Source organism: Miniopterus schreibersii, assembly GCF_964146895.1.
Source record: "Miniopterus schreibersii genome assembly, chromosome: X".
In the NCBI taxonomy this organism is placed as follows: domain Eukaryota; kingdom Metazoa; phylum Chordata; class Mammalia; order Chiroptera; family Miniopteridae; genus Miniopterus; species Miniopterus schreibersii.
Window position 1 is genome coordinate 75,050,021 of NC_138104.1, and position 280,161 is coordinate 75,330,181.

The following is a 280,161-nucleotide window of genomic DNA, read 5'->3' on the forward strand; positions in this document are numbered from 1 at the left end:
GCAACCAAAATGTGGAGACAAAGAAACATGTCACAAATGAAAGAACAGAAGATATCTCCAGAAAAAGAATTAAGTGAAATGGAAACAAGCAAACTACTAAATACAGAGTTCAAAACAATGCTTATAAGGGTGCTCAAGAAAATTAGTGAGAACATCAACAACATAAAAAATACCAGTCAGAAATAAGGCATATGCTAACTGAAATCAAGAATAATTTACAGGGCCCTAGCTGGTGTGGCTCAGCAGTTGAGCATCGACCTATGATTCCTGGTCAGGGCACATGCCCAGGTTGCCGGCTTGATCCCCACAGGGGGAGTGCAGGAGGCAGCCGATCAATGACTCTCTCCCATAATTGATGTTTCTCTCTCTCTCTCTCCCTTCCTCTCTCTGAAATCAATAAAAATATATTTTAAAAAAGAAAAGAGAATAATTTACAGGCAATCAACAGTAGAGTAAATGACACTGAGAATCACATTAACAATATGGACTATGAGGAAGCAAAAAACATACAATCAGAAGAACAAAAAGAAAAAAGAATTCAAAAATATGAAGTTAGTGTAAGGAGCCTCTGGGACATATTTAAGTGTACCAACATTTGAATAATGGGGATGCTGGAAGGAGAAGAGAGGGAGCTAGAAATTGAAAACCTATTTGAAAACATAATGACAGAAAACTTCCCCTACCTGGGGAAAGAAATAGACTTATAAGTCCAGGAAGCACAGAGGGGATCAAACAAGAGGAATCCAAAGAGACCCACACAAAGACACATCATAATTAAAACGCCAAAGGTTAAAGACAAAGAGAGAATCTTAAAAACAACAAGAGAAAAGCAGTTAGTTACCTACAAGGGAGCTCCCATACAATTGTCGGCAGATTTCTCAACAGAAACCTTAGAGGCCAGAAGGGAGTGGCATGAAATATTCAAAGTGATGAAAAGCAAGGACCTACAACCAAGATTGCTCTACCCAGCAAAGCTATCATTTAGAACTGAAGGTCAGATAAAGAGCTTCTCAGACAAGGAAAAGCTAAAGGAGTTCATCACCATCAAAGTATTATTACATGAAATGTTGAAGGGTCTTTTTAAAGATGAAGTTAATGAACAAAATAAACTGACGAACAAAATAGATCCACAGACACTGAAACATGCAACAGACTGATGTATTTCATGGGTTGGAGGGGGTGGGGGGAGAGATTAACCAAAAAACATATGCATACATGCAAAGCCCATGGACACAGACAAAAAATAATGTGGTAAAAGCCTGGGGAGGGGCAGGAGTGGGGTAGAGGGGATCAAAGGTGGAAAAAAAGGGCACATCTGTAATACTTTCAGCAATAACGAAATTTAAAACAATGATTAATAGACAAACAAAAGAGACAGGAAGGTTTAAATAGTCATTTATCAACCCTCATCAGAGGAGCACATGCATCCACACAAGGCCATAGACTTGGTGGGGGCAGATGATTAATTGGGGGTGTGCTCTGGGCCATGTCCAGGCTGCTTTCTGGGGTTGGACAAAACCGTGGTTACCCTGTATCTCAAAATCTGTATCTTTCTCATGAAAGGAGAGGGAAGAGGAAAGTTATGTCTACCCATGGAACCTAAGGAAAAATGTTCCCTGTCATGACTGCAAAGTGTTTCCAAGTAGTCCTTTCCTGCACCTGTCTCCCTTGTTCGGTATCCAGTAGATGGGTCCCATCTTCCAAAGGGGGAAGAAAAATGAAATTATTTAGGATCTATTTTGGGGATTCCTGTTTGTTTTTGCATGGAGAAAAATGTATGCAATGCCTATTAGCAGAATATTAAGTTTGAGGAATGCAGAGCTATATTAGGGTAAAAGAGAACTTGTTTCTGCTGAGGCAGAGGTGGAGTAGCATCCTTACTGACCTGGGCAGCATTCCTCTCTCACTGCTGCGCCATGCAGTGTATGCTCCTAGTTCTGGGGGACCTCTACCCTTGATGAGCTGAACCCTCCCATGGTCCTTCCTTGCACCTTCTCCCTTTGGTGGCTGTGATAGCACCAACTGGGCCCTGGGTCTCCCTTGCCTCTATGCCAGCCCCTCTTCCACACACCCTGTGCATCTGTGTCCTTTCCTATCCCCACTATCACCAGGACCCTGCCTCTCCCCCTCTGCATGTTCTCCTCTGGAGGCTTCCAGTTTCGGAAAAGTGATCTCACATCTTCTACCCCGACTTCTGGAACAGAATCCAGAGCACCTCTGTGTCCTCCCACACTCCACTATGGACTGTCCCAGCCCCTGACCCTGAGATCAGGCCGAGAGTAAAAGTAAGGACTCCAAACATCTGTAGAAACCTGTCTCCTGATTGTGGTGTACAGAGTCCATCAAGTGAAAACTGGCAATATCCCCAGTAGAATGTCAAGCTCACATGTGAAAAGTCATTTCCGTCTTGTTCCCTGATGTCTCCTCAGTACTAGGGACAGTGTTCAGTATCAAGTAAAGGGCCCTTAGGTGTTTGTTGAATGAATGAAAGCATTGATGCAGCAATTCCACTTCTATGTATGTGTGCAAATGAACCACTCACACATGACACAGGGTTTGTACACAGGAAGGAGAGGAGCAAACAACTGGGGAAAAGTTGGTTTTATTAACTGGCAGTGGTTGATGCAGGGTAAATGAATAATGGGGGTTTGCAACACTGAACAACTGCTGAACAGGAAACAGCATAAAGGGGACGTGCCCAATACACTCTTTTAGTGGAGAAGAGCAGGTAGGAGATACTCATTGTCAAACCACTGGGGAGAGAGTGTGTGTGTACATGTGTACAAATACAGAGAAGAACATCCTAATCAAACTCTTGGAATGTCTTAGAATTCACATCTGGGAAGGGTGAGGGTAGTGCTCTTCTGTGCAAAGATACCTGAGAATGTTTGTTTCCTGAGGTAAATGCATGAATACATAGACAGAAACATGTATTAGGTATAGGCCTTACTCATCAAAGAAACTCTAACATCTAACAGAATATTTGGCACATTAGCAAACAATGCTAAACTTTTCACTGTTGTGATCTTTTTCTTTTACTTGCTGTACACCTGATGGCCAGTAGTTCACTATCTTGCCCATGCTCATGAAGGGCCACCAGGTTCTGCTTCTTTTCATGGGCACTTGTCACATCCCTGAGGTGAAGGTAAGGAGAAAGAAGGAAAATAAGTGAGTTTCACTGCCTGATCCATTAATCCCTAACCTCTTATCCTGACCTGCAGGACCCTGGACACTCCAATTCCCTGTACCTCATGATGTTCACACACCTCCTACTGATCTGAAAAGTGAATCTTCTGCCCATGCCACATGGACTCTCACCTGTTTTATGAGTTTCTAGGCTAGAGGAAGGTATGGCCTATAGTTTGGGAGCTGACCAGGGGTTGGGAGCCAAGGGCATCCTGGGTGGGATGATCTCTGGTTACACAGAGAAGGGAGTAGAAAGAGTGAGGGAAGCCTCATCATTTAGTCTCAGTGCTGCACTCCAAGGGTCTTAGCAAAGGAACAATTTTGGGAAGGAATGACAAGATGGGACACCAGTACCATAAGAACAGTGTGTTTTGCAGGGGTGTGGGCTAGAAGCAAAGGTCACTTACATAGTTAGTCATCTTCCTCGGGGTCACTGATCTCTTCATACACAATATGGTACTTTCTTTCCCTCAGCCTGTGGGCCCAGACATTAGTCTTTTCTTTCCTGATTCCTGTGGGAGAGATGCATAAGTCAATGGAGAGAGGGTCTGGGAGAGTTGGGCCTTGTTTTCTTAGATAAGATGTCTCTTCCTTCCCACGGTCCCTGAATCTATCTTGTCTGTCCTCCACATCCTCAGAGAGACTGAGAGTAGCCCTGCACCAGTACACAACAAATTCCTGTTTGAGTTTTAGCTCCTGGGTCATCCCAATGTCTGGTTAGATTCCCAACCCCTTTTCTTACCAGAACATTGATTCAGACCTTTCAGCACATACTGTTAAGGGCATATTGTGTGTCAGGCATTGTGCTGAGGGCTGCAGATACAACTCTGAGTAAGTCATGTTTGCAGGTTACACAGGCAGAATTACTTGAGGACCTTTCAGGTAAAATTAATGAGCTATGATTCTTTATTTCCATTTTATGGAATAAGAACCTGGAGCTCAGAGAACTGGATGACTTGTCCACAGTAACAGGGAATTCATGACAATGACAATTCAATCTGTGACTCTTAAGTCCTGTTCTCAGCTCTCAGCTAGAGTTGAACAGGCTCCAAAGTCCAACCTGGACCTAGGCCTGCTCAGGATTCAGCCCCCAGGCTAATGAAGCCAGAGTAGACTTTCCCTCCAATTCCCCCATTACCTGGCAGCTCCTTCTTTGGCTGACCAACGTCCATCCCTTTCGCAGGTGGGCAGAGCAGTTTCTGAGCTGGTTCTGCGTCTGGAGTTACTGGTAGTGGCTTCAAGTAATTTTCTTCCCTTGTTTCTTTCACGGGCATCATCTTGTTCATGTGAAGGGCACATATAAACACTATCAGAGACATTATCTCTGGTGCTTAAAACTTACAAAGTGTCTTCATGTGCAATGCCTTAATGAAAATTCTCCAGAACTCTGGGAGATTATATGACCGGTACCTCAATAGTGAGGAACCTGAACAGTTAGAAAGAAAAGGGGTGACCTAAATGAGGGTGTTTTGAGGACTAGAACACTTGGTATCTTCCTATTTCCAGTCCTACACTCTGGCAAACAGCAGAAGTCTCTATGTAAGTGGAAGTGTGGTATACAGAAGATTTGTGGAACAATAGCATTCTAAGAAGTGACGAAGTCTATGAAAGCAATGAAGGGCTTCTATCAAATACAGATGACCACACATAAGCGAATAGACAGGTGCTGGGAGAGTAAATGTAGCTTCTGCACAGCAAAAGCATAAACAAAATGGAAAGGGATCCCACTGTACTGGGGAACATATTTGCTAATGGTACATCTGATAAGGGTTAATTTTCAAAATACATAAAGAACTGTTACACAACTTAACAAAAGGAAGACAATCAATCCAATTACAAAATGGGCAAAGGGGAGATTTGAACTAGATGGCGGCGGCGGTAACCATGGTCCCTGCCACCTCCCACAAACACATCAAAATTACAACTAAAATGCAGAACAACCATCACTCAGAGCCTCCTGAAATCTAGCTGAACAGAAGTCCTACAACCAGGGAACTGAAGAAGCATCAAGACCAGTAGGAGGGGCAGAGACACCAGTGGAATGGGGCTGAATCCTGGACACTCAGCCTCAGGCCCACACCCAGGTGCCGCAGGTTAAAACCGGGAGGGACATCTTGGTGGGGGAGGTTTCCTGGAGGAGTGAGGGGTCCTAGCCCTACATCAGGCCCCCAGCCTTGGGTTCCAGTACCAGAAAGAGATGTCCCCACAACTTTGGGCTGTAAAAACCAGCGGGGATTGTGGCTGAATGATGCAGCGGCTGCAGGAGCCCAAGGCTTTCCTCTTAAAGGGGCTGCACACGGACTCACTCAGACTTGCTCCCTCTGAGCCTCACGCCAGGCAGCATCTTGAAAGGACCTAGGACATTTGAGGAGGAACTAACTTGCCTGGAGTCAGGGCGAGAGCTGGAGGGGCAGCTTTCTCCCAGAAGGAAGAGTTGGCAGAGGCCATTGCTCCTTTGAGGAACCCTCCCCACACAAAGCCAGCAGGCAGGTGCCATATTTGAATTTCCAGCACCTGACTCATACCTTTGGCCCCGCCCTGGCGATTCCCAGACACCCCACCCCTCCCTACTTCAAGCTCATCCAAGCCATGTCCAGTCGCTTTTCTATGCAAGTGGCCTCTCGAGCTTCATACTTAGGATTTTCCTAAAAACTCTCAAACAAGTAGCAACTGGCCTCAGCATGCCCCATACATCTTGATAAGTAGCCCCAGGTTTTGCACTAGTGGTTCATAGTTTGGCCTCTCCTGGACACCTCCAAGCCCAGCAGAAATAGCAGCCAACTATGGTTTGCTGTGTAGCTCATGCTGGGTGGCCCTGGGCAAGGCAGTGGCAGAGATTGACTTTGAACCCCCTGGGAGGCACCAGAGACAGTGCACCTGGTGGTCAGACTCAACTATGCTGGATTAAAACTCTACCACATCCACGAGTGACACACTCAAGGAGCGCATTCAGTGAACATTAAAGCTCCACTGAAGTAAATCCTGCTCCATAGGGGTGTCTCCAGTACAGCAGCTCTTTGGCTGTAGTTGCAGCTGGTCCTCACAGCTGATTGGCCTGAGGGTCAATTCTTCCCAGTGACGCCAATAACAACCAACACTCAATTACAACAGGACAGTGCACACAGCCCACACAGGAAAGCTTCTAGAAGGCCCAGCTAAGGTGACTAGGGAGGCTGAACCACTGGACCCTATAGAACACCTACTACACAAAGCCAGTCTATAAATTCCAGGAGACATAGCAGCTCTACCTAATACATGGAAGCAAATACCTGGAAACAGCCAAAATGTGGAGGCAAAGAAACATGTCAAAAAAGAAAGAACAGAAAAATCTCTAGAAAAGGAACTAAATGAAATAGAACCAAGCAAGCTACTAGATACAGAGTTCAGAAGTATGGTTATAAGGATGCTCAAGGATCTTAGTAAGACTATTAAGAAAAGAAGTGAGACCATCAATGACATAATAAAGTACCAATCAGAAATGAAGGCTACACGAACTGAAATGAAGAATAATTTACAGGTAATCAACAGCAGAGTAGAGGACACTGAGAATAAAATCAGCAATTTGGAGTATGAGGAAACAAAAAACACCCAACCAGAAGAGCAAAAAGAAAAAAGAATCCAGAAATATGAAGATAGTGTAAGGAGTGTCTGGGACAACTTCAAGTGGCCCAACATTCTTATTATTGGGGTGAAAGAAGGAGAAGAAAGAGAGCAAGAAATTGAAAACCTATTTGAAAAAAATAATGACAGAAAACTTCCCCTACCTGGGGAAAGAAATAGACTTACAAGTCCAGGAAGCACACAGGGTCCCAAACAAGAGGAACCCAAAGAGGCCCACAGCAAGACACATCATAATTAAGATGCCAAAGGTTAAAGACAAACAGAGAATCTTAAAAGCAGCAAGAGAAAAGCAGTAGTTACCTAAAGGAAGCACCCATACGACCGTCAGCTTATTTCTCAACAGAAACCTTGCAGGCCAGAAGTGGGTGGCAAGAAATATTCAAAGTGATGAAAAACAAGAACCTACAACCAAGATTACTCTATCTAGCAAAGCTATCATTTAGAATTGAAGGTCAGATAAAGAGCTTGTCAGACAAGGAAAAGCTAAAGGAGTTCATCACCACCAGAAAAGTACTACAGGAAATGTTGAAGGGTCCTCTTTAAGAAGAAGCTAATGAACAAAAGAATCTGATAAACTAAATAGATACAGAGACATTTACACATGCAACAGACGATCATATTTCAAAGGGAAGAGGGAAGGGGGGTGGAGGGTGGGAAGAGATTAACCAAAGAAGTTATATGCATATATGTATAACCCATGGACACAGACAATAACAGGGGGAAGGCCTGGGGAGGAGTGGGGATGAGGTGGAGGGGGTCAATTGGGGGGAAAATGGGACACCTGTAATACATTCAACAATAAAGATAAATTTAAAAAAAATTAAAAACAAACAAACAAACAAAAAGGGCAAAGGACCTAAATAGACACATCTCCAAAGAGGATATACAGATGGTGAAGAGACATATGAAAAAATGCTCGAAGTCAGTAATAATCAGAGAGATGCAAATTAAAAAGATAATGAGGTATGAATTCTCACCTCTCAGAATGGCTACCATAAACAAATCAACAAATGACAAGTGCTGGAGGGCATGTGGAGAAAAAGGAACCTTAGTACTCTGCTGGTGGGAATGCAGACTGGTGCAGCCACTATGGAAAACAGTATACAGTTTCCTCATAAAATTAAAAATGGAGCTACCATTTGACACAGTGATCCAACTTCTAGAAATTTATCCTAAGACTCCTGAAACACCAATCAGAAAGAATGTATGCACCCCTATGTTTATAGCAGCACTATTTACAACAGCTAAGATCTGGGAAAAGCCCACCTGCCTATCAGTAGATGAATGGATAAAAGAAGAGTGGTACATTTACAGGATCTAATACTATGCAGCTGTAGAAAAGAAGGATCTTTTAACCTTTGAGGCAGCAAGGAAGGTCTGGAGAGTATTACGGAAAGTGTAATAAGCCAGTCAGAGAAAGACAAGTATCACATGATCTCCCTTATATGTAGCATCTGATGAAGAAAATAAACTGACACACAAAATAGATCCAGAGACATAGAATCATGGCACAGACTGACAAATCTGAGAGGGAAGGTGGGCAGGGGATGAAAAGAGATTAACCAAAGGACCTATATGCATATATGCATTGCCGATGGACACAGAGAGTAAGGTGGTGAGTGCCAGGTTGTTGCAGGAGCGGGGTGGAAGGGTCATTGGGAGAAAAAATGGGACATCTGTAATACTTTCAACAATAAAGATATATATTTTAAAATACGTATATTTTTATTGATTTCAGAGAGAGGAAAGGAGAGGGAGAGAGAGAAACATCAGTGATGAGGGAGAGTCATTGCTCAGCTGCCTTCTGACACGCACTGCTGGGGATCCAGCCCCCAAGCTGGGCATGTACCCTGACCAAGAATGGAGCCTCAATCTCCTTTATTATAGGTGGATGCTCAACTGCTGAGCCATTCCCACTGGGCTAAAGATAATTCTTTAAAAAGTGTACAGAGGGACAAAATACTGCTGGCAAATGGTGTGGGGAGGTGAGTATAGGGAGGGGAGATAAAAGGAATGGTACGTAGAAATTAAGATAGACAGCTAATAAAGTGGTGCCAGATGTGACATACTGTCCTACCCTGGCACCATCATTTATTGTGGAATTAGGGAGGTGGCTCCTGCATCAACTCTGCTCCTGTCAGGGTGTGCCATGACCAACAGCCTTAAAGTCTCTTTCATTGGATTTTCTCAGTTTGAAAAGAGTGAACAAGAAACATAAAGAAGGGAAGTAAAAGTTGTGATCTTGTAAATACACTTACATGTGGAAAAAATGAAAAGTAATACTTTCTCTTGTGATCCTTCTTTGAATTCTCCTCTCAACTGTCTCCACACTGGCAGCCCAACTCCTAGGACCCTTACCATCTCCACCAGCTTAATCTGTAACCGTGGAATCACTTATTCAATAAACATTCAGGCACCTCTGAGGCTCCCTGGGCTGGGAATGAGGCTTCAGAGTTTCCTCAGGTCCAGATAAGGCCTGAAGGAGCTCACAGTAGTGAGGGGCTCACAGTCTAAGGGGTTCCTCAGCCATGGAGAGTGGCCCTGTGACAGGGCAGAGGGGCCTGGTACTCCCTGTTGTGAGAGTGAGTGTCTAAATGGAAGGATCAGCAGCACCTCTGGGCTAAACCCCTATGGAGACAACCTGAACTTCATAAACATATGAAAACGTTTATGATCTTGGGAATGTGCTGGAGCTTTGGATTAGACTGCTGTCATTGCCTCTGTGGTACTGGGGAAATTATGTAGCATCTTTGCAACACAGCCCCTTCATTATTATCATCATTGTTATTTGCTATGATTGTTGTTAATATCCACACAATTATTTGGGTATAATAATAGTCATCAAAGTTTTCTTATGTATTACATAAATTAATCCATCAAAATAATACCCAGCATCACTACGAGGACAAAAGATGTATTAGCTATCATGGTATTCTGCCATTCTTACCATATTCACATTAGTGCAGAGAGAAAGGCTCTGTGGTCCTTCAGATTTTGGAGATTCCTTCAGGTGTTTTCTCGGTTCGATGTTGGAAGCCTCTGGAGGAGGTTCTCCCGTAAGTAATTGATAGAGCAGAGGTGTTCTTTGTTGTTTCAGGTTGCCAAAGTCCTGGGAGACTCCAGAAGTGCCAGGAAAATCTGCAACAAGCAGTATGAACCCACTAACTGCTAAGGGTTTATTTTGAGCCTGACTTCTGAATTATCTTTAATAATGGTTTATGCATTTATTAATGGCATAAATTCATAACTTTCTTTGTGATGGTTTATAAAATGTGAATGAAACCAAATCACTACATCATCTTATTCCATGACATATTTCTTACTCCTTTTTCCCAAAGAATCGAATGAATTCATTGGGAATTTGAACTGTGTCCACTTAAAGATGGGTGGCAACTAGAAATTACTGTAGACTTAAAAAGGGTGAATTTTATAGTATGTTAATTATACCTCAATGAAGTTGTTAAGTGTGTGATGAAGCAGGGATGATTTAGTGCAGTGGTTCTGCAAGGTTAAAACAGGATAAAAACACTCCTAGAAGGTCAAAAACTTTGCACAGGATTTTCAGCCCCCTGACGTTGATTTTGAGAGCTTGTGGAATATGGCCTGTGGAGCTAGGAGTCACAGGTCTATTGGAGACAGTATGAGCATTTTGACCCTGTCTTTTTGCAGCTGTGCTGTCAGAGCAGAAGAGCAAGTGAACACATCCATCCCCTTTATAGTGAGTAAACACAGTGCTGACATGGGCTGAGATTTCTTGAATCTGTGGCTTTTTTCACCTCATGTGGCCTCTGTTAACTGACAACTAGGAAAGCTCAGTGTGTGTGTGGCGTTGCTCTCTCAGATGCTCTCCCAAAGTCAATACAAGGAATCAGGTTCAGCCAGGAGTGAGAAGACCATTGTGTCTGGTAAAGCTCAAGAAAATAGGTGAATGTCATCACAAAATACTTTAATCATTTGTCTCTTAAGATGTTTATCTTAAACTACCTAGTTGATATTCTAAAATTGACTCTGGATGTTTTTGGAGGATTTAGGCTTTCATCAAACTTTTTCTAGTTTTTCTGTGGTTCATGAGGGTGCTCAACACGAGCAATAGCTCCTTTAAATAAAGAAATGTTTCAAACTCCAGAAAGTTACAGAGGACACTATGAGAAGAAACATGTACTCATCTGCCCCTGGGTCAAGTCAGATCTCAGCAACATTGCACATCTGCTTCGGATTGCCCTGAGATCCTTTATTCAAAATATAACAAAACCCTTTGAACAAGTCACAGATGACGCCATCCATGCAGCCCTCATGGATCCCTGCCGGCCCTCCTTTTGCAGTTCTCGAATCCTAAATTTGATGGGTTTCTTTCTTATTCAGGTTTTGATACATTTACCATTGAGTTATTATCTATAAAATCATGTATTGTTCTTTTACATGTTTTAGGATTTTGTGTGAATGGCTACTGACTGTACTTTACTTTCTGCATCCAACTTTCTTTAGTCAGCAGTGATCCGTTTAGGCAAGAAACCCCTGAAAATCTTATCTGAGCAGTTGGACTCCAAAAGAAGTTGGGCTTCAGGGACAATTTCCAGGCTCTTCCTGTCACTCACCCTGATTCCCGGGGTTCTGAGCTTCATCAGAATTATGCTCAGGAAATTCTGTGGCCCGATTCTTAGGGCGCATAAAATCTGGGAGTTTGGCTGTGAGACCTAGGAGAAGCAAACCATGTGTTTCTGAAGAAATAACCTGAGAGGAGAGTGGATGCTGGGAGGCAGCAGGGACAGTAAAGGTCACGGGGTAGGGGGTATCCAAACAAAGGCGAGTGGGAGTGACCAGCGCAGGGTCCAGATCTGATCATCTGTTTGACCACTCCTGGGCCTGGGTCCTGTTCTGGATACAGTAGAGAAGAAGGTCTCAAGCTGCCCAGGAATTTCCACCCACACAAATGAAATTGGGTAAATTTTGCTGAGCTTAAGAAGAAGCCATGATATGTAAAGGGAAAGAGGGATGGTCTTGTGTTCCTAGGCCTGTCTGGGCCCAGAACTTCCTGTTACCTAGAGAAGTCATGATTTCGTAGCTTTTCTTCATGCTGACATAGGTTAATTTCTCTGATTTTCCCATGTTTGCCCACTCTTCCTCAGAGAAGTATTTGCGAATATCCTTGACCATCTAAGAAAACAAGAAATAATAAATCTCTGTAGCCACTCAAGTAAAAATGTTTGCCCTTTAGCCTGCCCTCTTCCTCAGCTGCAGAACCTCTGTGTTGGACCTTTAAATTGGAACTAACAATTCCTCGTGGTTGATGCCACCGCTAACTGATAGAACAAGGGTGACGTTGCTTAGCCTCTCCCCTGGCATACAGCACGTGCTTCATGCTGGTGGTGGGCTCTCCTCTCACCTTCTTGGATGGACTGAGAGTCACCAAATGCAGTGCAAGGTCACAGACCTTGTTGTCTCCAGGGATGCTAGGCAAGTTCTGAATGAGGGTGGGACCCTCTGAAGGCTGGATCTCCTTCCTGACACCCTGCTCCCTGTCCTCAGTGCCTCTGACCTCACGTCCTCAGAAATGTAGCCACCTTACCCCATGTCCTGGTCACTTCCCCACCCCTTTATCTCCTCACCTTGCATTTCTCCTCTGAATTCTGGGAATCCTCCATGAGGTTGCTTTCCAAGTATCTGCCTCTGTTCACGGCTTTTGGAGTGGTGTGAATTTGAAGGCACACCACCTGAGTCTCTGTGGTCACAAAGCCAAAGGTCCTTGGGAAAGAAGCCCTGAGGTAAGGTGAAAGTCAGAGTGTCACCTGGAATTAAGATTCTTCTTTTGTTATATGAGGTATGACCTCATACCTGCCAGATTGGCTACCATCAATAAATCAACAAACAAGTGCTGGATGTGCAGAAAAGGGAACCCTAATGCAGCTGGTGGGAATGGAGACTGGTGCAGCCACTGTGGGAAACAGTGTGTAGTTTCTTCCAAAAATTAAAAATGAAACTGCCATTTGACACAGAGATTGCACTTCTGGGAATATATACTAATAATCCTGAAACATCAATCAGAATGAATATATGCACCCCTATGCTCATATGAGCATTATTTACAATAGCTAAGACCTGACAACAGCCCAAGTGCCCATCAGTACATCAGTAGATGAGTGGTAAAATACCTGTGGTACATTTACACAATGGAATACTGGGAGGCTATAAAAAAAAAAAAGGAACTATTACCCCTTGCAACAGCATGGATTGCCCTGGAGATTATTATGGTAAATGAAATCACCCAGTCAGAGAAAGACAAATCCATATGATCTTATTTATATGTGGAATCTAATGAACAAAATACACTGATGAACAAAATAGGACCAGAGGCATGGATACATGGAACAGACTGACAGATCTCAGTGATGACAGGGAAGGAGGTGACTGGAAGAGATTAACCACAGAACCTATATGCATATATGCATGTCCCATGGACACAGACAACTTTGGGGTGAAGGCCGGGGTGGGGTGCTGGGGCTGGGTGGACGGAGGGAAAGGGAAGAAAATGGGGGACATTTTATATAGTGTCAGCAATTAAAAAAAAGATTTTTCTTTTCTCTGTCCTTGGCTTATTTGTCCCTGAGGGTGGACATGGGGGCAGTCAGAAGAGAAAAGGGGCTGAAGGTCTCTATGAGAGGTATTGATCAGGAGGACAGGCTTTCTGTGGGAATAATCAAAGGAGCCTTGAGTCTTTGAGGGGGTTTGGTTACTATTGTTAGTAGTTTGCCTGGAATTTGGCTTATCCTGGAGGAAAGATATAAAGACCCTTCTTGGGGAAGCAGGGAAGTGAGGGTGCTGTGTTACTGAGGGGGTGTTCTGAATCAAAAAGACCTGGAGAGGTGTCTCAGAGATCATATGGTTTGGATATTGAGGCAGAGGGATGTGGGTTTTTCCTTGTTGAAAATAAATGAAGACTGCTAATGTGAGTGGACATGTACGCTAATTCAAAGTATTTGGAAATTATTAGTGTAAAGAGAACTGGAATCTTGGAGACTACAGGAGGAGGCATCACCTTGGCTGAGAATGTAGGGGGTTCAAAGTAGCAATCTTGTGCTCCCCTAAATGAGGGCATTGGGAGTCTCTCAAGGAGAGGATATCTCCAGGTATCTGAGGCCAAGAGGATGATTGCTTTAACCCAAGTACCTGTCAAGAGACAAGTGGATAAAAAAGTAGTGGTACCTTTGTGCTATGGAATATTATTCGGGCACAAAAAAGAAGGAAATCTTACCATTTGCAACAGCATGGATGGACCTAGAGTATAAGTGAAATAAGGCAATCAGAGAAAGACAAACACCATATAATTCCACTGATATGTGAAACTTAAATAACAAAATAAGTGTACAAACAAAATAGAAACAGACTGGTAGACACGGAGAACAAACTGATGGTTGCCAGAGGGCAGAGGTGGGGGGACGCTGTGAAGAAGTTTCAGGGATTAAGAAGTACAAATTGGTAATTACAAAATATTCACAGGGATATAAAGTATTGTACAGCTTAGGGAATATAGTCAATAATATTGTAATAACCATGTATGGTGCCAGGGAGGTACTGGAAATATTGGGAGAACACTTTTTAAAGTATATGATTGTGGAACCACTATGTTGTACACCTGAAACGAATACAAAAGAATACTAAATGTAAATTGTAATTGAAAAGATTAGAATTAAAAGAAAAATAAAGGAAAAAGAATGTTGCTTTATCCCAGAGTAGGCAATAAAGGAGTCCCTTAGGGTGAGGCTACTATTTCTGGTTGATGAAATCTATGGGTATTTGGCTAAGTTTGGGGTTTCTCAGGCTGAGGAGGTTTGGCTTCCCTGAGTAAGAGCAGTTAGGGAGTTTCACAGACGACGATAGTTTTAGTTTTACCTCAGCCCGAAAGGGATCTCCCCCAAAGACTTTATTTATTTAAAATATATCTTTATTGATTTCAAAGAGAGGAAAGGGGAGAGAGAGAGAGAGAAAGAGAGAAAGAGAGAAACATCAGTGATGAGAGAGTCGTTATTGATCGGCTCCTCCTTCACGCCCCCAACTGGGGCTCGAGCCCGAAAGCCGGGCATGTGCCCTGACGAGGAATGGAACCGCCATCTGCGGGATCCTAGGTCGATGCTCAACCGCTGAGTCAGGCCTGGCTGGGCTCCTCAGAGACTTTAAATGGTCCCTCAGTCCTATGATCTTTCGGGTTATTGGGGGGCACAGCAGAGACCCAACTGCTTGAGTAATCTGCAGAGGCTCCCCGTGTTTCTCCATGACGCCCCTCCCCCCTTAATCTGTCCAGGTCTGACCCTCAGAGAGAACGTACCTCAGATGAGAAGCGGTTGTGAAGGCTCGATCGGCGCCGAGAAGTAATGGCGCAATTCAGTCACCCAGGGACCTTCGACTAACCTTAACAGTTTATGAACTGGACCTCGCTATTGGAAGTCGGGGTAATACAGTGGAAACTGAGGCCCGAGAGGGATCTTATCAGTTCAGGCTCCGCAGCCTGGAAAGCCTTTTCAAAATGGGTGGAGACAATGGTTTTCCCGCTTGGAGCAAGCTTGCCTTCGGCAGCTGCAATTGGCCACTCCAAGTTCCGTAGTTTCATTTGTGCGCACGCTCAGATGTTTCCTTTCGATTCAGCCTGTGCCCTACTCTGGTATGCTTATGCTGTTTCGTTTTTTATGATATGTATTTAATTGTATTTATTTACTTAAAAAATTAAAAGATATCTTGTTTAGTGTTTTTCTTATACCTCACCCGAAGATATGCTTATTTATTTTTTTTAGAGAGAGAAGACGGGAGAGAGAGGGAGAGGCGGTGAGAGAGAGAAAGAAACCTCAATGTGCAGGAGGAACGTCGATCTGTGTCTGCCTGTAAGCGCCCCGAGCAGGAATCGAACCCCAGACCTTTCTGGATGTACAGGTGGACCCGCCAACCAACTGAGCGACCCGGCTAGGGCTGTTGTTTAGTTTTAGTAAACGGGGTGTAGGAGGCGGGCTACCTTCTCAAGTGCTTTCCATTGTAACCGAACAAGTGGGTTCGGCTGCCTGCCACTATGAAAAAGCCACACTCCAGAGGCAGGTTCTGGTGCAAAAGGGCAGACGTTTTACTCAGATGCTGTGTGACCTGGGAGAAGGTTGGACTCCCCTCTCAAGGACAACCTCCCCTTCCTGCTCAACCCGGTGGTTCTCGTAGGGATAGGGAAGGGAGAGCTTTTTCACCAGTGGCAACTACCATGATAGATTATGCTGCGCTGAGGTTCTGTCCATTCATCTTTCTACCTTTTGGCGGGCTCAGTAAAGAACCTGCCTCCGTGCCATCTTGACCAATGGGAGAGACTCTCTGGTGCACCCTGGTAATGCCGTCAGTCTCCAACATCCTCAGATACAGAGTCTGTCCTAGGACCTCCTAGTAAGAAAAAAATTTAAACTGCGTGTTTTAAAATCAACATTTTATATGTGTTTCATTCCAGAAGATTCGATAACCAGAAACATTTTATTTAATACTAATATTCATAGAACTGGTATTGAATTGAGTATTCACGTGAATAGCATTTGCTGTGTTCCTTGGCGGGGCTCAGCAGTCACTTTTTCTGGGCCGTCTGTTCTACCCCCACTGGCAGTGCCTCCAATGCTCCTCATTACCCCTTGGCTTTTTTCATGCACAACCCTGATCTCTCTACATTGCCTCTTGCAGAAAGACTGAGAGCTCTCTGAGGACAGGGACAGCGTCTTGACCCCTGTGCCCAGCACAGAACCTTTTATATGCATTGCCCCACTTAATTTTCACAGCCACCAATTGAGCGAAATATTGATATCATCCCCATTGTGCAGATGTGGAGAATGAGGCTCAGAGAGTTTAGCAATGTGATTAAGGTCACACAATCAGCAGGCAGCAGAGCTAGAAGTCACCCTGAATTTGAACTTAGTCCAAGGTGTATGCTGTTAATTACTCTTCTATTTTGCCTCATCTATTCATTAGTTGGTTGAATGAATGGGTGCATGCACCTTAAAACTACAAAGGACCTTGAATGCAATCTACATAATCTCCTACAATCACCCATAATATCCTGTGGCTGCTGTAACAAATTTACAGAAATTTATTCCCTCCCAGTTCTGGAAGCCAGGAGAGTGAAATTAGTTTTATTGAGCTGAAATCATGTGTGATCAGGGCTGCACTCCTTCCAGAGGCCCCAGGAGACAAACTGACTCTTGCCTCTTCCATCTCAGGGGGCTGCCAGTATTTCTTGCCATGTGGCTGCATCATTCCAATCTCTGTGTCCATAGTTCCATTACCTTGTATTCCTTTGTCCCTGTCAAATCTCTTTCTCTCTCCTTTTGTTCAGTACATTTGTGATAGATTTAGGGCCCACACAGATAATCCAGTGTAATCTTTCCATCTCAAGATCCGTAACTTAACCATATGTATAAAGTCTTCTTTGTTGTTTTTATTATTTTTCATTAACTTTTTTGATATTATTGCAGGAGTCCTCCTCCCCAACCACTGCTCACCTCCACCCTCCTTTTTTTGTTGTTGTTTTAAAGTAACAGTCATGAGTTTCCAAATTTGGGATGTGGGCTATCATTTGGGGGCCATGTTTCACTCTAGTATGATCTGCCCTCTGGTCCTCAAAGGTTCACCTCCAATCCACATGCAAAATATATTCACTTTATCCTCAAATTCCCAGATTGCTGAATCCTTTACAGTATCAACTCAATTCCAAAATCTCATCTAAATAGCGTCAGCTCAATACTGCCCACTTTCATCACATAAAATAGATATGGATGGAGTTCAGGCTATGATGCATCCTGGTCAAAATTCCTTTTGGCACTTGGGCACAGGAAAACATGTTATTTATCTCCAAAATACAGTGGAGGGATAACTATAGGACAATATGTATACACATTCTCATTTTATTTATTTATTTTGACAGATCTTGCCTCAGATTTGTTTGTACATATATCACAGGAGGACACCAGCTCCATGGCAACAATAACCCAGGGGTGACACCTGTCCTTCCATCCTCACATCGGTAGGCAGGGGCCTGTACTATGGAGCCTTCGTTGGAGCCTGGGCACCTTTGGGTATGGGAGCCTGAGCCCGAGCCCGAGCCCGAGCCCGAGCCTGAGCCTGAGCCTGAACCTGAGCTGCAGCTGGGCTGCACCTACACCCACAACCTGGGGCTTGGTTTGAGCCTTGGCCTTGGACTTTGGCTGGCAAAGCCTGAGACCCTTGGTGATGTGGGCACAAGCATGGTTCCCAAGCTTGGGGTGAGTGATGTAGGCAAGCTGACTGAGCTTGTGGCTACCATCCTTTGGGATCTTGGGCTTAACATCCTTTGGCTTTATGAGGGCCTTGATAACTTAGGTACACATGCTCATGTCCTTGGCATTGTTGGCCTTCGTCTACTTCAGGTTCTTGTTGTGCTTCTTGGCAAAGCCCATGTTCCTTAGGAACTTGGGGTCTATCCCCTTAAGAGATTTGTATTTTTGTGATCGAGGTTTCTTGATGTTTTTGTGCCTTATTCAGGACTAGTTGTGTGTGGTGTGGTTCTTGGACCTGGCCATATGTGCACCTGGAGGACAAGAATGGATATCAGGGCTATGGGCAGATGCACTGGGCTGGGTCTACACTGATCTGGAAGAATGTGAGACCAGAAGCCAGGATGAGGGTGCAGAATAGATGCCCTGCATCTGCTGCCTCTACCCACCTCGACTCATTCTGCGTGACCTGACTCCAGTCCCCACAAACTCAGTTAATGATGCTCCCCACATTTTAATTTTAAATAAGAAAATAAAGGGAAGGAGTCACTGTTTCCATGCACTGTTGAAATCTAGTGGGGCAAGTTTTATTACATTTCATGTCCTGACAATAATCTGTGGCTTGAGGCTCTGCCCTGTGGGCCTGCAGCTCTGCCCTGAGTCACTCTTTTCTCTTGAAGGTCGTCACATGTTTGCACTTTAGTTTTCTTAGCCCTCTTCATGCCTGTGGAATTTTGGGACTCTGACAGCCTTCCTGCATTGTTTCCTGCCTCTGTTACTTTCAGATTAATATGGTAATGCTTATAATGATATAGTGGTCTTGAAAACTGTCTTGGGTAGTGGTTGTTCAGCAAGGTGGTATAGGAGGATGTCATCCTTGCTGCCTCTCACAAAGAAACTGAATATATCCCACCATTTATAGCAATTCCTCCTGAGAGATATCTTTGTGTCAGGTGAATGGCTTCTGTAAAACAAGCAAGTGAGAGACTGCATAGTGAAGTTTGTGAAGCCTTGAGAGCTCTCTGGGATTTAAGGAAACTCTCTGGGATCAAAGGTGTTTGCAAGGACCATTGGTTATGTCCTCTCCAGGTGGATAGTGCTGGAGGGATCTCTAGCCAGGTGCTCTGGCTCACCTGTAAGGCTGCTGCTCTGCTTCCAGGTCACCCTGCTGGAGATCATTCTCGCAGGGCCAACAAGTAACCAAACAGTCATGTGAACAGGGACACCACCTAGAGGCTGCTCCAGACATAGACAACTGGAACGAGAAGGTTCCATCATGGGCACCCATGCTGGGCAGCCAGACCAGGAGCTCCCTCCAGTGGGATCAGCAGGGCTCTGTGATGCCTGAACACGGGGCTGTCCAGCCTCGAGTACACAGAAAATCATTATTTCCCAGGGTACCCAGCATCCAGAAAGCATCAGGAGGCTTCCTTGAACCTTCTCTATAGGACTCAAGGCAGGGGATCTCCTGGTGGACACGCTCTGGGACCATGAACAAGAGCTTTCCAAGCTGCAGGTTGTGGATCATGAACAGGCCAATAAAATGTATTTCACCAGAGGAGAATTTCATATTTCTAATGAATTACAATGGAATAACATACCACCTCACAGAACAGAATAGAAAATATCAGAGTGTATCACATGTGCAAAGGGTCAGCATGGTTTCCTGGAGCACTTGTTTTAGAGTCACTGCAAAATGTGTTGCTTATTGTGGGTCTTGGTGAATAAAGCTCAGAAGTTTCCTCTTGTGAAGCATGTACTGTTCTTTCTCACACATCCCTGCATTTCCCAATTCTCTGCTACGAGTAGGGATTAGCTACAAACCCAGTCTAAAAATGATTGAAAGACAAGCAAAAGAGACAGGAAGGTTTAAAAAGTCATTTAGGACCCTCATCAGAAGAGCACAGGGGGCCACACAGGGCGCCAGGATTGGTAGGGGGAGAAGGGTAATTGTAGGTGTGCCTGGAGCCATGTACAGGCTGATTTCTAGGGTTGGGAATGCCATAGTCGCTCTGCATCTCAAAATCTAGATGTGTCTCATGGAGGAAGAGGAGGTGGAAAGCATTATGTCCCCACGGACCTAAGGTAAAAGATTCCCTGTCGTGACTACAGTGTTTTCAAGTCGTCCTTTCCTGCACCTGTCTCCCTTGCTGGGCATCCAGTATATGGGTCCCATCTTCCAAGGGGGGAAGAAAAATGAAATTATTCAGGATCTATTTTGGGGATTCCCATCTGTTTTTGCATGGAGAAAAATGTATGCAATGCCTATTAGCAGAATATTAAGTTTGAGGAATGCAGAGCTATATTAGGGTAAAAGAGAATTTGTTTCTGCTGAGGCAGAGGTGGAGCAGCATCCTCACTGACCTGGGCAGCATTCCCCTCTCACTGCTGCGCCATGCAGAGTATGCTCCTAGTTCTGGGGGACCTCTGCCCTCGATGAGCTGAACCCTCCCATGGTCCTTCCTTGCTCCTTCTCCCTTTGGTGGCTGTGATAGCACACACTGGGCCCTGGGTCTCCCTTGCCTCTATGCCAGCCCCTCTTCCACACACCCTGTGCATCTGTGTCCTTTCCTGTCCCCACTATCACCAGGACTCTACCTCTCTCCCTCTGCATGTTCCCCTCGGAGGTTCCCAGCCTTGGAACAGTGACTTCACATCTTCTACCCTGACATCTGGGGCAGAATCCAGAGCACCTGTATCCTCCCACACACTGCACTATGGACTGTCTCAGGCACAGACGCTGAGATCAGACAGACAGTAAAGACAAGGCATCCAACCACCTGCAGAAACTTGTCTCCAGATTGTGGTGTACAGAGTCCATCAAGTAAAAACTGGAAATATCCCCAGTAGAATGTCAAGCTCACATGGGCAAGGACATTTTTGTCTTGTTCCCTGATGTCTCAGCACCAGGGATAGTGTTCAGTACCCAGTACAGGACCCTTAGGTGTTTGTTGAATGAATGGAACCATTGATGCAGCAATTCCACTTCTATGTATGTCTTCAAATGAATCACTCACACATGTGCACAGGGTTTGTGCAAAAGAAGGACAGGAGCAAACAACTGGGATAAAACTCGTGTTTATTAACTGACAGTGACTGATGCAGGGTAAATGAATAATGGGGGTTTGCAACACCGAGCAACTGCTGAACAGGAAACAGCACGAAGGGGACATGCCCAGGACTCTGTTAGTGGAGAAGAGCAGGTAGGAGATGCTCAGAGTAAAACCACTAGTGTGTGTGTGTGTGTGTGTACGCGTGCGCACCTGTGCCTTTTCCTGTTTGTGTTTGTGGGGGTGTAGAAATACAGAGACAAGCATCCTAATCAAGCTCCTGGAATGTCTTAGAAGTCACATCTGGGGAGCAGGTGGGTGGTGCTCTTCTGTGCAGAGATCCCTGACAATGCTTGTTTCCTGAGGTAAATGTATGAATACATAGACAGAAACATGCATTAGGTATAGGCCTTACTCACCAATGAAATTCTAACATCTAACAGAATATTTGGCACACATTAGCAAACATAATGCTGAACTTTTCACTGTTGTGATCTCTTTCTTTTACTTGCTGTACACCTGATGGCCAGTAGTTCACTGTCTTGCCCATGCTCATGAAGGGCCAGCAGGTTCTGCTTCATTTCATGGGTGTTTGTCACATCCCTGAGGTGGAGGCAAGGAGAGAGAAGGAAAATAAGTGTCAGTGAGCTCCATTGCCTGATCCATTAATCCCTAACCCCTCATCCTGACCTGCAGGACCCTGGACACTCCAATTGTCCCTACCTCATGATTTGCACACATCTCCCACTGTTCCTCAAAGCGAATCTTCTGCTCATGCCACAGGACTCTTACCTGTTCTATGAGTTCCTAGGCTAGAGGAAGGTGTGGCCTATAGTTTGGGAGCTGACCAGGGGTTGGGAGCCCAGGACACTAACGGTTGGGATGATCCCTGGCTATACAGGAAGGGAGTAGAAAGAGTGAGAGAAGCCTCATCATTTAGTCTCAATGCTGCATTATGTCCCAAGAAAGGAGTGATTTGAGGAATGAGTGACAATTTGGGATAACAGCATTATTTCAAGAGTGGGTTTTGCAAGGGTGCAGGGCTGGAATGAAGGGTGGCTTACAGAGATTGTCTTCTTCAGAGTCACTGATATCTTCATACTCTAGAATGCACTCGTTTTCCTGAAGCTCTCTCGCGCAGACTTCAGTCTCCTCTGTGCAGGGTGCTGTTGATGAGAATATTCGTAAGTGGAGTTGGGTGTGTGGGGGCATGTTGGGCCCAGTTTCTTTAGATAAGGAAGGCCTCCCCCCTCGAAGTGCCCACAGGTCTTCTAAATGCTTTGATGTTCACATCTTCTGGTTCAGAGAGGCTGAGATGTTAGATCTGCACAATTACTCGCCTAATGCCAGTTCAAATTTTAGCTTCTGGGTCCTCCCACTGCCATGGTTAGATTCCCAACCTCTTTACTTACCAGACATTCATTTAGACCTTCTTTCTTTTAGCATATATTGTTAAGGGCATATTGTTTGTCAGGCCTCAACTGAGGGCAGGGTACACAATTCTGAGTAAGATAGTGTTCCCAGATTATCACAGGTAGAATTACTGAAGCACTTTTCATGTTGTCAAACTTGTAGATTTCACTCAATATCTTCAAACATTTTAATAACTATGATTATTTTCATTTTATTGACTAGGACTCCACAGCTCAGAAAATTTGGATGAATTGCCCAAAAGAAGAGGGTTTTTGTGCAGATGACATTCATTCTGTGACTCTGGAAGTCATGGTCTCAGGTCTGAGTCGGAGCTGATCTAGCTCCTAAGTCTTGCCTTGACCCAGGCCTGTCTGTCCAGGAGCCATCCCCCACTCCAGGGGAGTGAAAGGAGTTGTTCCCAGATGGTTTCCCCTTACCTGCTGACTTCTCGATCTGCTGACCAGAGACACTCGCATTTCCTGAGGGGCACAGATGTTTCTGAGCTAGCTCTGAGTCAGGGATTACTGGTAGTGGCTTCAAGTCATTTTCTTCCCTTGAGAGATTCTTGGCCATCACCTTGTGAATATAAAGGTCACACACGCAAAAAATAGTATCGTTGGCTTTTCTCTAGTGCTTTAGAGTTTGCAGTATACTGTATCTTAGCTCACTTGCATTACCATATTAACGTTCTCCACAACTTTGGGAGATCATAACATGACCAGTACCTCAATTTTGAGGAACCTGGGAGGTTAGAAAAGAATGGCCTAAATGAGGGTATTTCGAGGACTAAAACACTCATCTTCACATTCTTTCCAGACTGACACTTTGGCAAACACAGGGAGTCTCCATGTAAGCGGGAGTACGGTACATTGTAGATTTTCAGAACAACAGTATTCAAAGAATTGATGAGGTCTGTGAAAGGAATGAAGGGCTTCTGTCAAATATAGGTGACCGCACATAAGTGAGTAGACACCTATTGGGAGAGTAAATGTAAAAGTGTATGGAGGGGACAAAATACTGCCGGAAAATTGTGTGGAGATAAAATTGAGGATGGGAGAGGAAAGGAATGGTACACAGAAATTCATGGAGACAACTAAGAAAGCTGTGCCAGATGTGACATGCTGTCCTGTTCTGGTACCATCATTTATTGTGGAATTAGAGAGATGGTTCCCACATCAACTCTGCTCATTGTCAGGGTGTGTTGTTTCATGATCAACAATCTTAAGTTGGCTTTTATTTGGCTCCTTTATTTAATAAACAGTGAACAATAAACATAAAACAAGTAAAGTAAAAGTACTTTCTGAACTTGTAAACACTGTTTAAATGCGGCAATAATAATAAAAGAATCCTATCTCTTGTGATTCTTCTTTGAATTCTCAACTGTCTCCACACTGGCAACCCAACTCCTAGGACCCTTACCATCTCCACCAGCTTAATCTGCAACTGTGGAATCACTTATTCAATAAACATTCAGGCACCTCTGAGGCTCCCTGGGCTGGGAATGAGGCTTCAGAGTTTCCTCAGGTCCAGATAAGGCCTGAAGGAGCTCACAGTAGTGAGGGGCTCACAGTCTAAGGGGTTCCTCAGCCATGGAGAGTGGCCCTGTGACAGGGCAGAGGGGCCTGGTACTCCCTGTTGTGAGAGTGAGTGTCTAAATGGAAGGATCAGCAGCACCTCTGGGCTAAACCCCTATGGAGACAACCTGAACTTCATAAACATATGAAAATGTTTATGATTTTGAGAATGTGGTGGAGCTTTGGACTAGACTGCTGTCATTGCCTCTGTGGTCTCAGAGAAATTATGTAGCATGTCTGTACCACAGTACCCTCATCTTTGTAAAAATATTAGTTATATCATTTTTATTTGGTTATAATGGTAATAAAAAGTCTTAAAAATTTTTGTAAAAATTAAATAAATTAGGTAAAATAATATCTAGCATCACTATGAGGACAAAAGAAATATCAGCTATCTAAATTGTTGATTGTTAAGCTACTGATGCTACATGAGGCATTGTGATAAGACCAAGAAAGGGAGGTAGTGAGAACCAGCCCAGTTTCAGAAATCTCCCACTCTTACCACATTCACATCCATGGAGGGATTAAGGTTCTGTGATCCTTCACATTTGGGAGGTACTCACCTTCTGGTGTTTTCTCAGTTGCTCATTGGAAGCCTCCTGAGGATTTTCATCTAAAAGAAGGTAATCAAGCAGAAATGTTCTTTATTGGTAAAAATTCCCAAACTCCAGAGAGACTCCTGAAGCATCAGGAAAGTCTGCAGCAGATGATATGAGTCCACTCACCATCAAGGGGTTATTTTCGGATGAGATTCTGAATTATTTTTACTATGGCTTGTACACTTATTCATAGGATTAATTCATAAATTTCTTTTGGATAGTGTATAAAACTTGAACTAAACTCCATCACTGCCTCATCCTATTCCATGACATATTTCTTACTTTTTTCACAAAGAATTAAAATGATTTGTTGGGAACTTGAACTGTATCCACTTAAAGATGGGTGGTACCTAGAAATCACTGTAGACTTAAAACAGGTGACCTTTATAGTGTGTCAATTATACCTCAATGCAATTGTTAAGTGTGTGATGAAGCAGGGATGATTTAGTGCAGTGGTTCTGCAAGGTTTCCAGGATAAAAACACTCCTAGAATGTAAAAACTTTGCAGATAGTTAAGCATTGGATTTTCAGCTCCCCTGATTTTGGGAGCTTGTGGAATATGGCCTGTGGAGCTGGGAGTCACAGGTCTATTGGAGACAGTATGAGCATTCTGACCCTGAATTTTTGCAGCTGTGCTATCAGAGCAGAAGAGCAAGTGAACACATCTGTCCCCTTTAGAGTGAGTAAACACAGTGCTGACATGGGCTGAGATTTCTTGAATCTGTGGCTTTTTTCACCCCATGTGGCCTCTGCTGACAATTATGAAAGCTCAGTGTGCGTGTGGCATTGTTCTCTCTAATGCTCTCTCAAAGTCAATACAAGGAATCAGGTTCAGTCAGGAGTGAGAAGACCATTGTGTTTGATAAAGCTCAGGAAAACAGGTGAATGTCATCACAAAATACCTTAATCATTTAGTCTCTTAAGATGTTTATCCTGCCCGACCGGGAGTGGCTCAGCGGTTGAGCGTCGACCTAGGATCCAGGCGATCGGGGTTCGATTCCCGGTCAGGGCACATACCCGGGTCGCAGGCTCGATCCCCAGTCGGGGGCGTGCAGGAGGCAGCCGATTAATGACTCATCACCGATGTTTCTACCTCTCTCTCTCCCTCTCCTCCCCGCTCTCTGAAATCAATAAAGATATATATATTCTTAAAAAAAGATGTTTATCTTAAACTACCCAGTTGATATTCTAAAATTGACTCTGGATGTTTTTGGAGGATTTAGACTTTAATCACACTTTTCCTAGTTTTCCTGTGGTTCATGAGGGTGCTCAGCATGAACAATAGCTCCTTTGAATAAAGAAATGTTTCAAACTCCAGAAAGTTACAGAGGACACTATGAAAACAAACATGTGCACATCTGCCCCTGGGTCAAGTCAGATCTCAGCATGATGGCACATCTGCTTCAGATTGCCCTGAGATCCTTTATTCAAAATATAACAAAACCCTCTGAACAAGTCACAGATGACGCCATCCATGCAGCCCTCATGGATCCCTGCTGGCCCTCCTGCACTTCTCAAATCCTGAATTTGATGAGTTTCTTTCTCTTTCAGATTTTGATACATTTACCATTGACTTATTATCTATAAAAACATATATTGTTCTTGTTTTAGGATTTTATATGAATGGCTACTGACTGTACTTAACCTTCTGCATCCAACTTTCTTTAGTCAGCAGTGATCCATTTAGGCAAGAAACCCCTGAAAATCTTTTCTGAGCAGTTGGACCCCCAAAGAAGTTAGGATTCAGGACAATTTCCAGGCCCTTCCTGTCACTCACCCTGATTCCCGGGGTTCCGAGCTTCATCAGAATCATGCTCAGGAGATTCTGTGGTCCGATTCTTAGGACGCATGAAATCTGGGAGTTTGGCCATGAGACCTAGGAGAAGCAAAACATCTGTTGCTTAAGAGACAACCTGAGAGGAGAGTGGATGCTGGGAGGCAGCAGGGACAGTAAAGGTCACCGAGGGGGGGGATTTGAATAAGGGCCAGTGGGAGTGACCAGTGTAGAGTCCAGGTCTGAGCATCTCTGTGGTCACTCTTGGCCCTGAGCCCTGTTCAGGATACAATAGAGCAGAAGGTTCTGAAGCTACCTACAGATTTCTCCCCACACAAATGAAATTGAGTAAATTTTGCTGAGCCTAAGAAGCCATGATATGTAAAGGGAAAGAGGGATGGTCTTGTGTTCCCAGACCTGTCTGGACCAAGAACTTCCTGTTACCTAGACCAGTCATGGTGTCACTGTTTCTCTTCACATACACATAGGTTATTTTCTCTGAGTTTCCCAGCTTTGCCCACTCTTCCACAGAGGAGTATTTGCAAATATCCCTGAAGGCCTAGAAAAAAAGAAGAAATCCCAGCAGTGTCTCAGGTAAAAATATTTGACATTTAGCTTGCCCTCTTCCTTAGCTGCAGAGCTTCTGTGTTGGACCTGTAAACAGGAGCTAAAAATTCCTCCTGGTTGATGTCACAGCTAAGTCAGAAAACAAGGGTAACATTCTTTAGCCTCTTCGCTGCATGCAACAGGAACTTCATGCTGGTGGTGGGCTCTTCTCTCACCTACCAGAATGGACTGAGAGTCACTAAATGTCGTGTGAGGTGATAGGCCTTATTGTCTCCAGGGATGCTAGGCAAGTTCTGAGTGAGGGTGGGAAGCTGCTGAGGCTCTGGATCTCCTCCCTGACACCCTGCTCCTTGACCTCACTGCCTCTGTGCTCAGGTCCTCAGAAATGTAGTAACCCTACAATGTGCCTTGGTGACTTCTCGATCCGCCACCTCCAAATCTCCTTACCTTGCATTTTTCCTCTGAATTCTGGGAATCCTCCATGGGGTTGTTGTCTAAGGAGCTGCCTTTGTTCATGGCTCTGGGAGCAGTGTGATCTTCTTTTAAAAAAACAAACAAATTTATTTTATTTTATTTTCTCTCCACACCTATTCCCCCACCCCCGCCTTCCCTCTGAGATCCCTCAGTCCCTGGATCTATTTTGTTCATCGGTTTATTTTGTTCATTAGATTCCACATATGAGTGAGATCATGTGATATTTGTCTTTCTCTGACTGGCTTATTTCACTTAGCATAATACTCTCCAGTTCCATGCATACTGTCCCAGAGGGTAAAAGAGCCTTCTTTTTTACAGCTGCATAATATCCCATGGTTAAAATGTCCCACAGTTTTTTTTATCCACTCGTCTACTGATGGGCACTTGGGCTGTTTCCAGATCTTAGCTATTGTAAACTGAGCTGCAGTGAACATAGGGGTGCATAAATTCTTTCTGATTGGTGTTTTGGGTTTCTTAGGATATATTCTTAGAAGTGGGATCACTGGGTCAAATGGCAGTATGATTTTTAATTTTTTGAAGAAACTGGGAGTGGTGTGATCTTGAAGGGACATAACTTGAGTCTCTGTGGTCACAAAGCCAAAGGTCCTTGGGGAAGAGGCCCTGAGGCAAGGAGAAACTCAGAGTGTCACCTGGAATTAAGATTCTTCCTTTGCTACAAGAGGTATCACCTCACACCTGCCAGAATGGCTACCATCAATAAATCAACAAACAACAAGTGCTGGAGAGGATGTGGAAAATGGGAACCCTAGTGCACAGCTGGTGGGAATGTAGACTGGTGCAGCCACTATGGAAAACAGTACAAAGTTTCCTCAAAAAATTAAAAATGGAACTGCCATTTGACCCAGTGATCCCACTTCTGGGAATATATCCTAAGAATCCTGAAACACCAATCATAAAGAATATATTCACCTTATGTTCATTGCATCATTATTTACAATAGACAAGGTCTGGAAACTGCCCAAGTTCCCATCAGTAGATGAGTGGATACAAAAGATGTACTATCATGGACACAGATAACCATATGATGAAGGCCTGGGGGTGGGGTGGAGCAGGTTGGAGGGGGCCAATGGGGGGGAAAAGAGTGACATCTGTAATACTTTCAACAATAAATATAAATTAATAAAAAGATGTGGTACATTTATATAATGGAATACTGTGGGGCTGTAAAAAAGAAGTAACTCTTATCCTTTACAACAGCATGGGTGGACCTAGAGATTATTATGCTAAGTGAAATAAGCCAGTCAGAAAAATACAAATACCATATGATTTCACTTATATGTGGAATCTAATGAACAAACTAAACTGATTAACAAAATAGGACCAGAGGCATGGATATATGCAACAGACTGACAGATATCAGAGGCAATGGGAATGGAAGGGAATGGAAGAGATTAGCCAAAGAACATATATGCATATATGTATAGCCCATTGACACAGACAAAAATGTAGTAAGGGGAGGCTGGTTGAAGGGGGGGCAAATGAGGGAATGGGAACATCTGTAATAGTGATAGCAATAAAAAAAAGATTCTACTTTTGTCAGTAGTTGGCTTATTCATTCCTAAGGGAGGACATGGGGTAGTCAGAAGAGAAAAGGGTCTGGAGGTCTCTGTGAGAGGTATTGATCAGGAAGACAGACTTTCTGTGGGCATGATCAAAGGAACCTTGGGTCTTTGAGGGGGTTCAGTTACTGTTGTTAGTAGTTTGCCTGGAGTTTGGCTTATCCGGAACAAAAGATATGAAGACCCTTGTTGGGGAAGCAGTAAAGTGAGGGTACTGTGTTATTGAGGGAGTGTTTTGAAAAAAAAAAAAAAAAAAAAGGCCCGGAGAGGTGTCTCAGAGATCATATGGTTTAGATATTGAGGAAGAGGGATGTGAGGTTTTTCTTTGTTGAAAAGAAATGCAGCCAAGCCCAGTTTGGCTCAGTGGCTAGAGTATCAACCTGTAGACTGAAGGGTCCCAGGTTCGATTCTGGCCAAGGGCACATACCTCGGTTGCAGGCTCGATTCCCCAGTACCGGTCAGGGCATGTGCAGGAGGCAACCAATCCATGTGTTTCTCTCACATTGGTGTTTCTCTCTCTCCTTTCTACTCTCTCTGAAAAGCAATGGAAAAAAATATCCTCAGGTGAGGATAAAAAAGAAAAAAAGAAATGAAGACTGCTAATATGGGTGGACTTGAAGGCTAATTCTAGGTTATTTGGAAATTATTAGTGTAAAGAGAGCTAGACTATCTGAGACTACAGGACCAGGCATCACCCTGGCTGAGAATGTAGGGGTTTCAATACAGCAATCTCGTGTTCCCCTAAGTGAGGGAACTGGGAATCTCTCAAGGAGAGGATATTTCCGGGTTTCTGAGGCCAAGAAGATGGTTGCTTTAATCCAAGTGCTGATCAATAGATGAGTGGATAAAAGAGTAGTGGTACCTATATGCTATGGAATATTATTTGGGCACAAAAAATAAGGAAATCTTACCATTTGTGACATCATGGATGTACCTAGAGGGCATTATGCTAAGTGAAGTAAATTGGATAGAGAAAGACAAGTATCAAATGATTTCACTAATATGTGAAATGTAAAGAACAAAATAAATGAACAAAGAAAATAGAAACAGACAGACACAGAGAACTACTGGTTTCCAGTGGGGAGGTATTTGGGGGACTGTGTGAAAAAAGTGAAGGGATTAAGAAGTACAAATTGGTAGTTACAAAATAGTCACAGGGATGTAATGTAAAGTACAGCACAGGGAATATAGTCAATAATATTGTAATAACTATGTATGGTGCCAGTTGGGTCCTGGAAATATTAGGGGGGACACTATGTAAAGCATATCGCTGTCTAACCACTGTGCTGAACACCTAAAACTAATATAAAATAATGATTGTAAATTTTAATAGAAAATATTGCAAAATTAGAACCCGCCCCCCCCCCCCAACAACAGAAAATGATTGTTGCTTTATCCCAGAGGAGGCAGTAAAGGGGACCCTTAGGGTGAGGCTACTATTTCTGGTTGAAGAAATCTAGGGGCGTATAGCGAACTTTGGGGTTTCTCAGGCTGAGGAGGTTTGGCTTTCCTGAGTAAGAGCAGTTAGGGAGTTTCACAGACGACGATAGTTTTAGTTTTATCTCTGCCCGAAAGGGATCTCCCCCAAAGACTTTAAATGGTCCCTCAGTCCTATGATCTTTCGGGTTATTGGGGGGCACAGCAGAGACCCAACTGCTTGAGTAATCTGCAGAGGCTCCCCGTGTTTCTCCATGACGCCCCTCCCCCCTTAATCTGTCCAGGTCTGACCCTCAGAGAGAACGTACCTCAGATGAGAAGCGGTTGTGAAGGCTCGATCGGCGCCGAGAAGTAATGGCGCAATTCAGTCACCCAGGGACCTTCGACTAACCTTAACAGTTTATGAACTGGACCTCGCTATTGGAAGTCGGGGTAATACAGTGGAAACTGAGGCCCGAGAGGGATCTTATCAGTTCAGGCTCCGCAGCCTGGAAAGCCTTTTCAAAATGGGTGGAGACAATGGTTTTCCCGCTTGGAGCAAGCTTGCCTTCGGCAGCTGCAATTGGCCACTCCAAGTTCCGTAGTTTCATTTGTGCGCACGCTCAGATGTTTCCTTTCGATTCAGCCTGTGCCCTACTCTGGTATGCTTATGCTGTTTCGTTTTTTATGATATGTATTTAATTGTATTTATTTACTTAAAAAATTAAAAGATATCTTGTTTAGTGTTTTTCTTATACCTCACCCGAAGATATGCTTATTTATTTTTTTTAGAGAGAGAAGACGGGAGAGAGAGGGAGAGGCGGTGAGAGAGAGAAAGAAACCTCAATGTGCAGGAGGAACGTCGATCTGTGTCTGCCTGTAAGCGCCCCGAGCAGGAATCGAACCCCAGACCTTTCTGGATGTACAGGTGGACCCGCCAACCAACTGAGCGACCCGGCTAGGGCTGTTGTTTAGTTTTAGTAAACGGGGTGTAGGAGGCGGGCTACCTTCTCAAGTGCTTTCCATTGTAACCGAACAAGTGGGTTCGGCTGCCTGCCACTATGAAAAAGCCACACTCCAGAGGCAGGTTCTGGTGCAAAAGGGCAGACGTTTTACTCAGATGCTGTGTGACCTGGGAGAAGGTTGGACTCCCCTCTCAAGGACAACCTCCCCTTCCTGCTCAACCCGGTGGTTCTCGTAGGGATAGGGAAGGGAGAGCTTTTTCACCAGTGGCAACTACCATGATAGATTATGCTGCGCTGAGGTTCTGTCCATTCATCTTTCTACCTTTTGGCGGGCTCAGTAAAGAACCTGCCTCCGTGCCATCTTGACCAATGGGAGAGACTCTCTGGTGCACCCTGGTAATGCCGTCAGTCTCCAACATCCTCAGATACAGAGTCTGTCCTAGGACCTCCTAGTAAGAAAAAAATTTAAACTGCGTGTTTTAAAATCAACATTTTATATGTGTTTCATTCCAGAAGATTCGATAACCAGAAACATTTTATTTAATACTAATATTCATAGAACTGGTATTGAATTGAGTATTCACGTGAATAGCATTTGCTGTGTTCCTTGGCGGGGCTCAGCAGTCACTTTTTCTGGGCCGTCTGTTCTACCCCCACTGGCAGTGCCTCCAATGCTCCTCATTACCCCTTGGCTTTTTTCATGCACAACCCTGATCTCTCTACATTGCCTCTTGCAGAAAGACTGAGAGCTCTCTGAGGACAGGGACAGCGTCTTGACCCCTGTGCCCAGCACAGAACCTTTTATATGCATTGCCCCACTTAATTTTCACAGCCACCAATTGAGCGAAATATTGATATCATCCCCATTGTGCAGATGTGGAGAATGAGGCTCAGAGAGTTTAGCAATGTGATTAAGGTCACACAATCAGCAGGCAGCAGAGCTAGAAGTCACCCTGAATTTGAACTTAGTCCAAGGTGTATGCTGTTAATTACTCTTCTATTTTGCCTCATCTATTCATTAGTTGGTTGAATGAATGGGTGCATGCACCTTAAAACTACAAAGGACCTTGAATGCAATCTACATAATCTCCTACAATCACCCATAATATCCTGTGGCTGCTGTAACAAATTTACAGAAATTTTGAAGCATAAATAGCAGAAATTTATTCCCTCCCAGTTCTGGAAGCCAGAAGAGTGAAATTAGTTTCGTTGGGCTGAAGTCATGCTGTAATCAGGGCTACACTCTTTCCAGAGGCTCCAGGAGACAAACTGACCCTTCTATCTCTGGGGGCTGCCAGCATTTCTTGCCTTGTGCCTGCATCATTCCAATCTCTGCGTCCATGGTCCTTGTATTCTTCTGTCTCTTTCTTGCTCCTTCCATTAAGTACAAATTTAGGGCCCACACTGATAATCCAGTGTAATCTTCCTATGTCAAGATCCTTATCTTAGTCAAAACTGAAAAATCGTTTTTGTTGTTGTTGTATATTATTTTATTATTTTTTATTAAAAATTACTTTTAATGTCGCTGTTATTGTAGGAATCCCCTCCACCCCCTTTTGCCCACATTCACCCTCCCCCTTTTTGTTGTTGTTTTAAAATAAGTCATAAATTTCCAAATTTGGGATGTGGGTATCATTTGGGGGCCATGAATTACTCTAGCACGATCTGCCCTCTGGTCCACAAAGGATCACCTCCAATCCACATGTAAAATACATTCCCTTTATCCTCAAATTCCCAGATTGTTGAATCCTTTGCAGTATCAACTCAATTCCAAAATCTCATCTAATTACATCAGCTCAATACTGCCCACTCTCATCATGTAAAATAGATATGGATGGAATTCAGACTATGATGAATCCTGGGCAAGAATCCTCTTGGTACTTGCCCAAAGGAAAACAAGTTATTTGTCCCCAAAATACAGTGGAGGGACAATCATAGGACAATAGGTATACACATTCTCATTTTATTTTTATTTATTATTTTAAATTTAACTTTATTGTTGAAAGTATTACAGATGTTCTCCCCCCCCATTGATTCCCTCCACCTGGCATCCACTACTCCCCCCCCCCCCCAGGCCTTCTCCACACTGTTGTCTGTGTCCATAGGCCATGCATATATTCATATAAGCTCTTTGATTAATCTCTCCCCAACCCCACTCCCCAACCCCACCTTCCCTCGGAAATTTGTCCCACTGCTCCATGGTTCTATATCTCTGTATCTATTTTGTTCATCAGTTTATTTTGTTCATTAGACTTCACATATAAGTGAGATCATGTGATACTTGTCTTTCACTGACTGGCTTATTTCACTTAGCATAATACTCTCCAGGTCCATCCATGCTATCCCAAAGGGTAAGAGATCCTTCTTTTTTATAGCTGCATAGTAATCCGTGGTGTAAATGTAGCACAGCTGTTTTATGCACTCATCTACTGGTCAGAATGATTATCATCAACAAATCATCAAATGACAAGTACTGGCAAGGATGTGGAGAAAAGGGAACCCTATTAAACTGCTGGTAGGAAGGCAGACTGGTGCAGCCAGTATTGAAAACAGTATGGAGTTTTCTCAAAAAATTAAAAATGAAACTGCCATTAGACCCAGTGATCTCACTTCTAGGAATATATCCTAAGAAACTCGAAACACCAATCAGAAAGATTCTATGCACCCCTATGTTCATAGCAGTGCAATTTACAATAGCTATGATCTGGATACACATTCTCATTTTAAATAAGAGAAAATAACAGGAAGGTTCACTGTTCCCATGCACTGTTGAAATCTAGACGGGCAAGTTTTATTACATTTCATGTCATGGGAATAATCTTCTGTGGCATGAGGCTCTGCCCTGTGGGCCTGCAGCTCTGCCATCAGAGACATTCTTTTCTCTTAAAGGTTGTCACGTGCTTGCACTTTATTTTTCTCAGCCCTCTTCATTCCTGTGGAATTTTGGGAATCTGACAGCCTTCCTGCATTGTTTCCTGCCTCTGTTACTTTCAGATTAATCTGGTAATGCTTCTGATAATATAGCATTCATCAAAAATGTCTTGGGTAGTGGTGGTTAAGCAAGGTGGTGTACGAGGATGCCAACCTTGCTTCTTCTCACAAAGATACCAAATATATCCTACCATTTAGAGCAATTCCTCCTGAGAGATATCTTTGTGCCAGGTGAATGGCCTCTGTAAAACAAGCAAGTGAGAGACTGCAGAGAGAAGTTTGTGAAACCTCGAGATCTCTCTGAGATTTGAGGGAACTCTCTGGGATCAAGGGTATCTGCAAGGACCATTGGTTATGTCCCCTTCAGGTGGATAGCGCTGGAGGGAGCTCTAGCCAGGTGCTCTGGCTCACCTGTAAGGCTGCTGCTCTGCTTCCAGGTCACCCTGCTGGAGGTCCTTCTGGTGGGACCAACAAGTCCTCAAAGAGTCACGTGAACCGGGTCACCACCCAGACACTACTCCAGAGATAAACAACTGGAACCACTAGATGCATTCATGGGCACCCACACTGGGCAGCCAGACCAGGAACTCCCTCCAGCAGGACCAACAGGACTCTGTGATACCTGAACACCGGGCTGTCCAGCCTGGAGTCCACAGAAAATCATTATCTCTCAGGGTACTCAGCTTCCAGAAAACATTATGATGATTCCTTAAACCTTCTCTACAGGACTCAAGGCAGGGGGTCACCTGGTGGACACACTCTGGGACCATGAAGAAGCTCTTTCCAATCTGCAGACTGTGACTCGTGAACAAACCAATCAAATGTTGTATTTCATTTGAGCAGAATTTCATGTTTCTAATGAATTACAATGGAATAACTAACTTACCACCTCACAGAACAGAATAGAAAATATCAGAGTGTATCACATGTGCAAAGGGTCAGCATGGTTTCCTGGAGCACTTGTTTTAGAGTCACTGCAAAATGTGTTGCTTATTGTGGGTCTTGGTGAATAAAGCTCAGAAGTTTCCTCTTGTGAAGCATGTACTGTTCTTTCTCACACATCCCTGCATTTCCCAATTCTCTGCTACGAGTAGGGATTAGCTACAAACCCAGTCTAAAAATGATTGAAAGACAAGCAAAAGAGACAGGAAGGTTTAAAAAGTCATTTAGGACCCTCATCAGAAGAGCACAGGGGGCCACACAGGGCGCCAGGATTGGTAGGGGGAGAAGGGTAATTGTAGGTGTGCCTGGAGCCATGTACAGGCTGATTTCTAGGGTTGGGAATGCCATAGTCGCTCTGCATCTCAAAATCTAGATGTGTCTCATGGAGGAAGAGGAGGTGGAAAGCATTATGTCCCCACGGACCTAAGGTAAAAGATTCCCTGTCGTGACTACAGTGTTTTCAAGTCGTCCTTTCCTGCACCTGTCTCCCTTGCTGGGCATCCAGTATATGGGTCCCATCTTCCAAGGGGGGAAGAAAAATGAAATTATTCAGGATCTATTTTGGGGATTCCCATCTGTTTTTGCATGGAGAAAAATGTATGCAATGCCTATTAGCAGAATATTAAGTTTGAGGAATGCAGAGCTATATTAGGGTAAAAGAGAATTTGTTTCTGCTGAGGCAGAGGTGGAGCAGCATCCTCACTGACCTGGGCAGCATTCCCCTCTCACTGCTGCGCCATGCAGAGTATGCTCCTAGTTCTGGGGGACCTCTGCCCTCGATGAGCTGAACCCTCCCATGGTCCTTCCTTGCTCCTTCTCCCTTTGGTGGCTGTGATAGCACACACTGGGCCCTGGGTCTCCCTTGCCTCTATGCCAGCCCCTCTTCCACACACCCTGTGCATCTGTGTCCTTTCCTGTCCCCACTATCACCAGGACTCTACCTCTCTCCCTCTGCATGTTCCCCTCGGAGGTTCCCAGCCTTGGAACAGTGACTTCACATCTTCTACCCTGACATCTGGGGCAGAATCCAGAGCACCTGTATCCTCCCACACACTGCACTATGGACTGTCTCAGGCACAGACGCTGAGATCAGACAGACAGTAAAGACAAGGCATCCAACCACCTGCAGAAACTTGTCTCCAGATTGTGGTGTACAGAGTCCATCAAGTAAAAACTGGAAATATCCCCAGTAGAATGTCAAGCTCACATGGGCAAGGACATTTTTGTCTTGTTCCCTGATGTCTCAGCACCAGGGATAGTGTTCAGTACCCAGTACAGGACGCTTAGGTGTTTGTTGAATGAATGGAACCATTGATGCAGCAATTCCACTTCTATGTATGTCTTCAAGTGAATCACTCACACATGTGCACAGGGTTTGTGCAAAAGAAGGACAGGAGCAAACAACTGGGATAAAACTCGTGTTTATTAACTGACAGTGACTGATGCAGGGTAAATGAATAATGGGGGTTTGCAACACCGAGCAACTGCTGAACAGGAAACAGCACGAAGGGGACATGCCCAGGACTCTGTTAGTGGAGAAGAGCAGGTAGGAGATGCTCAGAGTAAAACCACTAGTGTGTGTGTACATGTGTACAAATACAGAGAAGAACATCCTAATCAAACTCCTGGAATGTCTTAGAAGTCACATCTGGGGAGGGGGAGGGTAGTGCTCTTCTGTGCAAAGATACCTGAGAACGCTTGTTTCCTGAGGTAAATTCATGAATACATGGACAGAAACATGCATTTGGTATAGGCCTTACTCACCAAAGAAACTCTAACATCTAACAGAATATTTGGCACATATTAGCAAACATAATGCTGTACTTTTCACTGTTGTGATCTCTTTCTTTTACTTGCTGTACACCTGATGGCCAGTAGTTCACTGTCTTGCCCATGCTCATGAAGAGCCACCAGGTTCCGCCTATTTTCTTTCTTTTATTTTAATTAATTAATTAATTTTTTTGTTTAAAATATTACAGATGTCCCTTTTTCTCCCCAGTGACCCATTCCCCCCCCATTTCTTCCCCCTCCCCAGTCACTCTCCCCACCATTGTCCATGTCCTTGGGCTGTGCATATATGCATATAAATTCTTTGGTTATTCTCTCCCCCTCCACCCCCTTACCCCCCTCCATCTCTCTGATATTTTTCAGTCTCAACTATGCTTCCATGTCATTGAATCTATTCTGTTCATTAGTTTATTAAGTTCTTTAGATTCCACGTATAAGCGAGATCATGTGATATTTTTCTTTCGCTGCCTGGCTTATTTCACTTAGCATAATATTCTCCAGGACCATCCATACTGTCCCAAAGGGTATGAGATTCTTCTTTACAGCTGCATAGTATTCCATGGTGTAAATGTCCCACAGCTTTTAATCCACTCATCTACTGATGGGCACTTAGTCTGTTTCCAGATCTTAGCTATTGTAAACTGTGCTGCTCTGAACATCGGGGTACATAGATCCTTTCTGATTAGTGTTTCAGGATTCTTAGGATACATTGCTAGGAGTGGAATCACGGGTCAAATGCAGCTCCATTTTTAATTTTTTGAGGAACCTCCATACTGTTTTCCATAGTGGTTGCACCAGTCTGCATTCCCACCAGCAGTGTACTAGGGTTCCCCTTTCTCCACACCCTCACCAGCACATGTTGTTTGTTGATTTGTTGATGGTAGCCATTCTGACAGGTGTGAAGTGATACCTCATTGTGGTTTTAATTTGCATCTCTCTGATGATTAGCGACGTCGAGCATTTTCTCATGTCTCTTGACCATCCCTATGTCCTCTTTGGAGAACTGTCTATTTAAGTCCTTTGCCCATTTCTTAATTGGGTTGTTTGTCTTCCTCTTGCTGAGTGCTATGAGTTCTTTGTACACTTTGGAAATTAACCCCTTATCAGATTCATCCTTGGCAAATATGTTTTCCCAGACCGTGGGGTTCCTTTGTATTTTGAGGCTGTTTTCTTTTGCTGTGCAGAAGCTTTTTAGTTTGATGTAGTCCCATATGTTTATTTTTTCCTTTGTTTCTCTTGCCCTAGGAGTTGTATCAGTGAAAATTCCACTACGTGGGATGTCTGTGACTTTACTGCCTATGTTTTCTTCCAGGATTTTTATGGTTTCGTGACTTACATTTAAGTCTTTTATCCATTTTGAGTTTATTTTTGTGTATGGTGAAAGTAGGTGGTCTAGTTTCATTCTTTTGCATGTATCTGTCCAATTTTCCCAGCAGTTCGGCCTATTTTCATGGGTACTCGTCACAATCGGAGGTGGAGGTAAGGAAAGAGAAGGAAAATAAGTGGCAGTGAGCTCCATTGCCTGATCCTTCATCCTGACTTGCAGAGCCCTGGACACTCCAATTTCCCCTACCTCATGGTGAGCACACACCTCCCACAGTTCCTCAAAGGAAATCTTCTGCTCATGCCACAGGGACTCTCACCTGTTCTATGAGTTCCTAGGGTAGAGGAAGGTGTGGCCTATAGTTTGGGAGTCGACAAGGGGTTGGGAGCTGAGGGCATCCTGGGTTGGATGATCTCTGGTTACTCAGAGAAGGGAGTAGAAAGAGTGAGGGAAGCCTCATCATTTAGTCTCAGTGCTGCACTCCAAGGGTCTTGGCAAAGGAACAATTTTGGGAAGGAATGACAAGATGGGACACCAGTACCATAAGAACAGTGTTCTTTGCAGGGGTGTGGGCTGGAAGCAACGGTCAGTTACATAGTTAGTCATCTTCCTCGGGGTCATTGATCTCTTCATACAAAATATGGTACTTTCTTTCCCTCAGCCTGTGGACCCAGACATTAGTCTTTTCTTTCCTGGATCCTGTGGTAGAGATGCATAGGTTAATGGGGATGGGGCCTTGGAGAGTTGGGCCTTGTTTTCTTGGATAAGGAGATGTCCCCTCCCTCCCAGGGGCCCACAGGCCTTCTACTTGAACTGTTGTCCTCATCTTCTAGCTCAGAGTGACTGATATAGACCTGCACCAGTACACAACAAATGCCAGTTTGAGTTTTAGCTTCTGAGTCCTACCACTGTCTGGGTAGATTCCCAACTTTTTTACTTACCAGAAAGTTCATTCAGACTTCACAGCAGATATTGTTAAAGGCATATTTTGCATCAGGGATTGAGCTGAGGGCTGCGAATACAACTCTGAGTAAGTCATGTTCCCAGGTTAAACAGGCAGAATTATTTGAGCACCTTTCAGGTCGTTAGTCTTATAGATTTCATTTAATACCTTCAAACAAATAATGAACTATGATTCTTTATTTTCATTTTATGGAATAAGAATCTGGAACTCAGAGAATTGGATGACTTGCCCACAGCAACCCAAATTTTATGCTGATGACAATTCAATCTGTGACTCTTGAAGTCCTGTTATCAGCTCTCAACTGAATCTTAATATGCTCCAGAGTCCAACCTGGACCTAGGCCTGCTCAGGACCCAGCCCCCATGCCAGCAAAACCAGAGGAGTTGTTTCCCCCAATTGCCCCTTTACCTGCTATCTTCTTCCTCAGCTGACCAAAGGCCATCACTTTTCCTTGTGAAGCAGAGCAGTTTCTGAGCTGGATCTGAGTCAGGTGTTACTGGTAGTGGTTTTAAGTCATTTTCTTCCCTTGCTTCTCTCACAGGCACCATCTTGTTCATGCGAAGGGCACATATAAACACTATAAGAGGCATTTCCCCGGTGCTTAAAACTTACAAAGTGTCTTCATGTGCAATGCCTTAATGAACATTCTCCACAACTCTGGGAGATTATATGACCGGTACCTCAATAGTGAGGAACCTGAACAATTAGAACGAAAAAGAATGGCCTAAATGAGGTTGTTTTGAGGACTAGAACACTTGCCTTCTTGCTATTTCCAGACCGAAAGTCTGTCAAACTGATGAAGTCTTCATGTAAGCAGGAGTGTGGTATACAGAATATTTGTGGAACAATAGCATTCTATGAATCAACAAGGTCTGTGAAAGCAATGAAGGGCTTCTATCAAATATAGGTGACCGCACATAAGCAAGTAGACAGGTGCTGGGAGAGTAAATGTAAAAGTGTACAGAGGGGACAAAATACTGCTGGAAAATGGTGTGGGGAGGTGAATATGGAGAGGGGAAATGAAAGGAATGGGACACAGAAATTAGGTAGACAGCCAGGAAAGCTGTGCCAGATGTGACATGCTGTCCTACCCTGGCACTATCATTTATTGTGGAATTAGGGAGGTTGTTCCCACATTAACTCTGCTCCTGTCAGGCGTTGTCATGACCAACAGCCTTAAAGTATCTGTCATTGAGCTCCATCATTTAGGAGAGTTAACAAGAAACATATATCAAGGGAAGTAAAAATGGTTTTTGAGCTTGGAAATTAATCCATCTGAAGTGCCTAACATAATACCCGGCACCACTATGAAGACAAAAGATGTATTAGCTATCACTGTATTCTGCCACTCTTACCACATTCACATCTGTACAAGGAGAAAGTCTCTGTGGTTCTTCAGATTTTGGAGATTCCTTCAGGTATCTTCTTGGTTGGATGTTGGAAGCCTTCTGAAGAAGTTCCTCAGAAAGTAGGTGATAGAGCAGAGGTTTTCTTTGTTGGTAAACATTCCCAAAATCCTGGGAGACTCCTGAAGTATCAGGGAAATAGGCAGCAGACGGTATGAACCCATTCAAACTCTAAAGGGTTTATTTTGAGCCTGGCTTCTGAATTATCTTTAATAATTCTTTATGCATTTATTAATTGCATAAATTCATAACTCTCCTTGTTATGATTTATAAAATGTGAATGAAACCCTATCACTGCCTCATCCTATTCCATGACATACTTCTCACTCTTTTTTGCAAAGATTCGAATGAATTCATTGGGAATTTAAACTGTATCTACTTAAAGATGGGTGGCAACTAGACATCACTGTAGAGTTAAAAAGGGTGAATTTTATAGTATGTCCATTATATCTCAATGCAGTTGTTAAGTGTGTGATGAAGCAAGGATGATTTAGTGCGGTGGTTCTGCAAGGTTAAAACAGGATAAAAACATTCATAGAATGTCAAAAACTGTATACTTAAGCACTGAACTTTCAGCCCCTTGACCTTGATTTTGGTAGCCTGTGGAACTGGGAGTCACAGGTCTATTGGAGACAGTAGGAGAATTCTGACCCTGTCTTCTTGCAGCTGTGCTGTCAGAGTAGAAGAGCAAATGAACACATCTGTCCCCTTTATAGTGAGTAAACACAGTGCTCACATGGGCTGAGGTTTCTAGAGCCTGTCCCATTTCTCACTTTATGGTACCCAAGCTTACTGACAAATGGGAAAGTTTAGTCTGTGTGTGAGATTGCTCTTTCAAAGTCTCTCCCAAGGTCAACACTTAGAATTAGACTCAATTAGGAGCGAGAAAACCATTTGGTTTGGTAAAGCACAGATAAATAGGTAATGTTATTACTGAACGCCTCAATCTCTTTGTCTGTTAAGACATTTATTTTAACTACCTATTTGCAATTCTAAAATTGACTCTGGATGCTTTTGGAGGGTTTCCACTTTAATCAAGGTAAATTTTTTTCCTGTGATTACTGAACACTGCTCAGCAAGAACAATGACTCCTTTATATTAATATTTCAATCTCCAGAAAATTACGGATGATAATGTTAGAAACATGTGCACATCTACCAGTGCATCTAGTTGAATCTCAACATTATTGCACAACTGCTTCAGATTTTTCTGATATCTCTATTCAAAATATGAGAAAACATTCCGAACAAGTCACAGCTGACACCATCTGTGCAACCCTCTCTTATCCTTGCCGTCCCTCCTTCTCCACTTTTCCACTCCTGAATTTATTGAGTTTAATTCTCATTCAGGATTTGATACATTTACCATTGACTTATTATCCATAAATCTTATATTCTTGTTTTGCCTGAATGCATCTTAAAAATACAAAGCACCTTTAACATAATCTATATGATCTCCTACAATAACACATAATTTCCTGTTGCTACTGTAATTAACAAAAACTTTTAGGCATAAAAAACAGAAATTTATTATCTCACTGTTCTGGAGGCCTGAATTCTGAAACTATTTCCCTGAGCTGAAATCAAAGTGTCAGCATGCCATCACCCTTTTCAGAGGCTCTAGGATAGAATATATTCCTGGCCTCTTCCATCTTCTGGTGGCTGCCAACATTACATGGCTCATAGGTGTATTATTTTAAGTCAGCCACCAAGGTCACATTGCCTTCACCTCTTCTGTCTCTGTCAAATCTCTCTTTGGTATATACCCCTATAATACATTTATGGTCCACCCAGATGATCCAGGGTAATCTCCCTGCCACAAGAGCTTTAACTTAATCACATGCAGTCTTTTTTTGTATTTGTTTCAAGGTAACACTCATAGTTTTCAATGATTGCGATGTGGCTAACTTTTGTGGTTCCAACATTCAGTCTAGCACAGTCTCCCCTCTGCTCACCAAATGTTCACGTCCATTTCACCTGCAAATTACATGCACTTCATTTCCTAATCCCCAAACTTCTCAATCCCTGTGGTAACAACTGAAGTTTAAAATCTCATCTAAATATTATCAGCTCAAAAGTACCAGCTCTCATCATCTAAAATAGGTATTGGTGGAACTTAGAGTAAGAGCCATCCTAAGCAACATTCCTCCTTGCAATTAATTGGCTGGGTGGCTCAGTTGATTGTCCCATACACCAAAGGGTTGCAGGTTTGATTCCAGGTCAGGGCACATACCTAGGTTTCGGGTTTGATCCCCCGTCGGGATGCATACGGAAGGCAACCAATTGATGTTTTTCTCTCACATGGATGTTTCTGTTTCTCTCTCTCTGTCTCTCTCTCTCTCAAATCAGTAAGAACATATCCTCAGGTTAGGATTAAAATAAAAATAAAGAAAAGAAAATAAGTTACCTGTCCCACAATACAGTGGTGAGACAGGTATAGGAGAAAATGAAAGAAAGGAAGGAGTCACTGGTCACAACCATTGTTGAAATCTAGCAGGGCAAATTACATTAGGTTTCAAGGCCTGAAAATAATCCTATGTGGTTTGAAGCAATCTACAGATTCAATGCAATCCCTCTTGTTGTTTGATTTGTAAGTAAATTTCTGTCATTAAATTTTGAAATATGTTCAAAAAGAAAAAAAGATATGCTGGCCTCATATAACAATTTGGGAAGTATTATCTGGAAGAATTTGGGTAAGATTGGTATTATTTTCTTCTTAAATGTTTGGAAGAATTCCCCAGTGAAGTCATCAGTGTTCTTTGTGAGTAGTTTCTAAATTATGAATTTGATTTATTTAAAAGATATAGTACCATTCAGATTTTTTATTTCTTTTAATGTCAGGTTTGGTAAATTGTGATATTCAAGTAATTTGTACAGTTTGTGTAAGTTAGGAGTCAGCAAACTTGTTCTGTAAAGGGCCAGATAGAAGTATTTAAGGTTTTGTAGGCCATATGGTCTCTGTGGCAACTGCTCAAATCTGCTATTATAGGTTGAAAGCAGCCATAGACAATGTGTAAACCAATGAGCATGGCGTTGACCCAATAACATTTTATTTATGGACACCAAAAGTTGAATTTCATATAATTTTTATGTTACAAAATATTATTTTTACTTTTTTTCCAACTATTAAAAATGTAAAAACCATTCTTAGCTTGTGGGCCAGATTTAGCTGTGGACCATTCTTTGTTGATCTGCATTGTCAATTTCTTTTGTCATAAAATTGTTCATAATATCCTTTTAATGTTTGTAATACACCAGCCCCTTGTTGGTGGGCCTTTTCATTGTTTCTAGTTTTTTCTTTGAGATAAAACAGTAACAACAACAATAATAACAATAATTGTAATGACAGCTACTGTTTATTGAATGCTTACTGTGTGCCAGGCACAGTTATAATAAATTACAATGGAATTAACTCATTTAATTTACCCAGGAATTCTTTGTGCTACATACATTATTATCCTCATTTTTCAGATGAAGAAATTGAGGCAAGGAGAAACAAGATGGTGGCATAGGTAACTGTGGTACCTGCAACCTCCCACAACCACATCAAAATTACAACTAAAATACAGACCAGTCATCACTCAGAACTTCCTGAGATCTAGCTGAACAGAAGCCCTACAACCAGGGAACTGAAAAAGGATTGAGACCGGTAGGAGGGGTGGAGACAACGGGCTGATTGAGGCTGGATCGTGGAGATGCAGTCGTTGGCCCACATCCAGTGCCCCAGTTTAAACCTGGGAGGGATATCTTGGCGATGGAGCTTTCCCGGAGGAGAGAGGGGTCCCAGTCCCACATCAGGCTCCCCAGCCCAGGGCTCCAGGGCCGAGAAAAGAAGTCCCCACAACTTGAGGCTGTGAAAACCAGCAGGGACTGTCGCTGAGGGTCTCAGAGACTGTGGGAGTCCCAGGCTTTCCTCTTAAAGGGCCAGTGCACGAACTCACTCAGACTCTCTCCCTGTGCTGGGCAGCGGTTTGAAAGGAACCTGGGACATTTCGGGAGGAACTAGCTTACCTGAAATCAGGGTGAGAGGTGGAGGGGCAGCTTTCTCCCAGACAGAAGAGCTGGCAGAGGCCATTGCTCCTTTGGCGAGCCCTCTCCCGACTGAGCTGACAGGCAAGGGCCATATTTGAATCTCCAGCATCTGACTCACACCTTTGGCCCCACCCTGGTGACTCCGGAGGCCTGCCCCTCCCTACCTGCAAGCTCATCTGAGCCATTTCCAGTGGCTTTTCTATGCAAGTGGCCTCTCTAGGCTCATGCTTGGGATTTTCCTAAAATCCCTCAAACAAGCAGCAGTGTACCCCATACAGCTTGATAAGTGGCTCCAGGCCTGGCACTAGTGGCAGCCTGCATCGACTCATAGCTTGGCCTCTCCTGGACACCTCCAAGCTCAGCACAAGTAGCAGCCAACTATGGTTTGCTGTGTAGCTCATGCTGGGTGGCCCTGGGAAAGGCACTGGCAGAGGCTGACTTGGCATCTCCTGGGAAGCCCCAGAGACAGTGCACCTGGTGGTCAGACTCAACCATGCTGGATTACAACCCTACCACATCCACGAGTGACACACTCAAGGGGCACACTTGGTGAACAACAAAGCTTCACTGAAGTAAATCCTGCTCCATAGGGGTGTCTCCAGCACAGCAGCTCTTTGGCTATAGTTGCATCTGGTCCTCACAGCCAATTGGCCTGAGGGTCAATTCCTTCCAGTGACACCAACAGCAACCAACACTCAACTACAACAGGACAGAGCACACAGCCCGCACAGGGGAGCACCTAGAAGGCCCAGCTCAGGTGACTGGGGAGGCTGAACTACTGGATCCTACAAGACACCTACAACACAAAGCCAGTCTACAAATTCCAGAAGACATAGCAGCTCTATCTAATACATAGAAACAAACACCTGGAAGCAGCCAAAATGTGGAGGCAAAGAAACATGTCACAAAGGAAAGCACAGAAGAAATCTCCAGAAAAGGAACTAAATGAAATAGAACCAAGCAAGCTACTAGATACAGAGTTCAGAACTATGGTTATAAGGATGCTCAAGGATCTTAGTAAGACTATTAAGAAAAGAAGTGAGACCATCAATGACATAATAAAGTACCAATCAGAAATGAAGGCTACAAGAACTGAAATGAAGAATAATTTACAGGGAATCAACTGTAGAGTAGAGGACTCTGTGAATCAAATCAGCAATTTGGAACATGAGGAGACAAAAAACACCCAACCAGAAGAGCAAAAGAAAAAAATCAAGAAATATGAAGATAGTGTAAGGAGTGTTTGGGACAACTTCAGGGGGCCCAACATTTGTATCATGGGGTGCCAGAAGGAGAAGAAAGAGCAAGAAATTGAAAACCTATTTGAAAAAATAATGACAGAAAACTTCCCCTACCTGGCGAAAGAAATAGACTTACAAGTCCAGGAAGCACAGAGGGTCCCAAACAAGAGGAATCCAAAGAGGCCTACAACAAGACACATCATAATTAAAATGCCAAAGGTTAAAGACAAACAGAGAATCTTAAAAGCAGCAAGAGCAAAGCAGTTAGTTACTTACAAGGGAGCACCCATACAACTGTCAGCTGATTTCTCAACAGAAACCTTGCAGGCCAGAAGCAGGTGGCATGAAATATTCAAAGTAATGAAAAACAAGAACATACAACCAAGATTACCCAGCAAAGCTATCGTTTAGAACTGAAGGTCAGATAAAGAGCTTGTCAGACAAGGAAAAGCTAAAGGAGTTCATCACCACCAGACCAGTACTACATGAAATGTTGAAGGGTCTTCTTTAAGAAGAAGCTAATGAACAAAAATACCTGACAAACAAAATAGATCCAGAGACATTGACGCATGCAACAGACAATTATATTTCAGAGGGAAGAGGGAAGGTGGGTGGAGGGTGGGAAGAGATTAACCAAAGTTATATGCATATATGCATAACCCATGGACACAGACAATAATAGGGTGAAGGGTGAGGAGGGGATGGGAGCGAGGTGGAAGGGGTCAATTGAGGGGAAAAATGGGACACCTGTAGTACTTTCAACAATAAAGATAAATTTTAAAAAAAGAAAAGAAAGAAACTGAGGCATAGGTGGTATATAGTCTAGTCAAAACTCTAAAGCAGTGAAGTCACAAGTAAGGAAACAACCTTATAAATACTTTGTATATTTGTCAAATATCTATGTAGGCCTAATTCTTAGACATGTGCTAGGTCAGAGAGCACATATAATTTATAATTTAAAGGATATTTCTCAAACTGTATTTTGATATTGTGTAACCAGCTTCCACATGTGGTTACAAATCATTCACAAAGAGGGCCATTTTCCAATATTTCCTCACTACCAGAGAGCATCAGCTTTTCATTCTTGCTATTTTTATACTTGAGCATTATATCTTATTTTCATTTGCTTTTCTTTAGTGATTAAATGACCAGCATCTTTTCATATATTTATTTGCCATTTTTATTTCTCTGTAAATCCCCCTTTCTTTGTCTTTTGCTTATTTATTTCTAGGAGCTTTATGTATATGAGTGATATGAATTTTGAAGTGCACATTACAGACTTAAAAAAAAATTTTGGCTAGATGATTTGTCTCTCAACCCTGTATGTCTCCCCTCTCTAGGATATAAGATCTTTGAGAAAAGGTATCTGCCCTTTTTTTCCCCTGTTGTATCCCAAGTTCCTACAACAGGGCCTAGTATTCAGCAGGTGTTCAATAACTGCTTGTTGAATGGGTTAATGCTTCTTTCAGTTAACAACATATCCTAGAAATTGTTGCATATCAATCTACGTAGAGCTTTCTTGTTGCTTTTTTATAGTTGCATATGATATTCTCTTATGTGGATTGAAGCATAATTGATTCATCCAATCCCCCATGAGTTTGTTTTCATTCTTTTGCTATTATAAACAGTATTGTAGTGCAGTATCTTCACATGTGTTGTTTTGCTCATGTATATGAGTATTTATGTAGAATAATTTCTAGAAATGGATTTACTAGTCAGAGGATACACACATTTAAAATTTTGATGTAGCCCTAGCTGGTTTTGCTCAGTGGTTAGAGTGTCAGCCACCAGATTGAAGGCTCACGGGTTTGATTCTGGCCCAGGGCATATACTTCAGTTGCAGACTCGATCCCTGGCTCCTGTCAGGGCACATGGAGGAGGGGACAAATTGATGTGGCCCTATCACATTGATGTTTCTCCCTCCCTCTCTCTCTTTCTCTCCCCTCCCACTCTCTCTGAAAAACAATGGAAAAAATATCCTAGGATGAGGATTAAAATGTTGATGGAAATAACCAAATTAATTGCCCTTATAATATATTATACCACTGTATACCCACAATTTGAGTGCTTGTTTCTTGATATTTTCACCAACTCAGTGACTTATCAAACTCCACTCTTTGATAATATGTAAAGGTAACATGATGTCTTGTTTTTTTTGTTTTGTTTTGTTTTTGTTTTTTAAATGTATCTTTATTAATTAGAGAGAAGAAGGGAGAGGTAGAGATAGAGAGAGAAACATCAATGATGAGAGTCATTGTTTGGCTGCCTCCTGCACCCCCCCTACTGGGGATCGAGCCCACAACCTGGGCATGTGCCCTGACTGGGAATCAAACGTCGATCGCCTGGATCACAGATTGATGCTCGACCTCTGAGCTATGCCCAGTAGGGCATGATCTCTTGTTTTAACTTGCATTTTCTTCATGTGAATGAAGTTGAGCATCATTTTACATGTTTAGAATCCATCTCCATTTTCTTTTCTGTGAATTGATGATCACGTCCTGTGAGTATTAAAAAAGTTCTTTTATTATTATTTTTAATCCTCACCTGAGGATATTTTTTCCATTGCTTTTCAGAGAGAGTGGAAAGGGGAGAGAGAGAGAGAGAGATGAGAGAGACACATTGATTGTTTGCTTCCTGCACAAGCCCCACCTGGGGCTGGGGATCGAGTCTGCAACTGAGGTATGTGCCCTTGACCAGAATGGAACCTAAGACCCTTCAGTCAGCAGATTGATGCTCTAACCACTGAGCTAAACCAGCTAGGGCTGATTATTTTTTAAAACTTAAGTTATTGGTCTTTTTCTTCTTGCTTTGTAGGAGCTCTCTATATATATTGAGAAAATTATCTCTTTGTCCATCATATGTGTTGTGCACTTATCTTCTCCTCAGTTAGTTGCTAGTCTTTTGAGTTTGTTTATGGTATATTTTGCCACTTAATACATAAAGTCATCAAGATTATCAGTGTTTTTCTATGTGGCAGATGGATTTTGTACATGCTTAGCTAAATGAGTCTTCTCTACTCTCAAATTACTTTAAAAAATATCTCCTGTCTTTATTTTATGACTTCTCTTTTGTTTATGTTTTTGTATATCTAAAATTTATTTTTGTATATAGTATGAATAAATAATCCAACTTCACTTTTTTATAGCTACTCAGTTTTGAGTATTCTGTCTTTTCTTCACGTGTTTAAATTACTACCTTTTTTATGTATTGAATTTCCCATTTTTATTTGCATCTATTTTTAGACTCTCTATTAGGTTCCATTAACTATTCTTGCTAATGTCAGGATTTTACATCGTTTTCCCCCCCTCATTAAGTATGCTACATGAAGTACAAATAGGCATCCTACATGCAGTTTTGTGGTCAAAATGACCAAAATGAGCAGATTATACAAGAATATGCTGTTATAGGAATCAGTGACATTTGAAGATGTGGCTGTGGACTTCACCCAGGAAGAGAGGCAGCAGCTGGATGCTGCTCAGAAGATCCTGCACAGGGATGTGATTCTGGAGATATATAGTCACCTGGTCTCTGTGGGTAAGGGCAAATTCTCTGTGTAATGATAAGTCAAATCCTCCTCATCCTTCGGAGATGTCAAGACCATGGCCTTTATGATTTTCCATTAACAAGATGTTTTATAGTTTCAGTTTTTTATATTTATATTTTTGTTAATCTGGAGTTTGTTTTTGTAGTTAAAGTCTCCCATTTTAGTTGGAGACCCTTGAAACTGCTTCTTCTCGTCATGAGTTTCTGAGCTGCCAAGGCCAAAGTCATTATTATTTTCCCTTAACAGGATGTTCAGGTATAAAACCAGATATAATCTTCAGGTTGGAGCATGAAGCAGACCTGTGTATCATGGACAGTGAGTTGTCAAGGTGGATCTACTCAGGTAAGTAGGAATTGGGTAGATAGCTGAAAGGGCTCTTTTTCCCCCTGACATCCATGCCCCTCTTTCTTCCTTAAAATTAATCAGAATTCCTTTGTAACATTCATCCTACATAAGCCACCTTCCTAGCACTTCTTTCCATTGGGGTTTCTTTTTATTTATTTGATTTTACCTTTTTCTTCTTTAGTCAGGGAGAAAAATTTTGACTCTTACCAAATGATCATTTCTGGAAAACTTTCATTTCAAAGGGAAATATTTAAAATAGCCCCAAAGGACAATTCATTTTATCCTGTCTTACAAGTCCAGCATAATGATGGGCATATAGATAGATACCTAGGAAACCAAGACAGAATTTTGAGGCAGGCCAGTCATCAGCCATAAAGCAGTGACCAAGAATAGAAGCCCTAAATGTAATACATTTGGAAAAATATTCAGTGGATGCATTGATCTTGCTTCTTCAGGTAAAAAACTCGGTGATTTTGCCCTGGAAGGTGTGACTCAGTGGTTAGAGCATTGGCCCTTGCACCCATGGGTCTTGGGTTTAACTCCCAGTCAAGGGCATGTACCTGGGTTGCAAGTTTGATACTAGGTTGCAGGTTTGATCCTCAGCCCCGGTCAGGGCTTGTGCAGGAGGCAACCAATTGATGTGTCTCTCTTACTTAGATGTTTCTCTCTCTCTCTCTCCCCCCTTCCTCCCCTCCACTCTATCTAAAAGCAATAGAAAAATATCCTCAGGTGAGGATTAACAAAACAAAAACAAACAAACAAAAACTCCATAATTTTGATTCATGTGAAAAGAGCTGGAAATCCAATTTAGACTTACTCACTTGTAATAGGAGCTATGCAAGAAAGAATCCCATAGAGAGATTTGGATGTGGGAGACCACCTAGCTTTAGTGCTTCCTGTTCTGTGCCTGAAAAAATTCACACTAGAATTAATTCACATGGACATAGTCAATGTGAAAAAGTTCTCAATCATAAGCAAGCTCACATTTAGTATAAGAAAGTTAACACTGGGGAGAACCCAATGCTTATAGCATGAGTGGGAGAGGCTTTTTAAAGAAATCACAGCTCATTATACATCAAAGAATTCGTACTGGAGAGAAACCATATGTATGTGGAGATTGTGGAAAAACCTTTAGTGGGAAATCACCACTCATTGTGCCTCAGAGGATTCATACTGGGGAGACACCCTATGAATGTACTGAGTGTGGGAAGGCCTTCTCCCAGAAGTCACTCTTTATTGTTCATCAGGGATTCCACACTGGAGAAAAACCCTATGAATATTTTGACTGTCTAAAAGCTTTCTCTAGAAGTCACATCTTATTATACATTAGTGAGTTCATACCAGAGAGAAGCCCTTTTAATGTAGTGAATGTTGGAAAGCCTTCTGTGAAAAGTCTCACTTTTTTTCCCCTTTCTTTCTTTTTTTGTTAATCCTCACCCGAGCATATTTTTTCTACTGATTTTTTTTTTAAAAGATATCTTTATTGATTTCAAAGAGAGGAAAGGAGGGGGAGAGAGAGAGTTAGAAACATCAATGATGAGAGAGTCATTGATCAGGTGCAGCCGCAACCCGGGCATATGCCCTGACTGGGAATCGAACCTCGATCGCCTGGATCCTAGGTCGATGCTCAACCGCTGAGCCACGCTCGGCTGGGCTCTACTGATTTTTAGAGAAAGTGGAAGGGGTCAGGAAAGGGAGAGAGAAGGAGAGAGAAAGAAAAAACATTGATGTGAAAGAGACACATGGATCGGTTGCCTCTTAAAAGCACCCTAACTAGGGCTGGGGATCAAATCTACAACCCACGTATGTGACTTTGACTGGGAATCAAACCCATGACCCTTTTGTGCTCAGGCCAATGCTTTAACCACTGAGCAACACTAGCCAGGGCAAAATCTCACATTTTTATACACCAGACAACTCATAGTGGGGAGAAACCTTATGAGTGTACTGAGTGCGGAAGGGCCTTTTTCCCCTGAAGTCACAACTCATTATACATTGAAAAGCTCATACTGGAAAGAAACCATATGAATGTAGTGAATGTGGAAAGGCTTTCTGTGAGAGGTCTCCACTAGTTATTCATCAGATTACTCATAGTAGAGAGGAACTTTCTGAATCTGCTTAATATGGGATGACCTTTTCCCAGCAATCACAGATGATCACATATTAGAGAATATACATGGGGAAAACCCCTCCAAATGCAGTGAATGCGGGAAGGTTTTCTGTCAGCATATACACCTCACTGGACATCAGAATCCACATAGGAGATAAACCTTATATATGTACTGATTGTGGGAAGGCCTTTTCCTGGAAGTCGGACCTTGTTGTGCATGGGAAAACTCACACTGAACAGAAATCTTATGGATATGTTGGACATGGAAAAAAAAATGTGGCATCTCCTTAACCGTAGAATAGACTCATATACTCCTAAGTATCTCTGATTACCCTTCCACAGAATAATCTGGAGTGTTTACAACACTGTAAATATGGAATGGATTTGATCACCTTCAAAGTATCTCAGCTCCCTTCACATAATAAACATGTATGGAACAATTAGCACTGCTTTGATGTTATTTGGTCATTAAAGTTTTTGTAGAATTCTCCTGTGAACTTATTTGGGCATGGTGCATTATTTGAAAGATATCAGCCATCTTTCTTCATTTCTTCCACCATTTATAATAAAACAACAAAACAAATACAAGAAATAAGATAAATATTCAAAATATGTTAAAATTAGGAGACTTTACTGACCTATAACATCAATTGGACAAACAAAAAAGGTTAGAGAATAATTCAATAATAGAATTAATAAGTTATATCTAAATGGTTTCTAGTTTTTTAAACATTTACCTTTTTGTAACATCTGGAATTTATCTTTGTGTGTGGTGTGAGATCTGCCCTGGCTGGGTAGCCTAGTTGGTTAGAGCATCGTCCTGATATGCCAAGGTCGTGGGTTCAGTTCCCGGTCAGGACACATATAAGAATTAACCGATGACTGCATAAATAAGTGGGACAACAAATACATCTCCCTCTCTTCTCTCCCCCCCCCCACTTCCTCTTTCTCTCAAAAAAATTGATAAAAATTTAAAAAAGACTAAATAGATCTGTTAGATCTATAAATATAACAGGACTTAAGTTACCTATTTAAAAAAAATACAGAATACTATTAGATTGGATCACAAGTACTCAAATGAAATTCAGTAGACCAATATTTCCATTAATAAACAAGAAATCCTGTTAAGGGAAAATCATAAACGTCTTTGCCTTGACAGTTCAAAAATTCATGAATTGAAGAATCAATTTCAGGGGCCACATAATGAAGCTGCCCACTAGCCTCCCATTTAAAAATGAATCCCTAACTCACGTCATACACAGATAAATTTCAGATGTAACAAAAAGGTAAACATTTAAAAAAACAGAAACCATAAAATTAATAAAAGAAAAAATACCCTGTTATGGGAAATATATAAAGATCTTGGCTTTGACAGCTCTGAGGGACAGAGAAAAGGATTAAGTTAATTATTTTTCCTTCTGGCAAAGAGATGTTTTCTTGCCCCTCTGTGAGGCTTTTTTTTGTTTTTCCTTGGTTCCCCAAACCTGTGAATTTGGTGTGGGGATTTCCTTAGCTCCCCAATCCCTGGAGATTGCATGTGGAGATTCACTTGGCTCTTCACCACAGAAATTGTGCATGAGGGTTCCCTTGGCTCTCTGTCCTGGAGATTACATTCCCTCAGATATCCAGTCTCAGTTTAAATATCTGTTAATCCCATGGGTAACTCCATCAGGCACCTTCCCTTCTCTTCTTCTCTGCTTGCTATATGCTTTGCCATTACTGTACTTACTCTACTTAATACCTTCATAAATAGCAAAAATTTACCAAAGGCAATTTGGAATTTCAATGACCTTTTTGGGGAACTTGAGGTCTCCCAAAATTGGCTCATCTAGGACCTGTCCCTTCCCATCACTTCCACTCTTTCTTCCTCCTTTTAGTGCCTTCCATCTTCCTTTCAGCTTCCCTAAATCTTTTGATCTTTTCCCCTTCAACATCCCTGCCAGACCTTTCCCTTCCCAGACTAGCCCCTCAACTTCCTATAGTTACTAGAACTTTAGGCCTCCTGCTTCCATTGGGGGGCTCTTGAGGGGCTCAGGGACCACAAAAGCAACCACCTGAGGTTGAAAAAGCTAAAAAACAAACAAACCAGACTGGATATTTCTTCCACTCAGATGTCTTTGGAGTCTCCCAGATAGCTGCTTGGTATCTCTGGTCCCTCAACCTAAGTTTACTCCACATCCCCCGTAAGATTACACATCAGGTCAAAGAAGATGGTGGGAAAAAATTTAGTCCTCATACTGAACAGGTAATCTCAACTTATCCCATTTGCTAGAAACATAATCCTGATAAAAATATAAAGTAGGGCAAGGACAAGGGCTGACTCTGTTATGTAAACCAGGGAAATTTCTTTTTCTGTGTTTGTGCCTGACTCATGGCTATACTTTTAGAATGAAAGCTATAAAACAGCCATTTGCTTCTGTCTGCATGTTCAGGTATGTATGTTATATACAGGGTGGGGAAAAGGTAGTTTTACAGCTGTTAATGTGGAAAATAATACAATAACTAATAAATAATAATACAAGAGTAAACTCTGTTTTGCTTACTCACAACTATTCACTACTTTTGTCCCACCCTGTATATGTGATATTTTTCTACCTTCAGATGGTATTACCAAGTTGTTCAAATATCCTGACAACTTTTGATATCTTCTTCCCAAAATGAAATTTTAATTGTTATCTTTTACACCTAAAACTAATTTTGGGATTTTCCAGAGGGCAGCTGGAAAATCACAAAGGATTTGTTCTTTTACCATGTATAAAGAGGTGCTAAAATAATTAGACTTATTCAATATTATATAAATTATATAAATTGTATGGAAAGCATTGTCAAAAATACTCAGCCTTCCTTAGATTAAGGTTGTTTGGGTAAAATGTTATTAATATAAATATTTCAAAAGTTACATAAAGTTCCTAGAGAATTGTCATTGTCCTTACTATCCATGATATATTTCTATTTATGAGCCCTCATGCTGCTTTGCCTTATATTAGGCAGCAACAATATAATTTTATCATTCATAATTTCAGTTATTTTAAAAATCACAAGTAAAATCACAATTTTACTTTTTAAAATCCAGTATAGTATAAGCTAGTGGTTTTTAATTGGGGATTTTCTTCACTTACCTATAGAGTTTTGTTAATACGTTTAGAACCTTTTCTTTAGCTCCTAAATTTCACGGTTATAAGTGTGTTCTTACTATCATATGCATGTTCTCTCTCTGGCTTAAAACTTTCCTTTGTAAAAAGGGCTGCTACCACCATGATTGCTAAATTTTTATCAGGACAAGTGTTCCACATATTGAGAGTTCCATGGGCTCTTTCACATGAATGAGGGACTCATGTCACCAGTAAGGTCATCCAAGAAATCTAATGAGTTTTTTTTTATATAAAAAAAAAATCACATAGTCTTTATCACTTCCACTCATCTGAAGTGGTAGGGCTAATGGACTACAAATATTAAAGCTTGCTAAACTGATGGAAGAACCCGCTCTCTCGTGGGCTAAGGTTTTACGTTTATCCCTGATTATCTTCTGGTCCTCTCCTGCTGGGTCATACCAACTGTCCCCATAAAAAATAACTAGCTGGCCCATAGACTTTTCTATTCTGTCTGAGCTCTTGAAGATTCTAGCTTGTTCAATTCAGACATTTTAAAATACTGCAAGGGATTTATTAATTATACCCAAACTTAATTTCAACAGATTGAGGCTGCTTTTCCTTCAATTCTCCCATACAACCCACTGTACAACCTAGAAATAGGAGACTTAGTTCTCTGAACACAGTATCATCAGGAAACTAATCTTGAAAGGGCCTGTTGAAAGAGCCCTTACATTGCTCTCTTTACATCACTAACACTGCTGCCAAGTCCCAGGGGGGTAAAAACCTGGATTGATGTTTCTCAAAGGAAACGATATTAAAAGCTACTCTAAATTGGAGTCCATCCCAACTGGAGACTTTAAATTGAGGGTCTCTCAATAGCCCCCAGAAGCAGATGCCACAAGGTAGACTGCTTTTTCAAGAACTTTAGACCAAGTAGATGACATGAAGTGGTCACCTTCCTCATAAAATGCCAGAACAAGACCTTGTAGGATCCTCTTGCATACTTCCTATCCTCTTATTTTTACTCTCCTTCTTTCCAGTATCCTTCTTTTTCTCTATCCCCTCCAGTGTCATCTTTGCTATCCACATATCTCCCCTCATTGCAACTGAAGCTTTCCATAATGAGCCTTCATTTATATTATCTCCTCTTTCCCTTCACCCAAGCTATTCTACCCTTTTACATCCACCATCCCTGCAAAGACCACAGAATTTATGGCATTTCTTCACTTAACTCATAGCACAGTCTCACAACTCTATTTTGGATTGTTGGTTATGTGGTCCTTTTTCTTTGGAAGCCTCCAGTTTCTCCTAAATTCCTATGCCATCTCAGATTTAAGGGCATCTTTTGTGCTATCATTCAGGGGCTCTTTAGCTTTTCTCCCTAGACTTCAAAAGAAATATCCTTCTACCTCAATACTTTTCAAAACGAACAGTCTATACTTAATTAGACTGCCTTGTTTTCTCACCTTAACTAGTCTATTACTTCTTATTTAAGTTCTCCAGACTCTAGATGAGCCAAAGGGTCTATAAAAACATGTCACAACTACAAGCTTAGGCAGAATCCAAGCCCCAGAAGTGGCCTTCCTTTCTTATAAGGTTCTCAATAAACCTTAGAACTCTTGGCTAAGAGACTGGGAGTAAATCTAAAAAATGTGCTGCAGCAACCCATGTATGGGCAACCTGTATGCCAAGAGCTGCTGCTGTGTCCATGACTGTGGACAATCTTACCAAACCATCAATACCATTGCCAGAGAACTGTAAGATTCCTGAGTGGTCCTTCATAATTGCCTTCTCAATGGGGCACTTGTACAATGGCCAGAAGCCACTGCTGTGCATGTGTTCTTCAAAACCTCAATGATGTCTATGCCATCAACAAAAACATTCATACATTCCAGGAAATTCTTCAGACTGTCATTGTCATCCTCACTCCACTGTCTGAATACACCTCAGGCCCAATGTCTAGGAATCTTCCCAACTGGCTCAATCTTAGTTTTACTCCCTTATCCAACATTCAATAACTATTTTATTTTATATTTTATTTTATTCCTAGGTATATCTCTTGTTGAATGCCTAATTCATAAGACTCTTCAATAGCTATCAGCCTGACAGCATATTAAACAGATGATACAGTAGCCAGTCCTTCAGGAACAACAAGAATGTGAAGGCCCTTTGACAACTATTTCAACCAAACTCAACTTCCCAATGACTTAGGCATTTTCAATTATCCATTGCTTACCCTCTGCTTTGTCTTGACCAGTCAAGTTTCTCTATTCCTACAAGTTCCTGAACTCTGCTTGCTCCCCGCCCCCAAGCCTGAGCAAACAAACAAAAGAGTGGAATGGACTCCCTTCTCAGGTTCTCCTGGGAATAAACTGACAACAGCAAGACACTTTCCTGTCAGACCTCACTGTTCATTTCCCCTTGCTTGTCCACCTTCTCCTCCAAAGATTCTGCTTATCTCTGATTGTCTCCTCCTTACCCTATAAAAGGAAACCTTTTGTTTGCTTTTGAAACCCTTGCAGACTTTATGGTCACAAAATTTTTGTTGCAACCATTCCCCTCCCCCATTGCAATTGTCCCTTGCACTAATCCTTTTGGGGAAAAAAATAAAAATATTTCTTCTTACTAAGTCCTGATTTGTTCTTCTTTGACAACCAACATGTATCAAGATGTGCTAACAAAGGTTCAGACATCTCTTTCAGCAGCCAATAGGAAATCTAGAGTTATGCTGTTATCTAACACCATGGCTGCTAAAATATGGTGAGATTCATCCAAGAGTCACAGTCCTTCAGAAATTTATTTAATTTGTGTGTATAACTTTTAGTACATAGCTATCTGCATTTCTTTTCATTGCTGTATGGTATCCTGCATATATATTGTTCCTAATGCCCCAATAAGTGATCCTAAAGTGGTTAGTATCAAGGGAATATTTGGAAAGTTTGTGGTGTTGGAGAGTTGTGGCTAGTGTGGTTGGTGAGGGCAAATCCTTGGGGGCTGAGAGTTCCGCTACTGAGTAAAAATCTGCTGGAATTTGTAAAGGCAAGTTACGGAGCTTAGTGCAATTCTAGGTGGTGTTAATATGAGCTTATAATTTACAACCAAATAAACATACATATTATCCATCTCACATTCAGCACCTGGAAACTCAGTTGGTTATGGGTTCAGCCCAAGATTGTCCACATATTTGAAGTAAAAGTTGGCCCATAGGGTAGAGTTTGGCTTAGCCAGAATGGGTGATGCTGGTAGTAGTAGAGATAGAAAGAGGAGTGCTAGTCTTAGTGTTGGTATCTGTGGTCATATTAGGACTGACCAACCTGAATAGGCAACAGCATGATTCCTGTGGTTCCCATCCTGACCCACGTTGTGTCTCCCTGTGGTGTGCATATGGCATGTTGTTTCCAGACAGACCTTATCAGCAGTAGCGTGTAGATTGCCAGGGCAGGGTGATCCATGGATGGGTGTGTGGTTGACTGGTGAGGGTAGAAACTTTTCAGGTAAGGAAGGCGTCACAGTAACAGGTTAAGGGTGAAAGTTGGAGGTTGTCTGTGGACAGCTGTAGGGGATCTGATTATCCCTTGGGAAGTGGCAAAATATTGCTGTCTGTTCAGGGGTAATTAGTTTCACCTCGTGGGTGTTGGGAGCAGGTCCAAGGATTGTTCCAACGTACTTTTAGCGGAGTACATGGGCAGCAGATGAGAACACCTCTCTCTCCAGATAGTGTAAGTGGTTTGCTCAGCTTGTACAGAGAAAAGATGTCCAGAGTTGGTGGTCCCTGGCGGGTCTCCTTTGGGATGGAGGGAGAATTGGATAAGTTGTGGATTTTCTATGAGGGAGAAGAGAAAGGTGAACATACCAGGTGGATGTTCCTTTGCTGTGGGTGGAAATTTCAGGGCTCCCATGTCCCAACTGGTAATTGGGTTGTGTCCAGTGTGGGCGTGTATACCAGCAGAGGTCACAGCATCTCATGGGTGGTCTTTTCATTTGTTGCGAATTTTTAATATGATGCACTTATGCCATAGGGCTTTGAATTTAATATAATCAGGACTGTGGGCAGTGTTTTAACCACTTGGAGAGCCATTGTTTTAAAACATCATTGTTTTCTCAGGAGTCCTTGTTTTAAAACACTGTCATGTTTTTCTATGATTCCTGCTACTGTAGGACAATGGAGTAGCTGAAAAACCCAAGCTATGATATTTTATAGTGCCTATCATCGCATTTGCTTTGCAATGAAATGGGGGCCTTGATCTGATTGTATAACTTGTGACACTCTCAAGGCTGTAAGGCTGTTGTGTTAACCCCTCAGTGACATGAGCAGAGGTTGGTTCCTTGTATGGGCAAGTCCATTGTTTGGTCCCTTATACCTTGTGCTTGTTCAGTTAGTAAAGGAGGAAGATTGCTTTTCTTGTTTAGAGGGTGCTGACCATTCTTCCTCCCATCCCCATTGAGCAAGGGGCAGAGGCATTCCTGGGCTTTGGGAGGGTTAGCCTCAGTGGCAGGGTATGTGGCTATTTCCTCATGGAATTTGTGACCTCCAATAGGCCTGACTTTAACTCAACCCTGTAGATACTATTTCCATTTTAATAAAGAAGCCTCTGATGCTCATCTGATTTTACTGGGAGCTTTTTACATTACATACTAGGAATCTCAGTCTGTGGGGTAACTGGCTCTGCCCCAGAAAAAGTCTCAGTTTGTATAAGTGCCCTGTACACTGCCAGGAGTTGCCTATCCAGTGGCAAATATGTCTGAGAGCCACTTACAGAAAAATCCCATAGGTAAGGGTTTGCCTCTTCATTTGGTCCTGGGGCCCTGGGAAGTGAATTTTGGTGTGGCAGAAACTTCTAATTGTACATCCTGCCCTTGGGGCCCTAGTGGGAGAGCTGAAGTGATAGCTTATTTTAGTTTATCTAGTAAGCCTGTTGTTGCTCAGGTTGCCGTTGAAATGGAAGAATTATGGGTGACTCAATAAATAAAGTGTAGCAAAATGTAGAGGTGAGGAATGTGTTGACAGGAGAATCCAGACTTTTCTACCAAATGTTGGACCTCCTTACTGATATCAGAGTTTGGAGCACTAGGAGCTTTTGTTTTACCAGACTAGAAAAAGTTTACCTTCTCAGATCCAAATGTAGCCCCCAAATTTAATAGACTGCCAGGAGCCTTGTACCTTTTAGAGTGGGGCAATTCTCATTCCCTCTCAGTGAGATGTTCACTTAGAGTTGTGACAGTCCATGAGGCAGAATCTTGGCTAGGTCCAGTGAGGAAGATGTCATTGACATAAGGCCAAAACTGAGTTTCTGGTGAGAGATGTGGGGCAGGCATGTAGGTTCTGTCTGTAAAGCCCATGTGCAATGGCAGGACTACTGACATCCCCCACAGGCAACCGGGAAAAGGTGTAATGTTGAGTATCAAAGGTGAAGATAGGTTGTGACTGATCCTCCTATGATATTTTCACTGAATGAAACATGTTAGCCAAATCTGACTCCAAACCATTTATTCATGTTATTTTGAATGTTGTTCATTAATGCAGTGATATCTGGTAGAGGAGCTTTAATAAAGGGAACACCCTTGTTCAATTCTCCATAGTCTCTAGTTAGTCTCCACTCAGTAGTGGCTATAATCATAGGTCACACTAGGGTAAGTACCCCTTCCTTAACTATGTCAGCCATGATAGGCCTTCATCTTTCAGTTCCTTGTCATATCTGGCACTATGGCATATTTACCACCCACACCAGTAAGGGAATGTTAACTGGTTCCTATTGGATGGTGCCCACCAATAGTGTAAAAGCCTTAGGCTCATTCCATAAGATTACCTGCTGACTGAGACAGTTCATTCCAGTAATGGGAAGAGGGATAGTCTTCAAGGAAACAACCTGGACAGAAACATCTTTTAGCAAATCTGGGTCTATTTTAATAGTTAAGTGGGAAATAATCCCTTTAATTCTTCTCCAAAGCCAGTTGCCTCTTTTTTTTGGGGGGGGGGCTTTTTAAAAAAATTAAATCCTCACCTGAGGATATTTTTTTCATTGCTTTTCAGGGAGAGTAGGAGGGAGGGAGGGAGGGAGGGAGGGAGGGAGGGAGGGAGGGAGGGAAGGAGGGAGGGAGGGAGGGAGGGAGGGAGGGAGGGAGGGAGGGAGGGAGGGAGGAAGAGTTAGAAACATGGATGTGAGAGACACACATTGACTGGTTGCCTCCCTCAGGCACCCTGACCAGGGTTGAGTCTGCAACCAAGGTATGTGCCCTTGGCCGTGCCTGGGACCCTTCAATCTGATACTCTAACCACTGAGCCAAACCAACTAGGGCTGGGGTGGTCCATTTAAAGCATGAGTGATCCCTGGGATTAGGGAGATTTAAGCACTCGTGTTCACCTGAGTCAGCCATTTGGAGCCCAAACTACAGTTAATGTGATAAAAGCGTGCTTGTATTCCAGAAGATCTCCATTTCTGTGACTGCTGTATTCCACTGTGGGAGTAGTGTTGGCCACTGGAAAAGATCAAAGGTAGATACTGAAAGTGAGGTTGCCTCTGAAGGGGAAGCCTGGCACAGGTTATAATCCAATTCTAGTAAGTATTGTAATTGCTCCAGGGTCACTGCCTCATATTGGGGTTTCATGTTGGCAAGGCCTGCCCCTGCTTATCACTTACAACCTAAAAGTCACTGCCTTCTAGGCTTTCAATTGGTCCTTCAATGGAAGCAGGGCCTGTTTCTAGCCTGTCACTCATAGCCTTAGCATTACTCTTTCCACTGATTCTTCAATGCTAGCAGAATTCAACCTTGTCTGCCACTCACAGACCCAGCATTACCACCCTCCATATCTCTTTTTGGCCCTTAGACCCAGCGTTACCTCCCCACCCCCGCCCAGACTCCCATTGGCCTTCAATGAGATAAGGCTTTCCTCTGCCTGTCACTCACAGCCCTTATGCCCACATTGTTCAGAATTTCCATTGGTCTTTCAGTGCTGGCAGGGCCTACCTGACCTGACCTTCAAAATTCCAGCACTGCCACCTTCCAGACCTATCATGACTCTTCCATTTGGGCAGGATCTAACTCAGCCTATCACTTGCAGCATTAGCATTTCCACTTTCCAGGCCTCCAATTAACTTTTCAATGTAACAGGGCCCACCCCAGCTTGTCATTCACAGCTCTAGTGTCACCATTCTCACTGCCTCCTGAGCTTCCCATTGGCCCTTCAATAGGGCAAGGTCAACTTCCACTTTCACTTATAGCCCCAGAATTACTATCCCCCAGGCCTTCTATTGTCCTCCCAGTATCTGCTCTTGCCTGTCAAATTCAGCCTAGTATTGTCACTGCCCAAGCCTCCCATCCGCCCCTTGAATGGGTACAGTTCACCCCAGCGTGTCATTCACAATCCTCAGTGCTAATATCCTCACAGTCTCTCATTGTCTCCTCTGAGCTCTTCCAGGGTCAGTCTTCGCCTGTCACTTACAATCTTCCTGCCCCTGTAATTCAAAAGTCTCTAATAGAAGTAACAGAAGCCAGAACAGATCCAAGAACACACTTGACCAATATTGATGATAGAAATGTGGACTCACAATTTGAGACTCATACTTTGATTACAAAGGTATTAACCAAGTCATAGTTTTGCAATCCATAGCAGAGTCATTGATTGTGAAATGGTTATATGAGATCTAGGTTTAATGCTCATGCAAGAGGAGTATTGATGGTAGAAGTGTTGAGAGAGGCCTGGACTCTTTGCATAGTTCATAGGGATATTTATGGGAGGAATATTAACACTACCAAAGGTACAGTTTAGACTTTAAAGCTATTGATGGTGGAAGAGTTAACAGATTTATGAGTCTGAGGAAAAGAGAAAAATTTATGGTAGAAGAGTTGACAGCTAATTTGATTTGAAATCTAGATCAGATGGGTATTGATATTAGAAAGGTTAGCAGGGGCTTTGTTTCTTTGTCACATGTAGTAAGTTAAAATGGGCAAAATCCTTTGCAGCTCTTCCCATTCTTACATCGGGCTGTCCTTGTGACTTGATTTGACCAATATTGGTCAAGTGTGTTCTTGGATCTGTCAGAAGTGATGTTATGCTTATTATGAGCCAAATCTCAAGAGCTTGAGGTTTGTAGCTTCTACCTTCACCTCATAGAACTCTTCATCATGAAGAAAACCAGAATGAAAATTCAAGTGGAAAGGAGAGGCTCAGCCATCCTAGTCATTTTAGCCATCTCAAGTGAAGTCCCAGACATATGAGAGAGGCCATCTTCGACCTTACAGTTGACTGAAGTTGCATGTGTGAGCTCAGGAGAGAATACCAGAGAAATTGCTCAGTAAACCCTCAGAAACCTTAAAAATAATAAGTGATCATTGTTTTAAGTCACTAACTTTTGTGGTTGTTTATTACAAAGCAAAGGATAACTGAAATATTTGAAATAACAGAGGAGTTTTAATAATGGGCTAGTTAACAAAGAATAAGGACAATCCAGAGCCCACTGATGGTCCAGAAAGGCACTGATGATGCAATAATTAATAAAGCTCAGGTTTGATCTCAAGACCACAGGGGCAATGATTGTGGAAGAGTTAACCTACACCCAGACTGAATTTCAACCAGCTGAGCACTGACAGTAGAATAACTTAAAGAAGCTGAAGTTTGAATTCAGAAGAGAGGAGTGCTGATGGTGGAACAGTTAGGAAAGTTCCAGGATTCAAGATCTCTACCAGTGAGGTATTGATGTGGAAAACAACAGTAGCCCTAGTTCAAGGTAAAATCACAAGGGCCTTGATGGTGGAAGAGGTAACAGAAGCCTAGTTTCAAGGTCATTCAAGAGAGATTTTATTTCAGATTTTAGTTTGGTATCCAGAATATATAAAGAACTCATAACTTGACAGTAAAAAGACAAAAATCCATTTAACAGGCAAAAGATTTGAAAGGACATTTTTCCAAAGAAGATATACACATGGCCCATAAGCTCATGAAAAAATTCTCACCATCGTCAATCATGAGGGAGATGTAAATTAAAACTACAATGAGGTATCAACTCATACCTGTTAGAATGGCTACTATCAATAAATCAACAAAAAACAAGATCTGACAAGGATGTGGAGAAAAGGGGACCCTAGTACACTGCTTGTGGGAATGCAGACTGGTGCAGCCACTGTGGAAAACAGTATGGAGTTCCCTCAAAAATTAAAATTGGAACTGCCAGTCAGAGAAAGACAAGTATCACATGATCTCATTTACATGTGGAATCTAATGAACAAAATAAACTGACAAGCAAAATAAATCCAGAGACATAGAAGCATGCAGTAGACTGAGGATTCTCAGAGGGGAGAGAGGTGGGGAGAGGGAAGAGATCAACCCAAGAACTTACATGCTTTCATACATAACCCATGGACACAGACAATAGTGGGGTGAAGGCCTGGGGAGGGGACAGGAGTGGGGAGAAGGGGGGACAATGGGGAAAAAAGGGGAGACATCTGTAATACTTTCAACAACAAAGATAAATTAAAGTGAATGAATGAATGAATCAATCAATCAAAGTGCCTTTTGACCCAGCCATCCTACTTCTGGGTATAAATCTGAAGAATCCTGTAACACTAATTCAAAAGAATGTATGCACCCCTATGTTCATAGCAGCATTATTTCAATAGCCAAGATCTGGAAACAGCCCAAGTGCCCATCTGTAGATGAGTGGACAAAAAAAGCTATGGTACATTTACACAATGGAATACTATGCAGCTGTGAAAAAGAAGGATCTCTTACCCTTTGTGACAGCATGGATGCACCTGGAGATTATTATGCTAAGTAAAATAAGCCAGTCAGAGAAAGACAAATGCCTTATGATCTCAGTAATATGTAGACTCTAATGAACAAAATAAACTGACAAACAAAATAGAACCACAGACTGACAAATGTAATGGAACAGACTGACAAATGTCAGAGGGGAGGGGTAGTAGGGATGACTGGATAAAAGGAGGTGAAGGGATTAGCTAAAGAACATATATGCAGCGCTGGCTGGTTTTGCTCAATGGTTAGAGTGTCAGCCCGCAGACCAAAGGGTTGCAGGTTTGATTTCCGACATGTACCTGGGTTGCAGGTTCAATCTCTGGCTCCAGTAGGGGTGCATGTGGGAAGCAACCAATCTTGTCTCTCACATTGATGTTTCTCTCTCTCTGTCTCCCCTCTCTCCCTCCCTCTCTCCCTCCCTCCCTCCCCTCCCTCCCTCCCTTCCACTCTCTCTAAAAATCAATTGGAAAAATATCCTCGGGTGAGGATTAACAAAAAAAAAAAGAACATATACACATAGCCCATGGACACAGACAATAGTGTAGTGGGGTCAAGAAAGGGAGTGCAAGGGCTGGGTGGAGGTGGGCAAAGGGGGGGGGGGAGAATGGGGGACATCTGCAATAGTGTCAACAATAAAATAAATAAGAAAAGAAAGAATTCACTTCTTACTGCTCATCAGATCACTCAAGCAGGAGAGAAACCCTATGAATGTGCAGAATCCAGAAAAGCCTTCAACAAGAAGGCACACCTCAGTGTACCTCAGAGAATGCACACAGGAGACAAACCTTTGAATGTAATGAATGTGGCAAATCCTTCAAAGTTCATTATACATCAGAGAACTCACACAGAAGAATGTTCTTTTTTTTAAAAAAAAAAAAATCTTTATTGATTTCAGAGAGAGGAAAGGAGAGGGAGAGAGAGAGAGATAGAAACATCAATGATGAGAGAGTCATTGATTGGCTGCCTCCTGCATGCCCTCAACTGGGGATCAAGCCCACAACCCAGGCATGTGCCCTGACTGGGAATCGAACCCCGATTGCCTGGATCCTAGGTCGATGCTCAACCACTGAGCTACCCCAGGCAGGGCAGAAGAATGTTCTGAGTGTGAGAAAACCTTCAATTAAAAGGCACACTTCAATCTACACCAGAGAACACACACAGGAGGAAAACCATATGAATGTAATAAATGTGGCAAATCCTTCAAGGAAAAATCAACACTGCGTAGACATCAAAGAACTCATACAAAAGAGAAAACTTATATGGGTTCAGACTGTGAAGAGCCTTCACTCTTAAGCTAAGTCTCAGTGCTCATCAAAGAATTCATACAGGAGAAAAAAGTGATGGATTACTGTACATGGAAAAGTCTTCTCCTGAAAGTCATATCTCATGTTACATCAGAGAGTTTGAACAGGAGAAAATTTTGAGAAATCCTATGAATGCAATAAATGTAATAAAGCTTTCTTCCAGAAATCATATCTCATTATTCAACAGAGAGTTCACACAGGGGAGAAACCCTGTGAGTGTAATGTATGTGATAAAGCTTTTTCCTAGAAATCATATCTTGTTATACATCAAAGAACTCATATAGGAGAGAAACCCTATACATGTGATAAATGTAGTAGAGCCTTCAGTGAGAAGTCAAAACTCACCGTACTTCAGAGAACCCACATAGGATAGGAACCCTATGAGAAAAAACTTCTTCCAGAAGTTAAGGCTCACAATGGATTAAAGAACTCAGAGAAGAGAAACTTTGTGAAAGAAGTGAAAATGGAAAATCTTTCATAGAAAAGGCCAAAGAAAAAGGAAAGGGGGATGTGGGGGATCATGCTTTAGCTAGGGTGGTCAGGCAGGGCCTTTCTGAGGACATGACATTTTGAGTTTTGACCTGAAAATGAGGTGCCAGCCATACTGGGGTAAGAACATTCCAGGCAGAAGGAATAACAAGAGCCAAAGTCCTGATGTAAAAAACTTGGCCTCTGTACTGGTTATCATGGGTGTATGCTGAATGACTATTTTTTTATCAGTGAGGTTGTTCAAGTCTGTAATCTTTTGAAGCCTTGAATCTTTTGAATATATGAGAGTCTTCAGCTAAAAGTCAAACCTCACTGTAAATCTTGGCACAGTATAAACAGAAACCCAATTAATTTCAATAAACATAGTCCCATGGAAATAATTAGGGAAATATTCCAACATTAATACCAAACTCTTATAGAAAAAAAATAATAAAATTTATTATTAAAAATAGCTGTTTTGGCATCTCTCATAATGGGGAATAAGTACCATCTACAAGAAAAAAAAAGATTTACCAATGGATACAAAGTTACAGATTTAAAGATAACCACTAAAGGAACAATGATTATAAATAGACTATAAATGTTATAAATTATTAGAAAGAATGCGTAATCAGAACAATTAAAGAACTGTACACTAGGGGAATCAAATCCAGTTTCCAGAAGTAGCAACAATTGATAATACAGTATTTTTGCCCCAGCCTCTTTTATGGTCAAGATTTTGGGTATGTTTCAAGGTGTGGACCATCCCTCTTTCTGAGCTTGATCATGCAGTCTTCCCAGAAATACCTGATAAGATTTTAGGAACTCGCTTGTTATTTAAAGTCCTCAGAGTTTACTTCTGCTGCTTTTTATGAATAACTATCACATTCAGAAACTGGTACCCAGAGTGATGGCACCCTTTATGGACCCTCAAGGAAATGTGAGATTTGGTTATCCAGGATGGTTGGGGCTGAAGGGAGGGGAAATCCATTTGGCATTAAGGATAGGGACTTGGGGAATTCCTTGACATACAGTGGCAAGTAGCTGCCTTAATAATCATCTGTGTTTAATTTGGATGAAATAAACACTGAAAACAAGGTTTTGGGTAGTTGAGTATACACCCCCAACCAAAGAGGACAAAGGACATGAAGGACTGCTTCCTCATGGTGGTGGCTGCTTTCAATGGGGCTGGCAGCACAAAGAAAAGTTCATATTCCTAAATTCTCTGCTCAAGACAGACGGTAAACCCAGGCATTCCATAAAAGGAAATGATTACCTTGTGCGTTCATTGAATTCCTGGCCTAAATTTCCAGTCTATCATTTGAAACTTAGGATACTGATTATGAAAGAGGGAGTGGGGGCTGAGAGTTAGAATGGTAATATGTAGGAGGGTGTGGGAGAATGTGAGTACTCCAAACTTTTATTTCCCAATGAGATTCCTGAAGAGACTGTATCTACTTTCATTAAAGGCCCTGTAGTGACCTCACCTGAGAGTGATACTTTTTAAGGGAAAACAATGATCTCCACCCTTCTATCTTCCACCCTATAACTGCCTTCTGTACCAAGTATTTTATATAAATGAGTTATAAACATTAATTCATTTAATTCTCCCAATAACCCCACGAGATAGTTACTGTCATTATAATCCTCATTTTACAGATGAGAAACTGAGGCACAGAAATATTAAGTGCCTCCCCCAAGGCAACATAGCTTGTAAGTGGTAGAGATGGTATTTGAACCCAAGAGAACCTATGCTCTTAATCACTACACTATCCTCCACATCCCCTACCACCCTGAGTGATCTGGTGTCCCCTGGTTAGAGCTTTGAATATAACAGAAGTGATTGAATGGGGGTACCTCCAGGCATTGGAAAAATGAAGATGGTCAGGCATCAGAGGTCTCTTGCATTGTTTACAAGTACCATCCTTTATTAAATCCAAAGGAAAGAAAAGAAAATCTCTGTCTTTGGGAATGAATCATGAAGTCATTCTCTTTGTGTGAGGTTTTGCACGCATATTACACCCCTTGAGCCATTCAGATAAATCATGACCATGACAGTGCCGGGTCCAAGAACCCCTGGGAAATGGAAGGAGGCAGGGAGGATGAAGTGGACAGGCTAAAGGCTGATGAGGTGGGAGTGCCACCGGGCTGCCCAGGGTCCAAGCCATTCCCATAAACTTACCAGGCATTCATACCATTCCATGAGGATGCCACCTGCTTGGCACAAAAGATGTCATCCAGAATATGGCGGTTGAGAAGGTCTGGGAGTAGGAGGGGAAAATAATGATCTGGTGCATTGGGGACAGGGTGGCATTGTATGTAGATAGGGCCCAGGGGTTCTGGGTCCCTTGGGGCCTGAATAACATCAACAACTACATTAGCTGATTCTGGATAACCTTGACTTACTTGTCAGCTGGTTACCTCAACTACCATGTCGGCTGGTTCTGTACAACCTTAACTCATGTTGACTGATCCTAAGTGACCTTGGCTGTCATGTTGGCTGATTATGAATAACCTCAACCACCATATTGATCAGTCCTGGACAACCTTAAACTCCATGTAGGCCAGTGCTGGATGACTTAAACTGTCATTTTATGTGGTTATGAATTATCTCAATTGCAATGGCAGCTGGTCTGACATCACCTCAACTACCATGTTAGCTGGTTGGAAAGCTACTCAACTGAAAGATTGGTCAGTCCTGATGACTTTAAACACTATGTTGTCAGGTCCTGGATAACCTCAACTCCCATTTTGGCTGGTTATGATATAAATGACCTCAATCTCCATGTTGGCTAATACTATTCCACCTCAACTACCATGATGCCTGGTCCTAGGTGATCTTGACTATCATGGTGGATGGACCAAGATGGGCTTAATTGCCATTCTGACTAATTAATGATCTCAACCTCCATGTTGACTTTTTTTGGACAATCTCAATTTCCAATTGCCATTTCAACTGGTTATAAATAACTTCAACCTCCATGTTGATTGGTCCTCAACTTTCATTTTACCTAATTCTGGACTACCTCAACTTCCATGTTAGCTCAAAGTGAACAACCTTAACTTTCATTTTAGCTAGTATTGAAAAACCTTCATATTCATGTTATCCTGTCCTAGACAACCTCAACCTCTGCCTTGGCCAGTTGTGGACAACCTCAATCTTTAAGCTGGCTAATCCTGAGTGACCTCTTCTGTCACTGTGGCAGGACTTGGACAACATCAAATTGGTCCCAAATAACCTCAGAGTTCATTATGATCTGTCTTGGACAACCTCAAACACCATTTTGGCCAAACCCGAACAACTTCTACAGCTATTCAATTTTGTCCTCAACAAAACGACACTCTTGTCTGGAAAGTTCTCTCCTTTCTGCACAGAGGTACCTTGTTTCTGTTCCTACAACCAGATACCTGCTTCTTCCTTCAGGGGCTGAACAACCTCAACCCCAATTCAGGACAATCACCTTGATTCTATGTGGAGCTAAGTTTCCTGTTTCATGAGTCCCAGAAAACTGAATCCTCCATTCTGGGTGAGGTTTGGGAGCTCTGAGTCCTCCTGACCTAGACAACATTTCAGTGCAGCATGGGTAAGGATACAGGGTGGTGTCTCTAACAGCCCAGGCAACTCTGCTCCTTTCCCTATCATTTTTCTGCTTGTTACTGGAGACTATGGCTCAGATAACTTTGCCCTCTGTGTGTTGGGCCAGGCAGGGCTTCAGGGTATCCCCATTGCTGCCTCACCATGACATTCCATGTGACAGAGGTTCTTGGTGGGTGTAACACCGTTGTCACACCACCAGGCGGAGTTCAGCTGGAAAATGCCGTATTGACTGCTGCCATCAACATTGTGGTCCACAACTGAGGTGTCAAAGCCACTTGCATAATGTGCCATACACAGCCCTGAATCAGGTAGAGGGAAGGTGGTAGGTAGGCATGGTTTCTGGGAATAGAAAAGGTTAGGAGGAGAGGGGTGGGGACAGTTGTGGGGGTGATAATTTTGGTTTGGTAGTGATGTCAATGTTGGTGATTTTGGTGAGATGTCAGTGATGGCAGTGGTGATGGTATTCATGATGGTAATAGCAGTGATGACACTGATGGTAGTGATGGTAGAGATGAGGGTGATGGTAATGACATTAGAGTTAAACCACTCATCACAGTCAGTCAGGGAGTGACTGAGAGGATCATGCCCTGGTCTGGAAAGGTTATAAGTCACAAGGAGGACCTGTATCTGAGTGTGGTGGGAGGCTTGGGGTGTGGGTGGGGCATGGGGCAACTGAGGTCTCACAGTCTCCAATGCCATAGCCTTGGAAGCCGTTGAGGCCTGCCTTCTCCAGCTTCATAGCCAGGTCGCAGCGTTCATAGATCTTGGCATCCACAGTGGCATCTATCAGCATGGTCAGGGTCATCACCACAGTGCCCCAGGTTTGCATTATGACTCCCACAGGCCTTCCTAGCAGACTCCTTGCTCCAGACTCACTATGCAGTGTTCAGAACTAGGGTATTCTGGAACTCTGGGCTCTATGAGCAAAGACCTAAGTGATAGATTCTGGAACACAGAAGCCAGAGGGCTAGACACCTCACCATTTTCCTCAATGCCAGCTGTTACACACACACACACACACACACACACACACACACACACACACACACACACGTGCACACACACAGAAGAAAGACACTGATGTATACACAGATATGGAAGGAGACAAAAACAGGAAGACACTAAGATGCCAGAAAGAGACAGAGAGAGAGGGCGGCTGGGGACACAAAAAGGACAGACAGGAATCACACTCGGCCCACATTTCCCTACATTTCTTATAACTGTTCCATTCTACTGTGAATCATTCTCCAGCACTTGGTTACTTCCTTTTCCATTCACTCTGCCCCTCATCACCTCCACCACTTCCATTCTGCTTAGTTGGCTCTATTCACTACACTGTGCTTACACCACCTCGAATTCTTCATTCTTTGCAAAATATGACCACCACACCATCACCCTCTGCCCCCATTACCTCCATTTACTCATTCTCATCACCTCTTTCACTTATTGTGTCCTGTTCCACCCTAATTTACTGGAATCTGTCCCACTTTACCCCCATTCAATCACACTCTGCTCCAAGTTACATATTATATGTATTATATTACATGTAAACACACTCTACTGCTTTTTCACCTCCATTCTCATTCTACCTTTTATTCCCCATTCTCTTACACTGCCTCTCATCCACTAATATTCATTCACACTGGGCCTCATATTACTGCAATTCCGTAACTCTCTACTTACCATTAACCAAATTATCTCACATCATATTCCTTCTCCACCTCCATTCACTCTTACATTCATTTCCTACTTTTACCTCCACTTCCCGACCCTGCATCAGACAACTCCTGTTTTCTCTCATGTGGCCCATCCTTCAGCTTTGTTCATTGACCCTGGACTTCATTTTCTCTCTTATTCTCTCTCTGCCCCTTCTTCACCTCTGTTCTCTTTAATGCTACTCCCTGCCGTATCCTCTTCCAACCATGTCGTCTGACAAGGTCCGGATGTGGAGAAGAGGTTTCACGGAAGGCGTCTTCTGGGGAGAGGACATGGCATGTGGGTGGGAGTAATTGGCTTAATGAGAATCTCTCTTCTCCTCCTTGGAGGGGGATTTTGGGTCGTTAAGTCAATAACTAACCTGGGAATGGCAAATAATGTGTCCCTAAAAATCACTTCTGAAAGAATCTCGATTTCCCCAAGTCCAGCCACTACCACATGTGCTGGATGCTTTAACAAATTGTTATTAGACGAAGCTAGGAAAATTCCCCCTGGTGCCCCCAATAAGGAATTTATGGAAGAACTAGAGAAAGCTGAGCTCATGCAGCCAGCCTATACTCAAGTGCCTCCGCCTATGGATGCAAAATTAGTCGAGGACAAGAAAAAGTCCATTGCCCCTTGCCTACTGTACAAGGACCACCCTGGGTAGCATATAGAATAAATGGCAAATTGTGGCATCCCCCTAAAAGGGCTTACAGTATGAAAAGACTACCAGACCCTCCTCTGCCTTATACAGGTGCTTACAATGAGAACGGTATCAGAATAGTTAATGTAAATGGAAGGCATGTTCCATATGAGAACTTGCCCTTCATGAAACGCTTGGCAAGGCAGCGGGCATGCTGGTGCTTGCTCCCAAAGGAACAAAAGAAAAGCATTCTTAAGCAGTTAATCAATAGCTATGGCAAAAGGCACTCTTTTCTTAGAAGAAAATGGCAAGAAGAATATAATAACTTATGAATAGGTCCGTAGTTAAAATATAACCACAAGAAAAGTCAGTAGTAACCCCAGGTAAATATTATATAAAATATCTGTTTCACAAGCCAATATATTGCTACTGCAGACAAAGCCACATCTATCACTTTATAGATCACTGATTTTTCCTTTCTCCTCTATTCTAAAAAATAAAAGTCAAAATTGTTCCATTCTGATGAAATCAAAACTTGTATTGTTTAACCTATGAGTAGTATTCCCTGCTTTACTAACCACAGAAATGTAATCGTAGCCAAAAAGAAAGTATAAAAGATTACGTTAATTCTCAATAAAGTGGAACAGTGTCACCCCCCCCCCCCCCGAGTTGTGTAGTCTGCTGTCTCCCAGCGCCAGCGCCTTGCCCACCTTCGGGACCCATGACTCCTGCTGTGGCTGGACTGCGGCAATTCCCAAATAACCACCATTTCCTGGACCTGTGTCCTGTATTAGTCCTAAACACTAGCTCAAGTTACTTAGGTATACCTACTCTATAAAAGAGGATGGAGGTGCTTGGTCACCTCCATTTTTTCTCAGTTTTCTCTTCATGGCCTCCATTTACTCTCACTCTGCTTTTCATTATCTCATTCATTTAAATTCACTCCTACTGTAACCTCTATTTCCATTTATCACTTCCATTCTACTCCTGATTCAAGTGTGGTTGCTCCCACTCTGCCTCACAGTACCCCCATTCAGTCACACTCTGCCTTGAATTCACCACTTTTGCTCACATTGGGCCCCATTTTCTCTACCTTACTCATTCTGGGCCATGTGAATGGACCTTCATCCCCTCTCCCTTTGCCTCACAATACCCAGTTACTCACCTTCCTCTGTCCTTTACTTCCATCCTCTTTCACCCTGCTCAACATTACTTCCATTCATGCACACACTTTAGGTCATTCACTTGGGCTGATTCACACTGGGATCCTTGTACATCCCTAAAACACTGCCCTGCATTGCCCTTATCTAATCCCAGCCTCCCTCTCATTCACTTTTTGCCACTCTCCTTCCCCTCATAGTATTCCCACTCAAGCTCAACCTAATTCACATTTTACCATGGATTCATCTCCATTCCTTCTTATTATGTCCCTTGTTCACCTCATTCTTCCCTCTCTGCCCTACATTGCCTCCATTCACTCCTAACTTCCCCCAAAACTCACCTCTCTTTACTCATACTGTGCCTCATAAACCATCATTCTTTCACACTGTAATCCTTAGTATTCATATAAACTCTAATGAATTATCAGTTCCATTCGCATTTACCACCTTTCATTACCCCATTCACTCACAACCTGCTTCCACTTGAACTATCTGTCACTTAGACCGGTCTCATTTTCCCATCATTTACTCAGTCTCATCCATAATTTCAGATTAGGGCACAATCTAATGCATAGTTACTTCCTCACTCTGCCCCACACTACTTACATTCACTCCATTCTGCTGCTCATTCACCTCCATTTCATAGCTCTTTGTCTCTCCAAATTTATTCCCAATTTGTCCTTCATTCACCAATATTCAGCACCCTCCCAGTACCATGTGTCTTCCATTTACCGACACTCACATCATCCAAGACAGTAAAGTCTGATTTGGTTTGACTGCACATACCAATACCACCAGAAATACCAGTGACTTCAAGAGGTTGGAAAGGGCTTCTTCACTTGAAGGCACGTAGTTCAGGGTGAGCACGGAAGCTCCAAGGTCACCAGAGAACTGTCTCCTTCGGTGCTATTGCTCCATCAAACTCACCTGCTACCTCGTGCTCCAAAATGACTACTCACAATTGAAATACTTTCATAGTTTTGATAAAATGTATATTAAGAGCAACTGTAGGGAGAGGGAAGATGGCGGCACTGTGAGAAGCAACAGAGTGCCCCTGCTCCCAGCCACAGGCTTGACTTACTCCTAAAATACTACGTAACCAGCTTGGAAAAACCAGAGAAACATACCTGAGTAGACATATTGCGAGTAGAGAGCACTGAAGAAACATCATAGGGTCTGGTAAGAGGGGGGAGTCCCCCCTGAAGCCTGTGCTGGGCTGTGAGCCCCGAGGCTTAGAGGCTGCAAAGTTCCCTCCCCTCAGGAGTGTGGACCAGCCTCTAAAAGCGGGGATCCCAAACCCTGAGCAGAGGAGAAGGGAAGGAATGCCTCACACAGAGGGCAGAGGGAAACAGGGGAGTGGTGTGCCCGAGGAGGGGACAGCACATTCCTAGCAAAACAAAGCTTCTAATGGCAGCTGCAACTGGTGTCTAATGCTCAGAGTGCTGACCATAGGAAAGGCTGTCCCAAAGTGTGTAGAACCTGAGTACTAAGGGACCAGAGGTTTGCACTGAGCAGCCACATGCAGGGACCCTCTGCCTTCCTGTAAGGCATTGGGTTGGGCCCCAGAAAGCATTTAATCTGTATGGCATGGGGAAGGGGAGTAGAGCCCTCCTGCCCTGAGCTCCCAGTGGGGAAAGTCTGGGATTTTGGACCAGTCCTGAGGGGTGCCGTGGTGGTGCGTGGAGCCGCCCCAGCTTTACTGAGATCAGCAGTGCAAAGGAGCTGCATGGAGCTGACTTTGGGTCACCTCCCATGGGGTGCCTTGGTGCAGGCGGTGGGACCTTAAAGGGCAGACTCTCTGCTTGTGTGTTGCTTTGTGTGTTTTTGAGTTTTTGACCCCTGAACTGACTCCCACCTTCCTGGCGTGCACTGGGCAGACAGACCAGCAGAAGCTGGGATTTGTGTCTGCACAGTAAACTGTTAGAGGGGTGCACCTGGTGGAACCAGCCAACCAGACCTGGGAAGGGAGGGGTGGAGCATGCCTGTCACTCCTGCAGCTGAGGAGTACCACCCCCAAAGGGAAAGGGGCTGATCCAGCTCACTGAAGCCGCAGATATCTCCTGCAGGGCACAGTCCTGAGGGGGAAAAGGGAACAGCTCACAGGAGGACATTACAAGAATAAGACACTAAGGGACTATTGTTTGGGAACTGGAGGAAAAGCTGAAAACCTCTTCTGGGGGCTGGGGAGGCAAAGGGCTCACTGGAATGTTTTTAAATCAAATCCACTGAGCCCATGCTGCTGAAACGGCCCATACAGAAAAGGTAACAGGCTGAAATCAATCTGAAACTGCAGCAGGCCAGTGCATGGGGAACTAGAATCGGAGGGCAGGGTAGAGAATGAGGTTCTGGCTGTGGAGCAGAGACTAACTCTCTCACGGTGAGAGCCTGACAGTGAAACCTCTAAGTAAGGGGAGCAATATCCCGAGCTACACTGGCCGGCCTGCACCCTAAAGACTCTAAAGAAGACTCTGGAGTAAAACCAGGCAACTACAAAGTTGCAAAATAGCTGAAAAGAGGAGGTGGTCCACAGAGAGCCTCAGATCAACCATCTACCTAAGGACACCAAAGCCAAACCTAGACAGCTCCTCACATTGGCTGATACACAAGTACCTCCCAGGAGAACAGAAATCAGCACACAAAACAGAGAGCCACAGACAACATAAGCTGCCCAGAAGAAACTCATCTGATTGTCTTTTTTTTTCTGTTTTGTTTTTGTTTGTTTGTTTGTTTTTGTTTTTCTCTTAGGAAGAAAAGAAAGGGAAACATATTATTTTTTCTTCTTTTTAAATTTTATAATTTTTTTAAATTTAAAAGTTTTAAAATTAATTTTTTCTTTTTTTAAAAAGAATTTTGTTTGCTTAGCTTGTTTTTTGTTTTGTTTCTTTGTTTAGTTTTATTTATTTGCTTTTTGTTTTATCCTTGCTTCTACTATCAAGACTTTCTTGATATTCCCTGCTTAATTGCTGGGACTTTATCATTATAACCAACAAGTTTACTGCTTTTGTTTATAGTTTCCCCCAAATCTCTTATTGGACTCCCTCCCTCTTTCTCTTCTTGATCCATTGGCATAATTTTTTCTTTCTCTTTTCTTTCTTTCTTCTGTTTTCCTCGCTTCTGTCTTCCTGTCTTTTTGTTTGATTGTTAATTTCTTATTCTCTTTATTGTATTTATATGTTTTCATTTTCAACTATTATCTTATTCCTATTCTCTCCCTTAATTTTTTGCTGGCCTTTCTTTCAGAATCTTTTCTCTGCCTCTTTTATCTCCCAGTAGCTTGTCTACTTTTCACATTTTAGTTTAGTTTATTATTATTATTTTCTAAATTTTCATCGCTATTAACAATGATATAATTTTCTTTCTCTCATTTTTTTTTTTTTTTACTTTTTCTTTCATTCTCTAGAATTTGTGTTCTCCCTTCACTCTCCCACTTCTATTTTCACTTGCATTGTTTTCTTTGTGATTGTGAAGATATTTTGTAAGGTACCCCTTGTTTCCTGGAAGTTTAATTGGTATTGTCCTGCATTGCCAGCACCCATACAACAGCTTACATGACGAGGCTGGGGCTGAGACACACAGTAAACCAACCTGAGAGGAGAGTCCTCCCAAGGATTGGTCAACAACAATCTAGGCCCAACCACAACAGGAGAGCCCAAACAACCCACAAAAGGGACACCCACAAAAGGGACACACCTAGAGTAAAGAGCTCAGAAGTATAAGGAAAAACCACCTCTGGGTTCCACTGGACTCACAATACAAAATCCCTCCCCATAAGACTGGGAAACAACAAATATATTTAATATATAGAAACAAACACTAAGACCTACCAAAATGGAGACACAAACAACCCCCAAATTAAAGAAAAGGAAAAATTGCGAGAAAAAGACTTTGATGAGATGGAACTAAGCAAGTAATCAGAAACAGAGCACAGAGTAACGATTATAAAGATGCGCAAGGAAATCAATGAGAAAAACAAGGCACTAGATGGTAAGATCGAGGAACTTAGTGAAAACATGAAAAAAGAGATACATAACATAAACAAAAATCAGACAGAAATAAAGAATGCTGTATCTGATATCAAGAATGCATTGGAAAGAATTAAAAGCAGGCTCAATGAGGCAGAGGATAGAATAAGTGACTTAGAAGACAAGTCAGAAAAAAAATCACTCAATCAGAGCATCAAAAAAGAAAAAACACTTAAAAAGCATGAGGACAGTCTAAGGGAGCTTTGGGACAACATGAAGTGAAACAACATTCGCATTATAGGAGTCCCAGAGGGGGAGGAAAGAGAGCAAGGGATAGAGAACTTGGTGGAGAAAATAATAACAGAAAACTTCACTAGGCTTGCAAGAGAGAAATCCACACAAGTTCAGGAAGCACAGAGGGTTGCAAACAAGAGGGACACAAAGAGACCCACTCCAAGACACATCAGAATTAAAATGGCAAATGTCAAGAACAAAGAGAAAATATTAAGGGCTGCAAGAGAGAGACAAGCAGTGACCTACAAGGGAACCCCCATAAGGCTGACATCTGATTTCTCAAGAGAAACTCTTCAGGCCAAAAGGGAGTGGCATGAAGTTCTCAAAGTAATGAAAAGCAAGAACATGCAACAAAGACTGCTTTATCAAGCAAGGCTATCATTTAAAATTGAAGGTGAAATAAAGAGCTTCCCAGACAAAAAAAAAAAAAAAAAGAGCTGAAAGAGTTCAGTACAACCAAACTAGCATTGCAAAAAATGCTAAAAGGACTGCTCTAAGAAAAAGAAAGAATAGTGAGAGAAACATACATAGGCATAAAGGGGGGAAATGACATTAAATAAGTATATATCAATAGTAACCTGAAATGTAAGCAGAATAAATGGTCCAATCAAAAGACATGGAGTAGCTGAATGGATATGAAAACAGGACCCAAATATATGCTGGCTACAAGAGACCCACCTAAGAGCAAAAGATTCACACAGGCTAACAGAGAAGGGATAAAAAAAAATTCCATGCAAATGGAAAGAAGAAAAAGCTGGAGTAGCAATAGTTATATCTGACAAAATAGACTTCAAAATAAAGACCATAACAAGAGACAAAGATGGTCACTATATAATATTAAAGAGATCAATCCAACAGGAGGAAATAACCCTTATAAACATTTATGCACCCAATATAGGATCACCTATATATATATAAAATTTATTGGGGGACTTTGACAGCAACACAATCATAGTGGGGGGACTTTAACACCCGACTGTCAGCATTGGACAGATCATCAAGACAAAAAATCAACAGGGAAACACAGTCTTTAAATGACTCACTAAACCTAATGGATTTAACAACATTTACAGAACATTTCACCCCAAAGCAGCAGAATTCACATTCTTCTCAAGTGCACATGGAACATTCTCAAAAATAAACCACATGTTAGGGCACAGGGGAAGCCTCTACAAATTCAAGAAGATTGAAATCATATCAAGCATCTTCTCGGATCACAGTACCATGAAACTAGGAATAAACCACTAAAAAAAAAAACTCAAAAAAAATTCAAGCACATGGAAGGTAAATAGCATGCTATTAAACAATGAATGGGTTACCAATGAGATCAAGGAAGAAATCAAACCCTTCCAGGAAAAAAACAAAAATGAACAGACAAAGACCCCAAATCTATGGGACACAGCAAAAGCAGTCCTGAGAGGAAAATTCATAACATTATAGGCCTATCTCAAGAAACAAGAAAAAGATCTAATGAACCATCCAACACAACAACTAAAAGAACTAGAATGAGAACAGCAAGAAAAGCCCCAGTGAAGTAGAAGGAAGGCAATAATAAAAATCAGAGCAGAAATTAATAACATAGAGACTACAAAAACAATACAAAAAAACCAATGAAACCAAGAGCTGGTTCTTTGAAAAGATAAATAAGATTGATGCACCTTTAGCAAGACTCACTAAGAAACAAAGAGAGAGGACCCAAATAAATAAAATCAGAAATGAAAGAGGCAATATAACAACCGACTCATCAGAAATACAAAGGATTGTAAGAAAATACTATGAGCAACTATGTGCCAACAAACTGGAAAACATGGGGGAAATAGAAAAATTCCTAGAAGCATACAACCTTCCAAAGCTGAATCAAGAAGAGGCAGAAAACCTAAAGAGGCCAATAACAACTAATGAAATTGAAGCAGTAATCAAAAAACTTGCAGCAAACAAAAGTCCTGGAACAGATGGATTTACAGGAGAGTTTTACCAAACATTCAAAGAAGCACTAACATCTACTTTTTTCAAACTATTCCAGAAGATTTAAGAGGAGGGAAAACTCCCAAACTCTTTTTATGAGTCCCGCATCATCCTAATCCCAAAATCACATAAAGACACTTCAAAGAAACAAAATTACAGGCCAATATCCCTGATGAACACAGATACTAAAATTCTCACTAAAATACTAGCAAACCGCATCCAGCAATACATTAAAAAGATCATACACCACGACCAAGTGGGATATATTCCCGGGATGCAAGGCTGCTACAACATCCGCAAATCAAATGTGATACATCACATAAACAAAACATAGGGCAAAAATCATATGTTCATATAAATAGACACAGAAAAAGCATTTGACAAAATCCAGCACCCATTTCTGATAAAAACTCTCAGCAAAGTGGGAATAGAGGGATCATACCTCAACATAATAAAGGCCATATATGACAGACCTACAGCCAACATCATATTCCATGGGCAAAAACTAAAACCATTTCCCATAAAAACAGGAACAAGACAGGGATGTCCATTTTCACCACTCTTATTCAACATAGTACTGGAAGTCCTTGCCACAGCCACCAGACAGGAAGAAAACATAAAACATATCCAAATTGGAAATGCCAAAGTTAAAGTGTTATTATTTGCAGATGACATGATGTTGTACATAGAAAACCCTAAAGACATCGTCAAAGTACTACTAGATTTGATAAATGAATTTGGCAAGGTAGCTGGGTACAAAATCAACATCCAGAAATCAATGGCATTCTTATACACCAACAATGAACTTTCAGAGAGAGAAACTAAAAAAACAATACCATTTACCACTGCAACTAAAAAAATAAACTACATAGGTATAAACTTAACCAAGGATGTAAAAGACCTGTACTCAGAAAACTATGGGACACTGAAATAAGAAATAGAGGAAGATATAACCAAGTGGAAGAATATACCATGCACATGAATTGGAACAATTAATATAATTAAAATGTCCATACTACCCAAAGCAATTTATAAATTCAATGCAATTCCTATTAAAATACCAACAGCATATTTCACAGATCTAGAACAAACATTTCAAAAATTTATATGGAATCAGAAAAGGCCCTGAATAGCTGCAGCCATCTTGAGAAAAAAAGAACAGAGGGGATGGGATCACATTGCTGGACATCAAACTGTACTACAAAGCCATTGTAATCAAAACGGCCTGGTATTGGTACAACAACAGACATGTAGATCAATGGTACAGAACAAAGTCCCCAGAAATAGATCCATGCCATTACGGTCAGTTACTATTTGACAAAGGAGGCAAGAGCATACAGTGGAGTAAAGACAGTCTCTTCAGTAAGTGGTGCTGGGAAAATTCAACAGCTACTTGCAAAAAAAAAAAAAAAAGAAACTAGACCACCAACATTCACCATACACAAAAATAAACTAAAAATGAATAAAAGACTTAAATGTAAGTCATGAAACATCAAAATCCTGGAAGAAAACATAGGCAGTAAAGTCACAGACATCCCACGTAGTGGACTTTTCACTGGTACATCTCCTAGGGCAAGAGAAACAAAAGAAAAAATAAACATATGGGACTACATCAAACTAAAAAGCTTTTGCACAGCAAAAGAAAACAACCTCAAAATACAAAGGAAACCCACGATCTGGGAAAACATATTTGCCAAGGATGTATCTGAGAAGGGGCTAATTTCCAAAGTGTGCAAAGAACTCATACTACTCAGCAAGAGGAAGACAAACAATCCAATTAAAAATGGGCAAAGGACCTGAATAGACACTTCTCCAAAGAGGACGTACAGATGGCCTTGAGACATGAAAAAATGCTCAAGGTCGCTAATCATCAGACAGATGCAAATTGAAACCACAATGAGGTATCACTTTATACCTGTAAGAATGGCTACCATCAACAAATCAACAAACAACTTGTGCTGGTGAGGATGTGAATAAGGGAGAACCCTAGTATACTGCTGGTGGGAATGCAGACTGGTGCATTCAGAGGGCTAGTAAGTATTGTACCCAGGGAGCAAGAGATCTGAGTTACTCCCCTGCTTTCTCTTTGCTTTTCTGCTAGGAAGGTCCATCTATATTCCTGGAAAAACATTCCTTAGCTAGCTTTAATGGTTCTAGAATGAGGACTCTCATACACCTTCTGGAAATTCTGTGGGATGTTAAATAAACAAGAGTATTATTGGGTGGAAGTTAAGGATCTTACCTTGGCAAACTGTGTGACCTTGGGCAATTTGCTTAGTCTCTCTGGGACTCAGTTGCTTTACCTGAGAAGTGGGGGGTGCATGGGACTGTTCACTGACAGTGGGAACTATCTGAGGCAGGTCATTTCATGTGCTTCACATAGTACCTGGCACAGAGGAGATACTGAGCTAGGTCTGAGCCCTCATTATTACTTGCTGGGCCTGTTGGCAGGAGCCTCCTCATTGGTCATCCTGTTTTCACCTTTGCCACAGCTCAGGAAAAGGAAAAAACCCTACCCATGGTGATACAGCCTGCCCGGCCCTTAGAAGCCCTGCCTGCCACACTCTGCATCTCTACCTTTGCAGAGGAGAGAGAAGCACAGACCAAGCCTATGGGTTTGAACAGTCTCAGAAAGCATCGGTCACTGGCATGGGGGTGGGGCAGACTGCCCCACTAACCTGCGGAAACTCCAGGTTTCTAGCTGATCCCACTGGGCTGCATATGTGGAACTACACCCAACTGAGGGCAGGGAAATATTCTGGGACACTCTCAGAGAAGTAGCACTAGGACAGCGAAACACACACGTCACTTTCCCTGAAATCTGAACTTTTGGGAGACCCAGGGGAGACCCAGAGGTCTAGGCTTCCGGGTCTGCCTAAAGCCCTTTCAGAAACAGACTTTGGAGTAATTAAGATTGACAGCTGGTTGTTAGGCATAGGCAGGTGGAGGAGGAGCCCAGGGAACTTGGGAAAGTTTGTTGTCCCATCACTTGGCCCTGTGCTGCTAACAAACCGGCCTTAGAGTGCAACTTGGCCTGTTCCATGCCCAACGAAGTCCTGAGGAGTAAGATACAAACTAGGGATCACTTGAAACTTCAAGTAGGTTGCTGAGAGCCAAAGGAGGTCAGTTACTGACAATGGTTAGCACCTGAGTACCTCCTGGGAAGTCCAGAATTGTCAGACAAAACAGCTCAGTCATCAGAAAAGGAGGATCCAAAGGGATCTTCCAGGATGCACTAAACTCTGCTGAGACAAACGCCACTTTACTATTTTTCTACTTTATCTTCCTTATTTATCTTCCTTATTGATTTGTTATTATTCTTGCCACTCTTTTCTTTCCTAGATCAAATTTTTCCCTTTCCTTTTCTTACTCTATTTTTCTTTTTTCTCCTGCTTTCTCTTCATTTTTTCTCTTATTTTTTGTCTATCTGCTTTCTCTTATATTTTCCTTTTCATAATTTTTTTCTTTTCTTTTATACCATTTTCCTTCCCCTATTCATTATTCTTATTCTTTTTCTTTCATCTCTGCCCTTTCATATTCCTTTTTCTGCCCCCCTTTTTCTCCTCGTACTTTCTTTTCTTCTGTTGTTCTCTTTACTCCTTCCTAATTTTCTCTTCTTTTGTGGTTGCTTTTGTTGTTGTTATAGGGGCCTTGTGTATGTTTTTCTTTTGTTTCTTGTTTTGTTCTTTCAGCATCTGCAAAACAGCTCACATGATATGGCCAGGGATAAACCTCACAGTCAGCCAGCCTGAGAGGAGACTCCTCCCACAAATGGAACAACAACATTCAATACACAATTACAAAAGGAGAGCCCAAATACACCACACAAGGGACATTCCTAGAGCACCCAGCTTAGGAGACTTAAGAGACTACACTATTGGGTCCCACAAAACTCTTATTATATAAGGCCACCCCACAAGGACTGGAAAGCATAGCAATGTACTCTAATACATAGAAACAAATACAAAGGGACAGCAAAAATGGGGAGACAAAAACAATCCCCAAATGAAAGAAAAGGAAGAAACTCCAGAAAGAGAGCTAAATGAAATGCAGACAAACAATTTATCAGATCTAGAGTTCAAACCAATGGTTATAAGTATGCTAAAGGAACTTGGTGAGAATTTCAGGAAACTTAGTGGGAAATACAACAGCAAGAAACAAGAAATAAAACCATAAATAAAAATCAGTTGGAAATAAAGAATAACATATCTGACAACAAGAATACACTGGAAGGAATCAAAAGTAGATAAAATGAGGCAGAAGAGCGAATCAGTGACTTGGAAGACCAAGTGAAAAAACAACACCCAATTAGAGCAGCAAAAAGAAAAAAGAATTAAAAAGCAGGGGGATAGCTTAAGGGAACTTTGGGCTACATCAAATGTAAAACATCTGCATCATAGGGATGCCAGAAAGAGAAGAAAGTAAGCAAGGAATAGAGAACCTGTTTGAAAAAATAATGACAGAAAACTTCCCTAACTCAATGAAGGAAAAAGTCACACAAGTTCAGGAAGAACAGAGAGTTCCAATTAAGATGAACCCAAAGAGACCCACTCCAAGACATGTCATAATCAAAATGACAAACATTAAAGACAAAGAAAGAATCTCAAAGGCAGCAAAGGAGAGACAGAAAGTTATCTACAAGGGAGTACTCATTAGAATGTCAGCTGATTTCACCACAGAAACCCTTCAGGGCAGAAGGGATTGGCATGAAGTATTCAAAGTAATGTAAAACAAGGACCTGAACCCAAGACTACTCTATCCTGTAAGGCTATCATTTAAAATTGAAGGGGAAATAAAGAGCTTCCCAGACAAAAAAAGGTTAAAGGAGTACACTACCACTAAAACAAAATTGCAGGAAATGATAAAGGGAGTGCTTTAAGAAGAAGAAATTGATAGAGAGAGGAACATAGGTATAAAGGAAAATATGACAATAAATAATGACCTATCTATAATAACCATAAATGTAAATGGATTAAATGCTACAAACAAAAGACACAGAATAGCTGAGTGGATAATAAAATATGACCCACATATACGATGTCTACAAGAGATCCACCTCAGAACAAAAGATTCATACAGACTGAAAGTGAAGGGATAGAAAAAATGTTTCCATGCAAATGGAAATGTAAATAAAAGCAGGGGTAGCAATACTGATATCTCACAAAATAGACTTCAAAACACAGGCCATAAAAAGAGACAAAGAGGCCACTACATAATACTAAAGGGGTCAATACAACAAGAGGATATAACCCTGGTAAACATATATGTATCTAAATATATAAAAAGCTCTTTGAGGACTTTAAGGGAGAGATCAACAGCAATACAATCATAGTGGGGGAATTTAACAGCCCACTGACATCACTGGATAGATTTTCCAGACAAGAAATCAACAAGGAAACAGTGACTCTAAATGACACACTAGATCAGATGGATTTAATGGACATTTACAGAACATTTCACCCCAGAGCTGCAGAATATACATTCTTCTTAAGTGCACATGGGGCGTTCTCAAAGATAGACCATATGTTAGGACACAAAATAAGTCTCTCCAGGAAGCACAGAGGGTCCCAAACAAGAGGAACCCAAGGAGGCTCACAGCAAGAAACATTATAATTAAATGCCAAAGGTTAAAGACAAAGAGAGAATCTTAAAAGCAACAAAAGAAAAGTAGTTAATTACATACAAGGGAGCACCTATACGACTGTCAGTTGATTTCTCAACAGAAACTTTGCAGGCCAGAAGGGAGTGGCAAGAAATATTCGAAGTGATGAAAAACATGGAACTACAACCAAGATTACTCTACCCAGCAAAGCTATGATTTAGAATTGAAGGTCAGGTAAAGAGCTTCTCAGACAAGGAAAAGCTAAAGGAGTTCATCACCACCAAACCAGCACTACAGGAAATGTTGAAGGGTCTTCTTTAACAAGAAGCTAATGAACAAAAGAATCTGATGAACTAAATAGATCCAGAGACATTCACACATGTAACAGACAATCATATTTCAGAGGGAAGAGGGAAGGGGGATCGAGGGTAGGAAGAGATTAACCAAAGAAGTTATATGCATAACCGATGGACACAGACAATGACGGGGTGAAGGCCTGGGGAGGGGGTGAGAGCGAGGTGGAGGGAGTCAATTGGGGGGGGGGAATGGGACAGCTGTAATACTTTCAACAATAAAGATAAATAAAAAAAAAACAAACAAAAAAACAAAACAAAAACAACAAAAAAAAAGAAGACATGACCCAAATATATACTCTCTACAAGAGACCCACCTCAAACCAAAGACTCACATAGGCTGAAAGAAAAACTTCTGGAGGACTTTAAAAAAGAGATTGACAGCAATACAGTCATGGTAGGGGACTTGTACACCTCGCTGACTTTATTGGATAGATCTTCCAGACAAAAAATCAACAAGGAAATACTGACTGTAAATGACACGCTAGATCAGATGAATTCAATTGACATTTACGGAACATTTCACCCCAAAGCTGCAGTATATACATTCTCCTCAAGTGCACAGGGGACATTCTCAAAGATAGACAATATGTTAGGACACAAAACAAGTCCCTACTAGTTCAAGAAGACTGAATTCATATCAAGACTTTTCTTGGACATTTACACCATGGAATACTATGCAGCTGTAAAAAAGGATTGCTTACCCTTTGAGTCAGTATGGTGGGACCTGGAGAGTAGTATGCTAAGTGAAATAAGCTAGTCAGAGAAAGACAAGTAACACATGATCTTACTCATATGTGGAATCTAATGAACAAAATAAACTTATGAACAAAATAGATCCAGAGACACAGAAGCATGTAACAGACTGATGAATCTCAGAGGGATGGTAGGGGTGGGTGGGTGAGTGGGGAGAGATTTACCTAAGAACTTATATGCATGTATGAATAACCCATAGACACAGGCAATAGTGTGGTGAAGGCCTGGAGCAGGGTGCACGGTGCAGAAAATCAATGGGGGAAAAGGAGGACATTTCTAATACTTTCAACAATAAAGATAAGTTGAAACATTAAAAAGATAATAAAAAAATTTTTAAAAAAGAGAACAACAAGAAAGGCCCAGAGTAAGTAGAAGGAAGGAGATAATAAAGATCAGAGCAGAATAAAAGACATAGAGACTAAAAAAATAATACAAAAGATCAATGAATCTAAGAGCTGGTTCTTTGAAAAGATAAACAAGATTGATGAATCTTTAGCCAGACTCATGAAGAAATAAAGAGAGAGGACCCAAATAAATAAAATCAGAAACAAAATAGGTAAAGTAACAACTGATGCCACAGAAATACAAAGGATTATAAGAAAATACTATGAGCAGCTATATGCCAACAAAGTGGACAACCTGGAAGAAATGGACAAATTCCTAGGAAGCTACAATGTTCCAAAATGGAATCAGGAAGAATGAGAAAAACGAAATAGAACAATAACAACTGATGAAATTGAAGCAGTAATTACAAAACTCCCAGCACACAAAAGCCCTGGTCCCAACAGCTTCACAGGGGAGTTTTACCAAATATTCAAAGAACTAACACCTATTCTCCTCAAACTATTTCAAAAAAAATCTGAGAGAAAGGAAGACTTCCAAGCTCTTTTTATGAGGCCAGCATTATCCTAATCCCAAAACGAGATAAAGACACTACAAAAAAGGTATTACAGGCCAATATCCCTGATGAACATAGATGATAAAATCCTCAATAAAATATTAATAAATCGGATCCAGCAACCTATTAATAAGATCATACACCATGACAAAGTCGGATTTATTCCAGGGATGCAAGGCTGGTACAGTATTCGCAAATCAATAAATGTGATACATCACATATACAGATTGAAAGACAAAAAAAATCACATAATCTTATCAATAGACACAGAAAAAGCATTCCACAAAATCCAACACCCATTTTTGATAAAAACTCTCAGCAAAGTGGGAATAGAGGGAACATACCACAACATACTAAAGGCCACATATGACAAACCTACAGCCAACATCATACTCAATGGGGAAAAACTAAAACCATTCCCCCTAAGAACAGGAACAAGACAGGGATGTCTGCTTTCACCACTCTTATTCAACAAAGTACTGGAAGTCTTAGCCAGAGCAATCAGACAGGAAGAAACAATAAAACACATCCAAATTGGAAAGGAGGAAGTAAAACTGTCATTATTCGCAGATGACATGATATTGTACACAGAAAATCCTAAAGGCTCCACCAAAAAACTACTAGATTTAATAAATGAATTTGGCAAGGTAACAGGATACAAAATTAATACCCAGAAATGGATGACATTTTTATATACCAATAATGATCTCTCAGAAATAGAAACTGCAAAAACAATTCCATTTACCATTGCAATGAAAAAATTAAGATACTTGGGAATAAACTTAACCAAGGACGCAAAAGACCTCTATTGTGAAAACTACAGGATGTTGAAAAATGAGATAGAAGATACAAACAAGTAGAAGAATATATACCATGTTCGTGGATTTGCAGAATCAACACCATTAAAATGTCCATACTTCCCAAAGCAATCTATAGATTCAATGCAATCAATACCTATTAAAATACTAATGGCGTATTTCACAGATCTAGAAAAAACACTCCAAAAATTTATATCTAACCAAAAAAGATCCCAAATAGTTGCAGCAATCTTGAGGAAGAAGAACAAGTTGGAGGGATCACAATACCAGATATCAAGTTATACTACAAAGTCACTGTAATCAAAACAGCCTGGTTCTGGTAGAAGAACAGGCATATAGATCAATGGAACAGAACAGAGAACCAGGAAATCTACCCAAGCCATTATGATCAGTTAATATTTGATGATGGAGGCAAGAACGTACAATGGAGTAAAGACAGTTTATTCAATAAATGGTGTTGAGAAAATTGGACAGGTACATGCAAAAAAAATGAAGCTAGACCACCAACTGACACCATAGACAAGAATAAACTCAAAATGGATAAAAGACTTAAATGTAAGTCATGAAATCATAAAAATTCTAGAAGAAAATGTAGGCAGCAAAATATCAGACATCTCACATAGCAGAATTTTCACAGATACATCACCTAGGGCAAGAGAAACAGGAAAAAATAAACAAACAGGATTATATCAAACTAAAAAGCTTCTGCACAGAAAGCAGCATCAAAATGAAAAGGGAACCCACTACATGGCAGAACATATTTGCCAATAATACATCTGATAAGGGGTTAATTTCCAAAATATATAAAATACTCATATAACTCAACAAAAGGAATATAAACAAGCTGATTAAAAAATGTGCAGAAGACCTGAATAGACACTTCTCCAAAGAGGACATACAAATAGCCAAGAGACACATGAAAAAATGCTCAGCATCCCTAATCATCAGAAAGCTACCAATTAAAATGACAATGAGGTACCATCTCACACCTACAGAATGGCAATCATCAATAAATCAATAAACATCAAGTGCTGGTGAGGATATGCAGAAAAAGGAACCCTTGTACAGTTGGTGAGAATCCAGACTGGTACAACCTCTATGGGAAATAGTACAGAGTTTCCTCAAAAAATTAAAAATGGAACTGCCATTTGACCCAGTAATCCCACTTCTAGGAATATATCCTAACAATCCTAAAACACCAATCAGAAAGAATATATGCACCCCTATGCTCATAGCAGCATTACTTACAATAGCTAAGATCTGGAAACAGCCCAAGTGCCCATCAGTAGATGCGTGGATAAAAAAGCTGTGGTACATTTATAGGATGGAGTACTATGCAGCTGTAAAAAAGAAGAATCTCTTACCCTTTGAGACAGTATAGAGGGACCTGGAGAGTATTATGCTAAGTGAAATAAGCCAGTCAGAGAAAGACAAGTATCACATGATCTCACTCATATGTAGAATCTAATGAGCAAAATAAACTGAACAAAACTGACTTAGAGACATTGAAACATGTAACAGACTTGAGGTATTTCAGAGGGAAGGGGGGGATGAGAAGAGATTAACAAGGAACTTATATGCATATATACATAATTGCAGTGAAGTCCTGGGGAGGGAGGCGGAGTGGAGGGGGTAAATGGAGGGGGGAGAAAAGGAGATATCTGTAATATTTTCAATGATTAAGATACATTAAAAAAAAAAGAATTTAAAAACTGCTAGATCATTTCAGACTGGTCTTTTAAAAAATCTGATCCCTCTTTTGGCTTCCCATTATATCCAGAATGAAACATGAGCTCTGTTCCTGGCAAAGGAGGCCCTACTGCATCTCGTCCCCACTTACCTCTCCTTTGCCACAACTCCTACACTCCTAATACAATTCTTACTGGGAAACCCCGGTGGGGTTCCGGCTGCCTGTAGCTGTGACCAATTCAATGGAAGCAGGGTTGAATTACATAAGATGTTTATTGAGAAGGCCAGCCAACCAAGGAGACAGGGAGCATGGAGCATGCAAAACCTATCTTAAGGAGTGACCTGAGGGATAGGGTTATATAGGGAAATGGGGCAAACTGAGGCTAGGAATGGAATGCAGCTATGTGCAGTCCTGGAAGTCTGCAGACGTCATTCTCTTGTTCTTGGTCATCTGGCGATGTCTTGATGAGGCGATATCTTGACTCATTGTTGGGTCAGCCTGACCATTCGTATTGGTTGTCCTGATAAGATGATATCTTGACTCATTGTTCACAGTTGCGTCACTTCCTTAATTGCTTCATCCAAGATCAAAGGCAGTATACGGATGAAAAGGCCTAGGAGAAAGAAACTTAAGGAAAAAAGAAACTTAAATCCCTGATCACTTAAGTATATGTGTTCTACAATTTTGTAAGTAATATAACTATATTTCAGATTAATTCAGGTGCTCAGTCTTTGGACATTATAAGTGCCCCTATCACAATGACACTATTTCTGTTCCTCCTAGATGCCAAACTGGGTCCTACTTCAGGGCTTTACACATTCTTGCCCTTCATCAGAAAGCTCTTTTGCTTCAGATATTTGTGTGACCAGTTCCTTTTGTACTGTGTAACTGTCATGCCCATGAAAGGAGATAGTAGCTGCCCATCCAGAGGAAGCAACTTGTCGGCCTCTACTTAGCACATTCCCTTCCATTCGGTGTGTGTTTGTTAGGTCTCCGTTGATTTATTCTTTAGCTTCTTATTTGCCTTTAAAAGCTTGGCTGTCAACTCAGCCTTAGCCACTGGATGGAGCCAGCTTTCTGCACGCCAAGCAACTCGGCTTTGACTTACTGTTTTATTACTCCTGCAAACCCGACGCTGCCCTCCAAGTTCAAGACACCAAAAACCTGCCTGCTAGAGCTTTCATATTGGGGACTTCCCCTCTCCGCCATAAGAAAATTGGTCTTGGTAGTTTTAGGAATGGCGGCCTCCGCAGAACAAAGTAAACACAAGCTCGATGCAGCCACCCTCCAGGAGAAGAGATGCGGTGGGCGTAGCCATACCCTTGGAGTGACGTCACCAGCGCGGCCATCTTTCCTCTGCGCCTGCGCAGCAGCCCCGTCGCTTTGGAAGGCGGGAGGGAGGCGCTTGTTGACTATTGGCGGACACAGGCTCCAAGCTCCAACTGAGCGTGCGCACGCTTGGCCCCTGCAGCACTGTAGGCTGTCGAACCCGAGTTAGTCCCGAAGCGGAAGTGTTTCTTGGGGTAGTTCTTGTAACGGTCTCCTCTGCAGCAAACAGAAAATCTGTTGTCGAGAGAGAGGGAGAGAGAAAAAGAGAGAAAGAAAGAGAGAGGTTGAGGGGGCGAGGGGTGCTTAGGGGTGATGGGCTGAGTGATGGGGAGTTCTGGGAGACGAGTAAAGGGGAGCTTGTGAGGGTCATTAAAGTAGGGGGTTGTGGGGTGAATGATAGAGGACCGAGAGGTCAGTGAATGTGCCTTTGGGCCCAATGGTGGGCGAAGTTATGCGGCTAGTCAGGGTTGAATGGAGCTTATTAAACGTTGACTTTTACACATTTTCCAGCACAGTGACCTGCGCTAAGGGTTCCTAGCACCCCTTAGGCCCCTCCTTAGGCGTGCCCCGTCTCCCTCTGCCCCTCTCCCCTCGCCTAAGCTCCGAGGTAGGGGCCTGGTGCCAATGTTCCAGCTGAAGTGAATCTGCATCTGAAGGCTTCCTTCTGGCTTCTGGGCAGAGTGAGACCCCAGTGAGGTGAGGAGAAGGAAGAAGGCATCTGAGACTACTCATCTGCCTAAGGGTCCGCTCAGAGCCTGAGGCATGGGGTGCATGGGGCGGGGTGGGGGGTGGAGGGGGAGGTGTCTCAGGGAGGATGGGGCTAATGTCCTGGGGTAATGTTTTAAAAAGTTGTTTTCTTGGCTATTAACAGTTAAGTATCACATTTGAATTCTAGATTAGAAAATAGAGAAAAAGAAAAGCGAATTTTACGTCCCTAGATTTACATGTCTAAGGCATTTTTTAACGTGTATAAGGCCTATGCATTTTTAAACAGTTTTAAAATGGGTTCCTGCAGCTTTATAACCTACTTTTCTTTTTTAGATATATGTTCAGAGAAGTACACAGGTGAATGTTATGTATTATGTAGTTGTCAAATTATAATGTTGCACACCTGAAATTTATATAATGTAATAAACCAATGTTGCCTCAATAAGAAGTACACAGGTAATAAGTATACAGTTCCATACATTATTCTTAATAGCTACATAGCGTTTCATCTCTTGTATTTCCTTATCAGTCCCGTATTACGGATCATATAGGATTGTTTAAATTTGGCATTGTTGAAGTCATTGCTGAAATGAAGGTACTTACAGAGACATTATGATACATTATTTCATTAAGGAAAATACTTAGAAATTCAGTTTCTGGGTCAGTACATAAGTATATATAGAAAAAACCTTTTGTGTGAAATGTTCACATGAGGAACAGAGGGAAGAATACACAGGTGGTTGTTAAAACCGCATGGTTGCCCAAACTTCCACAGAGTGGCCTCATGTCTAGCTGGTGTGAGGGGATAGCTAGGCAGATAATTTTGGGCACTGGAGGCCTGATGTAGTCTCTCATATGCTCTACTCTTCTCTGCTCTTCCAGCTCACACATCTGCCTTTTCCCAAGAAGAGCAGGAAATGGTGGAAGCCCAGGTAAGACTTGTCTGTTCCGTCCTGTTTTGCCATGGATGTGATGTAGGAATCTCTGACATAAAATAGGAAATTATTTGTAAATAAGCATTAGGATGAGGGAAAATGAAAGGCAGCAGCAAGGCCAATGTAGATATGTGGAAGACTTAGGGTGTATCAGATACTAAAGATGAATTGCAAATTTATCTTTGAGCCTTTGGCAGCCATAGGGAAGGAAATGTAACCAGTAACCTGGCTCACCTGGTTCATAATAGGGAGAGAACAGCAAGTCCTCAGCGTTTCAAGGCATTTCTTTCATTTTTTAAAAATGTTTTTATTGGTTTCAGAGAGAAGAAGGGAGAGGGAGAGAGAGAAAGAAACATCAATGATAAGAGAGAATCATTGATCAGCTGCCTCCTGCAGGCCCCCAGCTGAGGATTGAGCCAGCAACTGGGGCCTAACGGGGAATCAAACCCAAGCAAACCATTACCTCTGGGTTCATGGGTCAACGCTCTACCACTGAGCCACGCTCTCTGGGCAACGCATTTCTTTGCTGGGTTGGCCTGTGGATGATGGAATTGTCTTCAACCAAAGCCTGGTGGAAAATGCAGTCCTTGGTTTCTACAGATATTTCTACAGCATTCCTCAGTGAGGTAGAGATCTAATATCAAAATGTAATTTGGAGCTCGGCGGGGTGTGGCTCAAGCGGTTGAGCATAGACCTAGAATCCAGGAGATCAGGGTTTGATTCCCGGTCAGGGCACATGCCCGGGTTGTGGGCTAGGCAGCCAATCAATGACTCTCTCATCATTGATGTTTCTATCTCTCTCTCTCCGCCTCCTTTCCTCTCTCTGAAATCAATAAAGATATGTTTAAAAATATTTTAAAAAAAAGTAATTTGGAAATGAAATATCTTAGGGAAGTGTTTGTCTTTCATATTTTTCCGGAAGTAATTTTCTCAGTTGGAATTTTGATTCTCATTTTGCTAAGAGACAACTGCAGACACCCATAGCCCACCACCTTTTCTCTTTCACTTTAATTTTTTTAAGTTTTTAAACAAACAAAATAGAAACAGATTCATAGATACAGAGAACAGACTTACAGCTTTCAGTGGGGAGAGGGATTGAGGGGCTGGGTGAAAAGGTGAAGGGATTAAGAAAAAAAACCTCAGACACATACAGCAATATGGTGATTACCATAGGGGAAGGGGAGTGGGGGGAGGTAGAAGAGGGTAAATAGGGGATAAATGGTGACAGGCGACTTGACTTTGGGTGGTGAACACCCAATACAATATACCGATGATGTATTATAGAATTGTACACTTGAAACCTATATAATTTTATTAACCAATGTCACCCCAGTGAATTCAATAAAAATTTTTATTTTTTTAATTTAGTGTACAGTAAAATTGATTTTGTTGTTGTCCAATTCAAGAAATGTTAACACATGTATAAACTGGTTTAACTAATCTATAGGGTACAGAGTAGTTTCATCACACCAAAAAAACTGTCTCATGCTACCCAACTGTAACCTCAGGCAATGGCAGATCTGTTCTGTGTCGCTATGGTTTTACCTTTTCAAGAATGTCGTATAAATGGAATCATATGATATGTAACCTTTTTTTAAAAAAAATTAAGCTGTCTTTTGAGATAAATGATTGATATGCAATTGTAAAAATAATACAAAGAAATCCCTTGTATTCTTTGCCCAGTTTCTCCCAATGTTAACATCTCACAAAACTATAGTACAATGTCACAAACAAGATATTGACATTGATATGGTCAAGACATAGTTCCATCAATGCAAGGATCCCTTATGTTGCCCTTTTATAACCACATCTTCCCCCCGACCCCATTCCTAGACTCCTAGCAATTATTGATCTATTCTCCATTTCTAGAATTTTGTCATTTCAAGAAAATGATATAAATTGAATCATATAGTATGTGACCTCTTGAGATTGGATTTTTTCACATAGTATAATTCCCTGGAGATTCAGCCAAGTTGTGTGTGTGTGTCAGTAGTTCTTTCCCTTTTATTGCTGAGTGGTATTCTGTGCTATAGATGTACCACAGCTTACTTATCCCTTCTCCTATTGAAAGACATTTAAATTATTTACAGTTTTTGGCAATTAGTGGAGCAGCTACTTTAAACATTTATAACAGGTTTTGGTGTGAACATCTGTTTTCATTTCTCTACAGTAAATATTGGATTGCTGGGTCATATGGTAAATGTATGTTTAACTTTTTAAGAATCTGCCAAATTGTTCTCCAGAATGGTTGAATTGTTCATTTTCACCAGCAATGTATAAGAATTCCAGTTGCTTCACATTTTTGTCAGCACTTGGTATTGTCAGTATTTTAAATTTTAGTCATTCTAGCTGCATAGTGGTATCTTATCATGGTTTTAATTTGCATTTTCCTAATGGCTGATGAAGTTGAATATCTTTGTATATGCTTATTTACTTTTTGTATATCCTCTTTGGTGAAGTGTCTGTTCAGTCAAGTCTTCTGCCTATTTTTAAATTGGATTGTTTTCTCATTATCTAGTTTAAAAAATTTTTCAATTACAGTTTACATTCAATATTATTTTATATTAGTTTCAGGTATACAACATAGTTATTAGACAAGCATTTGCTTTACAGAGTGTTCCCCCTGATATTTCCAGTATCCACCTGGCACCATGCATCGTTATTACAATATTATTGACTATATTTCCTGTGTTGTACTTTACACCCCCATGTCCGTTTTGTAACTACCAGTGTATACTTCTCAATCCCTTCACTTTTTTCAGTTTTGAGAGTTCTTTATATATTCTGTATACAAGTGCTTTGTCGGATATGTGGTTTATAAATATTTTCTCCATGTGTGTGGCTTGTGTTTTCATTCTCTTAACAATGTTGTTCACAGAGCAAGAATTTTAAATCTTGAAATTATTTTGTTTATGGATGTGCTTTTGGTGTCATGTGTAAGAACTCTTTGCTGAACCCTAGGTCATGAAGATTTTTCCTATTCTATAAGTTTTATAGTTTTACATTTTTCATTTAGCCCTATGATCTATTTTGCATTAATTTTTATATAAGGTGTGAGGGTTAAGTCAAGATTCATTATTTTGCATTTGGATTTCCATTTGTTCTAACCCCATTTGTTGAAAGGACCATTTTTCTCTATTGAATTGCTTTTATAGTTTTGTCAAATATCAGTTGGCCATATTTGTGGGGCCTATTTCTGGACTATATTCTGTTCTATTGATCTGTGTATCTATTTCTCTGCCAATACCATACTGTCTTCATTAACTGCAGCTTTATATTAAGTCTTAAAATAAAGTAGTATGATTTCTCTAGCTTGATTCTACTTTTTCAAAATTGTTTGGCTATTCTTGTTCCTTTGCCTTTGTCTTTCTATAAAAATTTTAGAATAAGCTTGTTATATATCTAAAAATTATCTTGCTAGGATTTTGATGGGAATTGAGTTAAACTTGTGGGTCAACTTGGGGAGAATTGATATCTATCTTATGTTGTGTCTTCCAATCTGTGAACATGGTATGTCTCCATTTATTTAGATCTTCTGTGATTTATTTCATCAATATTTTGTAATTTTCAACATCCAGATCCTTTACATGTATATTAGTCTGCTCGAGCTGCCATAACAAAATGCTATGGAAATTTATTTTCTCACAGTTCTGGACACTAGAAGTCCCAGATCAAGGTGCTGTCAGAGTTGGTTTCTGGTGAGACCTCTCTTCCTGGCTTGTTGATAGCCACCTTCTCATTATATCCTCACATGGCCTTTCCTCTGTACTTGTGCAGAGAGAGATAAGGAGCTCTGGTGTCTTTTCCTTTTCTTTTAAGGACACCAGTCCTATTGGATTAGGGCCCCACTCTTATGACCTCATTTAACCTTAATTACCTTCTTACAGGCCCTATCTTCAAATAAGTTCACATTGGGGGTTATAGCTTCAACATATGAATTGAGGGGGGCACAATTCAGTTCATAACAACATGTTTTGTTAGACCTATACATGTTTCATTCATTTCCTTTTCTAAGCTATTGTAAGTGGTTTTGATTTTTAAATTTCAATTTCCAATATTTATTGCTAGTAGATAGAAATATGATTGATTTTTGTTTGTTGACCTTTGCTATGGCCTGAATGCTTGTTTCCCAAAATTCTCATGTCCAAGGTGATAGGGTTAGAAGATGAGTCTTCCTCGTCTCCTTCATTTATTACTTACATCAGTAATATAAAATTTTTTGTTCTTATGGGTTCTTATTTTATTAAGTGGATTATACTCCATTACCATCATTGTTTATTTTGAAGCTTAGTTCTCCCTGAGTTGGCCAGTGGGAGCCCTTTTAAGCTGTTTTTTTGTTTGTTTGTTTTTTTGTCCTTTTGACACATCCCTATAATTTTTTTTACCACTTGTTTACTGTCTGATGCAATAAGATGCTCTAGCCTTCTTCTTTTACTTTCCCTGACCCAGGCCTGGAATCAGCCATTTGTCCAAGGAGCACTGGTTCCTATTAGTGGATAATGATGTGTTGAAACCAAAATCTGTGTGTTAGGTGTGCTCATCACTACTGGTGTGTTATTACTTGTAGGCCTTTTCAGTGAACAGAGCTTTGTGTTTGTATATGTGACTATTTATATGTCTATGTATCTATGTGTATATATATATATTCACACACATATACATACACACGCACCTTGAATTCATACAGTATCCTAGGAATCTTCCTAGTTTTCTCTCATTCTGTATTTGTATCTCCCTTTTCCAAGAGTGAGAGCACTGGCTGCTAGCATCAATATATTGACTCATTTGCTCAGTTTTACAATACATTGAAAGTAGAATCAGAATTCCTGTATCCACACATGTGAAAAACCAACCTACTGAGTACAGTATATGATTTGTTTGCATGTCTTTTATACTGATGATATGTAATCAAAGTACTCTGTTTAGAAATTATTTGGATTCATTTTTCTTTTTCTTTTTCTTTTTCTTTTCTCCTATCCAGTGTGCTTATGTTATTTATTTGGTATACGGTTAGGTTCTTGTTTTTATACTCAGTTTTAAATTTTATTTCTTTCCATTTTTGTGGATTTAATTTTATTCTTACTTTTATATGTAAAATGTTAACATGTTTTGAAGAGATAAACTATTAAAAAATACATACACACAATTTTCACCTGTCCCCATACCTTCTACCTATTCTTATTCCACCTTGGAGATAACCAGTCTTGTTAGTTTCTGATTTGTGCTTATGTTTTATTTTAAAATAAGCAGATAAATGTATATTTTTAAAGTTTCCCCTCCTGTATTATTCAAAAGGTAGTATAGCAGGTTCTTGAATAACACCATTTTGTTTAATGTCATTTTGTTATAACATTGATGAGATGCTGTAGGAACTTAACTCTTGTTTATATCCGTTAGCCTGTAGTAAAATTTGTTTCATTATATGTCATTTCTCTTAAAGTCACAGAACCTATCAACAATGTTAAGTGAGAATTTACTGCATACGGTTTTTATAGACTCTCTCGTACTTTGCTTTATTCCCTTAACAATATATCCTGGAAGCTGCTCCATGTATATTTACAAATATTGTCGTCATTCATTATTAATTGAAATATAATTAACATATAATGTTATATTAGTTTCAAGTGTACAACATAATGATTTGATATTTGTATATATTGTGAAATGATTACCACAATAAATGTTAACATCCATCACCACACATAGTTAGAATTTTTTTCTTGTAATGGGAACTTTTAAAATTTATTCTCTTAACAACTTTCAAATATCCAGTACAGTATTGTTAACTATAGTCACCATGCTTTACATTAAAATCCAGGACTTGATTTTTTTATAATTGGAAGTTTATACCTTTTGACCACCTTCACTCATTTCATCTATCCCCCAACCCTTGCCTCTGGCAACCACCAATCTGTTCTTTGTATTTGTGAGTTTGTATATTTGTTTGTTTTTGCTTTTAGAGTCCATATATAAGTGAGATCATATGGTATTTGTCTTTTTCTATCTGACTTATTTTACTTAATGCCCTCAAGGTCGATTTATATTGTCTTGAATGGTTTTATAGTTTCAGGTCTTACATTCAGGTCTTTATTCCATTTTGAGTTAATTCATATGTGTAGTATAAGATAGTAGTCTAGATTCATTGTTTTGCATGTGGCTGTCCAGTTTTTCCAACACCGCTTATTTATTTATTTATTTATTTATTTATTTATTTATTTTTTATTTTTTATTGATTTTTTTAGAGAGAGAGGAAGGGAGAGGGAGAGGGAGAGATAGAAACCTCAATGATGAGAGAGTCATTGATCGGCTGCAGCCCACAATCCGGGCATGTGCCCTGACCAGGAATCGAACCCTGATCTCCTGGATCCTAGGTCAATGCTCAACCGCTGAGCCACGCCCAGCTGGGCTCCAACACCGTTTATTGAAGAGACTGTCATTTCCCTATTCTGTATGCTTGGCTCCTTTGTCATAAATTAATTGACCATATATATTATGGGTTTATTTCTGGGCTCTCTATTCTGTTCCATTGATCTTTGTATCTATTTTTATGCCAATACCACACTGTTTTGATTACTATAACTTTGTAATATGGTTTGAAATTAGGGAGCATGATGCCTCCAGCTTTTTCTTCTTTCTTAGGATTGCAGTGGCTATTCAGGGTATTTTGTGCTTCCATACAAATTTTAGGATTGTTTGTTCTATTTCTTTGACTCATTCTTTTTTTATCTTTATTGTTGAGAGTATTACAAATGTCTTCCCCTTTTATCTTCTTGCCCCCTACCACCCAGTTCCTGCTCTTCCCCAAGCCTTTACGACCCTAGCATCTGTGTTCATGGGCAATGCATATATGCATATAAGTTCTTTGGTTAATCTCTTCCTGTCCCCCTCCCCACTTTCCTCTGAGATTTGTCAGCCTGTTCTGTGTTTCCATGTCTGTGGTTCTATTTTATTCATCAGTTTATTGTGTTCATTGGATTCCACATATGAGTGAGATCATGTGATATTTGTCTTTCTCTGGCTGGCTTATTTTATTTAGCATAATCATCTCCAGGTCCCTACATGCTGTCTCAAAGGGTAAGAGATCCTTCTTTTTTACAGCTGCATAGTATTCCACTGTGTAAATGTACCACTGTTTTGTTATCCATTTGTCTACTAAAGGGCACTTGGGCTGTTTCCAGATCTTAGCTATTGTAAATAACACTGCTGTGAACATAGGGGTCCATATATTCTTTCCGATTGGTGTTTCAGGCTTCTTAGGATCAAATGGCAGTTCTATTTTGAATTTTTTGAGGAAACTCCACACTGTTTTCCATAGTGGCTGCACTAGTCTGCATTCCCACCAGAAGTGTACTTGGGTTCCTTTTTCTCCACATCCTTGCTAGCACTTGTTGTTTGTTGATAATTATTGATGGTTGCAGCCATTCTGGCAGGTGTGAAGTGGTACCTCATTGTCGTTTTAATTTGCATCTCTCTGATGATTCGTTTTTATAGCAGCCTAGTTTTCCATTAGTGGATGTATCAGTTTGTCCAACCATTCTCCTATGTACATGAGAATTTTGGTTGTTTCCAGTATTTTGCAATTAAGAATAATGCTGCAACGAAATATGTTGTGCATATGTTGTTTCCTTTTTCTTTAGATATATCTTCTATATAGATTCCTACAAGTGGCATTGCTAGATCAAAGGGTAAATACAATTGTAGTTTTGTTAGATACTGCCAAATTCCCTCCTGTAGAGGTACTGTTTCCACTTTCACCAGCAATGTATGATAGTGCCTGTTTCTGCATGGCTGCACTAACAATATGTTGCCAGGCTTTTAAATTTTTTTCAGTCTGCTAAGTAAAAAATGGTATCTTTCTGTAGTTTGAATTGGCACTCTTACTATGAGTGAATTGAAAATAATTTCATATATTTAAGAGTCATTTTTGTATATCTTTTGTGAATTGTCTTTTTTATTCCTCTAATTTTCTATCAGGTATTTGGTCTTTTTTCCCCTTGGTTTTTAAGAGTCCTTCATATATTAAGGATATTAATCTTTATATGTGATATGTGTTGCAACAGTTTTCCCCCTAGTTTGTCATTTGTCTTTGGATTTATGTCTTTGGACTTGCAAAAATGTTTTTATATTTCCATAGTTGTATTTACAAATTTTTTATTACATCTGTACCTTTATTTACAGTTAGAAATCTTTCCCTTTATTCAGGTTACCCAGGAATTCACTTATGCTTTCTTATAATACTTTGTGGGGTTTAAGTTTTTACATTTAGCCCCCTGATCCATTTGGTGTTTATTTTTGTGTGTGGTATGAGGTATGGATATGATTTATCCTTTCCAAATGGCTCTCCAGTTGTCCTGTTACTATTTATTAGAATGAGGGTCTGTCACCCTGTGCTTCGAGAGAATGCATGCATCAAAGTATGCTCTGGTATCTGGTAGGGCTACTCCCTCCCTCACAGTTTTTCTTTTCCATGTTTTTCTAGCTATTCTTGCACATTTATTTTTTATATGACCTTCAGTATTACCTTGTTAATACCATTAAAGAGCTTGTTTTTTAAAAATTGGGGTTACATTAAATTTACATATTAACATAGGGATTACTACATCTTTGTGACTTTGTGTTATTCTATCTGTGAAGTGTCTGACAAATCTGAAGATGGAGGAAACAGTCCCCATAAGAGACCACTCTCACTTCTGACACTACCTACAAGCTTGTGGGTCCCCAAGAGCACTCTTAGGTTTGATAAATCACTGAAAGGACTCAGAGAACTCACTGAAAGCTGTTATACTCATGGTTATGGCTTGTTACAGGGAGAGGACACAGATTGGAATCTACCAAGGGAATAAGTGCATAGGGCAGGGTTCAAGAAATTACTAAACACAGAGCTTCCGTTTTTCTCTCCATGGAGTTGGGATGTGTGACTTCATTGGCATTGATCTGTGATAGTACCCATGGAGTTCTGCCAGTCAAGGAAGCTCACATGTGCCTCGGTGTCCAGAGATTTTATTAGGGCTTCATTTTATAGACATCTTTATCCACATGACTGCTCTCCATCTCCGGCCACTTGGGGTGTGACCCAAAGCCCCCACCCGAAATCACATAGTTGGTCTTTCTGGTGTGGACAGCCCCCACCCTAAATCACATTATTACACTATCCATGATGACCCAAGGCTCCTATGCAAAACATCCTTCCATGCTTCCTTCCTTCAATTCCAGTCTGCTCTCCCTCCCTCCCTCTCTTATCTATCTAGCTGTCTGTCTGTCTATCTTTGGTTATTTTAAGGAAATTACCTTCAATTGTCAACTTTAGTGGTTTTTTAAAATCAGGATGGGTATTGAATTCTGTTTCAGTATTTTTATATCAACATTTCTTATGTTAATTCTTTTAATCATATAAATTTTCTCCTTAGGCCTACTTAAATGGTAACTTATATTAATGAATTTTCTAGTATTGAACTATTGTTGTGTGCCTGGACTAAATCTTACTTGGTCATTATGTTTTATTGTCTTAATGTGGATCTATTCTGTTTGCTTAAATCTTATTTAGGATTTTTACACTGATGTTAATAAGTGAGATTGGTCTGTAGTTTTCTTGTTTTGTACAGTCATAAATGAGCTTATGTGTCAAATTTATACTTGTTTATGTCAGAATTTTGAAGCTTTTCATTTTCTGTGCTTGGGAAGAATTATAGCAGTTAGAGTCTTGGGTCTTTTGTGAGCATGAGTCTTATTTTGGGCATATACAGGATGGGGCAAAAGTAGGTTTACAATTGTTCATATGGAAAATAATACGATAATTAATAAATAATAATACAAGAAAACTCTGTGTTTAACATACAACTATAAACCTACTTTTGTTCCATCCTGTATGTGGGCTTTCAAAATTTCCCTATATATGGGTGCTTTTCTAAAAATTTATTTTTCAATTACAGTTTACACTCAATATTATTTTGTATTAGTTTCATGTGTACAGCATAGCGATTAGACAGTCATATACTTTACAAAGTGTTCCCCCTGATATTTCAAGTACCCACCTAGCACTGTACATAGTTATTACAGTATTATTGATTATATCCCCTATGCTGTGCCTTGCGTCCATGGGACTATTTTGTGACTACCAGTTTGTAGTTCTTAATCCCTTCACCTTTTTCACACAGCCCGCTCCCCCCGGCCTCTGGCAACCATCAATCTGTTCTCTGTATCTATGAATCTGTTTCTATTTTGTTCATTTATTTTGCTCTTTAGATTTCATGTATAAGTGGAATCATATGGTATTTGACTTATTTCACTTAGTATAATACCATCTAGGTCCATCCATGCTGTCACAAATGGTAAGGTTGCATTGTTTTTTAAAAAATTGTTTTTATTTATTTGTTTTATTGTTAAAAATATTACAGATATCCCCTTTTTTCCCCATTGATGCCCTCCACCCCACACTACTCCCCTCCCCAGACCTTCACCACACCCTTGTCTGTGTCCATGGGTTATGCATATATGAATTCTTTGGTTAATCTCTCCCCACCCCCACCTCCACCCACCCAACTCCACCTGCCCTCTGAGATTCATCAGTCTGATCCATGCTTCCATGTCACTGAATCTATTTTGTTCATCAGTTTATTAACTTCTTTAGATTCCACGTATAAGTGAGATCATGCGATATTTGTCTTTCTCTGCCTGGCCTCTTTTGCTTAGTAATAGTATTCCACGGTATAAATGTCCCACAGCTTTTTTATCCACTCATCTTCTGAAGGGCACTTGGACTGTTTTCAGATCTTAGCTATTGTAAATTGTGCTGCTATGAACATAGAGGTGCATATATTCTTTCTGATTAGTGTTGCAGGATTCTTAGGATATATTCCTAGAAGTGGGATCACTGGGTCAAAAGGCAGTTCCAATTTTAATTTTTTGAGGAACCTCCATACTGTTTTCCAGAGTGGCTGCACCAGCCTGCATTCCCACCAGCAGTATACCAGGGTCCCCCTTTCTCCACATCCTCGCCAGCACCTGTCATTTGTTGATATATTGACGGTAGCCATTCTGACAGGTGTGAAGTGATATCTCATTGCCATTTTAATTTGCATATCTCTGATGATTATTGACCTTGACCATTTTTTCATATGTCTCATGACCATCTGTATGTCCTCTTTGGTGAAGTGTCTATTCAGGTCCTTTGCCTATTTTTAAATTGGATTGTCTTCCTCTTGTTGTGTTGTATGAGTTCTTTGTACACTTTGGAAATTAGCCCCTTATCAGATGCTTCTTTGACAAATATGTTCTCCCATACCATGGGGTGTGTTTTGTTTTTTTTTGTATTTTGAGGCTGATTTCTTTTGCTGTGCAGAAGCTTTTTAGTTTGATGTAGTCCCATTTGTTTATTTATTTTTTCTTTAGTTTCTCTTGCATTAGGAGATGTATCAGTGAAAATTACACTGCATGAGATTTCTGTTACTTTACTGCCTATATTTTCTTCCAGGGTTTTTATGGTTTTGTGACTTATATTTAGGTCTTTTATCCATTTCAAATTTATTCTTGTGTATGGAGTAAGTTGGTGATCTAGTTTCATATTTTTGCATATACCTGTTCAATTTTCCCAGCACCATTTATTGAAGAGACTGTCTTTACTCCATTGTATGCCCTTGCCTCCTTTGTCAAATATTAACTGACCATTATGGTGTGGGTCTATTTCTGGGGTCTCTGTTCTGTTCCATTGGTCTATATGCCTGTTGTACCAATACCAGGCTGTTTTAATTACAGTGGCTTTATAGTATAGTTTGATATTCAGTAAAGTGATCCCTCCAACTGTTCTTTCTGAAGAGTGCTATTAGGGGTCTTTCTTGATTCCATATAAATTTTTGGAATATTTGTTCTAGCTCTGTGAAATATGCTGTTGGTATTAGGGATTGCATTAAATTTATAGATTGCTTTGGGTAGTATGGACATTTTAATGATGTTAATTCTTCCTGTCCATGAACATGGTATATTCTACTTGTTTGCACCTTCCACTTTTTTTTTTTTTTTTCCAGTGTCCTGTAGTTTTCTGAGTACAGGTCTTTTACATCCTTGGTTAAGTTTATTCCTAGCTATTTTATTTTTTCAGTTGCAGTGGTAAATTGTATTGCTCTTTTAGTTTCCCTTCCTGAGAGTTCATTGTTGATGTATAAAAATGCCATCAATTTCTGGGTGTTAATTTGTATCCTGCTACCTTTCCAAATTCATTTATCAACTCTAGTAGTACTTTGCTGGAGTCTTTAGGGTTTTCTATGTACAATATCCTGTCATCTGCAAATAATGACAGTTTTACTTCCTCCTTTCCAGTTTGGATACCTTTTATGTTTTCTTCCTGTCTGGTGGCTGTGGCAAGGACTTCCAGTACTATGTTGAATAAGAGTGGTGAAAGTGGACATCCCTGTCTTGTTCCTGTTTTTAAGGGGAATGGTTTTAGTTTTTCCCCATTGAGTATGATATTGACTCCGTAGGTCTGTCATATATGGCCCTTGTTATGTTGAGGTATGATCTCTCTATTCCCACTTTGCTGAGAGTTTTTATCAGAAATGGGTGTTGGATTTTGTTGAATTTTTCTGCATCTATTGATATGATCATATGATTTTTGTCCTTCATTTTGTTTATGTGATGTATCACATTTATTGATTTGTGGATGTTATACCAGCCTTGTATCCCCAAAATAAATCTCACTTGGTTGTGGTGTATGCTCTTTTTAATGTATTGCTGGATCCGGTTTGCCAGTATTTTAGTGAGGATTTTAGCATCTGTGTTCATCAGGGATATTGGCCTGTAATTTTGTTTCTTTGTAGTGTCTTTATCTAGTTTTGGGATTAGGATGATGTTGGCTTCATACAAAGAGCTTGGAAGTTTACCCTCCTCTTGAATTTTCTGGAATAGTTTGAGGAGAATAGGTGTTAACTCATCTTTGAATGTTTGGTAAAACTTTCCTGTAAATCCACCTGGTCCTGGACTTTTGTTTGCTGGGAGTTTTTTGATGACTGCTTCGTTTTCATTAGTTGGTATTGGTCTATTCTGGTTTTCTGATTCTTCCTGAATCAGCTTTGGAAGACTGTATGTTTCTAGGACTTTGTCCATTTCACCCAGGTTGTCCAGTTTGTTGGCATATAGCTGTTCATAGTATTTTCTTACAGTCCTTTGTATTTCTGTTGGTTCTGTTGTTATATCGCCTCTTTCATTTCTGATTTTATTTTTTGGGGCCCTCTCTCTTTGTTTCTTGGTGAGTCTGGTTAAATGTTCATCAATCTAATTTATCTTTACAAAGAAACAGGTCTAGGTTTCATTGATTTTTTTTGATTTTTTTTTTTAGTCTCTATGTTATTAATTTCTGCCATGATCTTTATTATTTCCTTCCTTGTACTTCCTTGGGACTTTTCTTGCTGTTGTTTTCTAATTCTTTTAGTTGTGTTAGACTGTTTAGTAGTGCTTTTTCTTGTTTCTTGAGGTGTGCCTGTGCTGCTATGAACTTTCCTCTCAGGACTGCTTTTGCTGTGTCCTGTAGATTTTGGGTTGTTGTCTGTTCCTTTTCGTTGTTTTCCTGGAAGTTTTTGCTTTCTTCCTTGATCTCATTGGTAACTCATTCATTGTTTATTAATATGCTATTTAGCTTCCATGTGTTTGAATACCTTTGATTTTTTTTTTTTTATAGTGGTTGATTTCTCTTTTCATGGCACTGTGATCCAAGAAGATGCTTGATATGGTTTCAATCTTCTTGAACTTGTAGAGACTTGCTTTGTGCCCTAACATGTCTGTTTTTGAGAATGTTCGATGATCACTTGAGAAGAATGTTTATTCTCCTGCTTTGGGATGAAATGTTCTGTAAATGATAATTAAATCCATTAGGTCTAGTGAATCATTTAAGGTCTGTGTTTCCCTGTTGATTTTTTGTCTTGATGATCTGTCTAATGCTGACAGTGGGGTGTTAAATTCCCCCATTACGAATGTGTTGCTGTTGCTCTCCCCCTTAAAGTCCACCAAGAAATTTTTAATATATTTCAGTGCTCGTGTATTGGGTGCATATATATTTATAAGAGTTATTTCCTCCAATTGAATTGATCCCTTTAATATTATGTAGTGACCATCTTTGTCTCTTGTTATGGTTGTTATTTTGATGTCTATTTTGTCAGGAATAAGTATTGCTACTCCTGCTTTTTTTTTCATTTCCATTTGCATGGAATATTTTTTTTCATCCCTTCACTTTCAGCCTGTGTGATTCTTTTGCTCTCAGTCCGGTCTCCTGTAGACAGCATGTATATGGGTCCTGTTTTCTTATCCATTCCGCTACTCTATGTCTTTTGATTGGATCATTTATTCCATATACATTTAAGGTTACTACTGATATATACTTATTTAATGTCATTTCCCCCCTTTTATGTTGATGTATGTTTCTCTCAATATTTCTTCTTCTTCTTAAATCAGTCTTTTTAGCATTTCTTGCAATGCTGGTTTGGTGGTACTGAACTCCTTTAGCCTTCTTTTGTCTGGGAAACTTTTTATTTCACCTTCAATTTTAAATGATAGCCTTGCTGGATAAAGCAGTCTTTGTTGCATGTTCTTGCTTTTCATTACTTTGAGAACTTCATGCCACTCCCTTCTGGCCTGAAGTGTTTCTGTTGAGAAATCTGCTGTCAGTCTTATTAGAGGCTCCTTTGTAGGTCACTGCTTGTCTCTCTCTTGCAGCCCTTAATATTCTTTATTTTTCTTTAACATTTACCATTTTAGTTACGATGCTTCTTAGAGTTGGTCTCTTTGGGTTCCTCTTGTTTGGAACCCTCTGTGCTTTTTGAACTTCTGTGCCTTTCTCCTTCACCAGCTTAAGGAAGTTTCTTGTAATTGTTTCTTCCATCAGGTTCTCTATCCCTTGCTCTCTTTCCTCCCCCTCTGGCATCACTGTGATGTGAATGTTTCGCTTCATGTTGGCCCAAAGTTCCCTTAAACTGTCCTCACGCTTTTTAAGTGTTTTTCCTTTTAGCTGCTCTGATTGTTTTTTTCTACCTTATATTCTAATTCACGTATTCTGTCCTCTGCTTCATTGAGCCTGCTTTTAATTTCTTCCAGTGTATTCTTGGTATCAGATACAGTATTCTTCATTTCTGCATGGTTCTTATTTATGATATCTAGTTCCTTTTTCATGTTTTCACCAAGTTCCTGGACCTTCCCATTAAGTGTCTTGTGGTTCTTATTATTTTACTTGAGCCTCTCTATAACCATTACTCTGAACTCTGTTTCCGAAAGCTTGCTTTACTCCATCTCATCAAGGTCTTTTTCTGGCGAATTTTCCTTTTCTTTAGTTTGGGGGTTGTTTCTTTGTCTTCCTATTTTAGTGACTCTTGGGTTTGTATTTGTATCAGATATATTTGCTGTCTCCCAGTCTTGTGGGCTGGTATTTTGTAATATATGTCCAGTGGGACCCAGAGTTGTGTTTTCCTTATATTTCTAAACTATTTTCTCTAGATGTGTCCCTTTTGTGGGTTTTTTGAGCTGTCCTATTGTGATTGGGTCTAGAGTGTTGTTGACCTCTCCTTGGGAGGACCCTCCTCTCAGGTTGGCTAACTGAAGTTCAGCCACAACCACGTCATGTGAGCTGTTGTACAGATGCTGACTGGGTAAAAGCAAACACAGTCAGAGTGCCAGGAAACAAACAGTAACTTAGAAGATAACCTGACAGTCACAATGAAAACATCCCAAGAGAAAGTAGAATTGGGATAATGAAGGAAGAACACAAATGCCAAAGCAAAACGGGGGGGGGGATATTATTGCTAATAGTAAATAATAATAATAATAAAATAAAACACAAAGTAAAAAATAGAGAAGCTACTGAGAGAAAAAAGGGGCAAAGATTCTGAGAGGAAAGAAGGGTGAGCAAACAAGGGCAGAGAGTAGGAATAGGAAAATGGTTGAAAAAAATAAAATAAAAATGAAATAGACAAACAGAAACAAACAAACAAAAAGACAGGAAGACAGAGAATAAAATGGGATTTAAAAAAAGAAAAAGAAAGGCCAATGGAACAAGAAGAGACAGGGAGGAAAAGCAATGGCAGGGAAGGAGTCCAATAAGAGATATGGGGGAAACAAGAGAAAAGCAATAAATTTATTGGTTATAATGATAATATCCCAGGAATAAAGCAGAGAATATCAAGATAATCTTGATAATAGAATAAAAAGCAAAACAAAACAAAGTAAAGCAAAAAAAAAAAAGCCAAAACAAACTTATAAAATTACTAAAAATTTAGAAAGAACATTTTTTTCCTTTTCTCTCAAAAAAAAAAAAAGTCAATCAGGTGAGTTTCATCTGGCCAACTTATGTTGTCTGAGGCTCATTGTTTTGTATGCTGATTTTGGGTCTCCTGGGAGGTACTTGTGTATCAGCCAATGTCAGGAGCTGTGTAGGTTTGGCTCTGGTGTCCTTAGATAGTTGGCTGGTCTGACTCCCTCTGTTGACCAACTCCACTTGTCAGCTATTTTGCCTCCCCCTTGTGGTTGCCTGGTCTTATTCCAGAATCTTCTGAAGAGTTTTTAGGGTGCAGTGTAGGTAGTGTAGCTCGGGATATTGCTCCCTTTACTTAGAGGTTTCGTTGTCAGGCACTCACTGTGGGGAAGTTAGTCTGCTTCAAGGCCAACTCCTCAGTCTCTACCTTATCCTCCAATTCTAGTTCCCCATACAATGACCTGCTGCAGGTTCAGATTGAATTCAGTCTGTTGCCTTTTCTGTATGGGCAGTTTTAGTGGCCTGGGCTCAGTTGGTTTGATTAAGAAAAGATTCTGGTTAGCATGTTGCCTACCCAGCTCCCAGAAGGGGTTTTAAACCTTCCCTCCAGTTCCCAAACAATAGTCCCTGAGAGACTTATTCTTGTATTGCTGTCCTGTGAGCTGTTCTCCCTTCCCTCTCAGGACTGTGCCCTGCAGGGGATATCTGGGACTTCAGTGAGCTGAACCAGCCCCTTTCCTATTGGGGGCGATGCTCTTATCCTGCGGGAGAGGTAGACGTGCTCTACCCCTCCTTTCCCAGATCTAGTTGGCTGATTTCACAGGGTGTTCAGTTCAAACTCTCCACCATGCGGACACAAACCCCATATTTCGCTGGTCTGTCTCCCCAATGCAAGCCAGGAAGGTGGACGCCCGTTCAACTATCAGAAACTCAGAAACACACAAAGCAACAAACAGGTAGAGAACCCACCCTGCAAGGTCCCGGCACCCCCGCGCCTCCTAACCAAGCAGGAGGGGTAACAAAGTCAGCCCCATGCAGGTCCCATGCACAGCTGATCTCAGTAAAGTTGGGGCAGATCCTTGCACCCTATCCCTGTTCCCCTCAGAGAGGGAAAAATTCCTCGACTTGCTCCACCGGCAGCTCTGGCAGCTGGAGACCTGATCTGCCTCGCTGGCGGCTCCAGTCCCTTTCTGGCAGTGGGAGGACTCTCTTCCCCTTCCCCGGGCCACACAGTTCAGATGCTTTCTGGGGTTCTACATAGTGCCTTACAGGAAAGCAGAGGGTCCCTGTAGGTGGCTGCTCAGTGCAGCCCTCTTGCCTCTTTCTATTTGGAAGCCACACCCTGCGGGACAGCCTTTCCTGATATCAGTACCTGGGATGAAAGTCTCCTTTCCTGGCTGCTGCCATTAGGCACGTTGTTTCACTGGGAAGTCACAGTCCCCTTCTTGCAGGCACACCGTTCCCCTGGCTCCCCCTGCCCACCATGCATGGGCTTTCCTTCCCTTCCCCTCTGCTCTGGGTTTGAGATCCCAGCTTTTGGATGCCAGTCCACATTCCCAGGGGGAGGGAGCTTTGCAGCCTCTAATCCTTGGGCCTCACAGCCCAGCACTGGCTTTAGGGGGGACTTCCCTCTTTCAACACCTCTCTCTTACCAGATTCTATGATGTTTCTTCAGTGCTCCTTACTCGAAATATTTCCACTCAGGTATATTTCTTGTGTTTTTCCAAGCTGGTTACGCAGTGTTTTAGCAGTAAGTCCAGTCTGTGACTGGGAGGAAGGGCGCTCTGCTTCTTGTCAGAGTGCTGCTGTCTTCCGTCTAGGTTGCATTTTTTGTGTGTGGGTGTTTTTGAATACTCTCTACGATAAAGATGGGTATAATTTGTATGATGTAAAATAGGTCCTTTTTAGTGTACAGTTCTACAAATTTTGACAAACTCATACAGTATGTAACTGCCACCACAATGAAGATATAGAACAGTTCTTTCGCCTCCCGGTATTTTCCCTTTGCGGTAATCACTGATATATTTTTTGTCTTTATATTTTTGCCTTTCCCATAGTGTTATACAAATAGAATCATATAGTATGTAGCTTTTGAGTTTGACTTCTTTCACTTAGCATAATACATTTGAGGTCATCCATGTTGCATGTATTGTTCGTTAGTTCTTTAATTTTTATTGGTAAGTAGTATTATTACATTGTATGGTGCCAGAGCCCACCGGCAGAGTTGAACGGTCCTGAGGAAGGGGTGAGGATGGAGAAAAGACAGACGCAAAAAAGATGGGATCGGGAGGACTGCAGCTTGTAACTGCCACAGCCCCGAGTTTATTTTCTCGGCTCAATATATACAGGCACTGTTGATTGTGCTGAATAGCACCCCACCCCGCATTTCTTCCCTTTGCCCGATACAAAGTAATTTCTCCAAGGTCCTACGAATGCTTTTTCAGAGTAAACACCCTGCCTCCTGCAGGAGCTCAGGCCTTGGAAACTAGCTTTATCTCGGCTTCTAATGGGAACTTTTGGGGAGGATTGAGTCCTTGGCTTGGTATGTGGCTTAACTATCCCTTAACCCTTCAGGCCAGGGCCAGCTTCCTAATTAGCCTTTCTAGAATTTATGGCTGCAAGCTAAATTAGTATTGCTTTGGTGCCTCAAGGACTGGGTCAGGGAGCAGGAGAGCACCTCTGCAGCTCACTCAGGCAGCTCCTCTGTGCCTGGGGCCACAGCAGCTCATCCACATCTCCCCCGGAGCAAGGGAACACATCTGCAGCTCACCCAGGCACTGTGCCTGGGGCCACAGCAGCTCACCCACATCTCCCTGGGAGCAGGGGAGCACATCAGCAGCTCACCCAGGCAGCTCCTCTGTGCCTGGGGCCACAGCAGCTCACCCACATCTCCCAGGGAGCAGGGGAGCACTTCTGCAGCTCACCCAGGCAGCTCCTCTGTGCCTAGGGCCACAGCGGCTCCCCACAGTATGGATTCCAGTTTGTGTATTCATCTGTTGAAAAACATTTGGGTTTTCAATTTGGGTGATTATAAATATAGCTGCTATGTAAATATCCATATACCAGCTTGGGAGTTTACATAAATTTCCATTCAATTTGGGTAAATATACCTGTGAGTGGGATTGCTAGGTCATATGCTTAACTTCGTAAGAAACTGGAAAAACGTTTTCCAAAGTGGCTGTGCCATTTTGCATTCCTACCTATGATACATGAGAAGTCCAGTTGTTCCAGGTCCTCACCAGCACTTGGTATTTTCAAGTATTTTTTTTCCATTCTCATAGGTGTGTAGTAGTATCTCATTGTGGTTTTAATTTGCAGTTTACTCATGACTAATAATGTTAAGCATCTTTGTATGTGCTTATTTTTCATTTGTATATCTTCTTTGGTAAAGTATCTCATCTCTCTTTCGCTCTTTTTGATTTTTAGCTTTGAGAGTTTTTACGTATTCTCAATACAACTTCTTTGCTAGATATGTGATTTGTGAATGTTTTTTCCCTTGTGTGCCTTTTTATTCTCTTAACAGTGTCTTTTGAATTTTGGTTTCACGTTTGAGAAATTATTTGACTAACCTAAGGTTAAAAAGATTTTTCTCATATATTTTCTTCTAGAAATTGTGTAGGTTTAGGTTTTACATTTAGGTCTATAATCCATTTTGAGTTAATTTTTATGTTGGAGGTATGGATTGAAGTTTTTTTGTTTTTTTTGGGTTTTTTTTTGCATATAGATATCCAATTGTTCCAGTATACCTTGTTGAAATGGGAACTCCCATTTTCCATTGAATTGCCTTTGTACTTTTGTTGCAAATAATTTTTAAGCATGAAGATATAAAATACATTTAATTATAACATACATGAAGTTCAGTTTATAAGTCTCCAGCTTGATGAATTATCGCAAAGTGAACACACTGTGTAACCACCTCATAGGTCAAGATTAAAACAAGCAAGACTTCCGAATCCCCACTCATGCCCTCTCCCAGTCAGTACCATTCCCAAAAGTAATAATTCTCCTGAGTTCTAACATCATGGATTGGCCTTTCCTGTTTTCTAACTGTATATAAATAGAATCATGTAGTATGTACTCTTTTGTGTCTGAATTCTTTTACTCAGAAGTATCCGTGAGATTCATCTATGTTGGATATACAGTTGTGATTCATTCATTTTCATTACCATACAGTATTCCATAATTTATCCGTTGTATTGTTGAGGGACCTTTTTGTTTTCTCCTCAGTTAAGTATTAGAAATAGTGCTGCAGTGAACATCCCTGTGCTTGTTTTCTAGAGCACATGTGCATGATTTTCTCTAAGGTGTGTACCTTTGAGTAGAATCTCTGGATGATAGTGTATACACTTTAGTAAATAATGCCAAACTGATGCCCCAAGCAATTATACCAGTTTACATTCTTACTAACAGTGTGTGAAAGTTCCCATATCAAAACAATATTATGGTATTTTTAGTCTGCTTGATTGTAACCTTTCTGGTGGGTGCATAGTGGTGCTTCATTGTAGCTTAAATTTTCATTTACCTGAGTGCTAATGGGATTGAGTACATTCCTTTGGTTACCTGAGTGCTAATAAGGTCAAGTACATTTTCTCATGTTCATAGGTCATTTGGCTTTTCTTTTTAGTGAAGTGCCTATTCACATCTCTTCTCTCTTTTTGTGTTTTTGTATGATTCTTACTGATTTGTAGAGGTTATTTTATATGTTCCAGATAAGATCCCTTTATCACTTATGAATGTTGCCAGTAATCTGCCCATCTATAGCTTGCCTTTTTACTGTTGTACTTTTAATCTTGTAACATTTATAAGTCTTTTCCTTTAAGAGCAATACTTTTCATGCCTTGTTTTAGAATTCTTTCTCTATCCCAAGACTGTGAAAATATTTTCCTGTATTATTTCCTAGACACTTTATTGTGTTACCTTTCACATTGCACTTAAAATTTACCTGTAGCTGATTTTTGTGTAAGGTGAGTGTTAGGGATTAAATGTCATTTTCCCTCATATAGATATCCAGTAACCCATCCACATTTATTTGAGAAGATCATCCTCTCCCCACTGTTTTGCAGACAAACTTTGTCATAACTGATGTATCCATACATATTTGGATTCTCTTCTTCGTTCTATTGGACTGTTTGTCTAGCCTTGTATTAATACCGCATTGCCATACATATTCTATTATTTAATGGAATAGTTTTTCTACCATGATTTGTGATTTTCCCACAAGGTAGGTCACTAACTTGATATGAAGTAGGCATCCTATATTAAATCATCATCATGAACTGGGAACCCAATAAGAAGTCTCCCTAAATTCTGTCCTCATCACCCAGTGATCAGCATTTTAGAATAAAAGAAATGTACAATTACAGGGACTCGTGACATTTGAGGATGTGGCTGTGGATTTCACTCAGGAGGAGTGGCAGTACCTGAATCCTCCACAGAGGATCCTGTACAGGGACGTGATGCTGGAGACCTACAGCAACCTGGTCTCTGTAGGTAAGAATGACTTTCTCGGGTAATTTTACTATTTATGACTATTGTGTCCAACAGAGGGCCTTTACTTTCTCAATTTCAGAAACTTTCAAGATCTCTGAACTGTTTGAAGAGTTTGGCACTGAATTCTAGGGGTCAGAGTTCCTTTTTCCGCCTTTGCTCTCCTGACAAGGTGTTTGTGAACTTAAACCCAGGTGAAATGATTTGACTTAACCATGTGTCAAGCGATAGGTCCCTTGTGCTGCCTCAAACTTCACCTTCCTCTTTCTCAGAGGCTCTGAAGACCAAGGAGGTATTGCTGTCATTTCTCATTAGCAGGACAGCAGGCTACCAAACCAGAGCGCATCCTCAAATTGAAGGTAGAAGAGCCATGCCTGGCAGAAGGAAAAATCCCAATTCGGAGCTTTCCAGGTAAGTGGAATTGACCCAGGCTATAGGGACATGAGGTCCCAGCTTGTCAGTCGGGGGTGAGGACCTCTGAAAGGGCTTTCAGAAATATCTGGGGTCAGGTTGTGGTCCTTCATTGTTTGAGGACAGAGACATGAACACCTCAGACATAAGACTTACCTCCCTCCCCTGTCCAACACCCACCAGACCACTCTCCTTAAGTTGGTGCTCACCCACAAGGTTTTGCACAGCTCCTTTCCCCATATATAAGTGTCTTGTATATACCAATCCCCTGACACCAAGTCCTGCCACTTCTACCATTCTCATTTCTCACTGTCTTATCTAAAGACAGCCCACATTAGTCACGGGCCTAGGCTAATGCTACAATTCCGGATTGAATTACATGATTCTATTCAGCTTAGATATTCCTATCAGATATATTCTCCTAACACATCTTGATTATCTATATTTGTCTTTTGTTAAAAGTATTTTTTAAATTTATCATTATTGTCGAAAGTATTACAGATTTCCTATTTTCCCCTCCATTGATCAGCTCCCCCCGGCCTTCTCCACACTGTTGTCTGTGTCCATAGGTTAAGCATATATGCATATAAGTTCTTTGATTAATTCCCCCCCCCCCACTCCCCCACCCTGCCTTCCCTCTAAAATTTCTCATACTGTTCCATGGTTCTATGTCTCTGTATCTATTTTGTTCATCAGTTTATTTTGTTCATTAGATTCCACATATGAGTGAGATAATGGGATACCTTTCTTTCTCTGACTGGCTTGTTTCAGTTAGCATAATACTCTCCAGTTCTATCCATGCTGTCCCAAAGGGTAAGAAATCCTTTTTTATAGCTGCATAGTATTCCATTCTGTCAAAGTACCACTGCTTTTTTATCCACTCATCTACTGATGGGTACATGGGCTGTTACCAGATCTTAGCTATTGTAAATTGCACTGCTATGAACATAATGGTGCATAGATTCTTTCTAATTGGTGTTTCAGGTTTCTTAGGATATATTCCTAGAAGTGGGATCACTGGGTCAAAAGGCAGTTCCATATTTAATTTTTTGAGGAAACTCCATACAGTTTTCTATAGTGGCTGCACCAGTCTGCATTCCCACCAGTTGTGTACTACGGTTCCCTTTTCTCCACACCCTTGCCAGCGCTTGTCATTTGATGATTTGTTGATGGTAGCTATTCTGATAGGTCTGAGGTGATAACTCATTGTTGTTTTAATTTGCATATCTCTGATGATTAGTGACTTTGAGCATTTTTTCGTCTGTCTCTTGGCCATCTGTATCTCCTCTTTGGAGAAGTGTCTATTTAGGTCCTTTGCCCATTTTTTAATTGGATTGTTTGTCTTCTTTTTGTTAAGTTATATGAGTTCTTTATATATTTTGGAAATTAATCCCTCATCAGATGTATCATTGGCACGTATGTTCTCCCATTCAGTGGGCTCCCTTTTCATTTTTTTGATGGATTCTTTCACTGTGCAGTAGATTTTTATTTTGATGCATTCCCACTTGTTTATTTTCTCCTTTGTTTCCCTTGCCCTAGGAGATGTATCGACAAACATATTGCTATGACAGATGTCTAAGATGTTGCTGCCTACATTTTCTTCTAGGAATTTTATGGTTTCACAACTTACATTTAAGTCTTTTATCCATTTTGAGTTTATTCTTGTGTATGGTGTGAGTTGGTGATCTAGTTTCATTGTTTTGCATGTACCTGTCCAATTTTCTCAACACCATTTATTGAAGAGACTGTCTTTACTCCATTGTATCCTCTTGTCTCCTTTGTCAAATATTAATTGAGTGTAAAGGCTTGGTTCAATTTCTGGGTTCTGTGGTCTATTCCATTGATCTGTATGCCTGTTCTTTTGCCAGTACCAGGCTGGTTTTTTCTGTTGTTTTTTGTTTTGTATTTTTACTGATTATAAGCTCTTTTATTGGTTTTGTTCTTTTTCAAATTATCTTTATTGTTGAAAATATTACAGATGTCCTCTTTTTACCCCCATCGACCCCCTTCACCCTGCATATACCCCACCCCCAGGCCTTCCCCAGACCAATGTCTGTGTCCATGGATTATGCTTATAAACATACAAGCTCTTTGATTAATCTCTTCCCACCCACTTCCCCCTCTCCACCTTCCCTCTGAGATCCCTCAGTCTGTTCCATGCTTCTATGTCTCTGGATCCATTTTGTTCATTATATTCCACATATAAGTGAGGGCATGTGGTACTTGTCTTTCTCTGACGGGCTTATTTCACTTAGCATAATACTGTCTAGTTCCCTCAATGTTTTCCCAAAGGATAAAAGATCGTTCTTTTTTACAGTTGCATAGTACTCCATGGTGTAAATGTGCCACAACTTTTTTGCCTACTCATCTACTGATGGCCCTTGGGCTGTTTCCAGATCTTAGCTATTGTAAATTGCACTGCTATGAACTTAGGGGTGCGTAAGATATTTGTGATTGTTGTTTTGGGTTCCTTAGGATATATTCCTAGAAGTGGGATCACTGGGTCAAATAACATGTAAATTTTTAATTTTTTTAGGAACCTCCATACTGTTTTCCATAGTAGCTGCACCAGTCTGCATTCCCACTAGCAATGTACTAGTGTTCCCTTTTCTCCACACCCTTGCCAGCACTTGTTCGTTGATGTGTTGATGGTAGCCATTCTGACAGGTGTGAGGTAATACTTCATTGTGGTTTTAATTTGCATCTTTCAGATGATTAGTAAAGTTGAGCATTTTTTCATATGTCTCTTGGCCATCTATATGTCCTCTTTGGAGAAGTGTCTATTTAGGTTCTTTGCCCATTTTTTAATTGGATTGTTTGTCTTCCTTTTGTTAAGTTGTATGAGTTTCTTATATATTTTGGGTATTAACCCTTTATCAGATGTGTTGTTGGCAAATATGTTCTCCCATACAGTGAGCTCCCTTTTTGTTTTGTTGATGGTTTCTTTTGCTGTGCAGGAGCTTTTTATTTTGATGCATTCCCGTTTGTTTATTTTCTCCTTCGTTTCTCTTGCCCTAGGAGATGTATCAGCAAACATATTGCCAGGAGAGATGTCTGAGATTTTGCTGACTATGTTTTCCTCTATAATTTTTATGGTTTCGTGTCTTACATTTAAGTCTTTTATCCATTTTGAATTTACTTTTGTGTATGGTGTAAGTTGGTGGTCTAGTTTCATTGTTTTGCATGTACCTGTCCAATTTTCTCAGCACCATTTATTGAAGAGACTGTCTTTACTCCACTGTATGTTCTTGCCTCCTTTGTTAAATATTAATTGACCATAATGGCGTGGGCCAGTTTCTGGCTTCTCTGTTCTGTTCCACTGATCTGTATGTCTGTTCTTGTGCCGTAATGTGGCTGTTTTGATTACAGTGACTTTGTAGTATAACTTGATGTCTGGTATTGTGATCCCTCCTACTTTGTTCTTCTTTCTCAAGATTGCTGTGGCTATTGATAAGATCATGTGATTTTTGTCATTCAGTTTGTTTATGTGATGTATCACATTTATTGATTTGCGAATATTGTACTAGCCTTGCATCCCTGGAATAAATCCCACTTGGTTGTGGTATATGATCTTTTTAACATATTTTTGGATCTGGTTTGCTAGAATTTTGTTGAGGATTTTAGCGCCTGTGTTCATCAGGGATATTGCCCTGTAATTCTCTTTCTTTGGAATGTCTTTATCTGGTTTGGAATTAGGCTAATGCTGGCCTCGTAAAAGGAGCTTGGAAGTGTTCCTTCCTCTTGGGTTTTTAAAAATAGTTTGAGCACGGTAGGTGTTAATTCTTCTTTGAATGTTTGGTAAAACTCCCCTGTGAAGCCATCCAGGCCAGGGCTTTTGTGTGCTGAGTTTGTATTATTACTGCTTCAACTTCATCAGCAGTTAACTGCATATTCAGGCTTTCTGACTCTTCCTGATTGAATTTTGGGACTTTGTATTTTTCTAGGAATTTGTCCATTTTGTCCAGGTTGTCCAGCTTGGTGGCATACAGTTGTTCATAGTATTTTCTTACAATCCTTTGTACCTCTGTTGAGTCACTTGTTATTTCACCTCTTTTGTTTCTGATTTTGTTTAATTGTGTCCTCTTTCTTTGTTTCTTGATGACTCTGGCTAAAGATTCATCAATCTTGTTTATCATTTCAGATAACCAGCTCTTGGTTTCACTGATCTTTTGTATTGTTTTTTTAGCCTCTATGTCATTTATTTCTACTCTGATATTTTTTATTTCCTTACTTCTACTTACTCTGGGCTTTTCTTGTTCTCTTTCTAACTTTTTAAGTTGTAGGGTTAGGGAGTCTATTAGAAGTTTTTCTTGTTTTTTGAGGTAGGCTTATAGCACTGTGAACTTCCCTCTCAAGACTGCTTTCGTTGTGTCCCATAGATTTGGAGTTGTTGTGTGTTCATTTTCATTTGTTCCCAGGAAATTTTTGATTTCTTTCTTGATCTCTTTGGTAACCCATTCATTGTTTAATAACATACTTTCTAGCCTCCATGTGTTTGAATGTTTTTTAGTGTTTTTATTGTGATTTATTTCTAATTTCATCCCATTGTGGTCCAAGAATATGCTTGATATGATTTTAATCTTCTAGAACTTGTAGAGACTTGTTTTTTGTCCTAACATGTGGTCTGTCTTTGAGAATGTCCCCTGTGCACTTGAGGAGAATGTATGTTCTGCAGCTTTGGGGTAGAATGTTCTGGAAATGTCAATTAAATCCATCTGATCTAGTGTGTCATTTAGGGTCACTGTTTCCTTGTTGTTGTTTTTGTCTGGAAGACCTATCCATTGAAGTCAGTGGAGTGTTAAAGTCCTCTAGTATTACTGTATTGCTGTCAGTCTCTCCCTTAAAGTTCTCTAGAAGTTTTTAAAATAAATTTAGGTGCTCCTATATTGGGTGCATATATGTTTATCAGGGTTACATCCTTTTGTTGGATCAATCTCTTTTGTATTATGTAATAACCTTTCTTGTCTCTCGTTATGGTCTTCATTTTGAAGTCTATTTTGTCTTATATGAGTATTGCTACCCCAGCTTTTTTTTTTCATTTTCATGGTAAAATTTTTTTCCATCCCTTCACTCTCATCCTGTGTGAGTCTTTTGTTCTGACGTGAGTCTCTTTAGAGAGCATATATTTGGGTCATGTTTTCATATCCATTCAGCTACCCTATATCTTTATATTGGGCCATTTAATCCATTTACATTTAAGGTTATTATTGAAATATACTTATCTACTGCTATTTTATTTCTTTATGCCTATGTTTCTCATTCTCTCTATTTCTACTTCTAATTATAGCAGTCCCTTTAACATTTCTTGTAATACTGGGTTTGTAATGATAAACTCCTTTAGCCTTTTTTTTGCTTGGGAAGCTCTTTATTTCACCGTCTCTCTTGAATGATAGTCTTGCTGGATAGAGTAGTTTTGGTATCAGTTCCTTGTTTTGCATTACCTTGAATACTTCATGCCATTCCCTTCTGGCCTGTAGAGTTTCTGATGAGAAGTCAGCTGGCAGCCTTATGGGGGCTCCTTTGTAGGTAACAGATTGCTTTTCTCTAGCTTCCTTTAAGATTCTCTCTGTCTTGAATTCATGGCATTTTAATTATGATGTGTCTGTGTGGGCCTCTTTGGATTAAAAAAAAAAATTTTAAAGAGAAAATACATCATATATTCAGATTGATATTTCCAAATCAAATTTTAGACTTAAAAAAATTTTAATTTATTAATATTAGATATGATGATTATGTTAACCTAAAAATAGAAGGCCAAAGTGAGAGGCAACGAGCATTTATTTGAGATAAAAAAAGAATAGCTATTCAGTACAAATTGGTAGCTACCAAATAGTCGTGGCGATGTAAAGTTCAGCATAAGAAATATAGTCAATAATATTGCAATATCTATGGATAGTGCCTGATGGGTACTGCAAATATCAGGGGAAACACTTTATAAAGTATATGATTGTCTAACCAATAACCTGTACACCTGAAACTAATACAAAGTAACAATGAATGGAAACTATAATGGAAAAATTAATTTTAAAGTTATTAAAAAGAGTAATTATTTGGAAAGTACTGATTCAAGCAGCAACCCAAATAGTGTTCTGATTAGGAGACAAAGGCAAGGATTATTAATGAGAAAGGGAAGGGAAACAATTATGTCAATAGAAGGAAGGCATTTCTGTAGATGCAGGTAAGGTAACATAGTGATGCTAATTCTAAGCAATGTTTTTAATTTTTAGTCCACTAGTTTGGTAGTAGTTATCAGTCCTGTAGTCTTAATATTTGCTTTCTTCTTATCTTTCTAAACAGTTGTTTGAGATACAATGTTGCCTTAGGCCTAGTCCAAAGATTTCTTTGCTCTGCTTTTAACATCCAAAGGTTTGAGGAGTAGCATGTGCAATGCAGTTCCTCTAGAATGGCAACTCCTACTCCATGTTAAAGTGACTCCCTTTATATTACTTTTTACAGTAGTGGTAATATTATTCTGAGACTGCTGACTCTGTTAGAGGGTTGAATTTGGTTGAAGTAATCATGTTGGTGCTATTGAGAATCAAGACTTTTCACCATGATCATTCAGAAATATAGATGAGAGGATATTTATTTTTAGGGAATCCTTTAACATTGAATTTTGCTGTCTGATTATATAATGTTAAAGAACAAAAATTCAACCAAGTAACTTTGAAAGTATAATTGGCAGTATTAAACAACTCATGAATCAGGGAGCATTACATCTAGCAAATAGAAGGGAGCTCCAAGGAGCTGTACAACATGGAAGGTTTCTATAGGCAGAAGGAAAGTGGAACAAGGAGGTTTAAAAGAGTTATTATTTCAGGCAAGGTCACCTTCCCTTAGGCCCTTAGGGGAAGGGAGGGAATCTGAACAGGCAGATTACCTCTTTAGTGTTGATCTGGAAACACTTGAGTGGTTTTAAAATTCCACTCCTGGGAGAGACTGAAACTGCAGTTACTAAGCTTTGGTGGGGTTTAACAAAGGTGACTCCTTTTGGGGTCTGTTGTTTCTTTTTTTAACCTTTATCGATTTCAGAGAGAGGAAGGGAGAAGGAGAGAGAGAAAGAAACATCAGTGATGAGAGAATCATTGATCGACTGCCTCCTGCATGCCCCCATTGGGGGTTGAGCCCACAACCTGGGCATGTGCCCTGACCAGGAATCGAACCACGATATCCTGGATCCTAGGTTAATACTCAACCACTGAGCAATGCCAGCTGGGCTGTTGTTTGTTTTTAACTCAAATATTTGCTTGATTCCAAAGTAAAATCTAGAAAACAGGTATATTCCAAGAAGTCCAGCTTCTTTTCCTTTCTATCCCACTCTCTTCTTTCCTTCTCCCTATAGGTTAACACTACCATCAGAGGTAACCATTTATTAAAATTTAAAAGTTTATCCTTCCATTTTTTTAATAACATGAGCCTATATAAATACATATTTATATATTTTCCTTCTTTAGAAAAATGTTAGCCTACTATGTATAGTTTTATTAACCTTGTTTTCACTTGGTATTCAAGAACATGTTAAATATATTGAGATATTTCTTATTTTTAGTAGTAACATAGTGGCTCTTAATAGTAGTAATAGTAGTATAGAGTCATTGTTCTAGTAAACATTTGAAAGCATTTCCTGTGTGCTATGCATACTCTGTTAAAAGTAATTTAATCCTTTCAATAAACATTTGGATGGTTACTGTTATAATTCCTGTTTTCTACATGAGAAAGTAATATACAAATAGATTAGATAACTTGCTTAAGTTCACAGAGCAAGTGAAAGGCTAAGGCAGGATTTGATCCTGGGATAGGAAGCCCATGACCCTAGCCACATGTGCTATCCTGCTGCTTACCACCTAAGGAGGTTCAGATTTAGTAGATCCTTGGTGGAGGTTGGGTCCCATCAAATGTATTTTGTAAAAGCTTTTTCTATGATTCTAATGTTCGCTCCTAGTTAAGAACTAATGCTTTGCTATCCAAGGAAAGGATGTCACAGGAAGAGAAACCACAGCTGCATGATCCATTTTAAAACTCAGTATTATCATAAATTTTATACTTATTAAGTGTAAGTGGTAATATGAGTAGTTTAGTTACTGTTACTCTTCTTTCAACTTCTGCATATTTGAAAATTTTCATATAAAATTTTAGGAAAAGATGAGAGGTAAACTTCAAAGATGATAAAAATTAAGTATATCTGCAAAAAGTATTTACCATGTTTTATTGACTTTAAGATACCATTGGATTTTAAGACACACCACTATGAAGGAAAAATTCCCACCAATTTTTTTACTGTTGAGAGTATTACAGATGTCCCCTATTTCCCTCCCTTACCCCCCTCCACCCACCTCCCACCTGTCCATTGTTAATTTTTGACATATCATTGATTGTAAGGTACATTTGGATTCAGAAATGTTAAAATGTGGAATGATATTCATCTTGTGATTAATGAAATGTATATTAAAGGCAAGGATTTTGCAATTTTAGCTGTCTGAATGAGTGGTACAGATAAACAACTGCTTTAGAAGTTAATAAAAATTACTTATAGAGGTAAGTTTTGAAAAGACAACTTCTTGAAAGTTATCTAGATTCTGAATATAGAAAAATATGGAGGACTAGGCTCTGTGGGTGATGGAACATGAGGAAGGGTTTGGAGTTAATAGACATAGCTTTTAGTGGAAATAGTATAGACAGGAGCAGAAGGTGGTGAAGAACTGTGAGTGTAAGCTTAGATAGATACAAAGGTGAATTCAGATTAGGCAGAGATCTTTAGGTTTTTCTTGTTTTTTTAAGGCTAATTATTCTAAATCTTTCATTTACTGAGAATGAAATTGGGATTGTTGTAAATAGTGTAAGTCAGGCACAGTTAAGAGTTTATATGGTAAATGAAAATTAAGGGTGATGTCAACAGAGTTGATGGAAATAAGAGATAATTTAAAGGTAGAGATAAAGAATTAGATGTCAGGGTAAGATTGTTCTTGGTAATAAAAAAGCTAGCAGGTGGTAGTTTAGCAAAAGAATAGGATTTGGTGGTCAAGTTTCTATCTCCAAGAACTCTGATAAAAATGAGATAATAGTATCAGCTTTCATATGGCAGGACATTTCTAAAGAAGGTCCATTCCATAGTATCAAAGTATAAAAATGGTTTATTCTACTTCTTTCTAGAAACCTGCCAAGTTGATGAACAGATTGAGAGGCAGCACCAGGATGACGAAGATAAATGTTTGTTGATGCAAGTTGGATTCTCTGACAAAAAAACAATTCTCATCAAGAGTGACCATAACTATAATAAATTTGGAAGCACACTTTATATGAGTACAAACCTAGTTGCTTCAATACAAAGACCCTATAAACATGAGTCATTTGGAAATAATATGGTAGATAATTTAGATTTATTTAGTAGAAGCTCTGTAGGAAAGAAACATGATAATGGATGTGCAAAATTATTATTCCACACTGAATATGAGAAAACAACTCCTGGAGTGAAAACCTATGGATATAAAGAGTGTGGGAAGAACCTAAGGCGAAAGAAAGGTCTTAGTCTACATCAGAGAATTAAAAATGGAGAGAAACCCTTTGAGTGTACTGCATGTAAGAAAACCTTCAGCAAGAAGTCCCACCTCATTGTACATTGGAGAACTCATACAGGAGAGAAACCTTTTGGATGTACTGAATGTGGAAAAGCCTTTAGCCAAAAATCTCAGCTCATTATACACCTGAGAACTCATACAGGAGAGCGGCCCTTTGAGTGTCCAGAATGTGGAAAAGCCTTCAGAGAAAAGTCAACTGTCATCATACATTACAGGACACATACAGGAGAGAAACCTTATGAATGTAATGAATGTGGAAAAGCCTTCACTCAGAAGTCAAACCTCATCGTCCACCAGAAAACCCACACAGGAGAGAAAACTTATGAATGCACTAAATGTGGGGAATCTTTCATACAGAAGCTTGATCTAATTATACACCATAGTACTCATACAGGAAAGAAACCCCATGAATGTAATGAGTGTAAGAAAACTTTCAGTGATAAGTCAACTCTCATTATACATCAGAGGACTCATACGGGAGAGAAACCTCATAAATGTACTGAATGTGGGAAGTCTTTCAATGAGAAGTCAACTCTCATTGTGCATCAGAGAACTCACACAGGAGAGAAACCCTATGAATGTGATGTGTGTGGGAAAACCTTCACCCAAAAGTCAAATCTTGGTGTACATCAGAGAACTCATTCCGGAGAGAAACCCTTTGAATGTAATGAATGTGAGAAAGCATTCTCTCAGAAATCCTATCTCATGTTACACCAGAGAGGTCATACAGGAGAGAAGCCCTATGAATGCAATGAATGTGAAAAAGCATTTTCTCAGAAATCATATCTCATTATACATCAAAGAACTCATACAGAAGAAAAACCCTATAAGTGTAATGAATGTGGCAAAGCGTTCAGAGAAAAGTCAAAGCTCATTATACATCAGAGAATTCACACAGGAGAGAAACCCTATGAATGTCCTGTATGTTGGAAAGCTTTTAGCCAGAAGTCACAGCTCATAATACATCAGCGAACACACACAGGAGAGAAACCCTATGCATGCACTGAGTGTGGCAAAGCCTTTAGAGAAAAATCAACCTTCACTGTACACCAAAGAACTCATACTGGAGAGAAACCCTATAAGTGTACAGAATGTGGGAAAGCCTTTACTCAAAAATCAAACCTTATTGTACATCAGAGAACACATACAGGAAAGAAAGCCCATGGGAAAGGCCACACCCGGAAGCCAAAGCTCATTGCACATTAGAGAGTAAATCAATAGTGTCTGTTATGTTCCCTGAAGGAAAGTTTTGTTAACATTTTTAAAGTATGCTCTGACTTCTGGCTCAAATGTAGGAGATAAAGTCAGCCTTTTTTCTTTTCATTTAAGTCTTTACCCAAAAGCTACAGGGAGATGAAGCAGAAATGTAATCTCTGTATCTGACAAAATTAGGAGACAGCTGAAACCCTGATGAGAGGGCTGCCATAGGCAGATGTGGGAGATCTCACAGGAGAGAGAATGCTCAAGGCTGCAGGTGTGAGACAGCACTCGACTCTTAGCTGAGGTTTTGGATATACCCTGAGTGCAACACCATATACAAACACAACATCAGTAACCCATGGCATGGGTAGGTGGGAGGTAGGATGTTTCCTAGACTCATTTGGCAAGGACTTGCTCAGATAAACCATATTTAGCCAAAACTAGTCTATACTAATTAGAGGAGCAATTGGTGGCGGCTGGGGTGAGAGAAGGGAGTGTTCCTTGTGATGAGCCCTACAGCTGCCCCTATTTACTGACTCCAGAGAAGTCAAGTCTGAATGAACTATCAAATGGAAAAAAAATCCCAGTTGTAAGAGAACCTCTGATCAGCCTTAAATGTGGCCCTGGTTTTTCCCCCCAACATGAACTGCCAGCAAACATCAAGTCCAGGAAAAACTCTTATTTAAAGAGTGATTCCAAAGTAACCAAAACCACAAACGTACATGGCTTTTCCAGCCATTCCACTCCTAGGAATGCATATACTCATGCATGTATAAAATGATGAACCCACAGAGGTATTCATTGATGCAGTGTTTTGAAAACAAAAGGTTGGAAGCTGTCAAAATGACACCACCAGGGGTCTGGTTCCTGAAATCCTGGTACACTGATAGAGCAAACTCCTAGGTTGACTAAAATGTATAAAGAGAACTTGGACACCATTTATGTAGTGATGTGGGATGACCTCCAACATACATAGTTAGGTGGAAAAAACAAGGTGCAAGATAGTGAGTATAATGTGCTACAACTTGTATATAAAAAAGAGAACATGTGGTAAGTACATAATTTAGTGTATATGTGTAAACTGTCTCTGGAAAAATACACAAGAAGCTGGGAACCATGGTTACCTCTGGGAAAGAGAAGGGGAAGTGGGTAGCTGGGGTTATGGAATTGGGAGGGAGACAACTGTATATTCTTTCGTAACTTTTGAAAATTGTACTATGTGGATGTACTACCTTATCAATAAGTGAATAAAACTTTAAAAGCATAGTTTGTTCTATTACTATTATAATGAAGTCATACTCTAGATACAGGATTTCATAACATTTAATAGAGATATGCTCAATATGGAGTTTTAATTTTTTAGAGTGAAAAAATGGAATGATCAGATAGAACAATAGATATCCAATCAGTTCCAAAAGCACACAGGTATTACTTTCCTGGGGGTGTCAAAGTGATTCTCAGGTCAGCTGGGACCCCATTATGTAAACCTAAAATAATTGAGACTGGCACACATTTCTTGTTCAGTATACAGTTATATTTGTGAAAATACCGTGTACTGAAGCCTGCCAGTGGCTTCCTATACCGTAACAAAACGACTTAAATTACTTCGTGTGTGTCTGTGAGTGCGTGCGCATGTGCATGCTACTAACGAGATATAAAGCATAAATCCTCAGAGAAGTTGAGTAACTCACCCTCTCAGGTCACACTACTGCTGGTGACATTCTCCAAAGTGAGGGACAGATTGAGAGCCATGGACTGAATGGTCATGGCCAAGACTACATGGCAGCACATCTGCTCCAGAATAAGAAGTCTCACTGCATGAGTGACCATCTTTGTGGTCCTCCTGCATCTGAGGTGGAATTGGGCAACCCAAGCTATGTAAAACCTGGGTCTGGTCAGTGTTTGGATTTAACAAAACAGATGGGTGAGTCAAACCTGAAACCCTGACTGTGCCCTCCTGAGCTTTGTTTATTCCCTAAGTTATTCTGTAAATAAATAAGCCACAGGTTTGCCTTTTCATGAGCTATGTTAAGTCAGACATGTTGTACAGGGTGGCGCAAAAGTAGGTTTACAGTTGTTTGTATGAAAATTACAATAATAATAATACAAGAATAAACTTTTGTGTACTCACAAGTGTAAAGCTACTTTTGCCCCTCACTATTTAGTGCCTTTCCAGGGAGGAGAAAGCTTGAGGGGAAATATGGGGCTGACTTTCTTGCTCCTTGTGCAGTCTGCTGAGAGAATGCCCAAGGGCACTAGAAATGAAACATTTCATTTTTCTGCTGATAAAGAATATTCCTGGAGTTTCGGGGCCATCAAAGGTCATTCTGAAGTGGGGTGGGGCAAGTCAGATCTTGCCATTTCAGGTTAATCTTGGACTCCTTCCTGGGACACAAATGGCAACCTGATGGGCCACATGTAGGTGAATGGGTGAGGGGAGTGATGGGTAAACAGCAGGACGTGGATACATGGACTGGAATTAGGGGAAGAGAGAGACGGGAGTAATGAAGGACCAAGTATGGGGGAATAGAGTATTGAGGGGCAGGGTGGGGGTGAATCTGGAAGACTACGGAGAAATGGGAATATTCAATGGCGTGAGTTCTTGGAGAAAATTTAAATATGAATAATGCTGGGAGAGTGGGAGTGAGTAGAGTTTGAGTGGGCATAAAGAGTGGATGTTGGAGATGTGGACAGAATGATTGGCAAGTGATATGAGGCACCGTGGAAATGATAGTGGTGAATGGGGGTGATTGGTGCAGAGTAAAGAGCAATCAGGCAAATGGCAAAATGTGGCAGAATGTGAGTGTAAAGAGAAACTGAGCTGTTGTGGGAACCGGGGAGTGAATTGCGCTCGGTGTGGTAAGTAACAAGGATCTGTGGAGTTGAGTCTGTGGGGTCTCGGGGTCTCAGTAATAAAGGATCTTGTGTTGATGAGAAGATGAGAACTAAGAGTGGAGGAGGCAGGAGATGGTCACTGGGGTTTCTATAAAAAGACCTGCCCTCAAGGACTCCACAGTGACAGGAGGAAACAGCCTGCACTCAGGAGATACTGCTTAATGAATGTTCCTTCCATATTCCCATGTTCTTGTTATTTATATTCACTTAGGGAGAGGCCCCACCACAAGTGTATCCCTGATATCTTCCCCAAATCAGCTCTATTTTGCCTGTAGGCCAACCATGAGTCCTGTTCCCCATTATTTATGCCAGTTATTTAATTGCTTTAGTTAAAAGCTCTAAAATGAGATTCATTCTGATCCCTCTTCAGCCTGTTCCTCAGGATCCTCAAGGCTACCCTGGGACCCGTAAGATCAGCCCTATGACCCTTGATTAGACCTATAACCACCCAGATCAGCACAAGGTCCCCAATATTTGAGACAGTAATATGAAATAATTGGTTATTTCTTTAGCAAGACTCTCCAAACTATAAATTACGATCCCTTCTCACCTCATCCTCTGGGACTTGTTAATATGAGAAATTCCCTTGATACAATGATGAACTCCAATATACTACCAGGCAGGCTATCCCAGAGGTCTCAGAATAGAAAGGCTTACAGACCAAAATAAAATTCTCGTTGTATGACAATTTAAAAACCTAAAACATTAAAAAAAAAAAGAAAGAGATGGGTTAACACACTTAGGATAGAGTGAAAACTGAGTGAAAGACCACATTTTCAGAATCCTTTGTTCATACACCTTGTCTCTGTGTCTCTCTCTTGCATCAGCCTCATTGGTTAATAGTACCAGAGTCGAGGTTTGAACAAGGGGCCCAAAAAAACTGAAGGTGCCCAGAGCCAATGGAATGCCCTGCTCACCTAAGCTGTAGTTCACCAATTAGTCTTTTGCACAGTCATGGGTTTTGTCTGTGTTCAGTGGAACAACACTGAGTGTCCCCAATTGGTTGCTGATTTAAAATTTAACTGTTGGCTGAAGAGGTAGGATAACTTATGACTTGGTCTTTGCATTCTTTCCATCTTTAAATAACACTCTTGTTTGTTCCATCACATATTACATTTATTCTATTTACCTTTAGTGTACTCCACAAGCTACTAACCTACTTGGTAACTATATTTAACACATATTACTATCTATGCTTAACACTTCTGAGTTACCTCCATCACATGTTTTCATGTCCTCCGGAGGACAAGCAATAGAGAAAAATCAAAGTTCTTTCAAAAAGTTAACAGTAAGAAATCCTAGACTTATCAAGAAACAAAAAGGGAAAACGTGTATTTTCAAATGAGGAATGATATAATGGACTTCACCACAGATTCTATAAGCATTAAAATGACAAGGGAATTATGAAAAAAACTTTATGCCAGTAAAATTGATAATTTAGCCAGTGTAATTAATAAAGGAGAAAAATCATAATGATCTGTATAGATACAGAAAAAGGGATCTCATAAAATTCAACACCCATTCATAATTCAACATGCATCCATACTAATGTTTAGCAAACTAAAAATAGGAGAGAACTTCCTTAGTTTGGTAAAGGGTGTGTTTTTTTAAAGGCAGCAAAATTTGCCCAGCCAGTGTGGTTCAATGATTGAGTGTCAACCCATGCACCAGGAGGTCACTGGTTTGATTCTCAGTCAGGGCACATGCCCAGGTTGCGAGCTCCATCCCCAGCAGGGGGTGTTCAGGAGACAGCTGATCAATGTTGATGTTTCTCATCAATGTTTCCCTCTCCCTTCCTCTCTAAAAATCAATAAAAACATTTTAAAAAAATTTTAAAAAGCAAAATTTAACGGTGACATGACAAAAACTTTCCTCCTGAGATTAGAAATGAAACAAGGATGCCTACTTCTATTCAGCATTGTACTGGAGGAATTAGTGAAATAAAGCAAGAAAAATAAAAGAAGTAATGACTGGAAAGGAAACTCAATCTCTGCAGACATGTGTACACACAAAATCTTAAAGGATCTACAGATAAGTTGTTAGCATTAACAAGTGAATTTAGCAAGGTCATTAAATATAAGCTCAAACACAGATACTGTTTTTCTTTGTACCAGTGCAAACAACTAGAAAACAAAGACCCTATAGCTTCAATTTTGGGGAACAGAGACAAACAATTGATGGGGCCATATTGCCAGAAGCTGTTCCATCCTTGCTGCTTGACACAGTCCTTCAAGGAGGAGACATTTGCACAGCCAATGCTCCATGGGACTTGGTGTATGGCATATCCCTCTTCCCATGCTTGTTCCCCTTCCTGACTCTCTGTGTCCTTACCCGAGTCACTACACCAGAAAAGGGCATTGCCCTAGCTGAAAACTTTTCCCTAGCAAGGGGAGTCGGATGGGACTGGAAAAGACGATTCAGTAAAAGCCCCAAGCATTGCAAAAATATCATGTGCCGCTTATGAGGAACTCAGACTGTCAGCAGAAAGTTTAGGACTTGTTAGGCCCTCTACCACAGGAAGTTCCCCACCGGGGAAAAGGCTTTGGTCCAGGCCCCTGCTGATTCGCTGGCACAGGGCAATCCACAGGGAGTCCACCAGTGAGTTCCCACTAAGGAATGTATTACTGGGGGATGTTAATATTAATGGAAAACTCTGGGAATCCCCACAAGGAAAGAGCAGTCTAGGAAAGAGATTATTTCAATCTACACCTGAATCCTTATACACAGAATATTACAATGAGGACGGACTGCTGCAGGGAATGTAAACAGAAAGACTAAGGCTAGGTGCCAGACAGGCGGTCGATCACCATAGCCAAAAAACAATCACGCGCAAGCTACATAATCCTTACTTAGGACTTGCATAACCTTCACATAAGAAAGACTAGCTTAGTTATTCTCCTTTTAGCTATATGGTAGAGCAATAAAATAGTAACTTCAGGATATAAATAACAAACTAGAGATTAACCTGTAGAATAGCCTATAGAAATATAAACAATAGGTAAGACTAAAAATTAACATACCTAAACAGATGTAAATTCTTTAGCAAAGGTCAGGTAAGAAGGTATATCATTAACTGTGAAAGGCCAAAACAGAAACCGGGACAAAGCATGATGTCATGTTGTTTAACCAGCAATAAGATCAAATAGTATAAATACAGTTGTAACAAGGCAATAAAGAAGAGAAGATGATTGTCCTGATGCTCTGAACGCTGTCTCCGTGTCCTTCATCCTTTGCCGATACTGTCCACACCTTTGGGGACCCCTGGAACGCTGGGGCTGGATCCCAGCACCATATAATGGAGATCCGTGAAAGAAGTTTAAATGTGGGTGGGGCAGAATCTGATTGTAAGACACAAGGATGTCTTGAAGGCTTCTCACAAGGATGAAAGAAGAAAGTAGAAAAGTACCTTGATATCAAAAGAAAAATATAATCAGACAAAGAAAGTATAAGAAAACTAAAACTAATATTCCACATAAACAAACATGCCAAGATTCTTAACAGAATTTTTAGCAAATTGAGTCTAGTGATATATAAAAATGATAACACATCATGACTAAGTGAGGTTTAATTCCAGAAATGCTAGATTTGTTTAACTATCAAAAATCAATGTAACCACCAATGTGACTTTAAATAAGTCACAGGGATGTAATGTATAGCACAGGAAATATAATCGATAATATTGTAGAATCACTATGTTGTATACATGAAACTAATATAATGTATGTCAACTATAATTTAAAAATCAATGTAATTCAACAGATTAACAAACTAAAAAAGAAAAAGCATATGATCACCTCAATAGCTGGAGAAAAAACATTTGACAAATTCAACATCTATTCCTGATAAAAACTAGGAATAGAGGTAACTTCCTCAACCTGATAAAAGAGCATATTTGAAAAACCTACAGCTAACATCATCCTCAATAGTGAAAGACAATATGTTCTCTTCCTGAGATCAAGAAAAAGGCGAAGATATCCACTCTGATTACTTCTATTCAACACTGTACTGTGGGTTCTAGTCATTGCACTAAGACAAGAATAAATAAAAGGCACCTATAGTGAAAAGGAAAAAGCAGAAGTATATTTTTTCACAGGTGACATTATTATCTATGTAGAAAAGTTTACATAATCTACAAAAAAGCTACTAGAACTAATAACTAAGTTTAGCAAGATTATGGGATACAAGATTAATATACAAAAGCCCATTGTATTTTTATGTACTAGCAAATAACTATTGGAAATTAAAATTTAAAGATAATACTATTTAAAATAATATAGGACATCTGTAATATTTTAAACAAAAATAAAATAATAAATAAAAATAAAATAATATAGACATATAAAATTTGTAGGGATAAATTTGACAAAATATGTGTAAAATTTGTACACTAGAAAACTATAAAATACTTTTGAAAGAAATTAAAGAAGACCTAAGTACATGGAAAAATATACCGTTCATGGATCTGAAAACTCAATATTGTTAAAATGTTAACTCTTGAGTGACAAGAAGATAGCGGCGTAGGTAACAGTGGTACCCTCGGCCTCTCACAATCACATCAAAATTACAACTAAAATACAGAACAACCATCATTCAGAACCTCCTGGAATCTAGCTGAACAGAAGTCCTGCAACTAGGGAACCGAAGAAGCACATCGAGACTGGTAGAAGGGGCGGAGATGTGGGGCAGAATCTGGGCTGAATCTCAGAGATGCAGCTGCGGTTCCACACCCGGTGCCACAGTTTAAAACTGGGAAGAATATCTCAGTGGTGCAAGTTTCCCGGAGGAGCGAGGGGACCCAGCCCCACATCCGGCTCCCCAGCCCACGGTTCCAGTGCTGGGAAGAGAAGTCCCCACAGCTTCAGGCTCTAAAAACCAGCGGGGATTCTGGCTGAGTGACTTGGAGGCTGCAAGAGTCCCAGGCAGCAGCTCTTAAAGGGCAGGCGCACAGACTTACTCAAACATGCTCCCTCTGAGCTCCAGTGCTGGGCAGCAGCTTGAAAGGAACCTGGGACATTCAGGGAGGAACTAACTTGTCTGGAATCAAGGAAAGAGCTGGAGGGGCAGCTTTCTCCCAGACAGAAGAACTGGCAGAAGCCATTGCTCCTTTGACAAGCCCTCCCCCAACAGAGCCGGCAGGCAGGCAGGCACCATATTTGAATCTCCAGCACCTGACTCCCACCTTTTGCCCCCGCCCTGGTGATTCCTGGAGACTCTGGCCCTCTCTGCTTGCAAGCTCATTCAACTCATTTTCAGTGGCTTTTCTATGCAAGTGGCTTCTCTAGCCTCATGCTTGGGACTTTCCTAAAATCTCTCAAACAAGCAGCAGCTGGCCTCAGCATGCCCAATACCTCTTGATCAGTAGCCCCATGCCTGGAACTAGTGGCAGCCTGCATTGGTTCATAGCTTGGCCTCTCCTGGACACCTCCAATCCTAACACAAGTAGCAGCCACCTACAGTTTGCTGTGTAGCTCATGCTGGGTGGCCCTGGGGCAAGGCACTGGCAAAGGCTGACTTTGCACCTCCCAGGATGCCCCAGAGACAGTGCACCTGGTGGTAAGCTTCAACCACGCTGGATTACAACCCTACCACATCCACAGGTGACACACTCAAGGGGTGGACTTGTTGAACACCAAAGCTCCACTGAAGTAAATCCTGCTCCATAGGGCTGTCTCCAGCACACCAGCTCTCTAGCTATAGCTGCAGCTGGTCCTCACAGCTGATTGGCCTGGGGGTCATTTCGTCCCAGTGATGCCAATAGCAACTAAGGTTCAACTACAACAGGATAGTGCACACAGCACACACAGAGGAGCCCCTAGAAGGCCCAGCTCAGGTGACTGGGGAGGCTGAGCCACTGGACCCTATAGGGCACCTACTACACAAAGCCACTCCACCAATTCCAGGAGACATAGCAGCTTTACCTAATACATAGAAACAAACACCTGGAAGCAGCCAAAATGCGGAGGCAAAGAAACATGTCACAAAGGAAAGAACAGAAGAAATATGAAAAAGCACTAAATGAAATGGAGCCAAGCAAGCTACTAGATACAGAGTTCAAAATAATGGTTATAAGGATGCTCAAGGATCTTAGTAATACTATTACGGAAACTAGTGAGATCATCAATGACATAATAAAGTACCAATCAGAAATGAAGGCTACACAAACCGAAATGAAGAATAATTTACAGGGAATCAACAGTAGAGTAGAAGATGCTGAGAATCAAGTCAGAAATTTGGAATATGAGGAAACAAAAAACACCCAACCAGAAGAACAGAAAGAAAAAAGAATCCAGAAATATGATGATAGTAAGATGTCTCTGGGATGACTTCAAGTGGTCCAACATTCACATTATGAGGGTGCCAAAAGGAAAAAGAGGGCAAGAAATTGAAAACCTATTTGAAAAAATAATGACAGAAAACTTCCCCTACCTGGGGAAAGAAATAGACTTACAAGTCCAGGAAGCACAGAGAGTCCCAAACAAGAGGGGCCTAAAGAGGCCCACAGCAAAACACATCATAATTAAAATGCCAAAGGTTAAAGACAAAGAGAGAATCTTAAAAGCAGCAAGAGAAAAGCAGTTAGTTACCTACAAGGGAGCACCCATATGACTGTCAGCTGATTTCTCAACAGAAACTTTGCAGGCCAGAGGGAGTGGGAAGAAATATTTAAAGTGATGAAAAGTAAGAACCTACAACCAAGATTACTCTATCCAGCAAAGCTATCATTTAGAATTGAAGGTCAGATAAAGAGCTTCACAGACAAAGAAAAGCTAAAGGAGTTCCCCACCAAACCAGTATTACATGAAATGTTGAAGGGTCTTCTTTAAGAAGAAGCTAATGAACAAAATAGTCTGACAAACAAAATAGACCCAGAGACATTGAAGCATGCAATAGACTGTTGTATCTCAGAGGGAAGAGGGAAGGGGGATGGGGGGGTGGGAAGAGATTAACCAAAGTAGTTATATGCATATATGCCTAACCCATGGACACAGGCAAAAATAGGGTGAAAGCCTGGGGAGCGTGTGGGAGCAAGGTGGAGGGGGTCAACGGGGGAAAAAAAGGGACATCTGTAATACTTTCAACTATAAAGATAAATTAAAAAAAAAAGAGAGAGACTATTGTCAAAAAAAAGAAAGAAAAAAAAGTCAATTCTTTCCAAATACATCTATAAATTCAATTCAGTCCCAATCAGAAACCAAGCGGGCTTTTTACAGCATCCAACAAGCTGATTCTAGAATTCGTATAGAAATTCAAAAGAACCTAGAATAGCCAAAACAACTGTGGGAAAGAAGAGTAAAATTGGAGGACTTAGACAATTTGGCTTCAAGACTTATGAAGCTATAGTAATTAGTAAGCTACAATAATAGAGAAGCTATAGCAGTGCCAATAGTGGTACTAGCAGTAAGACAGACAAACAGAAAAATAGAACCGAAGTACTTCCAGAAATAACCCAACCAACCTATTTTTTACAGAGATGACAAGGCAATTCAACAGAGAAAGGATAATCTTTTTCAACAAATGGTTCTGGAACAACTGGAGAACCATATGCAAAACAAAATGAACCTAAACCCTTTCCTGAGGCCATATACAAAATTAAATCAAAATGGACCACAGAGCTAAATGTAAGGGCTAATATTATAAAACGTCTAGAAGCAAGCACAGGAAAAATTTTAGTGACCTTGAGTTGTGCAGAAATTTCTTTACCCTGACTCAAAATGCACAGACTATAAAAGAAAGTATAAATGAATTGGACTTCTTAAAATTAAAAAAATTTCCTCTTCTGTTATTCAAATGAAAAGGCAAATCTGGGAGAAAATGTTTGCAAAATATATACTCAATAAAGGCCTTATTTACAGAATTTATAAAGAACTCTTTCAACTCAATAAGACAAACAGCCCAGTTAAAAAAAGGGCAAAATATTATAAAAGATACATCAACCGAGATAATATATAGATGGCAAATAAGCACAAGATAATCAACAGCATTAGTTATTAGGAAAGTATAAATTAAAACCACAGTGGGATACCACTTCATTCCCACTGAAATGGCTAAAATTAAAAGGGCAAAGATATGAAGTGAATGGAACACTTATATACTGCTGGTGGTAATGTAAACTAGTATACCACTTTGGAAAAAAGTCTGGCAGTTTCTTCAATAGTTAAATATATATTAACCATATACCAAACCATTCATTCCTAGGTATTTACACAGGGGAAATGAAACTATGTCCACACAAAGACTTGTATACAAATGTTCGTATCAGCTTTATTTGTAACAGCCCAAAACTAGAAACAACACAGATTTTTATCAACACATGAATGGATAAACAAATTTGGTATATCTATGCAATGAAATACCACCTAGAAATAAAAGGGAATATAGATATATGTAACAACACAAATGAATCACAAAATAATTATGCTGAATGAAAGAAGCAAAAAAAAAAAAAAAAAAAGCCAAGAATGCCTATGGTACAATACCATTTATATAAAATTGCAGAAAATGCAAATTAATTTATAACAACACAAAACAGATCAGTGGTTGCCTGTGGATGGGGGGAAGGGTGTGGATAGGGAGGGTGGATGACAAAAGGGCGTAAGGAAACTTTGGAGTGATGGATAAATTTTTTTTACATTTAATTTTTTTCCCTATGGATAAATTTTTAAAATGTTCATTATCTTTGTTGTAGTGATGTTTGTTTCCTTTTTATTGAATTTATTGGGGTGACATTGGTTAACAAAACTATACAAGTTTCCAGTGTACAATTAATTCTACAACACATCATCTGTACACTGTGTTGTGTGTTTACCACCCCAAGTCAAGTCTCCGTCCATCATCATTTATCCTCCCTATATTCTCTTCCACCTCCCCCCAACCCCGGGCAATCACCACACTGTTGTCTCTGTCCATGGTTTTTTTCTTTTTTGCTCAATCTTTCCACCCAGCCCCACCTTCACAGCTGTCAGCCTGCTCTCTATGAGCCTGTCTCTATTTTGCTTGTTAGTTCATTTTGTTCATTAGATTCCACATATGAGTGAAATCATATGGTACTTGTCCTTCTCTGACTGGCTTATTTCACTTAGCACAATGTTCTCCAGGTCCATCCATGCTGTTGCAAAGGGTAAGATTTCATTCTTTTTACAGCTCAGTAGTATTCCATTGTGTATATGTACCACAGTTTTTTAATCCACTCATCCACTAATGGACACTTGGGCTACTTCCAAATCCTGGCTATTGTAAATAACGCTGCAATGAACATAGGGGTGTATATTCTTTTGAATTAGTGTCTGGGATTTCTTGGATAAATTCCTGGAAGTGGAATCACTGGGTCATAAGGCAGTTCCATTTTAATGCTTTGAGGTAACTCCATACTGTTTTCCTCTGTGACTGCACCAATCTGTATTCCCCCCAACAGTGCACAAGGGTTCCCTTTTCCCTACATCCTTGCCAACACTTGTTGTTTGTGGATTTAGTGATAGTAGCCATTTTCTCGTTGTAGTTTTAATTTGTATTTCTCTGATGATTAGTGACATTGAGCATCTTTTCGTATATCTATTGGCCATCTGTATGTCCTCTTCAGAGAAGTGTCTATTCAGGGTAAAGGTACATACGTATGTCAAAAGTCATGAAATTGTACACTTTAAACAAGTTTTATTTACTGTATGCTAATTAAACCTTAATAAAGCTGTAAACTATATTTTGGGAACATGGGCAAATGAATTTGAGGGGGTGGAGGATGGGTGAAAAAGGTGAAGGGGAATATAATTAATAAAAACAGAAAGAAAATGGACTGAATATGAGATATCATGAAATTAGTTTGATAGTGATAATCCAGTTATGTGGGAGACTGTCCTTATTTTTAGGAGATAAATGCTCAAGTATTTATGAGTGTAATGTTATAATGTCTATAACTTACCATGATTTTTTCCAAAAAACCTTACATTGTTGGATCTAGATGAAAGTTATATGTGTGTTCACTGTATCATTTTTTCAATATTTCTACGTGATTGAAAATTTACATCATTAAAATGTGGGGAAAACACAATATTGTTGTATTGTTTTATTGCCCATCTTCCTCTTCAGAGAGACATTATCTGTACCATCCTGGAATGTAAGTAAATCTGACTACATTGGCTGTTAATGTCTAAACAATAAGAAACATGATTCATGGAGAATTAATTTTAAATAGGAGGTGAGAGCCAATCACATACAACCAAAAAGAATGATATGTAACAAATACTGAGTGGCATTAAACTGATGGAGAAGGTGCTAAAGACACATTACATATGCATAATTGATATCCCTGAGGAGGAAAAGAAATAGATCAGAAAAAAATTTAAGCAAAATAAAATTTCCCTGAAATAAAAGGCTTGAATCATGATTGGAACAGCTTACTAAAACCCAGCTAAAAGAAAATTAACAGAAATCTAAACCAAGGCATATGCTTTTAAAGATCCCTAACTTCAAGCATAAAGAAAGAATCATATGACAGAAAGGTACAAGAAAAAAAGAGAGCAGGTTGGTCTAAGACTTCTCAATGGCATCACTCAATTTTAGAAGAGAAACATTTACCAAGTTCTCAGGAAAAGAAAGTATAACATTAACAATCAGGGTTCAATCAAGTGGATTCACTAGGAGTGTTATGGAATAAAGAAGTTTTATATGAATTAGACCATGCACAATTGTGGGAGTAGCTGAGGAAGTAATGGTATGGGAGGGTGGTTGGGAGATTGAAGAAGTCAGTAAAACAGACCTTTTGAAACATTAGCATGGATGTATATGTCAGAGCTTGCAGGAAAATCTGAAAAGCCAGGCGTATCCAGCTGCTGAAGTGAGACTATTAAGGGGGAGCTGATGGAGATGTCCATGAAAAGCCTTTGCCTTTGTGGGTCTGCAGCTGAGCATCTAGTAGTAGGCCCTGGACCACTGTTCATCATCAGGGCTGGGAGATGCAAAGAGAGGCTGAATATAGAGTGGAAGAGAGTGAGGAAGAATTAAAACCTAGCTACCTCTGTGTTTGCCCTTCACTGAATCTAATCTCAACCTTTTAGAGTAATGGTGTTTGCTCCTTCACTTTGATGTCCCAAACCTCTTGTAATTTCTACTTTTGGCCAACTCTAACCTGGAGTCAAATAGGATTCTTGAAAATGCATTTCTAAGTATAACCCAGAAAACAGTCTACCAATACAGCCCAATGACAGCCATATTTTTTCCATCGGAAAAGTTTGATGGTGAAGTAACAATTGCTGAGTTCAGAAATCCCTTCAAGTTTGCCATTGTTTTCTTTAGTTAAATTCAGTTCTCAAATAATGCTCATCAAAGTCAACACTGACCTTCTTGTCACAAAATCCAAAAACCAGTTTTCCATCCTCATATGAATTAACCTCCTGAATGGACAATTCCTCCACTGAAATGCTCTTTAAGAACACTGCCATCTGTGAGCATCTTGCTCACCTGGCATGTTTTTACCTCTCTGGCTGCTCCTTTCCATTGTCCTCTATAAATAAATTCTTCTTGACCTAGTCCTCAAATGTGTAGCACAAGCCTTGGTCCCAGGCCTGTTTTTTCTGTTACTTTATAAATTTTATTTAGGTAGTTGGATGAGATTAAGATACCAGAGACAAAGCTCTCAAATCCTGCCCAAGTACAGAGAATTGTAGGGGGACTGAGGCAGGCTCAGGAAGTGGGATGTATCTAATACTCATCAAAAACTTCTTTTCATACACAGTTCTAAGTACTTTATACAGATAAGTGTATTAACTTCTTGTTATGGGTTGAATTGTGTCCCCCCAAAAGATATATTGAAATCCTAACCCCCAGTACCTCAGAATGTGACCTTATTTGGAAATAGAGTCTTTGCAGAAGTAATCAAGTTAAAATAAAGCCATTAGGGTGGGCCGAATCCAATATGACTGGTGTCCTTATAAAAAGGGGGAAGTCAGACATAGACAGACACAGAGAGGAAATACGATGTGAAGATACACAGGGAGAAAACGACCATGAGATTGGAGTAATGCATCAACAAGCCAAGGAATGTCTGAGGCTACTGAAAACTAGAAGAGACACAGGTTTGTTCCTGACACCTTGATTTCAGATTTCTGACTTCCAGAACTGTGAGACAATAAATTTCTGGTTTTTTAAGCCACTTATTTTGTGGTACTCTGTTAGAGCAGCCCCAGAAGCTAATATACTTCTCACGTCAAATCTGAGACAGGTACTAGCGTGAAATCCTTTACAGCTGAAGAAATCAGGACAGAGTATTTGACTAACCTGTCCAAGGTCACATAGCTAGTAACTAGCAGATCCAGGATTGAAACCACGGCAGACTGGTTCCTGAGCCTATCTATCTAATCACTATGCAAACTGCATTGCTCCTAGTGACAAAAAAGTTGAACAAGAGAGGGGTGAATAAATTTTAATATGCAACTGTTGAATAAATTATTGCATATCCATCCCATGAACTATCACACAACCATTCAAAAGAGTTATTGTTGCATAATAAAACAAGATGCAGTTATGGTTTTATAATATGATCCCACATTTGAAAATCAAAGAAGAAAGCAATCCTTATATAGCTTCTGATTACAAGCACGGTAACATATGTGTGGTCATGTGCCAAATAATGACATTTAAGCCAACAACAGACCACATATATGACAGTGGTCCTATAAAATTATAATGGAGCTGAAAAATTCCTGTCACCTAGTGATGTGGTAACTTCATAGCATGTGTTTGTGGTATAAACAAACCTACTATGCTGCCAGTCATATTAAAGTATAGCAATACAATTTTATACAGTATATAACACTTGATAATGATAATAAATGACTATTACTGGTTTATGTATTTACTATTCTATATTTTTATCATTAGAGTGTACTCTTTCTCAGGAAAAAAGTTTGCTGTAAAATAGTATGTTGTGTTAAACCAGCAGCAGCCGCATACATTTCATGTTTACTGCATCTCTTGATAGCATCATTTTCTCTTGTGCTTGATTTAATCTCATTTCTGACTGGTCACTTTTCATTTTCCATACCATTTTTCATGCTGTTGAGCATCTTTACAATCAGTATTCTGCACTCTATATCTGATAGATTGCTTATCTCCATTTCATTTAGCTCTTTTTCTGGAGAATTCTCTTGTTCTTTCATTGGGGGCTTTTTTTGTCTCCCCATTTTGGCTGCCTATTTGAGTTTGTTTCTATGTATTAGATAGATCTGCTAAGACTTCCAGTCTTTTTGGAAGGTCTCTAGTGCAGGCCAATGTCAGATGCTTTTTGTGACTGGCCTTGAGTACCCTATTTGGAACTATCAACAACTCACGGCTTGAGGTCCCGTCTGTTGGGGCTGAGTGCATTTGAACAGGACCAAGATGCACACCAAAGTCTGCTTTTCCAAGGACTGGGTCCAGAAGCAGATCAGGCAAAGACTCAAAGTGCTCTGAGGTCTGCCTCTGCCTGCAGGCTGATTAATGATTCCCATGAGCCTCAGGCTCTAGAAACTCCATGGGGTAGGGCAAGAGTTTTCACAACAGGGTGGGGCAATTGCTTCCCCCTCAGGCAAAAGCTGCTTGGAAGTTAAATGCCTGCCTGTGAAAGATGTCCTCTGCAGTATGGGAAAATAACTCTGCACAGGAATCCAGAGGGGTGCCCTCTGAGATCTATTTCCCCAGCCAGCCTCCCTAGATTCTCCTCACACAGCTCCAGTCCACTCTGCCCTCCTTCTGCTAGAGCCCAAAGTGAGTGGCTGCAAACGAAACTTTGTGAGTTGGCTCTTTAAGAGGGTGCCTGCATTTCCAGCTGTCTCTCCCTAGCAGACAGAAACTCTGTTGCTTTTTGAAGCCAGATATTATGTGGACACCTTTCTCAGTTCTGGTGCTCTGGGCTGGGAAGCCCAGCCTGGGGTTTAAGTCCTCAGTGGGAACCCCCTATAGCTGAGATATCCCTCTGGACATTCAGCTGCTGCCTATGGGAGTCCAGCAAGCCCTCTCACACCTCTACACTTCCTGCAAGTCGCTATGCAGTCTCCATTTTTCTTCCTTGGTTATGAGGGTGGTCTCCAGCTTGTCTTCAGTTGCAGTTGATTATTCAGGATGGTTTTTCCATATTTTAGTTGTAATTCCAGTTTGGTCCCAGGAGACTGTCAGTGTAGCTTCCACTCAGTCTGTTGCCATCTTTAATCTTCCCCTCAACAAGAATTTTTAATGAAGTTCTAAAGGCTGAGTGTGGTATAGTGTGGAAATATAGAACCCCTGAGAGTTGGAGACCTAAGGGTAATTGGCCCCCACTTGCAGGCTCTTCCCCAGAGACCTCAACTAGGTGCTCACGAAACAAAACATTGGTGTTGGGCAGGATATTGAAGGAAGCCTCTCTCAGTGGTGTAGGCCTGCAATGAGACAGCTGCTGATACAGGAATGGCACAAAGCCCCAGTGTGATCCTACTACCTTATAGAACAAAAGCTTTAAATCACTGGGGAATAGTAGAGCAAATCCTGTTACCTCTGAGACAAAGGTAAGATCCACTGTGACTAGAGGAAGGGAAAAGGGAAAAAAAATCACCACTCATGGAGGAAGGGCAAGCAATCTTCCTGGGCCCAGACCATTAAAGACCTTTTACCAGTAGGAAGGGGCAGGATCACTGAAAAAGACCCACTCTCAAGACCTATGGATACAGGACTTTCCTAAAACTAAGGCTGGCCAAACAACTCCTGCTCCCCACCCCCTGCCACTCAATAGGTCACTAAGACCCAAGTAATAATAGCAGTCTACTACTTAAGGGAAAGGCAAGAGCATAGAGAGAGATCCTCCCTGAGATGCATGCATACAGGAAAGCCTAAAGACCAGGGTGATGCAGGAACACTGAGAAAAAATTCTCTGGAAAATCAGCCCCTACCCTAAACACAAGGTAACACTATATAAGTTTGAAGTCTATGGTACACTGAAGGTAAGCAGAGCAACAAGAAAACCCAAACTCAGCCCAAATCCTCACTATATAGACTCAATCTTCCCACACTAATGACCTATCAGAAAATCAGTCATGTTTATTTCCAGGAAAAAGTATTATTTACCTCAGTTTCTACTCTTCTACATACAACATCTGACATTCAGCGAAAAATTGTTAGATTCAAAACAGCAAGAGAAAACAATAGACTGTCAAGAGACAAAGCAATCAACAGACCCAGATTCAGGTGATCTAGTTGTTATAACTACTAAAGAGGAAATTTAAAATAATGATGATTTAATATGTTAAAGAGAGTAGTGGAAAATGTGAACAACAGACATGAACAGATGGGGAATTTCAGCAGAAAGATGAAAACTATGAGTCTACTGGAAATATCAGAAATAAAAAAGAAAACATAACTGAGATGAAGAATGCCTTCAATGGCCTCATCAGTAGACCTGACAGAGCCAGGGTAGGGGTTAAAAGTAATGAACTTGAAGATAGGTTAATAGAAATTATCCCAACTAAAACACAGAGAAATAAAGATTAAAAAGAGGCATACATGTAGGGATAGGACAAATTTGTAGCACTTTTCTAGTTAATACAGTCTATTTTCTGTTCAGAAATTATTTTATTTACATTACCATACCATGCAACAATATGTTCACCCCATTTCAAGACCTCCAAATGCCTCATCCCAAATTATGGCACCATGTTCAAATCCAGGACCTCAAGTCTTCTCAGGTCCAGACGTGGTTGAGGCTCTTTGAGTGCAGCTTCTCAGTTTTTTGATCCAGAGACCTGTGAGCTAAATGACAAGTTATATGAACATGCCTTCCTACACACACACACACACACACACACACACACACACACACACACACACAATGGAACAGAATTAACTGTGATACTCCAATTCAAAAGAAGCAGAAAGAGGAACATATCTGTCACTGTTCCATAACAATTCTAAAATCCCACAGAAGAAATGTTGTCAAGTCTCCCTGCTACAGGGGCAGATGTTTCTTGATTAGGTCACAGTTCTACCTGGGAATGGCTCCCCAGTCCATTTTAACATATTGTTCTTGGGTCTTCTCTCTGAGATGTCCTTCTTTTCCCAATAGAAATGGCCCATGCTTGCAGCTGAGTAACTTTCTCAGCTTCATTCCTATTCACAAAAGTTAGAGAAGGGAGTCCAGATGTCACCTTTCTTTCTGGACTATTTCTGTCCCTTTAAGTCCAGCCTGGAGTTAGTTTCACTAGTAAAACTTTATTAAAAACTTTAAAGGTTTTCTATGAATCTGGTTTGTATTTACTCTATGCCTCAAATGCCACATTGACAATTCTTTTTAAGACAGGCTCCTCTCTACTTTGAGCAGTGCGTCAGGCTACTGGGGACAATGTCATTTAGTTTAGCTGAGAGGGTCTCCGAAATACCAACTTAAATATTTCATACATTTTAACAAAGTGTCTTACAGCCACACTCATGACTTGATATCTACCCTGAGGCCATTTTTCACCTTGAAAATATTTTGATGGCTGGAGAGATTGGAGATGTGAAACAGTTATTTTCTAACCCAGAAAGTCCTGGATTTTTTTTTGTATTTCTTAATTCTGCTTGTAAATGGAATAGTCACTGTCTTAGTTCATATTTCTCTGTATCTTATAGGCAGCTAATAGAGGCAAGCTAATACTTCCAACGTTCTGTTGGAAATCTTAGCCAGATCCACAAGTTCATTTGGTCACTATCTTCCCACAGAGCATGGTGACTGTTTTGCTATTTTTTTCCTTACTAGATAACATGGAATGCCATCTTTTCCAGCCTTTCTTAACTGTTTCCCTCATTGTTTTCATCTCCACCTGCTGCCCAGGTCCAAAGCCAATGTCACATGCCTTATGTTTTGTTACAATACTATACACTTTTAAGAATTAAGCACTTTTTGTGCAACAAAGTACCCCAAAAGTTAGCAGTTTAAAACAATAATTGTTTTATTTATCTCACAATTCTCCAGGTTGGCTGGGATAACTGGTATGGCTCTTCTAATATGGGCTGGCTTGGCTAGGGCTGGACGTCAAGGGAGGCCACACTACCATGTTTGGCAGTTGGCCTAAAGGACCTCAGCTAGGCTGGCTCATCTCTGCCCCATCTTGTTTCTCGTCCCCCAATAGAATAACCTATGCTTCTTCATATGAAGGTCCTAAAATTCCAAAGAGTAGCAAGAGAGTACGCCTCAAGGCAGGCGTTTTTCACACTTCTCCAGCCCCTTCTTGAATCTCTTTGCTAATGTACAGTGGTCAAAGCAAGTCACATGGCCAACCTCAGAGTCAAGAAGAGAAAGAGAGCTCTACCTCTTTTTTTAAACTCTTCACCAGAGGATATTTTTTCCATTGATTTCTAGAGAGAGTGGAAGGGAGGGGGGTGGGAAGAGAAAGGAACATCAATGTGAGAGAGACACATCAATTGGTGCCTCCCACATGCACCCTGACCAGGGACAGGGAACCTACAACCAAGGTACGTGCTCTTGACCATGAATCGTGATGCTCTAACCACTGAATCAAACCAGCCAGGGCAAGCTCTGCCTCTTAATAAGAGAGACAACAGAGTCACCCTGCAAAGGAACATGCATAAAAGGATGGGAGATCCCGGCCGGTGTTGCTCAGTGGTTGAGCATTGACCCATAATCCAGAAATCACAATTCAATTTCCAGTCAAGGTGCATGTCTGGATTGTGGGCTCTATCTCCAGTAGGGGGTTTGCAGGAGGCAACCGATCAATGTTTCTCTCTCTCCCTCTCTCTTCCTATCTCTGAAATCAATAAAAACCTGTTTTTAAAAAAAGGATGGGAGATATATGTGGCTTTTTTGCATTGTACCACAATGAAAAGGATAAAAACATGTCATGGAAACCAGTATGAATGACAGGATTACATTTATGTGTTCATGTAAAATTATATCTACAGATGTGTGTATATATAAAACCATGACTAAAACTATGAATTCATGTGAGAAAAACTCAATAGAAAAACACATTTGATAGGTACAATTATATTAAATTTTTTTAAAAAACTTCACTTATTCCTCCTGTTGTGCAACGTGTTCTGCCACAAACAACCTACAGAACTGACAGTAGGTCTATACATCAGATATATTATTTTGTTTTCCTTTCATTTTGTTGTCACTTGACATTGCTTAACACAGTAAACATGGCTGACATTTACATAATTTTGCACACTCCATCTATAAAGAATTTGGTAACAATCTGCTTTATAATACTTTCTTTACAATAGGAAGGCTTTTTTCCTAACTCATCGAACTGACAGCATTTTTCCTAGTATGAATTCTATTATATTTTGTGAAACTGTACAAATATGAAAATTCCCCTTCATTCAATGCATTCTTAGAGGATCTCTTCTAAATAGCTTTTTTCATTTCAGGTGAGAGAACCTGACAAGTACTTTTTATTTGCAATATATTCATATAGGATCTGACTTGGATGAATTTTATGATATACACTTAGAACTGACTTCTGTGATAAGGCTTTCTCATTTTCAAGAAACGGTTACTTTCACGTATGAATACTGCGATGCATACTCAGAACTGATTTCTGAGTAAAGCCCTTTCCACAGTCACTGCATTTATAGGGTTTATCTCCAGTATGAATTGTCTGGTGTTTATTAAAATTTGACCTGTCAGTGAACGCTTTCCCACATTCTGCACATATATATGGTTTCTCTCCTGTGTGAATTCGTTGATGTACTTTGAGATGTGGTTTCTTGGAGAAGGATTTCTCACAGTCAGGACATTTATAAGGCTTCTCTGTAGTATGAGTTCTCTGATGTGTAATTAACTCTGACTTCTGGAAAAAAGCCCTCCCACAATCAGCACAAACATAGGGTTTCTCTCCAGTATGAATTGTCTGGTGCTTATTGAAATTTGACCTGTCAGTGAAGGCTTTCCCACATTCAGCACATATATAAGACTTCTCTCCAGTATGAGATTTCTGGTGAGTATTGAGATTTGACCTGTTGGTGAAGGCCTTCCCACATTCAGTGCAAATATAGGGTTTCTCTCCTGTGTGAATTCGTGTATGCATCTGGAGTTGTGACTTAGAAGGGAAAGATTTCTCACAGTCACTGCATTCATAAGGCTTCTCTCCAGTATGAATTCTTTGATGTGCAATCAAGTGTGCCTTCTGGATGAAGGCCTGCCCACATTCAGTACATATATAGGATCTCTCTCCTGTATGAATTCTCTGATGCATCCTGAGTGTTGATTTTTGGGTAAAGGCTTTCCCACACTCACTGCATTTGTGGTGCTTTTCTCCAGTATGAATTTTCTGATGTACATTGAGGGCTGAGTTCAGGGAGAAGCCTTTCCCACATTCACTGCATTCATAGAGTTTTTCTCCAGTATGAATTGTCTGGTGCCTAAGTAGAGATGACACCTGGTAAAATGACTTTCCACATTCACTGCATTTATAGGGTTTTTCTCTAGTATGAATTTTCTCGTGCATAATTAATTCTGAATTCTGGATGAATGCCTTCCCACATTCAGTGCATATATGTAGTTTTTCATCTCTGTGAACTCTCAGATATATACTGAGTAGTGGCGGCTTCTGTGTAAAAACACTCACACATTTGTTAAGTCCATCAGGTTTTTCTATAGTATGAATTCTCTGAGATGCAAAGAGATGTGACTTCTGGGTGAATATCTTCCCAAATTCAGTACACATATTTGCTTTTTCCCCAACAGGAAAATTCAGATTGTGACTGAGTGCTTGTTTGAGGTTGAGGACTTTTCCACACTGATTACTTTCACAAAATTTCATTCCTGTATGCATGTTTTCATGGTTAGTATAAGAACAACTCTGGGAGAAAACTTGACTGTGTCCAATAATTTTATCAAAGTTTTTTGTTGCTTTGTTTTTATTATGAATATGTAAGTCTAAATTATGCTTAAAACCCTTTTCAAATGAGTCATGTTTATGAGGTCTTTTCTGTGAAGTAATAATGTGATTTTGGCTTGCATGAACAAATTTTCCACTGTCTTTATATTCATAATGCCATTCCGTATTCAATATTTTCTTATTTATGAATGTAGCATGACTCACAGGTTTATTTTGTTTTTCCTGATATCTTTTTATTTGTTCAGTGTCTTTCCACAGTTCTAAAATGGAATACAATGAATCATCTCTTATATCTTCACCCTCCATTTCACTATGAAATGAAGCTTTCCCAGAAATTCTTTTTTGTGAGGTCTTAATCCCAAACTTCCCATCTAAAAAGAGAAAAAATAGTAAAATCAACACAAATAATAGATAATAGAAGAGTAAAAGGTCCATATAAGCTAATCCAAATTGAACACGGAAACCAGCAAATCCGATGACAATGATGACAAGGATGACAGGAAATACTTATACAGCACTTATTATGTTCCAAGCTCTTGCACAACACTTATGATGTTCCAGGCATTGTTCTAAAAAATATATACATATCAACTCACTTAATCCTTTCCAAAGCCCTATATAAGGTATTTTCTATTATTATTCACCTCTTGTAGATAAGGAAAGTAAAGTTCATAATGGTTATATATATAATTTGTCCTAAAACATGGTTAAGTGTTGGAGATTGAAGTTCAACATAAGCAGTTTAGCTCAATTTTGGTAGGAGGCTTGAATATCAAGTAGGGTGGATTGAAGAATAAAAAGACAACAGTTTTCAGGGAAAATATCAATGGACAGCCTAGGCTTGGAGGGAATAACTCAGAGACCTCATTAGCTTTAGGTTCTAAATCTCACTAATCTTGTTGCTTCTTGATTATTAACAATACCAAATTCATGTGATCAAAAAAACAATTTAATTTGCTAAGGAAGTATATCCTAAAAGTTCTCATTACAAAGAAAAGAACATTTTTAATTTTTTATATCTATATGATATGGGTGTTAACTAAACTTATTGTAGTAATCATTTCACAATGTATGTAAGTCAAGTCATTATGCTGTACACTTTAAACTTATACAGTGCTGTGTGTCAATTATATCTCAAAAAATCTGAAAAAAATTTATTCATGCTTCTAGGAAAAATATTGTGGTGATAGCTGTCTTGACCTATATAAACAATAAATAGATGTTTATACTCCAACTGTCCATCACATATAGTTGTTTTCTATTAAAAACAACACCCAGCAAGAGCCGAATATACACTCTTTTCAGAGATATATGGAACATTCCCCTATAGACCATTTTCTGAAATCATACAGTGTAATCTCAGGCTACAACAGGATGAAATTAAGACACCATAAAGGAAACAGACAAATTCCTTGAAAAAAATAAAACTTATTATGTATGACAAAAGATGAAACAGAGAATCTAAAGAGCCCTATCCATATTAAAGAAATTGAATTTGTTAAAACTTTCCCAGTGAGCAAACTCCAAGCCCAGACAGTTTCATTGGTGAATTCTGTAAAACAGCATAAGAAGAAATAGCAATCTTACACAAACTAGTTCAGAAAGTAGAGAAGGGAACTAATTCACAACTCATATTATGTGGCCAGGCATAATCCTAACACCAAAACCTGACAAAGACATTGCAAAAAAAGAAAACTATAAACCAGTATCATTCATGCAAATATTTTAAAACAAAATATAAAAATAGATTCCAACAATATATAATAAAAGTAATACAGCATAATCACTAGTATTTATCTCAGAAATACAAGGTTAATTTAACATTTGAAAATCAATAAATAAATTTACATATTAATGCAATAAAAGCAATAACTCACATGGTCACTCTGATAAGATGAAGAAAAAGCATTTAACAAAATTTAACGTTTAACTATGATTTTTTTTTTTTTTTAATCCTCACCCGAGGATATTTTTTCCATTGCTTTTTGGAGAGAGTGTAAGGGACAGAGACAGGCAGAGAGAGAAACATTTATGTGAGAGAGACACATTGATCGGTTGCCTCCTGCACGCGCTGTGACCAGGGCCAGGGATTGAGCCTGCAACTGAGGTATGTGCCCTTGGTGGAATCGAACCTAGGACCCTTCAGTCCGAGGGCTGACACTCTAACCACTGAGCAAAACTGGCGAGGATGACTATGATTTTTTTTTTTTTTAAACACCTCTTTAACAAGCTAGGATTAGAAAGAAACTTACAGAACCTGATAAAGGGCAGCTTCAAAAAAACCTACAGCTGACATCGTACTTAATGATATTAATTTTTTGAGCCTAACATTGGGAACAAGGCAAACATGCCCACACTCACACTTCTATTCAACATCAAATTAAAGGTCTTAGTGAAATAAGAAAAGGAAAAGAAATAAAAAGCATGAGATTGGATGGAAAGAAGTAAAACTATCCCTAAAGTGATAATGATTACTTACATGAAAGATCCCAAGGAACCTGGAAAAAAACTAATAGGTGGATTTAGTCAATATACAAAAATCAAATCACTAGCAATCTATACTAGCAATGAGCAATCCTAAAATAAAATTAAAAAAACAATGCCATTTACAATAGCAATTGTATATTGTAATATAGCCATAGTAATTGTATAGCAATGTTTATTTAAAAGAAACATTAAATATTTAGGGATAAATTTAATGAAGGATGCATAAGAACTTCTACACTGAAAACTACAAAATATCATTGAATGAAATAAAAAGATCTAAATAAATACAAAAATATCCATGTTCATGGGTTAGAAGGCTCAACATTGTTAAGATATCAATTCTCCTAAAATTGATCTACAGAGTCAATTCAACTCTAAACAAAATCTCATCAGGCTTTTAAAAAATATTACAAACTAATTCTAAAATTATATGGAAATGCAAATTACCTAGAAGAGCTTAAGTAATAAAAACATGCAAAGTTGGAGAACTTATCCTACCCGATTTCAAGACTATAAAAGCAAGTATGGGTTTGCCAAAACGACTGTGGATTAACTATTTTCTTTCCTGTATTCTTGATGCTCTACCACTTCCTCCTTGCTGATCCTAGAGAGAATGTCCTTCCTAGGGCTAGTTAATTCCAAGAGATAGCAAATGACTTCCCTGTGAGCATACCTTTAGTATGCAAGCCAACCAATCCAGAGCCCATTATCCATCAACTATCTCCTTTATCAAACTTTCACAGGTTGAGCCAGTATCTCCCAGCACTAATCACCTCAGGGCCAGATACCAGGCACGCTGGAACAGTACCTACACCCCAGAGCCTCCAATGAATTATTCAAACTAGCCAATCCTAAACCTTCCCAGCCTGATTACTCTGCCTCACTCATTCTTTCCCATGAAAATCACAATAAAGCCTCTTGCCCATGCTCTCTCCTCACAACTTCTGCCTCCTGACTGACCCTGATGATTTCCCTTGTGGCATGGCCCCTCCTCTTGGGAACTGTGAGTTACAAACTATTTTTCCAACGGCACTCATCTCTGGATCTGTTGGCATCACCATACCTAAATAATAATAAAACCACTATTTTAAAACAGAAATACATATCGATCAATTTAACAGAATATGGGGTCCAGAAATAGGTTCACATATGTAAAGTCAATTGATTTTCACGAACATGCCTAGGAAATTCAATGGGGAAAAGAAAGTCTCTTCAACAAATGGTTCTGGAACAACTAGATTTTATATTGAAAAAATGGCCTGGCCGGGCATGGTTCAGCAGTTGAGCATCAACCTATGATCCAGGGGATCGAGGTCCAATTCCTGGTCAGGGCACATGACTGGGTTGCGGGCTCAATCCCCAGTAGGGGGCTCTCTCTCTCTCTCCCTGTTCCTCTCTCTTAAATCAATAAAGACTTTTTTTTTTTAAAAAAAAGAACATTAATCCTTACATCAAACATACAAAATGGATCATAGACCTAAACTGAAAAAGCTAAAATGCTAAAACTTATAGAAGAAAATATGAGAAAATCTTTGTGACCTATGATAGGCAAAGATTTGTTAAAAAGATCACAAAAAAATACTAACAAGTTTTTAAAAGATGATAAATTTAACTCCATCAAAATTAAAATTTTTGGTCTTTGATAGGCACCAGTAAGAAAATAAAATTGCAAGCGACAGACTGAGACAAAATACTGGCAATATATGGATCTGGCAAAAGAATTATATCTAGCAATTATAAACAACTCTTACAACTCAGTAAGAACACAAACAACCCAATAAAAATGAGAAAGATATTTGAATAGACACTTTGTCTAAAAAAAGTATAAATGGTCAATAAGCACATGAGAAGATACTCACCAGAGGAATGCATTACATATCCACTATAATAGCAAAAATTACATATCCACTATAATAGCAAAAATTAAAGAGATTGATGATAGCAAGTGTTGGCAAGGATGAGGGGCAAAAATAATTCTCATGTATAGCTGTTGGGAATGTAAAAGAGCACAGCTACTTTGGAAAACAGTTTGGTAATTTCTTATAAAGACAAGCATATACTGCCCAGCCGGTGTGGCTCAGTGGTTGAGCGTTGACCCATGAACCAGGAGGTAACGGCTCGATTCCTGGTCAGGGCACATGCCTGGGTTGTAGGCTTGATCCCCAGTAGGGGGCATGCAGGAGGCAGCCAATCAATGATTCCCTCTCATCACTGATGTTTCTGTCTCTCTCCATCTCCCTTCCTCTCTCTGAAATCAATAAAAAAATGTATTTTTTAAAAAAAGATAAGCATAGACTTATTTTATGACCTGGCAACTCCACTCCTAGGTATTTACCCAAGAGAAATATAAACATATGTTCACACAAAGACATACTAAAATGTTTACTACAGTTCATAATAACCAAATAATAACCACCTATCATTATCAGGCATATAAACAAATTACCATATGTTCATACCATGGAATAGTATTCAACATCTAAAAGGAACAAACTAGTGATATACTCAATAACAAGGATAAAACACTAAATCATTATGCTGAATGAAAAGAGTAGACAGTATGATTCCCATTGACATAAAACATTAATAAAGACAAATATAATCTACAGTGATAAAAAGCATGTCAGCAGCTGCTTGGAGCTGAAGTGGTAGTAGGCATTGACTAAAAGGGGCATGAAGGAGCATTTCTGTGTGATGGAATATTATATATCAAGATTAGGGTAGTGGTTATACTAGTGTATACTTTGTCAAAACTCATCAACCTGTATACTTGAAATGGATACACTTTAGTGTATGTAAATTATACCTTAATAAGTGGAATCTGGTGAACAAAATGAACTAACAAGAAAAACAGAGACAGACTCATAGATACAGAGCAGGCTGACAGCTGTTGGGGGGCAGACTGGGGGAGTGGAAGAGGTAGAGAAGGGTACAGGGGGGATAAATGATGATGTACAAAGACTTGACTTGGGGTGGTGAACACAAAACACAGTGTACAGATGTGTTGTGGAATTGTGCACCTGAAACCTGTATTATTTTGTTAACCAGTGTCACCCCAATAAATTCAATAAAAAGAAAAAAGTGATTTTAAAAGAAAAATTGCTATGTGACAGTGATCACAAAGTCAGAACATGGGAGACAGGCATGGAGATAGGGGAGGTAGAGAGGAGTGAGGAATCTGAAGGTGATAAGTACGAAGAGAGGAGGTGAGGTTGGTTGCAGGTAACAGTTTATTGATATCTTAAAGTGAGAAAACAAAAGTGAAAGGAAGAAGAAAGTGAAAGGGCACTGGGAAAAATAGGAGTGAGGCAACCAACTGATTTTCAATGAAGGCAAATCTATTAAAACCTGAATGTATGTGGTAAGACTCTAAAACCCTGGGGTTGTGGTTAAGTAATGAAGCATAAAAATGTGATGGAAGAAGAGAATATCCAAGAAAGCAACATCCATTGTGAAGAAGGCTGGCATATGATCCAGAGTATAGGAATTGCAGCAATTCTCCTGGAGGAAACCCAAGCAAAGAAGACAGTTGATGACAGTAAAGAAAATAAAAGGAGAAAGCAATTTGGTACCTGAGAGGCCAATGTTACTTAATTCTCAAGCAGTTTCTCAAGTCTAAACCTTCAAGAAAGCAGCAATAACAGCATTTTAAAGGCACCAGCCTCTCCTAGAAAAAAAAAAAAAGTATTTCCATGTCTCCTGCCTGCCTGGGTCACACTCACCTGAATAGCTCTGATATGGGGTTTCTCCCTCCAACGTCCATGGCTCCTCTCCTTGCTCCAACTTGAAGATGACCTCTGGTTTGAGAACTTCATACCCTGTTAATATGATATAATAGAGAACTGGGTCCAGCTAATTGCTTTCCATTTGTTCTTTAGAAAAGTAACTACATTTCATTGGGAAAATAGTAATAATCACAGAGGTGAAAGGGACTTTTGAAGAATCTCAGACCAATCAGAGATGACATCATCATACACTTAAGATGTCCCAGAGCACTCAGCAGCTGAGAATGGAAATGGTTATGTCTTAGCTTCTTCCCAGGGCTCCTATAACAAAGTACCAATAACTGGCTGACTTAAAACCACAGAAATTTACTGTCTCATATTTCTGGAGGCTAGAATTCCGAAGTCAAGGTATTAGCAGGGTCTTGCTCTCTCTGGGGAATAAAAGGGAGAATCTTTCCTTGCATCTTCTAGCTTTCGGTGTTTGCTGGCAATCTTTGGTGTTCCTTGGGTTGTAAATGCATCACTCTAGCCATCACATAACCCTCTACATATGTGTTTTCTCATCATCTTTCCTCTATGAGTATCTATTTCTGTGCCCAAATTTTCCTTTTTTATAAGGACACCAGTCATATTAATTACGGCCTATCCATATGACCTCATTTTAACCTGATTACCTCTATAAAGACCCTATTTCCAAATAAGGTCACATTCTGAGGTACTGGGGGTTAAGACTTCCATACATCTTTTTTGGGGGGACACAATTCAACCCATCAGAGCTTGCCCTCTGACCCCCCAAAATTAATATCCGGCCCATGTACAAAATACACTAATCCCATCCCAATATCCCCAAAAGTCTAAATCATTCCAGCAGCATCAACTCTTAAGTCCAAAATCATCAACTCAAAGTCTCAAATATCATCATCTAAATCACCCCAGTCAGTTATGGGTGAGACTTGAATATGAGTCCAAAATCAAAGTATGACCAGGGCCATGCTCTTTTTGAAGGTGTTAGGGAAGGAACTGCTTCATGCCTCTTTCCTGGATTCTGGTGGTCTCAGGCATTTCTAGACATATACATGCATCACTCCAGTCATATGGCCATCTTTTCCTTGTGTGTCTTCACATTGTCTTCCCTCTGTGTGCGTGTGTCTGTCTGTGTTTAGATTTCTCTTTTTAATAAATACACCAGTCACTGTGGATTATGACCCGCCCTAATAACCTCATTTTAGACTGATTACTTCTGTAAAGACCCTATTTGGGGGATACAATTTTACCTATAATAGGCTCCTCACAGATTCATTGGGTGGCTGTGCTTACCCACTGAAAGCAGGTGACTGTAGTTCTCCAGCATCACCTCCTGGTACAGGCGCCTCTGAGTAGAGTCCAGTTGCTGCCACTCCTCCCTGCTGAAGTCCACAGTCACATCCTCGAATGACACTGAGACCTGTAACAACACAATCTTGTTTAAGGTGACATGGTCAGCACTGGAGGATGGGGAGAAGATAGATCAGAAATAGTTTTGGGTTTTTTTGGTTAATTCTCACCCGAGAATATTTTTTCCATTGATTTTTACAAAGAGTGAAAGGAAGAGAGGGGGGTGGGGGGGAGAAAGAGAGAGACAGGAAGAGAGAGAGATTGAGAAACATCAACATGAGAGAGACACATCGATTGGCTGCCTCCCGCACACTCACTGACCTGGAGAACGAATCTGCAACTGAGGTATGTGCCCTTGACAGCGAATCGAACACACAACCCTTCAATTCACAGGCTAATGCTCTAACTACTGAGCCAAATGGGCCAAGAAATTGTTTTGTTTTGTTTTTTAATCCTCACCAGAGGATATTTTTTTCCACTGCTTTCCAGAGAGAGTAGAAGGGAGAGAGAGCAAAACGTAGATGTGAGAGAGATGCATCAATCATTTGCCTCCTGCACACTCCCTGACCAGGACCTGTGATTGAGCCTGCAACTGAGGTACGTGCCCGGGGCCAAACTCAAACCCGGGACTCTTCAGTCTGCAGGCCGACACTCTAACCTTTGAGCCACACTGCCTAGGGCAGGAAATAGTTTTTAATGACTTTTCACCATATTTTAAGGTATGCCTATTAAATACCTAGTTATAAATGATGTTAGGTAAACTACAAACATAATATCATAAATTACTGCTATTCATTGTGTCCAACATTTAGTCTTTCATTTTTAAAAAAATGTATCTTCATTGTTGAAAGTATTACAGATGTCCCCTTTTTCCCCATTTACCCCTCCCACCCTGCACCACTCTCCGCCAAGGCTTTAACCACACTCTTGTTTGTGTCCATGGGGTATGCATATATGCATATAAATTCTTTGGTTACTCTCTCCTGAACCACTCACCCCCACCTTCCCTCCAGGATTCATCAGTCTGTTCCATGCTTCTATGTCACTGAATCTATTTTGTTCATCAGTTTATTAAGTTCTTTAGATTCCATATATAAGTGAGATTATGTGATGTTTGTCTTTCTCTGCCTGGCTTATTTCGCTTAGCACAATATTCTCCAGGTCCATAGATACTGTCTAAATAGTACAAGATCCTTCTCCTTTACAGCTGCATAGTATTCCATAGTGTAAATGTCCCATAGTTTTTTATCCACTCATCTACTAATGGGGACTTGGGCTGTTTCCAGATCTTAGCTATTATAAATTTTGCTGCTATGAACATAGGGATGCATATATTCTTTCTGATTAGTGTTTCAGGATTCTTAGGATGTATTCCTAGAAGTGGGATCACAGGGTCAAAAAGCAGTTCCACATTTAATTTTTTGAGGAACCTCCATACTGGCTGCACCAGTCTGCATTCCCACCAGCAGTGTACCAGGGTGCCCCTTCATCCACATCCTCACCACAAGTGTCATTCGTTGATTTGTTGATGGTAGCCATTCTGACAGGTGTGAAGTGATATCTCACTGTGGTTTTAATTTGCATCTCTCTGATAATTAGTGACACTGAACATTTTTTCATATCTCTTGGCCATCTGTATGTCCTCTTTGGAGAAGTGTCTATTCAGGTCCTTTGCCCATTTTTAATTGGTTTGTCTTTGTCTTGAGTTGTATGAGTTTTTTGTACACTTTGGAAATTAGCCCCTTATCAGATACATCCTTGGCAAATATGTTCTCCCATACCGTGCGTTTTCTTTGCATTTTGAGGCTGATTTCTTTTGCTGTGCAGAAGCTTTTTAGTTTGATGTAGTCCCATTTGTTTATTTTTTCTTTTGTTTCTCTTGCCTGAGGAAATGTATCAGTGAAAATTACACTACATGAGATGTCTTTGACTTTACTGCCTATGTTTTCTTCCAGGATTTTTATGGTTTTGCGACTTATATTTAAGTCTCTTATCCATTTTGAATTTATTCTTGTGTAAGGAGTAAGTAGGTCATCTAGTTTCATTTTCTTGCATGTACCTGTCCAATTTTTCCAGCACCATTTATTGAAGAGACTGTCTTAACTCCATTGTATGCTCTTGTCTCCTTTGTCAAATATTAACTGACTATAATGGTGTGGGTCTACTTCTGGGGTCTCTGTTCTGTTCCATTGATCTATATGTCTGTTGTAGCAATATCAGGCTGTTTTGATTACAGTGGCTTTGTAGTATAGTTTGATATCTGGTAAAGTGATCCCTCCAACTCTGTTCTTATTTCTGAAGATTGCTGCAGCTATCCGGGTCTTTTTCAGTTCCATATAAATTTTTGGAATATTTGTTCTAGCTTTGTGAAATATGCTGCTGGTATTTTAATAAGAATTGCATTGAATCTATAGATTGCTTTGGGTAGTATGGACATTTTAATTCTTCCAGTCCATGAACATGGTATATTCTTCCACTTGTCTATATTTTCCTCTATTTCTTTTTTCAGTGTCACGTAGTTTTCTGAGTACAGGTTTTTTACATCCTTGGTTAATTTTATTCCTAGGTAACTTACTTTTTAGTAGCAGTGGTAAATGATATTGCTTTTTAAGTTTCTCTTTTTGAGAGTCCATTGTTGGTGAATAAAAATGCTGTCAATTTTTGGATGTTAATTTTGTATCCAGCTACCTTACCGAATTCAGTTATCAAGTCTAGTAGTACTTTGGTGGAGTCTTTAGGGTTTTCTATGTACAATATCATGTCATTTGCAAATGACAGTTTTACTTCCTCCTTTCCAATTTGGATACCTTTTATGGTTTCTTCCGGATGGCTCTGGAAAGGCCTTCCAGTACTATGTTGAATAAGAATGGTGAAAGCAGACAACCCTATCTTGTTCCTGTTTTTAAGGGAAATGGTTTTAGTTTTCAACGATTAAGTATGATGTTGGCTGTAGGTTTGTCATATATGGCCTTTATTATGTTGAGGTATGTTCCCGCTATTCCCACTTTGCTGAGATTTTTTTTAATCAAAAGCAGGTGCTCGGTTTTGTCGAATGCTTTTTCTGCATCTACTGATATAATCATATGATTTTTGTCCTTCATTTTTTTAATATGATATATCACATTTATTAATTTGTGAATATTATACCAGCCTTGCATCCCCAAAACAAATCCCTCTTGGTCATGGTGTATGATCTTTTTGATGTATTGCTGGATCTGGTTTGCTAGTATTTTTTTGAGGATTTTAGCATCTATGTTCATCAGGGATATTGGCCTGTAATTCCCTTTCTTTGTAGTTTCTTTGTTTGGTTTTGGGATTAGGATGATGCTGGCCTCATAAAAAGAGCTTGAGAGTTTTCCCTCCTCTTGAATTTTCTGGAATAGTTTGAGGAGGATTGTGTTAGTTATTCTTGAAATGTTTGGTAAAACTCGCCTGTAAATCCATTTGGTCCCAGACTTCTGTTTGCTGGGAGTTTTTTGATTACTGATTCATTTTCACTAGTTGTTATTGGCCTATTCACGTTTTCTGTCTCTTCCTGATTCAGCTTTGGAAGATTGTATGCTTCTATGAATTTGTCCATTTCACCCATGTTGTCCAGTTTGTTGGCATATGGTTGCTCATAGTATTTTCTTACAATCCCTCGTATTTCTGTTGGGTCAGTTATATTGCCTCTTTCATTTCTGATTTTATTTGGGTCCTCTCTCTTTGTTTCTTAGTGAGTCTGGCTAAAAGTTTCATCAATCTTACTTATCTTTTCAAAGAACCAGCTCTTGGTTTCACTGATTTTTGTATTTTTTTTAGTCTCTATGTCATTAATTTGTGCTCTGATCTTTATTATTTCCTTCCTTCTTCTTCCTTGCGGCTTTTCTTGCTGTTCTCGTTCTAGTTCTGTAATTGTTGTGTTAGATGGTTCATTAGAGCTTTTTCTTATTTCTTGAGGTATGCCTGTAATTCTATGAACTTTTCTCTCAGGACTGCTTTCACTGTGTCCCATAGATTTTGGGTTGTTATCTGTTCATTTTCGTTTTTCTCCAGGAAGTTTTTGATTTCTTCCTTGATCTCACTGGTAACCCATTCATCATTTAATAACATGATATTTAGCCTCCATGGGTTTGAATATTTTTTAGTTCTTTTATAGTGGTTGATTTCTAGTTTCATGGCATTGTGATCCAAGAAGATGCTCGATATGATTTCAATCTTCTTGAACTTGTAGAGACTTGTTTTGTGCCCTAACATGTGGTCTATTTTTGAGAATGTTCCATGTGCACTTGAGAAGAATGTGTATTCTGCTGCTTTAGGATGAAATGTTCTGTAAATGTCAATTAAATCCATTAGCTTTAGTGTGTCATTTAATGTCTCTGTTTGTGTATATGTTAAAGTCCCCCACTATGATTGTGTTGCTGTCAATATCCCCCTCAAAGTCCACCAAGAAATTTTTTTATATATTAGGTACTCCTATATTGGGTGCATATATACTTAAGGGTTATTTCCTCCTGTTATATTGACCCCTTTAGTATTATGTAGTAACCTTCTTTGTCTCTTTTTATGGTCTTTATTTTGAAGTTTATTTTGTCAGAAATAAGTATTGCTACTCCAGCTATTTTATTGTTTCCATTTGCATGGAATATTTTTTTCCATCCCTTCACTTTCAACCTGTGTCAATCTTTTGCTGTCAGATGGGTCTCTCATAGACAGCATACATATGGATCATGTTTTCTTATCCCTTCAGCTACCCTATATCTTTTGATTGGAGCATTTATTCCATTTATATTTAAGGTTACCAGAGACATATACTTATTTAATGTCATTTTCCCCCTTTATGCTGATGTACCTTTCCCTCAATATTTCTTCTTCTTCTTAAAGTAGTCCTTTTATCATTTCTTGCAATGTTGGTTTGGTGGTACTGAACTCATTTAGCCTTCTTTTGTTGGGGAGCTCTTTATTTCACCTTCAATTTTATTTATTTATTTTTAATTTTTTTTCAAATTTTAGAAATTGTTTCTTTCCTGTCAACCTTATTTACACTCTGTTAACAGTTTGTGGACGAACAGCTTAGGACCACTCAGTGGTTGTTCCTACCCTTTCAGTGGTCTGAGCAGTGGGGGCTGCAGACCAGTCTTCAGTGGCAGGCTGAGTGCTCCAGTCTTCAGTAGGAAACTGCTGAATGGGCACAGAAGGCACCTGCATGCCTTCAGACCAGCCTGTGACCTCAGGCTGCGCAGCAGTGAACTGAGGAGCTAGAGCAGTCCATTCACCCTGAAATTCCTCTTTGGACACAGCCTTTTCAGTAGCGGCCTGCTCTTCCTTTTCAATCTCTTCAGGATCCCTGCAGAAGTAAAGATCAGGCATGACCTCTCATGGATGTTCACGGGAGACGGTGCCATGTGTGCGCAGTACTTCTTGGGCCAGCATCTACTACATCAGACCCACTGAGTGAGCCCCCTTGTTGTTGCAAGGGATAGCAATGTCCACATAGCACAGAGGAGAGTGTGTTGCTCAGAGCGATGGTGGGCAGGTTCACATAAGACGCCTCTGTGAGAGGCTGGTGGTAAGCCCGGGGATCAGTGACCACCAGAAGTCTTCGCTCCCGGAAGGCAGCCTGGATCTGGTTGGTGAAGGTTCCAGGAGTGAAGCAACTGGCAATAGGAGTGGATCCAGTGGCAGCAATGAACTTCAGCACAGCTCGCTGGTCAGTATTCCTGGACGATATGACACTGACATCAGCAGGGTTTTCAATGGCAACAATGGCATGAGCTGCCAGCAGAAACTTCTCCCAGGTTCTCTTCAGATTTATGATGTAGATATTATCACTCTTCCTTTTGTAGATGTACTGTCCCATTTGGAAGTCAAGGCTGGTGCCACCTAAGTGGGTTCCTGCTGCAAGGAATTTGAGGACATCCTCCTCCTTCATTTGCAGGACATCAAGGGCTCCGGACATTGTGAAAATTTCCCTTTAAGTTACATGGGAACCAAGAACACCACCATATGGACCCCTCTATGGGTAGCGCAGAAAGGCTCACTATCACCTTCAATTTTAAATGATAGCCTTCCTGGATAAAGCAGTCTTGGTTGCAGGTTCTTGCTTTTCATTACTTTGAGAACTTCATGCCACTCCCTTCTGGCCTGAAGTGTTTCTGTTGAGAAATTTGCTGTCAGCCTTATGGGGGTTCCCTTGTAGGTCACTCTTTGTCTCTCTCTTGCAGCCCTTAATATTCTCTGTCCTTAACATTTGCCGTTTTAATTATGATGTGTCTTGGAGTGGGTCTCTTTGGGTTCCTCTTGTTTGGAACCCTCTGTGCTTCCTGAACTTTTGTGGATTCTCCTTCACCAGCTTGGGGAAGTTTCCTGTCATTATTTCTTCCACCAGATTCTCTATTCCTTGCTGACTTTCCTCCCCCTCTGGTACCCTTATGATGCAAATGTTGTTCACTTCATGTTGTCCCAAAGTTCCCTTAAACTATCCTCATATTTTTTAAGTGTTTTTTTTCTTTTTGCTGCTCTGAGTGTTTTTTTTTCTGTTATCTTCTAACTCACTTATTCTATCCTCTGCTTCATTAAGCCTGATTTTAATTGCTTCCAGCATATTCTTGACATCAGATATAGTATTCATTTCTGCCTGGTTCTTATTTATGATATCTAGCTCTCTTTTCATGTTTTCACTAAGTTCCTGGTCCTTCCCATTAAGTATCTTGTTGTTCTCATTAATTTCCTTGAGCATCTTTATAACCATTACTCTAAACTCTATTTCTGATAATTTGCTTAACTCCATCTCAAGGTCTTTTTCTGGTGATTTTTCCTTTTCTTTAGTTGGGGGGGGGGTTCTTTGTCATCCCATTTTAGTTATCTCTTTCTTTTTGTTCCTACGTGTAAGCTAGAACTACTATGGCACCCAGTTTTTATGAGGTGGCCTTATGTAGTAAGTGTTCTGTGGCACTCAGAACTTGCTGGTAAAGGCTCCTTGAACTCTTGAGCTGAATGCTCTAGTAATGTCCCTTGTGTGGGCTATGTGGACCCTCCTGTTGTGATTGGGAGCTGATTGTTGGCCCGTTCATGGGTGGGATTGACTTTTACCCCACATAATTGGGCTTAGCAGGATGGAGCCAGCTGGAGATGGGAGTACAAATCCAATCCTCCCTTTGAATGGGGTGACACAGGATCTCAGACCTCGAGAGGGGACCTAGCTGTTTGCCTTCTAGCTCAGCAGTGCCCTGTCAGAAACCCTGAGGGAAGGCTCTGAGGAGGTTTCACCAGATGCCCTGGCTCTGGGACATGACCCCTTTCCCCTGTGTGGCTTCCCCACCAGGGATGTGTAGGCAGAGCTTCAAGGACGTGAACAAGGTTGCCCCCTTCCACTTTGGGTGTCACCTTCCCTTAGGAGGAGAGCTGCTCACTTCCTTCTGTCTGTACAGTGCTCTGCCAGAGGCCTTGTTGGAGTGCTCAGAGTGAATCAGGTCCAATGTCCAAGCTCTGCTTTCCCCCCCCTTTCTCCCAGTGGATATGAGATTAGCAGGGTATTGCCAGCAGAATCTGTGGGGTGCTAGTCTAATCCACCTTTTGATTGAGGTGGTAAGGGTCCTCAGCCCTCAAGAGAGGTAGGTACTCTCCTTTAAGCTCCACGCCATAGCTCCAGAAGGGAAACTCCTAGGGGGGTGCATCAGATTTCACAGTTCTGATTTGTGACCCCTTTACTCTGTGAGGCTGCACTTTCAGGACAGTGTAAGTGGGGCTTGGAGTAATAAATCAAGGCTGCCCCCTCTGTCTGGGGTAGCACCGGCTCTTGTGGGGGGTGGAAGAGGGCTTGTCACTCCCCTCTCCTTTCAGCTTACTGTGAGACCCTGATGTAGACCTACAAAGGGATGGCTCCAGATGCCCCATTTCTGATCTAAAATTCCTCCTCCCTTTTAGTCTGCACTTGGCTGGTGATGCGGACAGGTTTAGAGAATGCAGATCCAGGTGGCCCCTTGTTGGAAGTGGTTCAGGGCCTCAGCCCTCAATAACGGAGCTAGTCTCTTTGCCTATAGCTCACTGGCACCCCACCAGAGCTCTTGAAGGGAGGCTTCTAGTTGGTCACACCAGATTTCACAGTTTGGATTTGTGAACCCCTTTCCCAGTGAGCCTGCCCCTGCAGGTGGGGTTTGGAGTGATAGCACAAGGCTGTCTCCTCTGCTTGGGGTTGGTTGCTCTGGCTCTTGTGGGGAGATGTCCTAGTGAAGACCTCTGGGGAGGGGGGCTCCAAAGAACCAGTTCTGGTTTGCACAACAGCTGTGGATATGCCCTTGGCTTGTCACGCAGGCTGGTTTTGGCCCTCAAGAAGGGAGCTAGGCACTTGCCCTACAGCTCAGGGTCACCCCACCAGAACTCCCAAAGGGAAGCTCCTAGAGGATGCACCAGGCTTCACAGTTCTGATTTGTGGCCCGTTTTCCCAGCGAGTGTGTCCCTGCAGGATGGTGCAGGTGGGGTTTGGAGCCCCCTCTGCTTGGGGCTGCTCCAGCTCCCCAATAATAGCAAGTCAGTCACCCTGCAGCTCACTGTCAGGAGCTCCGGTGCAGGCCTGGGGGGGGGAGGGGGCAATGTCCTAGTTCTGGTTTTCACTTTATTCCTGCTGTATATCTGCACTTGGCTTGAGGTGCAGGCAGGTTTGGAATGCAAATCCAGGCTTTGGGAATGCAAATTCAGGTGGCCCCTTGTTGGGGGTGGTACAGGACCTTGGAGGGTTAGTTAGCTGCTGGCTTTCTGGCTTGGCAGTGTCCTGCCAAAGAGCCTGAAGGGAGGTTTACAAGTACACACCTCTCCCTTATTCGGCAGCTGCCTGTAGCTGAGGCCCTGCCCAGGGCACCTTCCTTTGGGGATTGCACCTGCCTACCCCATGGAAGGGGGGGAATATTGGTTCTTATTCCCCAGCCACTCAGTTCAGTCTTCATCTAAGGCTGTCTATAGTTTCTCCAGAGGAAAAAACACTGTTCAGGTCCCTTTTGGGTACAGCCTACAGTTCTTTATGCCAGACTCAAGTCTGTCAGGGTAGTGTCACCAGTATTTGAAGGACAGAGTTAGTGTACTTTCTCCAGCTGGTGCTGTAAGAATAAGAGTGCTGGACCCTGGGAGATGGCGTCTGGGGACAGTGTGGGATGTTGGCTCTGGACTGGGACCTCAGAAGCCTGCTTTCCCAATCTCCAGCGCTATGCCACCCTGATCTTCTCCTTCGGGTTTCCATATGCCCTGAGTCTCCTTCCCTCCACCAGAGCCCCAGGTGAGTGCCCGAGGGCGAGTCCCTGTGAGGTGGCCTTTCTTTACAGAGAATGCCCTGGATTCAGGCAGTCTCCCTCCCCTTTCCAGTAGGCCAATTCCCCACTTACTTTTTGTTGCCAAGTGTTATGAAGGCTCTTCTTTCAGGCCCTGGTGTTCTGAGTTGGGGCTCCTGGTGTGGGATTGAGACCCCTCTTTCCTCTGGGGAAAATTTTGCAGCCACAGTATTTCTCCAGTTAAAGCAGCTGCCCCTGGCTGCAGGGACCATCCCTTTCCATGCCTCAGCCCCTCTTACCAGTCTCTGTGTAGCTTCTGTTTTTCAATCCTTGGATATAATACTCCTGTTCAGGTGTCTTTCTGTTGTTAATTCAGGTTAATTGCTCGAAGTTTTAGCTGCATCTCAGGTTTGGCGCTGGGGGCAGGTGTATATTGCTTTCACCTATTCTGCCGCCATCTTCAATCTCTCTAGTCTTTCATTTTTAAAAGAATAATTTTGTACAGAATTTGACCTTGATCCTATTTTGTTGCTCATTTTAATATGAAATTTGTGTTTTATAACTTTTAGGAGGAAGCATGTATATACTTTTTAGATACTTTTTTTAAAAAAAACTTTACATAGGTTCCTTTACTGTTGCTTTCATTTACTTTAAATAATATGGCCATTTTCTTTTGATGCCTTTTTATTGCTCATTTCTAATTTAATTCCATAGTGGTCAGAAACTATATTCTATATGATTTCAACAAATGGTCTATCTACAGGAATGTGTCACATGCCCTTGGAAAAGAATGTATATTTAACTGTTGATGGGTATAGTGTTCTATAATATATAAATCAAGTTGGTTGAGTGTTGCTGAAATTTTCTATCACTTTACCCATCTGTCTTCTACTTGTTTAACTAATTATTTAACTTTTTGGTAAAAACTGACAAGGAGATGTTAAAGTTTATATGGTTATGCAAGGAACATAGAATAGCCAAAGCAAGGAATCGTATGGAGGATTTATACTATGTAATGTTAAGACTTCTTATAAAGCTACAATAATTCAGACAATGTGGTACAGATATAAATCCAGTTAGATAAATCAATGGAACCATAGTAGAGAGTCTAGAAACAGGTCAGCATATATATTGATGATTGTTTTTTGGCAAAGATGCCAATGTGATTTAATGGGGGAAAGGAGAGTCTTAAAAAAAACGTGCTGGAACAAATGGATATCAGTATTGAAGAAGAAAAAACTTTGACCCGTACTTAACAACACATATAAACATTAACTCCAAAATTAAGGAAAATTAAGTTCCAGCACGACTAAATTGCTTTTATTACACCAACCCTCATACAGATAACAACAATAAACTCTGAACAAAGTATAAAAAAACATTATCTGAAGATACTGAAGAACAACCAAAGTCAGGCATCTACTGGAAGAGAGTCGATATAAGAAGGGATGACACTGGATGTGTTTACCATTTTTACAGCTTTTAGCTTGCAAATAGGCCCAGTCAGTCATGCAAGGTAACTAAAATTCCTGTTTAAAAAACCTTCAATCTTATTGACTTGAAGAATCAAAGGAGTGTTCTATGGTCATCATGACCACTGGAAAGTCAAGGGGGAATCCAGACAGAGAGGGGTGCCTAAATTCTGTGCATGAACTCTTCCCAAATTTAAGCTTAACCACTTAAATGAACTAAAACTTGAGCTACTACACACCACAGAGAAGACAGTTTCCAGTTTGAGTCCAGACAAGTTAAGTGCTTGCAAAACAAAACATCAGCAATCTTTAAGGGAACTAAACAGAATCCAAAATCTCTACAATATATGATTTACAACAACCAAAACACAATCCAAAATAACACAGAAAAAGACAGAAAAGTGTCAAGAGAAAGAGAAGAGGTTCAAGAGTAAATACAGAGACTGACTCTGAGACGATAGAAATGCTGGAATTAGCAGAAAAGGACTTTAAACCAGTTATGTATAACTATGCTCAAGAACATAAAGACAACTATGTTCAGAATGAATGAATAATAGGATAGTTTAACTGAGAAACAGAAACTATAAAAAATAACCAACTGAAAAGTCTAGAACTGAAAAATACAATCTGAAACCAACAAAAAAAAATCTCTGCATGGGCTTAATAACATAATGGAGGTAACAGAAGAAAGAGTTAATGAATGTAAGACAGACCAATAGAAATTATCCAACATGACAAGTAGAAATAAAATTTAAAAACCAAACCAAAACCAAAACAATAGTCTCAGGGATGAGTAAAACAAAATCAAAAGATGTAATATACATATAATTTGAGGCCCAGAAGAAAAGGGGAGAGTGAGAGAAAATATGTTTTTAAAAATAATGGGCAGAAACTCCCCAAATTTGGTAAAAGACATAAATTTACAGATTCAAGAAATTTGGCAAACCCCAAGCAGAATACACAGTAAAGCATACCTAAGCACACTATAGTCAAACTTTTGAAAACCAAAGTATAAAAGATTTTGAAAGCAGCCATAAAAAAACAAAATGACAGCTGCCTGAACAGTGTCTTGGTTGGTTATAACTCTCATCCAGGCAGGAAACTTCCTCACCAATCTGGTGGTCAGCCTCACGTCCACTCCACTGTAATAACTAATACTATGATTTGGTGCAGAGTGGGAGCAGTTTCCAGCCCTTTTCAGACAATAGTTACAGAAATGAGCATCCACTCCCAGGGAAACTCATGATTGGTATGGGCAGAAACCAGGCAAATGATTAGAACTTTGGCTAGTTGGTTGAGAGACGTGTAGGGGTAGGTATGTAAAGCTGGATGAGGAAGAATGGCAACAGCTGAAATGTCTTATGGCTCAGCTCCTCCTATAGTCTATTATGCCAACCTGAGATACATTCAGAAACAACACTAAAAAGTCTCAGAGGTCTTTTGCAATAGATCCTGCCTGCTATGATTTAGCATTCTTAGTGAGATTTCCAAGATGAACTGTGGGAAACCAAGATGAGGCATTGACTAGCATCTGGACTCTTACTGCCCCACATTGGATCTATAATGCTGATGAAGATGACCCACTGGGAAATGAGAAACTGACCCAAAGAATTCTAGATATGTTTTTGAGGTGAGCCCCACCACCTTGAAAAAACTCCCTAGCCTTTACTTTAAAACCAAACAAAAACTTAAAATATACTATTATAGAGGGGTTTAGGACACGCTACTCCAAAATACGGCACCTTGGCATTTTGAATATTTTAAGCTAAAGGAGCTGAGAAAATGGCAGAAGCAGGAAGGTCACTCTGACTTCCCCCCCATCCTTCACCCCTGACAGGTCATAAAACCCTCATGTGAGAGGTGCCCTCCCTATTCCCAGGGGAAAAGAGCATCCTTATCTCTGGAGACAAGGGAACATCAAGAAGTTTCCTAAAGCCTTGCTAAGTATCCTGTTTACTACACTTACCTCATACTCTCAGACTATTTTATTTCTCCATGACTGTCCACACTTCATCAAAGCTGGCATAAAACTACCCAGGTCTAATTATTTCTTCAGCTCTTCATTTCCTTATGTAGGCTCCCATATCACATAAAACTTACATTAAATTTGCACGCTTTTCTCTTGTTAATCCGTCCTTGTCAATTTAATTTTCAGACCCAGCCAGGGACTCTAAGGAGGTCAGAGAAAACTTTTTCCTCCCTTACACTGTCACAACAGTGGGCAGCAAATGCACCAGATTAAAGTGGAGATCCTAAAAAGAAAAAGTTGCTATTGCGCTGTAAAGTCTGAGTTAGCCAATGGGCACGACTGGAAAGCAATGTGGCTGCAACTGCAGAATCGAGGTATCCCTAAAGTTGAAATAAATGGCATCAGTCACGCGAATCCTGCCACCTGATACAGAATTCTGGGCATACTGAAACATAAGACGTTCATCTGACCGAACTCTGAGCAGCTCGCTGTATTGTTCAAAACCAAAAACCAATGTAAAGATTTTCTTGCTGTCATAGAGCCTCACTCACTCCATGCCTCAGCCCTTCCTCCCCTTCTACCCTGAAATCAGCTGCTCCAAAGAAATGATTAGGGGTGGGACAGAGGGTTCCCTGTTCCGAAGAGGGGCAAAGGCCATACATACCCCCCTTTGAGTATGATGGAGAACTTCAAGGAACAGAGAAACTCAAGACTTCTAAGGCTCTGTCGGATACAGGTGTTTAATGCGTGACCATCCTATCTGATCAAGGAGGTGAGGGAGTACCCAAATTCAACTGATAGGGTTTCGCCAGTGATTAGTGAGGAAAGGCACCTAAGTGATCTTTGGTGGGGGGGGAGGGGCGCGCTTTGGGCCAGTTCAGTGTACAGTCATTGCAGCTTCCACGACTGAATGTGTCACTGGTGTGGTGTTTTAAACGCTTGTTGTATGAATGCTAATAAAGTCCAAAGGGACTCCTATTAAAGGACTGACATATATGGAGATATAGTAGTGGGGCATGTAAATCACTTCCCAACCCACCTCCTTGTTCTCTCCCAGGTGGTCCAATAGGAACAACAGAGAACCCCTAGAGGAGGAAGGAAGTCACAGCCTTGATTAAGACTAAAAGGCAGCAGGCATAGTAAGATATATAATGTGTCAATACAACAGCCCCGTATGGCCAGTGAAATAGCCTAGCAAGAGCTGCAGGGTCACTGTGGATTACTGCCAATGGAATTCAGCTGTCACTCCCAGTGCCCTGACTGTTCCAGACATTATGACTAACACACTGCACAGACTGATGATGGCACTTGGAATGCTGAGTTGGATGCTGCCTGGGTTTTCTTTTTTTAATTCCAGTGGAGTTGGAAGACACTTCCAGGGGTCTCTTGTGCTCCTATACATCTTGCTGGGTATGACAAGAAAGCAAGGGAATACCATTTCCCTGGCATTTCTCAGGTTTGTGTTGGCAGCAAGCAACTTTGAGGCTGGCTTCCAGGCTGCTATTAAGCAACAGGTTCCCCAGGTTCAGTGTTCATTTCCCATGATGCAACTCACAGCACACAATGGCAGCTGTCAAGGATGATCTGAGCTGCCTCTGTGGGAACTGGGGCTTAGGGAACCCACAGCCAATAAGGTTTTTGTTTGTTTGTTTTTTTAAAGGAATTTTCCCTCTGGCCAAAGGGGAAAAGACCCTTCTCCACCCCTTCCCTTTTCTTAGAGTATTTCCTTGAGAAAACTGGTGTTTGTATATATATCTTTCCTCTGCCCTTTTGATATGTATGTCAATGTTTTGAAAAGCTAAATAAACCTTTTGTCAGAATTATAGCTTGGGAGTAATCTCTTTGAAATACAAACATCAAGGACAATAGAGCCCCTTATCTACCTGTCACCCTGGGAGCTTAGCCTAGGCACTGGGTTTGATTTTGCCTTTGGATAAAGCCGATTAACTAGCACAGATGGCCACTCCAATTACCAGGTGAATTTAGGATGAACTAGGATAGAATGCAGAGAACACGCTCTGTCAAGTCTTCTTGCAAGAGGACAAGTTATCATTTATCTTAAGAACATGTATGTGGTGGACTGTATTTGCTCAGCTACACAAAATGGTGAGATTTCTTTTTATCTTTGCAATCTCATTAGCAAATTTCCCATGATGGAAATCACAGTTTGGTTTAATACTCAGTAATAAAATTATTTTCTTTCCTTTTTACATTTATAGAGACGATTTCCTGGGTTCCTAGGAGATTTTTTTTTTTTAATTTCCCTAACAATCTGCTGGTGAGAATGGGATGGCCTGAAAGTTTCTCAACTGAACAGGCCAGCTGAAGACCAGTGAATTGTAAAATGTCTCCCTCCTAGTTCTGTGCTCTTTCCAAATACTAGCCAAATAAATGATGCTCTCCAAATTCCAGATTTTATTCTTGAGTAAGCATGTGTAATACAAGACTTAAAATCCATCAGGATCACCATTAGCTGTGATGGTGGGAAAACATAGGAAGCCAAGAATGCTGCCTGTGAGTCTGAGTATGCGAAACAGTTTATTCTTGTATTATTATTTATTCCTGTATTATGTTCCATATGAACAACTGTAAACCTACTTTTGCCCCACCCTGTACAGTATCTCTCTATAACATTTGGAATGAAATCAGTCTTACAGTGGCTGAGGACGATGCCTTTGATTTGAGTGACTTAACTTATCTGTGGTGAGTTTTGGAAGGACCTTGTGCCCAGCAAATTAATTACTTGTGTTCATCGGATGAATATCATTCTAGGAATAAAGTATAAAATTATTTGGAAAGACTGAGGAAACTAGAAGAGGAAATGGGAGAATTAAAGTCACTTTCTCTTTCAACAAACCCTCCTCCTCCTTTCTCTGCTGTCTCCACTCCTATTGTTCCCCTTCCATTGAATCGCTTTATCCCGACCAGCCTCAAAATGACTCCTGGTAACAGGGAAGCTTTGAGATGGGTGATTCTGATAATTAGTAGGTTTCCCTGCAAAGAGGGACAAGGACACAATTTTTTGAGCCTGTATTGAATTTATCTGTGTGAGATTTGTGTGCCTCATGCCCTAGCTCCTGAGGGGGATCAAAGTTTTGCAACCCCAAAATAGGCCTTTTGGGTTACTGATTGTCACCTGATTATTAAGAAACAAAAGACTCAGAAAGAGCCTTTGATCCCATCCCTTACCTTCCTAAAGGAATTCAGATAGAAAAACCTGTTTAAAGAAAGGGAGCATCACTTTAGCATCATAATATAAATTAAATGTGGCAGACGGGGAGGAATCTAGCAAAGTCTGTTTGTTGGACTCCCCTCTGTGTCCATTGTTTCTGGGTGGCCCAGAAATAATTTGTTTACCACGTTTGCTCTTTCTCAGCTACCTGTAAATTGTCTGCTTTCTCTTTGAAATACCAGACCCCCCCGCCACACTCCTTAGTCCAAAATGGTATATAAGCCTCAACTGCCCAATGTCTCCTTGGGTCTCATATTCTTATGGCACCCCCACATGTACATCCATAATAAACGTTAATCATTTTCTCCTGTTAATCTGCCTCACATAAATTTGATTATTAGCTCAGCTAGAAGAACTTAGAAGGTGGGAAGAAAGTTGTTATTTTGACCCCCACCCTCTGATTCCACTTCCTGCTTAGCCTAGATTCCACCTCCAAGAGTCCCTTCTCATCCACATATCACATAACTAAAAAAGAAGAGATGATAAAGCAACACTATCAGGGAATTGAGAACCTGGATAAGAGACTGTGATCCTATATGAAGACCACCACATGGAGACCCGTTGCAGTCGTCACTTGGAAAAGAAAAAAAAAGTGCTACGCTGGAAAATACCAACATGGGGAAGGAAACAAAAATGCCATCTAATTCTACGTATTTCTTGACTCAATGAAAAGATAGGCAGCCCTTCCTAGCCACGACTCATAAAGCTGATGCCATTAAGAAGCACCCAGACCTCCCCAGGGTTTGTGGGGAGGCACGTAACTTGAAACAGTAAGATTCTACATGCCCCTCAACTCCACCAATATTACTCATTTAAGGGCTTCTTTTCCTGTGCCCTTTCCTTGGGGAAGACTCACAGAAGTTCACACAAGTACTTGGCAGTGTGGTTTCAGGTTACAACCTTACACACAGGATGTGTACTGGCTGCTGCGCAGAATTCTGCAACCAAGAGATGACCCACTGCATCAGGGGTATCATGGCCAAAAGACTGTATCTGCTGCCCCTGACAACCATGGAAGAACTAAGGGCTTTAGGGACCCACTGAGAGGGGCTGCAGATGGCCATAATTGAGTCTTTTCTGCTAAAAGTGAGTTGGGAGAAACTGAAGCAGTGTACCCAGAATACGAGTGAGTTCCCTGTTAATTTCCATTAGCAGTTTGTTGAGGTTTTCTAAAAATTTACCAGCATGGATCAAGGGGCAGATCAAACCACTCTCTGGTATCCATATTGTGTCAGCCTAGGACAGATTATTACTCAAATCTTAGCAGCAGCTGCTCAGGTTTGGGAAAATCTAGAGAAAGCAAAGAAGAAAAGAAGCAATTAAAAACCACTGTGTTGGCTGCTCAGTTACAGCTGTTTTCTAAGGGAATAGCTCTTACTTTGAACAACATATGGAAGGAGCCGCGGTAGGTGGGAAAGCTGTAGGTAATTATTCAAGAAACCAATACATGGGAAGAGGGCTTGTAAAAAGAGACTCCAGAGGACACAGATACTGCAGGAACAAGGGACTCAGGAAGGCCCAGGACAAAACCCTCAGCTAGGGAATAATAGGTAAATGGCTCAAAATCAACAGATGGAGGGAATCTCAGAGGTGCAAACTTGTGAACCACAAGTTTCAGTAACTTTCCCTCAGGCTAATCTGTGCTTGCCTTTTCTAGTAAATACTGGTGCTACCTATCCTGCAATTTCCTCAGAATTTTGTCACTTTCAATCTAGTAGTAGGTCAATGCAGGTTGTTGACCTTTCAGGTCAGCCTTCTACTTGTTCCTTTTTTTCCATGGTTCCCATAAGTTCTCTACTGAAGAACATGCTTTCTTACTCTCTCCTGTAAACCTACTGGCTAGAGACCTGCTTGCAAATTTGCTGTGCAAAATAAAGGCTATCATATTCTGTATTGTGGATGGAGTGCTTGTGGCACTTCCTAGAGAAAAGGCACCTGATTTGGTTACTATATGCCTTTGGAAGGAAAAGGAGTATGGGAGAGAGTGGCAGTCTCCCACTGTGATGGAAAAGCACCCCAAAGTAAAACAAATCAGTGCATCACTTTGGGCCCTACAGAATTATGATACTGGTTTATTTCCAAATGTAGAATTGATAAAAACAGGTTTCCAAAAGGATAAGCTATGGCCATGTGTAAGACAATATCCTTTGTTGAGAGGGAACAAAATCAGTTAAAAAAGAATTAGACTGTCCCTGACCTGGGCAGAGCTGCACTGGGTTTGGTGGTGCTTGTCTCATATCAGCCAGGGACACAGTAACTCCTGGCTTATCCTAGTTTTGCTTTTGGTCTGTGCCCATGCCTGGTTCATGCCCTGGACACATGGATTACTGATTTAATTTTAATAAGGTAGTATTTTAGCCAGCTCATACTTGCTCTTTACAGCTGTATTTCTAGCGTCTTTCATGCAGTACTAAACGAATTGATTACCAGGTCTGGCTTCCAGATCTGTTCTCATTAGGTTACTATGTTTGTGGTGGAGTGTAAGTCTATGAAGCACTTTATTGCTTGGCACGTAGCTCTATTGGGTGTTTATTGATCTTGTTTTGCAAGGCTTTGGATGTCCCATGATCCCAAAGTACATGTCCTCTACCATATCAAGTTTTTCTCCTGATTTGTTTAGGTTATGATGTGACTGCTCAAGCCCAACCTGGGACAGGAAAAACTACCACTTTTGCCATATTGATTCTGCAACAGATTGCATGGATCTAAAGGCCACCCGGGTCTTGGTTCTGGCACAGCAAGTGAGAGTGTAGCTTATTTCCCCTCCCCTGAATGACTGATTTAGAAATAATAATTAGTACAATCCAAAAATCAAAGTATGCTCTCCAACCACCGCCTTGGAAGAACTGAAGTATCTACCCAAACACAATAAGCATTACTTCCTCCACCCATTTCCTGAGTCAAATGGGAAGGCTGCTGGGTGGAGCCTGGCCGGCTGAGCAAGTTTGGTGGCTGTTTTATGGACAAACCCCCTGGCAATGAGCAAGGATTGGTGGTGTTGCTCTTCTATCAGCAGACTATAGTACAGTCCTTAGTTCATCCTAGCTTGATGCCTTTGTTAGTGGCCAGAGCTGTTTCATGCCTCAGGCACATAAAAAAGAATAATTAGAAAAACCAGAGATAATTTTAAAAAGAATTCACCCTGTAATACTCCCATACTTCTAGTAAAGAAGGAAGGTGGATTTGATGAAGATGGACAACCACTATATTGATGCGTACAGGATCTCAGAGAAGTAAATAAGTTTCTTATTCTTAACCCTGCAATTATTTTGACTTTGGTACCACGGCCTGCTAAGTTTTTCTCTGTAGTTTATGTGTTCTGCTTCTTTCTTTCTGTTCCTCTAGCTAATGAGTTTAATTTCTTATTTGATTTTCTTTACTAAGGACTCCAGTATTTATGGCAAAGGGTTCCCCAAGGGTTTCAGAAGTCTTCTATTATTTTCTCTAGTTATTCACAGGAAAACTTAAGAAAATTTGTCCCACTGGAGGATCTATAATTATTCCATATGTAGGTGATTTGCTGGTAGCTTCCAAAACTGAAGAGCAATCCAGCCCTATTTGGTTTGGCTCAGTGGTTAGAGCGTCAGCCCATGGACTGAAGGGCCCCAGGTTCGATTCCGGCCAAGGGCACGTACCTTGGTTTCAGGCTCCATCCCCAGCCCCTGTCAGGGTGGGTGAGGGAGGCAACCAATCAATGTGTCTCTCTCACACTGATGTTTCTCTCTCTCTCTCCCTTCCACTCTCTCTAAAAAGCAATGGAAAAAATATCCTCAGGATTCTTTTTCCATTCCAGGTGAGGATTTAAAAAAAAGATTGGTACTTTGGCTTTCTTACAATCCCTTGCTTCACTGGGGCATGAGGGCTCGCTAAACAAATTCTAATATTGCTAAGCTGAAGTAAAATATTTAGGGTGTCTGTTTGTTGTCAAGCGAAGCCTGCAATTCAGCAGATGAGAGGGCCTACTATGATAAAAACAACTTAGACAATCCAGGGGGTTAGGAGGACACTGCAGACAGTGGGGTCCAACTTCTGTAGAGAGGGCAAAGCCTCTGGTGGAGCACTTGCACGATGACTCTCCAGAGCCTCTGATGTGGTTCCTAGAATCTAGGAGGCTTGTGAACAACTAAAGCTGGCTATAGTCTCTCCCCTAGCTTTGGGGATTCCAAATTTTGAAAAACCTTGTTTTTGTCATGAAAATAAAGGTACCGCTAGTGGAATTTTAATTCCAAAGGTGAGGTTAGACTATAGACCAAAGGCATGTTTCTCAGTTCTTCTGGATGCTGTGGCACTGGGAGTGCCTGGGTATCTCTGAGTGGTGGCTCAAGCCCTCACTTTCAGTCACTTCACTGCATGTCCCACATGCTGTCACAGCTATCTTACAAGCACAGAAGACTTAGCATTTCGCAGTATTCCATTATTATCCAATCTTAATTTTGTGCTTGGAAGATGCAATCTCCTAAACCCTGCTACTCTTTTACCAGATCCTGACCAAATAGATGACCTTAAGTGTATAATGTAAATAGAAGACACTAGGCAGCAATCTGAGTTTTCTGATATTCCTGTTTAAAATGTATATTTGATAATGTTTACTGAAGGGTCATACACCTAGGGTGAAAGGAGCTATCTTGAGGCTGCCTATGCCGTGGTGACTGCTCAGGAAACCTTGGAAGCTAACACTGTGCATGGTATTAAATTAGGACTAGTAGCCAAGTTAATAGCAGCTCTAGGGCTGCAATTCTTGGTTCTGGACTTAAAGTGAATCTATATACTGGTAGTAAATATGTTTGGTGTATGTTATGTAATGGGGCCAATTTGAAAAAAACAAAGGGATATTTCCCTCATGCACTGTTGATGGGAATGCAGACTTGGGTAGCCACTGTGGAAAGCAATATGGAGATTCCTCAAAAAATTAAAAATGGAACTGCCTTATGACCCAGCGATTCCACTTCTGGGAATATATCCAAAGCAACCTGAAACACTGACTCAAAAGAATATATGCACCACTATGTTCACTGCAGCATTATTTGCAATAGCCAAGATTTGGAAGCAGCCCAAGTGCCCATCAGTAGATAAGTGGATAAAAAAGCTGTGGGACAGCCCGGCTGGTGTCACTCAGTGGTTGAGTGTCAGCCTATGAATCAGGAGATCACAGTTCGATTACCAGTCAGGGCACATGCCCGGGTTGTGGGCTTGATTGGTAGGGGGCATGCAGGAGGCAGTTGATTAATGACTCTCATCATTGATATTTCTCTCTTCCTCTCCCTTCCTCTCTCTGAAATCAACTTAAAATATATATATTAAAAAAAAAACAAAAAACTGTGCTATATTTACACAATGGAATACTACTCAGCCATAAAAAAGAAGGAAATCTTACCCTTTACGACAGCATGGATGGACCTGGAGAGCATTATGCTAAGTGAAATCAGCCAGTCAGAAAAAAAAGGCAAGTACCATATGATTTCACTCATATGTAGAATCTAATGAACAAAATAAAGTAACACACAAAATAGAAACAGACTCATAGATAGAGAACAGACTAACAGCTGTCAGAGGGGAGGGGGGTTGTGGGGCTGGGTGAAAAAGGTGAAGGGATTAAGCAAAACAAAAAAAACTCAGACACAGACAACAGCATGGTGATTACCAGAGGAAAAGGGGGATGGAGGGAGGTAGAAGAAGGGAAAGGGGGGATAAATAGTGATGAAAGAAGACTTGACTTGGGGTGGTGAACATACAGAACAATATACAGATGATATACTACAGAATTGTACACTTGAAATCTATATAATTTTATTAACCAATGTCACCCCAATAAAGTCGATAAAAAAGAAAGAAATAGAAAGAAAAAAATAGGGGATTCTTTTTATTGTTGTTGTTACTCCTCACCAGAGGATATTTTTTCCATTGATTTTTAGAGAGAGTGGAAGGGACGGGGGCGGGTAGAGAGAGAGAGAGAAACATTGATGTTAGGATGTGAGAGAGACACATGGATTGGTTGCCTCTTGTATGCACCCCAATTGGGGTGGGGGATTGAACCTGCAACCCAGGTACGTGCCCTTGCTGGGGAATAGAACCCTAGAGCCTTCGATGCGTGGGCCAATGTTCTAACCACTGAGCAACGCCAGCCAGAGCAAAATAGGGGATTCTTGATATCAGTGGGAACTAATTGATATTTCTCTTGGAAAATTACTATCTCAGCTGTTAGTGGCTTCACAGCTGCCTGTTCAGATGTCAGTAATCCATTGTAGAGCCCACACAGGGCAGAATGACGTTTTAAAGGCAATGATTCTGCTGAAATATCTGCAAAAGCCACCCTTATAATGTGGTCAACTCAACTTAGAAGACCTCCTTCTAATATAACAAGAAGCTTTTATTCTTTTAAAAACAATATGCTTGCCCTGACTGGTGTGGCTCAGTTGGTTGAGCACTGTCTCATGCACCGAGAGGTCACCTGTTAGATTCCTGGTCAGGACACATGCCCGGGTTGCGGGTTTGATCCCTAGTAGGGGGCGTGAAGGAGAAAGCCGATGGATGTTTCTCTCCCTTCCTCTCTATCCCTCTTCCCTCCCTCTCCCTCTCCCTTCTCTCTCTAAAATCAATAAAAACATTTTTTTAAAAATTAAATAAAAAAGATATACTTTCCAAAAGGAAATGGACAAATGAATTTAAAAAGGAGCTAAATAAATGCTGGCTGGGTGGCAAAGTTGGTTGGAGCATCATCTTGTACACCAAAAAAGGTTGTAGGTTCAATTCCTACCTAGTTGGGGCGCATATGGGAGGCAACTGATCGATGTTTCTCTCTCACATCGATGTTTCTCTCTCACTTCTCTCTCCCCCCCCCCCCCTCAAATCAATAAAAAAACATATCCTTGGATAAGGATTTAAAAAAAAAAAGGGGGGGGGGACTAAAAAGAAATTCAACTGTACTATGGGAATTACCTAACAATATAATTCCTATTCCAAGGCTTTTATATGCTTTGTTGGTATTGTATCATCAACAAAATCAGCTACTTAAGAGAGGAATTTTAAAGGCATTAGATTCTCACTACATCTACCAAAAAGAAGAACTTATTCAAAACATAATAAAGAGATGTGCTATTTGTCAGCAGAATTCTTTACAGGCCACTCCCAAGGGCAACTTCAGAAGTTTGCCCCAACCAACTTTACCAGGACCCGGTGGCAGCTAGATTTCATAGAATCAATGCTTGCAGAAGGTAAGAAATTTTGTCTAGTCGTGGTGTGTATGATGTTGGGATGGCTTGAAGTTTTCCTCTCTTCAAAAAGTCGATACTCAGGCAATGGTAAAGGTTTTCTTAATAAACATAATTCCCATTTTGAGGATACCAGAGCATATTGAATCAGACAGACGAAGTCAATTTATTTCCACTGTTGTTTGGGATAGAAAGAAATGAATTTTCCCTGTTGCAAAAGGGAAAGAGACCTCCTTTCCTTTTCTTAGAGCATTTCCTTCAGAAAATTGGTATTTGTAAATCCTTCCTCTGCCCTTTTGATATGTATATAAATCTTTTTAAAAGCTAAATAAACCTTTTGTCAGAATTACAACACAGGAATGCTTTTTTCTTAAAGGTTTGGGAGCCATGTCTTTGAATTACAAACATCAAGGACAACAGAGCCCTTATCTACCTGTCACCCTGGGAGCTTAGCCTAGGCCCCTGGCTCTAAGCTGTAACCAACTACTTGTCATAAGACAGAGGTTTGATTTTTCCTTTGGATAAAGTCAATTAACTAGCACAGCTGGCCACTCCGATTGCCAGGTGAACTTAGGGTAAATTAGGAAAGAATACAGAGAACATGAGCTGTAAAGTCCTATTGCATGAGGAAAAGTTATCATTTATCTAGAGAACATGTATGTGATGGACTGTATTTGCTCAGCTACACAAGAGTGAGATTTCTGTCTTTGCGATCTCCTTAGCCAATTGCCTGTGATGTGCACTGCAGTCTGGTTTAATGCTTATTCTATAATAATACGGTCTTCTTTCTATTCTACATTTGTGGAGAGGATTTGCTGGAAAGTTTATTTTTAATTTTTTCCTTAACATGCATCCAAGCTACTCTGGCTAGTTTTTTTTTTCTGTGAGTAATAAAGTCTTTCATCACTGACTGAGGACTCTCATGAATTCTGTCAACATATTTTGGAACTGTGGCAAGTCCACCTGTTAGCTTACAAGTAGGGTAAAATCTCATTCCTTTCCCAGTTCTTGACACCAAGGAGTGAGCCCAAGCTGCATTCACGTGGCAAGGCCTTCAATACACATTTGCAGTGCTATCCCAGGAGTAATGACAGTACCTTGGAGTTTCACACCAGTGAGTGGGTCATGTTTTAGGGTGACAGCCTCTACCAAACTCTGCTGTCCAAGCTTTTCACTATCTAGTTGAAGTCCCCTGGGTCAACCAGTCAGAAGCCTCAGTCTCAATGGCACATCCTTCAGTATCACGCCTTTGCCATCAGAGATGGCTGGTAAACCCTGACAAAGTTCAGGGGCCAGATCACCGAGTAAAGTGCCTGGGACCTCTGGGTGGATTTACAACACTCTATCTTTCTTGCAGTCAAGGAAAAACTTCTATCTCTTTGAAGCCCACAGCAAAAAGGAAGCCCAGCGCCATACTGTACCCTCTGTGGGTATGGGAGACTGTATGTGTCTCACCTGGGCATTCTACTTGATCCTAAACTGCAAACCTATGTCCTGTTAGTGGGGCACAAACTAATAGGCAGTGTAGGATGCTGTCCAGAAAGCTGTGGCACATTCTCAGCTTCTGACCTTCAGGGTCCGAAAAGCCTAAATGACCCTGTTGAGCTACTGGTCTGTGCAACCGATGATCTTGCCTATTGAAGTCCTAGCAAAGTGAGGCAGCCTCTACTTGAAAAAGTACCTTGGGGTTTTGGCCTTGTCATCTTCCTAACACAGCTACCACCTACTCCTCTTATTAATAGCAGCTTGCTACTGGGTTATGTTGAAACTGAACACCTAATCCACGATGGCCTTCTACCTCTCTAGCCTGAGAGTCCCATTTGGAGTAGATCAATTCAGACTCAATGACTAACAAGGTTGGAAGGGCCCAACAAGCCTCACTTGTCAAAAGGAAAGAGTATATTCAAGACATAACAACTGACCTTGTCCTAGCAGCATCTTGGCTTTACATAAAAATGAAACAGCTGTCCCTTTGGGGGAAAATTTATTTCTCACTCTGCGAACTGGAGCAAGGCTACTGAGCTTAAAGGAGCCCTTGATTCACAGAAGCTCCCCCAACGCCTGGTCATGATCCACTAATGGTTTGTCTAAGCTGGAATCTAATGGTTTCCACTGAGATGTGTGGCTGTTCCATCTCAGCAGAACTGAGAATAGATGTGGGCGCTCCACTCAGCAGGCCGAATTCAAGGCCATTCTCATAACTCTGGACAATATTCCCTTTAATATTTGTTTATTCTTGAGTTTTTGCCAATGTCCAGCTGTTCAGTCTCCCACTTGGAAGACTGTAGACTGAGAGATTGAACAGCCCTCTTTGGTACCATGGACTGTAGAAACAAATAGCAGCTACTAATTGAATGGTCTGGGTCACCATGTAGATGCCCATGGTAAGGGTCCAGTCTCTGATGACACTGACTGGAATCAAGCTGTTGACTGAGCCTTCACTGCCCAGATTACTGCCATTGCTTTCTGGATCCATCATCACACTGGACATGGCAGGCAATGCATCTATTGTCACAGACTGGGCACAAATGAAAACACCGCCTTTCTGATGCAGAAGCTACCACTGTATATGAAATTTGTGACTCCTTTCAAAAATTGACCTGTTGTGATGAAGAAGGGTGCAAAGCATGAAGTGTGGCCCACCCTGCTCCTGGCCAACTGACTGCATCACACCTCAAGCCCCCTCTCAGAGTTTTCACCGATGTTGCATCATTGTTGATATGTTTTCAGGTTAAAATGGTGCTGTTTCAGTCTGCTCAGCCACTCCAGCCACACAATTATGGCTCTTAGAATTAACCTGTGTCAGGTTTTCAGCTTTCTGGACTATTTGCAGCCTAAAAATGGAACACTTTTTATTGCAAAAGCCATGTATCAATGGGTTAATAGTCAAGGTATTCGATGGACTTCCACACTCCCTACCATCCACCAGCATCTGCTATTGTTAAGCATTGGAATGGCCTCCTCAAAAAAGAACTTGAAATTATTTCAGACTCTGCCTCCCTCACCTCCTCCTGCTCCATACATGCTCTTTAGTAAGGCAGTTTAGTTTACGAATATGGCTCTCCCCAGAAAGAAATCATTGACTCATTGAAATGAAAGGTCTGGAAATTAGTGAGAAATGATTGGGGTGAGGGGGTGAATTTAGTACTTATTAGAATGAACCATAATGATTTTGTGTCAGTAGAGGGTGAGCAACAACACAGAAACTGAAGAAGAAACACCTTAAACCTCAGGAGGTACAGGAAAGGGAGGGGCATTAATAATCTATGTCTTTCAGAATCACCCCTGGAGCTGTCCTCACAAAGGAAATGCCTTAGTACATCTTCCCCAAACTGCTGCAAGGGCCTTAAATTTACCTGACTGTCAGGTCTGCCAATACCTGCATCCACAATGTTATCACCATTCCCCTTAAGCTTGCTGAGAAATCTATTGGAAACAGCAGGAAGGCCCCCAGCTCCTGCATTACACACGCAAAACACCTGTCAACACCTCCAAATGTCTCCTCTCTTCAAATCCCTCTTCCCCTAGCTGCTGCTCATTCTGTGGGGCAGAAAAATACCATGTAGCTGGTGGCATGGACATATAGGTCACGTTGGAATGAATGCCTTCAGGAACTCTCTCCAATAACAAGAACTAGACTCAAGTTTTCAAACAGAACAGAGAACCCTTGACAATGTTGAACTTCAAGAGCCCTGAAAAGTGACGGTTAAGAAATCCCCAGCCTCTTTTATGCTCTAGAACCGACTTACCACAAATAGCACCTTTCCCCTTATAATTTAGATGAGATTTGCTGTATACTCTTTCTTGTGACTCCTATGACTCCTGGGGTTTACCTGTGACAAGGTCAAACACAAACCTTTCCCCTTTTATTGAACTTGCTGAAAGAACAGACACAGACCCTCCAACTCCCCGCCGTCTCACGAGTTAATATGTGTTCTGAGATTAACGGAGATTAAAGTTTGCCCCCCTTAAATTAGCTAGACACAGAGATAAGCATTTCTTTTTCAGGTGATGGAGACTTCCCCTGAATGCAGAAACAATCCCACCTGTAAATCTCCCCATGATAACTTGTCTAATCCTCACTATGAAAGTAAAAGGCAAAACTACCATGCCGACACACTCTGATCTTCACATCTGGGATGCTCTCCTGATTGCAATAGCCTGGATAAAATCAATTTCCTTTTTTGTTCCGTTTTGTCTTTAACAGTTAAAAGACTATCAGCCAACTGAGAGGTCACATTAGAGGTACTCTCAACCTATGTCTCCTGACTGCTGGAGGACCTACTTAGGGGGTCCCACCAATTATAAACAGTGGGGGCACCCTGGGATTGTATTTCTTATGCAGAAGCCAGGCATTAACTTGCCTTCCTCCCCAAAATATGGTGATCTGCACCTTAAGGGTGGTCATAAGTGACCTGCAAGTGTTTAAGATGATGATCAGTGGTTCAGATATCCCATAAATGACTCTGGGGATCTCTCCAAAAGGAGGCTACCTACTTGGTTGCTATTAGGAGCTTCCTAGGAGGGGAAATGGCTTGTCATTTATGTGCACCCTGAGAGCAGTTATTCCGATGATAGGAATCACCCAATTAGAAAAGGTGGTAGGACATCTGTCCCTGATTTTATGTGAGGTGATCAACACACTGTGTTGGCCCTGGAAGGCATTTCAGGTCAGGCTCAGCTTACTGTCCAGGGTTCTTACAGAGGATGAAATTGCCCCCTTGGGCCAAGGCAGACTCTGTGCAATTGCTAGTACATCCTGCTGTACCTGGACTACTGTCTCACACCAAGTACAAAGGTCAATATAGAAACTTAGGAAGAAAGGCACCTGGCTTTGTTAGGTAAATATTGATGGCTTTAAAGGATTTGTTCAACTCTTTGAGCCCGGAATCCAGGATGTCACGGTTGAGCAAAATACTGCAGATTGGCTTCATTCTGCCACTTGGAGTCCTGTTGATTAAGTGTTACATAAGACAAATTGAACAGTTTTGACCCTTACTTCTGCCAGTCAGATTAATTAAAGTGGCTGACAGAGTAGTATACTCATGGGAAAATCTGCAGAAGGCAAGACAATGCAGAAATGAAGGGTGGATATTGTTGGGAGACTGTTCTCAACCAGTCTCTTCTGTTATAAAGTAATGCTACAGTGAGCATTTATGTGTTCTGGTACATCAGCCAAGGATTTCTGCTTGTATTTTTCTAGGAGAACTGTTTCCTCATATGGTCTTCATATGCTTTGACGAAGGCTAAGATGTTTTCCAAAGAGATTGTGTTAATTTACACTCCCACCAGCAGCATATGAGCTGTTGATATGAGCTAATATATCAGCAGCTATATGTGCTGATATGAGCCTATAGCCTGCTGATATGGCTCCTTACCCTTGCTACCACTTAATTCAGTCTCCTTAATTCTAGCCATTCTGGTGGGAGTGTAGTGGTATTACATCGTGGTTTAAAATTTGCATTTCCCTGATGACTAATGAGACTGGGCACCCTCTCAGGTGTTTGTTAGCCATTTGGATATCTTCTTTTATTACACATCTGCTCAAATAAGGCCTGTGACTTCTGTGTAGTCTGTTTTTTCTTACTGTTTTGTTGTTCTTGATATATTCTGGCTATAAGTCCTCTGTTGTCTATCTCTTCTTTACCCTGTGGCTTGTAATTTTCTTCTTAATGGAAGTGATTATCGTAAAAGTCAAGATAGTAACTATCTTTGGCAATAGGGGGATTCTGAAATGTTATGGCCATTTTTTACACTAACATAGTAAAAAAATCACTGAGCTGTAAATGTTTTTTGTATACTTTTCTGTATGTATGTTATATTTCACAATAAAAACTTTTTTAAAAAAATATATCTTTATTGATTTCAGAGAGAGGAAAGGAGAGGGAGAGACAGAGATAGAAACATCAATGATGAGAGAGTCATTGATCGAGTCCGCAACCCGGGCATGTGCCCTGACCGGGAATCGAACCCCGATCGCCTGGATCCTAGGTCAACACTCAACCGCTGAGCCACGCCCGGCCAGGCAATAAAAACATTTTTAAAAGATAGGCTTAATCTATGACCCATTAACTCTGACCTTATGTATAAAATTAAGAGAGGGGTACACACATGCACATGAGAAGAAACAAACAAAAATTTCTGTTCATGGCAGCATTGTTTATAATTCATATAATGTTTCACTAAAATACTTAAAAATAACAGAAACTGATAAAAATTCGTTTTGTAAGCCACCTTTTGTGAAGTAAAAAGGAGAAAATAATAATGTGTTCTCAGATGCTTTTATTTGCATAAAGAAACCCTAATCATGCAAAGTAAACTAACCTGGTTATATGTATTAGACACAGGTAAGCAGATAGAAGAGAAATGGATGAGAATTTAGACTATGTAGATTTTTTTTAATCCTCACCCAAGGATATGTTTTTAATGATTTTAGAGAGAGAGAGAGAAAGAGAGAGAAAAAAACATTGATGTGAGAGAGAAACATCGATCGGTTGCCTCCCACACACACCCCAACCAGGGATCAAACCCACAACCTGGGTATGTGCCCTGACCAGGAATCAAACTCGCAACCTTTTGGTGTATGGGATGGCACTCCAACCAACTGAGCCACCTAGGCAGGGCTAGACTATGTAGATTTTTATATTTTTAAATTTTACTCAGAGGGAAGGAGGGGGTGGGTGGCAGGGTGGGAAGAGATTAATCAAAGAATTTATATGCATATATGCATAACCCATGGACACAGACAATAGTGTGGTGAAGGCCTGGAGTGGGGGGCGGGTGAGGGGTAGAAGGGATTAATGGGGAGAAAAAGGGGATATCTGTAATATTTTCAACAATAAAGATAATTTCTTTAAAATGTTATATATTTTCATTTTTGAGCCTGTGTCTATACTGTCATTCAAAAATTAAATTAAAAAACTATTACTAATATGTTTAGAGTGATAAGATGCTGCATCCATGAAACAAAAATAGCGTGCTTTTAAAAGAGAATATTCTGAAAATAAAAAGACCGATTTAAAATAAAAATACATAACAGTATTAGAGACACAAAAAGATTTAGAAGACAAAGTTTTACTAGATGGAGAACAAAAGAGAAAGAAATGGAAAACAGTAGAACAAAGATTAAAAAAAGTAAGAGGCTCTATTACCGAATAAGAAGAGTTTTTTAAAAAGCAGAGAAAATGTGAGTAGAAAAGGATTAGACTAAAAACAGGCTTTTAAAATTCTGCACAAAAATGATTTCCAACCCAGAATTCTATATCCAGCTGAAAAGATAAATAAATATATTTATTTATTTGTCAGTCAAATAAATATATTTCCACCCTGGCCAGTGTGGCTCAGTTGTGTTGTCCCGTGCATCAAAAGTTCACTGGTTTGATTCTCTGTCAGCGCACACACCCAGGTTTTGAGTTCAGTCCCTGGTTAGGGCACGTGCAGGAGTCAGCTGATCAATGTTTCTCTCTCTCTCTCTCTCTCTCTCTCTAAAATCAATAAAAACATTTTTATAAATAAGTGAATAAATAGATAGATAAATAAATTCCCAAAGCATTTATTACTTTTTTATTTCTATAAATATATTTCCACAATTACACATATTAAATAAATATAATTTTGCATGACACTTTCAGACACGCAAAGTTTCATAAAATCCTCCTGTCATGTATTCATTTTCAAGGACAGACTGGAGGATGTGCTCCCACAAAATTAGGGGATAAACCAAGAAAAAGGAAGACACAGGATCCAGTAAACAGGAAGGAAGACATAGGATCCCCTGGAAAAGGGATGTGCAACAAGACAGAGGTGAAAAGGATTTCCTGGGGGATGGCAAAGGGAAGACATCAAAATAATAGCTGTGTGTGAAGATGAGAGAGCAACCAGACCAGCAGCCTTCAGCAAGTCAACAAGTTCCAGGAAAGATTTCTTCCAAGAGAAGACACTGATGCCCAGAATTAAGACCAGCCCCACCTACTACCAGCTGTGTGAACTTTAGCCAGATAGTTTTTCCCTATGCCTTAGTTTCCCTTTCTATAAAATGGGAGTAACAATGGCACCCACTTCTTGAGGTTGTTATGAAGATGAGTGAGTATACATTGTACGTGTATAAACAGTGCTGGGCACATAGTAAACATTATATGAGTGTTTACAATTATTTTCACTATGATTATTACCTAATATGTTTGAATATACAGAGATTTAAACAACTGGAAAGAATTTGGAGTTGAATTATTGATATGTATATAGTAAAGCAAAATAATGACTAAACCAGAAAACTGTTAATTCCAAGGAAAAGAAAAAGTTGTGTAGAAATAGTAACCAACAGCATGTATATATGACTCAACTATAAACATTCACAGTAATAAACATTGATAGTGGATCTGACCAAAACAATGATATTTATAGCCAAATGTGTATGTGAGTGGGTGTGTACAGGAAAGCTAAATCTCCACCTTCCACAGTGGAAAGTCAATAGATAATATTCAAAACTAAAAATTTAAAAAAAGAAAATCTGTCAAAAAGGTTAAGAATGCTTCCCTCTAGAGAGGTGGAATATGGGAGAAACAAAGCAAGGAAGAGCCATTTTTTAAAAAAGACTTAGAGGACTATTTGACACCTTTTACCATTTGTAAATAAAACTAATTTTAAATTACAAAGTGGCAAAAATATTCACAAAAATACACGAAAATGATAATGGGTTATTAACCTTAATATTTTTTTAAAAAACCTCTTTAAAATAAATAAATCAGCAATGGACAAGAAAAGGAAATTCACCCAAGGGAAATAAATTACCAATAAAAATCCCAATCATGCTTCTGATTTTTGTAAAAAGTCATACATATTAAAATAATGAGATGCGGCCCGGCTGGGCGTGGCTTAGCGGTTGAGCGCCCGCCTAGGATCCAGGCAATCGGGATTCGATTCCGGTCAGGGCACATGCCCAGGTTGCGGGCTCCATCCCCAGTAGGGGGCGTGCAGGAGGCAGCCGATCAATAACTCTCATCATTGATGTTTCTACCTCTCTCTCCCTCTCCTTTCCTCTCTCTGAAATCCATAAAGATATATTTAAAAAAAAATAATAATAATAATGAGCTTGGAGGGGAAGATGGCGGCACTGTGTGAAGCAGCAGAGCACCCCAGCTCCGAGCCACAGACTCAATCTACTCCTAAAACCCTACATAACCAGCTTGGAAAAACCAGAGAAACATACCTGAGTGGACGGAGTTCGAGCAGGGAGCACTGAAGAAACATCACAGAGTCCGGTAAGAGAGGGGGAAAGTAGGAAGGGGGAGTCCCCTGGCAGCCTATACTGGGCTCCCAGCCCGGAGACTTGGAGGCTACAAAGCTCCCTCCACTCAGGAGTGCAGACTAGCCTTCAAAAGCGGGGATCCCCCACTCAGAGTGGAGGAGAAGGGAAGGAGCGCCCCGCGGAGGGCAGAGGGACCCAGGGGAGCGGTGAGCCCGCCAGGAGGGGATGGTGCCTTCCTTGGAAACAAAGCCTCAAATGGCCAATGGGGCCTTCCTAGCAAAACAAAACTTCTAGTGGCTGCTGCGAACAGCACCTAATGCTCAGAGTGCCGACCAAAGGGCTGTCCCAAGTGTGTGGCACCTGAGTAGTAAGGGACCAGAGGACTGCGTTGAGCAGCCACACAAGGAGACTGTCTGCCTCCCTGTAAGGCACTGTGTTGAGCCCCAGAAAGAACCGAATCTGCGGGGTGGAGGGGGGGGCCTCCCACGCCCGGCCCTGAGCTCCCGGTGCTGAGAGGCTGGGATTTGTGACCAGCCCTGAGGGCGCCATGGTGGCGTGTGAAGCTGCCCCAGCTTTACTGAGACCAGCGGTGTGGGTAGCTGCGTGGAGCTGACTTTGGGTCCCCTCCCGCTGGGTGCCTTGGCGCATGGCCACCGGGACTTTGCAGGGTGGACTCTCTGCCTGTGTGTTGCTTTGTGCATTTTTGGGTTCTGATGGTGGAACTGGTTCCCACCTTTCCACCGTGCACTGGGCGGACAGACCAGCAGAGGCTGGGATTTGCATCTGCACAGTACACTGTCTGAGGGGTGGGCCTGGTGCGACCAGCCAACAAGAGCTAAGAAGAGAGGGGTGGAGTCCGCTGGCCTCTCCTGCTGCAGGGAGCACCGTCCCCAAGAGGAAAGGGGCTGGTCCAGCTTACTGAGGCCCCAGACACACCCCCAGGGCACAGTCCTGAGGGGGAAGGGAGAACAGCTCACAGTAGGCCATTATAAGAATAGTTCTTTCAGGGACTGCTGTTTGGGAATTGGAGGAAAAGCTGAAAATCCCTGCTGGGGGCTGGGCAGGCAAAGGGCTCACCAGAATGTTTTTTTAATCGAACCCACTGAACCCAGGCTGCTGAAATGGCCCATACAGAAAAGGCAACAGGCTGAAATCAATCTGAAGCTGCAGAAGGCCAGAGCCTGGGGAACTAGAATCAGAGGACAGGGTAGGGACTGAGGAGCTGGCTGTGGAGCAGAGGCTAACTCCTGCACAGTGAGTGCCTGACAGCAAAACCTCTAAGTAAGGGGAGTAATACACTAAGCTACACTAGCCATCCTGCACCCTAAAGACTCTACAGAAGACTCTGGAGCAAGACCAGGCAACTATAAGGTTGCAAAATAGCCAACAAGAGGAGGTGGTCCATGGAGAGCCTCAGATCAACCATCTACCTAAGGACACCAGAGCCAAACCTAGACAGCTCCTCACATTGGCTGATACACAAGAACCTCCCAGGAGAACAGAACTCAGCACACAAAGCAGTGACCCGCAGACAACATAAGCTGCCCAGAAGAAACTCACCTGACTGACTGTCTTTTTTTCTTCTGCTTTTTTTTTTTTCTGTGTGTGTTTTGTTTTGTTTTGCTTTTGGGTTTTTTTTTTGTATGTGTGTGTTTGTTTGTTTTTTTTCTCTTTTTTCCTTAGGAAGAAGAGAAAGGGGGCAAAATTTATTTGTTTTTTCTTATTTTTTAAATTTTATAATAATTTTTTAAAAAACATTTTTAACTAAATTTTTTTTAATAAAAGAATTTTGTCTTGCTTAGCTTGTTTTTAGTTTTGTTTTGTTTATTTGCTTTGTTTTGTTTTATCCTTGCTTCCACTACCAAGACTTCCTTGATATCCCTGCTTAATGACTGGGACTTTATCATTATAACCAAGTTTACTGCTTTTCTCTATAGTTTCCCCGAAATCTCTTATCAGACTCCCTCTCTGCCCAGACTTTATCTCTCTCTCTCCTCTCGATCCATTGGCATAACTTATTTTCTTTTCTCTTTTTCTTCTTTTCTTTCGTTCTTTTTTATCCTCCCTTCTCTCTTCCTGTCTTTTTGTTCAATTGTTAGTTTCTCTTATTCACTTTATTGTATTTTTATTTTCTCATTTTCAACTACTATCCTATTCCTATTCTCTCCCTTGATTTTTTGCTAGCTCTTCTTTCATAATCTTTTCTCTGCCCCTGTTATCTCCCAGTAGCTTCTCTATTTTTTCCATTTTGTTTATTATTATTTTCTAAATTTTCACCACTATTAACAACAATATACATCTCTCTCTCTAAGCAATACTTCTATTTCTCTCTCTTTTTTTTTTTAAGCTTTTGTGTGTGTGTGTGTGTGTGTGTTCTCATTTTACTCTCCCAGTTCTATTTTCATGTTGGTTGGATTCATAGTCACAGTCAAGATATTTTGTAAGATGGAGCTTGTTTCCTGGAAGTTTAGTTGTGTATTGTCCTGCCTTGCCAGCACCCGTATAACAGCTTACAAGACGAGGTTGGGGCTGAGACACAGTTGGCCAACCTGAGAGGAGAGTCCTCCCAAGGAATGATCAATGACAATCTAGACCCAACCACACACGAGAACATAAAGAACCACAAAAGGGACACCCACAAGAGGGACACACCTAGAACAAAGAGCTCAGAAGTATAAGGAAAACACACCTCTGGGATCCACTGGACCCACAAGACAAAATCGTATCCCACAAGACTGGGAGACAGCAAATATATCTAATGTATAGACAGAAACACTAAGACCTACCAAAATGGGGAGACAAAGAAACAACCCCCAAAATAAAAAAAAGGAAACATCGCCACAAGAAGTCTTTGATGAGATGGAGTTAAGCAAGTTATCAGAAACACAGTTCAGAGTATGGATGATGAAGATGTTCAAGGAACTTAAAGATAAAAACAAGGCAATAGAGGATAAGATTGAGGACTTTAGGGAAAACATGAAAAAAAAGAGATATATAACATAAAGAAAAATCAGACAGAAATAAAGAATGCTGTATCTGCCCGGCCGGGCGTGGCTCAGCGGTTGACAGTCGACCTAGGATCCAAGCTTTCAGGGTTCGATTCCCGGTCAGGGCACATGCCCGGGTTGCGGGCTCGGTCCCCAGTCGGGGGCGTATAGGAGGCAGTCGATCAATGACTCTCATCATTGATGTTTCTATCTCTCTCTCTCTCCCTCTCCTTTCCTCTCTTTGAAATCAATAAAGATATATTTAGAAAAAAAGAATGCTGTATCTGACATGAAGAATGCACTGGAAGGAGTCAAAAGCAGGCTCAATGAAGCAGAGGATAGAATAAGTGACTTAGAAGACAAGGTAGAAAAAAATCACTCAATCAGAGCAACAAAAAGAAAAAACACTTAAAAAGCATGAGAACAGTCAAAGGGAGCTTTGGGACAACATGACCCAAAACAACATTCGCATTATAGAAATGCCAGAGGGGGAGGAAAGAGAGGAAGGGATAGAGAACTTGGTGGAAATAATGACTGAAAACTTCCTTAGGCTGGAAAGGGAGAAAGCCACACAAGTTCAGGAAGCACAGAGGGTTGCAAACAAGAGGGACACAAAGAGACCCACTCCAAGACACATCAGAATTAAAATGGCAAATGTCAAGAACAAAGAGAAAATATTAAGGGCTGCAAGAGAGAGACAACCAGTGACCTACAAGGGAACCCCCATAAGGCTGACATCTGATTTCTCAAGAGAAACTCTTCAGGCCAAAAGGGAGTGGCATGAAGTTCTCAAAGTAATAAAAAGCAAAAACATGCAACCAAGATTGCTTTATCCAGAAAGGCTATCATTTAAAATTGAAGGTGAAATAAAAAGCTTCCCAGACAAATAAAAGGCTAAAGAAGTTCAGTACCACCAACCGGTATTGCAAGAAATGCTAAAAGGACTGCTTTAAAAAAAAGAAGATTCCTTCTTTTTGAGAGAAAGGTACATCACCATAAAAGGGAAAAATGGCAATAAATATGTCTATATCAATAGTAACCTTAAATGTAAATGGAATAAATGGTCCAATCAAAAGACATAGGGTAGCTGAATGGATAAGAAAACTGGACCCAAATATATGCTGTCTACAAGAGACCCACCTGAGAGCAAAGACTCACACAGGCTAAAAGTTAAGGGATGGAGTAAAATATTCCATGCAAATGGAAAGGAAAAGAAAGCTGGAGTAGCAATTCTTATTTCTGACAAAATAGACTTCAAAATAAAGACCATAACAAGAGACAAAGATGGTCACTACATGATACTAAAGGGATCAATGCAACAGGAGGAAATAACCCTTATAAACATTTATGCACCCAATATAGGAGCACCTAAATATATTAAAAAATTTCTTGGGGGACTTTAAGGGGGAGATTGACAGAAACACATTCCTAATGGGAGACTTTAGCACCCCCCTGTCAGCAATGGACAGATCATCAAGACAAAAAATCAACAGGGAAACAGACCTAACATGACTCACTAGACCTAATGAATTTAATTGACATTTACAGAAGATTTCACCCCAAAGCAACAGAATACACATTCTCAAGTGCACATGGAACATTCTCAAAAATAGACCACAAGGCAAGTCTGTACAAATATAAGAAGATTGAAATCATATCAACCATCTTCTCAGATCACAATGCCATGAAACTAGAAATCAAACACTATATAAAAAACTCAAAAATTGCCCGGCCGGGAGTGGCTCAGTGGTTAAGCCTTGACCTAGGATCCAGGCGATCAGGGTTTGATTCCTGGTCAGGGCACATGCCCGGGTTGTGGGCTGCAGCCGATCAATGACTCTCTCATCACTGATGTTTCTACCTCTCTCTCTCCCTCTCCTTTCCTCTCTCTGAAATCAATAAAGATATATTAAAAAAAAAACAAAACTCAAAAATATTCAAACACATGGAGGATAAATAACATGTTATTAAACAATGAATGGGTTACCAATGAGATCAAGGACGAACTCAAACACTTCATGGAAAGTAATGAAAATGAACAGACAACAACCCAGAATCTATGGGACACAGCGAAAGCAGTCCTGAGAGGAAAATTCATAGCATTATAGGCCTATCTCAAGCAATAAGAAAAAGATCTAATGAACCATCTAACACAACAACTAAAACAACTAGAATGAGAAGAGCAAGAAAAGCCCCGAGAAAGTAGAAGGAAGAAAATAATAAAGATCAGAGCAGAAATTAGTAACATAGAGACTACAAAAACAATACAAAAAAATCAATGAGACCAAGAGCTGGTTCTTTGAAAAGATAAATAAGATTGATGCACCTTTAGCCAGACTCACCAAGATACAAAGAGAGACAACACAAATAAATAAAATCAGAAATGAAAGAGGCGATATAACTACTGACCTGACAGAAATACAAAGGATTGTAAGAAAATACTATGAGCAACTATATGCCAACAAATTGGACAACATGGGGGAAATGGACAAATTCCTAGAAGTATACAACCTTCCAAAGCTGAATCAAGAAGAGGCAGAAAACCTAGAGGCCGATAACAACTAATGAAATTGAAGCAGTAATCAAAAAACACCAAGCAAACAAAAGTCCTGGACCAGATGAATTTACAGGCGAGTTTTACCAAACAGTCAAAGAAGAATTAACACCTATTCTATTCAAACTATTCCAGAAGATTTAAGAGGAGGGAACACTCCCAAACTCTTTTTATGAAGCCAGCATCATCTTAATCCCAAAACCAGATAAAGACACTACAAAGAAACAAAATTACAGGCCAATATCCCTGAAGAACATAGATGCTAAAATACTAGCAAACCGGATCCAGCAATACATTAAAAAGATCATACATCATGACCAAGTGGGATTTATTCTGGGGATGCAAGGCTAGTACAACATCCGTAAATCAATAAATGTGATACATCACATAAACAAAATGAAGGACAAAAATCATATGATCATATCAATAGACACAGAAAAAGCATTCGACAAAATCCAGAACCCATTTATGATAAAAACTCTCAGCAAAGTGGGAATAGAGGGATCATACCTCAACATAATAAAGGCCATATATGACAGACCTACAGCCAACATCATACTCAATGGGCAAAAAGTAAAACCATTTCCATTAAAAACAGGAACAAGACAGGGGTGTCCACTTTCACCACTCTCATTCAACATAGTACTGGAAGTCCTAGCCACAGCCATCAGACAGGAAGAAAACATAAAAGGCATCCAAATTGGAAAGGAGGAAGTAAAACTGTCATTACTTGCAGATGACATGATATTATACATAGAAAACCCTAAAGACTCCATCAAGGTACTACTAGATTTGATAAATGAATTTGGAAATTCGTTTTGTAGCTGGATACAAAATCAACATCTGGAAATCAATGACATTCTTATACACCAACAATGAATTTTCAGAGAGAGAAACTAAAAAAAAAAAAAATACCATTTACCATTGCAACTAAAAAAATAAGATACCTAGGAATAAACATAACCAAGGATGTAAGAGACCTGTACTTGGAAAACTACATGTCACTGAAAAAAGAAATAGAGGAAGATTTAAACAAGTGGAAGAACATACCATGCTCATGGATTGGAAGAATTAATATCATTAAAATGTCCATACTACCCAAAGCAATTTATAAATTCAATGCAATTCCTATGAAAATACCAACAGCATATTTCACAGACCTAGAACAAACATTTCAAAAATTTACATGGAACCAAAAAAGACCCTGAATAGCTGCAGCCATCTTGAGAAAAAAGAACAGAGTGGGAGGGATCACATTACCGGATTTCAAACTGTATTACAAAGCCATTGTAATCAAAACGGCCTGGTATTGGTCAACATCAGGCATATAGATCAATGGAACAGAACAGAGACCCCAGAAATAGACCCACACCATTATGGTCAGTTAATATTTGTCAAAGGAAGCAATAGCATCCAATGGAGTAAAGACAGTCTATTCAATAAGTGGTGCTGGGAAAATTGGGCAGATACATGCAAAAAAATGAAACTAGACCACCAACATTCACCATACACAAAAATAAACTCAAAATGGATAAAAGACTTAAATGTAAGTCATGAAACCATAAAAATCCTAGAAGAAAACATAGGCAGTAAAGTCACAGACATCCCACGTAGTGAAATTTTCACTGGTACATCTCCTAGGGCAAGAGATACTAAAGAAAAAATAAACATTTGGGACTACATCAAATGAAAAAGCTTCTGCACAGCAAAAGAAAACAGCCTCAAAATACAAAAGAACCCCATGGTCTGGGAAAACATATTTGCCAAGGATGTATCTGATAAGGGGCTAACTTCCAAAGTGTAGAAAGAACTCATACTACTCAGCAAGAGGAAGACAAACAACCCAATTAAGAAATGGGCAAAGGACCTGAATATACACTTCAAAGAGGACCTACAGATGGCCAAGAGACACATGAGAAAATGCTCAACTTTGCTAATCATCAGAGAGATGCAAATTAAAACCACAACGAGGTATCACTTCACACCTGTCAGAATGGCTACCATCAACAAATCAACAAACGACATGTGCTTTCGAGGATGTGGAGAAAACGGAACCCTAGTACACTGCTGGTGGGAATGCAGACTGGTGCAACCACTATGGAAAACAGTATGGAGGTTCCTCAAAAAATTAAAAATGGAGCTGCATTTGACCCAGTGATTACACTCCTAGCAATGTATCCTAAGAATCCTGAAACACTAATCAGATAGAATATATGTAGCAGCAGTTTACAATAGCTAAGATCTGGAAACAGCCCAAGTGCCCATCAGTAGATGAGTGGATAAAAAAGCTGTGGGACATTTACACCATGGAATACTACGCAGCTGTAAAGAAGAATAATCTCGTACCCTTTGGGACAGTATAGATGGACGTGGAGAAAATTATGCTAAGTGAAATAAGCCAGGCAGCGAAAGAAAAACATCACATGATTTCGCTTATATGTGGAATCTAAAGAACTTAATAAACAGATGAACAGAATAGATTCAATGACATGGAAGCACAGATCAGACTGACAAATGTCAGAGGGATGGAGGAGGGTGAATGGGTCGAGAGGGAGAGAATAACTAAAGAATTTATATGCATATATGCACAACCCAAGGACAGGGACAACGGTGGGGAGAGGGATGGTGGAGGGGGGAGGGAAGGGGTCGGATAGGTCATTGTGGAGAAAAAGGGACATCTGTAATACTTTAAAAAAAATAAAATTTAAAACTAATTAATTCATTAATTAATAATAATGAGATGCTCTCTTTCATTCTGAATGAATTCCTGCCCCTGGGCACATTTTCCTCTTCCTTACCTCGCAGGAGTTGTCTCTTCCTCCTGCAGTCAGGTCCAGGGACCACTGGGAAGAGCTCTGGTTGGCTGGCATGTTTACTCTGGGCCTCAGCCCTCAGGTTCTCTTGCTGACAATTCGGTACTTCCCAGGAGCCTAGGGCCAGGCAGGGTCCGGGGACTCAACCAGAGCTGCTGGGACCAGAAGAAAGATCCTGCAGCTTTTACTATGGGGTCTGGTCCAGGGGCTCCACAGAGACTCCAAGAAACCTGGAAAGACAGTGTTCACATGGTCAGTCATTCAGCATTCACACCACACACGTTACTTGGGGGCACGAAAGTACAGCTCACAGCACTGGATGCTGTGGGGTAGACAATGTCCAGTTACCACCTATTCTAGTTATTCATCAAAATGGATTATGAGCAAGACCATAGATTTAGACTAAAATTAATAAAGGCTTAAATTCTAGCTCTGCCAACTTTTAGCTATGAGAATATGAAAATGTTTTTCCAATGTGTTTTTTCAAAACGAGTCAAAACTGTTTATCTCAAGGGATTGTGAAAGTTAAATGAGTTGATGTTTGTTAGGCACCTAGCACTAGACCAAGTAAATTTTTTTTACTATATCTTTATTGACTTCAGAGAGAGGGAGAGGGAGAGAGAGATAGAAACATCAATGATGAGAGTTATTGATCGCCTGCCTCCTGCATGCCCCCCGACTGGGGATCGAGCCCATAACCGGGGAATGTGCCCTGGCAGGGAATCAAACTTCGATCTCCTGGATCCTAGGTCAATACTCAACCACTGAGCCACACCCGGCCAGACCCAAGTAAATTTTCTTTTTAAATATATCTTTATTGATTTCAGAGAGAGGAAGGGAGAGGGAGAGAGATAGAAACATCAATAATGAGAGTCACTGATTGGCTGCCTTCTGCACTCCCCCGACTGGAGATTGAGCCCACAACCAGCATGTGCCCTGACCGGGAATCGAACTGCAATCTCCTAGATCCTAGGCCCATGCTCAACCGCTGAGCCACGCCCGGCCGGGCAACCAAGTAAACTTTTAATTCATATTAGCAAGTATTGTTATTAAGAGGAATCATGTAACATGCAAAAGCAGGTATCTCATTTAATTTGCACAACAATCCTGTCATCTATGTGTTGCTGCAATTATTATTTCTTTTTATGCATAAAGAAGCAGAAGTTTAATGATGTTAAGTAAAACCCAGTCTACCTGGCTTCAGAGTTCACGTTTTCAATACTGTACCACATGGTACCTGTTATGTGGTAGGTTCAAAATAAACGTGGTTCTGTTTACTAGATGTTGAAAGCATTACTGTGATTTGGAATAAAAACATTAAGTTTCTTAAAATAGAAGAGACAGGTCATAAGGAAAATACTAATAGACTGGGACTAAGACTGTTTACCTCAAAAATATTCAAAGGCACAACGGTTTCTCCTATTGAGGGAGGAGAGGGTGTCTCTGTGTCCAAGTTGAGGTACAATTTTATGCTGATCAACCAATAGAGGCACTACAGATTTAGTTATTCTTTTTAGGAAAGGGAAGGGAAAATATCCTCGTAAAATGAAGAGGAATTAAGACAACAAAAGTAAGAGATGAGATGAAGAGAAAACAAGAAAGTTAAATAAGAAGTAAAATAAAATAAAAGGCATGAACAAGTTAAATTTTAAACCCATAAAGATGATGTACCAAAGAAAGAGAGAATATGCTTCCTTTTCTTTTGCCCATGGCACTTTTACAAAATTCCATCAAGTAACTTGTCCACAAAGAAAATCTGGTAGATGTTTTAATCTTGGGAATTGACAGGCTACATTCTCTGATCATAGTATAAGGTGTTCAATGTCATTAGTCATTAGGGAAATGCAAATCAAAACCAAAATTTTCCATTTATTAGACCATTTCATATCCATTAAGATAGCTAAAATAAGAAAAAAACCCCACAATAACAAGTGTTGGTAAGGCGTGAATAACTGGAGCTCTCGTACATTTCTGGAAGAACTGTAAAATAATGCAGCCATTCTGAAAAACAGTTTGGCAAAATGTTACCCACAAAGTCACCATATGATCCAGCAGTTCCACTCCTAGGTATCTACCCAAGAAAAATGAAAACACATGTCTACTCCAAAACTTGTACACAAATATTCACAGTAGTTTTATTCATAATAGTAAAAAATGGAAACCACCTAAATGTCCATCAACTGATGAATGGATAAACAAATGTGGCATATCCATACAATAAAATATTATTTGGCAATAAAAAGTACTGACATGTGCTACAACATGAATGATCCTTGAAATTGTTATTTTACATGAAAGATGCCCATCACAGAAGATCACATATTATATGATTCCATTTATGTGAAATGTCTAAAATGGGCAAACACATAGAGACAGAAAATTAGCTAGAGGTTTCCTAGGGATGGGAGTGTGGGCGTGGCACGAATGGTGAATGTCTCCTATTGTGTATAAGGCTGAAATGTTCTAAAATTAGATTTTGGTGATTGATGACTGCACAATTCTGTGAATGTACTTAAGACTATTGAATCCTGTATTTTAAATGGGTAAATGTTATGGTACTGGAATATACCTATGTAAATTTGTTTTATATACCTAAATAAGTCTGTTTTAAAAGAAAAGAAACACTTTTTTAAATAACCCAGGACCAAAGTGGGAAATCAATACAGAAGCTATACAATTTTTACCAGAAGTCATGAAACACACTAAAGTTATATATAGAGTAAAATTTACAGCTTTAAATGGCTTTATTTTTAATAAAAAATATAACAAAAAAGAGCTATGTGTTCAACCTAAAACATTAGAAGTAGAAAAAACAAAATTAATCAAATCACCCAAAAAAGAAAGTAGTACTTAATAAAAATGAAATCATAAATAAATCAAATAAATACAATAGGGAGTTAAGCAAAGAGTTGGATCTTTGAGATGACCAGATTTAACTCCCTAGCAAATCAGATAAAGGAGAAGAGCTTAAATATTATATATTTATAATGAGAGAAGAAAAATCTTTCCCAGATTGGGCAATGGTTCAAAGTAGTTACTGTGGGATATTATGTATAACTGTTCAGCAACATACTTTAATATTGATGTGAAACAGATGTTTCCCCAGCAAAATGTAAGTTAGCAAAATTAATAGAGGAAGAAACATAGAAGAGAACAATGAATGTAGAAGAGATCAGAACAAAAATGGCATAGCACAACAAATACAAAGACTGAAAGGTAGAAAGGGAGGCAGCCCACAGACCTCCGGACCTGGGGAACAGCACAGTGGTCAGTTCCCTGGATTTAATTTCCCCTCCTACATATCACAAACAAGGCACTAGAGAAGCCTGTAACTCAAAACTGTCAACAGGCACAGACAAAAAAGCTCTAAGAAAAGCCTACGCCCTTTAATCAATGAACCAAGAAAAGTATGGCCTAACTGAACATATCCACCCTACGCTAGCCAAACACTAATAGAATACACATTCTCTTCAAGTACCCATGCCACATTCTCTAAGACATACCATATTCAGAGTCATAAAACAAACCTCAACAATTGAAATCATAAAGCATATGTTCTTTGATTATAATAGCACTGAACTAGAAACCAATAACAAAAGGATAAAAGGAAAGTCTCCAAACACTTGGGAATAAAACAATGCATTTCTATATAATATGTGGATGAAAGAGGAAGTCTCAAAGGACATTAAAAATTAATTTAAATGAAAATACAACATGTTGAAATTTCTGAGACACAGATAAAGCAGTGTTGAAAGGGAACTTTATAAATTTAAATGTCTATATTAGATAAGAATTAAGGTCCTAAATCAATAATCTAAGCTCCCCACCTCAAGAAGCTAGAAAAAGAGCAAAGTAAACCCCAAAAAAGCAGAAGGAAGTAAGTAATAAACATAAGGACAGAAATCAATGAAATTGAAAATAGGAAAACAATAAGGAACATTAATGAAAACAAAAGGTAGGTGTGTGTTTTTGTTGTTGTTTTTTTCTTTTTTTTTTTACTTTTTAAATTTATCTTTATTGTTGAGAGTATTACAGGTATCCCATTTTTCCCCCCAATTGATTCCCTCCACTTCCCTCCCACCCCCTCCTCAGGCCTTCACCCTGTTATTAACTGTGTCCATGGGTTATGCATATAACTTCTTTGGTTAATCTCTTCCCACCCTCCACCCCCTTCCCACTTTTCTCTGAAATATGATCATCTGTTGCATGCGTCCATGTCCCTGGATCAATTTAGTTCATCAGATTCTTTTGTTCATTAGCTTCTTCTTAAAGAAGACCCTTCAACTTTTCCTGTAGTGCTGGTCTGGTGGTGATGAACTCCTTTAGCTTTTCCTTGTCTGACAAGCTCTTTATCTGACCTTCAATTGTAAATGATAGCTTTGCTGGGTAGAGCAATCTTGGTTGTAGTTCCATGTTTTCCATCACTTTGAATATTTCTTGCCACTCCCTTCAGGCCTGCAAAGTTTCTGTTGAGAAATCAGCTGACAGTCGTATGGGTGCTCCCTTGTATGTAATTAACTGTTTTTCTCTTGCTGCTTTTAAGATTCTCTCTTTGTCTTTAACCTTTGTCATTTTAATTATGATGTGTCTTGCTGTGGGCCTCTTTGGGTCTCTCTTCTTTGGGACTCTCTGTGCTTCCTGGACTTGTAAGTCGATTTCTTTCCCCAAGTAGGGGAAGTTTTCTGTAATTATTTTTTCAAATAGGTTTTCAATTCCTTGGTCTCTTTCTTCCCCTTCTGGCATCCCAATAATACGAATGCTGGGCCTCTGAAGTTGTCCCAGAGGCTCCTTATACTATTTTCATATTTCTGGATTCTTTTTTCTTTTTGCTCTTCTGTTTCCTCATGTTCCAAATTGCTGATTTGATTCTCAGCAATCTCTACTCTACTGTTGATTCCCTGTAAATTATTCTTCATTTCAGTTTGTGTAGCCTTCATTTCAAATTGGTATTTTATTATGTTATCGATTTTCTCAGTTATTTCCCTAACAGTCTGCTTAAACATCCTTACAACCATTATTCTGAACTCTCTATCTGTTAGCTTGCTTGGATCTATTTCGTTTAGTTCCTCTTCTAGAGATTTCTTCTGTGCTTTCCTTTGTGACATGTTTCTTTGCCTCCACATTTTGGTTGCTTCCTGGTGTTTGTTTCTATGTATTAGGTAGAGCTGCTATTTCTCCTGGAATTTGTAGAGTGGCTTTGTGTGGGTGTCCTGTAGGGTCCAGTGGCTCAGCCTCCCCAGTCACCTGAGCTGGGTCTTTTAGGTGCTCCCCTGTGTGGGCTGTGTGCACTGTCCTGTTGTAGTTGAGCCTTGGTTGCTGTTGGCGTCCCTGGGAGGAACTGACCCCCAGGCCAATCAGCTGTGAGGACCAGCTGCAACTACAGCCAAAGAGCTGCTGTGCTGGAGACACCCCTATGGAGCAGGATTTACTTCAGTGGAGTTTTGGTGTTCACCAAGTGCGCCCCTTGAGAGTCACTCGTGGATGTGGTAGGGTTGTAATCCAGCGTGGTTGAGTCTGACCACCAGGTGCACTGTCTCTGGGGCCTCCTGGGAGGTGCAAAGTCAGCCTGTGCCAGTGCCTTGCTCAGGGCCACCCAGCATGAGCTACACGGCAAACCGTAGTTGGCTGCTACTTGTGCTGGGCTTGCAGGTGTCCAGGAGAGGCCAAGCTACGAGCCAGTGCAGGCTGCCGCTAGTGCCAGGCCTGGGGCCACTTATCAAGCTATATGGGGCCCGCTGCTGCTTGTTTGAGAGATTTTAGGAAAGTCCTAAGCATGAGGCTGGAGAGGCCACTTGCATAGAAAAGCCCCTGGAAATGGCCTGGATGAGCTGCAGGTGGGGAGGGGCGGGGACTCCTGGAATCACAGGGCGGGGCCAGAGGTGTGAGTCAGGTGCTGGAGATTCAAATATGGCGACTACCTGCCGGCTGTTCCCGGCGAGGGCTGGGCTAAGGAGCAATGGCCTCTGCCAGGTCTTCTGCCTGGGAGAAAGCTGCCCCTCCACCCGTCGCCCAGATCTCAGGCAGGTTAGTTCCTCCCCGAGTGTCCCAGGTCCTTTCAAGCTGCTGCCCTGCGCTGGGCTCAGAGGGAGCGTCTGAGTGAGTCTGTGCGCGGGCCCTTTGAGAGGAGCTGCTGGGTCTCCCCAGCCTCCGAGACCCTCAGCCACAGTCCCCACTGGTTTCACAGCCTGAAGGTGTGGGGACGTCTCTTCCCGGCCCTGGAGCCCTGGGCTGGGGGCCTGCTGTGGGGCTGGGACCCCCTCCCTCCTCCGGGAAATCTCCGCTGCCAAGATTCCCTTCCGGGTTTCAACCGAGGCCCTTGGTGTGGTCCCACGGCCGCGTCTCCGCAATTCAGCCCTGATCCGCCTGTGTCTCCGCCCCTCCTACCGGTCTCGGTGCTTCTTCAGCTCCCTGGTTATAGGGCCTATGTTCAGCCAGATTTCAGGAGGCTCTGAGTGATGGTGGTTCTGTATTTTAGTTGTAGTTTTGATGTGGTTGCGGGAGGCGGCGGGTGCAGCTGTTACCTACGCCACCATCTTGTTTCAATTCTCAAAAGGTAGGTTTTTGAAAACGATAAAATCGGTAATCCTCTCATAAGAATGACAAAGATAAAAAGACACAAATTACCAACAGCAGAAATGAAACAGGTGATATAACTACAGATCCTGAAGCCATTAAAAGAGAGCCCGAATGGCATAGCTCAGTGGTTAAGCATCAACCCACGAACCAGGAGATCACGGTTCGATTCCTGTTCAGGGCACGTGCCCGGGTTTCGGGCTCGATCCCTGGTAGGGGTCATGCAGGAGGCAGCCGGTCAATGACTCTCTTCTCATCATTGGTGTTCCTATCTCTCTCTCCCTGTCCCTTCCATTCTCTGAAATCAATAAAAACATTTTTTTAAAGTTTTTTAAAAATAGGAAAGGGAATACCACACATAACTTTATGCACATCAATTCAACAACTAGGATGAAATGATCCAATTCCTCACAAAACACAAATTCCCACAACTCACCCACTATTAAATAGTTACTCTGAAAAGATATTAACCAGATAATCTGAATTATCATATAACTACTACAGAAATTGAAGACATAATAAAAAACTTCAAAAAGAAAATTTTCAGGCCCAGATGATTTCACTGGAGAATTCTACCAAACATTTAAAGAAAAATTAGCATAATTCTACACAATCTCTTCCAGATACTAGAAATGAACACTTCCCAATTCATTCTATAATGCTAGTATTACTCTAATACTATAACCAAAGACAGAACAAAAAAGGAAAACTATAGACCAATATTTCTCATGAACTTAGATGCAAAAATCCTGGAAAAAAAGTATTAACTAATCAATTCCTGCAATACATAAAAAGAATTATATACTACAACCAAGTGAGGTTTATTCCAGGAATTTAAGGCTGGTTCAATATTCAAAAATCAATCAGTGTGAGGGAAAAGATGGTTGCCGAATAGGAAGACCTTTCTTGTACCTCCTCCTAGGGCCAGACTGGAAATACAACTAAATTGGGGAATATTCACCCGGAATTACCAACCGAGGTCCAGCTGAGGAGGAGACATATATCAAGGAAGGACAGAAAACACCTGGAGACTGGTAGGAAGGGCGAGGTCTTGAGAGGAGCTGACCCAGCTTCCAAAGGCAGCAGGCCGAGAGTGAGGATGGATTTCTCAGCTACAGGAGGGCTATTTCTCTGAGAAGATTGAGGCACAGAAACCAGGCATGGCTCCAGAGCCTGGAGCACCAGAGCTGAGACCAGCAGGCCATATAATGTCCAGCTGTGAAAGGTGGCAGGGCTTCTGGCCATCAGGGAGTCTGGAGCTGGTTGGAGATAAAGCTGCAGCTTTTTGTTGTTGATTTTTAACCTAGACCACAGGATTTTAGTTTGCAGCTAATGAGCTTCAGTGGAGGGAGGGCGGTGCGGACTGTAAGTGCCTGAGGAGAGGCTGGGGTAGGAAGCATTGGGGGAAGACATGGAAAAGAGGCAGCCAAGAGACTTGCATTAGGTCGTAACACCCCCAAACCAAAACGACCATTTTTCCTGAGAGATACTAGGTCCTTCCAGAAGCCACAGCTCAGGAAAAGGAAAAAACCCTGCCCTAGGTGATACAGCCCGCCCCACTCTCAGAAGCCCAGCCTGCCACACCTTGCATCTTGACCTTTGCAGAGGAGAGAGCAGCTGAGGCCAAGCCTAGGGTTTGAAGAGTCTCAGGAAGAGTCAGGCATGGGTGTGGGGGTGGGAACGACTGCCCCACTAATCTGGGAACCAGACTGGTGCTACCCCCTCACCAGAGAGCTGATAGAAACTCCAGGTTTCCAGCTGATCGCACTGCACTGCATACAAGGAACTACGCCAAGCTAAGAGCAGGGAAATATTAAGGGACACTCTCAGAGAAGTAGCTCTGGGACAGGGAAACACACACATCACTTTCCCAGAATTCTGAACAGCAGCTCCCCTCCCCCACTGGAGATCCAGAGGTCTAAACCCGATTCTGCCTAAAGCCCATTCAGAAACAGACTTTGGAGTAATTAAGATTGACAGCTGGTTGGCAGGCAAAGTCAGGTGGAGGAGGAGCCCAGGGAACCTGGGGAAGTTTGCTGTCCCATCACTGGACCCTGTGCTACTAACAAAAAGGCCTTAGAGTGCAACTTGGCCCCTCCCACACCCAGCCAAGTCCTAGGGAGAAAGATACAAACTGTGGATTGCTTGAAGCTTCAAATAGGTTGCTAAGAGCTAAAGGAGGACATTTTCTGACAGTGGTGAGCATCTGAGTACCTCCTGGGAAGTCCAGAATTGGCAGACAAAACAGTCAGCCTCAGTCATCAGAAGAGCAAGATACAAAGGGAGCAACCAGGAGGCACTAAACTCTGCTGAGACAAATGCCACTTTATTTTTTTTCTTCTTTATCTTCCTTATCTTTCTTCTTTGATTTGTTATTTTAGTCTCTTTTTTCTTTCATAGATCTAATTTTTCCCTTTCCTTTTCTTACTCTATTTTTGCTTCTTTCTCCTGCTTTCTCTGTTTTCCTTTTCATAATTACTTTCTACCTCTTTTATACCATTATTTGTCCCCTATTCTTTATTTTTATTTTCTTTCTTTCATCTCTGCCCTTTCATATTGCATTTTCTTCCCCTTACTTTCTCCTATTTTCTTTTCTTCTATTATTGTTCTCTTTTCTCCTTCCTAATTCTCTCTTCTTTTGTGGTTGATTTTTTTCTTGTTGTAGGGGCCTTGTGTATGTTCTTTTAAAAATATGTTTTTATTGATTTCAGGGAGAGAGAGAGAGAGAAACATCAATGATCAGAGAGAGTCATTGATCAGCTGCCTCCTGCACGCCCCCTACTGGAGACTGAGCCCACAACCGGGGCATGTTCCCTGACTGGGAATGGAATCATGACTTTCTGGTTTATAGCTTGATGCTCAACCACCAAGCCATGCCAGCCGGGCATGTGTTTGTTTTTGTTTTTGTTTTCTTGTTTTGTTTTGTTGTGTTTTGTTTTGTACTGCCAGCACCTGCCTAACATCTCACATGACGTAGTCAGGAGTGAGCCTTACAGTCAGCCAGCCTGAGAGGAGGTTCCTCCCACAAACAGGACAAGAACATTCAACACCCAATTACAACACAAGAGCCCAAATAACTCACACAAAGGACATTCCTAGAGCACCCAGCTCAGGAAATCTAAGAAACTGCATCACTGGGTCCAACAAAACACTTACTACCTAAGGCCACCCCATAAAGACTGGGAGGAAAAGCAATTTGCCCTAATACATAGAAACAAATGCAAAAGGACAGCAAAAATGGGAAGACAAAGAACCCCCAAATGAAAGAAAAGGAGGAAACTCCAGAAAGAGAGCTAAATGAAATGCAGACAATTTATCAGATCTAGAGTTCAAACTAATGGTTATAAGAATGCTCAAGGAACTCAGTGAGAATTTCAAGAAACTTAGTGGGAATTACAACATGAAACAAGAAATAGAAACCATAAATAAAAATCAGTTGGGAATGAAGAATAACATATCTGACAACAAGAATACACTGGAAGGAATCAAAAGTAGATAAAATGAGGCAGAAGATCGAATCAGTGACTTGGAAGACAAGGTAGAAAAAAACACCCAATTAGAGCAGCAAAAAGAAAAAAGAATTAAAAAGCAGGAGGATAGCTTAAGGGAACTTTGGGCAACATGAAATGTAACAACATCCACATCACAGGGATAACAGAAGGAGAAGGAAGTAAGCAAGGAATGGCGAACATGTTTAAAAAAATAATGACACAAAACTTCCCTAACTCAGTGAAGGAAAAAGTCACGAAAATTCAGGAAGCACAGAGAGTTCCAATCAAGATGAACCCAAAAAGACCCATTCCAAGACACATCATAATCAAAATGACAAACATTAAAGACAAAGAATCTTAAAGGCAGCAAGGAAGAGAGAGAAAGTTACCTACAAGGGAGTACTCATTAGAATGTCAGCTGATTTCACCACAGAAACACTTCAGGCCAGAAAGGATTGGCATGAAGTATTCAAAGTAATGTAAAACAAGGACCTGAACCCAAGACTACTCTATCCTGCAAGGCTATCATTTAAAATTGAAGGGGAAGTAAAGAGCTTCCCAGACAAAAAAAGGCTAAAGTAGTACATTACCACCAAACCATCACTGCAGGTAATGTTAAAGGGAGTGCTTTAAGAAGAAGAAATTGACAGAGAGAGGAACACAGGTATAAAGGAAAATATGACAATAAATAATGACCTATCTATAATAACCATAATGTAAATGGATTAAATGCTACAAACAAAAGACACAGAATAGCTGAATGGATAAGAAAATATGAACCGTATATATGATGTCTACAAGAGATCCACCTCAGAACAAAAGATTCATACAGACTGAAAGTGAAGGGATGGAAAAAATGTTTCCATGCAAATGGAAATGTAAGTAAAAGCAGGGGTAGCAATACTGAGATCTCACAAAATAGACTTCAAAGCACAGGCCATAAAAAGAGACAAAGAGGCCACTACATAATACTAAAGGGGTCAATACAACAAGAGGATATAACCCTGGTAAACATATATGTATCTAAATATATAAAAAGCTCTTTGAGGACTTTAAGGGAGAGATCAACAGCAATACAATCATAGTGGGGGAATTTAACAGCCCACTGACATCACTGGATAGATTTTCCAGACAAGAAATCAACAAGGAAACAGTGACTCTAAATGACACACTAGATCAGATGGATTTAATGGACATTTACAGAACATTTCACCCCAGAGCTGCAGAATATACATTCTTCTTAAGTGCACATGGGGTGTTCTCAAAGATAGACCATATGTTAGGACACAAAATAAGTCTCTCCAAGTTCAAGAGGATTGCAATCATATCAAACATCTTCTCTGTTCACAATGGCATGAAACTAGAAATCAATTACAATAAAACAATCAAAAACATTCAAACACATGGAGGCTAAATAGCATATTATTAAACAATGAATGGGTTACCAATGAAATCAAGGAGGAAATAAAAAACCTCCTGGAAACAAAGGAAAATGAACACACAACAACTCAAAATCTATGGGACAAAGCGAAAGCAGTCCTCAGAGGGAAGTTCATAGCATTACAGGCCTACCTCAAGAAAAAAGAAAAAGCTCTAATAAAGTATCTAACACTACAACTAAAAGAATTAGAAAGAGTATACCAGAAAAACCCAGAGAAAGTGGAAGGAAGTAAATAATAAAGATCAAAGTGGACATAAATGACATAGAGACTAAAAATGCAATACAAAGGATCAATGATCCCAAGAGGTGGGTATTTGAAAAGGTAAACTAGGTTGATGACCCTTTAGCCAGGCTCATCAAGAAACAAAGAGAGAGGACCCAAATAAGTAAAATCAGAAACGAAAGAGATGAAGTAACAACTGACACCACAAAAAATACAAAGGATTGTAAGAGAATACTTTGAACAGCTATATGCCAACAAGCTGGACAACCTGGATGAAATGGACAAATTCCTAGACAAATACAATCTTCCAAAACTGAATCAAGAAGAATCAGAAAATCTAAATAGGCCAATAACAACTGATGAAATTTAAGGAGTAATCACAAAACTCCCAGCAAACTAAAGCCCTGGTCATGACGGCTTCACAGGGGAGTTTTACCAAACATTAAAAAAAAACAAAACTTAACACCTATCCTCCTCAAACTATTCCAAGTGTTCCTACACTTCCAAGCTCTTTTTATGAGGCCAGCATTATCCTAATCTCAAAACCAGATAAAGACACTACAAAGAAAGAGAATTACAGGCCAATATCCCTGATGAACAGAGATGCTAAAATCATCAACAAAATATTAGCAAATCGGACCTAGCAATATATTAAAAAGATCATACACCATGACCAAGTGGGATTTATTCCAGGGATGCAAGGCTGGTACAATATTCACAAATCAATAAATGTGATATATCACATAAATTAAAAGACAAAAATTACATGATCATATCAATAGATGAGGAAAAAGCATTTGACAAAATCCAACATCCATTTTTGATAAAAACTCTCAACAAAGTGGAAATAGAGGGGTCATACCACAACATACTAAAGGCCATATATGACAAACCTACAGCCAACATCATATTCAATGGGCAAAAAACTAAAGCATTCCCCCTAATAACAGGAACAAGATAGGGATGTCTGCTTTCACCACTCTTATTCAATATAGTACTGGGAGTCTTAGCCACAGTGATCAGACAAGAATAAAAAATAAAAGGCATCCAAATTGGAAAGGAGGAAGTAAAACTGTCATCATTTACAGATGACATGATGTTGTACATAGAAAACCCTAAGGACTCCACCAAAAAACTATTAGATAGGTATTTAATAAATGAATTCGGCAACGTAGCATGATACAAAATTCACACCCAACAATGGATGGCATTTTTATACACTAATAATGAACTCTCAGAAGGAGAAACTAAAAATACAATCTTATTTACCTTTGCAACAAAAATGAATATACTTAGGGGTAAACTTAACCAAGGAGGTAAAAGACCTGAACTCAGAAAACTACAGGAAGTTGATAAAAGAGATAGAGGAAGATATAAACAACTGGAAGAATATACCATGTTCATGGATTTGTAGAATCAACATCATAAAATGTCCATACTACTCAAAGCAATCTATATTCTATGCAATCTCTATTAAAATACCAATGGCATATTTCACAGATCTGCAACAATCACTCTCAAGATTTATATGGAACCAAAGAAGACCCCAAACAGTTGCAGCAATCTTGAGGAAGAACAAAGTTGGAGGGATCACAATACCAGATATCAAGTTATACTACAAAGCCACTGTAATCAAAACGGCCTGGTACTGCCCCAAGAACAGGCATATAGATCAATGGAACAGAACAGAGAACCCAGAAATGGACCCAAGCCATTATGCTCAATTAATATTTGACAATGGAGGCTAGAACATACTATAGAGTAAAGAAAGTCTCTTCAATAAATAGTGTTGGGAAAATTGGACAGGTACATGCAAAAAAATGAAACTAGACCACTAACTTACACCATACATAAAAATAAACTCAAAATGGATAAAAGACTTAAATGTAAGCCATGAAACCCTAAAAATCCTAGAAGAAAACATAAGCATCAAAATATCAGACATCTCATATAGCAGAATTTTCACAGATACATTGCCTAGGGCAAGAAAAACAAAGGAAAAAGTAAACAAAAGGGACTACATCAAACTAAAAAACTTTTGTACAGCAAAGGAAACCAACATCAAAATGAAAAGGGATCCCACTGTATGGCAGAACATATTTGCCAATGATACATCTGATAAGGGGTTAATTTCCAAAATATATAAAGTACTCATACAACTCAAGAAAAAGAAGACAAACAATCCAATTTAAAAATGGGCAGAAGACCTGAATAGGCACTTCTCCAAAGAGGACATACAAATGGCCAAGAGACATATAAAAGTCACTAATCATGCTCAAAGTCACTGATCACCAGAGAGATGCAAATTAAAACGACAATGAGTTACCACCTCACACCAGCCAGAATGGTGATCATCAATAAATCAACAAACAAAAAGTGCTGGTGAGGAACTCTAGTACACTCTAGTGCAGCCAATAAGGAATACAGTGTGGAATTTCCTCAACAAATTACAAATGGAACTGCCATTTGACCCAGTGATCCCACTTCTAGGACTATATCCTAAGAAGCCTGAAACACCAATCAGAAAGGATATATGCAACCCTATGTTCATAGTGTTATTTACAATAAGATCTGGAAACAGCCTAAGTGCCCATCCATAGACAAATGGATAAAAAAGCTGTGGTACATTCACAGAATAGAATACTATGCAGCTGTAAAAAAGGATCTCTTACCCTTTGAGACAGCATGGAGGGACCTGGAGAGTATTATGCTAATTGAAATAAGCCAGTCACTTATATGTGGAATCTAATGGACAAAATAAACTGAAGCATGCAACAGACTGATGTGTTTCAGAGGGAAGGGGTCGGGGCAGGAAGAGTTTAACCAAAGAACTTATATGCATATATGCATAACCCCTGGACAGACAATAGTGTGGTGAAAACCTGGGGAGAGGGTGGGAGTGGGGTGAAGGGGGTCAATGGGTGAAAAAAGGGGGAGATCTGTAATACTTGCAACAATAAAGATAAATTAAAAACAAACTAACAAAAAATAACAAAAAGTCAATCAGTGTATCCCCTCATATTAACAGTCTAAAGATAAAAGAAATCACAAGATCATATAAATTCATACACAGTATGACAAAATTCAACACTATTTCATGATAAAAGTAGACAGACACATAGATCAAGGAACAAAATAGAGAACCTAAAACTAGCCCTACACAAGTATGGCCAATTTATTTTTGACAGAGGTGCAAAACATATCAACAGAGGAAGAATAGTGTTTTCAGTAAATGGTGCTTCGGTAATTGGACATTGAAATAAATGAACCTCAATCCAAGTCTCACACTTCATATGAAGCTTAACTCAAATGGATCATGTAAAGCAGGAAGGAGAAATGGGCAAATCAGCATAACAGAAAATTTATCTCTTCTCTCCAGAATAAAAGAAGCAGGCAAAAAAGTGTACAAATCTTGTACAACACAACTGACAACTAAATAATTAAATATTATTGTCGAGTTATATAAGGAACATTTATAAACATTTACCACGTACTAGGCCATGCATCCCCTCATATTTCAAGGAATGAGCTTCACGTAGGCAGTTTTCGGACCACATTTTTCTAAGGTTAGAAATCTATTAGATAAACTTTTGGAAACTGAAAAGGCACTTCTAAATAACTCATGGGCAAAAGAAAAATTATCACCTCTTAGAAAACACTTAGAACACAATGCACCAAACCTTGTAGGTTTTAGAGTGAACTTTAAGACGTTAAAATTGATGTGAGAAAAGAGGGAATCCTGCAAAATAGTGAGCGAATTACCCAACTACAGTTAGACAATAGAGTCCATCACTGACCACACAAAATTCCCCAACACTCACCCTCCCCAGGGCCTTAGAGCTGCGAAACACCTTGGGCACAGAGCATTGAGGTCCTCCTGACAACAACTATTCAACCGCCGCTGAGAACCACAGCCACTTCCGGTCACCACCCCTAGCGCCGCTCCTCCTCGGGATTTGGGGCTTCGCAGGAAGGGGGCGTGGTCCTGCACATGCGCAAAGCCAAATTTGAAGCCGCTGTCCGCTGAGTCAACATGGAGCTGTTCCTGAGTTGGTGTTTTGAGGCATTCGGTGCCCCTCGGCAGCGATGGGGAATATGGCCGCAGCCAGGTCGCGCTTCCTCGTGGGGTACACCATGTTGAAGGGGTGTCCATTCCGTACGGAGGATGAGGAAGCCTCTAAAGTCACAGGGCCGAGCGGTGGAGCTGTCTCACAGGTAGCGGGGAGCTGGGTTGGCGACGTTTCCGTGGACAGGCTTTCCGAAGGAGGCGGTCTTTGGATCTGTACCCTATGGATCTGTGTAAGAACGTTCAGAGAAGCGGAGGGGCCTCTGGAAAGACGCAGAGGTGGCAGTGGCTGCCATCTCCTGGCAGATACCACGGCATGAGAAGGGGGGGAGAGTTAGACTGGTTACAAGCCTCTCCTGGAACATACCACGAGGGGAGAAAGGAGAGCAGTCAGGCATGTGCAGGCCCCCCTAGGTTACAGCGCTGGAGAAAAAAAGGGGAGAAGTCAGTGTTAGCTTCCCCTCTGCTGTGCGTGTGGACTTTGGCTGTGGGGTTTGAATGTTCCCATCATCTACATTATCTTCCACTCCAGCTACCCAAGTTAAAATAAACATATGTGCCAATAATAAGTTTTTACTTTTTTTTAACCTAATGCAATATGTCGATTAAAAACATCTTTAAGAAACTATTGTTTTTATTTCCTCATAAAATAAAATTTACATAGTGATAGCCCTCTTACTTTGAAAATGTAGTTTTAAAACAATACTGTTTTTGCCCTTCAACCAGTTTGCTGCCCTTTATCATCTCCAATATGGAAATTCTGGAGATGCCCTGTGCTTCTGGGAGATGTCTCTAGGGCAAAAGGGGAAGGAGTCCTGCTGCCCTTCACCTGGGAATGCCTGCTTACACTTCAAAACCACGTTCAAATATCTCCTCCTCCAGGGAATCCTCTGGAAAGAGGTAGAAGGCTTTGTGCCCTGCTGAAGGCCTTTCCAAATCCTCAGGTGAAGAAGGTATTTTGAGGGGATCCCTATAGCCCTGGTCTGGGTGTTTGTTGAATAATTAAGTGAAAGAAGAAATGGAATTAGTGGAAGCACATTTGGCATGCATACACTTCTGATAGGGTGCCAGGGATCATTGTTAATGTTGTTGAGTGTCATAATAGTACTGTTAATGTTAAAAAAATAGGTCTATCTGTTAGACTATTTCAGAGAAGAAGGAAAGATAGAGCCAATACACCTATAAAGAGATGTTCAAAGTCATTAGTGATCAGGGAATACAAATCAAGACATGTTGAGATGACATTTTACACCCATTCAATTTGCAAAAATTTAAGTCTGCAATACCAAATGTTGGAGAGGATGTGCACCCACAGGATCTATCTGCGCTGTTGAAGGAATGTAAATAAGTGAAACCACTTTAGAAAATAGTTGGCATTCCCTCCTACAGTGAATATTGATATACCTCACAATCCAGCCAGTTATCTCTTAGAAATATATCCAAGAGAAACACTTGCACATGAAACCTAGGATATGCATGGCATCCTGTTCACAACAGCAAAACCTGGAAACAAAAATGGATGCTCATCAACAGGAGTTAAAATGAACGAACTAGAATAATACCCAACTATATGGATTACTATTAAGGGGGAAAAATCCTATAATTCCTGAGAGATTGTATAAAGCATAACACACTTTTATAAAACTAAAAGCTACTAATATAAAGAGCATGAACTGTTTAGGATTTTATGTAGTTATAATAAAATTATATAAAAAGGAAATCGAAAATTGATGAACTTGGGATTCAGAATGATGTTTACCTCAGTTGAGGGGAGGCAGGGCAATGAATTGGGGGAACACATGAATAAATGGAAATTATTTTCAAGGACCTACCTTTTCTTTTAGGTAGTAGGCGCATAAATGCTAATTGTATTATTAAAACTAACTACATATTTCAATTAATTGGGAAAGTTTAATTGTTAGATCAATATTTACATGTAAAAAGAGAAAGTTTGCATGGAGAAAAGTGCTGCCCTTCCTTAAATGGGGCAAGAAAATCTTTGACCCCAGACCGGAGATGGTAGGATAAGCAAGGAGGCAGGAATTCCACAGCATTGACACTTACTGAGGCCCCTGTCACATATGCTCTGGCTCCATGGCTCACTCCTTCACGCCACTCATGTCTGCTCAAATGTCTTTTTTTCAGCTACCTTTCTTCCCTGACCTACCCTACCACTCTAGCTCCTTGCCATGCTTTAGTTTTCTTTGTAGCCTTCCTTTTTATCAGAAATTATCTTATTCATTTACTATTTGTTCATCTACTTGTTCATGCTGATACTGAAATGATTTCTGCTTCTCACATGTGGAGTAATCAACTGCTTATTTTTGGTATATTTACCACACATGTAGGGAGCAGCAAAACACACACACTGGGTTAATTTTCTTAGAAGATTAATTATTCCATCCAAAAAACTCTGCAGGCATCCCTGGATGACACGACTAATTATAAAATTGAATAATGCAGGAAATACTAAACAGATGGAGAACTTATAAGTATATGAGACCCTCTTTGTTCACTCATCAGATATTTATGGATCACCAACCACTGCCCGTAGTACTTGATGTTTGGTAAAACAGAAGAGCCACCAAATCCCTAGCTTCATGGACCTGGCATGCTAATTGGTAAGAGAGCTAATAAACATTGTTTATTAAAAGGTGATAACTGCTAAAGGGGGGTGAATAGGGAAGAATGATGAGTTGGAAATTTGGGGGAACTGACACTTTAAATAGGAGGATCAGAGTCTCCTCTTAAACTCTACCACTGCTTTTCTGCACCCTGGAGCAGACCAGTCACAAATCTTCACATTTATGTGGGTATTTAGTTAAAAATGAGGAAGAATGCAAGGTCAGAATATTTTTATATTTGCAGCTAAGGACAGAATGTCAAGCACCTCTTGGTCATACAATAGATGCAAAGAGTAATAATGTCTAAAGAAAATTATTTAAGTGATTGCAATAGAGTTTTAAAGGCTTTATTCAGCTGATGTGCATCAGGTAACTCCCCATTTGAAACAGGGTTACGGTTTTTATGGGGAAAGTTGAGTATATGTTCTTGCAATTTTGGCTTAGGTAACAGTTTTTTACTTTTTAGAGGAAACTCACAGTTGGAGGGCTGTGTGCGGGCACCCAGGTCCCACACAAGCCACCTCTGCCCAGACCACCCAAACACACATGGCCCTGCCCCTCAGACATGCTCTGCCCACCCACATTTCTCACCCAGTCCACCTAGTCTCTCCAGGCCCTGCCTGCCTAACCCTACCCTCTTGGACACACTCTGTCTTGCCTTATTGGCTCCTAGCCTTGTGGGACACATACACTGCAACATGGCATACCCAGCCCCGCCCCGTGCCAGGCCCTGCTTCCTTCCCAGATTCTCTCAGCCTCGTATTTTCCGAGAGTTGTTTTGTAAGCCTTGTGACTTATCTGCTGGTCAAAGTTAATGCAAGAAGGGGAGAGGTAGATAGCAGAGAGAAGAGAAGATAGGAGGAGGAGGGGGAGGAAGGAAGGGACAATGGTAGAAGCAATGGGGAAACTGAGGACTCTAGCATGTTCATTTTATAATACTCTTTTTACAGTAAGCTGCAGACATCGTGTTCCTTCAAAGTTCAATATTCAGCACATATCTCCTGAGGGACTGAATATTCAAATGGACAATGGCCAGACTAAATACATGGCAATAGAACTCTGACCTACAACCTCTGACCTACAACCTCTGCAAGCATGGGAAGCCAAACCACTACCTCTGCAGCAATTCATCTAGATCAGGGGTGGGGAACCTCTGGCCCAAGAAATTATTTGGTGTAGCCCTGCCAAAGCCTCACCAAAGAGAAGCAGTTCCAGCCATCACATTAGGGGTGAGTTAATTAAAATTTTGACCAAATGAAGCATTTTTAAGGTGATAATTTTGTACGGCCCTCGAATGATGTTATAAATTTCTAAATGACCCTTGGCAGAAAAAAGGTTCCCCATCCCTGGTCTAGATGATCAGGATTTGGTCAATGACTGCCAGTCTCCTCATTTTTTGCCCTCATTCTCCATTTCCAACTCAAGTCCCATCAGACAAATCCAAATCTGCTCCCCTAACCAATCACATATGATGCCTCATTTCTATTTAGCCCACCTCCAACTTCCCCATGCCAGCAGCCTCCAATCAGAACACACCTGAAGCCTTCTTGTTTTTCACTATAAAGCTTTCCCACTCCCTTGCCTACCTTCGAATCTCTGCCAAACACAAGTAAGGGTTGCTGACTCCCTTGCTGTAGGAAGCTCTAAGTAGTCTCTGTCCCCATTTGGGTCATCTTTCCATATTGCCACACTCCTAAGAACAAGAACATTTTCTTGCAGAGCCAAAAGCCCATTCTCACATCTAAGAATCTGAGTTGTGATTTTAAATTTTAATTAAAAATTATTACATAGCCCGGCCGGGCATGGCTCAGCAGTTGAGTGTGGACCTGGGATCCAGGCAATCGGGGTTCGATTGCCGGTCAGGGCACATGCCCGGGTTGCGGGCTCAATCAATGACTCTCTCATCATTGATGTTTCTATCTCTCTCTCTCCCTCTCCTTTCCTCTCTCTGAAATCAATAAAGATATATTTTTAAAAAAATTATTACATAGTAAAATTAACTTTTGCACCCTGGCCAGTGTAGTTCAGTTGGTTGAGCGCCATCCCATGCACCAAGAGGCTGCTGGTTGGATTCCCAGTCAGAGTACATGCCCGGGTTTTGGGCTCGATCTCAAGTAGGGGGCTTTTAGGAGGCAGGTGGTCGATGTTTCTCTCTCTCCCTCTCCCTTCCTCTCTCTCTAAAACAAATAAAAACATTTTTTAAATTAACTTTTTGATATACAGTTCCATTCATTTGAATACATGTGTCCATTTGTGTATCCACCACCACCATCAGGATATAGAACAGTTCCATCACCCCTCCCCCCAAAAAGAAAACCAACTCTCATCACACCTAAGAAATTTAACAAAGGTACAATAATGTCATGCAGTTCAAGTTCAAATTCTTCTAATTATCCCCAAATTTCTTTGCAACTTAAAAAAAAAATCCCAAATCCAAACAGGGTTCATATATTTGGTTGTCATGCCTTTTTCTAATCTCTCTTTAGTCTTTAAAAGTATTTTACCAGCCTCTTTTTTCTGTCATGACCTTGATATTTTTGAAGAGCCTATGCCAATTGTCTTGTAGATGGCTGTGCATTTCTTTTTTCCTTTTTTTTCTTTTTTAAGTTATAAATATATATATATATGTATATATATATATATATATATATATATATATATATCTTTATTGATTTCAGAGAGAGGAAGGGAGAGGGAGAGAGAGAGATAGAAACATCAATGATTAGAGAGTCATTGATCTGCTGCCTCCTGCATGCCCCTGACTAGGGATCGAGCCCACAACCCGGGTATGTGCCCTGACTGGGAATTGAACCGCAATCTCCCGGATCCTAGGTCGACACTCAGCCACTGATCCATGCCCAGCTGGGCGCAATTCTTATTATTTCCTCATTAATAGATTCAGGTTAAACAGCTTGGGAAAGAAATCTACATCAGTGAGGTGTCCCTCTCAGTGAATCATGTCTGGAAGCATGTTTCTGTGCATCCTATATTTGGTAATGCTAATAATTTCTTTATTGTAAATAGATCTTTTTCCTTTTATATTTATCTGTGGGCTAATTCTTTGGGGACCCTGTGAATAATCTGTTCCCCAATGTATTCGTTTTCTAGGGCTGCCGTAACAGAAATTTATTTTCTCACAGTTCTGGAGGCTTGTAGTCCAAGCTCAAGGTGCTGGCAGGTTTGGTTTCTCCTGAGGCCTCTTTCCTTGGCTTGCATATGGTCATCCTCTTACTGCCTTTTCAGATGGTTGTCCTTTGTGCACATCTGGTGTCTCTCTATATGTCCTAATCTCCTCTTCTTATAAGGACACCAGTCAGATTGGATCAGGGCTCACCCTAAAGGCCTCATTTTACCTTAATCCCCTCTTTAACAGCCCTATCTCCAAATATATCACATTCACATTCTGAGATACTGGGGGTTAGGGCTTCAACATATGAATTTGGGGGGAATACATTTCAGCCCATAACACTCAAGTATATTTTCACAAGATGGTTTTAGCATCCATTGATGATCTTCACCTGAAACAATGATTAACTTGGGGGGATGCAAAACGGTGATTTTCTAATTCTATTTATTAGCTGACTTTCTTCTATAAAGAGCTTTCCTACCACTTGCATGTTTGATTGTTAAGAATTATTAATGTGCCAGTATCAGATTTACTGCTTTTCTGATTGCAGATACATTATGTAACACACAATTAGTTTTTAAGAAATAGTGCAATTTAAAAATAGTAAGTACTACTGAAACGTTCTACTAGAAATCCTGGACACAATCTGTACTCATTGATTCCAGTTTCTTTCCCCAATTGCAATTTGTCAGATATACTGGTCCCCAGATCTTACTTTGTCTTGGCTTTGAAACCATGTTGTTTTCTTAACTTCTAACGTTATATTAGTTCAGTTCAACTAATATGATGACTTATATTATTACACTCCAAAAATTTTAAACTTCCCTTGGAATCCTACTATATCTCTACTTGGTTATGATGTGTTAGTCTTTCTTTTTTTACTTTGAGGAGGAGTAGCAATCTGTAATTTAACAGAGCATCTTGATAATCCCTCACTTTTTTATTGTTGACAGTATTACAGATGTCCCCCATTTCCCTCCCCCTTTGCTCCCCTCTACCCAGCCCCTGCCCCACCCCAGGCCTTCCCCACACTGTTGTCTGTGTCCATGGGCTATGCATATATTCATACAAGTTCTTTGGTCAATCTCTTCCCAGCCGCCCACCCCCCCCTCCCCTCTGAGACTGGTCAGTCTGTTCCATACATCCATGCCTCTGGATCTATTTTGTTTGTCAGTTTATTTTGTCGATTAGATTCCTGATGTATTAGTCTTTCAATATACTTTTGGATTCTGTTTGCTAATGTTTTATTTAGGATTTTTTTTTATGTTCCTAAATTAGAGTGCTCTAAAATTTTCATTTTTAAGCAAAACTTGTCAAGTCAGTATTCACCCATGTAAACATCACCACAATCAAGATAATGAATAGTCTTATCACTGCCCCTCTCAAAGTTTCTTCATCCCTATTTGTAATCCATCACTCTCTTCATCCTCACTTCTAAGTAACCACTGACATGTTTTCTGTCACTGTAGATTCATATGCATTTTCTAAGAGATTATAGAAATGGAATCAGCCCTAGATGGTTTGGCTCAGTGGTTAGAGTGTTGGCCCTTGGACTGAAGGGTCCTGGGTTTGATTCCAGCCAAGGGCACTGTACCTTGGTTGCTGGCTCGATCCCTGGCCTGGGTCAGGGCATGTGCAGGAAGCTACCAATTGATATGTCTCTTTCACATCAATATTTCTCTCTCTCTCCCCCTTCCACTCTTTCTGAAAAGCAATGGAAAAAATATCCTCAGGTGAGGATTAAAAAAAGTCCAACAACAAGAAAGGGAATCATACAGTATTTTCTGTTTTGTGTCTGGCTTCTTTCACCCAGTATAATTATTTTGGAATCATCCATGTCCAGGCATTTGAATTTTTGTTTTTATGTCTCTCTCTTTTTTTTTAAACTTTTTTATTTTTGACACTATTACAGATGTCCCCCATTTCTCCCCCTTTGCCCACCTCCATTCAACCCCCACACCCCCTCACTCTGGCCATCACTACACTGTATCCATGGGCTATGCATATATGTTCTTTGGCTAATCTCTTTACCTTCTTTTATCCAGTCCCCCCACCCCCCTCCCCTCTGACATCTGTCAGTCTGTTCCGTGTATCCATGCCTCTGGTTCTATTTTGTTCATCAGTTAATTTTGTTCATTAGATTCCATGGCATTTGTTTTTCTCTGACTGGCTTATTTCACTGTGTCTTTGTTTTTACCTCAATTTTTATTGCATTGTGGTCTGTGAATATGGTGGGTGTGATATAATATTTTTTTGTGTAATTCTTACCTGAAGATATTTTTTCCATTGATTTTGAAAGAGAGGGAAGGGAGGGAGGGATGAGGGAGAGAGAGAGAAACATCAATGGGAGAGAGACATCAATTGGTTGCCTCCTGCACATGCCCCGATTGGGGCTGGGGAGCAAACCCACAACCCAGGTACATACCCTTGACCGGGAATCAAACCCAGGACTCTTCAGTCCATGGGCCAGTGCTCTAACAACACTGGCCAGGGCTGTGTGATATAATTTTGAAATATTATTTCCTCTATGGCGTAGTGCAAGGAGAATTTTTCAGAATGTTTCATTTATGTATAAAACATGCGCATTCTCTATTGAGTACAAAATACAGATCAAATGTAGATATATAAAATATCAAGTTTGATAGTTGTAGTATTCCAGTCTTTGTACCTTACACATTTCATCTACTTGATCCATCCATTTCTGTGAGATATATTATTCTTCCACTGTAATTGAATATTTGAAAAATTTTCCCTATTATATCAGTATTTATTTTATATATTTAAAAAGCATACACATACACACACATAAATGCTCTTGATTGGTGCATCTTCTTGGTGGCTACATGCTTTTAAATTAAGAATTCTCTTGCCCGGCCAGGCGTGGCTTAGCGGTTGAGCACCGATCTAGGATCCAGGTGGTGGAGGTTCGATTCCCGGTCAGGGCACATGCCCGGGTTGTGGGCTGCGGCCAATCAATGACTCTCTCATCATTGATGTTTCTATCTCTCTCTCTCCCTCTCCTTTCTTCTCTCTGAAATCAATAAAGATATATTTTTTTAAAAAAGAAAAGAGAACTCATATTACTCAGCAAGAGGAAGACAAACAACACAATTAAGAAATGGGCAAAGGACCTGAATATACACTTCTCAAAAGAGGACATACAGGTGGCCAAGAGACACATGAGAAAATGCTCAACTTTGCTAATCATCAGAGAGATGCAAATTAAAGCCACAACGAGGTATCACTTCACACCTGTCAGAATGGCTACCATCAACAAATCAACAAACGACATGTGCTTTCGAGGATGTGGAGAAAACGGAACCCTAGCACACTGCTGGTGGGAATGCAGACTGGTGCAACCACTATGGAAAACAGTATGGAGGTTCCTCAAAAAATTAAAAATGGAACTACCTTTTGACCCAGTGATTCCACTCCTAGGAATGTATCCTTAGAATCCTGAAACATTCATCAGAAAGGATATATGCACCCCAATGTTCACAGCAGCACAGTTTAAAATAGCTAAGATCTGGAAACAGCCCAAGTACCCATCAGTAGATGAGGGGATAAAAAAGCTGTGGGACATTTACACCATGGAATACTACGCAGCTGTAACGAAGAAGAATCTCGTACCCTTTGGGACAGTATGGATGGACCTGGAGAAAATTATGCTAAGTGAAATAAGCCAGGCAGCGAAAGACAAATATCACATGATCTCGCTTATACGTGGAATCTAAAGAACTTAATAAATAGATGAACAGAATAGATTCAATGACATGGAAACATAGATGAGACTGACGAATGTCAGAGGGATGGAGGAGGATGGGTAGGTGTAAGGGGAGAGAGTAACCAAAGAATTTATATGCATATATGCACAACCTAAGGACACAGACAGTGGTGGGTAGAGGGACTGGGGAGGGGGATGGGACGGGGTGGAACAGGTCATTGGGGAGAAAAAGGGACATCTGTAATATTTTAAACAAAAATAAAATTTAAAAATTAAAATAAATAAATAAATAAATCAAAGGCTGTAATAAGAGACAAAGATGGACACTACATCATTATAAAGGGATCAACCCAACAAGAGGATATAATCCTTGTTAACATTTATGCATCCGACATAGGAACACGTAAATATATAAAACAAATCTTGATGGACATAAAGGGAGAGATTAACAGTAATAGAGTCATAGTAGGAAATTTTAACACCCCAGTGACATCAATGGATAGATCTTCCAAACAGAAAATCAACAAGGAAACAGCAGCTTTAAATGACACACTAGATCAGATGGATTTAATTGATATTTTCAGAGCATTTCATCCCAAAGCAGCAGAATATACATTCTTTTTAAGTACACATGGAACATTTTCTAGGATAGAACATGGTATGACACCAAACAAGTCTCCATAAGTTTAAGAAGTTTGAAATCATTTCAGCATCTTTTCTGAACCACAATGGTAAGAAACTAAAAATTAATTATAAGAAAAAACTGAAAAACACACAAATGAAAGCTAAATAACATGTTACCAAACAATGAATGGGTTAACAATGAGATCAAGGAAGAAATCAAAAGATACCTTGACACAAATGAAAATGAACACACAACAACTCAAAATCCATGGGACACAGCAAAAGCAGTCCTAAGAGGGAAATTCATAGCATTACAGGCTTACCTCAAGAAACAAGAAAAATCTCAAAAAAACCAAAACAACCTAAACTTACACCTATAGGAACTAGAAAAACAAGAATAAACAAAGCCCAAAGTGAGTAAAAGAAACGAAATAAAAATTATCAGAATAGAAATAAACAAATTAGAGTCTAAAAAAAAAAAAAATACAAAAGACCAATGAAACAAGAGCTGGTTCTTTGAATACATAGACAAGACTGATAAACCTTTAACCAGAATCATCATGAAAAAAAGAGAGAAGACTCAAATAAATAAAAATCAGAAATTAAAGAGGAGAAGTAACAATTGACACCACAGAAATACAAACGTTTATAAGAAAATATTTTGAACCACTACATGCCAACAAATTGGACAACCTGGAAGAAATGTATAAATTCCTGGAAGCATACAATTTCCAAACTTGAATCAAGAAACACAAAATCTGAACAGACTAATTACAACTAATGAAATAAAAAAAGTTCCCACAAACAAAAGTCCTAGGATTCCAAGATGGCAGCGTATTGAGTGGAAGCTACACTGACACTCTCCCACGACCAAACTGGAATTACAACTAAAATAGAGAAAAACCATCCTGAATAATCAACGGCAACCCTCATAACCAAGGACCTAAAGCAGAGACCTCATAGAGACTGGTAGGAAGTGCAGAGGCATGAGAGGTCTGGTTGGGCTCCCACAGGCAGCAGCTGAAGGTCCAGAGGGAGATCTTAGCTGTGGGACATTCCCACTGAGAACTTTAGCGCCTAAACCCCAAGCTGGGCTTCCCAGCCAAGAGCACCAGAACTGAGAAAGGTACCCACATAACATCTGGCTGCGAAAAGCAGCAAGGTTTCTATCTACCAGGGAGAGATAGCTGGAAATGCAGGCACCCTCTTAAAGGACCAATGCACAAAGTTTACTGTGTAGCCACTCACCGTGGGCTCTGGCAGAGGGAAAGGCAAAGTGGACTAGAGTGGTGTGAGAAGAATCTGGGGTTTTAGACTCTGAAGACGGAGCTCAGAGGGCAGCCATCTGGATTCCTGTGCTGAGTCATACCCTCATGCTGCAGAGGACATAGTTCTCAGGGAGACCTTTGCCAACCAGGCAACTTTTGCCTAGGGGCAGAAGCAATTGCCCCATCCATTGGAAAACCTCTTGCCCCACCCTGTGGAGTCTACACCTTGCTATGGTCTACAGCCTATGAGATCAATGAGCCTGCAAGCAGAGGTGGATCTCTGGGAGCTTTAAGTCTTTGCCTGATCTGCTTCTGGACCCAGGCCTTGGAAAAGCAGACCTTAGTGTGCATCTTGGTCTTGTCCAAATGAAACCAGCCCCAGTAGAGGGGACTTCAAGCCAAGGGTTGTTGATAGCTCCAAAGAGAGTACTCAGGGCCAGTAATGAACTGTGTCTGACATTGGTCTGCACCAGAGACCCTCTAAAAAGACTGAGAGTCCCAGAAGATCCACCTAATACATATAAACAACCTAATTTGGCAGCCAAAATGGAGAGACAAAAAAAAGCCCTAAATGAAAGACCAAGAGAAGTCTCCAGAAAAAGAGCTAAATGAAATGGAGATAAGCAATCTATCACATATAGAGTTCAGAATACTGATTGTGAGGATGCTCAACAGCATGAAAAAAGATATGGAAACTATGAAGGAAATTAAGAATGACATAGCAGAAATAAAGAATACATTGGAAGGAATAAGCAGCAGATTAGAGGAAGCTGAGGATCAGATCAGTGAATTAGAAGACAGGGTAGAAAAAAAATCACTCAATCAGAGATCCAAAAAGAAAAAAACTTAAAAAACAGGAGGACAGTCTAAGGAAGCTGTGGGACAACATGAAACATAACAATATTCACATTATAGGAGTGCCAGAGGAGGTTGGAAGTAAGCAAGTGTTAGAGAACCTGTTTGAAAAAACAATAGCAGAAAAATTCCCTAACCTAGTGAAGGAAAAAGTCACACAAGTTCAGGAGGCACAGAGAGTCCCAAGCAAGAATAACTCAAGAGGCCCATGCTCAGGCATATCATAATTAAAAGGCCAAAAGTTCAAGACAAAGAGGGAATCTTAAAGGCAGCAAGAGAAAAGCAGTCTGTTGCCTAAAAAGGAGCTCCCATAAGGCTATAGGCTGATTTCTCATCAGAAATTTTACAGGCCAGAAGGGAATGGCATGAAGTATTCAAGGTAATGCAAACCAAGGATCTGAAACCAAGACTACTTTATCCAGCAAGGCTATCATTCAAAATAGATGGTGAAATAAAGAGTTTCCCAGACCAAAAAACAAAAAGGCCAAAGAAGTTTATCACCACCAAACTAGGACTGCAAGAAATGTTAAAGGCACTGCTATAATAATAAGAAATAGAGACATGGGTGCGGGCTCCCCAAGCCTGTCTTCCCCGCTCGCTATTTCTCTCACAACTGAGGAGCTCCAGGAGCAGCCGACCAATGTAATTTTTAAAGATAGTTTTGTTGTTGTTGTTGTGTTTGTTTGTTTTTTAAATATATCTTTATTGATTTCAGAGAGAGGAAAGGAGAGGGAGAGAGAAAGAGAGATATAAACATCAATGATGAGTCATTGATCGGCCGCCTCCTGCACGCCCCTGACTGGGGATGGAGCCCGCAACCCGGGCATGTGCCCTGATTGGGAATCAAACCCCGATCACCTGGATCCTAGGTCAATGCTCAACCGCTGAGCCACACCCAGCCAGGCCCAATGTAATTTTTTTAAAACAATTTTACATTGAAACAATGATATTTTTGTATTGTTTCCAGAGATGCAAGGGCTGCCAGACTTGATGTGTTTTCAGATACCCCAGCAGTAGCCTACAGGACGGTCTGTAGAAGTGTGAAAGAAGAGATAGCAAGGAGGTGGCACTCTGGAAAAGACCTAAGTAAGATGTCATGAGGATTTGAACTAGGGAAGTGGTCTTAAAAATGGAGAAGGGAAAGGAGAAACAAGATGGCGGTGTAGGTAACAGCTGCACCCGCCGCCTCCTGCAACCACATCAAAATTACGACTAAAATACAGAACCACCGTCACTCAGAGCCTCCTGATAATCTGGCTGAACAGAAGCCCTACAACCAGGGAACTGAAGGAGCACCAAGACCAGTAGGAGGGGCAGAGACACGGGAGAACTGCGGCTGAATCACAGAGATGCAGCCTCGGGCCCACACCGGGTGCCGTGGTTTAAACCCAGGAGGGAATCTCGGCAGTGGGGGTTTCCTGGAGGATTGAGGGGTCCCAGCCCCACAGCAGGCCCCCAGCTTCAGGCTCCAGGGCCGGGAAAGACATCCCCAAAACTCCGGGCTGTGAAACCAGCAGGGACTGTCTCTGAGGGTCACGGAGGCTGCAGGAACCCCAGCAGCTCCTCTTAAAAAGCCTACGCATGAACTCACTCAGACGTGCTCCCTCTGAGCCCCAGCACTGGGCAGCAGCTTGAAAGGAACCTGGGACACTTGGGGAGGAACTAACCTGCCTGAAATCTGGGCTAGAGGTGGAGGGGCAGCTTTCTCCCAGGCAGACGAGCTGGCAGAGGCCATTGCTCTTTTGGCGAGTCCTCCCTGTACACAGCCGGCAGGCAAGCACCATATTTGAATCCCCAGCACCTGACTCACTCCTTTGGCCCCCCCCTTGGTGATTCCCAGAGGCCCTGCCCCTCCCTACCTGCAAGCTCATCCAAGCCATTTCCAGTGGCTTTTCTGTGCAAGTGGCCTCTCCAGCCCCATGCTTAGGACTTTCCTAAAATCTCTCAAACAAGCAGCAGCGTGCCCCATATGGCTCAATAAGTGGCCCCAAGCCTGGCACTAGCAGCAGCCTGCATTGGCTCATAGCTTGGCCTCTCCTGGACACCTCCAAGCCCAACACAAGTAGCAGCCAACTAAGGTTTGCTGTGTAGCTCATGCTAGGTGGCCCTGGGCAAGGCACTGGCACAGGCTGACTTTGCACCTCCCAGGAGGCCCCAGAGATGGTGCACCTGGTGGTCAGACTCAACCACGCTGGATTACAACCCTACCACATCCACAAGTGATACACTCAAGGAGCGCACTTGGTGAACACCAAAGCTCCACTGAAGTAAATCCTGCTCCATAGGGGTGTCTCCAGCACAGCAGCTCTCTGGCCATAGTTGCAGCTGGTCCTCACAGCTGATTGGCCTGGGGGTCAGTTCCTCCCAGGGACGCCAACAGCAACCAAGGCTCAACTACAATAGGACAGTGCACACAGCCCACACAGGGGAACCCCTAGAAGACCCAGCTCAGGTGACTGGGGAGTCTGAGCCACTGGACCCTACAAGACACCTACTACACAAAGCCACTCTACAAATTCCAGGAGACATAGCAGCTCTACCTAATACATAGAAACAAACACCAGGAAGCAGCCAAAATGTGGAGGCAAAGAAACATGTCACAAAGGAAAGCACAGAAGAAATCTCTAGAAAAGGAACTAAATGAAATAGATCCAAGCAAGCTAACAGATACAGAGTTCAGAATAATGGTTATAAGGATGTTCAAGTATCTTAGTTAGGCTATTAAGGAAACTAGTGAGATCATCAATGACATAATAAAGTGCCAATCAGAAATGAAGGCTACACCAACTGAAATGAAGAATAATTTACAGGGAATCAACGGCAGAGTAGAGGATGCTGAGAATCAAATCAGCAATTTGAAACATGAGAAAACAAAAAACACCAAACCAGAAGAGCAAAAAGAAAAAAGAACCCAGAAATATGAAGAGAGTGTAAGAAGTCTCTGGGACAACTTCAAGCGGCCCAACATTTGTATTATTAATGTGCCAGAAGGAGAAGAAAGAGAGCAAGAAATTGAAAACCTATTTGAAAAAAAAAATAATTACAGAAAACTTCTCCTACCTGAGGAAAGAAATAGACTTACAAGTCCAGGAAGCACAGAGAGTCCCAAACAAGAGGAACCCAAAGAAGCCCACAGCAAGACACATCATAATTAAAATGCCAAAGGTTAAAGACAGAGAGAATGTTAAAAGCAGCAAGAGAAAAGCAGTTAGTTACCTACAAGGGAGCACCCATACAACTGTCAGCTGATTTCTCAACAGAAACTTTTCAGGCCAGAAGGGAGCAGCAAGAAATATTCAAAGTGATGAAAAGCAAGAACCTTCAACCAAGATTACTCTACCTAGCAAAGCTATTGTTTAGAATTGAAGGTCAGATAAAGAGCTTCACAGATAAGAAAAAGCTAAAGGACCAGTACTACATGAAATGTTGAAGGGTCTTCTTTAAGAAGAAGCTAATGAATGAAAGAATCTGACAAACTAAATTGATCCAGAGACATTGAAGCATGCAACAGATGGTCATATCTCAGAGGAAAGAGGGAAGGGGAATGGAGGGTGGGAAGAGATTAACCAAAGAAGTTACATGCATATATGCATAACTCATGGACACAGTCAATAATGGGGTGAAGTCCTGGGGAAAGGGTGGGAGTGAAGTGGAGGGGGTCAATGGGGAAAAAATTAAATACCTGTAATACTTTCAACAATAAAGATAAATTTTAAAAAAACAAAACACAGTATGGTACTGGCATAAAAATACACATATAGATCAATGAAACAGAATAGATACCCCAGAAATAAACCCACGCCTTTATGGTCAATTAATATTTGACAAAGGAAGCAAGAACATACAATGAGGTAAAGACAGTCTATTCAATAAATATTGTTGTGGAAATTGGACAGATACATGCAACAAAATTAAACTAGACCACCTTCTTACACCATGTACAAGAACAGATTCAAAATAGATTAAAGATTTAAATGTAAGACTCAAAACCATAAAACTCCTAGAAAAAACATAGGCACTAAAATTGCAAATATTTCTTGTAACAATATTTTTTCTGCTGTATCTTTTCAGGGAAGGGATACAAAAGAAAAAATAAACAAATGGGACTACATCAAACTAAAAAGTTTTTGCACAGCAAAAGAAACAACTCAGTGAATGGGAGAAGATATTCACCAATGATACATCCAATAACTGGTTAATATACAAAATTTATTAAAAAACTCATACAGCTCAACACCAAAGAAACAAACAAACCAATTTAAAAATGGGCAAACGACCTAACTAGACACTCCTCCAAAGAAATACATATGGCCAATAGACATATGAATGGATGCTCAACATCACTAATCATCAGAGGAATGCAAATTAAAACCACAATGAGATATTACTTTACACCTGTCAGAATGACTATCATCAATGAATCAACAAACAACAAGTGTTACCAAGGATGTGGAGAAAAGGCAACCCTTGTGCACTGTTGGTGGGAATGCAGATTGGTGCAGCCACTATGGAAAATAGTAGGGAGGTTCCTCAAAAATTAAAAATGGAAGTGACTTATGACCTAGCGATTTCACTTCTGAGTATATATCTGAAGAACCCCAAAATACTAGTTCGAAAGAATATATACATCCCTATGTTCATTGCAGCATTATTTACAATAGCCAAGATATGGAAGCAACCTAAGTACCCATCAATAGACAGGTGGTATACTGGTACACAATAGGTGATAAGATTTAAATAAAGAAGTGGAGCCCTAGCTAGTTTTGCTCAGTGGTTAGAGCATCGGCCTGCGGACTGCAGGGTCCTGGGTTCGATTCTAGCCAAGGGCACATATCTTGGTTGCAGGCTCGATCAAAGTCCTGGCTGAATGAGGGAAGCAACCAATCAATGTGTCTCACATCAACGTTTCTCTCTCTCTCTCTCTGAAAAAATAATGGAAAAAATATCCTCAGGTGAGGGTTAAAAAAATAATAATAAATAAATAAATAAATAATAAATAAGAAGTATAATATTAGTTGGCCATAGAAAAGAATGAATTCTTACCATTTATGACAGCATAGATGGACCTAGAGGGTATTATGCTAAATGAAATAAGTCAGCTAGAGAAAGACAAATACCATATGATTTCACTTATATGTGGTATCTTAAGAAGAATATAAACGAACAAATAAAACAGAAACAGACTCAGATACAGAAAACAGACTGATGGTTTCCAGAGGGCTGGGGGTTTGGGGGATTGGGTGAAAAAGGTGAAGGAACTGAGAGGTACAGATTGGTAGTTACAAAACAGTCATGGGGATGTATAGTACAGCATAGGAAATATAGTCAATAATATTGTAATAACTATATATGATGCCAGGTAGGTTCTTGAAATATTGGGGGGATCACTTTGTAAATTACATGATTGCTATGTATGGTGCCAAGTGGGTACTGGAAATATCAGAGGGAACACTTTGTAAAGTATATGATTCTCTAACCACTATGCTGTACACCTGAAACAAATACAAAATAATATTGAATGTAAACTGAAATTGAAAATATTTTTTAATTTTTAAAAGAATAAAAATTATTGAAAAAAGAAATTAAAATGTGTATAATTGGACAATTAATAAAAATAAAATTTTCCAAACTAATGAGGTAAGGGGGAGGAATGAAAAAGAACAGAAAATTCATTAAGCTATTAGGAAGAAGAAAAGGATAAAAGTTATATTTAGGAAATAGTAAAATTGATAATAAACATAACACAAAAAGACAAGATTATTATAATTACTCAAATTTAAATGGATTGAATCTCAAGACACAAATGTGGGATTAGGGCAAAAAGTATACTTACATATAATTACAAGAAGTTTATCTTAAACAAAGAGCAAAACCCAAAGGTCTAGGCAAAGATAAACCAGGTAAGTGGCAGCAAAATAAAAGCAACAGTTGTGATGTACTTATCAAAATAAAATTCAAACTCAAAAGCCTAAACAGACAAAACAAGGAAAATACATTAATGGCATTGTGAAAGACAGCCTAAGATATACACTTTAGGATTCCCTTCCTTAACCCTAAACCTACCCCCTCAAAAAAACACCACAGAACCACAAAGAGAAATTTGTTTACATTTATTCTATCTTTTGATACTATAACAGCTGAAGTAGACAAAAAGAAAAAAAATGAGTAAAGAAACCTTAATCATCAAACTAGATTGAAAAGTCATAATGAGTAATCCGTACCTAACGAAGAATGTAGTTTCTTCTCTTATATTCATGAAAGTTTTACAAAATTCAATTGAGTATCCAGGCCACAAAGAAAATCTTGAATGATGTTTACAAATTTAGATTCAACAACTGCATTCTCTGATCACAGGAAAACCATATTACAAAAAAAAAAGACAAACTACCTTAATCAGTTACAAACTAAGAGCCCTGGCCAGGTGGCTCAGTTGGTTGGAGTGTCATCAGGTACACCAAAAGGTTGTGGGTTTGATTCTCAGTCAAGGCACATACCTAGGTTGCTGGTCTGGGTGTGTACAGGAGGCAACCAATCAATGTTTCTCTATCACATTGACATTTCACTTTATTTCTCTCTCTCTCTCCCTCCCTCCCTTTTCCCTCTCCCTCTCTAAACATATTCTCCGGTGAGCATTTAAAAAAAAAACACTGGCTCTTTGCTCCTCCTGTCTCTCAGGCAGCCTGTCTTCCTGCGCAGTGCCAGCTGCAACCCTGAGACACAATGATGAAGATAAGAGTGAACAGATTTGGCCATATTGGGCGCCTGGTCACCAGGGCTGCTTTTAACTCTGGCAAAGTGGATAATGTTGCCATCAATGACCCCTTCATTGGCCTCAACTACATGGTCTACGTGTTTCAGTATGATTCTACTCATGGCAAGTTCAAAGGCACACTGAAGGCTGAGAACGGGAAGCTTGTCATCAATGGAAAGTCCATCTCCATCTTCCAGGAGCAAGATCCTGCCAACATCAAATGGGGTGATGCTGGTGCTGAGTATATTATGAAGTCCACTGGTGTCCTCACTACCATGGAGAAGGCTGAGACTCACTTGAAGGGTGGAGCCAAGAGGGTCTTCATCTCTGCCCCTTCTGTGGATGCCCCCATGTTTGTGATGGGTGTGAACTATGACAAGTATGAAAACTCCTCAAGGTTGTCAGCAATGCCTCCTGCACCACCAACTGCTTGGCCCCCTGGCCAAGGTCATCCATGACAACTTTGGTATTGTGGAGGTACTCATGACCACAGCCCATGCCATCGCTGCCACCCAAAAGACCATGGATGGCCCAGAGGCTGCTCAGAACATCATCCCTGCTTCTACTGGCACTACCAAGGCTGTCAGCAAGGTCATCCCTGAGCTGAATAGGAAGCTCACTGACATGGCCTTCTTTCCATGTCCCCACCCCCAATGTGTGAGTTGTGGATCTAACTTGCCTCCTGGAGAAAGCTGCCAAATGTGATGACATCAAGAAGGTAGTGAAGCAGGCTTCAGGAGTCCCCTCAAGGGCATCCTGGACTACACTGAAGACCAGGTGGTTGTCTGGGACTTTAACAGTGACACCCACTTCTCCACCTTTGATCCTGGGGCTGGCATTGCCCTCAATGACAACTTTGTCAAGCTAGTTTCCTGGTATGACAATGAATTTGACTACAGCAACAGGGTGGTGGACCTTGTGGTCCACATGGCCTCCAAGGAGTAAGAGTCCACTGGACCATCAGCCCCAGTGAGAGGAAGAGAGGCCCTCAGCTTCTGGGGAGTCCTTGACTCAAATGGATCCCCCAACACACTGAGAATCTCCTGACCTCCACAATTTCCATTCCAGACCACCTGAAAAAGAGGAGGAGCTTAAGGAGCCCTACCTTGTCATGAACCATCAATAAAGTTCACTGTAGCCCCCCAAAATAAATAAATAAACTAAGAAACTTTCCTCAATAGCTGAGATCAAAATGATAAATCATTTCTGAAGTTGCACCTTTCATTCCAGAGTTTATGAGATATAACTACATTTAGAGGAAAGTGTATAGCCTCAAATCCATTACTATAAAAAAACAACAACAACAACAAAAAAACCCCCTGGGAAACCAAGAGTAACTGAGTTAGGAATTTAGATTTCATTCATATGTGGGATATAAAACAAAAAGCAACAATTGAACAAACAAAAAACAAACTCATAGACACAGACAACAGAAGGGAGGAGGGTCTGGGGAGGACAAAGACAGTAAAGGGGGTCAAATATATGGTGATGGAAAGAGACTAGACTTTGAGTGGTGAGCACACAATAGAGTATAAAGATGTTGTATTATAATGTTGTACACCTGAAATTTATATAATGTTATTAACCAATGTTACCTCAATAAATATAATAAAAAAGAAATTAGAAAAAGAACAAAAAACTTAATCAAACACATGAAAATGAAACACAAAACAAAAACTCAAGAAATGGCAATTCACCAAAATTTAAGCTTAAATAAATAAAAACAAAATCTGGTACTTTCAAATAATTAATTATATGGATCAACCCCTAACAAATCTGGTCAAATTGAAAAGAAAGAAAAATACAATAGTCGTAATAAAAGAAAAAATATTTATTGCACCAGATAAGTAGTAATATAAACTAGTTATAATGGAATGTGAGGTATAAGTCTAAAGCAACATACTTAAATATTTAAGTAAAATATGTGAGTCCCTGGGGAAAATGTAATTGTGAAAATTAATGAAAAAATTAATAAGGGACCAGTACTCACAGGCAGTGTTACCAGACATACCTCCACTGGCATAGGAGGCCTGACTGGGGCTGGCAAAGGCAGATATGTCAGAGGTCTCAGTACCCTTCTGGCAACCCTATAGGCCTGAAACGGGCATGACTGGATGGAAACTCAGTGGACAGGACAGGCTGGAAAGGGCAGAGCCAGAGCAGGGTGTTGAGGGGAGGAGGACAGGATGTGATGAGCAGGGCTAGGGGGCGACAGACAGACCAGAACTGGATTGGCAGGTGCCAAAACTGACAGAAAGGGCTGGGACCTTGTGGGATAGTCAGGGATAGAACAAGGTAGGCAGGGGCAGGGCATGATTGCTATGACACCTTGAATTCTCCTCAGTGTCCAAAAGTGGAAACATCAAGGAGTACCATTTCACACTCTATCAGCCATCTCAACGTTTTCCCAACACCTCTGGCCTAAGGAATATTAACAGTTACACAGAAGAAGTTGGTGAATTGGCTGTGCACTAATCAAGCACCAGCTATATAAGTGAAGGCCTGGGATGGAGGGGACTGCAGGGAATAAGGGTTAGGACTGCCAGATCCCTTTGTAAAGTCTCAGCTCCCCTGACAGAAGAGGACCCTCTGAACACTGAGTGGGCATCACTTCATAGCTACTCCTGCATGAACACTGCAGCCTGCTTCTAAATACAGTTGCACTGTTACCCACTACCATCAGAGTTTCAGAATTGGGTTTGTGGCTAGACAGATGGGTTTAGGGGCCATCATGGGATATGAAAAGCCCTGTTCTTTCAAATTTTATTAACAAAGCTCTAAGCAGTGAGAAATGAGATTCCCCTGGCCCATCCCAGGTTCAGGAATAGAAGAATGAGCAGAAACAGGAGAGAATTTTGAGGACCCCCTCCCAAAAGGGGATAGACAGAAACAGGAAACCAAATGATGAACAGAGAAACACAGAGACACTCTGAGATGCCCTGAGAAAGAAGTAGTTAAAGAAACATGTGTGTGAGGAATTCATGGGGTGTCTCCCTTGCACAAGATACTGGGTACAGGACTTCAGTTGAACATGGCTCAGTTGTGTACTTTAGAGCGCAGGTCATTGGTGAGGGGATCATGCTGGACTGTCTGGTGAAGCATCAGGGCGAGCAGACCTGCCCGGTTCCTCATAGCTGTGCGCACCTTGTGCTCCTGCTCACTCAGCTGTTCCAACTTGTACAACTGTGGGAGGCCAGCATGAGAGGGGGATTCCAGGATTATATCCCATCCCTCAGCCCCACTCAGCATTGTAGCCCTACCGCTCGCACGCGCTCTAGGTCCACCTCAGCACGCCTCAGCTTTTCCCAGCAGTAGTGGTGGATGCACAGGCGTTTGGGGAGGCGGCAGAAATTACCAGTGAGTTCAAAGACATTGTGCACTAGTGGGCAACCACACACTTCATCATCCGTTACCTGTGGGGAAGAATGAAGAATGATGAAGTATGAAGGAAGATAGCAATGGAGAATGATCAGGCAGGCATGATGAGAGGGATAGGGGAATGGAGGGCAATTGAGCAGGAAGGAGAGAAATGAGAAGTGAGCCACCAGGGGAGAAGAGATGAATTCAGTGATTAGGTAGAGAAGAGGAGGCAAATGGGGATGATCAAGCAAGGAGAGTGGAGGAAGAAGTTAACAAGCAGGGATGGAGGAATGGAGGTGATCAGACAGGAAAGACAGAAGAAAAGAGAGATCAAACAGGAAGGAGCAGAATGGCGGAGGGAAGATCTGACAAGAAGAAATAGATAAATGAGGGTTGGCAAGGCTTGGAGGAGGTGAGTAATGAGCCAGGGAAGGTGGGAAGAATGGAGGCTGGTAACACAAGGAGAAAGAAAGGATTTAGGAGATGACAGGCAGGGAAAAGACGATTGGGGCCAGTGAGGCAGGGAAAATAAAGAATGAGGGAGGTCAGAAACTGAGGGAGAGAGGAATTGAGGGAGGCCATGCAGAGAGGAAGGGGGGAATGGGGGCTGTCTGGCAGGGATGGGAAAGGAATGGAGGATGGTCAAGCAAGTAAAAGAGAGTGGGGAATGGTATGAAGTGAGGGGCAGAGGACTAGAGGATGGTCAGGCAGAGAGAGAGAGAGAAATGTGGGAAGGGGGTTCAGGAAGGAGCGTACAGATAAACAGCAGTCAAGCAGAGAGAAAAGTAAGACTAGAAGGCGATTGGGCAGTGAAGAGGCAGGAATATGGGGTAGTCAGGAAGGGAGGGGGAGACATAATAGTTGGTCAGGAGGTATGAAGGCAGTGAGGCAGAAGGCAGAAGGAAATAGGAGGCAATCAAGTAGAGAGGAAAAGAGGAATAAGGTGGTCAGGCAGGGAGGAGGGAAGGAATGGAGGGTGAGAAAGAAAGAGCCTCACCTTGGGGTCCTTTGAGTGCTCAGGGCATAGCACCTGGAGCCGTTTACAATACCTCTTACTCTTTGGGTCATAAGCATCACAGAAGAGTCTTGTGGCCCTGGAGGGAGGTTAAAAGTGAGGTGCTAAAGGTCAGGAGGAGGGAGCTCCCATCCTGAACCCTGTCCACACTTTATCTCCAACCTCGCCCATACCCTGCCCCAAACTCACCCACCTTTGCCTCTGAGCCCACCCACATCCTGCCCTTGATCTTGCCCACCCTGCTCCTGACCCCATCCACATAATGTTTTTGATCTTGACCAGCACCACACTTACCCTTCAATGCAAGTGGGGTACAAGGACCCGAAGGACGATTTGCACTCATACTGGAAGATTACAAATGGGAGGAACAGTAGATGTACACTGCATGCCCTCCCATGACAAAGCCCCAAACAATACATTTGTCCCCTTTGGACCCTATGTTCCTGTCTGCCCAGTCAATGGCCCCCCTCTCCACTGGCTGATACCCAATCTTCGTCCTCATACTGGGGATGGAAGAAAAGCACACATGAGTAGAACCATGGGTGTGTGTTGTAGCCCCTTCTACAACAAACGCCCAGGTACCAAACCTGTTCCCCTCCCCATGAACCCCACCAAGCCAAAACACTCTTGCCCAGTCGGCCCCCAGCCAATACCACAACCTTGGCGAAGCAGTGCTCCATGTGGCGGAGGGCAACATGCATACTGATGGATTTCCCACAGGAGACACAGAAGATCTGTTGGACGGTGTCGTTGATAACTTTGGTGCTCTGCACAGGAGAGTGGAGGAGCCAGTGAAGCAGTGCAGAGTGGAGATAGGCAGGGCAAGATATCAGGTACCTTTCCACTACACCCTACCTATTCCCACTCACCTCCTCATCATAGCACACGGCCTGCTGCTTGCCACGCAGAATGATGGCCTCAAGTTCATGGAACTGACACTCCATGTACTTCAGGCGGGTGTGGGCATCCTGCTGCTCATGGAGGATTCTCTCGAGCATTTTCTTGCCATGCTCCTCAGCAATGCAGGGGCTGTTATTCCACTGCTGGATGCGCTGGGGCAGGATCTCATAGATGCGTCTGAAAGCAAGAAATCGAATGGGTAGATAGGGGCAATAAAAGAAGTGGATGAGTAACCAAATGGTGAATATATAAGATAATAAACAGTAGATGAGTGAAAGCTGGTGAATAAGTGATTAAATGGTGAATGGATGGGTGGATAGTAGGTGGCTGGGTGGGCAAGTGACCATAAGGGTTAGTGGACGGAATGCAGATGGGTGGTTTAGTGGGTGAGTGGCTGTAAGGGTGGGTGGGTGGGTGGATGAATGGTGGATGAATGTATAGGGTGTGGATGGACTTACGGATAGCATAGATCATACCCTACCCCAAGCCCTGTTGCTTAACCTCCAGGTGCACTCACTCAGCTGCCAGCTTCATGCCACAGTTGTCTGAGCAGTACTTGGAGCCTGGCCGGGTGGGATTCACACAGCCAGGTCCCAGGCATTGTCGCAGCGGGGCTAGGTCCTTGGCATCCATCTGCTCTGGATATTTCCGCTTTTCCATGAGCTTCTGTTTCTTCTCCTTCTGTGGGACAGCCATGGTCAGGGAAGAGGTAGGGGAATCCCCTAACCCTGTACCCCTGCCCTCCATTCTACTCCCAACCTCTGCCTCCATGCCCCCCCCCCCATTTCTGTCACCTTCCATGCCACCTTTTTCTTCAATTTCTCCATTTTCTTCGCATTCACTGCCTGCTTCTGCAGTGCAGGATCCAGGAACAGGAACTCCTCAAAAAAAAAAAAAAAAAAATCTGCTTTGCTGTGTAACAAGCCATCCTTCAAATTAATGGATAAAACAACGGTCATTTATTAATTCAAGATTCCGTAGATTGACAATTGGGATAGGCTCAGCTGGGCAGTTCTGCTGGTTTTGCCTGGGTTTCTCCATATGGTTGTAGTCAGTTAGTGGCTGTTTGGTCCTAGATGGCCTCACTCAGATGTTTGGAGGTTGATGGGTCAATGGAAGTAATGGAGCCATGCTAGCCTGTGTTTTTTCACATGGAGACTGGATTCCAAAAGCACCAAAAAAGCAGAAGCCCCAATTTTTAAGTATACAGTAAACGCTTGATTTTTCAGACCTTGATTTAACAGACTTCCAATTTAACAGACAAAATATCTGGTCTGTATGTCATATGTGAAAAAATCAACACCCTGTTAATTTTAAAATGCTTTTAACCAAGATTTGCTTATAATTAAATTAACAGATTATTTTTTTGTTATTAATTCACTGTTGTTTTTAACCAATTTTAGCAAATAGGCCATACATTGTAAAAAATACTGTAGTAATTTCACCAACATAAATATTACATATTTACAACTATAGTCTGCATATTTAAATCCAAGTGTCACCGTTTGTAAACAATGTTCAGTGAATGATTAGCATGTGATCACACCGACACATGCAGTAATTGGTTCTTTTGTCACATGGTGTGACTTTCTGCAGCAGTGCGGGCCAATGTTGCAACATGCACTAAGCCATGCCCCAGCCGTGTGCATTTGTTTACTTGCAGTGGTTGGTAAATGCACACATTTACTAGACCTGTTCAGTATAAATTTAAAATTACTGTAATATATATAGAAAACTTTTCTGTGAAACTAAACTTTTCATACATACTTAATTTTAATTACACAAATGTGTAAGTTTATAATTACACAAACTACTGAGTAAAAACAGGTTAACTAATTTGTCAATTTTTTAACACATGCATTCAGAAAAACTACTTTATTTTATATGTACTTTCAGCTTTAATGGACACCCCCTAGCCCGAATTAGTCCATTATCTTGGGGTTTTACTATATTTTATGCCTCTGCATGCATCATGTTTGCTACCACCCCAAAGGATATGTCATTCATCCAGAGCTATAGGCCAGAAAAATGCTGACAGATCTTCCCAACTTCTTTCTTTTTTTTAAATCCAAACATCATACTATTTAATTCCCCAATAAAACATCGGAAAAAGGACTATCATTGCTAAGATTTACATATAAAATCTCCACCTAATTAGTAATAGAAGCCTATGTACCAATTTCTAAAACAGTTATAAGATATATACACAATTTTGGGTACATTAACAAAACAGAGTATTACAAAATATTAAAGACAGTTCTCCTGTCCACGGGTCTCATCACCTCTTACTTGAAGTTGTGAGTTCTGATACAAGGTGGTGCAAGGAATATATTGACGCATTCTCAGATTATCCCAACTTCCTTCTTTTCTTTTATTTTTTTTTTAAAATATATTTTATTGATTTTAGAGAGCGGAAGGGATAGGGAAAGAGAGAGAAACATCAGTGATGAGAGAAAGTCACTGACTGGCTGCCTCCTGCATGCCCCTCCTGGGGATCAAGCCTGAAACCCCTGCAAGTGCCCTGACCGGGAATCGAACCTTGATCTCCTGGATCATAGGTCGATGCTCAACCACTGAGCCATGCTGGCCAGGCACCAACTTGTTTCTTGAATGATTTTTGAACACTCTCTGTCATACACTCATCAGATGTTTATTGTCAAAAGTCCCCTATGAAAAAGTCCTGGTATAGTTTTCAGTCCTGAGGCAGATCCTTTTCAGTTAACAACTGAGATATGGCTGTTGTCTGAGGTGACTCCTTTACTGCCAATGCCACTGCCACCATCTGGTACTTCTGGGATATCCTGGCCTTTTGCAGTTGAGGCAGCTGTGTTTGAGTGGGCAGTTGCCAGTAGAACCATGGCAAGGCCTCTGAGGGTATTATAGGCAAGAGCTGAGGGGCAGGCCCTCACACTAGCTCCACTCCCCCATCCATACTGTCCTGGACTCACCAGAGACCAGGGATTACAAGTAGGATTCCTGTGTTGGTGGGATGAAGGCTCTGGATCAGCACTAAGTGGATGGGCACAGGTTAACCCTGCCCTAACACTCCTGGCCTCACCTTCTGGCCAAAGTTAGGGAGGAGACCACTGCACCTGTCTGGATACACTAGGTCTTGCCTGCCTAGGAATGACTGGCACTACTTGGCCCGGCTTGCCCACCTTATCCAGACACATCTGGCTGGTATATCTGGCCCCAACTTGCCTACCTGAATGCATAAGGCCCTGCCTACCTGCTCAGAAAAGCTAGACTCCACCGCCTTACATTTGCTCAGCTCAGCCTGCCCTGCCCCACCCTCCAGAACACACCTGCTATCTTGCTTGCGGGGCACCCAGGGCCCACACAAGCCACCTCTGCCCAGCCCACCCAAACACACACAGCCCCACACTTTAGACATGCTCCGCCCACCAGCATTTCTCACCTGGTCCACCTAGTCCCTCCAGGCCCTGCCTGCCTAACCCTACCCTACACATTCTGTCTTGCCTTATTGCTCCTAGCCTTGTGGGACCCATACACTGCAACAAGACATACCCAGCCCTGTCCCATGCCAGGCCCTGCTCCCTTACCAGATTCTTTTCCTCATATGCCCCCCCATTCCTGCACATACCGAGTTCTGCCTTACCTTCCGAGTATTGAGCCATGCCAAGCCCTGTCTCCCCTCCCCACCTGCATGTGCCAGGCCGTGCTGTGTCTGCCCTGACTGACTTACCTAGAATAATTTGACAGTCTTAATTCTGAAATGTACTCCTACCTGTACCCAGTAACACCAAGTAAAATATATAAATATACACATTTTAAAAAATGTTTGTGTGTACATGTGCACACAGGCAAACAAATCATTACCCTTAGTGATTGAAGGAGCAAGCACACACAGAGAAAGAAAATACACAATTTCAATAAAACAATTACCAATTGGTGAATTTATACTATTTTCGAGCTAGAGATGCAATATTAATAAAAACCGACCCTGGCAGCCTTAAAGGAAGTCTAAATACATTCCAATGAATAAGGGGCACAGATAGGTTACATTAGAAATTAATAAAAGGTTTAACTTTTGAAAATTGAAACGGCACTTCTAAATAACTTTTGATAAACAGAAAAGCAACTGAAATTAAAAAACACTTAGAACATAACAAAAAGGAAAGCAATGCTTGCCTAACTGTGGTCTTAGACGGAACTTTAAGATGAGAATATGAGGAAAGAAGAAAGACGGAAATTACTGATCTGAGCATTCAGCTCGAATTAGAACAAGTCCCCATCTTAACTCCAAAGACCCCCATTATCAACCTCAAAATCCCCCTCACCCACCCCTCCGAACACAAAACTCAAAGTCCCTGGTCAAAGCCCTTAAAAATTACCTCAGCCGGCGATAAACTGTACAGAGCTTCGAGGAAAATGCCGTGAAAACGCTACTTGGCTACTTCGCGCTTCGGTAGCGACCTTTGCCCCGCCTCTTCTTGAATGTGTTGTATGTGCGCATGCTCAAGACCCCTCGCGGAGCTGAGATGTCGTCCAAAGTTCTAATAGCGGATATCAGAGAAACCCGGCAGGTCAAGGGTGCGCCATTCTGCAGAACACCGCTCCACAGGCCTACATGAATACACTTGTTTATTTTGATGCCAGCATCTCACTGTTTTACAGTCGGAGTGACCGATTATTGCATTATCGTATATGGCAGGAATATTGATCCCCTTATCATTTCCAATTATTTTGAATAACTTTATATTATTACTATTTTACTATCTGCTATTATTTTTATCATGAGGTAGGCAATGAGAAAAACAAACAAAAAACCCCACATAAATCCATTTTTTAAAAGTCAAGAAATTAGAAAAAATTATAGAAAGGGCAGGAAAAATAGAAAGCAAAAGGTAAGAAGGTAGGACTAAGTTCACATTTGAAGTTCACTTTTTCTTACTTTTTATTACTTAATCAGCAATAAAAATTGTTAATGGAGTAAACTCTGCAGTTAACGTCAAAGATGGTCATTTTGGATGAAAATGAACAAATCTAGTCATATGCTGTTAATGACAAACCCAGCAAATCATAAAACTAAAGAAATATTTAAAATAAAGGAATGGAAAAAAATTTGCCAGGCACATGCTAATCAAAATAAGCAAGATAAGTTACATTAATATTAGACTAAAAATACTAAGACAAAAAGTATTAATTGAGATTGAAAGGGTCATTCCATAATGATTTGATTCACCATGAATATGTAAAAATTTCAATCTTACACACAATTAAATGTTGTAAAATAAATATAAAGGAAAATATATTAGAACAAAAGCTAAAATAGAAAAAAGTATTTTTGTTATAGAAGATTACAATCACACTGCTGTTTGAATTTCCATTCACCCTTCAAGACAGCTTTGTAATCATCTGGTAAGCTCTCTGCTTCCTTTCTATCTGGATAGACTCTCTTCTGAATGAACTTACGGACATAATTATAATACCAAGGATGTTTCTTTTATTTTAATTTTGAAATTAGGAAGGAAATGGGGATATTGCCTGAATCAATCACACCTGTTTTGTGTCTGCCTTACTCACTAGAAACAAGGGCAGGGACAATGTTGGTCTTGGTCACTGCTGGTTGCCAGTGCTCAGTTTACCACCCAGCACACAGGGGTGTCCAGTAGATATTGGTGATCAAAGGAATATATCATGGACCCCGCCCTTGGGTGTTGTTGCAAAATGGCAAATTTTACAGTAATCTATCTGGTTCCATGTTATTCCTTAAAGATAAAGGCAGCCCGGCCTGGCATGGCTCAGGGGCTGAGCATCGACCTAGGATCCAGGAGATCGGGGTTCGATTCCCAATCAAGGCACATGCCTGGGTTGCAGGCTAAGCAGCCAATCAATGACTCTCTCATCATTGATGTTTCTATCTCTCTCTCTCCCCCTCCTTTCCTCTCTCTGAAATCAATAAAGATATGTGTGTTTTTTTAAAAAAAGATAAAGGCAAATATATGCTGTAATTTACACAAGAGTTACATTTAACTAATCATTGACAAGAAAAGCAAAGTTCAAAAAATGCTAAGATCTTTCTACTAGGAGCCTATTTTTCCTGATTCAAATCTGGCATCTAATGACAATGTCCCCAGATAAATCTTCACAGCTTATATCAAACTTAGTTTCAGGACTGAGGCAGGAGGTGAGAAATTCAAGCTCAACTCAGAAGCAGTTTGTGAGCTCTAAAGAAAGCATTGCGCCCTGCCCAGCTTGGCTCAGTGGTTGAGCATCGACCTAGGATCCAGGAGATTAAGGTTCGATTCCAGGTCAGGGCACATGCCTGGGTTGTGGGCTCGATCCCCAGGAAGGGGGGTGTGCAGGAGGCAGCTGATCAATGACAACTCTCTCATCATTGAAATTTCTCTCTCTCTCCCCCTCTCCCTTCCTCTCTCTGAAATAAAGATATATGTAAAAAAAAAGAAAGAAAGAAAAGAAAGCATGCCTCTCTATGGCCATGAAAGTTTATAAGTACTACTTGTGGTGTCCAAGCTAATCCTTTAACAAAACTGTTAGCTAGATGGACTAAGAAAAATGGAAGAAAATTTATTAAAATCATAAATGAAAGTGGGAATATTACCACAGAATAGAATAGAGAGTCCAGAAATAAATGTTTGTATATATGGTCAAATGATTTTTGAGAAGGCTGTCAAGACTATCCAATGGGACAAAAACAGTCTTTTCAACAAATTGTGTTGGGAAAACTAAATATCTACATGCAAAAGAATGAAGTTGGTCCCTAACCTGGTGAAGGAAATAGACACACAAGTTTAGGAAGCACAGAGAGTCCCAAATAAGATGAATCCGGAGGCCCACACCAAGACATATCATAATTAAAATGCCAAAGGTTAAAGACAAAGAGAGAATCTTAAAAGCAGAAAGAGAAAAGCAGTTAGTTATCTATAAGGGAGCTCCCATAAGACTGTCAGCTGATTTCTCAACAGAAACTCTGCAGGCCAGAAGGGGTTGGCAAGAAATATTCAGTGATGAAAAGCAAGGACCTACAACCAAGATTACTCTGTCCAGCAAAGACATCATTTAGAATCTAAGGACATTTAAAGAGCTTCCCAGCCTGGCTGGCATGGCTCAGTGGTTGAGCAGCAACCTATGATCCAGGAGATCGAGGTTCAATTCCTGGTCAGGGCACATACCTGGGTTGCTGGCTCGATCCCCAGTGGTGGGTGTGCAGGAGGCAGCTGATCAATGACTCTCTCATCATTGATGTTTCTATCTCTCTCTCCCTCTCCCTTCCTCTCTCTGAAATCAATAAAGATATATTTAAAAAAAAAAAAAAAAGAGCTTCCCAGACAAGAAAAAGTTAAAGGAGTTCATCACCACCAAACCAGTATTACATAAAATGTTAAAGGGTCTTCTTTAAGAAGAAGAAAAAAAATGATTAAAAAATGAATAATAAAATATCAATAAATGCATATCTATCAACAATTACTTTAAATGCAAACAGATTAAATGCTCCAATAAAAAGAAACAGGGTAGCTGAGTGGATAGCAAAACAAGACCCTTACATATGCTGTATACAGGAGACTCACTTCAGACTGAAAGACACACACAGACTGAAAGTAAAGGGATGGAAAAAGATATTTCATGAAAATGGAAACAAAACAAAACAAGCTGGGGCAGCAATACTTATACCAGACAAAATAGACTTTAAAACAAAGGTTATAACAAGAGACAAATAAGGACCCAGCAACTCCACTTCTGGGTATTTATCCCAAAACCCCAGAACACTAAATCAAAAAGGCATATATATCCATGTCTATTGCAGCATTACTTATAATATTCAAGATATGGAAGCAATCTAAGTGACCAGCAGTAGAGGAATGGATAAAGAAGTGTATAATGGAATATGATTCAGCCATAAAAAAAGAATGAAATCTTGCCATCTGCAACAACATGAATGGACCTAGAGGGTATTATGCTAAGTGAAATAAGTCAGACAAAGACAAATGCCAAATGATTTCACTTATATGTGGAATCTGAAAAACGAAATAAACAAGCAGAACAGAAACAGGTTTGTAGATACAGAGAACATTTTGACGGTTGCCAGATGGGACAGGGGTTAGGTGATGGGTGAAAAAGATGAAAGATTTAGGAGTACAAATTGGTAGTTACACAATAGTCATGGGGATGTAAAGTACAGCATATGGAATATAATCAAAAATATTGTAATAACTATATATGATGTCAGATGGGTACTAGATTTATCAGGGTGATGACTTTGTAAGTTATATGAACATCTAATCATGGGGTTGTACACCTGAAACTAATATATAATATTGTACATCAGCTGTAATTTAAAATTTTTTAAAGGAAACCATTTAAAAAAGAATGAAGTTAGATCTTTATCTAACACCATATACAAAAATTAATTAAGAATGAATCCATGTCCTAAATGTAAGGTTTAAAACTCTAAGTTAAAGAAAACATAAGGCAAAGGCTTCACAATGTTGGATTCGCAATTATTTCTTGGGTATGACATCAAAAACACAGGCAACAAAAAAACTGACAAATTAAACTTTATGAAAATTAAAAATATTTTCTATCAAAAGACATTATCAACAGAGTAAAAAGAGACAACTCACAGAATGGGAGAAACTATTTGCAAATCATACATCTGATAAGGGATTACAATCCTGAATATATAGAGGACTCCTAAAACTCAACAACAAAAAAACCAAACAACCTGATTCAAAACTGGACAAAGATTTTGAATAGGCATTTTTCTGGAGAAGATATACAAATAGTTAATAAGCACACAACATCACTAATCATTAGAGATATGCAAATCAAAACTACTATAAAATATCACTTCACACACATTAGGATGGCTACTATTTAAAAAAAACAAAAAACAATAAATAACTAGTGTTGGCAAGGATGTGGAAAAATTGGAATCCTTATGCACCACTGATGTGAATGTAAAGTGTATAGCCACTATGGAAAACAGCATAGCAGTTTCTCAAAAAATTAAAAGTAAAATTACCATATGATCTAGCAATTCCACTTTTGAATATATACTCAAAATAATTGAAAGCATGGTCTTGAAGAGATATTAGTATTCCCATGTTCATAGCAGCTCTTTGAAAGAGCTATAATTTTGTTCTGCTCCTTCCAGTACCAGAAATGTGCCCTTTTCAAGTCTACCACTGAACGGGGGACCAGTGGCTGAGAGTAGGGTAAGTTAAAATGCCACAGAGCCCACTGTTATTGATGAACTTCAGCATATTTTCTTGACTAACTGCTTTCTAGGTAATGGCAAACCTTTGGATAATTTCCATAGTTGTGAAAAAGTTAATTTTGACAATATTTGCCAATTTTTTCATTGCTTTTATGAAAGGGCAAACTTTCAGAGGTCTTGACTCCTCCAACTTTGTTGATATCACTCTTTTTATCTTTTTTATCATATTTAGTATCTGCAGTGGTTTCACCTCTTCACTTTTAATATTAGTGACTAGTGTCTTCTCTCTTTTTTCCTGATCAGTATGACTAGAGGTTTCACACTTTTATTGATCTCAAAGAACCAGCTTCTGGTTTTACTGATTTCCTCTGTTGGTTTCTATTTCATTGATATCCTATCTGATCTTTATTAGTTTCTTTCTTGTGATTATTTTCAGTTTAATTTACTTTTATGGCTTTAGTTTGTTTAAAAAAATAAGTTGAAATTGTTGTTTTAAGTGCACTTTTATTTTCTAAAATAAGTGTTTTTAATACTGTAAATTTACCTCTAAGTACTTCTTTAACTGCACCCCAAATTTTTCTATATTATGCTTTCATTTTCACTTAGGTCAAAATACACTCTAATTCCAATTTTTATTTCTTCCTTAACCTATAGATTATTTAGAAGTATGTAATTTAGTTTTAAAACATTTGGGGATTTTCCAGAGATCTTTTTGTTATTGATGTCTAACTCAATTCAATTGTGGTCACAGAACATAATTTTTTAGTACCTTTAAATTTATTTTATTGGTTTCATGGCCCTGAATATGGTCTACCTGGGTAAATGGGTTACATGTGCTCTTTTTTGTAAGGGAGTGTATTCTGCTGATGGTTGGAGTGTTCTATAAATGTCAATTTGGGCAAGTTGGTTGATAGTGTTATTCAGGTCTTCTATATTCTTACTTGTCTTCTGTCTACTTATTCTAGTGATTATTGAGAGAGGGGTGCTGAAATATTCTACTGTAATTATGGATTTGTCTATTTCTCCTTGCAGCTCTATCAGGTTTTTCTTGACATATTCTGAAGCTCTGCTATTAGGTCCCTAAACATTCAAGGTTATTAAGTCCTTCCAATGAATGAACCTCTTTATTATTACAGAATGACCTGTCAAAAGAAAAAATATGTGACTCAAGTAATGTTTAAAGATTTTATTCTACTGATGTGCATCAGTTAGAAACTTAAAAACAGTAAACTCTCTAAACGGAAGCAGAATTAGTTTATATAGGGCAAGAAAAGGGATATGTAACTGGTCTGTCCCACGTTGCAATTTTCCTTGGCTATAACTGCTTAAAACTTGTGGCTGGAACTATTGAGAGATTGTTTCAGTTTTTCATGCCTTTTCCTCTGGATCATTGGTGCAAACTCATGCCTACAGCTTTCAGAACAGTTCTTTGAGAGAAATTTTTGTAATCCTTAAGGTTTTTCAAGGTTTGGGAGAGGAGGAGATTGTGGAGGAAGATAAAAAGAGAAAGGGTGCAGAGATTGAAACAAGAAAAACTAGAGTCTGTTTTAATTCTTTTAGAGCCCTTCCTCTCGGCCAAGATGGACTCCTTTCTTCCCTGATAAAATCTGTTGGGAGAAAAAACAAAAGTACAGGATGAGTAAGTTTCAAGAATCAAGTTAAGAAAGCCCCATAATAAGTTGGAGGAACATTATGTTGTTTGAAATTTTGTTCCTTAATCATGCTTGGATCATCTGTTTGGACAAGACAGTACTGCTGGTCTTAATTAGACATGACAAAATGCATTTGATTAGGGGTACTTCTAACATGAGAAAAAGAAAGAAAGACCTGATAGAGGCACTCCCAGTAGGACTCCAGGGTATTTTTTCATTGGTGTCTCTTCAGTAAACTAAGTTTCTTGCTTGTAAGTCATATAGAGGCTCAAAAGGTGATTCCTTTGAAAAGGCAGCAATTTTCAACTGGTGTGCCACAGTAATTTTTAAAACATGCAATACCTGACTATTCAGTCAGGGGCACTACCTCTTTTTCCTTAGATTGTCAAAAAAAAAAAAAAAATTACAACAGCCAACACAATAGTTGTCTGGTGTGAATGGATCAAAATTATAGCTATTTTTTGGTCCGATGAGCAAAAAAAATAATATATTTTTTGATGTGCCACATAATTTAAGTAATTAATTTATGTGTGCCATGAGATGAAAAAGGTTGAAAATCGCTGCTTTACAGTATTGAGCCACATATGCTTGCAACAAAGTGAAATCGAAAATAAGACATGCAATGCCCAATTTCACTGACCTGGCTGTAACAAGTTGACTAGATGGAAATCCATGTTTGCCAGAGGAGAAGACCAGATGGCCATTAAGGCCAATTGGAGAACCTTAGGCCAAGGTAATTGTAAGTCTATAGAGAGTTTAGCAAGTTTTAATTAATTGTAAAGTACCTTTTTCTATTTTTTTCCTAAGGATTAAGGATGATGAGGACAGTGAAATTTTTGGCTGACAGGCGATACCTCAAAAAGTTCCTTAATTTTGGTCTCAGTAAATTGAGTACCTCTGTCAGTAGAGAAGTAAGTAGGGAATTCCCAAGTGGCAAATATTAAAATCTACTGTTTTTAGTGACAGTAAGAGCCTCCACTTTTCAATAAGAGGAAGCTTTTAGTCATTCAAACAAAAGGCAGAAAACAATAAGTATATATTCAAATCCCTATAATGTTATTTGAAGTCCATTTGTAAATGTCCTTAGGGTCCCTGAGACTATAGTTCCTGGCCATGTCCCATCTTTATTGTTTTTCCAAGGCTGTGAGTCTAGCAAGTGGAACCTTCACTGAAAAGTTCCTCTACTACCTGATTAAAATTCTTCACCGATGTTGTCTCAGAATAATTAAAGTTTTCTTTGCTGTGATGTGTCATAGTGTAAAAATTTTTTCACCAAATTCCATTTCAGATAGTCTGGAGAAATCAAGCAACTATCTAGGTGTCTCTATAACCCATCTGACTGGAGAGCACATCCAGCTTTCTCCCAATATGTTATGAATCTTGTACTTGTGACATCAGATTGCACAAGATTTCATAGAAGTGATCTGGAGTGACCAGACCATCTTTAATTTGTTGAACTAACTGTACTTGGGTGAGAGCAATTCCATGGGAAGGAGCAAGACACATAGTAAAGCTCAAATTTGCTCACTGTACTTAATGTACCAGCAGCAGTTAAGAAATTCTGGGTGTTGTTGTGGTTTTTCTTTTTTTCTTTTTTTAAAGGAAGAGGGAGAGAGAGAGATGGAAACATCAATGGTGAGGGAGAGTCATTGATCAGCTGCCTCCCGCACACCCCCAACTGGGGATTCATGTGCCCTGACAGGGAATCGAACCCCAATTTCCTGGATCCTAGGTTGATGCTCAACCTCTGAGCCACGCCCAGCAGCTCAAGCAATTCTGTTGTTTTGATATCACATGGAAATCATGAACCAGATCAAAGCAACATATGCAGTCTGTGTATATGTTAACTCTTTTATCCCTTGCTAGCTGCCAGGCTTAAGTCATGTCTATAAGTTCAATTAGTTTTGCTGACTTGACTTTAGGAAAGGAATTGGATTAGATAATATCATAGGAAGTAGTGACAGCATAGTCAGCTTGAAAATATTCTTGTTCAATCTTAGATATGACCCATCTACAAAAAAATTTTAAGTCTGGGTGCTATAGAGTAGTTTCAAGGAGATCAGAGTGAAGCATGGAATGTTCTTTGGTTAAAGTTAAATGATCATGATCTTCTCCCTCCTCTGGTGAAGGGAGGAAGATAGCTAGATTAAGAAGCATGATGCCTATGTATATTGATATGAGCTGGGAATAGAAGCAGCAATTCACAGGAAGTGAGGCCAATTTAAAATATGGGGGAAATATTTGAATACATATTTCACCAAAGAAAATATACAGATAGCAAATAAGCACATGAAAAGATGCTCAACGTCGTTAGTCATTAGGGAAATGCAAATTAAAACCACAATGAGATAACACTACCCACCTATTCAAGTGCCTAAAATTAAAAAGACTAGCTACATCAAGTGTTGACAAGAATATAGAAGATATAGAACTACTAATGGGAATGAGAAATGGTACAACCACATTGTTTGGAAATTTCTTAAAACGTTTAACAAATACCTGCCACATCATGTAGCCATTCTACTCCTAGGTATTTACTCAAGATGGAAGGAAATATATCCATACAAAAAAATGTACAGAAATGTTCAGAGCAGCTTTATTTGGAATAGCCAAAAAAATGGAAAAAACTCAAATGTCCATCAACAGGTGAACAGGTGAACAAGCTTTAGTATATCCACACAATCAAATACTACTCAGCAATAAAAAGAAATGGATTATTAATATACACAACATTGATGAACCTTAAGATGATTATGCTAAGTGAAAGAAGTCAGATTTAAAAGACTATATGATGTATGATTCCATTTATAGTAATTTCTAGAAACTGCAAGTGAATCCATAGGACAGAAAGAAAGTGACTGATTGCCTGGATATGAGGAGGGGAAGATAGAAGGGATTATAATAGTTGACCTGGAGGAGCTCCTCTTGAAAATTTGGACAATAAAATAAACAACGATAGTACTGGATTATAACCCATAGAATAAAATAAATACCCACCTGTTTACACAAGGTACAATGAAAACCAGAGTTCCCAGAAAGATTGAAAACAAAAGAATGGAAAAATTAAATATGGTGAAAATGGTAAGTTTTATTATATATATATATCCACAATAAAAAGATTGAAAAAAGATATCTGATTTGCTTATGTCAGAAACACTTGGCCTCTTCTTTTGTGCCATTCTTGACTGCTTTTTCTCTCTCACATGCTATATCTAACCCATCAGAAAATACTGTCAGGGGTCCATTCTGAAGATGAGACACTAACAAAGGCAATTCTGTATAACATAAGGTCTCACTCCCATTTTAACTTACCTTGTGCCCACTAAGTGAAAGCATCCATAGTTTCCCTCCAGCATGAGTTCTCCCATGTTTCCTAAGGGAAAAGGAATCACCAAAGGCTTTCCCACAAATCTTACATTCATAGGGTTTCTCCCCAGTATGTGTTATCCTGAACCCTCAGATTGGAGTCTTTTTCCACATTGATTATACTCACAAGGTTTTTCTCCAGCATAAATCTTCATGTGACTCCTCAGGGATGTAGGAAAACTAGAGACATTTTCAGCCTAACATTCATAGAGTTTCTCCCCATTACATATTCTCTTCTGCTTTTTAAGTTAAGAGTTTTTGCTGTAGGCTTTTCCACATTAATTTCATTCATAAGATTTTGCTCTGTTGTGAATTCTCATGTATGCTTTATGGATATGCTTACACTAAAGGTCTTTTCCACACTGAATATACCCAAAGGATTTCTCCCCAGTGTGAGTTTTCACATAATACCTAAGAGAAGGGATAATCCCTGAGGGCTTTCCCAAAGTAATGACATTCATAGGCCTTCACCCTGATGTGTATTCTCCTGTGCTGAGTAAGATTAGCCCTCATGTTGAAAACTTCAAAAGAAATATTGTATTCATTGGGTTTCTCTCCAGAATAAAGTCTCCTCTGTTGATGAAGAGATGAGTGATGACTGGACAAAGTTGTCTGTTCATTACCTTCATAGGAATGATCCCCTTCTGTTATATATCTGATAGTCACTATATTCTTTAATGATTTCCTGTGCATACATATGGTTCCTGCCTTAAGGTTTTTTTCAGGTTGAAATGGTAACTCTTCTGCAATGTCTCTATCATACTCATTATTTTCATGCAGAGATTTTCTGGTAATTTTCAAGGCTGAATTACTTTATAAATGCTTAATATCTGATTCAAATTCATGAAAACACATATAAATTTCCAGTGAAAAAACATGTTTTGAGCTATTTCAATATTCATAGTATCTTTCCTGAGACACTACCTTCTCCTAAGTGAATTTCACTTACCTAAATGACTTTCCCAGTTCTTAGATGGTGCATTAGTTTCCTGTTGCCTCTTTAACAAATTACCACAAACTTAGTCTCTTAAAACAACAGAATTTTTTTCACTGGGCTAAAGTCAAGGTGGTGGGCAGGGCTGGTTCTTTCTGGAGGCTCTGAGGGGAGAATCTGTTCCCTTACCTTTTTCAGCTTGTAATAGATGACTGTATACCTTGGCTGTGGTCCCTTCCTTCATCTTCAAAGCTGCTTCTGTCATCACATCACTGTCTCCACTTCTGTAGTCAAATCTCCCTCAGCTTTTTCCTTATAAGGACACTTGTGATTACATTTAGAGCACACCTGGAGAATTCAGCATACTCTCCTCATCTCAAGATCCTTAACTTAATCTCATCTGCAAAATCCCTTTTTGCCATATAAGTGAACATTCACAGGCTCCAGAGCTTACAACCTGGACATTGTTAGGGACCATTATTCAGCCTGCCACACATGGCTTTTCAAATTCAGAGCCTTTCCAATATTCTCTTCCTCTCTTTTTAAATTTATCTTTATTATTGAAAGAATTACAGATGTGCCCTTTCTTTCCTCATTGACCCCTTCTACCCCACACCCACTCCCCTGCCCCAGGCCTTCACCAATATTCTCTTAATGTAAAGGACAAAGTATCATCCCTTGTGGCTTTTACCGTGCTCAGATCATTGCATAGCTGTTCCCCAAATATGTCCTGATGAGAGGTTGGCCATGGGTGTTTAAGTAAACTCCCTATCTGGAACAAAGTGGGTAAATATTTAAAATATGGAAAGTGCCCGACCAGAGTGGCTCATCCCATGAGTGTCATCCCATGCACTGAAAGGTTGCCAGTTTGATTCCTGGTCAGGACACATATCTGGATTGCGGGTTTGCTCTCCAGTTGAGGAGTGTATGGAAGGCAACTGATCGATGTTTCTGTCTCACATAGATCCCTAAATTGGAAAAATAATGCAATTATGAGCAAAGTCAGACTTTGAGAACCTTGGCTGTATGAGCATTTTGGCAATTACAGGGATAAAGTGTAGATTTTTAGGTAACTTTCTAACAATGATTCTATCACAATTGAGACTGATGTTGACAAAAAAAAGTTATCAGAAATCCCCAGTGGGGAAAAATTAAGAGCCCATATGAAAACGTTAAATTTAAATTTTAAATACATCTTCCTCTGAGATTAGGCTGGGTTTGCTAGGTTGATGTCCTGTTCATGGAGGAAAGTATGTGATATGGGAGGACTATGCAGAGGATTATAAGACCTCCCATTGTTGAAACAGCTGCCAATATTTTCACTTTCAGGGGTTCTGAAGACGGGCAAGTATGACTGTAAGAGCAGCAAATGAATTTACCAAAGTTCTCATCACTCCAATAAAAGTTTTTCAGAAGGGCCCCAAACTCAAATACTGACTCTGTGCTCCCAATATACCTAAGATCTCTGATATCTGAAACTCATGCCCAAGCTTAGATACACATTTAAGGAACCCCAAGCTTTTTAACTATGGAGGAAACAAAAAGTCAGTGACAAATGTAGGTCTTCATTTTCATGGGGAAGTCATTAGACAAGCCCCATGGTGGCAAGGATCATTTCTGTCTCATATACTTGTGTTTTCTCAGTCCCCAACCCACATCCTAGAATACAGTAGGTACTTAAGAAATACTTTCTCCATAAATGACTAATCAAAGGAATCATGCCATTTGTGTACACTGTCATCAGATTGCTGTAGTTCTTCAGTATCATATCTCTGTATGAGGTCCTCTGAGTAAAGTCCAAAGGATCCCACTCCTCCCCTGTGGAAATCTATAGCTACATACCTGAAGGCTGCTGATTCCAGATTCTCCCTCAGTGAGATACCATCTCCTCTAAAGTTCATAGGAGTGTGAAAGAGTTGATAGCTCTGTGGTGTGGAGACTTAATTCAGAGGAAATTTAGATGGGTCTGCTACCCTAAGGCTCAGTATCCACACTCACCCCCAAGGCAATCTACCATATCCAGTTTCATAACTCTAATAGCACCTTTAATGCATGCCTTAGTTTATATTTTCAATGCTAGACTCTGAGTTCTTCCAGACTTATTCCTTTCTTTCTCCAACATTGAGCATAGTCCCCAAAACAGTGTAGGCATGAGTAAAACACAATAGCTGAAAGAAACATTTCCCCAGTGAAAACAAGGATTTCTTGAGACAAAGACATTTTATTTCCTTATGGAGTGTCCACCACAGCACTCTGCAGAATGTGATGCCCAGGGGAGGGCAGTCAGTCTGCCTAGGAAGGAAGGAGGTTGAATGGGAGGATTTCTGTGTAGCCCTTCCCTATCCACAAGCAGCCCAGAGACTTGATAAAACATGTTCAGGAATCCAGGCAGCAATTGCTGCAATCTGTTTTAGAAAACTCCTAGCCAAGAAAAGGATAAATGTCTTCCTTTTGGGGAAGTATCAAATTCCTACTCACCTGTAAAAATTTGTCATCAACCCAGAAACCATTATTTCTTCCTCTGTGTCTCTTTCAGGAGACAAGCAGGCTGCTGAGACAATGGAACCAAGAGAATCCAGGTTTCCCACATTTCAAAGTCACCAGCCTGGATGCTGCCACATACACTAATTTTGAGCTACTCCTCTCTCCCTACACATTCACACACTGCTGTCATAAGAATTCAGGGTAGTTATGTCTCACCCAGCATCATGAGGAAAAGATTAGTAGTTCCAGCTTGGGAATATAGCTGGCTAAGTCAGTCTCATTCCCCCTTGATCCAGTGAAACTTGGAGTCATTTCATTACAATCATCAACTCACAACAATGCAACCTAAATCATTAGCTATCTCATGGCAGTGGACTAAGCTGCACATGAAAAATACTTTTAAAATGGAAAGTGCTATACTATATTCATATTAATTTTTAAGTGCCATTTGCTGGAGATTGTCTTGATAACTTTACTTACATTTGCCCATTTAACTCATCTAATCATTCTGCCAAGTACATAGTATTCTTCCCAGGTAATAGCTAAGGAGACTTATGCACAAAGATTATTATTAACCTAAGATAGAAAGGGTCATTAACATGTCCAGTGGGAAAGTGGTGAGTCAGGATTTTATTGCAGCTCTGTCTGTCTCCCAAGCCTACACTCTCCTAATCACTACATTTCTACAAAAAGAAGCTTAAAGTTTTGAGATTATTGGGGATGTTGTTATCCTTTCAAATACCTAGGAGATGGTCATGCAATCTTGTTAATTCATGTGTGGTGTATGGACCAGCAGCATGGCTTGGGAATATGTTAGAAATGAAGAATCTTGGTCTTACCAGTAGTGCCATGGGCATGGGTCACATGCACCATGCCCACCGAATGGCCTCTGGGCATGCTGGCATGGCACCGGCCCTGTAGGTTCTGTTTCTAATCCTGCCCCAGTACAGAGCTGATGGGGCCAGATGGTCATGGGGGAGCCTGGTAGAGAGGAGTATAAAATCCAGTCTTTTGATACAGAGACCCAGCAGCTGCTGAAGACAGCACTCAAAGATCCAGGTGCAGTGGACCAGGAGAAAGTGACCAATGTGACTGTGGACCATTCTCTGCAAGACCGTATGTTCAGCAAGGAAGCAGGATGCATGTGCTATGCCATTATTCAGGCATAGAGCAGGCAAGCAGGCCAGAGTGTCTTCCTGTGTGGATCCCTCAACCAGCTACAGCTTGGAAGGATCTGTGAGTCCGCTCCCTGCAGGGCTGGATCTGCTATGTCACCTTTATCTGCAACATCTTTGACTACTTGAGGATGAACAACATGCCCATGATGGCCCTGATGAACCCTGTCTATGAATGCCTCTTCAGACTGGCCCAACTCAACAGTCTGAGCAAGGAAGAGCATGTTGGGGAGCAGCTGGAGAAGATGAACAGGCAGTGAATGGATGAGCTCTTTGTCCTGACCCAGGATGGCTTCCTGCTCCCAACTGGCCTCAGCTCTTTGGCCCAACTTCTGCTGCTGGAGATCACTGAGTTTTGGGCAGCCTGCTGGAAGGTGACCTCAGGTGCCCACAAGTATTACTATAGCGAAGTCTCTGACTAGGCCTGCAGATCAGACTTCCTCACCAGCAGCACTAGCCTTTCTTCTACCCACCTCCCAACCTGGCAATGCAGTCTTTGCCTCTCCCAAAGACTTTTTCCCTTCCAGAATTTCAACAGCTCCCAAGAGGTTTCGCATTACCTGGTGGCCCTGCCCTGAGCACCTTCCCTCCTCCTTCAGGGACTGAGGAAGACACCCCCCAGCCCCCTCAGTCTCTCTCTTCCATCACCTGCCACCTGGGCCAGTCAGAGAGGGCAACTCCTAACTACCACTACACTGTGTAACCACTGGTAGAACATCTTCTTGGTGCCTCAGTTTCCCATCTGTAAAGTGAGTACCCATAGCCATTGGTGGGATGCTTTGGAATATCAAGGGGCAGAGGTGCAGAGCACAAGTAACAACAGAAACTGCTTTTTATACATTTTGTATAAGGATGATTTTGGAAACACGAGAACAGGAGTATTTATTTCCTCCAGTCGGTTTTTTTAAATCCTCACTCAAGGATATTTTTTCCATTGATTTTAGGAGAGGGTGGAAGGGAGGGGAGAGAGAGAGAGGGAAAGAGAGAGAGAGAGAGGGAGAGAGAGAAACATCAATGTAAAAGAGACATATCAATTGGTTGCCTCTCCCAAGCGACCAGACTGGGGCAAGGGATCGAACCTGCAACAAAGGTATGTGCCCTTGGCTGGAATCAAACCTGGGACCCTTCGGTCCACTGAGCCAAACGAGCCAGGGCTCCAGTTGGGTTTTTTTTCTTTGTTTGTTATTTGTTTTTTTTATTGTTCAAAATATTACAGATGTCCCTTTTTCTCCCCATTGACTCCTTCCAATCGGCCCAAACCCCCTCCCCAGTCCCTCACCACACCATTGTTTGTGTCCTTAGGTTATGCATATATGCATATAAATTCTTTGGTTAATCTCTCACCCCCCCACATACCCACCCCCCTCCTTCCCTCTGAGATTCATCAGTCTGATCCATGCTTCCATGTCATTGAATCTATTCTATTCATCAGTTTATTAAGTTCTTTAGATTCCACATATAAGTGAGATCATGTGATGTTTGTCTTTCTCTGCCTGGCTTCTTTCGCTTACTATAACATTCTCCAGGTCCATCCATACTGTCCCAAACGATACAAGGTCCTTATTCTTTACAGCTGCATAGTATTCCATGGTGTATATGTCCCACAACTACTCATCTACTGATGGGCACTTGGGCTGTTTCCAGATCTTAGCTTTGTAAATTGCGCTGCTATGAACATAGAGGTGCATGTATTCTTTCTGATTCGTGTTTCAGGATTCTTAGGGTATAGTCCTAGAAGTGGGATCACTGGGACAAATGGCAGTTCCATTTTTAAGTTTTTTAGGAACCTCCATATTTTCCATAGTGGCTGCACCAGTCTGCATTCCCACCAGCAGTGTATCAGGGTTCCCTGTTCTCCACACCCTCGACAACTTCATTTGTTGATTTGTTGATAGTAGACATTCTGACAGGTGTGAAGTGACATCTCACTGAGGTTTTAACTTGCATCTCTCTGATGACTAGCAACCTTGAGCATTTTTTCATATGTTGCTTGGCCATCTGTATGTCCTCTTTGGAGAAGTGTCTACTCAGGTCCTGTGGCTATTTTTTAATTGGATTGTCTTCCTCCTGTTGAGTACTATGAGTCCTTTGTATACTTTGGAAATTAGCCCCTTATCAGATACATCCTTGGCAAATATATTTTCCCAGACCATGAGGTTCCTTTGTATTTTGAGGCTGATTTCTTTTGCTATGCAGAAGCTTTTTAGTTTGATGTAGTCCCATTTGTTTATTTTTTCTTTAGTTTCTCTTGCCCTAGGAGATGTATCAGTGAAAATTCCACTACATAAAATGTCTGTGACTTTACTGCCTATGTCTTCTCCCAAGATTTTTATGGTTTCGTGACTTACATTTAAGTCTTTTATCCATTTTGAATTTATTTTTGTGTATGGTGAAAGTTGGTGGTCTAGTTTCATTTTATTTATTGTAGCTGTCCAATTTTCCCAGCACCATTTATTGAAGAGACTGTCTTTACTCCATTGTATGCTCTTGCTTCCTTTGTCACATATTAACTGACCATAATGACGTGGGGTCTATTTCTGGGGTCTCTGTTCTGTTTCATTGATCTATATGTCTGTTGTTGTACCAATACCAGGCTGTTTTGATTTCAATGGCTTTGTAGTACAGTTTGGTGTACGGTAAAGTGATCCCTCCAACTCTGTTCTTATTCCTGAAGATGGCTGCTATTATTCGGGGTCCTTTTTGGTTCCATATAAATTTTTGGAATATTTGTTCTAGCTCTGTGAAATATGCTGTTGGTATTTTAATAGGAATTGCATTGAATCTATAGATTGCTTTGGATAGTATGGACATTTTAATGATACTAATTCTTCCAAACCATGAACATGGTATATTCTTCCACTTGTTTATATCTTCCTCTATTTCTTTTTGCAGGGTCCTGTTGTTTTCTGAGTACAGGTCTTTTACATCCTTGGCTAAGTTTATTCTTAGGTATCTTATTTTTTTAGTTGCAATGGTAAATGGTATTGTTTTTTAGATTCTCTTTCTGAGAGTTCATTGTTGGTGTATAAAAATGCCATCCATTTCTGGGTGTGAATTTTGTATCCAGCTACCTTGCCAAGTTCATTTATCAACTCTAGTAGTACTTCGGTGGAGTCTTTAGGGTTTTCTATGTACAATATCATGTCATCTGTAAATAATGACAGTTTTACTACCTCCTTTCCTATTTGGATACTTTTTATGTTTTTTTTCCTGTCTGATGGTTCCGGCAAGGACTTCCAATACTATGTTGAATAAGGGTTGTGAAAGTGGACATCCCTGTTTTGTTCCTGTTTTTAAGGGAATTGTTTTTAGTTTTTGACCACTGAGTATGATGTTGGCTGTAGGTTTGTCACATATGGCCTTTATTATATTGAGGTATGATCCCTCTATTCCCACTTTGCTGAGAGTTTTTATCAATAATAGGTGCTGAATTTTGTTGAATTCTTTTTCTGCATCTATTGATATGATCATATGATTTTTGTCCTTCATTTTGTTTATGTGATGTATCACATTTATTGATTTGTGGATATTATACCAGCCTTGCATTCCCGGAATAAATCCCACTGACTGTGGTGTATGATCTTTTTAATGTACTGCTGGATCCTGTTTGCTAGTATTTTAGTGAGGAGTTTAGCATCTATATTCATCAGGGATATTGGCCTGTAATTTTCCCAGTTTGTAGTATCTATATCTGGTTTGGGGTTTAGGATGGTGCTGGCCTCATAAAAAGAGCTTGGGAGGTTTCCCTCCTCTTGAATTTTCTGGAATAGTTTGAGGAGAATAGGTGTTAATTCTTTGAAAGTTTCATAAAACTCTCCTGTAGATCCATCTGTTCCAGGACTTTTGTTTGCTGGGAGTTTTTTGATTAATAGTTCATTTTCATTATTTGTTATCTGCCTATTCAGGTTTTCTGCCTCTTCCTGATTGAGCTTTAGAAGATTGTATGCTTCTACAAATCTGTCCATTTCACCCAGGTTGTCCAGTTTGTTGGCATATGGTTGCTCATAGTATTTTCTTACAATCTCTTGTATTTCTGTTGGGTCAGTTGTTATATTGCCTCTTTCACTTCTGGTTTTATTTATTTGGGTCCTTGCTCTTTGTTTTTTGGTGAGTCTGGCTAAAAGTTTCATCAATCTTATTTATCTTTTCAAAGAACCAGCTCTTGGTTTCACTGATTTTTGTATTTTTATTATTTTTTAGTTTCTATGTCATTAATTTCTGCTCTGATCTTTATTATTTCCTTCCTTGTACTTCCTCAGGGCTTTTATTGCTGTTCTAGTTCTAGTTCTTTTAGTTGTTGTGTTAGATGGTTTATTAGAGCTTTTTCTTGTTTCTTGAGGTATGCCTGTAATTCTATGAACTTTCCTCTCAGGACTGCTTTCACTGTGTCCCATAGATTTTAGTTTGCTGTCTGTTCATTTCATTTCTTTACAGGAAGTGTTTGACTTTTTTCTTCGTCTCATTGAAAACCCATTCATTGTTTAATAACATACTATTTAGCCTCCATGTGTTTGAATATTTTATAGTCGTTGATTTCTAGTTTCATGGCATTGTGATCTGAGAAGATGCTTGATATGATTTTAATCCTCTTGAGTTTGTAGAGACTTGCCTTGTGCCTTAACATGTGGTCTATTTTTGAAAATGTTCCATGGGCACTTGAGAAGAATGTATATTCTGCTGCTTTGGGATGAAATGTCTGTAAATGTCAATTAAATCCATTAGATCTAGTGTGTCATTTAAGGTTTCTGTTTCCCTGTTGATTTTATGCCTAGATGATCTCTCCAATGATGACAGTGGGGTGTTAAAGTCCCCCACTATGATTGTCTTGCTGTCAATCTCCCCCTTAAAGTCCACCAAGAAATGTTTTATATATTTAGGTGTTCCTATATTGGGTGCATATATATTGATAAGGGTTATTTCCTCCTGTTGGATTGATCTCTTTTGTATTAAGGAGTGACTATGTCTCTTGCTATGGTCTTTATTTTGAAGTTTATTGTGTCAGAAATAAGTATTGCTACTCCAGCTATTTTTTTTGTTTCCATTTGCATGGAATATTTTTTTTTTCATCCCTTCACTTTTAGCTTGTGTGAGTCTTTTGCTCTCAGGAGGGTCAGGATAGATTTGGATCCTGTTTTCTTATCCATTCAGCTACCCTGTGTCTTTTGATTGGACCATTTATTCCATTTACATTTACGGTTACTATTGATATAAACTTATTTAATGTCATTTTTCCCCTTTGTGCTGATGTACCTTTCAATATTCCTTCTTCTTCTTAAAGCAATCCCTTTAGCATTTCTTGCAATGCTGGTTTGGTGGTACTAAACTCCTTTAGTCTTCTTTTGTCAGGAAACTCTTTGTTTCACCTTCAATTTTAAATGATAGCCTTGCTGGATAAAGCAATCTTGGTTGCATGTTCTTGCTTTTCATTACTTTGAGAACTTCATGCCACTCCCTTCTGGCCTGAAGGGTTTCTATTGTGAAATCTGCTGTCAGCCTTATGTGGGTTCCCTTGTAGGTCACTGATTGTCTCTCTCTTGCAGTCCTTAATATTCTATCTTTGTCCTTAACATCTGGCATTTTAATTATGATGTGTCTTGGAGTGGGCCTCTTTGGGTCCTTCTTGTTTGGAACCCTCTGTGCTTCCTGAACTTGTGTGGCTTTCTCCCTTGCTAGTATAGGAATGTTTTCTGTCATTATTTCCTCCACCAAGTTCCCTATACCTTGCTCTCTTTCCTCCCTTTCTGGCACTCCTATAATGCGAATGTTGTTTCACTTCATGTTGTCCCAAAGCTCCCTTAGACTGTTCTCATGCTTTTTAAGTGTTTTTTCTTTTTGCTGCTCTGATTGAGTGTTTATTTCTACCTTATCTTCTACCTCACTTATTCTATCCTCTGCTTCATTCAGCCTGCTTTTAATTCCTTCCAGCATATTCTTGGTATCAGATATAGCATTCTTCATTTCTGCTTGGTTCTTATTTCTGATATTCAGCTTTTTTTTTTATATATTTTCCCTAAGTTCCCCTACCTTTCCATTAAGCGTCTTGTTGTTCACATTAATTTCCTTGAGCATCTTTATAACCATTACTCTGAACTCTATTTCTGATAATTTGCTTAACTCCATCTCATCAAGGTCTTTTTCTGGTGATTTTTCCTTTTCTTTAGTTTGGGGGTTGTTTCTTTGTCTCTCCATTTTGGTGGCTCTTAGTGTTTGTATCTGTATACTAGATATATTTGCTGTCTCCCAGTCTTGTGGGGTGGGATTTTGTAGTGTATGTCCAGTGGAGTCCAGAAGTGTGTTTTCCTTATAATTCTGAGCTATTTGCTCTAGGCATGTACCTTTTGTCTGTGTCCCTTTTGTGGGTTCTTTGGGCTCTCCTGTTGTGATTGGGTCTAGATTGTTGTTAACCTGTTCTTGGGAGGACTCTCCTCTCAGGTTCGCTAACTGTGTGGCTCATCCCCAACCACATCATGCGAGCTGTTATATGGGTGCTGGCAAGGCAAGACAATACACAACCAAACTGCCAGGAAACAAGCAGTATCTTACAAAATACCCTGACAATCACAATGAAAACATCCCAAGTGAAAGTAGAATTAGGATAATGAAGGGAGAACACAAATGCTAAAGCAAAAAAAAAAAGAGAGAAAGAAAAAATAGAGTGAAAAAGAGAGAAAAGAATATTATTGCTAATAGTATCAAAAAAATAAAAAAATAATAATAAAATAAAAAGTAAAAAATAGAGAAGCTACTGGGAGATAAAAGGGGCAGAGAAAAGATTCTGAAAGAAGGGCGAGCAAAAAATTAAGTGCAGAGCACAGGCATAGGAAAATAGTTGAAAAATAAAAAATAAAAAATACAATAAAGATACAATCAGAAACAAACAAACAAACAAAAAGACAGGAAGACAGAGAGGAAAAAAAGAAAAGAAAGAAAGAAAGAAAGAAAGAAAGAAAGAAAGAAAGAAAGAAAGAAAGAAAGAAAGAAAGAAAGAAAGAGAAAGAAAGAAAGAAAGAAAGAAAGAAAGAAAGAAAGAAAGAAAGAAAGAAAGAAAGAAAGAAAAAAGAAAGAACAAAAAAAGTTATGCCAATGGAACAAGAAGAGAGAGAGAGAGATAAAGCAAGGGCAGGGAGGGAGTCCAATAAGAGATATGGGGAAAGCAATAGCGAAAATCAGTAAATTTATAGGTTATAATGATAATGTCCCAGCAATTAAGCAGGGAATATCAAGAAAATCTTGATAATAGAACAAAAGACAAAACAAAACAAAGCATAAACCAAAAAAAAAAACCCAAAATAAGCAAAATTAAACAAATTTTTTTAAATTAATTTAAAATTTTCTTTTAAATTTAAAAATTTAAAAGTTTAAGAAGAATTTTTTTTTCTTTTCTCGCTTTTTACTAAAAAAAAAAAAAGTCAGGTGAGTTTCTTCTGGGCAACTTATGTGGTCTGAGGCTCTCTGTTTTGTATGCTGATTTTGGTTCTCCTGGGAGGTACTTGAGTATCAGTCAATGTCAGGAGTTGTCTAGGGTTGGCTCTGGTGTCTTTTGGTAGTTGGCCGATATGAGGTTCTCTGTGGGTCACCTCCACTTGTCAGTTATTTTTTTTTTTAATTTTATTATTGTTTAAAATATTACAGATGTCCCTTTTTCTCCCCAATCACCCGTTCCACCCCATTCCTTCCCCCTCTCCAGTCTCTCTCCCCACCATTGTCCATGTCCTTGGGTTGTGTATATATGCACATAAATTCTTTGGTTACTCTCTCCCTCTCCACCCACCCGCCCTCCTCCATCCCTCTGACATTCATCAATCTCATCTATACTTCCATGTCATTGAATCTATTCTGCTCATCAGTTTATTACGTTCTTTAGATTCCACGTATAAGCGAGATCATGTGATATTTGTCTTTCGCTGCCTGGCTTATTTCACTTAGCATAATATTCTCCAGGTCCATCCATACTGTCTCAAAGGGTATGAGATTCTTCTTCTTTACAGCTGCGTAGTATTCCATGGTGTAAATGTCCCACAGCTTTTTTATCCACTCATCTACTGATGGGCACTTGGGCTGTTTCCAGATCTTAGTTATTGTAAACTGTGCTGCTATGAACATCGGGGTACATATATCCTTTCTGATGAATGTTTCAGGATTCTTAGGATACATTCCTAGGAGTGGAATCACTGGGTCAAACGGCAGCTCCATTTTTAATTTTTTGAGGAACCTCCATACTGTTTTCCATAGTGGTTGCACCAGTCTGCATTCCCACCAGCAGTGTACTAGGGCTCCCCTTTCTCCACACCCTCGCCAGCACATGTGGTTTGTTGATTTGTTGATGGTAGCCATTCTGACAGGTGTGAAGTGATACCTCATTGTGGTTTTAATTTGCATCTCTCTGATGATTAGCGACATTGAGCATTTTCTCATGTGTCTCTTGGCCATCTGTATGTCCTCTTTGGAGAAGTGTCTATTTAAGTCCTTTGCCCATTTCTTAATTGGGTTGTTTGTCTTCCTCTTGCTGAGTGCTATGAGTTCTTTATACACTTTGGAAATTAGCCCCTTATCAGATTCATCCTTGGCAAATATGTTTTCCCAGACCGTGGGGTTCCTTTGTATTTTGAGGTTGTTTTCTTTTGCTGTGCAGAAGCTTTTTAGTTTGATGTAGTCCCATATGTTTATTTTTTCTTTTGTTTCTCTTGCCCTAGGAGATATATCAGTGAAAAGTCCACTACGTGGGATGTCTGTGACTTTACTGCCTATGTTTTCTTCCAGGATTTTTATGGTTTCATGACTTACATTTAAGTATTTTATCCATTTTGAGTTTATTTTTGTGTATGGTGAAAGTTGGTGGTCTAGTTTCATTCTTTTGCATGTATCTGTCACTTGTTCGTTATTTTGCCTCCCCCTGTGGTTGCCTGGTCTTACTCCAAGGTCTTCTGAAGAGTTTTTAGGGTGCAGGCTGGCTAGTGTAGCTTGGGATATTTCTCCCTTTAATTTGAGGTTTCGTTGTCAGGCACTCACTGTGGGGAGGTTAGTCTCTGCTTCAAAGCCAGCTCCTCAGTCTCTACCCTATCCTCCAATTCTAGTTCCCCATACAATGTCCTGCTGCAGTTTCAGATTGAATTCAATCTGTTGCCTTTTCTATATGGGCAGTTTCAGTGGCCTGGGCTCAGTGGGTTTGATTTAAAAAAAAATCCGGTGATCACTTTGCCTGTCCAGCCCCCAGAAAGGGTTTAAGGTTTTCCTCCATTTCCCAAATAGTCCCTGAGAGACTTATTCTTGTATTGTTGTCCTGTGAGCTGTTCTCCCTTCCCCCTCAGGACTGTGCCCTGCGGGGAATATCTGAGGCTTCAGTGAGCTGAACCAGCTCCTTTCCTGTTGGGGGTGGTGCTTCTAGTCTGCAGGAGAGGTAGACACCCTCTGCCCCTCCTTTCCCAGATCTGGTTGGCTGGTTGCACGCTGCGCTTATTTCAAACTCTCCACTATGCAGACACAAATCCCAGCTTTTGCTGGTCTGTCTCCCCAATGCAATCCAGGAAAAGTGGACGTCCATTCAGCAATCAAAAACTCAAAAGCACACAGAGCAACACAGAGGCAGGGAACCTGCCCTGCGAGGTCCCTTCACCTCCGCACCTTGGTACCAAGAAGGAGGGGTCCCCTTCACAGCTGATCTCAGTAAAGCTGGAGCAGCTCTTTGCACTCTATCCCAGCTCCTCACAGAGCAGGACAAAAAAACCTGGCAGCTCTGGCAGCTGGAGTCCTGACCCACCCGTCTGGTGACTTCAGACCCTCTCTGGCTGCAGGAGGGCTCTGGTTCCATTCCCCACCCCACACAGACAAATACTTTCTGGGGTTATACACAGTGCCTTACAAGAAGGCAGAGGGTCCCTGTATATGGCTGCTGAGTGCAGCCCTCCATCCCCTTTCTATTCAGGAGCCACACACTGTGAAACAGCCTTTCCCATGGTCAGCAGCCTGGGTGAAAGAGACCTCCAGTTGGTTTTAATGAGTGGTAGTACTGCATCACATGCTATACAGTTCAGGGTGAGAATTTTCTAATAAACCTTTCTTTAAAAAATGAAGAATCTTGAGCCCTAACCAGGACCTCCTGAATAAAAATGAGCATTAACCTAAACAAGATCCTCCGGAGTTTCAGGTGCATGGTTAAACTGCACAAGCACTAGGTTGGAACTCCCCTGAGAACCATAAACCACTAGCAAATGAACTACCCTTGTTCCTACAGATATCCTGAAGCTCCTCCTGCTGGCAAAACACTGTGTTTCAGGCCACAGTGCCTGCATTCAGTCCCTTACCTCTCATTTATTAAATCCATTCAGCTATTTACTCAGAACTTGCTACATAAAGGTACTGAGGATTCATCAGTGAAGAGTCACAAACCATAGCACATATGGAGAACTTACATTCTACTGGTGGAAGTCAGAAATTAAACTAATAATAAATTATATATCAGGTGGTGTTAAGTCCTGTTGCAATAACCAACAGACTGAGACTATGAAGTGACAAAGACATGCACACATCCAAGAATATTTGTATGGAGAGGCAGGACTGATTCTGAGCCAGATAAGAGAAATAAATAATTATCTTTCTGAGAATAAAGATAAATAACCATTTTACAGAGCACTATAAATGGAAACCTGGCTTGTTCAAAATATTGTTATTGAAACTCCAAAGTATTAGAAAGAATTAGAATGTCATGGCTTTGCAAATATCTTAGGAGAGATTTCTGATATTGGTCTACTTTAACTTACCCTAACCAGGAGGTGCTGGAGTCAAATAGTTCTTGGCCTTCTCCATCTGCAGAGGATAGAAATTGGGTCTCCACTCAAGATGGAGAAAGGCAGGACAATGAGTATCTAAAGAGCCCCCATACCAAAAATACCTTCTACTGTCACACACACTCCATACCCATACTTAAGTCTAATCAAGAGAAAACGATCAGAAAAAAACAGATTGGGGACATTCTACAGGCTACCTGGCCAATACTCAAGATATGAAAAACAAGGAGGGAGGGATAAATCGTCACAGGCAATAGGAGACTGGAGAGACATGAAAACTAAGTGCAATGTGATACCTGGATGGGATTCTAGAACAGAAAAATACCATTAATGAAAAAAACTGGTGAAATTAAAATAAAGCTGGGAGATTTTTTTCTTCATTTTTGACAAAGATACTGTAACAGTGGGAATTGTAACCCACCCTACCATTCGACATTATTTTTGTAAATGCTGACTATTCTCTGGTTACAGGAATGGGTTTAGCTGTTTGGAATGAGTTTAGCTGTTTGGAACAGGTTAAGCTGTTTGACATCATGGAGAGATTTTCTTACAGGACCCTGGGAAACTGAAGGATGTGTTACAGGAAGGAGAGCAGGCCCTGAAGGAAGAAGGAAGACATCCCAAAGAGACAACAGTTACTTTAAAAGACTTACAGAATATTGTAAACAATTATATGTTCATTCAAAACCTAGTTGAGCCTGGCTGGTGTTGCTCAGTGGTTGAGTGTTGACCCATCAACCTGGAGGTCACAGTTTGATTCCTGATCAGAGTTTCTGGCTCTATCCCCAGTAGGGAGCATGCAGGAGGCAGCCCATCAACGATTCTCTCTCATCACTGATGTTTCTATCTCTCTCTCTCTCTCCCTTCCAACTTCTGAAATCAATAAAAACATATTTAGCCTTGGCCAGTGTGGATCAGTGGTTGGAGCATAGGCCAGAGGACCAAAGGGTTGTGGGTTCAATTCTGAGTCAAGGGTGCATATCTGAGTTGCAGGTTGAATCCCCATCCCTGGTTGGGGTATGTGTAGGAGGCAACCAATTTTCTCTCCTCTCTCTCTCTACCCCCCCCACTCCCTCCCTTCCACTCTCTCTAAAAATCGGTGACGATTAAAATAATAGTAATAAAAACATATTTTAAAAATACTGCCCGGCCTGGTGTGGCTCAGTGGTTGAGCGTCGACCTAGGATCCAGGCGATTGGGGTTCGATTCCTGGTCAGGGCACATGCCCGGGTTTCGGGCTCCATCCCCAATAGGGGGCGTGCAGGAAGCAGCCAATCAATGACTCTCTCATTGATGTTTCTATCTCTCTCTCTCTCCCTTGCCTTTCCTCTTTCTGAAATCAATAAAGATATATTTAAAAAATAAAAATAAAAAATAAAAAAAATAAAAAAACTAGTTGATACCATCTGAATCCACATATCAATCTTAGCTTCCCTAAAGGCAGGATGACAGACATACAGTAATAGGAAGCACACAGCAGCACCTCTGAAGCATGACCAAAAATATTGAAACTGTATCTAATCTAGCATCTAGATCTAGCTCATGTTTACCAGAAATACCAAGAATAGAAAAAGAAATTAAAAGACACCATGATGAAAAAATCAGCTGAGTCCATGTTGCAGAACGTTCTACAAGGCAAATGACCAGAATTCTCCAGCAAATCAATTTCATTTAAAAAAAGGAGGGGATTGCCCTGGCCGGTTTGCTCAATGGTTAGTGTCGGCCCTCACACGGAAGGGTTGTGGGTTCCATTCCCGGTTATGTCTCTCTCACATTAATGTTTCTTTCTCTCTCCTCTCCCTCCCTCCCTCCCTTCCACTCTCTGAAAATCAATGGGAAAATGTACTCAGGCGAGGATTAGAAACGGTGGGAGACTGGCTTTTCTTTCCTCAAGGTTGTGCATACCTTTGCTTTCTTTCTCTAAAGCTCCAAGGGCCCTTCTTTTGCCTCTGTAACTTGTTTCCTGAGTCCATGCAGCCCAGCTGGCGCACACTTTTACTTCTGTGACTTTCTAAATAAATTTCTTTGGGGGAAAAGAACAAAAAGGTGGGGACTGTTATTACATGAGACATAACAGCCAAATACAAGGTATAAACCTTCATTTATACCACCGCCTTTCCCCCCCTAGGTTATTTTGAAGCAAATCGCAGACATCTTATCATTTCTTCTTAAATATTTTTAATGTTATTCTTCCAAATAAGAATGCCTTTGAAAATAATTACTGCAATATTGCCATACCTAACAATTTTACAGTTTTAGATTATCAGCAAGTACCCAGTGTTGAAATTTCCACAGTTTTCTCATACATTTTTAAAATAGTTTCTTTGAAACAGGATGTAAATAAGGTTCACATTATAAATGGTTGATATATTTCCTGAATTTCTTTATTTTTTAAAATACACTTTTATTGATTTTAGAGAGAGAGGAAAGGAGAGATAGAAACATTGATGAGAGAGAAACATTGATGGGCTGCCTCCTGCATGTCCCCTACTGGGGACTGAGCTGGCAACCCAGGCTAGTGCCCTGACTGGGAATCGAACTGGTGAACTCGGTTCAGAGGTCGACACTCAATCTACTGAGCCACACTGGCCGGGCTAGTTCTTAAGTTTCTTAATCTATATGCTCCTCATCCACTTCTTTTATCTCTCTTTGCATGTATTTGTTGATGAAAAGAGATAGTCTTGAAGAAATTGCGAATGAATGTATTTGTAATGAATGTTATTTTACATGTTCCTCTGTACCCTACATTTCTGGTAAATTGGTGGCTAGATCTATTAAGATTCTAATCCAATGTTTTGTCAAAATACTTCTTAGTTGGTGTCACCAATGCGTTTCCATCAGGTTGGGATATCAAACCATCTGTCTTAAGCTCCCTTGTGAAGCCTTCCTCACCAGGGCTTTTGTTTGCTGCGAGCTTTTTTATGACTGCTTCAATTTCATTAGTTGTTATTGGCCTATTTGGGTTTTCTGATTCTTCCTGATTCAGTTTTACATTATCTCGCTCATATGTGGAATATAATGAACAATATAAACTGATGAACAAAATAGATCCAGAGACATAGAAACATGGAACAGACTGATGAATCTCAGAGGGAAGGTGAGGGTGGGGGAGTAGGTGGGGAGAGATTAAGCAAAGAACTTACATACGTGTATGCATAACCCATGGGCACAGACAATAGTGTGGTGAAGGTCTGGGGGTGGTGTAAATGCAGGGTGGAGGGGATCAATGGGGGCAAAAGGGGGACATCTGTAATACTTTCAACAATAAAGATAATTTTTTTAAAAAAATTGGTTTTGGCCCTAGCCAGTTTTGTTCAGTGGTTAGAGCATTAGCCCTCGGACTGAAGGGTCCTGGGTTCAATTCTGGCCAAGGTCACATACCTTGGTTGCAGGCTCGATCCCCATCTCATCAGGGCATGTGTGGGAGGCAACCAAAGTGTCTCTCTCAAATCAATGTTTCTCTGTTCCTTCCACTCTCTCTGAAAAACAATGGGAAAAATACACTTGGGTGAGGATTTTTTTTTAAAGTATTAAAAAATTGTTTTTATGTGAATTTTGCAGTAATTGGTGGTTATTGCCTACTTTAACTCTAAAATAGTTTGCAAAAGATGATACTCTATCATGATCACTTTTATATTAAAAAACTTTCATCAACAATTTGGCTATCCTGAGTCGCAGGTCATATACAACAGGCAGAATAAATGTTTGATTATTTCCCTTTATATAAGCAATTTCAAATTAACAGTGTTTTATCAGCACCTCCAAATGTGACTGATGAGTTGTTGTGTTTGTTTGTTTTTAAATATATCTTTATTGATTTCAGAGAGAGGAAGGGAGAGGGAGAGAGATAGAAACATCAATGATGAGAGAGTCATCATTGATCGGCTGCCTCCTGCACACTCCCCACTGGGGATCAAGCCCACAACCCAGGCATGTGCCCTGACAAGGAATCAAACCATGATCTCCTGGATCCTAGGCCAATGCCAACCGCTGAGCTACGCCTGGCCGGGCAGTTGTGTTGTGTTGTTTTGTTGTTGTTTTTTGATATGAACTCTTAGATTTGAACCTATTTAAGGTTCTTCAATCCATTGCAGGCATCCCTGCTGATGTTCAGACTGTCCCATCTTTTGCCAGTGGAAGCTTCTTCAGTTGGTTTCTGAGTTCTTTTAACATGAATAGAATAGTCTTTGAAAGCTTCCTTGCTAGCTGGATGACAAAATGTTCCAATATTGTTTTATATGCTTTCTTCTATAGTCCTAAAATCAGTCATCTTGTAAAGGAGCCCTGATTGCTTTTAGTTGGTAATGATATGTATAGACTCCCATCCAGACAGTGGGAATGCTCATTGCCAATGCATTGACCATTGCTTCTAAGTCTTTTTAGTGCATGGAGCTACAAAAATAAGTATTTTTTAGTTATAAAAAACATCATGAGTCATGTTGATACTTCTGATTCAAATTTAGGTCCATAGATTTTTACACATTCTAATCAATCTTCTATCTGTGTAGTAGGCTCAATAGTGGCCCCCCCAAATACACACAACAGTCTCAAAATAAGAAAACCAATGCTACCACCAAAAATATGATTAAATTTTTGCAGGATTTCTTCTTTGTTTGTTTGTTTAGGACAGGGGTGGGGAATCTTTGGTCTGGCCCTGCAAAGGCAACCACAGGCGGGACTCGAAATTCAATAAATCTAGGAGCTTTCTTCATAGCTAATTTTTAAGTTGATAATTCTGTAAGGCCTGCAGATGATGTTATAAATATCCAAATGGCCCTTTAGCAGAAAAAAGGTTCCCCACCCCTGCTTTAGGATATACTCTAACTGGGATGCACAGTCAAGTTTTAAGCACTTAAGAGAAATCCTTTCTCTGCGGTTATGCTAACAACTTATAAAGAGTAGACCTTTTGGTTATATTTATACAAAGAAACGACATCACAGGGATCTACTGTTTGAGCAGACATCTGATTATGTCAATGTATTAACCACAGATGTCCATGGCAAGGAGGCAGTGTTTCATCTGCTATGAGGGATATTAAAGGAGAAAAACAATTTTTCCTAGAAGTGAGAAAAGAATGTTAAACAGAATTAACATGAAAAAAGACAAAGAAACTAGTCTCTGAAATAAAGGCACCATTAATAAGAGATAGGAATAATATACTCATTTATTTTTTTAAATTTATCTTTATTCTTGAAAGTATTACAGGTGTCCCATTTTCCCCCCAATTGACCCCCTCCATCTCACTCCCATCCCCTCCCCAGGCCTTCACCCCATTATTGACTGTGTCCATGGGTTATGCATATACTTCTTTGGTTAATCTCTTCCCACCCCCCACCCCCCTTCCGTCTTTCTTCTGAAATATGATTGTCTGTTGCATGAGTCAATGTCTCTGGATCTATTTAGTTCATCAGGTTCTTTTGTTCATTAGCCTCTTGTTAAAGAAGACCCTTCAACATTTCCTGTAGTGCTGGTCTGGTGGTGATGAACTACTTTAGCTTTTTCTTATATGTGAAGCTCTTTATCTGACCTTCAGTTCTAAATGATAGCTTTGCTGGGTAGAGCAATCTTGGTTGTAGTTCCATGTTTTTCATCACTTTGAATATTTCTTGTGACTCCCTTCTGGCCTGCAAGGTTTCTGTTGAGAAATCAGCTGACAGTCATATGGGTGCTCCCTTGTATGTAATTAACTGCTTTTCTCTTGCTGCTTTTAAGATTCTCTCTTTGTCTTTAACCTTTGGCATTTTAATTATGATGTGTCTTACTGTGAGCCTCTTTGGGTTCCTCTTGTTTGGGACCCTGTGTGCTTCCTGGACTTGTAAGTCTATTTCTTTTCCCCAGGAAGGAAAAGTTTTCTGTAATTATTTTTTCAAATAGGTTTTCGATTCCTTGGTCTCTTTCCTCTCCTTCTGGCACCCCAATAATATGAATGTTGAGACTCTTGAAGTTATCCCAGAGGCTCCTTCTGCTATCTTCATATTTCTGGATTCTTTTTTCTTTTTGTTCTTCTGGTTGGGTGTTTTTTTGTTTCTTCATGTTCCAAATTGCTGATTTGATTCTCAGCGTCCTCTACTCTACTATTGGTTCCCTGTAAATTATTCTTCATTTCAGTCCATGTAGCCTTCATTTCAAATTGGTACTTTATTATGTCATCGATTTTCTCAATTATTTTCATCATACTCTTACTAATATCCTTGAGCATCCTTATAACCATTATTCTGAACTCTGTATCTGTTAGCTTGCTTGGATCTACTTCATTTAGTTCCTTTTCTAGAGATTTCTTCTGTTCTTTCCTTTGTGACATGTTTCTTTGCCTCCACATTTTGGTTGCTTCCAGGTGTATTTATTTCTGTGTATTAGGTAGAGCTGCTATGTCTCCTGGAATTTGTAGAGTGGCTTTGTGTAGTAGGTGTCTTGTAGGGTCCAGTGGCTCAGACTCCCCAGTCACCTGAGCTGGGCCTTCTAGGAGCTCCCATGTGTGGGCTGTGTGCACTTTCCTGTTGTTGTTGGGCCTTGGTTGCTGTTGGCGTCACTGGGAGGAATTGACCCCCAGGCCAATCAGCTGTGAGGACCAGCTGCAACTACAGCCAAAGAGCCGCTGTGCTGGAGACACCCCTATGTAACAGAATTTACTTCAATGGAGCTTTGGTGTTCACCAAGTGCGCCCCTTGAATATGTCACTCGTGGATGTGGTAGGGTTGTAATCCAGCGTGGTTGAGTCTGACCACCAGGTGCACCATCTCTGGGGCCTCCCTGGAGGTGCAAAGTCAGCCTGTGCCAGTGCCTTGCCCAGGGCCACCCAGCCATGAGCTACACAGCAAACCGTAATTGGCTGCTACTTATGCTGGGCTTGGCATTGTCCAGGAGAGGTCAAGCTATGAACCAATGCAGGCTGTCACTATTGCCAGGCCTAGGGCCACTAATCGAGCCATATGGGGCACACTGAGGCCAGCTGCTGCTTGTTTGAGAGATTTTAGGAAAGTCCTAAGTATGGGGCTGGAGAGGCCACTTGCACAGAAAAGCCACTGGAAATGGCTTGGATGAGCCTGCAGGTAGGGAGGGGCGGGGCCTCCAGGAATCACAGGGGCAGGGCCAAAGGTGTGAGTCAGGTGCTGGTGGTTCAAATATGGCGTCTGCCTGCCGGTTGTGTGGGGGGCGGCCTCGCCAAAGGAGCAATGGCCTCTGCCAGCTCTTCTGCATGAGAGACAGCTGCCCCTCCACCCCTCACTCCAATTTCAGGCAGGTTAGTTCCTCCCCAAGTGTCCCAGGTTCCTTTCAAGCTGCTGCCCGGAGCTGGGGCTCAGAGGGAGCGTGTCTGAGTGAGTCTGTGCACTGGCCCTTTAAGAGGAGCTGCCTGGGACTCCTGCAGCCTCCGCGTCCCTCAGTGACAGTCCCTGCTGGTTTTCACAGCCTGAAGTTGTGGGGATTTCTCTTCCCGGCCCTGAAGTCCTGGGCTGGGGGCCTGCTGTGGGGCTGAGACCCCTCCCTCCTCCGGGAAACCTCCACTGCCAACATGTCCCTCCTGGGTTTAAACCAAGGCACCGGATGTGGTCCCACAGTCGGGACTCCGATCTGCCTGCATCTCTGCCCCTCCTCCCGGTCTCGGTGCTTCTTCAGTTCCCTGGTTGTAGGGCTTCTGTTCAGCCAGATTTCAGGAGGCTCTGAGTGATGGTTGTTCTGTATTTTACTTCTAATTTTGATGTGGTTGTGGGAGGTGGCAGGTACAGCTGTTACCTACGCCGCCATCCTATACTCATTTATTAAAGCTTCAAACTATTATCTTCCATTGTTGGGATTCACGCAATGTTATTTCATTCTTACACATCACAATCATCACATATATAGTATATATGAATACACATATGAAAATACAGACACTACATGGTGACTGTATTTTTGGAACAAATTGAGAGTCTCAGTAAAAGCATATATAACTCATTTGCATCTAAACTGTTTATAGTGGCATAAATATTCATTAAGCATACTAACTTTTTTTAAAAAATCTTTATTGATTTCAGAGAGAGGGAGGGAGAGGGAGAGAGAGAAACATCAATGATGACAGTCATTGATTGGCTGCAGCCTGCAACCCAGGCATGTGCCCTGACCGGGAATCGAACCCCTATCTCCTGGATCTTAGGTCGACACTCAACCGCTGAGCCATACCCGGCTGGGGAACATTTTTAAATGATGTAATAAAAAATATACTTGCAGGAAGGAAAAGACTTTTGTTGTTGTTGTTAGCCCACTGTGTTTATTGAGCACCCACTGCACCCAGTGCCTTGGGGACACAGGTGCACTCAGCCCCGGCTCTGCCCTCCAGAAGCTTATAGTCCAGCCAGCTGGGCCCAGAGAGGGGGATATGACAGGACACCTTGCTGGGGGCTCATCCTGTTGTCTTAGCAGCGACTTCTTCAGTAACACCTACAGCTTCCCAGATGGTGCCATCCAAGTCAGTGCCGAGGTCATCATGGGTTTAGTGACACCCTCCCCCGCATCAGCTCTGTCTTCTTGCCCCTAGTACCCTGACCCCCTCACATAGGCTGTTGGACTAGGCACTGGGGGGAGAATTCCTACCTTCTTGAGGATTCTCAGTGAATCTTTACGAAATGGTGGGAACATGACTAACAGTGGAGCTCCCGCCTTGTCTTGGGTACCCACTCCTGGGATCTGTGGACCCCTCCCTGAGTGTTTGCAGGCTCTCCTTACTTCCATGGGGAAGAAAGAAAAGTCTTAAGAACAAGTTGCTTCCAGTGACCCAACCTCAAGAGCAACAGGGCCCGGCCGGGCGTGGCTCAGCGGTTGAGCGTTGACCTAGGATCCAGGTGATTGGGGTTTGATTCCTGGTCAGGGCACATGCCCAGGCTGTGGGCTCGATCAATGACTTTCTCATCATTGATGTTTCTATATCTCTCTCTCTCCCTCTCCTTTCCTCTCTCTGAAATCAATAAAGATATATTTAAAAACAAACAAACAAAAAAACAGCAACAGAAAGCTGTTTGCAAGAGAAAATGAGGAAAGGTATTTCCTGGTCCTTAACCTCCTGTCATGCCTTGAATTTCTGCTGCTCCATGACATGGGCCTTGCTCACCTCCCATTGGCACTCAGTGCTGGGCCTCCTTGAGGCCACAGGGCACCCTCATTCTTGTCCCACGCCTTCCTCCCACCTGAAACATAAATCAGGTTAAATTAATGCTTGGGAAAATAAATCTTCCCCAAGCCTACCTAGCAAACCTCCATCCCTTACAGCACAGAGCCCTGGCTGCATTCATTCCTTATAACCGGAGGCTTTGGACAGGAGAGCCCAGAAGTTAAGGTGATGGCTCCGCAACCTGCAGAGTCCCTCAGGTCATTGCTTCTGTCTGCCCAGAGGTTTCCAAGCAGGGCTGGTGAGGAGGCAGGCCCAAGAAGGGCGGGGAGGGCAGTGACCAAACAGAGCGGATGGGTGCACCTGGCTCACGTGAGCTCCTAGTCCAGCCCTTGGGTTGGCGCCAGTGCTGGGAACAGGTGTGTTGGCTGCCTGGGCGTCTGGGGCTGGCCCAGGCCTAGAGCTACATCCGCCAGCGGGGGGGAGGGGGGTGGCCTTCAGCCACCCGCCCCTTCTCCTCCAGGCCGGACACCCTCAAGCTGGGAGTGAGGCAGGGCTTCTCCCCTTATTTCCTCGAGCTGAGTTCCCCTGGCCTTTAGTCAGCCACACAGATCACAAACATCAGGGTTGCGGCCTGGGTGTGGTTGCTGGGCTGATCCCTCTTGGTGGGAACAGCAGTTGCCACCAAGAGCTTCCTCAGTCCCCAGGGCCAGTCAGCAGGGTCGGTAGACCAGCCAGGGGACTACCAGGGGCTTGGGCCACGTGGAGGCACAGGCGTCAAGGACACAGGGGTGGGCAGCAGGTGGCTCAGGTGCGCCAGGCAGTTCACAAGCAGCTCCTGCAGGAAGCGCGCCATCATTTCCAGGATGCCTGAGTTCTCCAGTTTCGAATAGCTGGAGCTCTCTCCGCCTGTCCAGCAGGGGCCGGATGAGCCCCTTGAGCTGCATCAGGCTCTCAGTGAAACTGCAATTCTCCAGCAGCAGCTCCAGGCTGTTACACAGCTCCGCCCGCTCACCACCCCACCCCAGGCAGCCCATTGCTGCACTGGAAAGCTGGGCCCGCTGCGGGAGGGTAGGGGAGACCTGTGCCCCTACGTGGAAGCATAGACGGAGACCCAGAGGGAGGTCCCCTGAGTGTGCTGCCTGAGCCAGCACCAGTGGACAAGGAAGAAACTACTTGAATTGGCTAGGTGAGGAGCTCGGCAAATCCTTTCTCCAAAAAGCAGTTACAAAAGTGGACAAAATTGTCAAACCAGCCAGCTGAAGACTTGAAACTGACCAAAGTCATATAACAAATTGAGAAGTGCTTATTCAAGAAAGTCTATTAAATCTCAGTAAGAACAGTGAGAATCTGTTTTGTTTTAACCTGGAGCTTTTCTTGTCCCCTCCAGCTCCGAGACACAGAAGTTTCACCAGGAATAAGCATGCCCAAAGGGCAAGCAGCTCTTTCTGCAGGAGGAGCCTGACTTTGTTTAGAGCAAAGGAAGATTCCATGCCAACAGCATTATCAAAAAGCACAGTGATTTGCCTTAGCTGGTTTTGCTCAGTGGTTAGAGCGTTGGCAGGTGACTGAAGGGTCCCAGGTTCAATTCTGGCCAAGGGCACGTATCTCGGTTGCAGGTTCGATCCCCAGCCCTGGTCGGGGCTCGTGCAGGAGAAAACCAATTGATGTGTTTCTCTCACATCGATGTCTCTCTCTCCCTCTCTGAAAAGCAATGGACAAAATATCCTCAAGTGAGGATTAAAAACAAAACAAAACAGTGATTTGAGTGGCTAACATTCAGGAAAGGCCAACATCCTAGCTAGCTGAGGTCTCAATACTGATTGGGGCAAGCAATAAACCAACATGTCAGTCATAAATTCAACAGGGAGATCAAGGGAATGGGACAGACAAGAAAGCCTTTGATGTGATCGTACTTATCACCAGTGGTCTGGAAGTATGTGCACACAGGAGTCAAGGACATGAAGAGATATTTCACCAAAGAGAATGTTAGGGATAGTGCTACTATAAAGGGGTAACATGAGGCAGATAATTACAGTGAAAGAATATTTCTGTATTGTGGCAGAGGTTACCTGAATCTGCACATGTGATAAAATAGCAAGAACTATATACACACATTGCACTGATGTCAGTTTCCTTTGTTTGACATTGTACTATAGTAATATAACATTTACCCATTGCAGGAAACTTGGTGAAAGGCATACAGAACCCTTCTGTGCTATTTTTGAAAATTCTAGTGAATATGTAATTATTTTTAAATTTTTTTAATTTTTAATAAAGGCAAAATACATTCCTAGAGAAACAGAGACAGAGAATTCTTTGCTGGATAACCTGGCTTATAAGAAATATTAAAAGCAGTTTTAGAATTTTATTTTTAAAACTATATTCTTTTGAAGCCACGTAGTGTTAGGTACATACAGGTCCTGGATTATAACTTTCTGGTGCATTGTTCATGTTCTATTGTATGGACGTACCTGAATTCATTAGAACCATCCATTATTGATGGATATTTAGGTTGTTTCTAATATATTTTCTGTTACATGCAATGCTGCCATGCATGTTCTGGTAATACTCGGACATATAATGGTGCTAAAATACCTGTAGGATAAATTCGTACAAGTAGAATTCCTGGGTCCCAGAGTAAGTATACTTTAAACTTGTAAAAGATATGCCAGATGAAAAAGTTCTGGAGACGGATGGTGGTGATGGTTGCACAACAATGTGCCACTGAAGTATACTTAATGCCACTGAAGTATACTTAAAAATGATTAAAATGGTAAATTCTGTTATACATATTTTAACACAATAACAAAATATAAAGTTAAAATAAAAAAGTTATACCTATATTTACTCCCCAAACAACATGTAACAATATTGCCTTCCCTGCATACCTGTCAACTGCAGCGAACGTGGAGATGAGCCTCTCCTACTCCTCCTCCTCAAGAAAGTACTCACTGCTCAGCTTCGAGAACTGCGGTTACTTGAGAGTCTCCAGTTGTTAGCTCTGCCAGGGTTCATCTCAGCTTTAGCACCAAGGTCCCACTCTTATCAGGACTGTCCCCAGCAGACTACTCTAACAGGCAGTCTTTGCTCTACTAGCTGCAACTTTAGCTGGGACTTTGTCAGGCTGGCACCGTGGTATGACAGTTCCCTCTACCCAATCCTACTACCCCTCCCTTTTATTTTATATATATATATATATGGATGTATTTTATTTCGGAGAGAGGAAAGGAGAGGGAAAGAGAGATAGAAACATCAATGAGAGAGAGTCACTGATCGGTTCCCCCTTGCACGCCCCCTGCTGGGGATCGAGGTTGCAACCCAGGCATGTGCCCTGCCTTGGAATCGAACCATGATCTCCTGGATCATAGGGCGATGCTCAGCCACTGAGCCATACTGGCTGGGCCCCCTCCTTTTTCTTTCACAGGTATTACTGCCCAATAAACCTGCACTTCTGACTGAATCTCAGTATTTGCTTCCTGAAGAACTTAGGCTGTGACACCAACAGTGTATTACAGACCTTTCTGTTTTTTTCCAACCTGATAGATGAAAAACAGCATTTCATATCTTTATTTTGAATTTCTCAAATATGATTGAGGATAAACACATTTTCATGTATTTAAAAGTGATCTGTATATCTATGAATTGTCTATCTAGTTTCTTTTATATTGTTGGTATTTTATATTGATCTGTAGGAGCTCTTTATATATTAAGTAAACTAGCCATTGATTGTATCTGTTGCAAATTTTTCTTTGCAATTTGTCATTTGGCTTTAAGGTTTATAAAGTTAACCCTGTATACATTAATTTTATGTACACAAATGAACTGATATAGTCTCCCATGACTTCAGAATTTTATGTCATTAGAAAGAACTTCACTATAAGAGAATCATTGAAAAAAATTCTCATTTTTTTTCTTCTAGAACACTGATGGTTTCATTTTTACATTTAATTCACCTAGAATTTATTTTAGTGTAGAAAATACAGGAGTGTTCTAATTTTATTGTTTTCTGGTGAGTGTCATGAAATATTTCCTTCTGATGATGAACTAGATGCTTTTTCCTCATAGACAATACAAATAACATAACTGACACCATTTGCCTTTTTGCTATGGCTGTAGGAAGATCAGAGACAAATTCACAGCTAAGTACAGAAGTGAATTTCATACCTAATCCCAATTTTCCCACATATTAATTTACTTGCTTTATGTTTTCCATGTTCTTTCCTTTATTTTTCAATTTTATTGGATGTATTCTTCTCAGGTCCAAATATCCAGTGGAAAATAAAGTAGGCAATGAATGAACAAATAAGTTATAACTCATGTGGGCCTCATTTCTTGCTCCTCTTGTGTAAAGGCAACACAGAGATCTCTAAA

The 280,161-nt window shown here is 40.7% G+C and overlaps 4 protein-coding genes and 3 pseudogenes across 19 annotated transcripts; 3 read left to right on the top strand and 4 right to left on the bottom strand.

Annotated features, from left to right (window-relative positions):
• Positions 1 to 3,597: 3,597 nt before the first annotated feature.
• On the bottom strand, positions 3,598 to 27,558 carry LOC308551020 (protein SSXA1-like; the record flags this gene model as incomplete). Its single annotated transcript, XM_081125404.1, has 4 exons — positions 3,598 to 3,698; positions 26,479 to 26,577; positions 26,893 to 27,034; positions 27,490 to 27,558. The coding sequence occupies 4 exons, from the start codon at positions 27,556 to 27,558 to the stop codon at positions 3,598 to 3,600; spliced, it is 411 nt and encodes a 136-aa protein (XP_080981530.1).
• A 41,136-nt stretch (positions 27,559 to 68,694) lies between these two features.
• On the bottom strand, positions 68,695 to 71,145 carry LOC308551022 (sperm acrosome-associated protein 5-like; the record flags this gene model as incomplete). The annotated part of the gene is made up of 4 exons (XM_081125406.1): positions 68,695 to 68,794; positions 68,901 to 68,979; positions 70,457 to 70,615; positions 71,001 to 71,145. The coding sequence occupies 4 exons, from the start codon at positions 71,143 to 71,145 to the stop codon at positions 68,695 to 68,697; spliced, it is 483 nt and encodes a 160-aa protein (XP_080981532.1).
• Positions 71,146 to 91,605: 20,460 nt separating this feature from the next.
• ZNF182 (zinc finger protein 182) lies at positions 91,606 to 127,286 on the top strand. Of its 11 annotated transcripts, none has more exons than XM_081126630.1 (6): positions 91,612 to 92,180; positions 92,526 to 92,549; positions 93,075 to 93,124; positions 114,716 to 114,842; positions 115,155 to 115,250; positions 124,401 to 127,286. In XM_081126630.1, the coding sequence occupies exons 3-6, from the start codon at positions 93,110 to 93,112 to the stop codon at positions 126,029 to 126,031; spliced, it is 1,869 nt and encodes a 622-aa protein (XP_080982756.1). In that variant the 5' UTR covers positions 91,612 to 92,180; positions 92,526 to 92,549; positions 93,075 to 93,109; the 3' UTR covers positions 126,032 to 127,286. The 11 variants fall into 11 exon arrangements, with proteins under 11 accessions (XP_080982754.1, XP_080982756.1, XP_080982763.1 ...); XM_081126637.1 differs by lacking the exon at positions 92,526 to 92,549 and adding an exon at positions 114,922 to 115,033; XM_081126629.1 differs by lacking the exon at positions 92,526 to 92,549 and having other exon boundaries at positions 91,612 to 91,767; positions 91,995 to 92,180; positions 115,112 to 115,250.
• A 9,879-nt stretch (positions 127,287 to 137,165) lies between these two features.
• Positions 137,166 to 213,163, bottom strand: ZNF81 (zinc finger protein 81). Of its 3 annotated transcripts, none has more exons than XM_081126202.1 (6): positions 212,615 to 213,038; positions 197,051 to 197,295; positions 156,288 to 156,414; positions 154,968 to 155,063; positions 151,238 to 151,256; positions 137,166 to 149,129 (listed from the first exon to the last, which is right to left on the bottom strand). In XM_081126202.1, exons 4-6 carry the CDS (start codon positions 155,058 to 155,060, stop codon positions 147,418 to 147,420), a joined length of 1,824 nt encoding a protein of 607 aa, XP_080982328.1. In that variant the 5' UTR covers positions 155,061 to 155,063; positions 156,288 to 156,414; positions 197,051 to 197,295; positions 212,615 to 213,038; the 3' UTR covers positions 137,166 to 147,417. The 3 variants fall into 3 exon arrangements, with proteins under 3 accessions (XP_080982328.1, XP_080982326.1, XP_080982327.1); XM_081126200.1 differs by having other exon boundaries at positions 151,238 to 151,267; positions 212,615 to 213,034; XM_081126201.1 differs by lacking the exon at positions 151,238 to 151,256 and having other exon boundaries at positions 212,615 to 213,163.
• LOC308551581 (small ribosomal subunit protein uS2 pseudogene) lies at positions 161,397 to 162,282 on the bottom strand (annotated as a pseudogene). Its single transcript has one exon. The product of its transcript is annotated as a small ribosomal subunit protein uS2 pseudogene (transcript).
• Positions 213,164 to 216,652: 3,489 nt separating the features above from the next.
• LOC308551580 (glyceraldehyde-3-phosphate dehydrogenase pseudogene) lies at positions 216,653 to 232,777 on the top strand (annotated as a pseudogene). Its single transcript, XR_014000613.1, has 2 exons — positions 216,653 to 216,712; positions 231,757 to 232,777. The product of XR_014000613.1 is annotated as a glyceraldehyde-3-phosphate dehydrogenase pseudogene (transcript).
• Positions 232,778 to 255,716: 22,939 nt separating this feature from the next.
• Positions 255,717 to 256,342, top strand: LOC308551587 (MIF4G domain-containing protein-like; annotated as a pseudogene). The gene is made up of 2 exons: positions 255,717 to 255,910; positions 256,051 to 256,342. The product of its transcript is annotated as an MIF4G domain-containing protein-like (transcript).
• Positions 256,343 to 280,161: the final 23,819 nt, after the last annotated feature.

Bases quoted from the DNA above. Each gene is read 5' to 3' on its own strand.
- ZNF182 (XM_081126630.1), top strand. The intron at 114,843-115,154 runs GTAAGAATGACT...ATTTCTCATTAG, and splicing joins CAGCAACCTGGTCTCTGTAG to CAGGACAGCAGGCTACCAAA. The intron at 115,251-124,400 runs GTAAGTGGAATT...ACTTCTTTCTAG, and splicing joins CCCAATTCGGAGCTTTCCAG to AAACCTGCCAAGTTGATGAA.
- ZNF81 (XM_081126200.1), bottom strand. From the start codon at position 197,122: ATGCCAGCCAACCAGAGCTCTTCCCAGTGGTCCCTGGACCTGACTGCA. The intron at 156,415-197,050 runs GTAAGGAAGAGG...GTGTTGTTACAG, and splicing joins GAAGAGACAACTCCTGCGAG to GTCTCAGTGTCATTCGAGGA. The intron at 155,064-156,287 runs GTAAGCACAGCC...TCATATTAACAG, and splicing joins CAGTCACCTGCTTTCAGTGG to GGTATGAAGTTCTCAAACCA.